The sequence below is a fragment of the Sturnus vulgaris genome, chromosome 7 (assembly GCF_052056855.1).
Source record: "Sturnus vulgaris isolate bStuVul1 chromosome 7, bStuVul1.hap1, whole genome shotgun sequence".
NCBI classification, from domain to species: domain Eukaryota; kingdom Metazoa; phylum Chordata; class Aves; order Passeriformes; family Sturnidae; genus Sturnus; species Sturnus vulgaris.
In genome coordinates, this window is record NC_142249.1 from 18,862,319 (window position 1) to 19,150,676 (window position 288,358).

The 288,358-nt window shown below is 39.9% G+C and overlaps 6 protein-coding genes and 2 long non-coding RNA genes across 46 annotated transcripts; 3 read left to right on the forward strand and 5 right to left on the reverse strand.

Moving 5' to 3' along the window:
* Nucleotides 1-281: 281 nt before the first annotated feature.
* On the reverse strand, nucleotides 282-12,566 carry RBM45 (RNA binding motif protein 45). Its single transcript, XM_014890057.2, has 10 exons — nucleotides 12,197-12,566; nucleotides 11,116-11,238; nucleotides 10,864-10,990; nucleotides 9,094-9,204; nucleotides 8,575-8,754; nucleotides 7,561-7,690; nucleotides 6,546-6,642; nucleotides 6,012-6,178; nucleotides 4,452-4,648; nucleotides 282-825 (listed from the first exon to the last, which is right to left on the reverse strand). The coding sequence occupies exons 1-9, from the start codon at nucleotides 12,473-12,475 to the stop codon at nucleotides 4,456-4,458; spliced, it is 1,407 nt and encodes a 468-aa protein (XP_014745543.1). The 5' UTR covers nucleotides 12,476-12,566; the 3' UTR covers nucleotides 282-825; nucleotides 4,452-4,455.
* A 5,080-nt stretch (nucleotides 12,567-17,646) lies between these two features.
* On the forward strand, nucleotides 17,647-124,002 carry PDE11A (phosphodiesterase 11A). Of its 2 annotated transcripts, XM_088167967.1 has the most exons (20): nucleotides 17,647-18,465; nucleotides 30,512-30,670; nucleotides 58,348-58,437; nucleotides 60,580-60,720; nucleotides 62,521-62,585; nucleotides 66,659-66,794; nucleotides 69,151-69,226; nucleotides 70,607-70,674; nucleotides 71,048-71,140; nucleotides 73,767-73,817; nucleotides 89,919-90,065; nucleotides 90,169-90,276; nucleotides 95,029-95,138; nucleotides 97,670-97,760; nucleotides 99,635-99,735; nucleotides 102,332-102,409; nucleotides 103,760-103,827; nucleotides 106,754-106,824; nucleotides 107,819-107,902; nucleotides 121,392-124,002. In XM_088167967.1, the coding sequence occupies exons 1-20, from the start codon at nucleotides 17,647-17,649 to the stop codon at nucleotides 121,551-121,553; spliced, it is 2,718 nt and encodes a 905-aa protein (XP_088024093.1). In that variant the 3' UTR covers nucleotides 121,554-124,002. The 2 variants fall into 2 exon arrangements, with proteins under 2 accessions (XP_088024093.1, XP_088024094.1); XM_088167968.1 differs by lacking the exons at nucleotides 17,647-18,465; nucleotides 30,512-30,670 and adding an exon at nucleotides 53,438-53,562.
* Nucleotides 21,415-119,103, reverse strand: LOC148223188 (uncharacterized). The gene is made up of 4 exons (XR_015804814.1): nucleotides 118,878-119,103; nucleotides 71,880-71,996; nucleotides 28,378-28,523; nucleotides 21,415-23,033 (listed from the first exon to the last, which is right to left on the reverse strand). It is a non-coding gene; the product is annotated as an uncharacterized LOC148223188 (long non-coding RNA).
* A 3,525-nt stretch (nucleotides 124,003-127,527) lies between the features above and the next one.
* IFT70B (intraflagellar transport 70B) lies at nucleotides 127,528-130,242 on the forward strand. Its single transcript, XM_014890052.2, has one exon. The coding sequence runs from the start codon at nucleotides 127,574-127,576 to the stop codon at nucleotides 129,572-129,574; it is 2,001 nt and encodes a 666-aa protein (XP_014745538.2). The 5' UTR covers nucleotides 127,528-127,573; the 3' UTR covers nucleotides 129,575-130,242.
* A 38,232-nt stretch (nucleotides 130,243-168,474) lies between these two features.
* On the reverse strand, nucleotides 168,475-218,054 carry AGPS (alkylglycerone phosphate synthase). Of its 3 annotated transcripts, none has more exons than XR_015804816.1 (20): nucleotides 217,845-218,054; nucleotides 205,969-206,058; nucleotides 202,289-202,379; nucleotides 197,926-198,046; nucleotides 197,770-197,844; nucleotides 196,092-196,163; nucleotides 194,489-194,568; nucleotides 192,763-192,843; nucleotides 191,577-191,702; nucleotides 189,991-190,099; nucleotides 189,469-189,596; nucleotides 186,853-186,904; nucleotides 184,553-184,629; nucleotides 183,313-183,425; nucleotides 181,713-181,782; nucleotides 180,723-180,784; nucleotides 178,810-178,899; nucleotides 178,313-178,425; nucleotides 176,131-176,188; nucleotides 168,475-169,468 (listed from the first exon to the last, which is right to left on the reverse strand). XR_015804816.1 is itself a non-coding variant. In XM_088167969.1 (20 exons), exons 1-20 carry the CDS (start codon nucleotides 218,036-218,038, stop codon nucleotides 169,347-169,349), a joined length of 1,908 nt encoding a protein of 635 aa, XP_088024095.1. In that variant the 5' UTR covers nucleotides 218,039-218,054; the 3' UTR covers nucleotides 168,475-169,346. The 3 variants fall into 3 exon arrangements, 2 of the variants coding, with proteins under 2 accessions (XP_088024095.1, XP_014745528.1); XM_088167969.1 differs by having other exon boundaries at nucleotides 168,475-169,465; nucleotides 178,313-178,412; XM_014890042.2 differs by having other exon boundaries at nucleotides 178,313-178,412.
* An 879-nt stretch (nucleotides 218,055-218,933) lies between these two features.
* On the reverse strand, nucleotides 218,934-241,491 carry LOC148223189 (uncharacterized). The gene is made up of 4 exons (XR_015804817.1): nucleotides 241,355-241,491; nucleotides 239,417-239,524; nucleotides 225,120-225,219; nucleotides 218,934-219,071 (listed from the first exon to the last, which is right to left on the reverse strand). It is a non-coding gene; the product is annotated as an uncharacterized LOC148223189 (long non-coding RNA).
* An 85-nt stretch (nucleotides 241,492-241,576) lies between these two features.
* On the forward strand, nucleotides 241,577-264,915 carry NFE2L2 (NFE2 like bZIP transcription factor 2). Of its 3 annotated transcripts, none has more exons than XM_014890038.2 (5): nucleotides 241,577-241,726; nucleotides 259,592-259,861; nucleotides 260,016-260,111; nucleotides 260,441-260,620; nucleotides 262,520-264,915. In XM_014890038.2, the coding sequence occupies exons 1-5, from the start codon at nucleotides 241,697-241,699 to the stop codon at nucleotides 263,720-263,722; spliced, it is 1,779 nt and encodes a 592-aa protein (XP_014745524.2). In that variant the 5' UTR covers nucleotides 241,577-241,696; the 3' UTR covers nucleotides 263,723-264,915. The 3 variants fall into 3 exon arrangements, with proteins under 3 accessions (XP_014745524.2, XP_014745525.1, XP_014745527.1); XM_014890039.2 differs by lacking the exon at nucleotides 241,577-241,726 and adding an exon at nucleotides 241,879-242,073; XM_014890041.2 differs by lacking the exon at nucleotides 241,577-241,726 and adding an exon at nucleotides 242,175-242,319.
* A 729-nt stretch (nucleotides 264,916-265,644) lies between these two features.
* Nucleotides 265,645-283,062, reverse strand: HNRNPA3 (heterogeneous nuclear ribonucleoprotein A3). Of its 34 annotated transcripts, none has more exons than XM_088167991.1 (14): nucleotides 282,916-283,050; nucleotides 279,082-279,193; nucleotides 278,583-278,603; nucleotides 274,757-274,879; nucleotides 274,520-274,666; nucleotides 274,228-274,438; nucleotides 273,902-273,991; nucleotides 273,734-273,826; nucleotides 273,515-273,595; nucleotides 272,673-272,819; nucleotides 271,728-271,853; nucleotides 271,574-271,645; nucleotides 268,449-268,523; nucleotides 265,645-266,280 (listed from the first exon to the last, which is right to left on the reverse strand). In XM_088167991.1, the coding sequence occupies exons 2-12, from the start codon at nucleotides 279,145-279,147 to the stop codon at nucleotides 271,593-271,595; spliced, it is 1,158 nt and encodes a 385-aa protein (XP_088024117.1). In that variant the 5' UTR covers nucleotides 279,148-279,193; nucleotides 282,916-283,050; the 3' UTR covers nucleotides 265,645-266,280; nucleotides 268,449-268,523; nucleotides 271,574-271,592. The 34 variants fall into 34 exon arrangements, with proteins under 34 accessions (XP_088024117.1, XP_088024113.1, XP_088024109.1 ...); XM_088167987.1 differs by having other exon boundaries at nucleotides 278,583-278,606; XM_088167983.1 differs by having other exon boundaries at nucleotides 273,734-273,841; nucleotides 278,583-278,606.
* Nucleotides 283,063-288,358: the final 5,296 nt, after the last annotated feature.

Below are 288,358 nucleotides of genomic sequence, written 5' to 3' on the forward strand. Positions count from 1 at the left end.
AGTGTGAAAATCATCCTGCTGAAAACTTGACTTGTCCACCTCACACTTGAACATATGCATTGAAAGCTTCTGGGAAAAAAAAAAAAAACAAACAAAACACCCCAACCCCTCAAAACTAACAAAAACAAACCCACAGCCCCAGACTCCACAGTTTCCCCCGTTATAACCAAAAGACTTCAGGATAAGAAAGCAAAAATATAAGAAGTTCTGGCAGTCTGACAGAGTCAAATGTTCCTTTCACTAAACAGCATAATGAATAATTATGGCCCAAAGCAACAAAATACTTAATATACTTTAATTATTTTCTTGATTACAGTTATTTTCTTAAACCTAGATTAATAATGTCACGTCTGCTATTGTTGTTAAAGTTACTTCATTTTCTTTGAATTTACTGCGGTACTTCACTTTTCAGTGCAATTTGGATCATGAGAGATGTCTTCTATTTTAACAGAATCTGAATCATTATCAATTAACCAGTCAAGTCAGAAAATGTTGGCTCCTTTATTTCCTCCATCATTGTAATTTCCATCTTATAGGAAGGATTCAGGCAAAAACAAGAGCTATTTCTGTAATACAAGGTTATATACTATTACAAGAACAACCACCAGTTTACAGTTTTTAATGCCTATATCATTTTCAAAACTGCAAGTCTGCATATTCAGAAAGAAAAAGGAGATAGAGATGATAGAGAGATTAACTAAGTAACAATTAACAAAAAAAAAAAAGTTGTCACTGAAAAAAGTTGTCACTGTCCACAGGAACCATGTCTAGTCACGTTTTCAGTCAGTCAGTCAGCTAGCTGAAGGTCATGTCATTACTTAGTTTCTGTAGAAAAAACACAAGTACAAACATAGTATCAAAAAGCAACATACCTATTTTTATTTTAAAGTACATATTATAAAATATAATAATTACAACAGCATATAAATAAGACTTTCAATATCTTTAGAAGAATAATATTAAAGTTTTAGGCATTCTTCTCTAACTTTTAAAGAAGTGCCTTTTTCCCTGAGCAGCGTGTAAAAGCCAGCATTTTTTCTCCAGTATACTGTTGATGCAAAATGCAGCTATTTTTTTAATGTATATCACAACTATGATACAATTACTTTTTAAAAACATTCTTGCAGAGCAGTAAATCATTAAAATATATACATATTAATATCAGGACTTTAATAAAGGTTTAAGTAAAAAAAAAGAATGCAAATGAAATCAGACACAGGACTTATTCCGGATAAGAATAACCAAAGACAATAATAACCAAGTATTTTATGACAGAATAAATGGTTTTTTTCAACTTAGTCAGTAACTAAATAATTATTTAAAACACCCTATTTTTTTCATCAAGGGAAAAATGCAATGAATCCATCTGCTGTGGGTTGAAATCAATCGCAATGAGTATTGAAAGCCACAGAACTTAGCTCCAGGTAGCTGTGTGGCATTTCTAACACAATGCTAGTTAGAAACTCTGCTTTCTAAGGACTATTTGAAAGCTTTATGAAAGATATTTTGGGTGGGTTTGGGTTTTTTGTTTTGCCTGCTTGTGGGTCTCTTGTTTAGTAGTTTGAGGGGGTTTTCCAAGAGTGGGGGTGGTATTTAAATAGAACTACTAGACAGCAATGAAGAGATTAACTGGAATGCCACAATGCATCCTTCTAACAGGCAGCAAATTCTTTCCTTCCTCTCCTATTTTTGAATGACACAGTGTGTGCAACCAGCATCAGACACTGCAGTGAGCTCTTCACAAAATACTCAAAGTAACACAAAGCCCTGAGTGGAGAGCCCAAGCTAGTCAGCAGCAAGATTAAGACAGATCTGCTTGTAGCACCTGCCCCTAAGTAGACACTGTGGTTGTCTTCTGAATCCTACACTGACTTAAAGCAAGAGAGTTTGAAGTGATTATTTCAGCCATTAATACTTACTTAGCATAAAAGGGTATAACCTCACACTCCAAAAAAAACTTAAAGTGGTGAAGAGAACTCTACTGGTCTGTATTTACATCTCTGCTCTGCTACTTTTAACTACTTTTAACTACACACATAAACAATTACATTTTCATTGATTTGTAGGAGAAATTCATTAGGTGGATTAGTTCAGAATATTAATAGATGTGTATTCAAATTTGCCTGATAAACAAAGTTTGTTGCAACGTAACAGAAAGTTCTTATAGTCAGAAGCTGGCATTGCAAAAGCATTATGAGTAGCATACTGTTACCATAAAGCCTTTTTTAAGAAACGATTTTGTAAATTGTATTATTTGCAAAACTTCAAATGTGTTAAAAAAATAAATATTTTACTTAATTATGCCATTAGATGACATTTATTTTCATACAAAATTCTAGAATTCACAGGTCTTATAATGAATTCTCATCAGAAAACCTTGTATAGAAAAGACTAATTCAGAAATCCAGTCACCTCGTTAAGAGACGAAAGGCAAGCAGTACAACAGGACTTTAAAAAGGATTTTTAAATTAAAAGGCAATGATTTCCTTAAGTGAAAACTCATACAAGTTTTAGCTAGGAAGGTTATTTCCTGCAGCTAAAATTCAAAATGAAAAAAGTTCGTATTCTCACACCTTAAAAAAAAAACCCCAAAACTACTTCAGAGGAAGAGAGAATTGCATCTCTTTTCACACTCACAATTTAACACTTTAATTGAAAGGAAAATACAAGCTTCCAAATTACTGCAAAGCTTGTGAGTCATTCCAGTGCAAAGTCAGGCAGTGGGAAAATCACTTACATGGGCAACCCTTCTGAAAGGCAACCTTTCCTTTTAGGTACCACTTCATTTGAATTTGAGAAACCAACTAAAGGATAAATGAACAAGTAATTCTGTCTGTCTATCCTGAAAAGAGATACATGCCAAGACAACCTGCTAAGAAACTTGGAACCAGGAACCTGGTATATAGAAAAAGTGGGGATAAAAAATTTTCCTAATTTTGGATGCATGTTGTATTTACACTTCTCCAGTAAAAAGTACACAAGGCAGACCTGGTGTTATATTACCCTTCACATCATAGCTATTCCTGTAGGGACACAGAGGCTGGGCTTTTATTGCTGAAAGCAAAAGTCACATTAAAAACAAACAAAGTGTTGTACAAAGATAAGAGCACAGGTACAAGTTACTTAAAATTGCATTCACCAGAGCTGCTGATTAAAAAAAAAGTTTCAATTTAGTTTTAGCTATAATTCCATGCAGAAAAAGAATGCCCAGAAATCCAACTTATTAAAATAAAAGTTGTGTATAAAAACTAAGGCCACGTTTAGTATCTGCTGCTTATCAAAAGAGCAACATGGAGGTCCTTAGTAGAAAAGGAGAAAAAGAACACTTTAGGCCAAAGCTTTTTTTGGTCTTTGCAACTCTGGGGTCACAAAGAACATCTATACAAAGAAAAGTACAAAGAGTGAAGCTTAGAGGGAAAATACTGATGCAAAGAAAGTCATGTGGTATTTTCTGAATTAATTAAATCAGAACTTCATGTCCCCCTAGAAAGATAGTATGGTACTGGAAATATCTGGAAGCTATAGTAATATTTGAGAGTTATTTCGTAGAAAATAGGGCTTAGGCTTTTCTTCCCCAACTATATTCTCCTTTGGCAATAGTCCTAATGCTGAAAAAAATGAAGATACTTTAAAAATGTAATGAAACTCAATATAATTTGAAGCAAAGCAATGTTTTAAAAGAACAATTGAATTTTTGTCCCTGAAGTAAGATATAAAACATCTCTAGTTTAGCCAACTTTCACAGGCCGTAAGCATCAAATAATAAAGTTCTCAAACACGTATCTCAACTCCTCCACCACAGGCTCTGCTATATGCTCCTCCCCATCACATAGTTCAGCTACACCTGATTTCTGAGAACACAGATGACCCAAATATCCAAAACTTTTGTTTTCACCTGACAATCTTACCTGCTCCCCCCATACTTTTTTTATTTACCCCTTCACTCCTCTGCCCTTCATGGGCTCAACTTTTCATGTTTAAGTAGTGCCACTGAGGGCATGTGATAGTAATGAAAAAAAGACACACACAAGTTTATCTGTTTCATTGTTTATTTTTTTGTACTCTTTTCAATGTCAGCTGATTCTGCCAAGTACAAAAGTGATATTTCTATGAACGTCCAGATTGATTTTTATCAACTGGTTCATTTTCTTTTCAAGAACTGCAAAAATTGATTTTTATAAAAGAAAGTGCACATGTGTACATAAAAGCATACACACACCCATATATATATATATATGGGTGTGTGTACACACACACACACATATATATATATATATGGGTGTGTGTACACACACACATATATCAAAAATTCTATTTCCATTTTCTAGCTAAGAATAGATTTAGAGTTCATCACTATATGTTTGTATCTAACTTCAAAACCTTTGCCTGTCCCTGTTTCAGGTAGCTGGACTTCAGGGTAAGCAAGAGCTCATGCTGGGGGTGGTACTCACCTGCTCAGTAAGTTCTCTGGCGCTTGCTGGGCTCCTCTGGGGGTGAGTCTGCCAGCCTCACTTTCAGCCTCACACCATTCACAATCTTGCCATGTAATGCAGTTATGGCCTCGCTGGCACTGGCTCTGTCTGCAAATTTTGCATAGCCCACATTTTTTCCAGCCACAAGATAAACACTGATCAATTGTCCAAAACGACTGGGAGGAGAGGAAAAAAAGGTAATTTTCAGATTTTCCTGCAACACTGCCAATATATGAAGCACATATGATTTTTGTTAACTGCAAAACCAGTATTTTTATATCTATGATCCCAATTTGCATATTCCCTTCTGTTTATTATGGGCAGAAGTACAAATGAACACCAAGAATTCACAGATGTTTTTAAGAAATGTTACAACAGAACCACAAATATCAGTGATTTCTCTCTTATTTAGAAGAATACATGAAGCTGATCAATAGTACACTCCCCAAACACTAAATGGCACTCAAAACACCCCACAAAAACAAAACAAGAAAAAGCCCCAAACCAACCAAAAGTAAGACATACACACCCAAGCCATCAGGTAATTTAGAAGCTAAATCTACACCTCACTTAAATGAACTTGCTCAGTTGTGATTTATCTTTGAAAAGGTCTTATTGAAATGACTCAGAAAACAAGCACTACAGCTTCAGGGAAAAGCAGAGATTTCCAGGTACTCAGGAGATTCCTAGACAGACCCTTAAATATTTTTTTAAATAGTCTGCTTGCTTCTTAGTGAAGTTATACTGAAGTGTCAAGACTTGAGTCCACAGCCTTTTCCTCCTCCAGCATCTGATTAAGAAATCCACTATATCAAATAGGTACAATTTTGAATTTCACACAAAATGTTTTCCTCTCCTGGTGCTTCTAAAATATTTTGGCTTTCCAAAGATTTATTGCAAGTTCAAGCTATTAGAAAAGGGAAATGTCTATTTTTTCAAGCGTATGCTGCAAATTAATAATATAAATGGAGAGAAATATAATATAACTGGAGAACTGCTAATTACAGATTTTTTTTAAAGATGGCAAAAATTGTCTCAAGTCTTTGCTCTACACAGGGAGATAGAAAGAACAGTTGAAATAGTGTTAAGTAGGATGCAAACCATTATAATGTATCAGAATAAAAAAAACCCCTACACTTGTTTCCCCTAGGTTACTGTGGAAATCAAAATAGTTAAATGCCTCACAGAAGTATGTAATGGAAAATGCAAAATGAATTAGGAAATAGTAATTGGAAGGACTACATTTTTTTGGTTAAAAATCTGCATTAGAAGACTAGACATTTTACTTTAGATTAAGTTAATTGATAATAAAGCTGCTATACTGATGATACTGCATCTATGCTTCAACATGAATTCCATTACATACTTCTTTCAAAAAGTAACTGTTACCTACTGTTCACTTATGTCTTACTGGTCACTGTGCACAACCTTTTCTGGAAAGAGTTTTCAGGCCCTCTTTTTTAATTTCAATATTTACTTTCAATATTTCATAGGTTGTTTCCTTTTTGTTAGGGAACACTTATTTGTAAACAGTCTTACCAGAACACATCCTCCAGTACATTTACAGGTAAAGGATGGGGATGAAAGAGTATGAAAAGCCTTTCTTTCACAGCAGTGTCAGATGGAACTTTTTTTTTGGGTGGTGGAAGTATGGCATCTGTTTGGGGCTGCAGCAACTGTGGGCCAGAAGTTCCTCCAAATGTTTGCTGAAACAAGGGAAAAAAATGCAAGTATAAGTTAAGTAGTGGAGGGGTGGGGGGGAGGGGCAGAGAAAGTATTTTACCTTTCTTACCATTTTTGTTCCATCACAAATAAACTTTTGTTCCATAAATAGGCCCTGTGAGTTCTAATCTTCATTACTTTATTTACTTATTTCATTAAGTTGGACAGTAAATTCAAGTAAGATCAGACACCTTTTCAGGGAATAAAAATGCACCAACCAGCCAGAGGTACGTCTTAAAAATGCAGCACAACAGTTTGCAGAAGCAAGTGAGCAGTGCTCTTTATTGGCATATGTGAAGTTTCTTACAACAATTCAGAAGAATATCAACACCATCCATGATTTGAACTTACAGGAGGCGACCTGTACTGCTGAACCATCGCGCTGCTACTGCGCAACGCTGACGACACCTGGGCTGTCACCAGCTGTGTTGCCATTTTCCTGATAAGGCTGCAAGCAGAAGTGATAATAGACTACTTTAAAGAAAGAGCTAAGTTACTCTGATGTGTATTAAAGCTTACTTTTTCTTACCAAATTTAAGATTACTGTATCTCTAGAAATCTGTAATGTCATGTAGATAACGAAAATCAAGACAGGCTTTTATGACAGCCTATGGAGTGATCTGAATACCTGCATGCTAGCTGCAGCTCACTGAAAACATTCATTACCACTTACAGATACACAAAACGACTCTTTGGGTTTTCAGATCAGCCATGCACTTCTGTGCATGTGAAGTGAATCTCTCCACTGTCCCTCTTAATTGTCTTCACCTCCCAGAACGGGTTTTACATGAACTAAACTCCTTTAGGATGAAACTAAGGCAAAACACTCGCTGCAGGAGAGTACCTAAGGTGCTCCAACTGCTACTGCACATTCAAAACACAGGAAGAAGTCAGAGATGGTCAAACCCTGAGAATGCTCCATACCGTGCTAATATCAGGTACTCAGCACCCGAAAGTTTTATTCAACATATGCACTTTACAAAACTACTACTTGTGCTACTGCAAACACAACCAAGAGATGAAGTACATAAACCTGGTTCTAATTATAAACCTCATCAAAAATACATTCCAGCCTTGTTACACGTTACAGATATATTGAGATTCTTGCCAAATCCAAGATTTTTCCATAGTATCTTAAGAAAATGTATTTTAATCTTCTCTTTATCAAAGGATTCCAAGATTCAAAAGGCTTGTTATTCTAAACCATTCAAAAAGAAAACCCCAAATCAAACAGTTTCAGAAAATACTATCAGCAAGTATGGCACAAGCTCACACTGATACTGACATTACATCCTACGTTAAAAATGTGTTTATTATATATTTTACTCTCCAGGACACAACTTACAACTTTGTAAGTTGTACTTACTCTGAGCTATCATTCCCATCTTCTAGAAAAATTACAGTCAGTCGATTTCCAGGAGGATACTCAAACCCATGTAGTTTGTACTTGGCATATATAGCAGAGGCAGCAGTGCTGTACTGAATCACAGCATACCCTGCAAGCACAGTGCACAGTGTCAGCAGGAAATGGGGAAATCTTCAGAACAAGCTACACTCATATAAGCAATATATTTAAACTGCACATAAGTCGTGGATGACACAAAATTCTTAAGTCTTTTTAGCAAAAATCATTATAACTTCATCACTTTCACTTGTGAAGGAAGCTTCAGTGAGATTTACTAGTGACAGATGAGCTGTATTCATGCTGGCTCAAAAAACTGGCAGTGAAACCATACAAGTGAAAACGTCTTCCTCACTACTCCAGAACTAGTAACAAAACAATACATAGTTTTATTTAAAAACACAATTATCCCATCAACAGAGAATTCAAGAACTGTAAAGTTAAAATGTAACTTTCTGAATTATTTACATTTCAAGTTTCTTTGAGAAAACACCACTTCCATATTTGTCCCAGCAGCAGTAAAACAAGATTGAAACCAAACAATCTCAATAGAAAACATGATCCATTTTGAAATTTAATCCCATTTACCCATGTCAACTTCTACACACACAAATTTCAGAATGAAAAATTCAAAAGATATGTTTAGAGAACATTTTACTTTAATGTCTATTAGTCTCTGAAACAACTTCTTCATTTATTCTGCCTCAAACTATTAATTTGACCAAAAGCCACTCATGACTTTGATTCCATCCTTCCTGAGTTTTTATTATCTGAAAGCAAAGGTATAAGCCTTTATGGGCTATGTGTAAACAGGGGTTCAAACAAATCTGAATTTTTTGGGTGCATGCAGTGACAGAAGCAACCACTGCTTGGCTCCCAACAAGTGAACTGTATTTTGCAGCACAAATTAATTGAAGTACAAGTACAAGGGATCCCCTTCAGAGAAAAAAGACAAAAACCTTTTGTACTTTTACTTACCACTATTGGTATGAGGGTCTCGCTGAACATCACAATATTCTAGACCTGGAACTAGATCGAAGAGGGCGAACAGCTGCTCTTGAATAAAGGGGAGCCGAGACACCACCGACAGGCGTTTGGAGACTGGCTCTTGAATTCGGGTCTCAGCTTTTTCAAAGCTACAAAATTCTGGCTGCATACCTCAAGAATCAACAAAATAATTTGAGTCATCATACTTGCACGCCTACATTTCATGCATATGTTGCATTCAACTTTTAAAAGTAATCCAAGTTAATTATATACTAAAGGTCACATGCTGATTTCACCAATGCAGGTCACAAAATAATTGGCCAACCAGAGCAAAGCAAGCCATAAAAGTAGAGAGATTAAGTGTCTGGCTAGTTTCTAACTTCAATTTTCAATCTACTATTTAAGTGTTGACTTAAGCCTCCATCAGCTTCCCTTCCTCCAAACCACATCATTACTTAGTGACCATACTGGAGACTACAAATCACTTTAGTGTAAAAAACTGTGACTTACAAAATGGAAGCGTATTTCCTCTTAGTTCTGGCCTCATGCTATTACTGTAATAATCGTGTTCAAAAGACTCAGATGACTTATTTTTGGGTTCAGCCAAAATGGCCCTGTAGCCTGAAAGAGACAAGCACACACATAACACCTCAGCACATCTCAGTTATCTGGCCAGGCCCACATTCTCCAAGTTCCATATTTAGAAACATTATTCAGAAAACCCAGTAAGTGCTGGCTTTAGAGAAATAACTACATTTTAGCTCTTGAAGTCTGCCCAAATTATTTTGCAAAAGCTAACAGCTTTCAAATGGAACTACTACTACTCACAAGTTAAACATGACAGAGGCCAATTGCCATGGGAGTGATAAGCAGTGGCACAGGTTGCCCAGAAAGGCTATGGAGTGTCCATGCATGGGGATATTCAAAAGTCACTTGGACGTGGTCCTGGGCCTCCAGCACCCAGGTGACCCTGCTTGAGCCAAGAGGTTGAGCAAGATAACCTCCAGAGGTCCCTTCCAACTTCAACCATTCTGTGATACTTAGCAGGACTCTGAGATGCTCCAAAAGCCATCACCTAAACTTCTGTGCTGAAACAGTAGTTTATGGATGTTTTACACTGATCTAGGTTTTGCTCTTATGAAAGAAAGAAGCATTACACTCAAGCTATCTGACTAATTTCATTTTAACCTCACAGCAACAAGGAAATAAAATTTGACTGCTAAGAAATCTCAGGGTCATATTCCTGTACACAAATATAATTTTTATAGAACCACTTACAATAGATACAATGCAGAACCACCACACACATTACTGAAGAAAAAAGAACCAAACAAAGTCATAAAAAAATAGAATAACAAACAATCACAACTCAAGTTGTTTTATATTTGTGATTAAGCAACATTGAACAGAAGGCTGGACTGGAAGAATGCTGTTAGGCTTTTGGGGAAACCTTTCTTCTGGATGAGCAAGCCCAATTCCCTCTGCCTCTCCTCTAAAGTCTTGTGCTTCCAGTTCCCGAAATCTTTCCTGACACAAACTGATGAACTTCTGGTACTAGAGCATAAATGACAAATTATAGAATCACAGAATGGTTTGGGTTGGAAGGAAGCTTACAGATCACCGACTTCCTACCCCCTGCCTTGGGAAGGGATACCTTCCACTACACCAGATTGCTCAGAGCCCTATCAAACTGTCCTGGAACTCTTCCAGGGATGGGACATCCACGACTTCTGTGGGCAACCTGTTCCAATGCCTCACCAAGTGGCTTGTAATAAATAAGGTACACAAAATCTTTCACTCTGTAACAGATAAATCATGACGCTAAACAAAAACCCTCCCCCAGTTTCATGAATTTCTTCTTAAATAAATGTAATCACAACAGAATCCTTATTATCATGAAATATATTTTCTATAATAATAAATTTTGTATCAAATACATTTGATTAAAATTGCCTGTTCACAAGGACAAATTAAAATATTTTCCTGTGTATGAAGCCTACACTACAGACCAATAAAAATGCATAAAAGAAAACTCTGTGTTCATTTCCAAACTCTTCTCACAGATCCTACTTGCAGTATGGTCCTGAAAAAACATAATTAGGTGATTGTTCCCACTGAATGTTAACAGTGCTATTATTTATTTGCAATAGAACTTTATCTCAACATGTTTCTGCATCATCAATAATTTACCTGCAAACAAAACTAAAAATTAAAGGTATATTATGATGATACACATTTATTGCAAAAAAAAACCCTTAAAGAATTCACTCAGATTCTTACTTCGATCACACTCTTCAATTGCTTGGGCAGCTTGTGATGGTTTCAGGTACCTGACATAGCCCAAACCTTTACTTTCTCCAGTAGTCTTATTCTTGATAATGCTGCAATATTCAATGTCTCCATACATCTAGAACAATTAAAAAACATGTTAATTTCCAGTATTTGAAAACCATGAGAAGTTCCATGTGCTAAGCCCTTCTAATAAATTTACAAAAAGGCATTTTAAAACAACAACAAACAGCGAATCAGAACCTTAAACTTCTCTCGCAGATCCTCCTCCGTGTAGGTTTTTGGTATCATAACAAAGATTCTTGTAAGCTCCTCATCTTCAAGATCTCGGTGGCTTCCAGAAGCTCTCGACTGTGCAATAAATACCTAACGAAATAATTACATAGATATTAATTAGTGGCAGAAGAATCTAAGACATGTTTCAACAAGCAAGTGAAATAATTTATCTTTGCATTTATTGTTCACATAAGCTGGCCTTCTTAGCATGGAGAGAAAAGAACACCTGTGACCATCAGTGATAAAAGACCTATAAATACAATAAATCCTGAACCATTTTCCAAACAGGACAGGGGCCAGAGAAGTTCCTTACCGGGGATAATGAGTGGTGAAAAACACCACTGCTGATTCAGCAGCACTGTCAACATCACCAGTGACACGTGAGGTAGCAAAGAATGCATTACTGTAACAGGGTAAGTACAGCCGTAGTAGAAGCAAGCAAGCGAGCTCACAAGAAAGATTAGCAGCTTAATGGCAAGTTCTTCAGGAAAGATTTCACTGACTCAATTGTATTGTCAAGTGAAACATATGGCATCTTCTTTCACTCTTCAAACTCATTCATATTTTTTTATTACTTGGTGAATAGGAAAACAAATCAGGAAGCTTAAAGCTGACAAAACCGTTCCATAAATTTAAAAAAAAAAAAAAGTTTTGAAAAAGGGTTCACACGCTACAAAACCATATAAAACATCCTAGAAGAGACAGTTCTATTTATTCGCAACTCTCTTGCTTACAACACTTAAAATATGCAAAAGAATCTTTGTCACGAACACCCCCTCACTTCCGGGTGCGGCATTTCCCGCAGGCCTGCTGCAGCTCAGGCCCCCGGTGGGATCCACTGCCCGCCACGAGAGCCGGGCCTGCCCCGGCAGCGCGGCCGCGCAAGGCCGGTGCTCCGGCCGCTCCCTTAGGCCAGGCCTATCCGGGCAGCGCGGCCGCGCAAGGCCGGTGCTCCGGCCGCTCTCTCAGGCCGGGCCTGTCCCGGCCGCGGCTCTCGCTGCCCCCGCTCGGCCCGGCCCGGCCCGGCCCGGCCCGCCCCCGGCCGCACCTTGATGGGCTTGCCGTCGGGGAGCAGGCTGCGGCCGTGCATCTCCTCCATGGCCCGGCAGGCCTGCGAGCTGCGGGCGAACTTGATGAAGGCGATGCCGCGGGACTCGTTGGTACGCCGGTCCCGCAGCAGCCAGATGTTCTGGATGTCCCCGAAGGGCGAGAAGCGCTCCCGGATCAGCGCCTCCGTGGTGTCCTTGCCCAGCACCACGAAGACGCGGCTGTTGGGCGGCTCGTCCAGGCACTCGGCCGACAGGCGGATGCCGCTGCTCTCCTCCATGGCTAGGCCGCCTTTGCCACCGCAGGCTCGGGGTACAGCAGAAAGCCCAGCACCGCCTTTTCCGCCGCGGATCCAGCGCCCGCCCCTTCCCTTCCTTCCCTTCTCTTCCTTCCCCTCCGCCGCCCGCCCCGCCCCGGCCCGCCCCGCGCGGCTCCGCCGTGCCTGCGAGCGTGGGGCTGGGGCGGCGCGCGTTCTTCCTGTTATTTTTCACGAGCAAATTAAATATGCAGAAATCCCCCCCCTCCCTTTCGCATAAGCAGATGCAGTTGTCAAGCAGAAGGACGTGATAACATTTGGTACTTTTTGCATAGATCTAAACGGGTTGTGTTGAAAAAAGTAACATGATCTCTATTTAGAAATATTATCAGTGCCACAGTGTTGGAAAACACGGAAGGCACAAGACAGAACCAAATCTTTGGGGTTTATTTGGCTGTAGACCAGGATAAACTGCAGGATTTTCTTGCTCCAAGCAAAAACAAAGGCAAAACTAGGAGGTGACATAAGTAAAGTGCAGCGTTGAAGGAGACATACATTTTAAAAAAAAAAAAAAGGTTTTCTTTAGAGGTATGATAGCCTTACAAGGATTTACTATCACAACTGTCGACATTGCAGTACTGCAGATGAATTTGAGCAACAGTTCCACAGAACAAAAATCCACATTCCCTGTATTAAAGTATTGGTACCATTTCCAATACTCAGTACACCAGGTCAGAAGGTTTATAGCTTTCCTAGAACACCGTAGTGCCAATGGGCAGGTTTTAATTTCTGATTCTGGAGAGCTTTTAGATTTTGTTTGCTGGTCACTACCCTCTACTGGCTTCGCGGTGTGCTGCAGTTGTTTTTCTTGACTAAATACCGTCCCCTACTAGTACACTATGACTTTTGGTTTTTCTTGTGCTTTTCACAGAGAAAGTCTTGAAAAACAGTGGAACATCTAAAAGGGAAATTGTTCTGTGTGAGTTTTATTGGTTTTGTTTATATTACTTGAGTATAAATTACATTAATTGAATCAAACTATTAATTACAAATATAGTCCTGTGTCCCATGGTTTGGGGTTTTCTCTGGTTATTAAAGCCCTTTAGAATTGTGTGGCTTTCTTTTTTCTGTTATTTCTGGGAAATGCTTTATGACATTCACTTTATACTGGAATTTTCTTCAATATATCACCAGCATATAGTAACTATTTTTTCCCAGTAAAATTGTAGCAAACAAATCATACAGATGTTAGTACAAGCTTTTAAAAGAAATAAAACAAAGTGATATCTAAATTCACTTTAAACAGTAGGAAGAGTCATCTCTGGAGGACGGAAACGTGAACATGTCATTATAGATATTGCAGTAGTCTTCAGTACAAGAGCAGGCTTCTGCTGAAAGAGACAGGTTTTAGCAGGTTTGGAAGGAAACAATAATGGTATTTCAACTTCTGTCAAGAGATTCCAGGAACTGCCTATTGGCAACCCTTTTCCTAATGCCCTTCAATGGAACATAACCTTGAGGAATTCAATGTCAATCTCATGCTCATTTTAAAAAAACTGTATGAAATTAAATTTGCATCTTCTGGATATTGGAATTACAAAGATATTCACATAGTTTAGAAGTAGTAAGTAGCTGTATATTAAATGATGCAAAAAGGATTTCAGACTGTTTAGAGTAAGAAAGTGTCTCCCCAAATGACAAAATTTTCTCAAGTGGTTTTTCCAATTGCACTTTGAGGAGTGCTATTCCACCACCTTTCTGATCAGGGAAACATACTGCATCTGAGAAATGCACTGACATTTCTCCTTGTGATTATTTTAGGGCATCCTAGGGCATTTCTGTATGTTGTACGCAGGGAAACCAAGTGCAACTGGCTAAAGCCTGCACTGCTATCTGAGTTGGCATTGTGCATCCTTGCGGACAAAATGTGCATCATACCTCAGATGCATCAGATGTAAGATGCTTGTACCTCACTGCAGCGTGCCTATAAAATTACAATGGCGGCACAATCCCATGGCATTGACAAAATCCATTTTCCTATTTTTTGCCCTCCCATAAAAGGCTGAAACTAATCTGTCTCGGGCCAGCATATGAGACTGCAGCCCAGTGCACACTGTGCTTGTTTAACTCGCCCTGCAGACAGAACAGAGACCCCAGTTTTCTCCTAACATCCATCACTGCACACCAGGCCAGGCTTCTGAACCTGGTTTTACCCTGACAGCATGTCCAAAGCCTGTGCAAGTTACAGAACAGTCAAACTACTGTGATCATCTTTGTCACATTTCACCTTTACACGAATTTCAAGTTCCACAGTTCTTTACAATCAAACTGCTACAGTAAATTTTTCACTATGTATTTCATGCAATGGAGTCAAGTACAGTTTCACTTTATTCAGTCTTGACTGCTATTTGAGAGATTGTCAATATGCAGATTTCTGATGCAATCAAATCCTATGCCCAAAATCCCAGCAAAATAAAGACGCCTCAAGACTTTGAAGGACCTAGTTTATACCCAGGCTTGCAGAAACACTAAGTTGCTTTAAGTGTTTACATACAGAACTGCTACACAGTAGCCATTTTGTAGTAAACACTGGTGTGCGTGCTAAAACCACACCTTACCACACCGAGATGGTAAAAATTATTTGTATACAATTATCTCGCACCCAAGGTCCTCCCTTGAGAGCTGGGGGTACGCGCCAGGCTGGCCTCCAGCAGCTCATGGGATTTCTTTGTGCAAGTGGAGTGTTTGTGCCAGCGCTGCAAAACCGCAGACGCAGCTCGGGCTCGGGGCAGCCCCGGGGGTCTCGGGGACTCCGGGAGCGCGGCCGCCACCGGCGCTGTGACAGCGGCGGCTCAGCCCGAGGGCTGCGCCCGCCCCGCCTGTGAAACCCCTTTGCGTCACAGCTCCGAGCGCGCTCGGAAGCGCTCGCAGAGCCTTGCCCCGCCGAGATGCGCTGCCTTGTCATACCCGAGCTACCTGCATGGGAAGAGCTCGGCTTCATTAGAGGTGCGAGCAGCTCGGAGACGAACCCCTAGAGCGTGTCCTCCGACCTCCCCGCTTTCCGTCCCCTCGCCCAGCAGCCCACTCGCCGCGGGTTCTGCAGCCGGGCGCGCTCCGCAAGTCGGGCGGGGCACGGTGCGGCGGCCGGCAGCGACCCTTCCCCGCCGCCGCGCACCGCACAGGGCCAGGCTGGCTCCCGGCCCCCTCCTGCGCTCCCCGAGCGCCGGGGACTCCTGCCGGGGCTCCTGCTGGGGCGTCCTGCCAGGGGCTCCTGCCGGGGGCTGATGCCCGGGTCTGCTGCCGGGGCTGCGCCCCCCGCCCCGGCTGCCCGCGCGCCTGCGCGCCGCCCCCGCTGCCCTATTGCCGGTGTGTGCCGGCGGCGGCGGGGTTTCTCAACGGAGAGCCCGTCCTCCTGCGGCAGCATCCCTGCGCGGCAGGGAGAGCCGGAGAGGTGTATGAAACCCCGCCGAGATAGGGGGCCGAGAACGGCGCCCTGCCACCAGAGCAGCCCGGGACCTGCGGCGGCGAGGGAACTGCTGCTCAGCCTGCAACGGCGCGGGCACCGAGGCTGGAAGCCGAAATCCTTTGTCTGTGGCTTCGTAAGCTGCACAAGCCGAAGCATCTGCACGTAGCCCGTGAGGGTCACCCCTGCTGCCGCGGGAGACGTGGCCGTCCTCCGGGACGCACATGCAGCCTTTCCTCCCCTCCTGACACCCGTGCACAGCCTGCGCTATCGACACGTGTCCCAAAAGTGCTCCCTTTCCTTGCAGGCACTACCCGCCCCCAGCGCCGTAAGGGGTTGCTGCAAGGACAGGGTCCCCGGCAGGTCGGAATCTCGTTTAGTTGAAGATTTGCCCGTGTGCTTTCCCAGCCACCCGAACTCCCATTCATGAATTTCTGAAGCCGCCTTCATTCAGTCTTTGGTGAGCGCATGAAAAACATTTTCACGTGTTAAGATCCATGACTTGTTTTTTCAATCGCTTATGCGTAGGCATTGATTTAGCAATGAAAAGTGCTCCACGTGCGCATAAAAATAACCCTTGTCCGTCTGCCGGCGGTGGGTACGGTCGGTTTCCGTCGGGCCGCCAGTGATGCCCGAGTGGGCACCCAGGAGCGCCTGGGCGCGCCCGCTCCGGCCGAGCTGCCCCGGGGAACAGCGGCAGAGAGCCCTGGGCGGCTCCGGGCGGGCAGAGCCACTGTGCCCCTCTCCCCGCGGGAGCCGGGCACAGTCGGGGCTCCGCACGGATGAGGCTATCCGCAAATCAACTCAGTGATTCCAGAAACGGAATTCACTAAGGATTCTTGGAAGGGCTCCGTTTTTCTGCTTGTCTCCTGAAGTACTGAAGCAGATCAGTACTTCAATAAATAAGAGCTTCAATAAATGAGAGCTCTTTAACGGGAGCGCTCCCATTACCTCACGCCGCCTCTCCCGCGGACCGCGGGCGGCAGCCGCGGCGGGGTTCGTCCCCTCCCGGAACGAGCATCACAGACAAAAGGCCCCTCCCTTTCACCCCGATGCTGTTGAATGAAACTCCCTAGCCCACCTCCCCGCTGCCGGGGGTCCTCCCGCGGGGGACGCTGCGCGCCCCGCCCGCCCTGCCGAGGCGGCTGCTGCCAGGCGGGCGGCAGTGCCCCCCCCACCCGCAGCGGGGTTTGCCAGCGCTCCCGCCAGCCCTCCCTCCTCCCCGCCTGCCCCCCCGCTCGGCTCACGCGTCCTCCCCTCCCTCCTTCTCAGTGGTCTGCCGGCTGGCTTACGCAGGAGCCGCCGCCAGCACTGACAGCACTTGGCAGAAGGGGTTTGCCCGAGCGCTCCCGGAGCATCTCTAGAGGCACGGCGGCACCGCCTGCCCGACTCACCAGGGGAGCGGCCCAGAACCGGGAACCGAGGCCAGAGCTGGAGAAAGGCTGAAAATCGGGAAGCACAAAAAATACCTAGAAAAATACGAATACTACTAATTACTACTACTAATAAAGAGCGGTGGACAGGAAAAGGAGGTCGCAGGGGAAAGCAGAAGAAGAAGGCGCGCTGCTGAGGAGGGGCCCGGGCAAGGGGCAGAAGCGGCCCCTGGCCGGCGTTGCCGGCGTCCCCCGTGCCCCGGGGCTGCCGTCGGGGCGGCAGCAGCAGCACGTGGCGGCGGCGGGGCATGGCCAGCGCGGGAGCTCCCGCGGCCTGAGCCGCCCCCGCCGCCGGCACCATGGCAGCCGCCGGCGATGCCGGCCTCGACGTGGCGGCGGTGGAAAGTTTCCTAGAGAGGCACCCGGAGCTGGTGGAGAAGTGGCTGCAGAGGAAGAACTCGTTCCCTAAAGCGCCTGCCGTCCCCGCCGCCCCCGCTGCCGGCCCGTCGGAGGAACGGCGGAGCAGCGACGGCCCCGGCGGCAGCTGGGGGAGCGCGGGCGGCCCCGGCGGCCCCGGCCCCGGCTCCGGTCCCGGGGGGCTGCAGCGCCGAGCGTCCCAGAAGGAGCTGCGGAAGAGCTTCGCCCGCTCCAAGGCTATCCACGTCAACCTCACCTACGACGAGCATGTGCACGCCCGGGCACAGGAGCCGCTGAGCAGCGTGCGGCGGCGGGCGCTGCTGCGGAAGGCCAGCTCCTTGCCCCCCACCACCGCCCACATCCTCAGCGCCCTGCTGGAGTCCCGCGTCAGCCTTCCCCAGTACCCCCCCACCGCCCTGGACTACAAGCGCTACCTCAAGGAGCACAACGAGCGCCAGTTCTTCCTGGAACTGGTCAAGGACATCTCCAATGACCTGGACCTCACCAGCCTCAGCTACAAGATCCTCATCTTCGTCTGCCTCATGGTGGACGCGGACCGGGGATCCCTCTTCCTCGTGGAGGGGACCTCCGCCGGCAAGAAGACCCTGGTGTCCAAATTCTTCGACGTGCACGCCGGCACCCCGCTGCTGCCCTGCGGCTCCACCGAGGACAGCAACGAGGTGCAGGTGCCCTGGGGCAAGGGCATCATCGGCTACGTGGCTGAGCACGGAGAGACCGTCAACATTCCCGACGCCTATCAGGTAGGAGCCGGGCAGGCTCCCCCGGCCCGCGGCGGCGGAGGCGCGGACCGAGCAGCCCCCGATGGCCGGGCCCTGCCTCCCCCCGGGCGTCCCTCCCGCCGCAGCCTCGCCCGGGGCGGCCCCGCCGGGAATGCCGCGGAGTGCGCGGGGCGAGTGCCGGGGGACGCGGGGGGAAGCGGGAGGGGAAGCCCCGCCTGGGTGGCCGCTGGGGCTGAAGGGACCCTAAAATCGGCACGGCAGTGGTTTGGATTTCGCAGGAGCGATAGGTGCTTCACGTGTTTCTAAAGCATGCTTTAGAACCGGCTGAAGAAAAGTTTTTTTAAAATGCTGGTGACAGTCCCAATGATGGTGTTCTTAAATTTCTGTCTCAATGTTCCCTGGCTCTCCGCTGCTGAATAAATCATACTGCTTTTAAAAGAGCATATATTTTCACCTTTGTATATGCTCCCTCAGCCCACATGGTATGTGTTTTCAAACCTATTCCTAGTAGTGACATAGTCAGTGTCCTGTTATTCTCCAACAAAGACTTTCCCCACCTTTTACGTCTTTAGAGGCTTCAGTGTGAATTATGAAAATGTAGTTCTGGCTTCAAGGCAGATATTGACCCCTGGCTTCAGCAGGGACAGACGAGCCTTTGCTCGAATGTGTCAATGCAGAGCAGAGCCTTCCGTTTCCTGCCTTGAAATTTACCTCTCTTTCGGGGCGGTGTCTGTTTCTAGTGTTTATTTGTGTGAGACACTATCAGCAATTGGAGGTTCTTGAGAAAATGAAGAATCACAAAGTGACACGTTTCCTCAGTTAGGATCTTGGAAAGCTTGAGAAAGGTGGGAGATATTTGTCTTGAAGAATTTTAGTAGTAGTCATTGCCCAGTGTCTTATTTTACTCTACAATCAACATTTAAAAACTGATGATTCTTTATAGCAGACTACAAGGAAGAAACTTGAAAAATAAGATTTGGTTGTTTTTCGTTTTTAAATACAGAAGAAGAACCAGGGTATATGTATCTGGGGATGAATATTTATTTATTTATTTGTCAAGCAGTATTTGAAAAATACTAGGCACCTCACAGATCCAGACTAATGGAGGTTCCCAACCCACATATTTCAAAGGGAATGGTAAAAATGCTCAGACTAAAAGGAGTATTGGATCACCTTTGAAAAAAATTCAACTGGCTTTCTTCCTCTATTTTTTTCCCCTTTCTGCATTATACACTTTTTCTTGCAATCTGATTTTGTTACTTTCACTTGTAGAACTGTGCAATTCCCAGAATATCTGCTGTTGTAGATGAAGCAGTAGGTTCTCAATAGTCCCAATTTGCTAAGCTTATAAAGGATATCTGAGTTTGGCTAGGAAGTAACTTGATCCCTCCTTCTAACTCTGGATGGCTGGAGCCCAGCCATCCTTTTTTCAGAGGTGAGAATGCCACTGAAATGGCATCGTTTTCTAGTCCTAGAGAGGTATATTGTTTTTATGTTTAATTTTTTCTTCAGTGTTTGTTCACTTTGTGTTCACTTCCCTATGAAAATGTCCAGCTTCTTTGAGCAGTTCCTTTTCTGTTTCATCCACAGAGAAAAGTGAAAGGCAATCCATCCAGTTGCTATTCCCAGTGCTATTTATGTTATACTTTTGTCTGGCTCTTATTCAAAATCAATTTAAATATTATTTTAAAATTATTTAAATAAATAATACAACTCATTGTATCCTTAAGCCCTAAGTACATTACTCGCAGTAGATGGGCAAGTTCTAATCCAAGCCCATCCTGTAATTATATCAAATTCACCTTCCCTACTTTCAGTGGAGCTACTTCGATTGACTTTAGTGCAAATGAGACTTAAAACCTTCCAACTGTACATCATCAAAAGGAGACATTTCTAATTTAATGGTATGAAGAGCCCTATGGAAGCCCTGGTACCTGGGCGTGAAGAGGTGACAGCTGTTCCATTTCAGATCGTTGTAGTGCTCACAATGGAGCACTTTAAAAATTAATAAATATGATAATATTATTTTCTGCCACTGATGATGAAAGTGTTTGATCAACTGTTGGGTAAAAAAACCAGCACCACCAGGAAACTCTGTCAGGTGGAGCTGAAGAAAAAAGGGTGACAGCAGAGCACCATTTTTTTGTCCACTGTAGAGAGTTTTCTATGCTGATGCTAACTGTTTGGCAAGAAAAGGCCTTACACAAGTCAGAGGAACTTCTAGATTAATCTAAATTTCTTTTGCTTGCTTTTTAAATTAACAAACCTGTTTAAAATAAGTAAACATACTTCCATATCATCAATTAGCTAGTTTACTGTATTGGGAAATTTATTATTATTCAACCATCTCTATGTTCTCAGAGCCTGATCAAATACCATTTGGAATTCTACCAGTGAGTACAAATTGGGTTTCCTGCTTGTACTGTCAGCTACGACTGACATTAATGGTACTTCAGTGCAATCAACATTACATTTAAATGCTGTCATGTCTTGTAATGTGTTCCATGCAGGCAGTCCCCCGTGCCCATCAGACTGATTGTTTCAGGAAGTATTTGTAAATGACTGGTTGTGTCATTATCAGAGACAAAATACTATACACATTTATTCTTCTAAAAAGAAAAAATACCCCAAAAAAATCATTTATAAGATGGGGCTTTTCCACAATCTAGATGATTGTTAATGTTGTTGAGTGGGACTTTCAAAATCTGTTAATGTGAAAAATCTTTCTTAACTCAATAAATATACATAGATACAAGGTTTGGAATTAATATCACATATTGAGGACTGTATAATAATCACTTATTTTAATACTAAACAATGACCATGTAAGATCTCACAGTAGTTTAATTTATGAAGTTTAGCTTTGACTGAACAAACTTTTGAAGGCTCATACCAGGAGCATTTGATAAAGAATTTATGGAAAAGTTTAGATTAATGTAATATAACTGATTCAAAAGTTGCACAATTTCATTCATGGCATTAAAAGCTTTATTTATTACATTGCAAAGTCATTTGATGAAAGTAAGTTTATAATTTTAACTGTAACATGCATGATCTGAAATCCTAGTGTTAGCAGTACAGAGAATTTGAGAAAAGGAAAGCAATTAGATACTTTCATTCATTTTCATTTTGAAGCCAGTCTAAAACTGTTCCTCCTGAAATTAATCCAGTTGAATTGTAAATCAAACTTTCAGTCACTTCAAGTTCTAAAATAAGGCCTTGGACACTCCCATATGCAAATTTTGGGAAGCATTTCTGACTCCTTTTTCATACGGGAATAATGCACTATATTTTGAGCACACATGTTGGAAGAAGAATCAGGTTCTACTGGCAAGGAAATTTGGGGCCTAAATGTCCATCGAGGCTCCTTTTGACAAAGAATAGATGTAGCTTCCATCATCATATATGAAGACTATTAAGCTTATTTTAAGTACAGAGACAGAGACCATTACCTGTAGTTCTTAGAAGCTGTTTTCAAATTTAAGGTTTTTTCCTATTTGAAGCTGTGGATTTTTTCATGCCATCCATTTTTCTCATAGGACATCCTTGCTGTTTAGCTGAAATTACTGATAATTTCAATTTTGTTCCATCTTTTAGAGCAGTATTTAAATAATAAACATTTTAAATTGCAAGTAATGTTTGGTTATTGTTATACCTTTAGCTGTGCAAAAATTAGGAAACAATTTAATAGCATCCCAAATCCCTCTAACTAGTGGAAAAAATATTACCCTCTAGAATAGTAAGCATATATCAGAAAGTGGTGAAAAATGCATTCTGCCATTTTCCAGTGTCAGCTGAATAAAGTTTCTGCACATCTTATGTTAAATTTGGAATTTAAAAAGTAGCTTTAAAAGACAGAAGACAAAAATGGCTTACCAGATGGATGTTTTAATAAAGCATGTAGCAAAGAGGAGAAATATTAAATGGAGTCACACTAAGACGTGGGTTTTGTAAGTTAGAGGAAGTACTGTAAAATATGACCAATCATTTTTCCATACAGCTCAAGTCCTCAAAAAGAAAATGTAACAGCATTACTGCAACTGAAATCAAGAAAAGTAAAAAACAAATCGAGCTCTCTTTGTATGGGACTCTGCTGTTACCTCTTTCAAGCTTAGGCCAAGTGTAGCATAGTAAATGCACCTACAACCCTTCACAGTGAATTTTAAACATCCTTGAATACCTAGGTACAAGCATGGCTGTTGTCTTTTTCAAGCCCTCCTGGTGATCTCTGAGCATTCAGTGTCTCCTGCTGTGCCAGGACAGCACCACAGAGTTACTGCTCAAACCTTTGAGCTGGGGGTGCAGTGCGGGGCTGGTTGTGGGTGCAGAAGGTCGAGAAGAGGCATGAGCCACGTTTCCTTACACAGGGTAGCTGTTTGTCACCAGCAGTATTAACAGCAGGTCTCTCTCAGTTTTAAAGAGCAGTTAAAGCACTAAAACCCCGGGGCCTGGGAGGTTCAGCTCTGCAAATGGGTAGCACTTCATTCTTCTCAGCAGCACTGGACAGCAGCACCAACAGCTCCCTGAATTTCAGTGTTGACTCTTAACAAGGACAGAGGTTGCTCTGAAGAGAGCAAAGATCGTAAGACCTGGCAAGCAGAATACACAGTGGTCTTTAAAATTTCCATGCGATACAGAAAAAATATAAAAACCAGATTTTCTTTGCCGTACATTAACTATTGCTAGGATGTACCACGGGGAATGCAAGAAATAACTGCAACAGTAAAAACTAAGATGCTCTGATGTGCATTGCAGAAAAGGACACTCCAGCCCATCATGCAAAATTCAGGAAAAACTTGAAATTCTAAGTACAATTCCATTAATTGGCAAAGGGGTGTTGTAATTATCCCTGTGTCTGCAGCCCAGTGGCTGTGAACATGTCCTTCATTCTTCATGTCACAGTGGTGATGGCCTGGGAGAGGGGAATCTTTCTACAGGAGGCAGGTCCTGGGAAGGAAAGGCAGAGAGCCCTCAGGGCAGTAGCTGAGGATGTCCTTTCACCTCCTGTCACCTCTCTCACTCCATAGGTCTTCTTCTCCAGGAGCAATTTCTGACTGATGTGTACAAGATCCTAAGACCTTCCCAGGTCATACCACCACCAGTGTCTGGAGATGCCTGCTGGGGCAGGAGCTCCTGGCTGACACCAGAGATACGTAGAGGGACACTGTACGTCCAAAGCAAAGGCTCAGTTGTTTTGTGTCCCTGTACTGCTGCTGTGGATCCCCAGGACAGACAGGGCTGTGCAATGCAGTGTACACTGCTGGCAGCAGCCCTCAGGGATGGTGAGGAGTCGTACCTTCCCTCCACACCTGTGTGAGCAGGTGAGGTTGCCTCCCCCACCAGGCAGGCAGTGTCCTGTCCTCTAGGGCTGCTCAGTCATTACTCCATGGATCCTCACCACATGCTTGCTGCCCCAGGTGTGCTCAGCATGGGTCTGATGCCGAGATATTTGGAATAAGCAGTGGGTGGGCCAGCAGTGGCTGTGCTCAGGGTGCCCAGGTGGGGCTTCTTTGCCGCAAGACCCTGCACTAGTCTCCAGCTCTCCCTCCTGCAGCAGATCCCTGGGCTGCTGGCCCTACAGAGCTTTGGCAGGAAAAATGTTTTGGAGAGCTGGGGTGATTTTCCTTTTGGTAAGCTGATAGACATTAACTGGTTTATTACTCAGCCAATTCATCTGTCTGAACAGTACAGATGTTTTCAGATTTTTTTTGCCTCAGACATTCTAGAATGTCTTTGTAGAACAGATGTGAAACTGGTGACGTTCTATGGCCTATAGTTCCTCATGAGAAAGTGGTGTATATATATATTTTATGAGAGCATGTCAGTGACAAGGAGAAAAAACTGCAGGATTTGGCCCTTTAGATTTTAGTTGAAGTCCTGTTACAAGCACAAGACTGAGTAAAGCTGTAGTTTTGTGTGGTAAATTATTTTGGTGTTCTGCTTGATTGGCTTTCAATTTTTCAAAACAAATGGATATTTCATTTTGGTTATTTACAGTTGTATGCTATTGCATAGCTTTTCTATAGAATTACACATTTAAGAAGTATACATGCATCATTATGCAAGTTAATTTGTTTTACTTTTCTAAAATAACCCTATTGGCAAACTACAAAAAATAAAGTAATGGCTGAGCAGTTATGTGTTAACAGGGCAACAGCAACTCTCTGCAGCCTGAGCTTCACATCTCTAGAGTGCACACTTCAAAATGAGTGCTGCTTTGTCAATAACAAACATTACTGCTTTGTCACAATTAGACTGCTGCTGTAACACTTGAAACTGTGTTGCCCACCTGAGTGATCTCCAGCAGGTGCTAGGTTTGAATCCATACACAGATTTCCCTTGAAACACCCAGGAGTCTTGTTGGTTTCCCTGCTCAGAGGAGTATTAGCTTTCTAAAGCCACCTGTGTGTATATGTCTTTTATCAAGAATCATGAATATTTAGGAGGTCAGGGCTAAGTCCTGTCCCAAGTAAATATTAGAACAAGATGGGAACATGGGCATGGTTATAACTGGTGCCCAGTGGTGCCTATGTCAGGGCTGGTACAGGAGGGGAGAGAGAGCCAATGTGCTGGAGTAACCAGATGTCATCTGTAAATATTGAAAATTAGAGGAAAAATATTTTTCTTTGCAAACAGTTTATTTTAGAGTGACCCAATCAGACTAGAAATGCACAGAATCTGATGTATGTAAGGCCACAACATGACTCACCTTCATGCTATTGGTGATCTCTCTGGAGTTTGTTTTGAAAAAAAAAACAAAATCCTTATGTGATGGATCTAGGTATGTCCTATAGAGGAATATTTTCTGACCCTTACTTCTGATCAGTTCAGACTATGAAGCATGAGTTGTAATTATGCTTATTATTAGCTAGGCACTTGTGTTTACAGACTTGCAAGTGCATATAAAGTCTTTTCTTCCTGTTAAAGACCATTATATTATTTTTTCACATTAATTTTTTGCAAGTCATTGTTAGATAAACATGCATTGTTACTAATGTGCATTGTCAAACTAATAACTGAAAGAGTGCTCAGAAAAAGAGTGTAAGTCATATGAGACACTCCCACCAATCAAACTAAACAAAGCTCCAAACTCCTGACATATGCAGGGGAAAAAAAAACACCAAAAAGCTTTTAGTATTGCATTGTTGAAAATCAACAACTATTCAATTTTTTCAAAGTAAACTACTTTATAAATTCAGACTATATATGGTCTTAGTTTCAAATCTGGAACTTAAAAATTTTTGAGAATCAATGTTCTCTCCTTTTATAAGAATTGTTTTGGGAATAAAGAAATAAGTTGGCTGAGCTGTTTCATGTGTCCTATCTGTTGTAGTATTTTTTTTGTTATAAGTAATATTGCCATCACTGTATAAATAGTGACAATACAAGTGGACTCTGCTTATTTACTTGGGAGAATTAGGTTTGCAATGCTGCTGCCTGGTACTTATTTGTTCTCCTGCTGCCTTTGTCTCTGGGAACTTAGGGATTTTGGGGGAGATGGCAGGAATAGCTGCAGCAATCCTTACATGGAAATCTCTTCAGAGAGTGCTTTATTACTTGTGTTTTGTGCGAGTTTCTTGTCTACAAGGTTTTCCCCTTATCTCCTTTAGTGGTTTATTGCTTGGGTTTTGTTTCCTGTTTATGCACAATGTAATTTGCACCATATGTGATTTTTAGAAAAGTGTATCTAGAACAGACTGCATGCCCTAATTTTTTTTATTTGTATTTAGCTTTTTAATGTTATGCTTTGAATCTAGAGAACTTGCTGTCTTTGCGATTGCTCTTTTAGATTTCTTGCTCTTTTTTGTTTCTATAAAAGCTTATGTATTATACTTACAGGAAGTGTGATTAGGAAAATGAATCTAGTTATGAAATCTTCCAAGTTCCATTTCTTTGTTTTTGTAATGGCTCTTGGAGGAAGGTTTTCTATAAATTCACTCAAACTTGTCTATCCCATGCAGTTTGGTACTACAGTAATACTCAGGTATTAACGATGCTGTCACAATACTTATATTAGTTATTTTTGATGCAACTTAGCAACTTAAACCAGTAATTTAAATACAGTATAATCCAGGAAATTTTGATGCAAGTTTCTGTGCCTTTTTTTTTTTAATAGAGCCCTTTCTAAAGTAAAAAAACCCAAAGCAACAACAAAAAATGGTGCTGTAAATGGTAAAATATAATAGAATAGGCTTGATAATTGAACATTTTTTGTAGTGTCATGAAAAGATTTGAAAAATCAAAAAATCAAAAATGGCTTTCTCTTTTAGCTGTCAGCTTTAGCTGAGGGATTTGGTGCATTTCACTAGATTAGACACTTTTCCTTAGATACTAAAGAAAGAGGAAGTGGCTTTGTCATGAAGACTTAATTCCTGGAAATGTTATCAAGCAGATTTCATCCTCCATTTGATTTTAGGTAAATTGGGTTAGGGTTATAACTTTTTTTGTTTGTTTTAAATAATTATAATAATGCTCACATAAAATGTACTAGTTTTGATAAAGTTATAAAAAGACAAGTTTTCAAGTTCAAAGAGTTATCCTATGTTGAAGAAAACAGAAAAACACAGTGAAACTTGTGTGTTTGCTAACAATGTATGTATTACCAACTTCAACTGAAAATCAACACCAAAAGGCAGTTGGTAAAACTGCTCAGAAACCAAAACTTTCAACTAAAGTTGAGATTCTGATAATATATGATTCTAGAACCCTAATGGGAAAAAAGAACCATTTCTGCACCTTAATCTGGTCTTCTACAGAACAAAACCATGGGGATGCTTGTCTGTTCTCATTCACTGGCAATCTTCAAATATGTCCAAATGCCTGGGACAGGATTGTTCCTGTGTGGGTAACTGGATTACCAGCACTTGGATTGATGGATCACACTTGCTGTCTTCTTTGTTTTTACTTCATTCACCTTTCACAGGGTAACATTTACAACCAATTAAATATCCTTAAGACTGGGATAGGTTTTGTCCTACGGAGCAACATTTCCTTGGTGGCAGATGTGAAATTCCAGTTAAAAGTGCCTCAGCCTTCACATTTTTAATATCTCTGTGTAGAAAACTCATTATATGGAACCAAAGCAGTATTTAGTAATGCTTTAAACAGTCACTGGAAGATGTTAATTCATGAGTGTTCCTTGCATGAAAATACTGTAAGTACAATTACAATTATGGTGAAGTCTCTCTCTCTCAAAAGCTTTTATTTAGTCTGCCCCTGATTTCTGAATGTATGTCTTAATTGTAAAAAACTTAAAAGCAAGTATTGCATTGCTGTCATAAACCCTGAAACTCCTTACTCCCCAGGAGCCTGGTGCAAACGAGCACCCTGTTGTGTTGCAGGCTGCTCCAACACGTGGGATAATGCAGCTTATATCTCAAAATGTTTGCAATCTGACAGAGCTTCTCTCTGACTTACCGGGTTTGTTATCAGCTTCTAAACAGGTCTCCTTGCTCAAGGTCACTACCCTATGAGGGGAGAGAGGTATAAATTTTGTCCATTCTTGGCCATCACAGTACACACCTGGGCATTAAAGTTTTTATTGGTACTGTTAAACTTGGTAAAACCTTTTTCTTAGATCCTGCTACGTATGTCCTATTATGGCAATAAATGATGAAAGAAGAGAGTGTGGGGACAAGAGGTTTGGAACATAATGCAGGTCATCCAGTCACTGTTTTCTGTGCATATTGCATGGTTTAACAATATCAATGTTGCCAGGAGCAGCATTTTATTTTGTTCACTTACATATCTCTCTTTATCACTTTCTCAAATGTCACTCAAATGAAATTCTGGCATGCTTTTCCACAAAGGATTTAGGGGTAGGTTCATTTCACATCTTGATGATTCTCAGTTTTTACCAAGTTATTGAGTTTTTTCTCAATAATGCCTCATTTTTCCAATTAAATTCATTAACTTTATCTTAGACTGCTGTACCTTTAGTTTTGGCTCCAAGATGTAATACCCTTCTGCAAAAGGTCATCCAGTTCTCTAGCATCAGTGGATATAATCTGATATCCTGCTTCCTCCTAGTATAGAGGTTCCAGAGAGAGAGCTATCAAGAGGAAACTTCCATGATCTGCCTGAAAAGAGAAGCAATGCAGCAGGAATGAGCTGTACATTAAAGGAAACACCAGCACTTTTCAGACTGCTAATCCCCCTTGTGTCTCTGCTACTCCACAGCATCCATTAAGGAGCAGTGGCTCCATAGCTGGTCATTACATCTGTTGCTAACAGGGGCAGCTGTTGTGTGTATCTCGTTCAGACAGGTCCTGTGTGCCACCACGCCCTGCAGATCAAACAGCACTTTTTATGTTAATCTCGAGGCCTGTTGAAAAGGCAATGACTACATATACCACATGCATGGAGTGTATTCAGATGAGAAAATCTCAACTCACTTCTGGTGTGACCAACAGCTGTTTTTTTCAGTTAAACTGCCCCTTGAAGGTTTACTTTTTTGTAAGGCCCACTGGTGTCAATCAACAACGGTATTTCTACTCAAGGCACATTTGTTTTTTCAGTGTTCTCCCCATGTGCTCTGCTTTGCTTGGTACAAAATTAGTAGAGCAGGGACTGTCTCTCCAGTAGCACAAAATATCTTACCAATATTTCAGCAACGGCAACTAATTCCAGATAGTAGTTCAGACATTGCCAGAAAGTACTGGGAGAAATATTTAATTTATTCATTAGTGAAGCCTACTGTGTGATAATTGCACTGCATTTTCCTTTCTTCTGTTGTAGAAGAACTGTATCTTTCTAAGCAGGATTCTCTACGGTGCAGAACAGTTCAGCTTGTATTGAACTTGATATAAAAGTGTTTAGAAGCATATAGAAAGATCACAAGATCAGGCAGATCTGCATCCTTGATGCTGTTATTAAAAAACATCCATCATGAAAGTTCTGGTTCTCCCAAAGAAGTTGTTGGGTACATTTGGTATTAATGCCTTCTGGTTGAGATGTTGGAAAATGTGCAATAAGTAATAAAGTAACCAAATGTATATGTTAATCTTTATAAGGGGTAAAAATAGAGCATTTCTGAATTATGCCACAAAGTGACTAGAAGAGACTATTTCTATAGCATCTGGAATTTACAACAGGGAGATAGAAATAGATATAAAATTGTCAGCTTTAATATCAGTAAAAAATTAATGAGTTCCTCATCACAATCAAATTAAGGACTGTGGATTGTTTTCATGACTTGAGACAAATATGGGCATTATTTCAAGGCCAATATTGTTTAAACTTTTGAAAAGAAAAAGTTGTGCCTAATTTTGTACCACAGCTTAGTTCCCTCATGTTAGGAGAGTCTGAGCTGGCTTTAACTATTGCCTGCAGCACAATGCTAACTTCACCCTGGAGGAACAGAGCTGCTGCCAGTGAAAAGCAGCAATTTCCTCTCAGGCTGATAGAAGAGCTGTTGAAGACTGTGCTCTACCAAGGTGAACAAAAGTAATGTCAGCACTACCTCTTAAGTTTTCAGCCTCCTTTGAGTTACTTTATGATCTGCAGTTTGGGCTTTACTCTTCCAGCAAATGGATTGCTGCACAGTGCCTTTTTTGAACAGGGACATTCCTGCATTTAGTTTTCCAGAAAGAGCTGAGGTTTTGACTGTATTTCTTTGAGGACATGTTTGTACTGCACTGGAATACCAGTCCATACATAACAAGTCTTACTTGAACAGACAGAAACGGGCCAAAAAGAGTCTTCATTTACTTGAGAGAAACATCATGAGCATCTACAGAGTATGGGTGTGAAATGGCAGCAGGGCCTAGCAGAAGTGTGCATGTATGGTCACATTACTAATGGCAGATATCAGTCTTTGCTGGCATCCTTCTAATTGAGGTAGAAATTTGGGGATTCAGTGAATGTGAGTATGTAATGGTAAATCTTGTACTGAACCCCTGAGAAAAGTGAGGAAAAACAGCTAATAAAGAATGGGCTGATAACAGAGAAGCAACAGCCTAATGCTACTGAAAAATACCATATCAGACATTGAGAAAAGTACTTTGCTGTCTGAAGAAAGCTTGGATATATGAAATGCATGTTAATGTTTCCTTATTTCCTTTCCAAGGATCGACGCTTTAATGATGAGATTGACAAACTGACTGGATACAAGACAAAGTCACTCTTGTGCATGCCCATAAGAAACAGTGATGGAGAGATTATTGGTGTTGCCCAAGCAATAAATAAGACCCCAGGAGGTGCCCCTTTTTCTGATGATGATGAAAAGGTAAGGTTACCTTTGCTTTTGCTTGCTTTCTAAATTTTTTCTCTGATTCAGAAGACTTGTCTAAAGAGACTTAATAAGTAAATAGCATGTAATTTGCGTTTATAATGTTTTTCTGGAAATGCATAACAAAGTGTGCATTTTTGTTGTTTTCAATAGAAAATGTAATAGAAATAAGAAAGAAAAAAAATAGACATTCTGTTCTGCAAATATCTGAGTTCCTCTGGCTGAAATTTTATCTCAGACCTTTTTTTATGTAGTAGACCTTAGTAGGAAGACTTTTTTATTTTTGAAAACTTCACCTGTAAGAATTAGTTTGGGAGGAAATTATCACAGAGATACTCCTAAGCTTGCTAACTCTAAAAATCAAGATCTTGTCTTAGTACTTTCCATGGGATAAATGCCTGTAGCATATGCAAAAGAAATTTTATTTTAGAGGAAATTATGCATATACAAAACTGTTATTCTAAAATACTTGAGACTTGTAAATACTTAAGGACAAAAGGACAGAGAGGATGGGAAGGAACACTAGGTATGTGTATCTCAGGTGGAATTGGAGAGTAAAGTGAGCTCAAAAGGCAGGAAAGTAGAAGTATCTGCAAAGAAGGAGCTTGAATTAAAGACGGGGGAATAGGAAATGCTGCTGTTAAGGCAAATGTATTCAGCTGACCTTGGAGGGAAAATGTGCATGAAGCCAAAATGTGAGTGGGGAAGAGAATAGTAGAGGGCAGCAAACTGGGGAGGAGCAGAACTGCAACTCTGTCAGCTCAGGAGAGAGAAGTGGAATCTCCTTTAACCACATAACTACTCTTCTGTGTATTGAAATAGTGTTAAATCTCATTTTTGTGGAAGTGTAGTTAGAGGCAGACTTTTCCTCCAAAAAGCTCTTTATATTGATTCAAATGCACTTAATGTTATACACCCTTTTTAAAAAAATAAAAATAATTAACTCTAGTTTTTTATTTCTGCAAGGTGTTTGTGTAACAGATTTGGCATAGTGATTTAGATTGAATTAACTAACTTTAAATATAACTCTCAATTTTCAGCTGGTACCTTATATGAAGTTATCCAGTACTTCTTAAATTCCTTCTTTAGAAACTGAACTTGTGTAACCATAGATTGCCTCTGAGTTACCTTTGATTCTTGAGAATCCTGGATGTTGAATATTGATTTATTAGCACTATATACCTCAATGGGTAACTAAATGCAAATTAAACCTTCCCTGAACAGGGGTTTTCAGCACTTCTCTTTATTAGTACTGTCCTTGTAAAGGGAATTTTATTTAAAATACAGCTTTTAACGAGTCCTACATTTGATTATCATACTTTCAACTAGCAAAACTACTGTGTATATTTGAAATGTGTATTACATAAATATTCTAATGTATGAATATTTGATGCTGTGGCATTTGCTTTCATTCATGACTATCAAAAATTATCTAAAAATCAGTAAATTGTCCATACTTTGTCATCTTTATTTTGTTTTTCGTGATTTATATCACTGTTATAGTTATAAGCCTGTGTGTTAGAACTCTTCAAGAATACATTGAATGGGATCTGACACGTAGATTTTATGGAAAACTAAACGAGAACATAACCATAATTTTGCCCTGTAATAGATCTTGGATTTGATGAGGCCTGGCAATCCATGTGCTGTTATTTGAAATCCTGTGCTTGTAAGTTTTTTTCACTCAGTTGGTAACCTAGAAAGCATAACATACCTCTGGGAAGCAAGAGAACACATACTTTCAGAACTGTCTTGTAGGATTAGGAAACAGGTTTTTTTAACCATAATATCAACATAGATGTTTATGAGGAAAGGAGGCAGGTGAAAACTGAGAAATCCTCTTCAGAATAAGAAAAGAAACCTTTGGTAGCCTGGGTATTGAGGTGGCTTGTACAGAAATGCCTGATAGGTAGCTGGCAAAAGACCTTTATGCAGCTTTATGTTGATGTTACAGCTTCTGACAATCAGCAGCTTCAGAACGGTTAGAAAATGAAAATGTAAATTAGCAGTCTTTTTCCTGTCCCAGAAACCCTCTCAGAGAAATGTCAGTATCATTTGAGTCTGGCTCTTGTTTGCAAGTGTCGTTTCTCTCTTCATATTATGCAAAGCAATTAAAATAATCTGTTGGAGTTTTTTATAAAACGACAAGACTATATTGTATAATGAAATGTCTCTTGGCGGCACTGCTGTCTTGAGTCAATAGGAAACAAAGACTTATGTTTTCAATTAGAATTAAGTAGATGCTAGCATCATTTTTATGTACTCTTAGTTGTTTTCAGTAAGTTAATAGCAAATAAAATATTTAAAGTTTGAGGAGTTTTTAATGCTCTCAAGCTGTAACCAAGTTTCTATTTTGCAGTATCTAAAATAAAGTATTCTATTGTAAAGTTCTTCTGGTTTTGTCTTTTGTGGCAAATTCTCAGGGTTTTCTTTTACATGTCTGACCACAGTGTTAAAAGCATAGCACTAAGAACAAATAGAAGTGGACTTTGCACATTTAATATTGTTTCCCACTGCCAATCTCTTTTCTCCTTTTGGTGTTAGGGATGTTTCAGCCAATTCATTGTTTAAGTGCAAAATTAGATGACAGCCATAAGCATGAGAGGAAGATGTTCAGTGTCACAATGCATTTTGTCACCCCAAAATTACTGCCTCAGTTGAAGAGACTGATTTTGGAGATTTTCAGCTGGATACCAACAATATTAGAATACCTTATTACCCATAATAACTATAACTATTACTCTATGTTGTGTAATTGGTAACTTTTTGGAAAAATAGCAGGTGACACACTTTTACATGTATTTTGCAAATGAAGACACCAGTTCATCTTCACAAAAAGCAGAAAGATAAAAGCCCCAAACCCTTGGAAAGAACTGTGCACCCAATATGCATTCCCTGTACTGTGCTGAGGATTCACTTAAGTGAATGTGCTATTTGCTGGTGAGTCATACTTGTTCCAGGACTGGTGAGAAAAGCCTAACAAGAGTTTGACAGTCTGGTTTAGATTATTGTCTTCCCTTTAGAGTCTTCTGAAATTCAGTGCCAAAACAAATCTAGTCCTCCATCAGAGAGGCTTAACAAATAGCAACAGCAGCTCCACGGTCACTTAAATTGGCATCCTGATTCTCTCTGCCTCTGACATCTCCCTCGTCTGAAAGAAGTGAATTGACTGCAGGAAAAGTACCCAAGGCTGCCATCTCGAATTAAACCCTGCTGGTTTTGCTGAAAATCAGTAGTTTGAATGCAGTGAGACCTGGGAGGGGGAAGTAAGAGCTGGATTTGGCTGTCTGTGCTCTGTGGATAGTTTTATTAAGAAGTATATATGTCCATAGATTCCATGATTTATCTGATGTGTATTTGGTTTGTGGGGGCTTGAAGATAAGTGTTCTCATGCTCCAACATCTTATTTCTTACATTCCAAATAGCAGATTTGTGATTCTGAATTTTCCAATTTATTGCACTCTTCTTGGTCCATATCCACTAAATCTTAAATATATCCTACACCAGGTCTGCCATAGTGATGAATGATTTCCAGCGATTTTGCTATACCTGCTAATTCATTTTCTGGGAGTTTTTGCATGATGAGCTTAGAGTCACTCTGGCAGATAGCAATTTCAAAGTCAGTAAGGACCATTCCTTTATCTTAGGGAAGTAATCAACTGTAAATAAAACTGCTAGGAAGGGAAGTGATCCAGAACAGGCAAGCATCTCTGTTTGCTGTGAAAATGATAACTCCAGCTCGATGAATGTGTGGAATTTACAAAAGTCACCTGAAAACAATTGATGGACTCACTACAAAGGAACATGAGAAACAAATCAGATGAAGAATTTTTTTGTGTGTTCCATATATTGTAGTATGTGACAACCTCCTGCTAATACCTGCCTCTGGTACTCTGGCATGGCAGAGAGACTCCAAAAGCTATTATTTTAAAATGGCATCATCCTCAAAGGTATCATGTGGCCCATATGTCACTTACCTCTCAGTGCAAGAGACAAATTTGCTGAAAGAAGACTGAAAATAAAGAAGACATTTGAAGGATGAAGGTGCTGAAGCACCACAGCTATCTGGGAAAACTCTAATGGTCTATTAGGCACACTTCTCGAGAAGTACTTGCTACACAAATCTAAATTAAAATAAATCACAGTAACTGAACTGTCTTGCAGGGGAGTTTAAAGCAATTTGCCACTAGGATATTCGCTTTAGCAAGGCAGCTTAACACCATTGGTGTGCAACCAACAGCACAAAATGACTGCCATGACAGACATTTGCATGGACTTCTTTCAGTCTTGTATACATTCAGTCATGCTTTCAAGTTAAGCTGAAAGTCTAGATTATTTTTTAAGACTCAAAATGTACTAAAAACTTAACAAAAACTTCCCTATATTGAGACTGGCAGTTAATATTTGAATCGGACATCCTTATCTCTGAGGTATGGAAACCTGCCTAAGATGTGTTCCAGGGATATTTCAGTGAACTATATATTTTTTCAGATATAAATGTATATTTTCCTAGACTCGTGGGCTACTTTGTTGCTGTGTGTTTCTGGTACATTTTACACTAAATTCTTGATACTTGCTTGACGCCTCTAGATGTTACCATAAAACAAACCAATGGTCAGATTTGGTGTCAGGAAGGGTTTCCTCTATAGAACAGCTCAAGACAAATTGTCATGCGTTTCTTTGGTGGGGACTGAAATTTTGTTCTTACCTTCCTTACTCTCCTTACTCTCTTACACAAGACATCTGGATTCTTCCTGCAATTGCCAGCAGGAATCTGAACCTGATGGTTCTTCCCATATTGCTTGTGCTTGTATCTTCTTAGTTAATATGGAGAGACTTGAATAAATAAGAGCTCTTATCTGTAAACCTTGACTGTCATTTGGCTACTATCTATTTGACTCAGAGCTCACTAAACTACACAAAAGAATGTCTGCTGATTTAATGGGCTTTTAAAAATCAAACTTCTGTTCCTTTCTAACATAAGAACATTTAATTAATGCAGACCCCCAATTCTATTTATGAAGCTTAAATTCATCCATGTCAGACCACTGAAAAGACATTGGTTAAGGAGCAGTTTGGGCTCCTGTTGCTTCCACTGGAGGAGACAGGTTCACAGTCAACTGTGCTGCTTTCCTTCATGCTTTGTACAGTCCCATTATAAAAAATTGCTTTTACTAATTATATCCTAGTTTGAAAAAAATCCAGAGGAGTGATGAGGATAGCTCATATATTCAGAGGCATGAATTATGAAGCATTCAGTAGTACCTTCAGTCTAAATCTTACTAAGAGAAACGCTGGGTATTCCTGCAGATTCTGAAGCATAGAAATAGCCCTGGAGCTTGTGTTCTGTTTTCTCCTCTTGTTAGTATTCACAAGACATTGCAGCAGGAGAAAGGAGCCCACATCTCTACTGGTCAAACCCAAGAGCAACTTTCTCAGGAAGACTGGTAATGCACCCAAATGCCATGATCATGGAAGCCTTTGGGCAGCCATACTGCATTATTCAATCAGAAGCAGAATAAATTTTTCAACAGGCAGCCTAAAAGCTAAGAATTCTGCAGTTCTGATGGTAACTGTCAGACACCTTAGTAACTAGAAAGTGTGATGTCAATATTACATTTTTTTATTAATGGATTTTTCACTTAAAATCCTGGAATACCAAAACAATAATACAAAGGCTCGAGAGGATTAGAATTTTGTTTGATACATCTGTGATCAGGAAGAAAGCCTGCGGGTCTTGAAAGCTATGATGTGTACTTGTGTTACAGTGTAACTCTTAGCTACTGTCTATATAAAGAATTGATTAGAAAAACTAGTTTTCATTGTTTGGTTGTTGTTTTGTTTTTGGTTGGGCTTTGTTTTTTTGTTGGTTTGGGTTTTTTTTCTGGGGTAAACCTTGCTGTTCCTTTACCTAAGAAATAAATTTTTTACTTTCAGCTGTCTTTCTTTTCTTGACAAAACTCCCTTAAACCAAGTAAATTATTTTGATCAGATGGCTTATTAGAAAAATCTTGCATGCTTGAAGTGAAATCTGCACTGGGGCCCTGTTAGAGAAGCATGTAAGAGGAAATCTTTGTGGTCAGCAGCTGGTGAAGCCTTTATTTCTGACAGTTACTGGAGATGTGCCCCGTGGGCTGGATGGGAGAACTTGGTCCCTAGTGAAGTGTTTTCTGAACTTCTGTCAGTCTATTCAGCTCTCCCTAGCTGTTCTTCATAGTAAGTTCAAGGCCTGATATACTTTTAGAAAATAGCATTTTGCATCTCCTGTGAATTGCCTAACTTTCCTGCAGCAGAATGAAATGTTCATACAGCAGTTCCTGCCATCAAAAGTATTTCCCCCTGGAATAGTGATGCAGAGCCTATCTGTAGCTATAGGTTACATGATGAGATATTGGAAGCTTCTTAGCAAATAATTTTGCTAAAAATTAAGTCAACCTCTGACCTTCAGGAAGTTAATACAAGCTTAATAAGAAACTGTAATTAAAACAGTATTGTTGTTCTAGCACTGATTCACAGTATCCCCTTGAGCAAATCACTTTCGAGTGATCTCTCTTCTGAAACATAATTCTAAAAATGGCATTAGGCAGTTCCATAAGTGCTATTAGATTTTCAATTTTAAGTATTCTTACTTTATAATAAGGAAATAATTTTCCTTCTTTTTGACTCAGTCTAAGCTTTTGAAACCTTGTTGACTGCTTTCTTTGGACGTAGCATCCCTTATTTGAACAGATCTGGTGAAAAACCACCAAAACAATTACAAAAAAAATCCATTTCAGCAGTTTGCTTAATAGTCCCAGCTTTGCATATAGTATTCTACCTCTCTGTCTCAGCTTTACCTATAGTGTTTCTCACTCCCATGAAAATTGTGCCACCCTGCTGTCTTTGATTGGTTAGCAAAAGTGTAACTGCTCTTTAACTGGCAAACTCCTGATTGTACATGACAAGGAATTCAGCCCTCCTCCACGCTATCTTTGCAATTGTCCACCTGAGAAATTCCTGTCTGCATCTCAGCAGCTGGAGTATGTAAGCAGCAATATAGCTGTAATGCCTGTGAGGAGGATACAGCAATGTGTTTCCCCTCTATCTGGGAAATGGCTGTTTAAATCTGTGGCCACAAATGAATAAAACTCTTGTCCTCCTCTTTCATGGGACCTTTCTCTGCCAGCAGCTGAAAGCAAATGCCTGGAATAAGGCAAGCATGGGATGGTATTTCTCTCATACAGCCCACCAGTGTACTGTTATTTGCAGCTCAGGACCAGACATGGTATCTCTGTATTTAATACCACCCCAGGGATTTTCTGCTTAGGAATTTATTCAGGCATTTCTTGAAGCAAGAAAAGTTATAACTTTCACAATATCCTGCATATTGTGTGAGGAACTGCCATGTGACTTTTATTAATGTTATTCCTTACTGTTTTGCTTTTAGTGAACAGAGTGAAAAGTCATTCCCAATTCATTTTCAGCCTAGTTGTTTTGCCCTAAAAATATTCACCAGCTCCCACCTGGTGCAGCAGTTTTTTCTGTAGTCATCTGTTTGCTTTGGCAGGAGGACTGTGTGCTCCCCAAAACCCCTTGTCAGTGCCTCTTCTCTGCTCTGACCACTGGTACTTTTCAGATCTGGAGAAGTAGATGAAATTTGAACCCATTTTTTGTACACTCGAGCCTGAAAAACCAACAACTGCACTTTTCTTAGTGTTTTAAAACTACCTTTTAGTGATACCCAGAACTGTTTTTGAAAGCCTGGGCATGTCTTCATTGTTTCTGTTGTCATCTTGCTGTCACTGCATCATCATGAAAAAAGTTTTGTTTCTCGCTCAACTAGTTCATTTTGCTGATTGTTAATTTTAGCAAAAACTGTGTCTGTTCATATGAAAGATTCCAGAGCTCACTGAATTGCTGTGGATGTTGTGTTTTCAATTCAAAAAACCCCAACCTACAACAAAGCATGAAAAACATGGGTTACCAGTAACATTAGTCAACAAGACTAAGAGTTACTGGCAGCCAGATTACATGTTCTAGACTAGAGCTCACTGAAACTATGTAAGCTAAAGTAGTTTAGCCAATAATGATAATCATTTTGCATCTCTTTCATAGCTGGCGAGCACTAAACTAGGGTTAAAATATTATGATGATTTTTGCAGTTGAAATGTTGTTGGAACTGTAGGAGAATTGAGCCACATTGTTCATAATAGTGAATGGTGGTCAGAAATTTCAGGCAGGAAATTATTCAGGCATTGCACTTCAGGTAACCCTTAACAGGTTTATTGAACTGTATTTAGACAAATATTTCCTCTCAACAGCATAGTGAGAGGGGCGGGGCACCAGGAAGAATGCTTCATTTAACAGCACTTTGTGAAAGCTCTGAGTAGGACCCTTAACTGTTAATTTGGTCTCTGGGGAACCTTATTACTTAGAATAATTACCCACATACATTTTTAGTGAAACAAAACAATATTTATATGGCAGCTATTAGGGCTAAAGTCTTTGGACTAAACTTGACATAAATTTAACCTAAGTATTAATTTGCTGGCAACTTGCTGTCCATGTGGTAGAATGGGCAAAAGCAAACCATGTTTTTTTTCTCTTTTCTGTTTTTTTGGGTAGAGTTTGTGTTGGGTTTGGGAATTTTTTCCTAAGAAAAAGCTTTTGCTGTATAAAAACAGACTAGCATTTTGAAAAGCTGGTGTCATGGTTACAAAGCAAATTCATTGATAATAGCTCTCCAGTGTTGTGTCATGGTTTTAGTGCCAAACAGCAATGGACTTGTGGACATCCAAGAGCTGAGGATGTCCTAGCTGCCATGTGGTGTCAGTGGGATATCTTATAGGACAGCAGGGCCACATGTTGTGGTCTGAGCTGGAGCAGCCCTGCAGACTTGTCCCACCGAGCAGAATAGCTGTGAATATGGTACTACTCCCTACCAAGGAGAGGAGGCTTTGAAAGGGGGAAGCTTGCCAAGACATGTTACCATAAACACAATCTGAATTTTCTTTTTCTGTCACCCCAAGTAGAAAATATAGCTAGTGGGGCCTATGTACTTGCTTCTGTGCTTGAATCACAAAGGTTGGTAATCTGCTCTAGTCTAGGGTTTCAGGGCTTCCTCAACTCAAAGTGTAAAATCATGAGCTTTTAATCCTGAATGTCCATAAATTTTGATTCTCAGTGGTGCAAAGTTTGTTGCTACCCTACTGGACATGCACAGCAGCTGAAATGCCACCTCTATAATACAGCTCTGTCAAGGGTAAACACTTATCCCTAGTCTCTTAAACAATATCAAATAATTCTAAACTTCAAGACGTTGGTAAAATTAGAGCAGTGAAGATGTAGATGACTTAGAAAAGCTGGAGTCTGCCCGCTGGAGTGTTAAACCAGCAGATTGACAAGATGTTTCTCACTAACAAATTAGAGTAACTGCACTTAACCTATGTTTTGGAAAAACATGTAATGTAGAGATGGTCATTTGCCCTATAAGTGGAGAAATTACCTCTGGTTTTGTGTGATTTCATGAACAACTGACCACTGGGTGATGAACTCAATAGTTGCTGCCAGACCAAGCAGTTCATATAGAAAAGGAAAGCATTTTATTTTTCTGAAGTGGATTTTAGGAAATCACCATACACAGGAAGCAGAGGCCATTCCAGTGAGATGTGAAAAGTCACCATAAAAGCCTATGGGAATGAGCTCGAGCCTTTTATGTGCTCAGCTATCAGTCTGAAGTTGTTGTATTAATGCTTGCTTTTGGAAGAATAAAGACGTGGGGGTTGTTGGTTGGTTGGGGTTTTTTTTTCCTCTCAACCTATTACAGCTTTTAGCATTCTTTAAAAATTAAATTGATATTTAAAAATTAAATTCCATTCTTAGAGTAGGAATGGTGAGAAACTTATTTGATAAGCATCTGTGTACAAGGAGAATTCAATAAAATGAATATGAAAATGAGATCATGCTCCTTGCTGATGTCATACTTCAGTAGTACATCCTGAATATTAAAACAAAACACTTCAATTATTGTTTCATCAGGTACTTAGACTTTCTTTTAATGAAAACTGAACTAGAGATGAATAATCAGAATTGATTCTAATTTAATTTTATTATAATATGCATGGCCTTCTGTTTTGCATCTGCTGTCAGTTTTGTGGATTTTATTAGAATAGATATGTCAAGTCAGATACTAAGATCTATATTTGCTTATATAAAAAGATTAAATATGAGATGCTTGTAGTAGAATGTGATGTTGGAGCAGGAAGCATCTAACTGTTAAAACAGTACCTCATGAATATTTTTAAACAGAACCTGCTTTTCTGGCATAGTTGCTGCACTTCTGATGGGACGTTACAGTGAGACTTTATAGAAATATAATTATGAACACTTGAATATAACTGTGAATCATGAAAGTGAGTATCAGTAACAATAACCAGAACATTGTGTATCTGGATGTATCTTTTACAATGGCAGAGTTACAAAAGCAGCACTCTATTAGATTTTTTTCTTTAATGGAATTATTTTGCACTTCCTTTTCTCTCAAGATTTTAATTTTGTGAGTTGATTCTGCTTTTCTTGGAGGACAGAGGTCTCTGCAGTAGCTGCTGCAGTGAGTATCTGCTGCCATGCCTAATGGCATGGTTATAATTCTCCCGTTTGTATGACATTGGACTACTGAATTAATACTCAAATCTGTGGTCTTGTGACTGTACTTTTGCAGTAACCAGAGCTGCATGCTGATACCTTATCTCTTTCATTCGTCACAGGAAAAAAACCCAAACAGGCATGGGCTGATTGTTAAACAGAATTTAGAATCACATGTAGGGATACAGAAACTGTTACCACTTTAAGACAGGTTTTTGCAGCAGGGAGAGAAGAAGTGGAGGCAGGCAAGGCTGAGGGAGTGAAAAGCTGTGGCAGACCCAGGCTGGGGACACAGCGACAAGTGATGGAAAGCATCCTGCGCTCCTGTGCTTGAGGCTCGCACTCGTGTGCTACCAGGAAAGGGTCTCACCCCCTCTAGTGGCTTGCATTCCTCTTTGGTGGTGATGACACTACCAACCTAAGTGAGCACATACAGCTAGAGTAGGGGCTCCCAAAGATAAGGGGTGACTCTCCTACAGCTTCATGTTTCTGCTATTTTTGTACACTTTTAGCACAGCAGCATGTTTTGTAAGTGTTAACTAAGCGTAAATCAAGTTAGCCATCCTTATGGTGCCTCTGCGCTTTGGGATAGACATTGACTCCGTCCGAGCGCAGCCCGGCTTTAGGCTGGGCAGGCTGGAAGTGTGGGCATCTCTCCAGGTGCAGCCCGGCTTTAGGCTGGGCAGGCTGGACGTGTGGGCATCTCTCCAGGTGCAGCCCGCTCGGTGCCATCCTCCGGGGCGCGGTGGGAGCGCGGGGCGCTGTCCCCGCTGCCAGCCCCGTCCCCGCTCACAGTGCCATCAAGTGGATGCCAAGCACTACGGCGCCAGCCGGCGCCTCGAGCTCCTGATCCCTTCTGACTGCCTCGAAATCCGGCTGAACAGAACTTCTCTCACTCGCACTTCTGCGTCTGTCACCTGCCTAGGAGAGGCTTCTCACGTCTGCCTTAAATACTGAACAAACAATGTTTGCTATTTCTTTGTCCTGGCTTTGTTGTGTAGCCTCAGACCTTATTTGTGTCCCACTCGTCAGCGTTCATCTGAGGCTGACAAGATGAAGAGACTTTAAGTGTGCTTCAGATATCATCATTCAAAAATAGTCTTATGGCTACCTGAGCCAAGAAATGGCTTGCAGTCAATAGCTGTCTCCCTGCTTGTCCTTAAAATTATCCAGCATCTCTGCATGTATCATCAATTATTAAAAATTGAACATTTCCTTTTATTAGATGCTGAAGGTGGCTGAACATTTTCCAACAGAATATTTTTCAGCGACTTACAGCTTTATCACATTTTAGATGTTTGAGGTGAACGTTTGGGTTTTTTTCCCTCAAGAAGAAACTCCTTTGAATTTTGCCTTTTTTCTTTTAGTGTATTCAAAATATTTTTTTTTCCTCAAACTGTTTTTGAAAATATTTTCTTTGTCAAGCTATTGCACATCAAAGTTCTGGAAAAGACTTCTTGGCTGTGAGCTGGGATATACACAGCTTGGGTACTGTGAAAAGCCCAACACTGTTCATGTGGTTTTAAAAAGTTTTTTTTCTTTTAATTGCATCTTCAGAACTTTGTCATTCTGCTTGCTAGTTTTGCTTGGCTCATTCTACATCTCTCATTTTTCTCCTCCTACTTCAACCAGCTGCATCACCATTTTTGCAACAAGCAGTGTTGTCTTTCTTCAGCATATTCCCTTTTATCCTGTTGCCATGCTTTTGCTAGCATCTGTCTTTCTCCTTACGCCTTGTGCAGATGGTAGTGTTTGTGACAGAGGTAAGAGTCTCAATAGATTTTCTATTTGATAGAAGTCATGTGTCACTTCTCATTCAAACACTGAACAAGTGTTTGGTGGTGGCAAAAAATCTTTTGGTTTTATAACAACTTCTGCATGTTCAAAAGGCTACACGGTAAAGAAATTCTCATATTCACATGGAACTTCCTGTGAATCAGTTTTCTGCACGCTGCATTTTGTCCTGTTGCTGGCACCACTCAGCTCCCTCACACTTTGCTTGTAAGAGGTGCTCCAGTCCCCTAATCACTGAACCCCTCCACTGGACCTGCTCCAGGATTTCCATGCCTCTCTCGTACTGAGGTGCCCAGAACTGGACACAGTAAGAGAGTGTTCTTTATTTCACATTGCTCAATGGAATAGAAAGTGCATTAATAATGTGCATGTTATCATTTCAAGTGTTGGGCTAAACCTTAAAGTCAGTACCTTAAATCCCTGGGCTCTTCATGTATTGATAGCCACATGAAGCAATGAGGCTCCTTTATGGAATATAAGGCTCAAGCCAGCAGATGTTCCCAAACTGAGGTGCACTTGTCACAGCAGGAAACAGAGAAACCTACTCATGTGGTATGTGCTTGTATAAGCAGAAATAAGAGAGGTTTGTGGGAGGGAGAATTAGCAGAGCCCTGAGAAAGATTAGTTTTTGTCTGAAGGCTAGCTCAGAGGGTCAGCACTTAGAGCAAAAAATGTGCTCATGATTATTTTCTTCTTGTTTCAACCTGATGAATTAATACATTCACTATATAAAAATAACATTGCTTCAAAGCAATATCTACTTCTTTAGTGTAGTTCTTTTAATGACACCAACTTGTAGTCACAAGTGTGCTAAATGGGCCTGAAGAGAGTGTGTAAGTGGGCCTAAATCAGTGTGTAAAATTCAGTACTTCTATCAAAATATAGATATTAAATCTGTACCTGTTTAATTGTCTCATGATCAGAAATATCTCCTCAATGAGACAAGATTTTTTTCCCAGTGGTTTGGAGGTTTTTTCCTGTTTTTTTTTTTTTATTAGGTTGGTTTTGGTTTTTTTTTTTCTACAGATCTACAGTTACAAATTAAAAATCATCTTTTTTCAGATTCGATAGTCTTTGCAGCAAGCTCTTTATTTATAAAATGCCTTAGGCAATTTATATAAGGATATAGAGCTTTTTGATTCTTTGGATTTGATAGCACTGCACCACCTATTGGTCTTTTTCAGTGAAATCAATTTATGCTCTGAGTTCAGTTCCTAAAAACACCATAAAATTCACTGTGACACAGGTATTTGTAATGAAAAGGTAGCAAGAACAAATTCCATTTACAAGACAGTCTAGTATTTCAGGACAATTTACAGGCAGGCCTGCAGAATTCACCAATTCTTGGGCTGTTCTAGTTCCATGAATAAAGAAAATACTTTCCTTATGGAAGTAGTGAATTTCTTACTATTAAAAAAATAATACCTAATGAATTCTAGACATTTTTTCATTTTGCGAACTATTATAGAAATTAGTTGCTTCATTAACAGAGATGAAGTTGAAAATAATAATTTTAAGAAGAGAATAAACTAAAAAATGAGACAGAAAAGATGGAAAAATGAGTGGATGTAAGAGCTGCAACAAGATTGAATGCATATCAAAAGATACTCTAAACCAAGAATGGTAGTTTCTTAAGCTGATAAGAAATACTGGGCATTAGGAAAATATTAAAACTCATGGAAAGGGAGAAAAAGCAGAAGGAGAGAAAATACGGACAAATGTGCAGTGAACTAAATTTGAATTTTTTTTGTTGTGCTTCTACTCACCTGTAAGAAGCAAGGGTGGATGACTCAGGGCACTTCCCTGATCAGACAGCCTTGCTTTGGTGAGTATTCATTGCTTGATTAATGTCAACTTGTGCAGTCCAAAATTATGGAGACAAAAAAAGAGCAAACCTACTCAAACCCTAATCAAATAAAAGAACACTGTTCTATTCTTGCACTTTTTAGTAAAATATCTATGAGGGGAACATAGCCTGTATGATGAAAGGAAATAGCTTTCCTATTATTTCTGTAGCTTAAAGACAATATATCCTTACTCAGTTTGCGAAATATTTTAACTTCAGGTACTACAGAATCAAGCTAAATTAACTCTGATACTACTTAAAGGCTAATTAACTCTGATACTACTTAACTGGACGTGAAGCCTTATTTAGCTGAGTGATCCATAAAAGTTTAAAATCATTTGGCCCTTATTGAGCTGCTAATAACGTAGGCAGGAGCAAACCCTTAACATCAGTAAGTTTGCACCAAGGAAGACAGCAGCATATTGATTTCTGAACACAACTCAGCTACCTGAAATCAAATGCTCTCCAGTGTGCAGTTCAACAGCCATATTAATATTAATAATTTAGGGTTTTTCTTCTGAGGCACACAGTGAGAAGTGTACATAAGTTTATGTGTGGAAGAACCTTGTGTTGCTGGAAGGAAAATGCATGTCTGTAAGTAACAGGCTTGCTTATATACCTGATTTTCTGTATAAAGGCTTACTTATTGGGGTTTGGGGGTTTTTTGGTTTTTTGCTTTTTTTTTCATTTAAACAGGCCTTTGTTTAGATATACAATCATTTCAATCCAAGATTGAAAACATTATATGATTTTCAGAATTACAGGGCAGGATGCTGCGTGCTTACTAGGTGTGAGATTAATATATTTGAAAATTTACACTGCAGCAGATGACTGTTTTATCTCTCTGAGGATGTGACCCATTGTATGTTTCATGATGCTCTTCTCACTAAGAGGTCATTTAGGCAATTGTTCTGAACTGTTCTTCTGCGCCCTTCTTCTGTTTGTTGCCCCAAAGAAAGAAAGACAAATGGCCTCATGTGAAGCTGTAGGAAAATCAGTCCATGACCACTTGCAGATAAAGGAGAAAGAGATATGTAATTGGTACCAAATGCTGATGCTTCTACAATCACAGCTAGCAAAAGCCTGAGCACTGGGGAAGAGTGTCTGAGGGCACAGACTGTAATGTGAAAATTTAAATACTTTTCTGGACCAGTGATTGACTGGAGACAAGACTATAATCTTAAGCTTGGGGCAACCATATTTTTGCTTGAATAAAGTAGCTGCTTTTTTTTTTTCTGAAGTCTGCAACATGCAAGTCTTCAAGTATAAAACACTGCTATAGGAAATAATTCCAGTAGCTGCTGTGAGAGAAGATAGGATGGGCTTTTTCTTTGTGTGTGGGACCCTGGAATCCTGTGTTTATCTTGCAGCCATGTGAAAAGTAGCATGTTACCACATCAAATCCATAGAAGTGTGCAAGATAAAATTGCAATGTGTGTTTTATCAGGGAGAAGCTGCATGCAGTTTTCACAGCTCCTCAAAGGCGAGCGAACCCCATGTCCCCAGATTGTCTGTGCTTCACAGACAAGCGCTTTAGGTAAATAATGACTGGTATAGTTACACCGCCAGAATTCAGCAGTGCAGTTCCAGTTTATAAATAACTTTGTCTAGAAATCAGATAGCAGCATGTGCAGGTGTGAGTCATTAGTGCAGGAGACACAATGATGTGTGGAAAAAACATGGCTCACATCCAAACCAGCCCACACACTTTCATCAGCCCCTTGAAGTCTGCAGCACAGAAAATAAATTTTTTATATCAGTATGCTGAAGCCCACCCAGACTTAAAACTCTTAGGTGCAGTAATATGGAATCCAGTGCTTCTCCCAGTACCTTGTTGGTCAGTCATGCTCAAAAGGCAGTTTTGTAAGTCACCAATTTACTGAGTGAATTATCACAATTTCAAAGTAACATACACAAATGTGTGTCACAGCTGCTTTCTATAAACCATTGTTTTAGAACACATACTTTTAAGTTCTAAGGAATTAAGGAAGTATCCAAATCACTATTTGATTTTCTTTTTAAAATTTCACGAGTTGAAACTGGAAACAGTTAATGATATTGACCTCCTTTGGTTGCAGGGCTAATAATGGAAGATGTAATGAAGAAATCAACAAATACCAAAATCGTATTTAGGATAAAGTGCTGGCTTTGGAGAGAATTCAAAGGAAAGAAAAAATGAGCTTTTAGTTCAAGAACATGCCTCATTTAGTTTTAACTGGTCTGGCAAATTTTATCCTTTCAAGGCTTAAGTGAAGCTGAAAGGCTATACCTTTAATCCTGATGCCAGGTGAGGGTTCTCAGCAAAACAACTGAATTTTCAAATAGGATTCAAATTATTTTTATAACTAAAGTTTAAAGACAGAAGAAAGTGGATCTTTTTTCATATGAAAGCACATTTGTGTCCTAGAACTGGTATGTTTTGAATACAGCAGATTGAATAGTTGTTTATCTTCATAAGTTGCACATTTTACTATTTGTTGGACAATCTTTTTTGCCATATGTCTTCTTTTCCCCATTTTTGCAGTGAAGACAGAAAACTGAAGCACAAGTTTGGATCACTTTCTCTAAAATATTGAGGTTAGGTCTTATCAAAAGGCATCATATTCTTTTGCATACTGTCAATGAAATTACAGTTAGGATTCAAAGTTCTGTGCAGAGATGAGAATCTCCTTTCCTTTTTCGGTTGGCACATTCTTGTGCATGGACTAAACAGTAAAATATGGTATTTGGACATCCTGCTAAACATAGAATATAATTACAGAAAAAGCAAGGAATTTCAAACCATTCAGGCTATATTAGAGATTACTTGGTTCCACAGAAATTCTGTTAATATTTAGACTCAGTTTCTTCTGACTGACATCTGCCGGGAAAGGTAAAAAAAAAACTAACGTCAGCCTGCCTTCAGTGAAATTAGTACAGCCAGAGCTGATTAAAAATGGCCTGAGGAATCAAACACCTTTCTACATTTCTAAAGACAACCCAATTCTGTAAATTGCAACCATGTAAATCCAAATAAAGATGTCAGAGGTATAACTCTGTAATGTAAATCAGAGCACTATTTGGCTCAGCTACTTTTCTGCTATTGTTTCTTGAAACTGTGTTCATAATAAAGGAGAGGTAATACATAATTGCTCAACATACTTTCCTATAAATAGTTTTATTAAGAAAGCAGTTCAGGAATTTTTCTGTACTTTGTGATGATCTTTCAAAATTTCATTTCATTTGAAACAAAAATTAGCCTTCTTCTTTCTTGTGGTTTTAGAAGTTATTCTATTGTCTTGGAATCAGGTTACTTTTCATTTGTCACCAATTCAGTAGTTGCCTCAAACCACTAAGAGCAGCTAAATTTCCTTCCAGCAAATTCTCTGTCACTTTACCTAGTAACTGTTCTAAAGATATTATTACTGTACAGTGCTTTCTTCCTTTCTACCTCAGATATGAATTCAACATGAGGGTTTGTGCTGTTTTCTTAAAGGCAAAGGCTTGTAGGGTTTATTCCCCTACTTCCTCATGTGAAACATTATCAAACTGTAATTGGTAGAAATTACAATATGTTAGAAGTACTTTTAATCAGGTCTGGAAATGCTATAATTGATACCAGTTCAGACTACCTAATTTGTATAATCAGACTCAAATAACAGCATGTGTCAAGTGTGTCCAGTTGTATAATCAATTCTGCAAGAATAAGATTTTGTGCTTTTGTAGAAACATTGCAATCCGATGAAAAAATTTATGAGTAAAAATGATACATTCAAAATACACTGCATTCCTTACCATTATTTTTCATCTTAAAAAGTAGGAAAAAGACTAAGAGTGACTCTCTATAGAAATACAAGAGTAGGCAAGTGCCACCAGCATGAAGTGCCATGACATTCAGTACCATATTAGTCACTAAATATACATAAATTCAAAATAGGAAAATGTAGAAGACCACTGGCAAATTTCCCAATGTTGAGGAGGAACTCAACAAAATAATATAAGGATATATATATACAAAGTATGATGTGATTATGTTGTGTTGTGCTTCTATGTATTATGGAAGAAAGGGTCAAGGTACAGATGCATTTTGGTTGGAAGAGAGATATAAAATGATGTGATGAAAGAAAGGGTCACTTATGCTATTTGTTGTCCTTTATGGAATATTTCCACTCAGTTGAAGACTTTTTCTGTTTGAGGGTAAAATTTTTGTTGCCTAAGAAACACTAGAGATGTTTTGTTTGTCAAGCAGTAATGTAAGAGAATACAGTTGGTGTCTTGACTCCCTGGCTTGCTTTTAAGCTGTCACCAAATTATGCATCTCACTTACGAAAAATTGCTTGACATTTTTTTCCTTGTGGAACAGAGCCAATCTTTTCCATCTCCCTGGAAATGATGCTGCAAACAGTGAGAAGTTGGGTGAGATGAATGTATTCACATCAGGCACAACATAACCTGGTTGGTTAATGTGCTAGATTCAGGCTTTTGTGTTCCAGTTGGAGCTTCAGTTGGAAGGTTTTGCTGACATTAGCTACTTCAGTCAGACAAAAATGCCCACCTTGCTGAAAGAGGAGCTCAGCATGGTAAAGGATCAGGCATCTGCAGTAAGTTCTGCCAGCAACATTCTCTCTTAAACAAAGTCCAGTATGGAAAAAAAAGGCTACTGTTCAAGTAATTTCTTCGTCAAAAATCAAAAAACACATCTTGAAGTATGTGAGAGAAGAACCTGAATAAAAACTTATTAATATCACTGGGATCTCAGTGCAGACTGCTGTATATAAATTAGCTAAATCTTTTCTTTGTTAGACTGCACACAGCATTCATACAACAGCAGGATTAAGTTTCACTCATGACCCTACACAACACGTCCAGTTGTGGGCTTCCCAGTACAAGTATGCCCATGAATGTATTGGATAGAGTCCAATAAAGGTACAGAAAGGATTAAGGAACTGAAGCATCTCCCCTATGAGGAAAGGCTTAGGGAGCTGGGACTGTTTAGCAAAGAAGAGCTGACTGTTTAGCTCATGTGTATAAATAGGGGATGTTAGGATACAAAGATGGCATAGCCAGGCTCTTTTCTGTGCCAAGTGGCAGGAGAAGAGGCAATGAATTTATGCTTAATCACAGAAAACTCTGAAAGTCAGGATACACTTTTTATTGTGAGAGAGACAGACAAGTTGCTCAGAGAGGTTGTGGAATCATCATCCTTGGAGATATTCAAAAGCTGTCTAGACAAAGCAAAAAACTTTAGGCCGTCCTGCTTGAGCACAGAGTGTTGGATTAGGTGACCTCCAAAGGCCCCATCCAGTCTCAGCCAGTTTATGATTCTGGTCTTGTATCTGCACTGTGGCTCTAAAGAGAAGATTTTAATTCATACAAAAAATGAAAGCAGGCATCTTCATCTAGTTACGGAAAAGTCAAGAATTAGTAGAAGTAGTTTTCAGTTTGTGTACTTAAATACTAATGGTCTGCAGCAGGAAGTAAGTAAATAAATCTCTTTTTCTCATCATGAACAAGAATGGGGCGTTGGTAATGGAGTTGTCAGTAGAACTGTGACATGAAGATTGAAGACATTCTATTGTATGGATGCATATGGAATTTATCTCTTGGTTTCAATGCCATTCAATTAGCATGGTCAATTATTATATATATTGTCTGCTAGGTAACAGATGAGTGCAACTTGAAATGGTAAGATCACAGTTTGCACTTGTGTCATAGGAAAGATAGCTTTGAGGTGATACTTATTAATTCTCCTATGCCAATTTAAAGGTCTGATCTGCAATTCCTATTTTTAGCACTGGTAGTATCAGTCTTCACAGCTCTCACTTTGCCAATATGAAGATCTTCCCATCTCATGCAGTGACATTTATAAAGCTGGTTCCACTGATTCAAGCATAGTGCAAGCCAGGAGTCTTTCCAAAATTTTGACAAAATCTTTCTTTGTGACCTTTTTCCTCCCTTTCAGAAATCAGTTAATTTTTCTTTGGCTCAGTTTTGCTGTCTCTAGATAAAAATTACTACCTGACATTGCTGCTGTAAAACTTTGTTCATGCTCTGCCAAAGTGCTTTGAGACACTCAGGTTTAGGCACTGCAGAACTGCCTGCCTTACATAACAACTGCAGGCTCCTGTGCTTGGGGGCTGGCCTCTAGTGACTCCTCTCCAAACAGGGCAGAGCAGAGCAGCCAGGCAGTAATAGCCCCTCTTAGACTCTCTGGAAATCATTGCACAGGAGAAATGTCTTCTGTGAATTATCTCTGCTCGATTTTTTTTTTTTTAAGGTAATGATATAAGTTAGATGTTTCAAATATAACTCATGTTCATCCTTTGATGGAGAGGAACTTTATTTGTGGGTAGGAGTTGTGGTTTCGAGGATTCATGGTCTTTTGGGATGTTTTTTATTCCTGCTATTTCAGGTGAACTAATAAAAGCTACTTAGCATTTCTCTGTAAGACTTCACTACAAAGCCCTGCCAATGCTCAATGGGTGGAAACTCTAGAGCTGATGAAGAAATATCATTTATAACTGTTGGGTGGTCCCACAGACATAGCCCATGCCTCCATCATCCAGATCTGAGAGTCCTCAGCAGCCCTGGCAGTGAGGAGTCTCCGTGGCTGTCAGTATATTCAGGACATAGAAACACGTTGGTTCACTGGTTTAATCATACTGCTGTCATTTTGCAGCCCTCCTTTGGGCTGCCTGCAAGCTGAGTTTTCCTTGCTTTATAGCTCAATGCACATTTGTTGAAGCCCTAGGGCTAAGTGTTAATGCCAGGCATTGGTCATACAGGTGCTTACACTGGCATGGTGATGCTCCTTATCTGCTACCTCTACTCTTTTTCAGTTCATACACTTCTGATTTTAATAGAAACACTGATATAACTCGTGAAACTTTTTCCTCCTCTTGTCCTCATTTTCCCTTCTGGAAATCCCGGCTTAATATCACATGTTGAATAACTGAGTGGCAGTTTGACATGTTTGCTGGAATGGGGCTTATTAGTGGGCATCACTGATTCAGGTTTGTGTAAAATATAGAGACATTTCCAGTGAAAATAGCTGGATTTTGCATGTAGGAGATCAGATGATTGGATCCTAGAATAGCATCCATTTTACATATATTTATTTTTGGCTTTCTAGTCTTTAGCAGAAATGTTTTCATATTTCAGATTCATTTGGAGCATTTGAAATGAGGTGTTGTATGGAAATTTACAGTACAGTTATTCTCCTTTTCATTTTATACCAACTTCTAAATTTAATGCAATTTTAAAATGTTTATGTCCTACCAAATACTGTTAAAAATTGGTCTAATAGCAGCTTCCTATGTTTTTGGTTTTTTGACAGTATAATTCAGCATGGCTCATTTTGATTTTTTTGAGGTTCAAACCCAGGTAATGAGGGGAATAATGGATAATATCTAGCTATAAAGTGACTGTGTCAAGAAATGTTCAAATACCTGCCAGAAAAAAAATAAGATTAGTAGATGTGTTCTGACTGTATAAACAATCTTACAGGTGTATTACTTTAAATCAAGTTCAGTGTGTTCTTTTTTTTTTTTCCCGATTTAAAGACCTTGAGTGCATAGCAGAAAATAGATGAGGTTGTGTTGAACAACTAGAGGGCAGTGATGGGGCCTGCAGAAAAATCCGAGTTGAGCACATTTGGCTGCACTGCCACCCTCTCCTGCCCTTTGGTCCTGCAGGCATCAGTCTCCCAGTGCCACGGCTTGTGAGGACAGTGACCTACATAGGAGTCAGGTTTTAGAACTATAATAAGTCTGCTTCTACCAGAGACATGTTTTGTAATCTGTCTGGTGATGCAGTTATCTCGTTTGAATGTGTGCCAGTAATTCTATGAGGCAGGCAAGTACAGAGTCAGTGCTGAAGCATTGCTCCCGTGGTCCTTTTCAGGCTGTTTACAGACACCAAGAGCTTCCAGAGTAGGATAGCGAGCTTTGTAGGGCAGAGATGCCGCTGGATGTTTGCAAGCATTAGCGCATTTTTATGGTACTGCATTAATAATCACATGCAAATACAAACTTAAAAAAAAAAAAGGCAAAAAAAAGCAGTAGAAGATTGGCCCAAGAACCTCTGCAGGTTCAGCGATACAAGTGCCCTATTTGGGTGCCTACAATTCATGGAGTGGTTTTACCAACCAATTATCCTTTCCATGTTTGGGGTGGAAAAATAATAATGTTGGTAACTATTTCTTAGAATTGCGAACTTAATTGACAATTAGATTTTATCAGATGTGTGACTTGCCAGATCCTCCACAGCTGGCAGGAGGTAATGGATTTTGGACGAGCACTTGTGTTTAACCATTTTGCAATTGGATTTGGTTTATTGCTTTCAGAATTCAGTAGAATATTTAATTCTCTGAACCTATTTTGAACACATTAGGAAACGTTTTAAAGGGCAGCTGCCTTTCCTGATTTGGTTTCAAGTATGTCCACAAAACATTTATCACTTTAAACTATAGCAAAAACATTTCCTTTGAAAGGACTTCTTTTCTCTTTCTAGGAAGGCTGTACTAGCTCCTTTCCCCACAGGCTCACCAAGCAAGCTGTGTAAAGAGAAGTGGCTCCTGTGGCCGCTAAAGAAAACAACTGAACCAGACAGGCATTTGCTGAGAGCTCAACCTGGAGTTTGTGCCAGAGTGAGTACACAAGCATTACTGAGAAGCTTCTTTCTTCTGTCAGACATCAGAATTGTTTTCTTTTCTGACCACAGGCAGGGGGTGCTTGGAGTATGCCAGAAGCCGAGTTAGACTATGTGGAATAGCTATGGCAGCGAGTGCTCTCGGAGAAGGCTCCATGAGGGCAAAGCCGTATGCAGGGAAGCAGGGTAAATGTCACTGCATTTGCTGAAGCTGAAGTCAGGGCAGCTTTCCAGCCAGCAAGCGTGAAGCTCACATTTTACCTCTGCAGTGTGCTGCCATTGCAGCACTGGCTGCTTTTCACCATTAGCTAATAACTTTCTGCATTGCAGGTCTGCACACATGCAACTTTGTTGTTTTTATGCCTTCCTCTCATAAGAGAAAATCTCAGAACTTACTTCCTGTGAGGCACACAGTTCTAGAAAACAGCCTTCTTTTGCAGCTGAAGCCAGCAGGGTTTTTTCTTATGCAGCAAGGGAAGAGTTAGCAGGTTCCATAAGGACCCCAGGCTGTGCAGTGAAGGGAAAGGTGATATCTCTTGACATGCATTGTCAGAAAGAGCTTGGCCAGAGGTCTCCTTCCTGTTTCTGATGATAAAAATATTTGTATCATGTGTGAAGTTATTGTGAAATCCAAACCCAGAGGATGAGAAGAAACCCTCGTTTTTAGATGTTCAGAGCAGCACTAAGAAGCATTTTATTAACTTATGCATTCTATGTTTCATCATCTACGAGAAGCTAGATGAAAGGAATATGAATATCACATCTCAGGACATTGTGCTGCTATAGTGATGCTGATGTGCCCAGATGCTGATGTGCCCAGACAACTGTGCAACCAGGTGTGGAACTTTTGGCCCATAAAATTGCAATTATTAAGAGGAAACATATGGAAGACTGCCCTTTAAAATTGTGAGGGAGCACTGCTGTGTTTCTGAACTGATGCCATAAAATAAAAGTATCCACCTAACAAGCACAGTTTGTAGCTTACTTGTCCTGGTAGTTAATACTGCAGAAACTGGCAATGCTTTTTACCTCCAAATATCAAGCTCCTGCTTCAGTTATCGTGGATTTGAAGGTCTGACTTTGGGGATGCAAGTCTGGAGGTGTGTGGAGATACTAAAGCAATAGAAATATATCCTGTGAGAAGTCAAAAGTAACTATGGTCAGGGCAGGCATTTGATCTTACTGGAGTAGTTTTGAAGTAAAGATATGTCATCTTCAAGACCTAGGTGAAAATGTAAGTAGTTGCATAACTGAATACTAAAACTTCTTGTAATTATACTGTTTGTTTCCTTGGTAGTTGTGTTTTAATACTCCTAACATACAATAATGAAATAATAGAATTTAAAAGAGAAAAAAGTGAGATATTGAAAGTGCCCATTACTACTACTACTTCTTTTCATAGGTTTCCTGCCCTGATATAATATTGAACAGCTTGGGAGTACAGCTTTCTAGCTTTTGTACACTGCTGTGAATTTGTGAGGTGAATGTAGTTGCTACTCAAGAATACTTATTGGAGGGTTAATTAAGAGAAACTGGGCCAGGTCACCTGGACCCTGAAGGTTCAAGTAATTTACAATATAAACTTGTTAACCTGAAGTTACTATATCTGAATGCCTTATAGTTGTCATGGAAAAACAAATCCAACAAAAACTAGTCTCTTTCAACATCTCAGACCATTCATTAGGTTGTTACTGAGCCTGAACACCATTTTTATAAAATGTACTATTGCATACTTACTGATGTGTTTGTCAATATGTCACACAGAACTGTGATGAATCATTGCAACTAGTCCTATTAGACAAAATAATTTAATGAGGCACATCTGTTAAAGCTGTTTTTGATTTTTTAAAAATTCTGCCTATTTTCTTTCTTAGAAAATCACTTCAGTAAATCTGCAGAATCATTTCCTTTAATTAATTCAACATAGATGTGGAAGGAAATTCTTTCCCAAATATATTCCATTTTGCTTCAAAACTATTTTTTAAATAGTCTTCAGTTTAACAAAGGCAAATTACTTTATGTACTTCAGAAGGGTATATAAGGTGTTTTTTCCATGAGTCTCACACAAATACTTTGTGCATTGGTGTAATGGAAGCCTGTGGCATACTCTGTCTTTGGGCCAGTTTATACCTTGGAGCACCAGGAAATTAGTAATTAGTTATCTGTCGCTTAAAAGGAGGGAGAAAGGATGTGTCTATCTCATGGTGTTATGTACCATTTCCTCAACTTTTTAATTCCCTGTGCAGGGAAAATCCCTGAAGTGTGAACCTGGCATAAAAATAGCAGCTCCTTACAGTCTGTGCCTTAGACAGATAAGAGTTCAATACTATGATATTCCATATTTGTATGGAGTGTCCACAGTCATAGCATAAACATATTAGAGGTGCTTGTAAAATAGTTTTAATACTGCAGGTTTGAATCTGTAATCTGAAATAATAATGCAATAACTGCTTTCTATCCAATTGAGCAATTTTGGTTTAGAAAGTCTTACTTAAAATTCAGCTACCATTAGAAACATCTTCATTCTTTGTGTACTTGGTGCTGTATTATAACTTGACAAAAGTAGTTTAAGGAAAAGTCACTTTGACCATTCAGAGAGTACAAAAGAGGAACAACAGTAGGCTTTTGTTTTGTCAGTCTTAGGTAGACAGGAATAATTGAACCACAGGGTGATGACTCCTCTCTACCTAACAGGTTTTTCTTGGTTTTTTTTTTTCTTCATAATTGTTGGCATTTATTTATTTATTTATTCTACTTGTTTTCTTAAACAGCTTGGTGTCTTTCTTAATTTTACTGCGCCTTACACAATAAGCTTGAGTGGTGAAAAGAGTGATGTGTGTCAGTGGCTTTCCAGGCTCTTAACATTTCATAAAACAGTGTTTTATGGAAGGAAATTTCTGCATAGAGCCAGTGCCTTGGAGTTTGGGTTCTAGAGACCAGTGACTTTCAATAGTGTAAGGTTTTATTTTCTTCTCACTAAAAATATATTTTTCGTAGCTGTTTTTTGATGCCTGAAGGTTCATAAGCTTCTCTTGTGCTTTCCATTGTCACGGAGACACATTGATTTTGGGAACAGAGATTCCAGTGTGGAGACAATAAATACTAGTATTTACTTATTAAGTAAAAATGTATCCAGTTGCATTATGGTATTCAAAATTTCACTAAAGGCCATATTTTTCTTAAGTTAACTTTTTCTGCTCTGATCGCTTACTTGGATGTGGTTTTTAGTACTAGTACAAGAAAATATAGATAAGATTTTTTTGCTTCATTTGGAAATAAAACTAAACTGAAATATGCAAAATTCTCTCAGAGAAACTCTGATCATTAAAAAAATAATCCCTCTTACCAGTTTTTTACACTTGTATTTTATTTTTCATTTTGTGTACTCTGTCCTGTAGATCTGGCATGATAGAGGGCTACTTTAATTACTACCTCTTGAAAAAGATCAGTGTTTGCAGAGTCTAAAATGTCATTTTCCTTTGGAGGAAACCGTGATGGGAAGAGGATGAAAGCAGGGTGTTTCCAAATTAGCAGTGTAGGTGTGCACCCTTAAAGTCTGCAGTTACTGTGACAGAGTGCCAGACGTAAAGGTACAAAATTCAGAGGATCCTTTCCAAAAGCTCATCATTGCTCAAACACAGACTAAGCAGGTATGGACCCAGTGGAGTGTTCAAGGCAGATAAAGTATAACAGCAGTTGCTGCTGTTTCTGCTCTTCTGGGCTCTTTCCTCAGATAGTCTAAATAGCCCACGTCTCTGGGTCAGCAGTATTTTTCTAATTAAATAGAACTTCAAAGACAAATGCCACTCTCTTAATGCCAAAATTTGTCACAGACAGGATTTCTTACAATAAACAGACAGTCCAAAGAGAAGAAAGGTTAGCTGCTGCAGCATTCTTTTGGCTCTGTAAACAGAAAAGTGCCTCAACTCCCACTGGCTTTGCAAATGTTAAGACTATTCAGCAGCTGTACAATTTACCAGAAGTCTGAGACCAAAGCCTGGGAACGTCTCAGGAGTGGCAGTATGTTACAGGCTTGTTACCAGTGTGTGGCTTAAGAATGCTGGGTTTGGACTTTGATCCACTGTCATCCTTGTGAAGTGCCAGTCCCACAGGTATTCCACTGTTTGACTGGTCTAGTTTACTAACTTCCCACAGTCAACCTAAAATCATCTTGGGTGCCTCAAACTGTGCTCCCAGTCCCTCCTTTTCAATCTTTCTAAATGTACGATTATACATTTTTTCAAGCATGTTGATTTTTTTTAACCTTCTTTGAAAAGACAATCAGTTTTCTGAGTAATAGTGTAGGTTCAATGTGGTGTGCTCCTCTGTGCTGGTATTCTCCAAAATCCATGCACTCTAGATGTAGAATTCCTCAAGAGGAATGTGACTTGAGCTTGCTTCTTGAGCTCAGAACACAAAAGCAGTCCTGAGCAATAAAGAATATTTTTCTAGGGAAGCTGTAATGTCTCTAGTAATTTAAAGTAATCTTCAGAAGACATTTTATAGAGTTGAGAATCCACAGATTCCCAGAGAAATTATGGAGGACCCAGACTTTTGGGACCTGTAAACTTAATTGTATTTGTTCTTTCCTAGACATTGGATCTCTTTCCATGTATCTGATGTGCCTTGACCATGATAATCTTGTTTTGTGTTTAGTGCTCTGCTGAAGAGTGAGCTGAGACCTTCCTGTGACGTGTCCCCTAAGTTTAGGTCTCTCTCCCAGTAAGAAAATGCTATAAATAATTGCAGTTTTTTAATGACTGCAAGTTTCTTTCCATACTAGGTGATGCAGATGTACCTCCCTTTCTGTGGGATTGCCATATCCAATGCCCAGCTATTTGCAGCTTCAAGGAAGGAATATGACAGAAGCAGGGTAAGTGCAAAATCATCAAGTGGACCAACATCAAACTTTTCTCTTTTGTTCCTGCAGATTCCAGCTGTGCATATGTGTTTGCTAAGCAGACAGTTTTATTTTAAAAAATTTATTTTCAAAAGATCCCTGTCTTCATTGAGGCAGCAAACAGAGAGTGTGGGAGAGAAATACACTTGCAGTGGTGGCTGTTGTTTCCTGATGTCAGTTCCGCTGAAACAATTGCATTTGTGGCAACAGACGGTGCAGGAGAAAGTGTTACTTAGACAGACATTCAAGCGCTCATAAAATTCTACTGCTCTCAAACCTTTGCCATCCTGAATTTTTAATATTCAGTTCATGTGCAAATAATGTGGATATACCTTTATAAATTTAAGCAAGGAAAAAACCCCTATATGTGAAGGTTTTTGACAGCATATCTCCATAGAATACACACTCATGATCGCTGGTGCTGTGCATGCATTGGGACAGGAATCTCCAAAGTGAAAATAATGCTGAGTTCCCCTGTCATTCCCTTGTCAGAGAGGCCTTTTATTTTTTGAAGAATAAAAGAGGTAATTTTAAGGGTTTTTTAATAATGGCTGGCTCCTTTTGCATCGTCCTTTCTGCAATGACAGGAAATGATATTTTTGTTAGCTTGGATCACAGATCCAAAACTTCAATAGAAATACCTCTGGTAGTGTTGAATCTACCCTTCCTTCACAAGGTAGGAGTAACTACAGAGGTCTGGGTCTGTATATTGAGCACTGACATTTTCATATTCATGATTTTGATGCTTTCATGTATGAAAACTAATGATTTTCACTGGTTTGGGAAAGAACTATAGCCCTTCCTAAAGACCTTTATATTTAAGTGTCATGAGGCATCTGAGCTTGTCTTCTGTCCAGGTCTGACAACAGACTATTGTATTTGGAGAAGAGATTTGGAGGAGACTTGGGGGGAAAAAAAGATTGTCTGCCAGAGCTTTTTTGGTGTTTTTTTTTGTTGTTTTGTTGGGATCTTTGGGATTTTTCGTGGGTTTTTCTGATGTTCAAATAAAATAATTGTTTGACTACAGAGACTTAAATTTTGCTGCAGTTTTCCACACTGAGGAGTCAGCAGTTAATCTTCTGAGGGAGATAATCAGCAGAAAAGTGTTAGGGGCATTCCCATTCTTCATTAGGAAACAGTAAATTCTGGTAAATTGAGTTAGAGACAGAGATTCTTTGTTTCTTGTTGCTGCTTCAGCCCTGCAAAGTGTAACAAATATTGCTGTTGGACAGCTATGTGGTAGCCTGGACGTGATTGCATTTCTGACCTATTGCTGGTGGTTAACTTTGCCTGGTCCATGGCTGAAGTCAGTTGGCAAGTACCAGGTGGTGCACAAGCCCATACTGTGCCTTCCCTGTGAAGCCAGACGTAATGGTGGCAACTTCCAGGGACAGTGAATCATTTTCTGTGAAAATGTGAATCAGTGACAATCATCATTTTGCTGATGACCACTATGTTAGAAGAGCTAAGGCCACTGCAGTTTATATGCTTTCCTATAATGGTGCTCTTTAGTGTCAGTGCCCTAAGTGAGAATAAAGGGAAGAGCAAGCTTCTTTGGGCCCATGGTAAGAAAAAACATGGCCTATATTTTTTAAAGTTGATGAAATGAGAGGGGAAACCCTTCATTTTAAAGCATTGTATTTTATGGACACATTGTTAGTGGTGTGGACTGGATCAGACTGCTATTGGAATATAGAAGTATTGATGTGGGTATTTTTCTTTCCAGCTTTGAACATGCAAACGGGCAATAAGAGAATAAAATGGAGTTTTAAATGTCCTCGAAAATTCAGTATATAAAATCAAGCAACTCAATCCATACTGCATTGCATTACAGTCATTGCTTCATTTTTTGAATAAAGTGAAATAGTTTGAAAGACTCCCATTTTTTGCTAAGAGTTGGATTGTGCCTAGTTGTGAGCTAGGGAAATTCTTCTTTCATTCTTCAGATACCCCCACTTCAACTTTGTTGCCATAATCATTAAGAACTTTATTTGAATGAAGATTTTAATGGATCACTAATATAAAATCCATCCCAGATATGATGCCTCCTTTGCAATGCTCCATGCATTTATTAATTCTGCAAGCAATACAAGAGTTTTCTGTCCTTGTATACAGGCTTTACTGGAAGTAGTAAATGACCTCTTCGAGGAACAGACTGACTTAGAGAAAATTGTAAAGAAGATTATGCATCGGGCCCAGACTCTACTGAAGTGTGAGCGGTGCTCAGTGCTACTTCTGGAAGATATTGAATCACCAGTAAGTATAGCTGCATATCATATATGAGTACAGCATAGCAGGTATTTTTCAGTGTGTTGCTCCTAAATGTAAGTTAGGTACACGTTGAAACTTTATCAACAGCCCTGTTGTGTCCCAGTAGGCTTCTATTAGTGATAGCAGTAAGCTTTTACATTGAGCAGGTGGAATGGAAATCCAACTTTCAGAATTACTGAAGTATTTTTGGTTTTTTGCAATTACTCTGTCTACTTGACCAATTAATAATTATCTCATTGAAGAGCTCTACTGAACAGATGGATGTAAACTGTATGAAAGTATTTGACAGTTTTGACAGGGGCTTTCACTGGGACTTTGCAGTGCTGATATTCATAGGGCATGAGAGCCTTTTAAAAAAAAGTTTGAAGTTTTTATTAGTATTGTTATTAGTAAGAAATTAACTGGCTGCCTTTATATTGCTAGCTCCCTCCAGTGAATAGCCCTTCAGGCTATTCAATATAAGCTACCCTCCTTTCTACTGATTTGAGAAGTAGTTGAAGGATAAAACATTGTTTGTAATGTATTTTTTTCTACCCAATTATTATTTTTGTATTCACCGATTCTGCAGTTAATTAATTGTTGCTGGGCTGTGACAACTTAGAGAGAGAATCATAAATTTGTTTGTATGGCAGAAAAAATCCTCATTCTTTTCCTTGGAGGGAAGATATGATTCACATTTCATTTCAGTTAATAAAAATTAAGAACTTTAATTGGAGTATGCCCTAAATTATGCCAGCTTTCCTAAAATCAAGATCAAGGGTTTTATTTCACTTATGTTCTCTACTATAGAACTTTAATGTTTCTAGTTCATTTTCTCTTTCTAGATTCCCGAGCCACTCCCCCTCCCCAATTTTATAATTACAAGATATAGTTCTACTACATTCTTATGAAATGTCACTGTGTTTATAAGCATAATATGATTTCTATTTTTCACAGAAATGTCCATTTTGTTAGGAAGTTGTGGGTGGGGTGGCAGTTCATTTTTCTGATCTTGGTACTATTTCTGCCTTTGAGCTTGGAGGGACTTTTCCCAAAGCACAAGCAATGAGTTCTTATTCCTCTAGACAAAATTGTGAAATATGGACAAAAAGCTTTAACTTTTTCTAAATGGTCATAAATCTTAGGTTAATTTGGAGTAGGAAAATAGCATCTTGCCACACACTTGGTAATTTTTATAAGTGGCAAAACAGTTATTTTCCTGACTTTCTCCTGTTTTGGAGGGTTAACATATGTAACAAAATAGATCTCCTTAGAGTAACTCAATGTCTAACCATGTCTAAAATATTGTCATTTGTACTTTGTAAAAGCAGAAAGCTTTTATGATGCAGAACCAAAGTGAAGATGGGGGCACATCCAAAAACACAGCCTCTGTTCTGTGTCACTTTTTGCCACTCCTAAGATGTTTCACTTATGTGCTTCTAATGCATATATTCAAGTGTGATTGGTTGCAGTTAGTAATGCAAAGCTGCCTTTCTGTTTATTTTCCTATATTAAAAAAGTGAATTTTGAGTAAGGTTCCATAATTCATGTCCCGAAAGCCTTTAAAGGGAAGCGTATTTGCTCATGGAAAATAGTTTTCTGAAGGAATCTGAAGATATTATTTGATTTGATATTGATTTTTAGGGAACTGTGCACTGTGTGTATTTTAAACATGAATTCTCCATTGAGAGAATGCAGATTTTTTTATTTTTATCCTAAGACTATTGGATGAAAATATAGTTTAAATAGTTTTCTTAGATGTTTATTTATCTTAATAACCATCTTAAGTTACTTCTTTTGTGACAGGTGGTGAAATTTACAAAATCCTTTGAATTATTATCTCCAAAATGCAGTGCTGATACTGACAACAGGTTAGTGCTCATGTCTTCCGTGGTTATGGATTCATTTTTCACACAGTTTTAAAGTTTTCTCAGTCAAGATTTTATTTTCATATAGAACTTTCTGTAGATTTAATTGAAGAGTGTGAGCGTATGTTTTTACTCAAACAAGACTCCTGCTTGCTTCAAATGGAGACTTGCTTGAATAAATATACATGCCTATATTTTTTTATATATGTATATTTGTGTGTGTATATATGCAGTAATATTGTATCAGTGTCTCAGGTAAGAAACCAGGGGAAAACAGACTTTTTATGATTGAACTAATTGATAACATGCAGATGTTGTTTTACATGGTCAATATTGAAGTAAAAATTACAAAATTATTTTCGATTGTTGATCTCTTACAAAATTCCTCTGTACAGTTGTGTTGAGAGGTTTCCAATAAAATTTTATTTCTGCTCCTGTCAAACTGGAAAGCCTAGAAACTGCAGAGCATATGTATTTCCTAGAAACTGTGTTCCTGTGACTAAATCTTGTTTGGAGCCCAGTCAAAATGGAAGTATATGTTTTCCTTAGTAGAATCTGTAAACATTTATAAAGGGTCAATTTTAAGTAATAAAAAACCGCTTTTTGTTCATGTAGGGTTGTTATATCAACCCCTGCAAGGTTACACCACTGGTAGCAGTTCACATAAAATGTCCTAGATACCAAATGAGAAAATGAGGATTCAGGGCTGTTGTGAGAACATTTCTTCCATCTTTCAGGGCTCAGTGTTTATCACGCAGGTTTTATGCAGATTAATTTATACTGATTCTAAAGGAGAATTTTCCATATCAAATGGCTGTCATGGCGATAAACCTTTTCATGGATTGATTTCACAGCATTAGAAAAATGGGTAGTGTTAGAAAATTTCTAAGATGTGCAAACTGACAGCAGAGTCCAGGGCCACACAAAAATAGGGGTAGAAACTATCTCCCTTCCATGTCCTGGTATGGGAAGGGTGAAGCAAATGGAAAACACGCAATAAAAAATAGGAAGATTTAAATATGAATAAATAATCTGTTGATTCATCTGGGAATCACAAGTTACTGCTTTTGACAAAGAGTTTCAGAGTAGCAGTTGGTCTTTCCTAGGGGGTGAAAATACATTTCTTTTATTCAGGGACAGGAGTATGAATCAAGGAATGTGGTTGTTATTCCTGTTTTTCTCAAACTTGATCTGTAGCCAGATTAGTCAAAACAATGTAGAGTGGTGTCAAGATAACCAAGCTGGCTCATTTCTTGTTACCATAGTTATATTAGCATGTTGCCACAAAGCAGTTTGTAGTAGCCTGCTCTGCATGTAGTCAAGTCAAGATTATTTTAACTTTAGTCCAAGACATGAATAAACACATGCAACTGGATAGCTCATCTTTAAATTATTCATAAAGGCATATTTCTGTGCATTTTAACATAGAGATGTGTCGCCTTTTCTTTGATGATTTTTTCCTGTGGAGAGTGAAGTTGCTTTTACAAAGACCAAGGTTAGACTGGCAGATATGATGTCACATTTGGATCTCGCACAGGCACAGCTTGAGTTATTGGCACTATTGTGGAAAAATAAAGGTTATTTAGGATACAGAACAATGCCGCGAGCCCTTGACATTTGAGCATTTTTCTAGAGAGTTTTGCCCTTTTCATTCTACATTCTGCAGCTGTAACTGATGTAAAGTCATGAGACTTTTCATGTGGGGAAAAAAAAATGGCAACACTAGTTTCTTCGTAGTTACAGCAGTTAAGAAAAATATAATTTCTTTGAAGTTTTAGTTGAAATACAAAGAAATTTTAGGCTGAGAACAGTTCTCATTGTAAGTTTTATCTAAATAAAAAAGAAGTCCTAAAACAATATGACCTTCATGCCCTAATATACTTTCTCACACAGTTTTAGAAGAAGTTGACTTGTCTTGCCCTCCTTTTATCTGCCTGATAGCAACTCACCTGTTTAATCCCTAAATATCATAATAAATACTCGTATCTATTTTCTTTGCTGTTGGTTGTAAAGAAATACCTTGCAAGGCCACACTTGCATTTATCTGTTGAGTTTTCAGTTTTTCATCTGGCACCATGATCAAGTTTGTTTATTATCCATACCGGCACATTGATGCTCTTGTTTTTCCCAGCGATTTTGTTCTTGAAGTACAAGTTTGCCAAGACCCCTAAATTTTCTCTCCCTTTGAAAAGATGTTGCATAAATCCTAGAATCCACGAGGGCTCAGTTCTGGTATGAGCTAGATGAAGATGAGCCTGATGGAACGTGCTGTGCACTGTGCCTTGCCTGCACAGAAGCAGCAGTTTTGGCAGATGAGGTTACATTTTAGCTGAGATGACAGGTCTCTAACTTGGATACCAGTGGTAGTGGACAGGTCTCCTGGCTGGCCCAGAGTATGAGTTGTGTGGGCAAAAATATCTGTGCTCCTTCCCACTTGGGCTGGTACAGAGGAAGTGCTGAAATCCCCCAACTGTGTTACTGTGCCTGGGATGATGTGTGTGTCTTCTGGAGTATGGGTGCAGAGCACTTGTTAGGAATGGAGAGAACATAATAGAGCCCACTTTTAAAACGTCTTCATGAATTTCATCTTGCTTCTTTACTTGAATTCATTTGCTGCTTAAAATGCTTGACACTCATAATGCAGTCCTGATTTATGTGTCTCATACGATAATGATAATACCATTCAGATAAGTTATGAACTGGTAACTATGCATTTGAAATTAGATCTTTATCCTTAAAGATTTTTTGCTTCTAAAGTATTTGAAATAAATTAGATTATTAATTGAATTTTAAATTATAAATGTGATTTTTTTTTGTTTACATAGCTCAAAACCTGTTATATTTATGTAAAAGTTTCTGTCAAAGTATAAACATAACATTTATTACAGTCACTCAAAGTTCTTATCCCAAATGAAAGTTGATTCCTTTAGATTTCTGAAAATCATTATTGTTTTTATTTATAGTCTTTTAAGCATATTAAGCTTTCTATCAGATGAGTGATATAGTTGAATTAGTCTCCAGAAAATCAATGCAGTCAACAAAAATCAATCCTTTCACTTCGATTTCATCTTTCAAGGATTTTACTGTGCAGCCTGCTTTCATTCATGAGCATTATTTCCAAGCCTCAAGCTCTTGTAGTCTTCTCCATAGCTTCTTCATAACTTTTTTCTAAGCAATGTTTCTCAGGCATTAAAAATTTATCAATTTTCTTCTCAAATCTAAGACAACAGGCTTTCTTTCTTTTATTCACACATGAGTAGCCAGACAATGCCAATGTCAAAAACGTGCCTGAAATAAGAGAGAACTTTCCTGCTGATTAGGTGAGGTATGGGGTGAGGAATTTAAGGTCTGTGCAGACACAGTTTTCTGGAGAAGCTGCAGTGGAATGTGGTGAGTTGAGGCCATAATTCTGGTGTCGTATACTCATTTAATGATAGCTCTCTAGCCCCTCAGTAATTGTGGCAGAAGCTCAACCAGGTAAAAAGAAAAGGAAATCTTCATGTCTTGTGTGACTACTTGGATCCACCTGCTGTAATATACTTGCAGTATTAATTTAAGACTTATTTAATGATCCCTTCTTCAGCCATTTAGATCTGGCATTTCAGATGCCAAAATATTTAAAAAGTCATTTTGACAGGAAAACTATTGAAAATAAAAATTGAAAATATCACAGATCATTAGATTAATTTTAAAGATATTAAAAGTATATATTTTCAGGTAACTCTACAGAAAATATTATTTAGAACTGGTTGCTTTTCATGAGCAGTCCTGTCTCCTACAAAAACTTAGAACACAATCCACTGTTGATTCATAGGTAAAATTTATCAAATATTTTATCTAGTTGAGACACCAATGCTGTTTTCAATAGAAAGAGTTATGTAAAGGAGAGAATTTTTGAGGTACCCTTTCAATAATACCAAATTATTATTCTATATTATTCTATAGTTAATTTTTGGTAACCAATTAATAATTGTGAATCCTTCTGTTGTTCCTATTAATGTGCATTTAAGACATGCTGGACTTGTAATTAACGTTGACTGTATTTTCTTCCCTTGCCCTGCATTTTGATTTCAAAGTTTCAAAGACAGCGTGGAAAAATCATCGTCTTATTCTGACTGGCTAATAAATAACAGCATTGCTGAGCTCGTGGCTTCCACGGGGCTCCCAGTGAACATTAGTGATGCCTATCAGGATCCTCGCTTTGATGCTGACGTAAGAGATTTTTATAAATGTAATTATATATTACTTTTCAGCACCGAGACTAATATAAAAATTCTGGTTTTATATCCAAGTAGCTGTGAGATGTGTGAATATTTATTTTGAATTATTTTTTCTATTCAGTAAGTTGTCCTTCTCTTCTGTTGTTGACAGGGCTTTACATTGTAAATACAGATCACTGAATTAGCATATTAATTTAAGCTGTTACTTTGTTCATGATTCTTTATTTTCTGTATTTATAAGTGATAAGTTCCCCTACCAATTGCCTTGATATTTACACAAACTGATTTTTATTGCTGAAAATTTGTTGGTGTTCAGTGCTAGCAGCACCAGCGTTGTTAGCTGTTGGGGTGACTGGGGCTGTACACAGACAGAGTGTGAACAGAGCTGGTATCCAGACAGACAAATGTTGTTTGTGATCTAACTTAGCCAACCAACAGTTTAATTTATTCAAATACACACTGGATTGGGTACTTCTTCAAGATACATATCACTCCCAATAAAAGTTGTTTGTGTATCTTAAGGTATTCATTTCCTATTAGAAAAGTGTAGCTACAGATAAAAATATACTTAACATCTAGATAAATGTTAGAGGCATATGGAAGGACAAAATCTTCACTGAATTCTAAGCCAGCATTACTATGGAGGGCTTGGCCAGCAGCCAGACAACACATTAATCACAGTTTTGGTCAGAAAGCTTCCTAAAATATATTACTACAGTAAGTGTTCTTGGAAGTGTTTCATGTTGGGAGTTTGCTTGGTTCCAATTTTATTCCACATGTCATTAAAGGGATTATCTCTCAAACCAGCAGAATTTTTTGAAATAAGAAAAAATAAAAGGGGCCTGCTGTAGAAGTATAAAAGAAAACTACATTGATGTTAATCTGTTCAGAATTGCAAGAAGTACAATTAATGCCTGGGGTGTTCAGATATGCTAACTTGAAGCATGCCAGTCCTTGATGTTTGCAATTGTACTTGTTTTATATCATGTCCTGAATAATTCAGCTTTCTCTTATTGGTTTCACAGTTAGTTCTTTCGAAGTTGGAGGCAATGCTCAATATATATAAAGAAAATGATACGAAGTGCAATAATAATTTTCTTTTGATGGATTCCTATGAATATTTAATTCTTAAATTCAGTTTTTCTACCCAATTATTTGTACAGTCAGGAGTAGTAAGAGGAACATAGTATCCCTTATTACTTAGAATCAAACATACATTTGTAGTTATGAAAGAAATTCTGTTCTCTGCTTCTGTTGAAAATCATCTCCTATTTTTGTCTCAGGACACTTCTCATTTGCAAATGGTGATGCTCAGTTTTCAACTCAATCATCAAGAATTTAATGCAAAAGTATTTTGCAGGTTATTTTATGGCATACGTCTGAATCAATTATTGCCCCACTCCCCTGGATTTTAGGTGGCACTCCACACTGATTTCAGTGAGGAGTTCTGAGTGTGTATAAATAGACATTAATCTAATTATACCCTGAGTTGTATCTTTTGTTAGCTGGGAGATCACAGTGATCCCATCCTACTTCCCATATATGAATTACTGATGGTCTTTTAGTTTTCTTCTATTAAAGATTGGCTGTAGAAGTGGCAGTTTTAGTAAGAGAACATCCCCTGATCTTCTGTGAGTGGACTCATTCCACTCTCTAATCTCTTTTGAAAAACTGTTTTCTGTTCCTTAGATTTCGGGGTGGTGACATTAAAGAATAAAGCTTATTAAATGTAGAAAAGAGAGAATCTGTGACACTTAAAATAAATTGTGAAGCTGGATACTGTATTATATAGAAAAAAATAAATGAGGCAGTAAATTGTCATTGGAACAAAAAAAAACAATTATCCCAAATCCCGAGTTTGGTTCCATCCCTGCATTTCTTGCTAACTTGCACTTCTGCACAATTCCCTATTTACTCTCACCTTTTTCCTGAAAATGTGTATTTCCCATAAGCATCCTTTTACAGCTGTCTTGCTAAGTCCAATTTCAGTTTGTCAATTGGGATGGGTACTTCTAAGGCAAACTTGTTCAGTGAAAGTTATCTCTACTAATCCACCAGTGTAAGTAATCCAGAATTTGTCTGGACATTACCTCAATTATAGTTTGTCTTTAGTGCCAAATCAGAGTCAAATAGTTTAAGCTTGATGTGGCAAAGACGCCAATGTTTGTATTTTCTTAATCCTTATGACTTTTGGTTACTGTGGATGAAGTTTCAGCAGAATTTTTTCTGAGAGGTGATTCACACGGAATGACATTTATAATGTAAACTTACTCCTTGACATTTCTATTACTATGATTAAAAGGCTGAAAACAGCACCACTAATGGAAGCTCTCATTTCTACATTTTAGGCTGACCAAATTTCTGGCTTTCACATAAGATCTGTTCTGTGTGTTCCTATATGGAACAGCACCCACCAAATAATTGGTAAGACTGTCCTGATGGCTGTGTAACTTTTGTGCTAATGTAAATTTAGTTCTATCTTTTTAATTTTGTGTTCCTTTTTCTTCTTTTTCCCAGCTGAATATTGTTAAGAAGTTATGGTACCTAGGATGCATGCTAAGTATCCAAGAAGGGATGTTTTGACTTGGATACTGAATGGACGTTTTCAGCTTTCCAGTTGTGTCTTTGTTAAGTTTTATATTGTGCTGAACTTGAATGAGATGAAAACAGAAATTCTAACCAAATTAGTGAAAAATGTTTTATATGCATTGATGTTTTCCTTGGCTCTCCCTCTGTTTCTTGACTGTTTCTGCAGTCAAGCTAAGTGGTCATTTCCCTCTAATGATAAACTCTGGATGCAGTCAGGGAAGATTTGTTGGAGCGGCTGTGGCAATGGTCAGAGTTGACTGCTGCAGTGGTGGTTGCTGGATCAGGACGTGACAGTTTTAGGGGATCTTTGATAGGATGCTTAGCAGCTATGCTACACCAGCAGTTGGCCCTGTGTTATTACCTGCTTTTGGCACAAAAAGGAGCGCTTGTAAATAACAGTGCCAGATTCCTCTGCTAACTTTCCTCAGAACTGACGTCAAAGCAATAGCAATTTACACTGTCAGGGCAAGAGTTAGAGCTCTGCAACGTGGCTGTCAGGGAGAGCTGAGATCAGTAGTGCATTGCTGAAGGCACTTGGTGTCACGCAGGATCTTTGGCTTCTTTAGCAGAGATGATGTGGGAGTTGAGTGTTTTAAAAATACGTCTTGTTGTGAACTGCACATTGTCTTCAAGAACGAGAAAGAATCTGAACTCCTGATAGATAATTACTCTCACAGTATTTTTCTAAGGGCTTACTGTAGCTAAGTGAAATAGAAATCTTTGTTGTAGTAGAAATCAGCATTAGTTCGGAAAATGCATTTTTTCATTGGCTCAGTAAATTAATGAACCAGTCATGATTAAAAAAGGGTTTATATACCCAGGTGATGCTAAACTAACTAAGATTTTTAGGAATGAAGGTACTGATTCAGTAAATTGTGTTGACAACTCCAAATTTTTGGACAACATATGTGATTGCTGTTAGCAAAGTGATCAAGTTCTTTCTCAAATAGATCTTTAACCTTTTGTGAAAAGCACTGTGAGTTACTTTTAGATTTGTGGTATTATACTTAGAGAGTAAAAAATAATTGCTGAAAGTGCTGGTATCAAAACAATCAAATTATTGCACATCTGTGTCTGTTTAATTATTTTCAGAATAAATATTTGCATTTTGCTTTGCAGTTTGAAATATGAGGTTTACATTTTAACAATGAATAAAACATTCTGCATTGTGCATTAGCGAATGAAGATAATAATTCATATTAACTCTTTCTAAAGGTGTAGCTCAAGTATTGAACAGGCTTGATGGGAAATCCTTTGATGATGCTGACCAGCGACTGTTTGAAGTAAGAGACCCTCAGTTCAGCACTAACATACTTCTCCAGTAGCATTTGGTATTTCTCAGTAATCTGCTTCAGTCCACTCCAGGGATGGGGGGAGAATATCTTGTCTATATTTGTGGTTTGACATTAATCCCCAGAAACCCTTACTTAGAAGGTGGCATCCTAATTACAACAAATTTCTGGCATCTAATCTCTCATCTGGAGGCCAGTGACTCACCTGCATTCTTAAAATAACCTATTTAAACATGATTATTTCTAATATTTCAATGCAATTTCTTTTAATGATGAAGCCAGTATTCATCTCTGTGCTCGTAATATAACTTTCATATTATAACCATTCATAATTGACTCTCTTTTTTCTCTTTTTAAATTTTAGGCTTTTGTTATTTTTTGTGGCCTGGGTATCAACAACACAATTATGTATGACCAAGTGAAGAAATCCTGGGCAAAACAGTCTGTGGCTCTTGACGTATGTGTCCATCTTTGTGAAACCTTTTCTTGCTCCTGACTGTCACATGCACACTATAGAGCCCACTATATTTTAAAAAACTATGATTATTTAAACTTCTCTAACCAGATTCAACAATATAGCACTGTTGTCTATTATGTATCTGAAGATTTTAAACATTATCATATTAAAAACAACCTGGTGAGAAAAAAGCCTGCTGTTTTGAGGATAGCTTTACAAATTTACATTATTCCTACCACAATAATTAAGAGCAGTTTGAATGAAATTTCAGATCTTTCTAAAAACATAATGCAAGACTGATTAATCTTAAAACATTGCTCTGAGGAAAGACTAGCATCACTAAGATATTGCTATTGTTTTAAGATACTGCTACATGTTTCACATGTGATAAGGGAAGAAAATTATCTAGTTATCCCTGATGTGTGCACCTTTTACCTGTGTAACTCCTTTGAGTTTCTCCAGTCCTCAACATTACAATAAGAACCACAAAAATAACATTGGCCTTTATTTCTTTCTATGAAAAGAAAAACCAAACCCAACTGAATTGATATAAAGAGGTGCTTTTTTCCTTTGCTTTAGGGTTTGAGATATTAATCTGCATAGTGAGGTTGTATCCTGTGATGCACACAGGCCTACTAAAGCTTTCCAAAGTCATTGGCGTTAGAAATTCTAAGCATAAGTGGCTTTCTTTATTATTTGTATTTATCTAGCCATGTAGAAGGAAAAGTTAAAAGCTTACCTTTTCAGGCCTCCTGCAAGATCCCTCATTCTTTACATGTCATAGTCATGAATTAGTGTAAGTCCTCATATGTCCCAGATATTTGTGCAATATGACACCTTAGAATGAAAGCTCCCCCTAGCAAGAAAAAAAAGCAGTGCTAGATGTCACACACAGATATACAGGGATGAAACTTCACATAGACATTTATTTGCTACTGAAATAAAAGAAAATTAATTTTTTTGCTTAAAATAAAGCTCCTTTCTTTGATTTAAAAAGAGACTATAGAGCTTATAGAATATAGATTTGATAAATAGCCATTATTCTTCATTCTTTCTATAAATGGGCAACAGCTCTTGATAATATTTGCATAAAGTGATGGAAGATGCAGGAGAAAAGTACTGAACACTAGAATGGTATGAGATGAAGGACTGTGGATTTTCACTGGTAGAATACTTCATTAGTATTTATGAATTTAGCTATAATGGCAATGAATGACACTTGAAAATTACATTGATATCAGATGTAAAATAAATTAACTTGTTATACATCATAATAAGATTCTTATCCATGTATACTGACACAGGTTTTCATATAGTATTCTGATAAGATTGACTAATAAATAGAAGAGCAAAACATAAATAAATTATTAGGAATGGTTGCCATGATTCAAAGCCAGGCTAAATACTTTTTTATACTAAGGACACAAAATTTGCAAATTAGTTAAAGATTAGAATAATAAATACTAAAGAAGACTGTAAAACTCTAGAGGGATATAATGAACACAGATCAAGGAGAAGCTTGATGAGAACTTTGGTATTAAGTGCAATCTGTCATAGCAGAAGATGTAATTTGACTAATCTTACCAGTTTCTGAGTGAAGCTGCAGTATGGTTGGAAGGAAAAATAGATACTATTTCAGAAAGGACATGATGTATAATCATGCAAAGTAAAATGGGGTACAGAACAAATTAATTTATGTTTTTAATTTATTCTTTTAGAGTGCAGGAATGAATTCCTGTTACTGCAAAAGGTGGCATCTCTAAAACTGATAAGAGTAAATATGTCCTGGGACTTAGTGCCACAAAGTGTTGCAAAACAAAGCCCTGCGAGATACAGTTTAGGTGTTTGTATCAATAACAGAGGCATTCATTGATGAAAATGATTTCAAAGTGAGAAGCCTGTATCAAAGCTTTAGCACATCAGCAGGTCAGGAGCTGCAGTGCAGGGAGAAGGAGCTCCTGGTCCTTGCTGGGAGTGCTCTGGCTCTGGGAGCTCCCTGGTGGACCAGCAGCTCATCCCATGCACAGCCAGACCATGCACGGGATGGCTCCTGCACCTTCTGCAGAGCTTTTTCTGTGTTAGTATCAACCCACAAGGATGGAATGTTCTACATATAAATGGATCCATACTAAGAGGTAATAAGAGTAGGAGTGCAGTACTTTGTACATTTTATTTGATGCTGCTATCTGTAGAATAGTATTGAAGAGAATGTCAGACACAGCCCAGAGGTGCTGATATTTGGATGCAGTGATGTGCCACTAGTATAAGCATTAAAGCTTTTCAGTATAGCAAAAGGCATTATTAAAAGTCTATAAATCTACTGTTACTTTTACATTAAATTATTTCTCTTTTGATTGTAGAACTTCAGGAGAACAATGTAGGAATCCTTATGATATTAAATTACCTACTGTTCATTATTTCCTATAAAATTCCCTGCAGCATAACTGCCAAATGTATGCCTGATAACCTGAAATTAGCTATTACATGCTGTCAATCAGAACTGAATTATCACACAAATGCTAATTAAATTTGCTTTAAACATGATTGATTAGACTGCAGTACAGAGCCCAGATATTGCTACTTGTCAAGTGAACAAAAATGTTTTTTATTTTTTATTCTGGGGCAGGTGTTGTCTTACCATGCAACATGTTCGAAGGCAGAAGTTGATAAATTCAAGGTAAGATTTAAGCTTTTAATATACTTATTTCTGAAACTATAACAGTAAATTAATATTTGTCTAGATTATCCAAGAGAAGTTTTATATCATAAGCAGAAAATCTTCATTGAAAAATTTTTACAATGGATATATTACATGGAATGCTGTTAGGCAAGGAAGGTGGAAAGTTTCTTTCAGAGGATGAGGAGCTGCAGTGGTGGGTGCACAGCAGCAAAGTCCCATTTTCCCAGCACCAGCTACTGGAACTGCATGTCAGTGTGGTGGCCTGGGTTTGGTGGCCTCCTCAGCAGGAACCATCACAGGGAAATCATACCACGTAGGAGATGAGAGAGAGAAAAAGAATGGAACTTGAGACTTTACATGCTTATAGCATGGAAGCTGCCCTATGTTTACTAAAAAAGTGGAGCATTCACTATCCAGATTGAGCTGCTTTTGTGATAGACTGTTTTCTTTCCCTGCTTGAGGAGACACTTGGGAAATTTGGTGATGCTTCCCTTGGCTGTGAGGAGGCAATGCTGGTAGAGGGCTCCTCAAAGCAGTTTGGGAGGCTCTCATGGTGGATATCACTGTCGGTCTCCTGGACACGGAGTGCATCAGAGGCTGTACTGAGGTCTGGGAAGGACATCTGGACTGTTGTGACCCCACATTGCTGGCACTGCCTACTCTGGAGCCCTGGCATCTGTCTGGCTGAAAAATAGCTGTTGGGTGGTTATTTTGACACCTGGTTGTCAGGCTGCAACCTCCTTCTGCACCACGGAGATGGCTGTGGCCAAAGGGGGAACACATGGCTGGCATAGAGCTGATACTGCTGAGTGATCTGGGATGAGGAAGGGCAGCTCTTGCTAGTGAATTAGTTTGTAGATTATTGCCCAAATGATGGCTGTGCCTGGTGTCTGCATCGATACCTGGTGATGAGGGTGTAATATTCTCCCTCCACTGTAGTTACTGGTATGATTACCCACACTTGTGCATGCTGAAGACGAGATTACTGAAACATTGCTGGAATCAGCATGCTTGAAGATCATCCAACACTACAGGAAAAACTTCTGTGTGCACAGTAAGTTGTATTCAGTGTTTGGCAAAAAGAACTGAACAGTGTTGAGAAAGAGGATAGAAAGGGATAAAAGACCATCAATTTTCTGCTTTCTTTTTGTATTTCCATTTACCTTAGAATAAGCATCTGTAACATAGTTTCTGTGACTCTCAGGATTCCACCAGTATCTTTTTTCTGTGTACAAGAGGGCCGTACTTGATTACTGTCAGCCATTGAAAGACAACTCTCCATAGTCTCTGCATTTGAAATAACAGCCTGATATGTTACTCTTCAGATGCTTGTGTGATGAGAAGCTATTCTACTTGTTTTCCCAGGTGACTTCATTAATAGATAGACCAGTCTCCAAGTAAGAAATGTCTTTTCATTATCCATCTACCTTGAAGGCATGCAACTATCCATTTAATGACTAATAATAAGGTAAAAAGAAATGAAAAGCATTTTTCATTAATAACTCCAAAAGATACATTTCTTATAAAGAACATAGATGAGAAAATAAGGAAAATAACCAATCTATGCTTAAAGTAAGGTTATTTTTCGGAAAAATTGTCTCTTTTCTATATCCAGTTGTCTCACTTTCAATTCCTGACAAAATGACTCTCAAGTAGTATTTGTTAATGCTTTTACACCACTGGATGTAAACAAAACAAAAGAACAAAAACCCAGAGACAACCAGCATGTCTTGTGGGCCTGTGACACAGAGCTCACCCCAGAGAGGGCCATCCATCTGTGGGATGAAATTGCTCCCATCTCCCTGCTTACAGCCAGCCTCCCTGCTGAGGTCTCCCGAGGCATCCTACCCTGAAATCACTGCTCTGTTCCCTGTTTGTTATGTCGTTATATTTTGTATAAGGCCTTCGTTATATTAGGGTCATCTTCTAGGCTTGACTGGCTAATAAACCATCCCTCCCTCTGGGGGTGTTTGGGGCTCAAAGTGCCCCCTCTCTCTGTGGTGATTTATTGGCAGATGTCAGAGCAAATGTCTGCTACGATTTACCTGATGTCCTGGTTCAGTCAGAGCAGAGACACACACACGACAGAAACATCTAAATGAGAGTGATGCCAGGAGATCACTGTTGGCTCCTGACTGACACAACACCCGGCACTAATTCATGACTTTGGAGTGACAATACATTTGAGTTGACAGCTTCTCAACACATTATCCCAAACATACTGTAACTAGACCCCAGGATCTTGGAAATAATTACATCCTCTTGTAGTACAAGTTTTTTCTTTCCCTCTTTGTAATCTCATTTTTTATAGCCTTCATAAAATGTTTTTCCATTAATTTTTATTTGCTTAGGATCTTAAGAATTTTCTGATAAAAAGTGAAAAATTGCAGGTGTACTTGAAGTTTATTTTTCCTCTGGCATTTACCAGTGAATTATTTTATTGCATTATAGAAAGCCTAGCAAGAGTAGTTAAAGATGATTTTTTAACTTGAAACTTCATCAATCATTTCTGTAAGTGGATGAATTCACAAACGTACAAATTCACAAATATATCTGGTATGTTTTTAAGAATTAAGCATAATCACTGTGACCAGGTTCTGTAAAATAAATAAAAAGTATTTAGTTTCTTATAATCCCATCTAAGAATTAATGAAGAAAACTCCACCTTAATAAGAAACCCTTAAGATATTAAATCTTTCTCCACATGCTTATCCGGGAAAAAGTGCAAAGCACTGTTGCAGCTGGAGCTGGAAAAATACAGAGCTAAATTCACAGTACAGAACAAGAAAACATCAGGGTATGAAAACAGACTATGTCATACAATTGGCTACTAAATGTTTTTAGATTTTTTTTTAATTTTCAGGTTTAAATTATGATGGCTTAAAAATATTTAAATTAAATATACTGTAAATTCATACAAACTGCATAGCATTTTTTTAGGTTCTCTGATATGTGCTGCACTACTGTGATAGGTAGATTTCTGATACCATTCCTCCATATACAGAAAGAAAAACTAAACTTTACTTTTCATGGACATTTACAAGTAAAACAAACAAAAAAAAATCACCTTGACTGCAAATGTCTCTTAGAATGTCTGATGTCTTCAGCCTGATTTACCACTCTGGCATCTACATAACTATGCTAAATTCAAATTGAATTTTGGCAGGATAAGCTAAAGTAATGCACCATTGAATCATATCAATATGAATTTTATTTTCAAGAAGTTAGAAATAGCTATGATTTTAAAAACTGTGGCAAGTCAGTTCTCTCTTGTATTTTAGACTTAAAGACTATTCTGTCATTTCTGTTGTGTACTAGTGCTAGCGCTATAAACATTTGTGTCATTGGAATAGATAAGGCACTTGAAGTCTGATTAATCTGAGATTGAAGCTATCCTATAGCATTGTCCTGTGGTGCCAGGTTTGTTCTTATTGAAATTCAGGTCTGCAAGCCTAAATATAGTTATGTGTTAGACAAATATAGATACATGAGTAAAGAACACAGAATTGTGTCCAGGACAAGATATTTATAGCAAGAGTTACTGATTTATGAGACAGTAATGAGCAAGTCCTGTGACTTAGCAAGCAGCCTCACAAACACACATCACGTTTAAATTTAACCAATGTAGTTTCCAAAGAGAATATGTAAACGCTGTCCTATTATGGGAAATGTACAAGAAGCTATTTTTAAGAAGCAAGCCTAATTGCGCAGCTGTCAATGGTATAAGCCAGATCAATATTTAATGACTATGATGCATTATTTATAGCCTTGGGAGAGATTCCCTTTTTTAGGTCAAACAGCACACAGGAGAGATACACAATGGAAAATAATGTATCACCTGCTTTACAGTATCTTCAATTCAAAATGTAGCATGAATAACGATTTCTGATTTCCCAGCTTTGTAGCCCGAGGTGTGGCTATTTAAGAGCTACCTTCACATAGAGAGGCTTTTGTGTCTTTCTTAAAAACACTCCTTTAACTACAGAATGATGAAAATAATTGAACCCAAAAAAAAAGGAAACTACTTTTAAGACTGCTACTGTATATGACAATGTAAACAGTTGAATCCACGTGAGATGATGGATCTATGTGAATTAGATACTTGGAGTGAGTTATGTATGATTTAACATTTGTTATTCATGCCTTATGCACCCATAAATGTATAACAACGGGCAGCACAATGAAAATACATTACATTTTTGTACTGATTTTATCTTCTATATTTGAAACAATAGGGAAAGCATTCCTTGGCTATGTTATTCTCTGCTGTGATGTCATCTTTCAATTTAGAACTACTTTAATTACTTTTATAAGCTTGTAATTAAATAATTTTTAGTAGTTTATAGTAATTACTTCATAGTCTTCCTCAGTAATTAAACTTCAGAAAGGCAATCAGGCCTTTGTTTTGGACCATTTATGAAATATTGCCACAGAATATGGGGGCTTATGCATTGCTGCTTTTTCATGGCACTGCTGTGCCCATCAGTTTGGTACCCTGTGTGTCCCAAAACTCACAAAGCATCATAGTCCCACTGCAGCATCAGCATTGTGAGCTGTGGGCCCAGCCACGTGAGTGGGGAAACACGAAGCTCTTCACACGCTGCAGGATTTTCCAGCTTGGTCCCCGAGGCTGCTTATACACCTCATATGCTCATATTTCCCTTTGCCTGTCACAGCTGGGTGCAGGCTGGCATTGAGCTTGTCCCCAGTGCTATTCCAGCTGCTCAGGTTCCACTGAGAATAGCAACAAGAGGAAAAAAAAATAAAGAAAAACTTTGAGGATAACCAGGGCTTAAGTGTTAATATTGAATATTCCCTTTTTCCTTTTGGAGAAAAGTACATGATCAGAAGATGTAAAATACATTTTATTTCTCTGCTTTTCCACATCCACTGCCCAGATGAGAATTAAAGCACCGTGTTAAGAGTCTCATAACTCATGAAACCAAGGTCTTTAGTGTATTACATTATTTTGTACGCTTTGACATGTGCCCATGTCTTCAGTTGTCATGGAAATAAGAAGTCAAGAACACATTGCATACACTGAAAATAATAAACAATGATAAAATAAACACTGAGTGTTTATACTAGTTTCTGAAATGTGAGGCTGTCATCTGACTTCAGACGAGTGCTCAGTAGTTCAGTTTTTTTCCAATTTCAGTGAATATGGAATGGCACAGAGAATTGAAGTAGGGAAAGATGTGGAATTTTTTTAATATGCGAGAACAAAATATATTTATTCCAGCGACTTTACGCTATGCAGAATAATCTTTGGATATATTTACACTCTAGGTTAAAAATAAGGGATCTTAAGGCCTAAGATTTTTTTTAAAAAGGTGAAAAATCAACATTTATATTCTAACTGCAGAGTAAAGACACATAGTAACTAGAATATTAAATAAATTACTATTTCCAAGATCACCTACTTCATACTTAGACCAGAGCTTAAATCACCTCATTAAATACCTTTAAAAGTAATAAACTTTAATCAATTAAAATAACAGAAAATTAAAATATGTGCATGATCAAAACAGTCTTTGTACTATTTGTGCTTTAAAAAGCCTTTTTCTCTGAAGCTGAAATAGATTTCAATTGATCTAGATAATTCTAATTATTTCTGCTATACTCTAATATTTACAGTACTAAAAAAGAACATTCTAAGTAGTTGAAAAATATTACTGACTTACTGCCTTTAATAGTGGCTGTTTTTCAGTTTCTTAGTAATTATGCACAGTAATACAGTGATACTTAAACAACAGACATTTTCAGCAGAGAAGCAATAAAACACTTAGGATTATTAAGTTGTCCATACTAAAAAAAGCATGCTGATACTATGCTGCTCTCAGATACTGGATTTTTGTTATTCACGTGGGAAATTTTTTGTTTCTTGCATCTGTGTCCATAAGCAAAACTATAATTTGTCCAAATCTTGAAAACGCTTAGAAAAATAAGGTAGGAAAAGCAATTGTTGGAACACAACGTTCCTCCCAAGTGAAGATGAAATTATTTATTTATTACCCAACAGACCTGTTGTCTGTCCTTCAATCTGATCAGTCATCATGCTCCATAAGAATCCCTTGTCACATGGAAAACATCAAGGAATAAACAGAATTCAACATTGCTACACTATTTAGCCAGCAGCCCTGCAAAAAGTGATAAGGCATGGAATACAGTTAAATTGCCATGCAAGCCAGGGGGATATCTGATGGATGATTAAAAAAGGAAAAAATATTAACACTTGTCAAATAATAAAGTAGTGTACTTCAGTCACTGATAGACATAGGAATTTCTATTTGGAAAGATTTTCAAAACAGGAAGACAAGTTTATCTAGTATCTAGTATCTTCACTGGAAGTGAGCCAGCATAATTTAAAAATCTGAGATACTTCAGTGAAAGATGGTAATTTAGGAGTTCTTCAGTGTGACTTTATCATGGTTCTTTTGCCACCAACGAGGAGCAAAGTATTCCCTGTGCAGCTGATAAGACATCCCTTGGGCTGGCCCTGTATGTGACAGCTCACTCTTCTGAGACCTGCATTCCCAGCTGCTCCAGAAAAAACACTGTAGTGTTTATTTTATTGCATGGAAGAAAGAAATTTTCAAAGAAATCTATAAAAATGGCATGATAGTTCACATCTTAAATTATTCCTTATTTATCTGTGCTTGATTTCTTCTGTAGCCTCAGCAGGCTGAGAATTATAACTGGGAATTTTCTGGTTAAAAAATAAACTTGCTTTGCACCAAACTTTATTTAGATAGAAACTTTCTAGTTTGTATTGATATTATTAATGTTAATTTTAAAATTAAATAATTATCACTGTTAATTTTAAAACAAAACATTTAGTTGTACTGAATTTAAAAACAGGGGTTTTTTTTCCTTAGCATATACCCTACAAGTGGAAAACATATTTTTCTTTATTTCTGCCTCTATGCAGTGTTCCAGCTGCAAGCAGTTGTTTGTCATAAATGTTTGCTTGTGTTGATTTTAAATTATTAATGACAATATTTCTACAGATTTTTTTAAATACTTTACAGTGAGAAACATAAATATCCCCTGAAGGAATAAGGCAGTGTCCTTTATAGGTTTTTGACATTTCCACAGAGTTGAAATTAGAGCTAGAACCTTTTTATAAGTAAAACTCTCTGAATGAAGAGTGGGAGACATGTTTTTCTGAGATGAATCTGTTTGGCCACTGGGTGCCATCCTTGCTCCACTTTAAGGCTGGTCGCCAAGCAGCATTTCTGTTCAGCCGTAAAATCCTGAAAAAATGTAATGCCAGTGCAATTTCACACCATCATAATGTTTGTGTGTATGCATGTGGTAGAATATATTCCCAGCACAAGGCTCCATGTCCTTCTTTCACATGTCACTGAGAGACGGGAGAGACACATCCTTATGGTTTCCTCCATGTTATATCCAGCAATTTTATTTTTTTTTTTTCATTCTTCCATCAGCTGGTGAGAATGAAGCTGTGCTGAAAGGGTTGTTCCCACACGAGCATGTGAGTGACCATGCTTCTATGCTGTATTAACATAGGCTCTGGGTTTATTTGAAAAAAAAATTCCCCGGATTAACACTTGTTTTCTAGAAAAATTTAGGATGTATGGGCCTGCATCATCCAAGCAAAACATTATCTAGCCTATATTATGTACAAAAATATTTGTAATTGCCATCTTGTATAGGTTATTTATTACACTGTTTCGTTGTCTGCTCAGGGGGTGGCGTCTGCTATTGGTTTAGTTTGGGCAAAATCCCTGGCAGAGTAAATATACTTCCTAAGAGAAATTGTGTCACTAGTTCTGTGGGTTTAGTCTTTCAAATTGAAACTGCAAACACTTTATATGTATGAGAAATAGACTATAGCACACACACCCCCATCACAATCTGCCTGTGCAGACAACAGTCTGCTGGGCTGCTTCAGCATAGCTCGCCTAGCCCTGCTTTCTCTGCTGCCACACAGCTGTGTGTGTTCCGTCCCTGCAACAAGCTCGGGGCACACAAAAAACCCATCCCAAAAATAACCAAAAAATCCATTTCTATGTATGGCCTTCATAAACCCTACTGTTAAGCTGATTCCAGTATCTACCTCTATTTTTCCTGAAGGAAACCTGTTGCTGCGAGGAGTGGTAAGGAAAAGCTGTAAGCAGCATAATATATACATGTATTCAAAACATAAATCAAGAAACAAATGTTTATGTCTGTATTGCAGCCTTTTACCTCAAAGTAGTGATACATAAAGCAGCTTTTGTTCAGAGAAAACTTTTAAAGCTAGTAGTATGTGGGTGGTAAATAAGGAGCTAAATACATATAAGATTTAAGTGCCTATTATTCGGTTTCTGTTGAAAGAATAGGATCTGGTGATGTTGGGTTTTGTCAAAAAGCTTGTGGTGCTAAGGCTGTGAGTTGTGTGTGAACCAGAGGTCATGCTGCAGTGCAGGGTGCTTAGGCTTCTCTACCGGGGGGCCCTGTGGATGAAGGGGGCAGTGGAGGATGTACACTCTGCTCTGGGGAGACGAGCTGGGCTCAGTGTTCAGCCTGCCCTGCAGAAGCCTCACATGGGACAGCCCTTGGCTTGTGAAGCTGTAGTGAGATGAACCTGTGGTTTGGGGAGAAAGCTCTTTTGGACAGTCCTGAGTGCTCCTAGGGAATGATTTATGAGTTCAGAATAGGATGGCTGGATTTTTTTTAAACCTGCAATCAGAACTTGACAGAAAGGAGAAAAAGACAGAAACATGCTTTAAGGAGGATCACGGGAATGTTCTCTGTAGGATTCCTGTAAATGTACATTGTAAGGTTGAAGGTGTTGTCAATATTATTTATTGTCCACCTGACAGTATTCTGCTATAGCTGTCATTCCAGCAGGTCTGAAATAGGACTTTCTCCCCAGTGGAGCAGTAACCCACTCATACATTTGCATAACTTTCCCCAGCAGTCACTGTACTGCCAGCCTGATTTGTCACAGCTGCTCGGGAAGAAAATTTCAGTGGCTCCCAGGAAAGCCTATCCAGTGCCATTGTGGCCCTGCAGCACCACCATGGCCCTGGGGTGACATGGCACTGGTGGTCCTGCACCTTGGCTTTAGTGCACTGAGAGCTGCTGGAGCGTGCTGGGATCACAAAAACAGTGTGATAACAAAGCACTTGCCATTGTGGCTCTGGTGCAATTTTTGAGGGTCTGGGGGTTTTCTTTGGCAACCCCTTCAATTTTCACATGCTCTCTTCCACCGTGTGCCCAGCTGAGAGTTGCAGTGCACAGCTTGGGTTGTTTGTCACCAAAGGTGTGAGCCCCCCCCATGCCTTCACATCATGTCCAGCGTGAGAAGAACCTGTCCCTGCTCTTTCTACCCTTAATCACTTTTTTTCTCTTCTGAGTCTTCGAGCAAGGAGCTAGAACTTTTCCTCCACTTTCTGGGTAGGAAAAGAATACATTGTATCCCACTTTCCTCACCTCCAAATTTACAGGCGCGAGGGGGGGGTCAATCCACATTACCCATTCTGCTCTTCATGGGAGTAACAAAGCTGACTTTTTGCCACCAAAACCAAGTAAAGCTTTGTGGGAAATGGCAGCCTGACACTTCTGTAGTACAGAGAAATAGTTGCCCTAGGTTTGCTGCTTGTGTTTGTTTGAAATTCTGAAACAGAGACTGAATAGACCCTTTTGTACAAACTTCTCATCTGCACTGATGGTCATAAAAACTCGACAGTTGCTAGCCTGCAGTATGTGACACACTGGTTCTTTCCTAATCACCATCAGCCAAAAGGACGTGAACACTCCCCAGTGCGCCTTGGGAGATCATTGTGTCCAATGTGCATGCCCTGTAAAACTCCAGTCCTGGGCTGCTGTGGTTATGGACTTTGGCCTTAAGAATAATAGATGCCTAGACCATTAATTGTTTTTATTTTATGCCTCTGCTCTTTTAAAATCAAAATTTCTTGTTCCTTTTATAGGCTGCCATATATTTTGTTTCTGTGTACTAGGCAACAACTCTAGCATCAAGGATTGATTTTTAGTAACATAAAATAGCATTTTTTGTGTCTATTATAGTTAGTAACAAAATTTTATATGTCATTTTTATCTCTGAAATGTATTATTTCTTTTTGATGGGTCCCAATTTCAGAAAGCGATGTGTTCAGATAGGATTGATTGACTGATTAGAAATATTTAAATACGTTCTGGTTTTTAGCTATAATTCTGGGGCTAGCTTTGGAAATAGCATGTGTAACACTGTAATGGCGTACCTTCCCTTGCCCTTTTAAAATGAAAATGATAAGAAGACAAATCCTTTCCTCAGGCACATACAATTTTATCCCAAAAGCAGAAAGTAAATAACCATACTTTTGTCCTAAGCCCACACTTCATGATAATAAAATAAAATCCTAAATGCTATATTTGATAATGATATATTGCTTAATGGATACTTTTCTTGTTTTGCTAGAAGAAGCTGACTAAATAGCTTTCTTAATCCTTAAGTTTCTCTTGTAATTAAAAGAAATACCAGCATCATACTACACAGTAGTTATATTTGGTAAATGGTCAAACCAAACACAGCTTTTTGAAACAAGTCTAAATGCAACTTTCTTTGTTCTACATTTCATGTCTAAAGTACATATTAAACTGTTAATTTGCCATTCAAGGTGGAGCAGTGCCACCATACATATACGTGCTTCAGCTGCAGATTTTGAAGCTGGATGCATGTTCTGATTATTCTTGGTTTACAGATATAAAACTGACTAAATCAAGGAATTACCTTTTCCAGCATAGGGCTCGGACACCTTCTGTGAGACTTGGGGCAGAGTTTGGATATTTGATCTCAGAAATGCAGCTCTCTGTTTATCTGTGGGGTTAATCTTAGGAAGCATAAAATACACAAATTCTTTTCCACCATGTCTTTCGTCCAACAACTGTTCAGATATAAGACATTTACAGAGACTGGAACTTCGAAGGAGTCCGGTAGATCTGACAGCTGCAAAGTGTTTTTATGGCAGCATGAGGTTTCCTTGGGGCAGGGCATAGGACTGGTTGGTCTCAAAAGCTCTCTCCAAACTAAACGAAGCTGTGTTTCTGGGTGATTTCACTATTGAAGGCAGAGCAATGCTCCTGTGATAATCATGTTTAAAAAATTATTATAATCAAGAGGAAAATACACCTTCGTCATTTCCATACCCACTCCCCTTTACTGTAAATATTGTAAAATTCCTCTTTAATGCCACTGTCCTGCCTCTGCTTCAGTTGGTCATTGGAAAAGAGGTGCTAATTCAGCATTGTGAAGGGCAAAGAGTTGCCATCCGCCATCTCCAGTAACAGATGGAGGCCTTTAAAAGCCAGTTTGCTCTGGGCATTAAACATGCCAGAGCTGCAACATTTGATTCTTTCTCTTTTGGAGAGAGTAAATGTGTCAGACTGGAATATAACAGGCTTTGGTCTTCCATGGCTATGAAGAAGTACAAAATCTGCCCACTGCTGCTAATAACTGACTATAAAGATATGTTTTAAAAGATGCCTGCCTGCAGCTATAAATATAAGCAAGTATTTTAGAGGCCTTTTTATATGAAAAGAACCTTTCACAAATAAAAATATTTGCCATCAGAAAATGATGTCTTCAAAATGGCTTTATGGAATCATAGAAGATTATGTGAGAGATAACGAGAGCATTTAAATATTCTTCACTTTGATACTTTCTCCTCAGCTTTTGATGATCATCCTTTAAGGTTTTTCAGATCCTAATTTTCTGAGAGAGAGAGTTGAGATGAAGAGATACTTGAAAAGGCAATTTTATTTCTTCTCTGTTTGTCATGTTGTCTGGAGCTCCCGTTTCAGTCCAGAGTGTACATGAGGTCAGATCCTGACCTGCTATTCAAATGTTATGTGGACTCTGGACTCTAACAGTGTCCCTGGGATTTAAGATGTACACCACATTATTTTGCCATTCTTTTGCTACATTTGGATATATATTTCACAAGATATCTTTATATGTGTTAAATATAATCAAGTTTCCTGTTACTTCTTTCCATCAGTCTGGAAGTATTTTCTGATGAGGAAACCTTGCTGATCATTCCACATGCCACTGTAAATAAGGCTATGCTAAAAGTGAACTACATTCAGTAAGTGGAAATTGCTGTTATAGAATAGTTGGTATCACATAGGAAGGAAGCTGAGTATATCAAATGGCAGAATGTACCTTTTTCTTAAACAAAGCCATACTAATATACTTCCCGGTATGTTTCAAAAGACTTTCCTTGCATAATATGCACTGATGTCTTAGCCACACAGATACTAAAACTGAAATAGAGACATTTTAAGATGATATGGCAAAGTAGGATGTCAGTGTTTTCTGTGTTTAGCTGGACTGCTATCACGGTGGTGCACATTTTACAAAGGAAGAATGCTTTGGGAAGAACACCAGTTTCTTTACATCTGATTTTATCACATTATCAAATATGGATACAGAAGATTGTGAAGGATATGCTATTAGATGAGTTAGTGCAAAATCATTTAGTAACCATTTTCCTTCTTAGGCTTTATTCATCCACAGGAGCTCAAAGGCTTATTAATACTGAACCAAAGATGTTATTTTTCTGTTCCCATGGGCTGTCTTTTATAGTGGCCAGAATTGTGACTGTGTGGTGAAAGCCACTTTGTTGTTACACATGTTTTGCAGTAAGAGGGTCATTAATGACATATGGCCTTTTGTGATGCCTGATGGAAACTAAGGCTCAACCAGTCCCTTGTCTCTTACCTCATCACAAGTAATGAGCAGGTTGTGATAGAATTTACGTGGTAGCAAAGAGCAATTGAGGAAAAGAGAATCTGTCTCCAATCTGAATTGAGTACAAAGGTGCTTTTCCTCCTTTCTGTATTCATTCCACTCTATTCCATGCATACCTGAGTATGGAGTAACCACAGATCTTATCCTTATGCTCTTGTTTGGAGGCATGACATCCTCTTTTTCAAGCTATCTATGACTGATGATATTTTCCTAGTCTGGCAACTGCCAAGTTTGTATTTTATTAGGCAAGACCAGTTGCCTTCCATGTGTTCAGCCGAATTCGTGTTCTTTATTCCTTTCAAGACAGATGTTTGGGTTAGTACTGGGGTATGGAAATGTGATCGGAGGAGGCACATCTTAAACTTACCATAAGCTCATAGAGAGTCATGTGAATTTTCCTCAAGGATATGAAGAGCATTGAAATTGCTTGATTCACAGGGTAAAAAGATTCCAGAGTAAAATGTTCTTAATTGTTTTTAGAAAGGGGAAATTGAACTTCAAAGTATTCAAAACCCCATAGCCTTTTAAGTGATTCTAAATCACAGGGGTGCTTTAAAATATAATTTCACTGTAACTTGAATTTTAATTGCCTGCCCCTTCCTTTTGCTGTCATGGTACTTTCATCCTCTCTGTTTTCCTGAAAGAGAGTGTTGTTATTGCTGTTTATTTTAAGAAATCCACTCAAATTTTTCCTGCAGCGCTGCAAAATTTCAGGGAGGGATATGTTTTAGTATTCTACGTTATTAATATTTTTTTATATCTCTGTAATTAAAAAAATGAAGTTTTAATGACTGTTCTTCTCTAAACCCTGGACTTTTGCATTTCTAGCCTAAGAAGCTGAGGATAGTCAATGGCAGGTGCAGTCAGAATATTGCTGCAGCCCCACAACTTATCATTTTTTTAACATTATTCAAATTAGGCTCTGCACTCATAATTCTGTTGTTTCCTTTATTGCTGTTGTAAAGCAAATGGTTCTTTTATACAAATGTTATCTCCTGGCTATTAATTCAGCAGTTATTTTGGATTATGGCACTCCTGTTAAATTTAGGAATGTAAAACCTCATAAATATTTAAAAGTTTCAGACTGACGTGGGAAGAAATTGTTTTTGACTTGCTTTGTTAATATGCTGTTGTTCAATTTGTAATAGATTTGGAATATATTGTTATTTTTCCACTGTTTGGCAAATGGAAAAACAATTTTAGTTGAGCAACTGCTTCACGTATTCTACCCTGAATTGCAACAGGCTGATAAAATTGCTGGTTTCCAGAAAAAATAGCAAGGAAAAGATCTGTTTTTCTTTTAGAGGCCAAAAACTCTGATCCCACTTCAAAGTTAATGAAAATGCAGTAGTAGGTTTGTAAAGATTGTTTAGATAAACAATTTCGAAAAAATCTACTCACAATCAAGTGCTTCTCTTTCAGCTTGTTATTTAAGCTTTTCACTAAGGAGCTAAGGAGAATGATGTAAATGTGTTTCCTCCCAAAAAATGGATTATATTGAGATGTTTTTTCTATCCAGTGAGTGTGTTCATAGACTTGCACTAAGATTAATGTGCATCTCCAGTATCCCCCAAGTCTTTGAAGAATAACTGAATGATAAAAAAGTCACAATTTCTGTAAGATTGCTGAAGGTCTGGCCAGCAGTCTCTGGGCCAGCATTCCTGCTGCACACCTAACCCTATTTTCTTTCTTTGTCTTGGAAGTATAGACATAGTTTTTCAGATCTTAAAGGGTATTAAGGTGTAACTCCTGTTAGGATCAGCTAGAAGTATTCCAAATATTTCATTGATTACTCAAAAAAAATATGCTGAATTGATTCAGCCTGGGTAAGTATATTAGCAGACAACTTGAGTGTGCAGTTAACAGAACTTGCATCTCTGCCTGCATGCTCCAGAGGTTCTTAAGCTATGTCCTGGGATGACACTTGACTTGATGGGTTTGCTGATTTCCTGTATCAGTTTAACTCCCTGGCACAGTGCCATGATTTTCTGAGGTACTGGTGCGCTTTACTGGGTACTGAACCAAAAAGACTTTTCTTCTACCTAGCCAGTAAGTTAAAACCACAATGTTAATACTATTTTATGACAGGTTTACACCATCTTCTCTCATGTGGTATAGCTACAGACCTTAATCTCCGCATAAAGTAATTACTGAGGTGGCACTTGGTCTTCAGCTGAAAGAAGACTTTTACATGTCAGTTATTTGTAGTTAGAGTGCAGTATTTCAAAACACAAGTAGAACCTGTAACAGTCAAGGTGAACTTACATTACAGTTCCATGAACTAATTGGTATTTTATGCAAGTGTGTAGCTGGATGTTCCACACCAGCTGTGTCCATGTGATTGTAACTAATTCAGCATTGTCCAGATCATAGCCTGTGGGCTGGATCCAGCCCCTTTGAGAGGCTTCTACCTGACCCCTCACCTTCTCACTGCAGGAGCTGGGGTCAGATGTTCCTTCAGTGAATGCACCCCCTGCACCTGTGCTCTCTAGAGACGTGAGCAGCAAGTCTGAAGGAGCATAAGGAAGGTGAAATAAGCCTGGGAGATTTGTCAGCACCTCTGCCTGGCTCATGCAGGTGCTGCCACTGAGCAAGCCACAGCACATCTGTGTGCTCAACTAAATCATCAGCCAGACCGGCACACATTCCTCTGTTTGTGTGTGCAAGAGCAGCTCATTCCTCTCTTACAAACCAAAGTCCCTGTTACACACACAGAGCAAAATGCAAGGCTTTTGCTGCTGTTCTGTTGACTTACTATATAGTCAGCATGTTGAAATTTTTTTTTATTTTACTTTGGAGAGTACTTCTGCTAAACATTTCTTGTATTCCTCTTCTTCTGGTTCTATGTGTGTGTAGTGAACAGTGTAAAGCAAAGGGCACTTGTATGCTTATGATTTGAAGGATTTGGATGAAGAAATTCTGCAGAGCAGTATATTTACTTTGCATTTCTAAATGGTAGCAATTATAACTCCCAGCTTCTGGCTATCCAGATGTTTCTTGCATTACAGCACTGTAATTTGCATTGGAATATATTGTGTTACTGCAGTGGCAGTAAAGTGGTCAGCTTCCAGTCTAAATGCTGTATCTGGGCTCCAGTTGGGATGGTGAATATATTTCCTGCTCATACCAGGTTCTTTTCCTTCCCACTGTTTCCACACTCTATTAGTTTGACGTGTTTGTGTTTCTCAGATGAAGACTTTTACTGCTCAGCATTTGAATCAAGCAGGGGATGTATTGGCAGGTCAGAACTGATGTACAGTTTGTTTCTTGTAAGAGTGAAAAAAAGGAAAAAAGACTGAAGTTTTGAATCAGAAATTTCCCTTTGGCATTTTCAGGCAGCAAACATCCCTCTGGTGTCAGAGCTTGGCATTGATGATATCCATTTTGATGACTTCTCGCTCGATGTGGATGCCATGATTACTGCAGCCCTGCGGATGTTCATGGAACTTGGAATGGTTCAGAAATTTAAAATTGACTACGAGGTAACCATCTGCGCTGCAAATATCTGCTGCTTTGGTGTTGGCACTGCTCTGTCCATTTGTACACATTTAGTAGCCCTGCTACAAATTGTACTTTTAATTTCAGACACTGTGTAGGTGGCTTTTGACAGTGCGGAAGAACTATCGAATGGTTTTGTATCACAACTGGAGGCACGCTTTCAACGTCTGCCAGCTGATGTTTGCCATGTTAACTGTGAGTATCCAGCTACACAGCCCTGTAAGAGCTTTTACTGCCACACTGCCTAACCTGTCTAAACATTTTCCAGCATTCAATTTCTTTTCTAGTTATTATGCTACTCATTTCCAATAGCAAAGCAGACAGAACTTATCCAACTTAAGGCAGCACATATTTGGCAAAACCTCATAGTGTTTTAGTGACAGTGATATCATAGGCACATTAAAGTGACTGAAAACAGATGGCAGTCTTGGAGTGCTCTTGTTATTACAGATCTTGATCTTATAAAATGTTTTTCTTTTGGAACTCTTTGATTTGACATTTATTTCAAACTTGTAATTGGGAAGTACAAACCCAAGGATTAGAATCCCAAAGTATTTATTGTGTTGATACTTATTATCTCCTTACCCAGCTTCATCTAAATAGTTTTAGAAGGTACTGCCTCAAAACATTTGAAAATTATCTTCCAGCATAGTGATCAAAGTGAATCCTGAGTCTCCACTGGGCACTGTTAACACTTAGGGGTTTTATTAACATGCATCTCCAGCAGTACCTGTAGCGCCTTTCAGCACACAAGTAAATTCTGCAGAAATTTCAAGTAAATTCTGCTGAAAGTATCACTGCTAATATACATACAAGTATATTGCTCTCTTTCCCTACCCCACAGCAACCTCGCTGCCTGAAATAACCCACGCCTGGCTAGTTCATTCTTGTAAATGTACCAATAAAAAACTCAGGGGTTCTGGACTCCATAACTTTGTGTGTTGGGCAAGAAAAAAAGACTCTGACTTCTCCTAGCAGGTGAAGGTGTTGTTCTAGTGCTGGGTCCCTCCCAGCAGGGTGGGTGTGTTTCTGTGAGTGTTGCTGGAGGCATAGTGAGGCTGTACCATGCACCATGAGACAAAGGACAGGAAAACGTTCGACAAGAGAACGGTCACCTCTTCCTCTGGGCATGAGGCTGCTCAGCTGTGCAGAATTAATATTTTTTTCAGCAGGCACTTGCTGATGCTCTCTAAGGAAATTTGGTGGTAATGCCTGGGTGTCGGTAGCTTTTATGGCTTTATAAACCTGACATGCTTTTTTTTTTTTTTTCCCCCCAGTTGTAGGGAAAGGAAAAGCATTTTATCTGACGAGTACGGGCAAATGCGAGCTGGGTGTGAATCACAGTAATTTCTGCCGAGGCTGCCGGGGCGGGGAGCCCCCAGCCCAGCGGTGACACCCCTAGGTGGAGCTCCGAGGCCAGGTTTGCGGCACGCTGCTCTGCCGGGGGGACCAGGCAGGGCCATCCGGGCTAGCAGAGAGGAGGCAGGGCCCTGCTGCTCCAGCAGCCACAGCCGCCTGCCCGGCTCCACCGACAGATGCTCTGAGCGCGTAATTGCAGAATCCTTTCTGCAGGCAGCACAGGGATGCAACTGTTTGTGAGATGTGAGCCGGCATTTTTAAGCCAAGTTCGTTTCCTTGCCCACGCTCCTGGTAATAACAGAATGGGCAATTCCATGTGCAGGGCTGGATGTGAGTGGCCACAGCCCTGGAGTCTCCACAGATCCCACCCCGCTTTGCTCTGGCTCTGGCTGAGAACAAAGCTCAGGTGCGTGATCTGTTTGGTTTGCTCTCCCTTCCAGAAACAGGAGATTCATTTTGTTCAAAAAAAGACACGAAAGAGAGACTTGAGATTAGTAATACTTCAAGGCTTGCTCCTACTGCGTTTGTCTTGGAGATACCATCCAATTTAGCGTGTGTCTCCTTTTTTCACTGGAAAAAAGGGGAAAATTCTTTGACAAACCCTTTGAAGGGCTTATCAGAGCCCTTCTCTGCCCGTCAAGAAGGCACTACTTTGTGCAGTTATTGCATCTTATTTCTGAATTCTCCATGATAGTCAGCAATATAGACTGCCCCACAAATAGAAACCAGTAATTCTATTTTAGGGCATTTTCAGGTAGGATTTACCATAGCATAGTGATGTCTAACCTGCAATGCAGTAGCCTCTAAGAGCCCCACCATACTCCCACTGAATGCACAAGGAAAATCCAGCTGTGTTGAACAAGCCAAACAACAAAAATTCAACAAAGAGTAAACCAAAGTTGTTTCACTCCTGGTAAACTCAGCCTTTTGAATATCTAAAGCACGTTCCTGTATACCTAAGTATGTATTTTCTCTCTCCTGAACAATCATAAGCCCAGTTCTGCAAGCCATAATTCTGTGTTTCAGATGCCCAAGAATTCTGAAGACAAGCATTGCAGCCAGGCTGCTCTTGCAAGTCAAGGGAGTACATGAGAGTAAAGTGCAAGATCAAGCCCAGGCTATTTTATCAGTGCCTTTGCCAACACAGTTCACATTGATACTTATTTCAAAGGGCAAAAATGAACAACTAAGCAATACCAAATTAAAATCCCATCTGGTGTGCTAATAACAAAACATATAGATGTGGGGCAAGGTATAATGAATGCAATTCATTTCCTCACATGAAAGAATGACCTCCATAACTCACTGGAGACTCTGCCACTCATGAGTTATGGGTCATTCCTTTTCTGGTGAAAATAAATTTTACTGCACCATCATCTATAGCCATGTATTTTTTTTTCTCTTGTAAATTCAGAAATGTGGAAACGTAATCCTTTGTTTACTTGCATTATGTTCAAAGAAGATATCTCCTTACTGTAGTATTTTTTAAATGAAATGCTTTTTTACTATGTGACATGTGCTAAATTTCTTTCATATATTCAGTAACAAGACTTTTCATTAAATAAAATGTGGCATTTATTTTTGAGATATTGCTACTGTTAATAAATTCCTTAATTGGTTTCCCTGCATTTGCAATACAGGTTGAATCCTTGAATTTAATCAAAGCTTGGATTGCACTAAAGAATATTTATTACAACATCAATTTCATATTATAAAACTTCTCTTTCAAGTTATTTTAACTTAGGCATGAATATTTTTTCTAGACTGAAACTTGACACACGGTGTGTTGTCAGTTACAAACTATTTTTAATCCCTTTTTATAAATAGACCTTTATTATTGTTATACAAGAGCTATGTTTAAAAAAAAATAAAAAGAGAAAATGCTATTTTTGGAGGATTTTTTCTACTTGGGCAGATGTTACTGAAACTAAAACAAAAGCAATACCACTAGAAATCAGGTGAACCTCTTTCCTAATATTAAAGTTATTCTGTACATTGTGGATTCTACACAAAATTAATTAATCTTGTTTTTCTTCATACTTGATCATTTTTTCTGCTGTGTAAACTTTAAGCAATTATAAAAATTTCGTAGCAAGTCTTGCACTTCCTCAATTCCCACTGAAGTGCATTCCTGAGCACCTGGGGGAGCTTGGCTGCCTGTACTGCCCAAGAATTAACTGTGGCCACATTTCAGACTGTCTAAACAGAGAACACTTAGATTTGAATGTGTATTTCTCTTAAGTAGAATTTATGGTCTTCAGGGTGAATAGCAGAGCTTTCAGAGAGTATTGCAGCAATTGGCTGGTGTTTTCTGAGATACACTTAACAGTAATGTATGTTCCTACCAAGGAAGGGCAACAAGTCCCACTGTATCACTTAAAACCTCTTCTTGCCAGTGGGTGAAATTATGTCCCTTTGAAAATCAATGACATTTGGGAATTCTTACGTGGTGTTAGTGTTCAGCCTTGGTCTGATCCTCCAATACAAATGTATTTTGTATTTCTTGTATATAATTTCCTTTCATGCAAACTAGATCATGTGGTTAATTGAGGAGTGTCACTGGAGACTGGCACTGTGAAAAGACAAGTGATGGGATTTTCCAGCTCATCCAGTCATTATGCAGGCATTATGCCCTTCTGCTTCTGAAGAATCAGGTTGTTTCTGCCGTGGGTAAGAGGCACAGCACTGACAAAGGGTGGGGTGTCCCACAGAGGCTCTAGCACCTCCTTCTGTCAGGATTTGTCCAGGATGCTTGAGGTTAGCAATAGCAGCAATTTTGAAAAAACAAAATACTGTTTTTTCTCTGACATGAGCCCGTTCAGGCAGGAAGACTGCTATGACAAGTATCCAAGAGGATAAGCATAGTGGTAAAAATATGTTTCTAGGATTAACTCCCCCATTCATGCAGTCATGTCTGAGCTGCTTGTAGGGAATTTCATTGCATCTGTTTACAAAGTCTCTCCCAAATTCAAGTGGGTATTTGCAGCAGAAATATCCCATTTGAGACATTTCTGCTTTAAATCGTGCCACTTAATTTTACTGTGCCAGATTTTTTAAAAATCTCCTAATAGTTCATCACAGTTCCACAGAGTATATTTTATATGGGTTATTTTAAAGGTCTTCCAACTTAACATGTCAGCTATCTCTGACAGTAGGGATTGACTAAAATAGTCATCTCAGGATTGAAGAAATCTTTCTAAGTACTTCTCTAAATAGTATTTTCAAATTTTTATCAATTTACCTTTGGGTTTTTATTTCTCTGATAGAAAAAACCCAGTTCCTGTCTCAGTTTTCAGTTACTGGTATTTGTTTTCAGCTCTTTTTGCCTTTAGTACCTCCTGGGTAGCAGAGAAATGGCATGCTGGAAATGCAACGAAGAGATAATAACAGATCACTCCAAGGACATTATCTATTCTGCTAACCATCTGACATACAGCAGGGAATAGAATATGACAATAAAGAATTTATCTTCTCCTTACTGAAACATTCATGGTATCAAAACAAAGTTGACTGTTGCTGGATAGACTAACATTACTTATCCTTTTTGCTACTGATAGTTACAGCTGCTATTTTTTTTTCTGCTCTCAGACTGCAGGATTTCAGGAGATTCTAACTGAAATTGAAATTTTAGCTTTGATTGTGGGATGCTTATGTCACGACCTTGACCACAGGGGAACCAACAATGCCTTCCAAGCCAAGTAAGCTTTCTAATTCTTACTATTTTAATTTGGTTTTCTTCCACGGGAGAGCAAAAGGTGACTGGGATAAAGAATGAAGCATTAATTTCAAGCCTTCTAGGCCAAGGCCAAGTACTCTTATTCCTGTGTGCAGTGAGGGACTATCCATCTTTATCATTCTCTGTTCCTTTAAGTAATTGCTGGCTTGTCCTTTGTAGCTGGCTGTTGAACTGACACCACATATTGAAATGTGGTGCCAAAACTTGATGTTCTTTTCAGTCTCAGCTATTATTGATTCTGGTTTTCAACCCAGAAAGCACCTAAATTGTCTGTCTGGGTTGTACTTGCTGACTGGGCTGCATGACATTAAGCAAAACCTTGTTCTGCTATTGCGAAGAAAAGAAAAGAAATTAAGGAAAACTGAAATAATGCTTTCACAGAAACCATGCTGCTGCCCCTAGGCACACTGAAGTAGAAGTAGGTTTGTAGAAGGTTTAAGGGTGGTACTTTTTACTGTGTAGGTAGGGGAACTCCTCAGACTAAGGTAAAATTAATTCCAAATTCTGTGTTCCCTGAGAATAGGAAGGACAACAGAAAATGTCCCCAGCAACATCCTGGCCAAGCTGTCTAATAAAGCTGCCAGACACAGAGATTCCTTCAAATCCCATATTGTTTTCTTCACTACCCAGTTCCTCTACAGTCAGCATATGAGGCCCCAAGGCATGCAGGTCCTAGTGTGCATTTGTAGCTTTATCTGTTCTGCCTTACTGCTAATCCTCCAGTGTGATGGGGGAGTGGTCAAATGGTTCTCCAGAGATATTTGAAAGCAGAGGGATGCTGTATTAGCCTATTTTGTCCTACCTTTTGCAGAAGTACTCTGCTGCAGTGTGTGTATGCACGGGCTGCTGCATTTCTGGGGGCAAGTTGCTTCAGTGACCATCACTCAAACTGATGTTTCTGATGTTCACTAAGCTGCCATTTCCTGAGGTATTGGTGTTGCCATACAATCTCAATGAAACAATGACATTGTCTGGATCTTCAATCACGATAGCAGAGAAAATCAATTGCAGTGTTCAAAAGACAGAGCTCATGGTGCAAAGGTTACCAAGCACTGCTAGATGCCTTTTTGCAGCTGAGTCTTGAAGAGCTCAGCTGATTGATGTTATGTTCCTAATTTACAAAAAGGAGACCTAAGATTTACATCCTGGCCATTTTAGGCTCTGATTAAGTTAACCACTTCTTTGCTGTACCATTACACAAGAGTATCTTTAGAGCAGAGGGGTGGCTGAGTTAAAGGTACAGGTTTCAGCATTAGACTGCTATCACTCATACTTGTTGGTTGACAACAGAGTACAGAGAGGAGGCTACCGTTTTATGACTCCATAAAGAAACTGCTGAAGACATTTAATGAAAGACAAACATTACCACACATGTATAAAACATCCCTGAAAACAGAAGCTGTAGTTTTCATAACGCTAACTATGATTTATTCCTCTAACCTGACATAAATTTAAGCATCACATTTTCCTATTTTATCTTCAGTGCTCAACATTGCTGTTTTGTATGATGAAAGTTCAAGAGGTATATGATGGAGGCAATATCACAGTTGTCTCAAATGGCTCTGTTATATATGTCAACATCACATTCTCTAGGGATGATGTTTCCTGGACATCTTTTTCTCTCATATAGCTTCTTCTGATAATTAAGTATCAGTATGGTGCAGCTTTATGGTATATGCTCCTAGGAGACTCCTTCTGTTTCTAGCATAATCCTTATTCTCATTTCTTTGGAAAGAAAACCCAACATCTCACTTTAGGCTGGGTCCCAGAAGTGAAGTACTTTGTCTGAACTACTTTGGTACTTAGTGAACAGTGACCATTCTGACAATTCAGTCCCATTCTCTGCATTTCCCAGCGATTTCCAATTTTATAATATTATTCCATATACTTTTGTCCTTTAAGCATAGAAAACCGACCTGCTCTGTGTATTTTGAATCTGATTTTGGTTGAGACAATAAATGTGATGAGAAAATACATTCTAGAGATAATGCTAAGCTTTACTTTTATATTCACTACTCTCACTTGTGGCATTTTGTTTACCTTAGTATATGCAGTTGGATTTTTTGTTGTGTTTTGGGGTTTTATTTTAGCAGTTTGTAGTGGCCCATTGTAAGCCCTCATGTTTATGTATATTAAGAATTAAAAATGAAAGGTAGCAAGGGAACAGCTGATCCCAGCTCAAGGACATTACTGTGTGTCTTTACTGCACACTTCTGTGTCTGTGCTGTTGCTGAGGCACTTTGAAAAGTGCATTACAAAATTTCTTGTAGTTCCAGAAAAATCTTCAGTCAGCTGGCAACATTTAGCAAAGACTGGAACAGAAATGCTTTGTATCTGGATTTAAATTAGTATTTTGACCTCATCAGCTGTCTTAAGTGAGGTTGCTGAAGTGAAGGTGGAGTGTGGCTATGTGCTTTTGTCACTAAATTGTCTCTGAAACCTGCTTCGTAAGCAGATGAGCAGGATTTGTTGACTTCCCATGTTCTGTTTCAGGAGTGGATCAGCCTTAGCTCAGCTCTACGGCACCTCTGCTACTTTGGAGCACCACCATTTCAATCACGCTGTCATGATTCTCCAAAGTGAGGTACAAAAGCATTACTATTAATCTCACTGTAAGCTGTTGGGCAGTTTCAGCTGGAGAAAAGAAATACCATGTACAGTACCTTTTTAATGCCCTCTCCTTGAGGAATTATTTATTGGTTACCACAAAGGTCACAACTAGCACAAAATTAAACAACTACAAATGCTGATCATAGAGCCCAGAGATTATATCTGTCTCTATCAGCAAGGGACAAGGAGAATACATCCTAATCATATTGTCAGCTTTTCTCACTTTTCTTACGTATATCCTGCTCAGTGGTTTATAGGCAGCTGAAACGGGAGCTTACCTTTCCCCACAGATGTCATATTCAGAGCATCAGAGCCATCCTTTACTGTACCAATTCAATTTCTTTGGCAGCCTTTCTGTAATCAGTATTTTTATGATTTTTTCATTATTTAAGACACTATTTTTTAAAATTAAAATCAGTAATATCATGCTGTCCAAAGTATGTTAATTGCTTTGCAGATATCTGTGAAGATATAGCTGTTGCCCAAAATACCTTGCATCTAACACTGTACAGCATATACTACACTTTTTATTTAATAACTGAGAAAAGTGGAAGGATGGACACGGAGTCCTTTCAGAACAATGGATGCATTTTCTTAATTTACATTACTAAAATGCATTTAGTAAATATAAAATCTAAACTGCTGTTCATGCAGCACAATTGCAGACCATAGCCTGATCTGCAGTACCATCTGAAGAGATCTGGAATGTCTCATGATCACAGTCAAATGGGAACAGGGCAATGGCTTTACCTCTGTGTACACTGCCAGGGAAATCTGTCATGGAACTGCACCTCCCCAGACCTTATCTCATATGTCCTCATACCATCATGATTATAGTAACCCTGTTGCTGGAAAATCTTTGTTTTAAGGGCATTTTAATCTTCCTAAGCAGTAGATGGCAGTGCATACTGAATGTGGGCACTACAGGACTAAACATCACCAAAATAACACTCTGTTTAGAAAGTACTTCAATATTTATGTAGGTGATTAGAGAAAAAAAAGACTGTAATACATTTATGTTTGTTAATATATGTGACTATTGTCACAAATATAATTTCTTAAGCTTACATTTAGTTTTTCATTAATTTTGTTTCTTTCATCTTATTTTCTCGAGAATTTCACAGAGGAATTACAGGATCTCTGTCTCTTTTGTTTTCATAAATTCAGTTACGAAAGAACCTTCCCTGTCTCAAATAGCAATATCAAATTATTAATTTCCTTTAATTTTGGCCATAGATCATCTTTCAAATTCTTAATCCACAATACCTTAAAAAACAGCCAGTTGGGCCCACAAAGGGTGTTTAAACTGCATATAAAGTTGTGGTTCTTTAGCCCACATAGGCAATGCAGTTTACACTGTAGGACAAGACAGTAATGGGCAGAGTGAGCAAATGGGCTGCTTTGAATGAAAAACTGATTTAGTGTCCTTGACTGCTCTAACAGCAGTTTGTGTGCATGCAAGCAGCAGCACAGATAAATCTATTGGGATCACTACTCAAAAGCTCCAGTACACAGCTCCCCAAAACATTTAATGAGATGAGAGATTGAGATGTATCCATAGTTTTTCCCCATAAACTGAGTCTGTGCAGGGTCAGAGCAGAGAGTAAATCTTTATTCGACAGGCTATAATTTCAGCAGAGTTTAGAAAAACATGTGCTTGATAACAATTGTCAGCTCTTCTGCCTCAATGTAATCTCAGCAGTATTAACATTATTATTTTGTCATAGTTGTGCCATGAATCCGAAAAGGCTTGTGTTACAGGGAAACAGTAGACTAACAAGTTAGAAAACCTTTTAAAAACCTGTATTGATTGTTAGCCTTTTACCTCTTTTATCTCTTTCATTATAGGGTCACAACATCTTTGCTAACTTGTCCTCTAAGGACTACAGTGACCTTATGCAGCTTCTAAAGCAATCGATATTGGCAACAGACCTCACTCTGTATTTTGAGTAAGTATTGGCATTTCTGATATTTGATGAATGAAAATTCAGAGAACTTACTCTAATGACCTATTAAATACCAATAAGGATATATAATAAGGGGAATTAGTGTTTAGCTATGGTTGAAGAGGTTTAGTCTAATACTTAGTATCTTTTACACTAATAGAAATATCTCAAGCATCCAAGTAAGTTTTGCTTTAATGTGTAACATGTCTGAATCAACCAAAAGCAAGTGAAATCCTAGGTTTATACTTCAAAGCAATCTCAAGAACCAGTTACAGCTCAGTCCATAATTTTTCTCTCCCTTCTATGATCATTTCTTCAGGCCTATAGAAAATCAATTACATTTGAGAATTCTTTTCCACCATTTCAGCATTTCTAAACATGTATGCTAAGAAAGATTGTATTTAGCTACAGACCCAGTTTCAGAGGTAACAAAAGCAGACACGTTGCTGCTTTGATGACAAATTATGCCAATTCACATCACATGATGAGAATAGGTCTTAAAAAGCTTAACTGGGAAAAATACGCTAGGATCTCTCTCACCCAGTTTTCTTCCTTTTCCTTGTTTGTAAAACAAATCTCAAAGTAGATTTCCAAGTTGGTCCTGTATTTCAAATATTGTTAATTATTACCAAGCTCACCCCAGTGAGGATGTATGGGAGGATGCATGTAGTCAGCCTGTGGCTGACTTAGGGGCAGAAGTGCTGGCAGATGTGCAGTTTCAGTGCACTGCCTTCCCAGCCTGGACAATAAGTCATCCTTAGGAATTTTTGTGTGGTGTCCATTAGCATCCTATCCTCTTTCTGCCACGTCTCAAATGAAAGGATTACAGTTGTACCAGGAGAAGTTTAGCTTTGGTTAGACATTGGAATAAATTGTCGGGGGAGATGGTGGGGTCACCACCTCTGGAAGTATTAAAGAGTTGTCTTGATATGGTACTTAGGGGGAATCTGGTTTAGGGGGGATTATGGTGGTACTGGGTTGATGGTTGGACTTAATGACATTGAAGGGCTCTTCCATTCTGTGAGATACAAGAACCACAGGTCTTCTTGTCTCATCATAAATAAATGCTGCAGAAATGTTTTGTGCTCTCAAGGAGGAGATGAGTGACAGGGACTGAGAGGACAGCTGCCCTGGCACAGCTCCATGTGCTCCCACTGGCTGAGATCCTGGAGACCCTGGAGGAGCCAGAGAGGGTTCATGGCAGTGCCTTGGGATAGACCCTGTTCAGACCCAGATGTGATGAAGCTCTCTTCCCTGCCTGCCTTAAGCTGAAAAACTGTGTGGTCAAGTTGTTTTTCTAGCTTTAATACAGAGAAATAATGTCCAAAAGGGATATAACTGAATTTCAAGATTATTTTTTCTTACTTGCATAATTGATTTTTCTGTGCTGTATGAATCAGAAGACTTTTAGCAAATGAGGCCTCTTTACTCAAAAGTCTGCAGATAAGTTATTTTTTCCTCTTGTGTTACTACGATTCATTAAGGAGGTGGTAGCTATATTAGTTTATTTCCAAAAGTGCCTGAAAATCACTCTCTAGAAACATTGAAACATAGAAACATTGGTGCTTTACATTTCTTAAAGCCACCCTATGTGAACAGGTATTTCTATATAAGTACCTGATTAATTTCTTCGGTTTGCTACATCTTCAATATTTTTGTAGAGAGGAGAATTCTCATATCAGTGTTCTTAAAATGACTCAACCTAATGATCACAAGCTCCAGGTAGCAAAACAGCAACAAAACTCCAAGCAGAGCAAGGCTTTACTTTCCAGGCCTTTTCAAGGCATTACGTTTATAAAAACAAACAAAAAGATGATTTTCACTGAAAGATCAGATGGAAAATATATTTGATTTTAGCTTATAATTCTAGATAACAATACTTGTAGATAATACAACAAGTAAAAGCATGGAACCAGTGTCAGAAAAGACTACAGATTATGAAGAGTCAGAATTTTGATTCTTAAAGGCAACAATCAATCATTAACATGTTCTGTCCATCTCACATTTTGTCCCTGTTTGAGGACATGAAGAAGGCATGAAAAGACAAACCATGGAACCAAGCAGGCAGACCTAGTTTCCAGTCTATAAGAACTATGCACTCAAGACAGCAGCAGCTCCCGTGTGTCTCTGTTTCTATCTGTGTGCTCACAGAAATGTGTTCTTTCCTGCAATTCCATGGAATTGCATGGCTCTGAAAAACCCTTCAGAATATAAAAGTAAAAACCATTTTGCAAGGACAAGAAAACAGAAGCATGTGTGTATTTCTGGGGTGTTTCTATTGTCTGTCTGTCCACTGCTGTAGGTGAACATTTCATGCTTCCATGGAAGACTGAACATTTCAGAGCCATTCATTTCCTTATCTGTGGAGACCATAAATCCAATATTGCTTTTACTAGGCAACTCTGACACTGATAACAGACATTTATAGAACATGTTCGGAAATTAGTATGTTTCGCTTAAATGGACTGTCAGTGTAACGGCTTTAACAATAATACATGAGGTGCAGTGATTCCATATCACACACAGAACTGTGTTTCTGCTGCAGTGCTGCCCTGCAAGTGTCTTGTTTCCTTCTCTGACAATCTGGGTTTTTTTTCAGGAGAAGGACTGAGTTTTTTGAACTTGTCAGTAAAGGTGGTTATGATTGGAATATAAAAAACCACCGAGAAGTATTTCGGTAAGCACTGGTTTTCCTTGCTCTCTGTTTTTTTCAAAGTGTAGCCATATTTGTTAAAGGAATTTCATGTATTGTGGACTGAAGGCTTAGAATAACAAGAAAAAATATCTTGTTTTTAAAATACAATCCGTGATATGAAATATATGGTTTTAATCAACATGATTCCACCTTCTCCATTTCTGTTTCTCCTACACACTCAGTCCTGTTTCCTTCCCTTTCTCCCATCCTCACCAGTTCCTGTTCAGTCCTTCTGCTCTTTTTCCAGAAAGTATCAATATTCTGCCTCTCTACATAAAGATCTTTCCTGTCTGTTTCCCTAATTCTTCTTCCTCTCATCTGTCTTTTTTCACTGGCCATGCACTCCTCTGCTCTTCCAGTCTGTACCTGGGAATTTTCATATACAGAGTACTCTTCCAGCCCTCAAGAATGGCCTGAGCATGTATCCTATTGAAAACCTCGGGCATTGTGGGTGGTTTGAGTAGATCACACTTTGCAGACAATAAAATGTGTGTATTTGCATATGCATGCCTGATTATGTCTCATTTTATCTGAAATTTCATTAAAATTCTGTTATCTTTTGGTCTTTTGACAAAATATTGGCCATTTTCTATTTTCCATACCATTTCACCCATTCCTAATTTTAGATTCAGGCAATATATTTGATGCTTCATTTTCAGTGCCCTTGTTCTTCATTTAAACTTTCTTAGACTTTTATCTGCATCATGTACTGTACATAAACGCTTTCTACAGCTGAATGGTTTCTTTCTCCTAATGCATATAAAACATGGTTGTAGCTAGGTATTAAACTACAGTGGAACCATATAGTTCATAGTAAATCTTCAATTTTTATTGTAGATGAGCAGTAGAAACTGCTTAAACAGTGTCTGGGATGCCTCCTGTGATTATAGGCTCTCTTGCTACAGCAGTCACTTACAAATAGGCATATAAATTAATCCAGTTGCAGGTGTTATTATGTAATAATACCCTTACTTATATCATGTGAAGCACATGCTTCCTAATATATTATAGGTATTAATGTAAGTAGTGTTAGAAGTATTGCAAAATTAGCAGTTACTCCCTTCTAATATCATTTCTTTTCTAGTGTGCAATGCACAGTACCAAAATTCATCATCTTATGACCTGCAACACACTAGGTTTCCGAGGCACAATTGTAATGTAAAAACCATGCTGATGGCTAAGATTTCAAACATGTCATTCTTTTCTGGAGGAAAAGAAGGTGCCAGGGCTGACATTTTATATACATATTATTTATTTATGCATCCAGAGCAGAGTTGTTTAGAAATTCAACAAAGGTTGATTCAGCTTGTATTGTTCATTTCTGTTTTTCAGATCAATGCTAATGACAGCCTGTGACCTTGGAGCTGTGACCAAACCGTGGGAGATTTCAAGACAGGCAAGTCATGATTAATAGCAGGGCTGGGAGGAGGCGGGACTGGTAGGACAATATTCCCAGGGCCCTGGCTTACAGGGGACCAAAACTGGAATCAATTTACAACGGTATTAATGCTATAAAAAAATAGCAGGGGGTTTCTGCAAAAAAATGGTTTATTGCGTAATCTTTCCCTGTACACATGCTGGTGTGTACATCTGGCTTTACAACCTCTCCTCTTACTAACATTTTTAATCCATATCAAAAAATGGATGGATTAAACAAAAAAGGCATTTAGTCACATTTAGCTGCATTTATTTGTTTCATCCCATACTTTTCCTTGGCAGTGGCCGTCTTCCCTAAATAAAAAATACCAACAGATTATCTGAAAATTTTCATTAGAATAAAATCTTCAGTATATATGATAAAATAAATGTTTTCTTAAGGATGTTGCAACACTCCAAGCATAGTATAGGGCTTTCTTTAACATCCTGTGCTTAGAAACCAACAAATAAAAATTCATGGTTCTGCTGCTGAGTAGAACTACTAATCTGGAGTATTTAATTAGAAATATACATAGAAAATGGATCCAGAATTAGCAAACAGGTACAATATGAGAAAGCAATCCAAAACTCTTTTCCTTTGCCCCATGATTTTCCATCTTCTAGACATCCTTCTCTACCCAGAAACCATCCTTAATATTTCCAGTATCCATGCTAATCATTCTCTGTCCTTCACTGAAACCCAGAACAAGCCAGGAGAAGACAGACTGTGTCAGGTTTTGGAGGAATTGATAGCATCAAGAAGCAAATTGAAAATATACCAGTGCAGCTGGGTTTGGGTACACACCTGGAGGAAGTTTGGTGTAACAGCAAGTAATAGTTATTAAGATGGGGTGAAAAAGAGAAAGCTAGGCCAGATAACGTGATGCAGGAGCAGCCAGATTCCTTGGACAAGGAAGTAATGCAAGCTGAAAGGGATCTACAGAAGCACGTCAACTGAATAAAAAAAAACATTTATTGGGGGAGGGCTTCACCTCAGCTTTCAGTTTTGCCAGGTGAGTTTTTTTGCTTTATCAGCAGACTGTGGCAAAAGTTCTTCTAAGGCTGTTGGTCTACTTGGCCAGAATATTGCCACTTCATATGGAAATCAGGAAAGTTGCTTCTATCCTGCAGTGGGAAATTGAGTAACAAGATTTTTTCAGTGCCGCCTGGCCACTGCTGCAGTGTGTATAATCCCTCCCCATTTTTCCTCCTTAGCCCAGTTAGCTTCTGCATTTTCATTGACAGCCAAGTTGCAGGTAGGGTCTGCTTTCCTAGCAGGGAATCTTTGTGCTATGCTGCTGAATTAGTGTTGGAGTCTCTGGCAAACTGGACATTTTTGTGCTTATCACTTTTGAGGTCGACAGGTAAAAAGTCCCCTGCAGCTTAGTTATACAGGTTTACTTTATACTGAAAAAGCCAGTCTGGGATTTCTTGAAACATTACCTGGTTGAGCAGAAGTGCTAATAAGTCCACAGAGGCAAAACAGGAAATAGTAGAACCTTAACTGTGCCAGAAGAAAAAAACCAAACATATTTGAAAAAAGGGAATAAAGGCTACATGTTAGACAGAAAAATTCAGGAAGAGAAGATTGAAACAGATAAAGGAAGAAAGGGACATGAGGAGAATAGGATCAGAATAGCACTGAGGGACAGGGATGATACTATGTCTTGATTATTTTTATGCAATACACTTAGTAAACCCTTAGTTGTTGATAAGTTGTTAAATTATTCCTCTATTTGAAATATTGATCTGGCATTTTATTAATACACTGTATTACATACATTATAAAGTTCCAAACTATGATAGCCTGCCTTAAGATTTAAAAGTACTTTACAACATCACCTACTTCCAAATTATTTTGGTACTCCTTATTTCAACTAAATAAGCTTAGCATTTGTGAACATTACCTACCATACAGTTGCTAGAGCAAGAAGTTTTGAGATTTTATGAAGTACAGGTTCTCTGCTTAGTTTACTCTCTCGTGCCTTGGCATTATGAAATAATTCCTAGCTTAAAAACAATACTCTAGCATGACAGGAGTTTTAGGATGTGAATGCCTCCTCAGTAGATAGGCTTCCAGTTTTTTTGCACCTCAAAATGTTGCATGTGCTTACATTCAAAGCCTCGCACATGGCAAGAGTACAGAACTATATCAGAACTGCTTACTGTCTGACTTCCTAAAATTCCTCTGGTTTCCATAACTATATTTATTTTTAAGTCTTCTCTACTTCTAAGAAGCACAAACCTCTGCAGTAAATAGAACATCTTCATTCACAAAAGTCAGAAAGATGCATTCTAAGTTCTAACCACTTCTTGATTTTAAATCAAGATGATCATCACAATCTGAGTTCATACTTAGATATCCAGATCCTATAGTGATGACAGTCACCAGGAAAAAAATAAAGCCTAGTGGGGGAAAAAACCCTTCATGAATTCACATTAGATTAAACAACAGAGGATATTGGTTCATTAAGTTTCTTCGATAAGTAAAGTTGTTATTATAACAGAGAGCTCTTGCATGTTCTAGAAAACATTTTTATAAACAAAATAGTGGATGCCAACAAAAAGCTATCATTTTCTGTTTTGGTCTCAGTTCTTGAGTAAGTGACTTATAACTGCATTGAGAGCTACCTTGGCATTGCAATGTGATTCCCCAAGTCAATTCTCTATCAAAAAGGGGTAAGTCCATGTGCCTGACTATGGCTGTTTATACTTCCTGTAGGCCCAGTCCCAAACACTGTATGAACACGTGCCTGATGTCAGTCCTGTAAGTGAGATCATTCACTTATTTAAGCACAGGCTGGAATCATGGTCTGACCTCATCATCCTAAAAACTCTAAAAAAACCTCACTATCCTAAAAATTATGTAACAAGAACTCTAATCTTTATCATAATTTTTATTTTAGGCAGCTGAGCTGGTAACCAGTGAGTTCTTTGAACAAGGAGACAGAGAAAGATCTGAACTCAAACTCACCCCTTCAGTAAGTTATTATCACTTCTGAAATAGTTACTTACTCGAATAGAGTAAGAAAATATCATTGGGCTCATTCAGAAAAAAATAACTGTATTTTGTACACAAAGAGAAACCTTAGAATAAATAAAAGCTCTGTCCAGTAAGGATATGCATTTATAACCACATATAAAAGCTCTCCAGTCAACACAGTCACTTTTGCACTGAGCCCTTTTACCGGTTTTCTGTATATGTTCCTAAGGTTATCCTATCAGTGTATTTTCTAAGCAGCAGGTGTTGAGTTTAATACACAGAATTGAACTAAAAAATCACAGCTATTTATGGAAATCAAAACTGTCAGGTTTACTTTATGTTGCAGCTGTATATCTGTGTTATTTGAAATGCATTTCTATAAATTTACATGTAGTACTGTGATTGAAGGAATAAATTGGAATTGAGTGGAATATAGGCTGAGGGTACAAAGTGTCGAACAAGAACTAGGAAAGTTTCATAAAAATTTTCACTAAACAATTAGAAGAGAAAGCCTTATCCAGGTTAAATAACTCAAAACGTTGAGCAGCCATTACCTGGAGGCAACAGGAGAAGAATAACAAAGTTTTCTAAAGAATTTAACTGTGAGGGAGAGAGAGCCAGCCCAGATCCATCACTGTTTTCCTGAGTTGGAAAACCCTACGTGAAAAAAGAGAAAATTCTACTCAAGGTATCTACATTCCTACAGGAGGTTATTTACCAGCTCAACTCCAACTGTGGAGTATTTATCTTACACCACAGAATTACAAAACACAAATACATTCAGCCTAAAAGTTTCAAAACAGAATTGAAAACAAACAGTTTGTTTTTCATGTCAGACAAAGCAGTAGAAAGACAGCTGCAAAGATTGATTATAGTTTACAAAGCCTTCTGGTTGTGATAATTTGATCATAGCTGCAAAGTGCTGGATGATGTGTCTGTAAAATACTCCAGTGTAATTAAAGCATGACAGTTTTGTTTTCTTCTCAATTCAGGCCATTTTTGATCGGAACAGGAAACATGAACTACCAAGGTTGCAGCTTGAGTGGATTGATAGCATCTGCATGCCATTGTATGAGGTAATTTTTACTTACTGCTACTCTAGAGTCCAGAGAAGATTGTTCTTGTCTCTTTAGGGAAAAAGAGCTAGCTTTCAGAGCAGCCTTGAAGGCTATTTGAACTCTTATCTTACTTAGACTTTCCCAAAAGTCTGAATTGCATGCAGAAATCTTCAGATTCCCTGAAGGTGGTAATGTCTGTAAATGTAATTCCTCTCTAAGTTATAAAAGCTGATAGGGCAATTGTTTACTTTATTATGTTTGAGACAAACTGATTCTCATCATGGTGAGGTATTGAGTGCTGCACAGAGATGTGCCAGAGGGACAGTCTCAGTAGGTGCTGTCAAACTTGACCAAATCTGTGTGACCCAAAGGGAAGCTCAAGCCTGAGCCTTTTCACTTTCTTCTGGCACCTTCCCAAACTGCTAAGGGCACTCTAGGGCCAGTGACAAAAAATTTGTTGTTGAACCTGTGCTGTTTAACTCAGTTTTAATGGTGCTTCTACACAGACTGCCCGGGTGCTTGGCACACGGTATGTAAATGCCCAAGTACTCCTTTATTAAGGCTAGAGATAACCACAGAATCATAAAGGTTGGAAAAAGCCTCTAAGACCCAACCATTAATCTGATACTGCCAGGTCCATGCTAAACCATATCCCTAAGCACCACATCTACAGGTTTTTTTAACGCTTCCAGGGACAGTGATTTCACCACTTCGCTGGGCAGCCTTTTCCAATGCTCGACCACCATTTCACAAAGAATTTTTTCCTACCAGAACAATGCTTCTGCCTTTTTGGATTAAACAGCTTCAGGATTGACTGAAACCACACAGTCTGCCTTATGCCACCAAAAACTGACTGGCTACTGATACCTGAGAAAACAGGAGGATGTTCTCATTCAGCATCTCTTCGGGGAACTGCAACAAGTTCTTCCTGTTCCCACCACACCCTAAACTGCCTAAGACCTAAAAGCAATTAATGGGTCAGTGATGATACACAGCAATAACAGCTCCCATGTTAACCTTAAAATTATCAAGCTGTGCCTGAATGTAGCTTCCCTACACACAAATAAAAATGGATTGGCAGCTCCTTTCATTTTATAGACCAGATATAAAACCAATATCATACAATAAGGACATAAGAAGGCCCATAAGAGGGACAAAGTGCCCTCTCCCCTCTATACCTTGTGGCATCTGAGGCTGCCACGTGGAAAAAATGAAATTACTATCCAGCAGCAATGGCAATTCCTGTTGTGTGACACGGAGAACAGACACTTGTGTAAACAGTAAGCCAGGCTGCTGCTTTGCCAAGAGATTCTGTCCCTTTCTGTCAGTCTTTGTCCTGATGAAATAAACTACAGCTACCGTTTTCAAACAATTAAGGCAAAGCAAACACAGAAGAAGAATATACACCTATACTGTTTAAAAGACCAAGATCATTTTGGACAATATGGGGGAGGGATGATGGACACTGAGCTTAGACAGACACTCTTTAAAAATAATGTTCCTTTCAATAAAATAGTTCTTATTACACTAGAATGCATATTATACCAGAATTCATTATTTCTAATAGCATCTGTAATCCAAAAATGTACAGTAAAGCAGGAAGAGCTGATAATCAGCCCATCCTCTGCATGAGGAAACTACATCTGAGCACTAAAGCTCTGGTTAGTTAGCTCCATCTTAGCAGGAGATCTCTGGGGAATATATTCACATCTGATTTCCCTGCTTTCCACTATGTTTGCATCATGCTGTGCAGCCATTAGCCTGCTGCTCAACAACTTAAAAAAGAGACACCATCAAACCTGGAAGTCATAGCAGCACCAGCCTTAGGGGTAAACAGAAAACTTGATGCCACAGCATCACACTGCAGGAGATTCTCTCTTCAGTGTGGAGCCAAGTTTTAATTTTCATATCCAGCTTAATCAAACTTCAATACACATATCCCATCAGCAGAGAATTCAGGCATTGTAAATCTGCTGTTTAGGGCTGGCTGAACACTACAACTCTGGCCATATCCTAGATTTTGGGTTGGCAGGGTTTTTTAACATTCTTTAAAATTCTTGCCATTTTAGTACATTGTAGGAACTGCTTGTGAGGAGAGAACAGGTTATATCATTACAAATGCAATATAAAGAGATGCAGTGGCAGCTGATAAATCAGTAAAATATTAGCAGTACTCCTATAGCTCACTACCACAGTACTTTGAAAAAACATTTTGAAAAAGCCTACAAAATTACAACATTGAACCAAAGAGAACAAAATGAAGGCTTTTGTATTTAGTTTTTTACATGCTAATGATTAGAAATCCTGAATCCACATGGGATTCTATGGCATCCAGAGCCCCAAAAGGAATTCTGTGGGGAATGCACCAGTCCCTACCAATGCAGTTGCTAGAGGAGGACCTAATGCTGTGCTCTGTGTTATTTCATACACACACACAACAGAGATGATCCTAGCAACCACTGAATGCTGGCAACTCCCATTAAAGTCTAGGTGAGATGAGCAGAGCTCCCTGAAATTGTCTTTGCTCAACGTAATTCCCAAGAGCAGGCTATTCCTGGCACCTGAGGACATCTGAAGTATGCAGTCATGAAGGAACTTCACAGTCCAAACTTCCAGAAGTGCCTGATACCACCCCAGTGCCTCTCACAGTATGAGAACAAACTGTATCCTGTCTGTAGTCCAAGCTAACAAACTAGGCTACACCAGCGTGCCTATGAGGAGTGGTTCATACTTAAAACAATATCTAAACTTTGCAGCACATTTAGGTATGGCTTTTCTAGAATTCTCATTTTCCTCAGTTCTGAAACCTCTTTTGTGGAGATTTGGCTCTATCTGTTCTGCTTTCTGCATTTCCTGAAGGCAGCTCAAGACAACTCCCTTGGAGGTGCAGTAGTTCTCCCAAGTAAAAGGTAATGAAGTCTCCTTTATTGGGGAACATGGATCACATCCCTCTGCTTACCTGCCTTACCTGTCCCTGAGTTTGGCCCCTTTTAGTGAGAAGGTTTACAGGTGACTAGCGAATCAACAAGATCTATGCAACTTCCATTAGCAGTCCTGTCTGACTGCCCCTTGGAATACCCATCCCATCCAGAAGAAAGATCAGTGATATATAAAATGTACTAAATTTACTACACCATGAGCTACTGTAAAGACTGAAGGTGGATATAGCTATATATATATTTATATTTATATTTATAACTAATGTCTGGAATTATGCACAATTCTCCCATATCTAAGTGTCTAAATCCAAAACCTTTGTGCTTGCTCTGTAAACCTGACTGCTCCTGGCACAAGGTCAGCCATGGCTCTGCTCCCTTGCTCTCTCCCCTATCTGCTGCTCAATGTAGGAAACAAGTCACCTCCAATTTCATATCTTAGTAATCAAATCCATTTCCTTCACACCGTGGATCAAAGGTCTGTGAAGATAAAAGCATCTCAATTTTTTGTTCATTGCATTTTATTACACTTAGGACATTATACTTTTATTATTTACTTTTTTTGTTACTGTGGCGGTCCCAGATCAGAGTATTTTTATGCAACAGTGGAGCTTTTGCCTTGAGTAGCAGAACAGCAACCCATTTACACTGAATCTCAGATTTTAGGGGCTTTAGTTACACTTTACTGCATCACATTTGCTCTTCATTCAAAACTGACAGTAAGAAAAGCATTTATCAGTAGAGATGAGAAACAAGTTTATTAGAATAATAATTTCTAAAGAAAAATGCAGTTTTTTGAAACTGTAGAATATTTCAAACAGCAGCTTCAATATAATCAATCCCTTGTTTTGTTAGAATATCCTATAAAAAGGAGGTACATGCAACTAAAGCAGAAAATTTGAAGCATCCCACTGAAAATAAAGCACTATGGCTTTGCTGACTGCTGTGTTGGCTGTCACAGAGAAAGTATTCTGTACCTATTTATAAATGTTTGTGTAATGGGAAACAGAATTTTGATCATTAAGACAAATTATCTCTCTGACCCGCCAGTAAAGAGATGCTAAGAGTTTCAGCACTAACAGATTCCTGTTCTGGACTCTGTCATTTGTGTCTACCTAAAACGGAATCAGTCACAGATTTTTCCCAACTCAGATTAGATTTCTCTGTGGGGAGCACATAGAGCCGGAGAGTGAAGATCTTATTCTTTGAAATCATTATATTTCTCACAAACAACATCAAAGCTTCAGCGATTCACATCAAACAAAAGATGCTAACAGAAACCCAGCTCTGTTCAGGGCATTGTTAGGCAGAGACAGTAACACTGTGAATAGCAGGGCCAAAGGCCATGCACTCTGCTTCTGGGCAGATGAATACATAGTCAGGTAGTCAGTGACAATGACAGCAGCTATTTAAATTTAAGAGAGATGTCTTTGTGGAAGATAAAGAAGCTCATGGCTTTTACAACTTATGCGTGCCTGAGATTGCCCTGCTCACCTCTACCTTGGTGCTCCCTTGAACTGCTCCATTTTAGTGCTATTTTTAGAGCTATTCAAGATTTTCTTGGGTATTGAGAACATCAAGCATATAATAGTATCTACAGAATTGAATTTGCATTACTCCTTCCAGAATCCTAGGGGGAACCTGGGAAGAGTAGAAACATTTGGCCTAGCAAGTACTTTAAATATTTTAAATGTAATGTGGAGGGACAGATTCCTTCTTTATCACACTGTCTGAAGTACTTAGAAAAAAAGGTAATCGCTCTGTCTGCAACTCCAAGAGCTCTGATATTCCTATCTTCCTACAAAAGATAATGTCTGGCCTTGTAATTAAATGTATTTGCTGTCCATGAAAATGTAGGTGCAAAACCATCTATTCTGCCTGTAAACTTAGATTAAATGCACAGGGTGTCATAAATGGTAGAGCCTCTACAAAGCACAGAAAAATACACAAATTTTAAACAGTCATGGCTTTCTGTGTTTTTTCTCTGGATCAAGAGTTGACTTTGACACTTGAATTGGAAGTACATACACACATCATGATTTTTTTTCTAAAGTATATACTGTACTTGAAATTATTAGATAGGAGATTACCCTCTCCTTTGCAGAGAATATTAAAAAGGTCTTCTTCAATAATCATGCTTACATTGCTATATCTTGATGCAGCACTTCCTAAGTTATCACTTCTATCCCTTTCCCTCTGTCCTTCAATTACGATTTTGCATGATGAAATACTGTATAAGAAATTTAGAGTTTGCACCACTCCTCTGAGAAGCCCTGCCTGTCTAAATGGACTATATGGCATGGCTTAGTCCTTACCCAAGCAAGAGTCACTGGATGCAGCCAAAACAATTTCTTCCTTCAGATGTTTCTGTTCTGTCTATACAATTAGAAATGAAAAACTTCTAAAATTGTTTAACTGAGAAGACTTTTCTCTTTGAACGTTTTGGAAATGCTTTTCCACCATTTACCCATACCTGGGATTGTTGGTACAAAAGTCAGGGCACTGCTCTGATATTTTAAGTTAGCAACCAGTCAAGAGGCAGGGAATTCACTAGCTGTTCACCATGCACATATATAGACAGTCCATGAAACCTGTTCATAAGCTGTTAAGTGTTTTAATGAAAAAAAAATACAAAAACCAAAAACAAAACAAAAATAATCAGGACTAAGCTGTTGGGAAAGATCTGTTCAATGGAAGCAATTTGATCACTTCTCTGTGATTCTCATTGAAACCAGCTTTTCTTTTGTAGCACATTGAAGGAAGGGGAGGATAATTTTCAATAGATCCTAAAAAATACCAAAAAGATGCACACTTTGGCAGGGTTTATTTCTGACATTTGATTTGGACACGGAGAGTGAGAGATAAATCATTTGTGTTTCCTGAGAGCACCTGGCTGACAAGGACTAGTAAGGCACATCAGCCTGGGATGCAGTTTGTGATACCAGGGACTGAGGCAGATCAAACAGATGTTGGCAGATCAAATTAGTCTCCCTCTCTGTTGAAATCCAATGGGTAATATTATCCAAGGAAGAGCAGGTGCAACATATTCTGCTGTGTTTGTAAGAAATTTGCTTCAGAGGAAACTTAATCAGGCCAAATCCCAGTGCTGGGGGAAGTTGGTAGCTAAGGATTATGTTGGAAATAAGGGTTTGGCCCAGAGAAAATAGATTTTTGGCACAGTAGAAGGATCTCTCTGTAGCCTTGAAGTAGGAACTTAAGTAGGTTCAACACTTTTCTTGCTTTGTTTCTTGTCTACTAATGATGAATCTAAATGAGGCCACCCAGAATGAATTCTCTGGAACTTTCAGAAAACTCGGATACTATCCAAAACTTCCAGTACTGGAATAAGCATTACCAAATTATTTTTCTTACCTATTGCCCTTAATCTGAGAAGCTTTTGTCTGCTACTTTCTTACTAATAGAAAAGGTTAAGAAGAGCTATACAAGAAAGAAAAACCAGGAAAAGAAGAAATAATTATTTTATATGCAATTTTCATCTAAGTCTGTCACTATTTCACAGTATAATATGGAAAAGTATAGTTTTGGTGGTTTCAGAGAAAAGATTTTTTTTGTCTGTGACTATCATGAACATGTTTTTACAAAAGGCGCAAGGATCCTGATCCTCGCTTCCTGAGAAGAGGGAGGATTTCATTTTGCCTTTGAAAATTGCCTTTGATTATAATTTTTGCTATGATTTTCATAACTTGCTGAGATTATTGATGCAACACTGTATTACTATCAACAATTTTAAGAATTTACAAGCTTCTCCAAAATGTTTAGAAGAGGCAGCAGAAAGGAGTACTTTTTTCCTTCACAAAAGAGTACTTCAGCTTACTTCTGAGTCATCTTATGCCAAAACAGTCTCAGCTGAAAAGGCAGTTCATCAACAAAGGTATTTGGGAGAAGACAGAAAAACAAACATTTCCCATTTACTTCATTGAAGCTAAGCTTCACTAAAGGCTTTCACCCTAATCTGTGAGAAAAATTGAATCATTCATAATATTATAATTTCTGATGCTGTTTTACTTAGAATTATCTGCCCAATGTGTTGTGAAGGACATGGCAGTCATGTATGGAAACGTGTATAAAGATCTGAGGAAGTAGATTGAAAAGTTGGCAGATAAGGTAGAAGAGACAGCCAATAGAGGGAACTCAAATTGTACAGCAAATCTGAAAGAAGATGAATGGATAATTTAACAGCCATTCAGTTTTCAAGAAAGACAAAGCACAAACTACATTGCATCAGAAAAGGACTAGAAATGATGATGGATGAAACACTTCAAGTAAGTGTTTAACACAACAGAATCACAGTTGCCTGCAGAATTCCCAGCTGAGGGTAAACTCAAAGAATTAAATCGGCATATGAGACTGATATGATTTGAAGAATTTTTCAAAATCCATTTAATAGCAAGGCAGAAGACATTGATCAGCTGCTTGGTTAAAATGTTGAAAGGAGTTAGAAACATTCTGTGTCTCACATGCTCTAGACGTAGAATCAAAACCATAAATAGCAGAGTTAAATAAGAAGTTGTTTATGAAATAATAACTCTTCCAAGAAAACCCTTGGTTTCATGAAATTGTAATGAATGACAGATGAATCCTTTGCAACTGTAGCAATACATCAGTAGAGCCACTTGAGTTGGTCCCCTTCCTTCACAATCACTCTCCCTTTGGCAGCATAATGTGCATGATATTGGTCGGAGCACATTTTGATACCAGAGCTCTGTACATACTTTCCTCCCTGAAGTACCCAGCACATTTTACCAATGGCTAATCCTACTTTATAATCATCCCTCTGTAGTTCACTTCCAAAGGAGTACAGAATTATTCTTGCCAGTGTACCATCACCACAAAGAAGCTTAACATTAATTCACAGTAGAAGAGCAGAACACTTGTGCACATATTAGATCCCTTTCCAGTCACAACTGGCTTCCATCCATGAACAATTTTCAGAGAGAAGCTAAAAGAAACTCCTGTTTTCTATAAAGGAAATTAGTAATATATTTATTTCATCTAATTACATTTTTAGGCATCAGAAAAATATTCCCTGGCAGAAACGAAAAAGTAATCTAGTAATGCATTATGTATGTGATGACCTGGACCCTTCCTCATTTAGCCCTAGAAGGAATAAACAAAGTCTCCTTCCACCACAAGGAGATTGCAATTTTTTTTTTTTTTCATGAACTCAACCCCCTCACAAATATTGTATTTTTGCAGGACATAATGATTAAATACAGTCCTGAATCAGTAGGGCAAGTAATTAATTTATATACACATGCAGTCAAGGGTTCATAGAAGTTAATCCCTACATCTTCTCTGTATCACATTATCTTCTATATTCTACTATGGAAGGTAGAATTCTAGCAATTTTGGGGAGTTTAGTATATGGGCATATATACAGAAATACTTTTGGGTTTTCAAAACAACTTCATCAAGTATTTGTATTATGAAGATAAAATCTGTGGATGGCTGCAGCACAGGTTCCCTTTCATCTGAACTAATCTGAAGTTCAAGGACTTTCAGATAGATGGCTCACCTTTGGCCTATGTATTCTTATGTGAAAGCCACTTCAGCAAAACTCAGGAGTCCAATTCAGCTTTGCTGTAGCTGGTCATGACTCTCTTGACTTCAACAATGCTTCATATGCTTACACCGAGTCTGAATTTATCCCCATGGCTTCTTGGTCACTGGTCCTCCCTTCCAACTAAGAAACTGCCTACATAATAAAAGTGATTCATTAGAAACCACTGGGTTCCAAAGTAGAGTGAACACTGAGACCTATAACTTTTTTATATGTGCTCAGTCATAAAAATGAATTTATATGGTCTTATTCCATAAACTCACTTTACAAATATTAGCCCCGCAACCATACTTTCATGAGTTGTAATCTTGTCAAAGCTCATAAGTTAAGCAAGGTCAGAATTGGTCAATATTTGGATGAGAATCTCCAGCAGGGAGGGGGCAAAAAGAAAAGTATATACTCTGGAAGTCCTGCAGTGTTTGTAAGTTAGGACAAATTGTGCTCCTCTTTAAAGAGATATGGTACTAGTCTTAGAATACAACAAAATTTTCTATTTGCTTTAGCAACAGTTTAGTCTCTGACCACATCTGTGCTGCATCTCGGCTGTTTCACTAATATCCTTTCCCAGAGATGAAGGTGATGTAGCAGATGAAGTTTTCTTCCCCCCCACCTCACTTCAACACCAGAAGTTGGTACTCATAGGTACAAACAAATGCCTCCAACGCTCCCCATCACCCTCTCCCTGAAAGGGTTTGTTTCTACTAGTACTGTTTCTGCATTCTATATGCTTTATCTATCAAAATATACACCTCTATACACAAGGAAAGAAAGAAAACAAAACACTCTGCCCTCCTTTTCCCATAAATAACTTCCTCTGAGTATCTTATGCTCTTCCCCATTTTGAGCTCTTCCTTCAGGCAGCCCTACCCCTCTCCCAGGTGCACATAATGTACTGCTGAAGTGCCTTTAACCTTTTCTTGTGCTGGAGGAGCTTATAGGTAAGCAGAGCTATACCTTGGGAAAGAATGCTGTGGGCAGAGTAGTACACAGTCCCAAAAGACATCTAAATAATTGAAGGTGCTAATAAAAAGGCTCTGCTATACAGTAACTTTCTGACAAACAACTTATTCACACATCTGAGGTAACAATACTTGGATGCAGAAGGGAACTGCAAAACTCTGGCTTTTCCCACTGCTGCAGCAGGCAGTGTGTCCCCCACGCTTTATCACTCTGCGACTAAGAACAGCTTTTACAGTAAAGGGGGTAGAATGGGAAAGGTCACCAATCCTGTACCTATTGCTGTGTAGCAAGGCTGGTGCACTGCAGTGGAAGGACTGCAAGTGGGCAGTGAGGTCCCAGGCCTCGGGAGACAGAAACTCCCCCAGGCAGGGGTTCCCTCTCCCGAGCCCAGCTGCCTGCCAGCTCCCAGCCCGCCCGCTGCGCCAAGCAGGGACAGGAACAGGGCGTTTCTGCAGCTACTGAGCTTGTGTGGTGGTATCCCGTGTCTGACAGCTGGTGAAGACCAAGCCTTTTCCTAGGAAGGCAAGTAATAAATAAGGCATTAAGAACCTCGACACCAAATTAGACAGATCACTAGCAAAGCTGTTTGTAAGAAGCATGCATCAAAAATAGTGGCATGGAGGAGCAGTACATCAAGGGGTTCTCATGCAATAAAGTGGAAAGCAAAAACTGAAGCCAGGAGGTGGAAAACCCTGACAAGGCTATAGCCAAATAAACTTAAAGAGCTTTGGGAATAAATTGGTGGTTTAATCCGGATCAGGAACAGGTGCAATGAATGTAATTCAGTAAATGGTCCAGACCCTGACAGAAGGGAGAGAAATATGTTGCTTTTGAGATAATTTCCCAGAAGCTTCATAAAAGCAAATTGATTACTGGAGTTTAATAATTAAAACAGGGCCAGATATATAGTAATCAAATGAGTTTTTAATTACATCTCGAGAAGAAATAAAATCCAATTTGTGCACTTTGTATCAGAGAAGCCCTACTGAAATGCTTTGGTAGCTGGAAAAAATAAAATAAAAGCTAATTTCCATAGGAATTATAGTAGTCAGTTTAATTAAAAGACTAGATCAGAATGAAAAAGTCCCAAAGTGAAAGGATAGTAAATACAGAAGCAGTGGTTCAAACATCAAATCAATGTCTGAATAAAGACATTTTATAGACCAAGTGCAAAATCTGCACTGTCAAGTATCACTGATCTAAATTAATGTGTAACAAAATAAAGTTTCTTAAAATTACACTATATATTTCGTACTTATTCTATTGAATTAATTGCTGGTGCTCTGGGAAAAATTAATATCAAAGACATGCTTTATTCTTTATAAATACTTCTTATAATCTATTTCATCAAAGTTAATGTTAGTAGTTAACCATTCTTGTTATTTACCTGGTAGCCTCTGTTGAATCTGGGTTATTAGACTCTAATCTCCGCTTAGATCTATATTTTGAAGAAATACATGCGTCTTTACTTACAGGTTTAAAATATGTTTACAGCTCATAAGATAACAGTGATTACCATAGAACTGTGGGGGTGCTTCCTGAACCTGCTCCCAGTCTGCCTGGGCTCCTGGTCCCTGCAGTAGTCGAAGCAAAGCTAATTGCTGTAAGCATCTCAAGCACTCGCAGCCATCCTGGCACAGTACGTGACAGGGCTGTCTCCTGCCATAAGCCACGGCAGATGCCAAGGCCTGGAGGGACAGGCACAGCAGGAGGTCAGGCCCAGACCTCTGCAATTGCTCCCTGGCACTAGGCTGGAAAACATCACGGTCTTGTGGTCAGTCTTGGCAAAAAAGCAAGGTCACAGAAAGGACACAGACATAATCGAGAGCTGCACAGCCACACTGAGACAGAGTCTGCAGCCCCAGTGAGCTCCATCTTCTCTCTGCTGCCTGGAGCTGCTATAGGTTCCTGCATATAGTGTGTGTGTGTGTTTGTATATATATATATATACACACTACATGTACTATATATACACTATATATAGTACATATGCTATATATATACTACATGTTCTCTCTCCCTCTCTCTCTCTGTATATATATATATGTATATATATATATAGGAACAGCCTGCACTGCATTTTGTACTTACAGATCCTGGGACTGACAGGATGTGAGTGCAGAACCTCCTTGTGCTTAGAGAGGTTTGAAGCATACTGATTTTTAAATAGTGATTTAACCACCGGGCTGTTTGCTTACATATATTTTTTTATTATTGATTTATCTAAATTTTTTTAAATCTAAGGTGTATATTGGAAAAATACATCACAAAACCGTTTTGAAGCTACTGGCTGTGCACAGAAAGGATCTGATATGTTGCTATCAAGGGCTGAGCATCTCATGTGCTACCTCTAGACACTGAGCTGGTAATAGAGGTGCTAATGGTCATGGCAGTGAGCTTTTCAGATACTTTCAGCTGTTTATAATGCATTAATGTCCCTGTGTTTTAGACTCTACCAAATAAGGTTTAAGGAATACACAAAAGTCTGAAATAAAGATATAAAAATGCAGAGTTGTGAGGCATGGTGATGAGAATATTAAAAATCCTTATCCATTCTATAAAATGAATGACCATGAGCAGCAAGCAATGCTCTATTGGGCAGAGACTGCAGTGAACTCTGCCTCCTATCCCAAGACCAAGATTGCAAAATTATCTGCCCAGTCTGGGCCATATTCTAAGGAAATAATTTGAAGTGGATTTGATTCAAGTTCCAGCTTCTTCCTCATGATGTGATTTTTCATAAGTGCTGAGCATTCATATTTCCTACTGAAGTCAACTGAAACTGCAAGTTTTCAGCACATCTTAAAATCAGGCCATTAACCCTTAATTATCATATAATAGCTCAATTAAAAATCTACCAAGACTTACTACAAGGCAAGATCCCATGGCTTACAATCTAGCTATAAAAAAATCCAGTTCTTTAGTGGTGTCTGGGCTCTGGGGACCATTTAAAGCAATTGCTGTTAACCTTGCTATTTAAAGCAAAAACTGATCAACTGCAAAGGTACCTGCTTCCCCTTTCCTTTCGTTTTCTTAGAATTTTCTGCACTTTAAGAAAGACAACTTCTGCTGTCTTTGTCCTTTTTGGTCTTTAATCTGACACCATTCCTTTCTTTCCAATGACAAATACAGTTTCCATGCTATAGGAGAAAGCATGCTGCCCAGCTTTCAGCAAAAGCCACTGCTTGCTAATCAGAAAAGCTGCAAAAGAACACTTCTCTGTCCTGAAAGAACACATTACACGGCCGCTTGGGAGGCAACTGGTTAACCCTTTCCTGACATCCTGCTGTTAATTTGTGTCTCTCTTTAATATAGATACAAAACCTAGTGAAGCACTTCTGGTCTTTGCACATAAGCATGTGATATTAAAGGGGAAGGTAAAATAAACTTGTAGCAAAGGTATGCAGGAATTGCATAATTTGAGGATGTATTCAAAACTAGATTAAACCAGATCAAAGATTCTTACTGACCTTTGTTAGCTTTGGACTGGGTATTTAGAGAAGAGGTGATTTCAGTGCAGCCTCAAAGAAAACTCATTTTTATTTCTTTATTTTGAGCACACACTAATTGTTTTTTCTGCCAGCTTGGGAAAGCACAGTGTTGTGGTTCAGTCATCTAGATGAAAAAATAATCTAGCACTAGGGAGATTATTTCAGCTTTGTCCAGCTTGTAGTACAGCCAGTGGACTTCCTGCTCATAGATGCCATAGCTGGTAGCCTCAGGCACTTGGGGATCCCTCAAATCTTTAAGGATTGCAAAAAAGCTAAAGTAGTATCTCTGCTATTTTATGTGCCTTTTTTTACATTTATGATGGCCTAAAGCCTTATGTAAAACGAGTCAGATAGATAAAGATAACTCAGTGGGAACAATAAATTTAGCTCCATAGGTATTTACTGTTGGGAGTGAGGAGGGTAAGGCCATAGTGCAGATTAAACTCTTTTTTCCCCCTGTTATGCCATGGACTGTCCTTCAAAGGAGTGGATATACTGTCAGTATTTCTTCTCTCATCCTCTTTTTAATCTTCTTCCAGTGTCTAGTGAAGCTGAATGTGAAGCTGAAGCCTATGCTGGACTCCATAGCAGTAAACAGAGGTAAATGGGAGGAGCTGCACCAAAAAAGACTTCCTTCCCAGGCGGCATCCTTGTCCTCCTTTTCCTCTAGCCTCACCATGTCTCTCAAAGACATAAATTAAGCCTGCAAATATCAACGTCACTTTACAATAAGAGCTTTCTGAAAGGTTTTCATAAGCTTAGACCCACCATTTTTTAAGAAATGCTTTCCCAGACATGCTTAATTGATCAGATATTATCTTGATGGCAGCATAGTTTGCTTTTCCTGGAAGGCTTAGCGGGACTGAGGGGAAGCCTGCAGTGGGATTGCCTTGGTATCTGGAGCGACGTGGAACACTGAACAGAAGAAGCGTTCATTCAGCTCCACTACATTTCAACTGCTGCTGTAAAAACCTGTAAAGCTGACAACAGACTGAAATATAAGAACTCGCAGCTTAATAAAATTAATAATACAGAGCAGGACTGGGATGCAAGCTGGCCAATTCATATGCAAGGAGCTGCAGAAAACAGAATGGTGTGTAATTACATTGTTGTTTTGCATCTCTTCAGTACATGTTATGAATCAATTATGCCTGCTTTTGTGATGCTCCTCTCTTACTCTCCCTCCTCTTTTATGCCTGAATGTTCTAAAAAGCCTGCTTTGTATTCTGAAGAAGTATTTTTTTACAACAAAGCTTCTTAGTGATTGATCAGGGCCTTTAGAATTGCCTACCTTTGCTACATTTAAAAACAAACTTTATTATCTTTAAAAACACTGAGCTGTCCCTTCTTCCCTGAGAAATTCATATTAACAGTGCAGCAAATTTTTCAGCAAGAGGAAGTTTGCATAAAGGCAGAATATTGCATAGTAATTTTAGAGTACTTCTTTTTCCTTTTAAAAAATGGTCTTGTAACATTCATTTTTTTTAAATTATAGTATCACCTAAGGAAAAGATTAATGGGTTTTTTTGAAAATAGACTACAAATAAAAAAGGAAATCTGTTGCTTTGTGCTGCAGGTTTATATTACATTGAAAAGCAGTTAATGAATAAGCCTTTCTAGTATAATTTCCAGTTGAAATTAGCATTTTGAAATGGTGGAGGAGTATCATCACACTGGACCGACTACCCCTTACTCTCTTACAGTTCTTCCACTACAATTTCAAATGCTATTGCTACAGGCAGCACAGCACTAGTCAGGGCTCATATGTCTACATCTATGGTAAAGGTGTCCCTAAAAATCTAATCAAATATGATGGGTCACAAAACCAAACATGTCTCTTTGTGATGACCCTAGTATTACCAGAAAGTTGGTCTCCTTCCATTAGATCACTAATGCAGCAAACCTGTGATCTGTGATTTGAGGGTGCTTTTTCTGCTGCATGACCAGACACAAGAGGGCTCAAGTTGCAGTGCTTATGAGTGCCCATTCATAGGGGGAAAAAAAGCCTTTGTACTCCATGAAAAATTGGACTCTAAATATAGGGTTGTCTGGCAGCAGAAATTAAAGCTGAATTCAGCTTAATTTTACACCTGTGCCAAACTCCATTTACTTCAGTGGAATTACCTTGAATTGGCACCAGCTCAATGGAAATCAGAACTTAGCCCAGCTAACCAGATGTTAAAAGAGCTTTTCTCCTTTCTAAGGAAACTGAGTTGTTAGAGCCTTAGAAAAGCTGACCACATCTATCTGACAATCAAACAGAAACAACAAATCTGCTGATCCCTTCTTTAAAAGAAACACAACAAAACAAAAATGCTCTGTGCTTCTAATGTTGTGTAGGACAATAGCTGGAAATTCAGTAGCTTTGTGAGCCAATCTGTTAGTGCACAACTGAACCACATCACTCTCTAGCAGAAGGAAGCAGGGAAGGAGCAGAAATGCAAACTGCACAGCAGTGATGGAAATGTTTCTGCTGTTCTTTTACCACTTCTTTCTTCTCTGAATAAAGCCAGATGCAGTTTAGTAAGCAGCAAGCCATACAACACGGACTTTATGGGAAAAACAGCTACTAGGAACCGACAGTACTGCTGGCAGGTACACACGGCTTTCCTGAATTTTGATATTGCATACTGCTAAGTATAACATAATTTATAATGCGTACCCTACAGCCTCCCCGAAGGTTGAGTCTCCCCTCATTTCCTCTCCTTTTTATTGGCTTCAGTGCACTGTTGCCCATGGCAACACCCACTGGCAGGGATGGACTCGGCAGCACCCTGACACACAGCTGAAGCCCTAACAATGTCAACCATCAATCAAGTGACTGTTTGTAATTGCCTCCATCTATTTCTCCTGTCTTTTGGTATCTTTGCCATTGTGGGTCAAAATTCAGAAACTGCTGACTAATGTTATGGTTCTGTTCCTCCATCACAAGGAAGAAAATGAGAGCACACGGCTTGATCTTATCAAATTGTTCTCAGGCAAAATGAAGCAACCCTACTGAAACTGGGGGGCCCAGTAGTACATCTCAGAACAGCATTCGGTCTCTGAAAGTCATATAGCTCAATCTTTAAAAAACGAACCAACTAAACAAACAAAAACCGTATCTTCCCTTTTTAAGACTTAGCTTAGGAAACAGAAAAAAAAAAAAAAGATAAAAAGATGATTCTTTGTGGAAGCATGTAGTATAGTAAAAAAACATATTTCAAGTCTATTATATTTTAAGATTGTGGAAAACACTTTTTCCTTTTTAGCTACTGCTTATAAACTTGATCAGAAATTGTATTTGCTTTTCATTATTTCTGAGAGGGAAACAGTTTCCCAGTATTTCAGTAATTTCTGCCAAAATTGCTGCCAAATTTTCTGAGATATGCACAAGAGATGTGATTGTGTAGGTTATTTAATCTCATTCTCTGTCTTTTACTTGCTTCCCTGCCTGCTGAACAAGGAGACATTAAAAAAAAAAAACATTTAAATCAGCCTAATTTTGTGAATGCATATAAAACACAGGCCCACAAGAGGCAAGGAAAAATCAAGAGAGCACGTGCAGAACACAAGTGTTACCCAGGACAGTGCTGCTTGGCCTTTTCCTTGAGATGCCCAGCACACCAGCAAAAGACAAGTCACCATTTCTTTGCCCCAGCTGTAATTGGAAAAATAGCCTTGAACGAGGCCTCTAGCATTTACAGTTCCAGTGCTAAAATTTGATGGGCACATGGATTGTCCATAGGACACCCAGAGGTGCCTCGGCTTGGTTGTGGCAATGTCTTTTTTCTAGGTTTCCTACTGACTTGTGCCAACTGCAGCCTGAATTCACTTAGGTTTCCATGCCCATGACTTACAGGCCTTGATGTCACACAAGAGCTAGGCAGCAGCCTTAATTTTGTCACCAGAAAATGCTCACGAGAAGATCTAGGTCTTCATCCCCACCCTCAAAGGTAGTTCAGGCCAAACAGTAATTTCACTCGGGATTCCCACCTGTGAAACCACTTACCAAAATCACTCTTTCCTCACAAAACCCAAATAAAACAATAATTTTAAAAACCCACCATAAATGTTCTACAATTGCAAACGCTAATCAGGAAGGAGCTTGATTTCAAATCCTGCTGGATTTTGAGCAGGCTTCTGAACTGCAGGTGCATCTGCCCCACCAGCTGGTGGCAAGTAACAAGGGTGGGCTTGTCTCCTGCCCTTCTGCCAAAGTCCCTTTCATGTGCTCAGCAAGAAGACAAGGATGCCCACTGGATACAACCCCAATTTTGGCTTCACCCCTGTGAGGGGCATGGAGGAGACAGGCTTTGGTGGAAGACCTCAGGTCTTCTATGTGCACCCCCTTGGACTAAAGTGCTCCCCTTCAAGACAACACTGTGACCCCACCAGAAAACCAAACACTGTTCAAGGCAAGGAGCATCTGGGGTAGAGGCTCAACCTGAGGTTGAGACAGAAGAACCTCCCAAGAACAAAATGTCCAAAATGTGTCTTTGGCCATAGGTCAAGTAGTGAAACCAGACAATTCCCTCCCAGCCTGGGACCTAGAGACAAAAAAACAGCTTCATAATGTGATGGAGATGCAGATTCTGCTTGTCAGGATGTGGTTTTGCTCCTGCTCCAAAGCAGAGCTGCACAAGGTCAGGCAGCAGCAGCTCACTGAGGTTTAAACTGGATGCCTCACGTGGCAGGCAGGCACAGAACTCTCCACACAGCTCTGTCTCAGCCAACCCCTGCTATTTACAGGGCCAGGGGTCTTGCCAAGATGGTCAGTTGTATGTTTTGTAACCACAGCATACACAAGTATGTTTCATTTTAGCTCAGGTATTTCTTCAGATGGTGTCCTTGGCACAGCAGCTGCATTTTTCTGGTCTGGTGACCTTGCTAATCGCTCCTTCTTAGAGTGCACTCCAATCTCATAATGTGCCTGTAGTTACCCACAAAGCCAATACTAGTACTCACAAATTATTTTTGAAAACTGCAACCAGTAGTGCCTAATGTAATTTGTATTATTTAGATGAATTCATTCTAGGAAAAACAGGAGTGTTTCAGTCTACGGGACAAATACTTATTTTCCCTTTATAAAATTAAAACTATTTTAGTTCCTGATAAGGCATTTGTGCAATGAGTGAAATTTTAAAACAGGTTTATTTCAAAGATACATAAAACATACTAATAGGCACTTCAATACCTAGTGTTCTGGGCAAGAAAATATAGAACAAGAAGGGTTTTTTTACTGGCTTTTTCAAAGGAAGAGTTTTCAAAGAGCAAAATCATGTGAACAGTTTCTAACATAGCAATGAAGTGGGATGTATAATCTGCTGAATTGAGATGCCCCAGAGATTCCCATCACTGGAATGTGCCATTAATGGAATACATCCTGTATATTGCTTGCTACCTTTTCTTTCTTGGATTACTTTATATTTAACTACAAATTTTTAAGCATGTTGGCCATTGCATCTTTCAATTTTCTGGGGAATATCATTATAAACTCTAAACCTTTACCTGTGGGAGACAGCTGATAGATGCACAGAAATACCATGTGTCTGTTCTAAGGCAAGTGAATCCCAGAGACTTACAAATGTATAACTTAAAAGACTTCTGCATCTTTTTCCTTTTTTTTTTCCCTGAATCTTAAAAGCATTAGTCTTATTGTTTTGCTTAGTAAATCAAACTGTGCTGGTTCAGCTTTCAAAGCATGCTTTTGAAATTAGCAACTGGGTTTACTGGTCTTTAAAAAAATAAATCATTTTAATGGCTTGCTATGATTTTCTTTTTTATATTACTTTTCTCTGAAACTGGTTGGGATCAGCCAGAGCTGTATCTATTGATTACTGAATCACACAAACAGAAGATCCTGAAAACATGCGAGACTGAGCGGCCCAGATACGATTTTTGACACACCCTTGCAGCACTCATTCCTGGGGGCAAACCAGTGGATATGCCGGGCATTAGTCTGGAATGACCAGAAACCAGATTTGTCTGGTGACCCTAAAGGAACTATTCACATGTACAGAAATTACACAGTCTGTGGTCCAGAGTATCACTGGTCAGTAGGAATGCCATCGTGGGAAATAAGTACTGCCAAAGCACAGTTACATTGTTGAGTAAATTGGAATTTCTTCTGCTTTTGAAATCTGCAGGAAAGCCGTCGGATTGTGCCAAGACACACTTCCTGCCATCCACCAGCTTAATCAACTTTGGATCTTGATGGGCTGTAAAGGAGATGTTTCATGTTGACAAAGCCCAAGACAGAAGTTTAATGCTTCCTGCCCTGGGCGACGTGTTTAGCTTAGAGCCTGCTTTTACACCACTTACTTCTTAAGGGAACTATTACACAGCATTTAGAATACAGGAGCTGATTTTTACTCTTAATTCCTCCCAGCTGCACGAGATCCTGAAATCAGGTGAACAGGCAGCGATCTCGGGAGGCTCCAGCTTTTTGCGGCAGTTCGGAACCGGCACTGCACGCGTCGTGTCAGTGCTCGGGTGACGGGCGCAGGGAGGGGAGCAGAGGAGGGCGGGCAGACGCAGAGGACGCGGCTCCCAGTGGCGGCAGAGCGGCGGCTCAGACCCGGGCACGGCACCAGCCGCAATCCCCGCCACACGGCCCCGCGCGCGCCGCCGCTTCCGGGGCAGCGCCCGCCCGCATGGGAGCACTTCCGCCCCGACGGCGCCGTTGCCATGGCAGCGAGGGCCCCGCTTCCGCCTCGCCGCGGCAGTGCCGTGGCCGGCCATGGAGGCCGCGCCGGTTCCCGACGGGCAGCACACGGCCGTGGTGTACGGGCTCATCGGCGGCGGGCGCTTCGCGGAGGCGGTGTCGCTGCTGAACCGCGGGCTGCAGAAGAGCTGCCGCTCCCGGGGCTGCCTCTCGCTGCTGGGCTACTGCCACTACCAGCTGCAGGAGTTCGCGGCGGCGGCCGAGTGCTACGAGCAGCTGGTGGCGCTGCACCCGCAGCTGCTGCCGTACCGCCTGTGCTATGCGCAGGCCCTCTACAAGGCCGGGCTGTTCGCCGAGGCCCTGCGCGTCGTCAGCCCGCTGCTGGACGTTCCCGCCTTCCACCGCCGGGCCCTGCGCCTCCAGGCCGCTGTCCACTATGCCCAGGGCGACCTCCCGGCGGCCCAGAGCCTGGTGGAGGAGGAGCTCGCCGCCGCTGCTGATGGCGGCTCCGGAGCGGCCGAAGACCCTTCGGAGCGGGCCGATGCCGAGGTCAACCTGGGCTGCCTGCTGTACCGACAGGGCCGGCACGAAGAAGCCAGCAGCAAGTTTGCCAGCGCCATGCAAGTGTTGGGGTACTGCCCGGAGCTGTCCTACAACATGGCACTGTGCTCCTACGCGGCCAAGCAGTACCACGCTGCCCTTAAGTACATCTCCGATATCATCAAGCACGGCATCCACCAGCACCCAGAGCTCAACGTGGGCATGACCACCGAGGGCATCGACGTCCGCAGCGTGGGCAACACGCTGCTCCTGCACCGCACGGCCCTGGTGGAGGCCTTCAACCTCAAGGCAGCCATTGAGTACCAGCTGCGCAACGTGCGAGCGGCGCAGGAAGCGCTCACGGATATGCCGCCCAGGGCCGAGGAAGAGCTGGATCCGGTCACGCTGCACAACCAAGCCCTCATGAACATGGACAGCCAGCCCACTGATGGGTTTGGGAAGCTGCAGTTTCTTCTCCTGCAGAACCCCTATCCACCAGAAACTTTTGGTAACTTGCTACTTCTCTATTGCAAGCATCAGTACTACGACCTGGCAGCAGATGTGCTGGCAGAGAATGCCCATCTGACCTACAAACTGCTCACACCTTATCTGTACAACTTCTTGGATGCCATTATTACATGTCAAACTGCCCCTGAGGAGGCTTTCCACAAGCTAGATGATTCAGCAGGGACAATTACTGAGCAGCTGAGAAAACTCACAAAACAGGTACAGGAAGCTAGGCAAAATTGGGATGATGAAGCTCTAAAAAAGGCAATTAATGAGTATGATGAGGCTCTGGATAAATATGTACCTGTCTTGATGGCCCAGGCAAAGATTTACTGGGACATGAAGAACTACACAATGGTAGAAAAGATCTTCCACAAATCAGTGGAATTCTGCAAGGAACACGAGGTGTGGAAGCTCAATGTGGCTCACGTGCTGTTCATGCAGGAGAACAAGTATAAAGAGGCTATTAGCTTCTATGAGCCAATAGTTAAAAAGCACTACAGCAACATTCTCGATGTCAGTGCCATTGTGTTAGCAAACCTCTGCGTTTCCTACATCCTGACAAGCCAGAATGAGGATGCAGAGGAACTAATGAGGAAGATTGAGAAGGCAGAAGAGCAGCTGTCTTATGATCATCCTGATAAAAACACCTACCATCTTTGCATTGTCAATCTAGTCATTGGTACCCTCTACTGTGTGAAAGGAAACTATGACTTCGGTATTTCAAGGATCATTAAAAGCCTGGAGCCGTATAACAAAAAACTGAGCACGGACACGTGGTATTATGCTAAGCGGTGTTTCCTGTCCTTGCTGGAGAACATGTCCAAGCACATGATCATGCTGCGTGACAGTGTGATTCAGGAGTGCCTGCAGTTCCTGAAGCAATGTGAACAGTATGGAAGAAACATCCCAGCTGTCATTGAGCACCCCCTTGAAGAGAGTGGGACGCACAGTGGGAAAAACACAGTCACCTATGAAGCCAGGCTTTTGAGGGCACTGATGTATAAGATCAGTGGGTGGGCTGAGTAAATGTTGTTATCATACAGCAGAAATGAGAACTTTGTTCTTTTCTTGTGCTTGTGAGGTAATGCTAACCCTCACAAAAATCTCTCATGATTTTGTGCTGTATTTTAACAACGTTCAGTAGAAAATAGAATATTTTCATTAATTCAAGCTGTACCAGATAACTAGGAACATTCTCAGTAACCAGTCATGTTAAATAAAACTGAAGATGTGTTGTTAACCAAGAATGTAATTATAGAAATACCATAGAGTTTTCACCCATAAGATAATATTTTATTCTTCTGAATTTTTGATCAAGTTTCTTTTCATTGGTTGACATTTGAAAAAAAATTTATTATCTGTCTCTTCTAGGAGAGAATTTGAAGAAACTGTTGTTTTAATTCTCTAATTTGTGCCTATGTATGAAACATTTCTTTATTCTACTTTTTCTAATGTATTATTTATATGTTGCAGACCACATCAATAGTATATTTAAACACAAGAAATGGCTCTATATTAAAAAAATCAGTTCTACAAACATAAACATTTCTTTTTGCTAATTAATTAATAGTGCATGAGTGTTCCAGCAAATTCTAACTAATACAGGGACCAGGAATAAATTCCATGAAGGCTCTATTAGGATGATACCTCGGTTTAGATCTACCTTTGAAATAAAATTTATTATGACAACTGGCTACAGAGACCCTGCTCAGTGCTGTCCCTCAGAGTCCCGGTGCCCACAACATCTGGGTGGCAGCTGTGGCCTTGCAAACCTCTTCAGTAGCAAGGGCTCACATAGTAATTCAGTCCTCCGTGTGCAGCCCCTCCAATCCAAATACTATTCTTAAAACAGTCTCTAGTAAGAGACCTGTGAATGTGAAATTATATTCTTTTTCACTTTTCTTAAAGAAAAACCCATTGTAACTTCCATTTCATGCAAGGCTTACAACCTGTACCCTTGGGTGGAAGAAATCTGCTTCTCAGTTTCCTCCTTGTATTACACTCTTCCTGCACCTCTCAACACTTCTCCAAAACCCCGTTTATTTGTTTAATTCCTTTACTTGGCATTTCCTTCACCCTGGCATCACTCAGTATATTTTCCTCAACACTCTTCCATCTCTTTTCAAACATATGTGTTCCACAGTGAAGTGTGACCAAGATGCCTTCCAATGTTTCTATGCAGTCTGGTTCTCTGCTCCTGGCTGCTCTCTTTTTTGTCTGTTTTGCCCTTTGAAGCAATGTGTGAGTTGAAGTTTTTAAAAAATCCATGGCTTTAATTCATTTGCTTACCTTTGATACTGGCTCTCTGAAGAACTGTCCTGAGGGAATTTTGGAATCAGGCTGCATGTCCCTCGGAATCCAGTTTCTATGCTGTGGTTTACCTGAAAAGAAAGAGAGCAGCATTTTTGAAGTTTTGAAGCGATTATAAAGGAATAGAATAACTAATCTTTCCAGAGAGTTAATGTATACCGGAACTGCACAGGCCTACAATCATTTCAACACAGAGAAAGTCAACTCTTGTCTGCTGGGAGAGAAACCTGTCAGGGCTGAGCGTATCACGTGCAGGTAAAGGAAATGCTGTGGGTTAGGTAATGCTATGGTTTACCCTAAATGTCCTATAACAGTAAATTAAAATCAAATTTAACAGTGTTAAGAATGGAAAAATGTTCTAGAGAGACTAGCAGGCAGGCGATGCAGCAAGGTGTCCTAGAGAGGCCTCCATAGCTCATCACTAGGCCATTAAGCCCCTGATTATTGTGATATTAAATATTTCCCACAACTGCTTCCCCATGGGGAGGAAACCTGTGATTTCAAATTTTGTTCACCTCCATGAAGCACAGCAGCAGGCTGTAAAGCATGTCTCTAATTTACAGTGCAATTGTATTATATATTATGCAGCATAAACAGCATGACCTTTAAAAAAAAGTTTTTAAAAAGTCACACCACATAACAGCAACTGAAGTGCAGTAATAGGTAGTGCCCTTTATTTAATATTCATTGTGTGTTTTCTGTAAAAGTCACTGGACATTTTAAAAAAGAATTCACTTTGCAGATTCGTGCCCCTGCAAATGTTGAATGCCCTCTAATGGAGAGCAGTTCAGGTACTCGTATGCTCTTGGTTCTCCATACAGCCAGAGCACGGCTTTCCTCAGGGCTTTCACCATCCTGCTGCCAGGCTTTGCAGCCCCAAGTGCTTCATCTCTTCCTTGGCTCCCGTGCCCGCAGGGGTGCCCACACACTGCCCGCTGCAGCCTGCACAAGGGACCGGCTCCTTGGCACAGGCTGGGGAGGGACATGAGCCATGCTCCCCATGGAAAAAACGTCCCCAGGAAAGGCTGTGGAGCTCTGCAAGCTGTGGCTGTTTTAGAAGATACGGCTAGAGGGCAGTCGGCATGCCTGGAATTTCCTTCATCCTGTTACATCCCAACAAAAATGCCAGAGCAGCATTTTTCCTGTTCTTCCCTTTTCCTGCTGTTTTTATCTGCTTTTCTTCAAGGAGTATGCTGTGCCCACAGACAACCCAGGGCTTCTGAGCAGGTTGGGTGATGCTGAACACAAGGACCTCAAAGTGGAGAGGTCCCTACTGCTGAGAAAAGAGGGAGAAGTGGCAAAGCTGAGGTACAACAGGAGGAGGAGGCCTGGAACAGGCACTTCCTCCTCTGCTGCATCACGAGCTGCTTCTGCATGGAGTCTCCTCTCCATTCCAGCAGCATTTTTCACCCTGTCCACTATGGCCTATTCCTCAGCAATAGCAGCCAACCTTCCCATGGCAGTGACACTCTGGGGCAGGTGCCCTGGCCCTCGTTTTGTCCTGGAGAGCTGCCTACCCCCCTGCTCTGTGCCCAGAAGAACTGAGGCGTGTGCTGACATCTTTTGAAGTGCAGGACTGTTGCTTCCTCCAGTGGCAAACACGCGTTTATAGCATCTCCCACTGCAGAGCACTTTGGTCATGAAAAATATATAAATGTTACAACCACTTTTATTACCATCTTTATACCACATTTAATGTTATCACTATGTGACTTACAAAATACATTTTTAAAGGAAAGCACATACATTTTTATTTAGAGAGAAAGGAAGATAGCAAGTAACAGTTTATGCTCCCTATACATATAGTAAAATCCACCTAAATTGATGCCCTAAGCCAGAATAGTCCTTTTGTTCCAAAAACATATCAAAAACACTACCCAGAAACATCTGACCATATTCCCAGGGCCTGCAATGGGCAGACAGATGCAGATAAGCTCAGACTTCTAAGACAGCGCCTTTGTTGGTTGTTTATTTTTTATTGGGAGCAAGGGGAAATCTGTTGCAGCATCAGTGCCTGAAAAGTAAGATGCTTCCCATGTACATCACCATCATACCAAGGCCAGTCTCCAGGATTTTATTTGCACTAATAGCCTTTTTTGCATCTTGTCCTTACAGGACATCTTATGAAATGTTCTTGTCCTCAAAACTTGCAAGGGCTTGACACCCACGTTGCAGGTGGCAAGCTGTGTTGTATTGCAGTGGACACATCTTTTTTTTTTTTTCCAATTACCCTTGCAGTAATCACAGCACACATTGCACAAGCAAAGACCTCAGACCAGCATTCTGACATCAGCCCAGCTGCACTGGCAGGAGCAGGAGAGGCACAGAGGGCCTGAGATACTATTTGCTTCATGCCCCACCTTGGATCCCCTTGGTGCTCAAATCTCCATCAAATGTCTGCTGACACCATCAGCACAACACAGGTAGCAAATGCCAGGGACCCTTGTGATCAGCTCCAGAGTCAGAGCTGATAAAAAATTTTCTGTAATCAAGGGGTGGCTGACTTTATAGTAAGACAGAGATAAAAGGTGAGACAGCAGAGTTTTTCTATACAGTGCTGGGAGCAACCTGATGGCCATCTTCCTTGGGAGAGTTGTACATATTTCTACCGGGTAAGCAAGCCCCTTTTAGGAGATGAACAAGGAGAGGAATGTTGCTTCTCTAAAAATGGTGAAGTTACATACAAGAATGAAAGCTGATTTTGACAGCCCATTCCACAATATCTTACTGACAACATCCTATTTTAGAAGCCTGAGTTCAAAACTTCCACAAATCCATACTGGCTTTAGCTTCCAGCAAAGGCAGAAGAGTCTAACCCTGAAAAATTCAGATTTGGAACACTGATGTGAAAATGTGTCTGTGTGGGCTGAAAGATAAGCACTGAAAGATCCATCTCCTCCTCTCCCTCAGGCTTCTCTTCCTTTATTTCTCTTTAACCTTCCAGTAAATTAAATACCTCTATATTTTGGAACTCTGCTAAAACCTGCTGTCTTCTTAAATTGTGGGTATGGCCAGGACAATGTGCATCTTCTTCATGTTTTTAAAGGAAGTGTATTTGGACCTCATTTGGACCTGTCCTACACAAAGAAACAGTTTCTAAATGAAGTAAGAGGCTTTAACTACTGACAAACTTTTAGGCTCTATTTTCAGCAAAGCATTTCTTTTTTTTTTTTTTTTTGGCTGATGCTTTTCCGTTAAGTAGACAAATGGAGACATTTGGACTCATTTTCCTAAGAACCTTTTGATTAGCATAATTTTCCTAGATCTGGCCTGAATTTAAACTAATAAAGCCTTAGAGCAGGCCTTGCCAAACCAAACAAATCAGCCCAGAATATTTCTATTTTTGAAAATCTTCCCCTAAATTCACTGTAGTTAATAGTCCAAACTGCAGGCCAGGAAAACCAGTAAAAAAGTCCACATTTACTTCAATGAGTCTTAAATTGGCACCTTAGAAAATACCCATTTTCACAGACTACTGTTTCAAGCCATCCAAGCGCAGCTTCTGGAAAGTACTGGAATGGTACAACCCCAGTCTTATTCAATAACAAAACCCCTTGTTTCTACCCACTTACAACACTGTAACAACCCTGTGTTTCCCATGGCACAGCTGCTGCACATTAAGAAAACATCACTGTAGCACAACGAGAAGCAGAAGTTGGCAGGGGATTCTGATCCTCCACCTGGACCCGGCCAGGCACAGCCTCTGCCAGCAGCACGGAGCCGCCGTGGCTCCGAGAGCAGGGCTGAGCATTCCCAGCCGCCTCGCACAGGATCAGCCCTGCAGCACAGCCCGGCCCCGGGAGACACCCGTGTCCCCACAGCCACCACCCTACCAGGAACGGCTCGGAAAGGGAAACCGAAAACACAACTGGCACATTTTCTCTGGAACATGGGAATCATCACTCAGCATCACAAAATTTTATACTTCGCAGGGTGAATGTGCGCACTGGCTCTGAACGGTCTGAGACTCTCATGGCTTTTTTGTCCTGTGCTGTGCACTTCCTGAATTTCAGCCTTTCTTGCTACTTACCTTCTCCTTTCCCCCAGCCCTGCCCCTAGGACCCTTTCCAGCCTGTGTCACGAGCAGGGAACAGGTTGACGAACAGCTTTTTATGAGTCAGTTTTATTTTATAGCTCTCTTTCCCGTGGGAGAGGGCAGAGGGAGTTGGCTAACACTCAGATCCTGTTGGGTTGAACTGTTTACTAACAGCCGTTTCCCAAATTAAAATTAGCACAGCTCGGATTTTTCTGAGCTGCACTTCTCTGGTGCCTCACAGAGCTCTTTGTGTGCCCCTGCGCTGATTCACGGCCGCTCACACGGCCAGCAAACGGGAACGCGAGAGCTCGACACGCCGTGTCGGATTTTCGTGCTCTGTCAATAGTATTTATCACTGTGGCTCCCACGCGGAGCAGGAGGAGATGGAGAAGCACCATCAGCGCTGAGGGACGGGGCATTCAGAGCGCACATAAATCCTTCGCTCTTCCCCTGCTGAGCAGCTCAAGGCACATGGCGTTTTTACAGCGTCGAGCGCCACACGCTCTGATGGCCGGCCCGGCAGCGAAGGCGCAGCCAGCACACCGACACCCCCGCGCCGTGCAGAGACACAGAATTCCCCCGAGGCAGCAGCAGGAGCCGGGTCCCGGTTCAGCGGGAGCCACACCCCGGGTGACCCCTGCGGCGGGGCCGGGCCGTGCTGCAGAGGGCGCTGCTGGGCCGGGACCCGCGGGCCGGCAGCGGGAACGGGAGCGGGAACGGGCCGGGAACGGGAACCAGAACGGGCAGGGAGCCGGAACGGGCCGTGCCGCCGGCGCAGGGCTGCTCCCGACACAAAGGGGAGCGGAGCCCTGCGCTTCCCAGCCCGCGGTAGAGCTCCGTGGGTCGCATGGCTGGAGAGAAGGAATGGAGAAGGGAAGCCCCAGCCGAGCGGTGAAAGGCAGCATCCCCGCTCCCTCGGGCTCGGCGCTGGTCTGCCCTCGGCTCTCCAGGATATCCCTTCTGCCCTGTCCCCGCGTTTAGGAAGAGCAAGGCCACGCACGGCCCAGCAGAGAGGCGCTTGTGCTGCCTCTCAGCATCAGCAGGGGGACAGCAATTTTGGGTACCAGTGCCTTCAGCCCAGAGATGCAGACAATGCCACGCACCACCGCAGCCTCCTGCCCCCCTCTAGCACCTTACAGGGACTGCACACTGGAGAGCAGCCTGCCCTTCAGTAGCGCGGTCTGGTCCTAGGCAGGTGTTGGTTCAGTGCCGTGCACACCTGACCTCACCGGAGCGCCCCACACTTGTGCCCGTGGCACCGCGGGCAGCGCCTGTTCACACGCGGCAGCACCGCCCCATCCGCCGCTGCTGAGCGCTCACAACCGTGTGCAAGGCAAGAACCGCCCTCCCTTTAGAGATGGGGAGCAGCCACAGCTTTACCCGGCATCACCGGGGCCACCTTCTTTTCTGCCTCTCAGCCTGCGCAAGAATGTATCAGGGCTTCGGAAGGCATGAAATGCTGGTGACAAGACTCGGTAGCAATGAAACAGTCAACAAAATATAAAGCTGTTAGAGAGGGATGGCGTCTCTGGGAAGGGAGATGCGGGAGCCCTGCCCTCTGCCTTTGTGCTCAGTCCAGGGCAGAACGCGTAGAGACGCCTCCCTGATCTTGTGAAATGCCTGCCAGCGAGCATGTGTAATGTACTGTGAAATTTTTGTGACTTGCTAGGTTATAAAGCAGGTTATAGGAGAATTTAATAAAAAAAAGGAAACCGGTTTATCTCTTTCTGATAATTTCTCTATGGCTTTAGGGTCTCATTCTAGCTTCCTCTCCATGCCTGGAGAGGTGATCCTAATATTCAGCATAAAATGTACAGATTCCCTGAAGGGAACTTGAAAGAAATTCTCTGCTTCAGATTCAAACCTGACAGTATATATCACATCAGGGGATCCCTTTTATCAGCAGGATATTCAGAAGGGATGAATGATTTACTCACATAATCTCTTAAACCTTTCACTTGCAGAGTCTGAGATAGAATTTATAGCATTTTTATCATTTGTGCCCAGAAAAACCCCAGTAAAGTTCCTCTATGAAATCTGAAACCATACTCACTGATTTTCTAGCTGATGAAATTTCAAAGAAACATGTTTTTCTGTGACAGAGTGACAGCAGGATTATGCCTCGGCTTTGGTGTTTTCTCATGTTAGAGATCAGATAATTCTTCCCTGGAGAGACACATTAAACAGAAACCTCCCACCTTTTGCATTTGAAAACACTGAGGATGTGTATTAACCTCCCATAATTTAAGACTGCACCATGTTTTGGAGAATTATTTTCTCTGATTTCCATTTTTCAATTAGATGCATATTTACACAAGTAACCTAAACAACCAGTGCTTTCATTCTGAATTTTAACCTAAGTAATTAGCCTTGCTTCAGGATGATAAAGAAAGCAACTTATGTGACAACACTTGCTTAATATTTCTGCCATAGAATTACTGCAGAAATGTAAACCAAAAATACGCTGTGACATATTTCTCTTCCTAAAATATTTTTCCTGCCTAATGTGTTCTCCCTTTTTCTGATGAAAATATAAACAGGATTGAGTCCAGTTTGTTTGTGCTGTTGTACCAATAGAGTGCTATCATATTTTTTATTCTTCTAAAGTAATTCTTGAATTAAACTGGTGAAAATGAGCCCAGAATGAGAATGCAAAACAGATCATCATCTCATTTGCTAACATTGTCATTTTGTTTGTTGTTTGAACACGGAACCATCAAGTCTTAATCTGTGCTGATACAAATAATATATATTTGTGTATATATATTAATATACATATTATATATATAATATATAATAATGCCAGTAACCGTTTCTTTATTTGAACTTAAGAGGTTCCAGGGGCAGGAGGCAAAGGAGCGTGACTGGACTAGTAATCAACGCATTGGAAACAACCAGAAGTACAAACCAGAGCTACAAAAACTGGGATTTCATTTTAGCTGTTGCTGAGCTGGGTGCTCACCCCTTAGAAGGGGGTTGCTGGCTCTGAACTAATCTCCAGAAGGTTGTCTGCAAACAGGGATGCAATTCTGGTAAGGGCTTCCCACCTCACCCCACATTTCTACCAAGCCCACAGGGGGCCCCTCAGCCCTGCTTTTCTGCCTTACAGAGCTCCTGCAGGAGCTGGGGCCCTCCTCAGGCAGGACACCACTGACCCCCATGAGGCAGGCTTCCTACTGAGTGCTAAATTATGCTCACACTCACCTAGTGCAAGCCCCAGTACTTCCACTCAGTTCAGCAAAACAGAGTCAAATTTACACCAGCATAAGTAACAGCAGGATTTGGCCCTGTGGAGCAGGTCTGTAAGGCCAGATCCTCCATGGGTATAAGTTAATTTGGCTCAGTTTGCATTTGCAGTGCCAAATTTACTTCTTTCCATTTAGTATGTGGCCAAAGGTCAAGTTAAGAAAATATTTCACTGTCATAATTATTCCCAAGAAATCTACAGCAGTTTGTATTTGGCAGCCAATGTCATTTCCCATGCCTTAAGAAGCTGGCATTTATTTCCTGACACTGAACAAAGACAGATTCATTTACCGATTTTCCTGACTGCCATTTTCTTCACCTTGCATGTCTGAATCCCTGCAATCTGATGCAGTCCTGGAGGAGCCTTCCTGGGCTGTACTACAGCACTGACAATAACCGTGTCTCCGTTTAGTGAGGATTTGTGCTGGATTTCATTCAGGGGGAGTTTTACTTTAAACCTGGGGAGTATGCCTGGCAACTTTGCCTCCCGAGGGCTCTTTGCTGCTGTATTTTCTGAAATCCCGAGAGCCTGCCCATGGTCATTAGAGAGCAGAGGCGGGGATCCCACAGGAGGGTGATTCCAAGGCTGTCGCTGTGTGTCAGTAGCCCAGCAGCTGGATAACACCGTGTGGTGAGCAGCCCTTGGGATCAGCTTGGTGCTTCTGATACAGACCCTCCAGCACCTTCCCTCTCCCAGCGTGCTGTGTATGCAGCAGAGCTCCCAAGGAGAAGCACTCTGCCATTTTTCCCGTCTGAAATGGATCCCAGACTGGGAGCAGCCAAGCAGGAGCACTGACAGCAGCAAGGGCACTGGATGGGATAAAGTCTTTAAGGGCTGCAGGGGAACCGGGGTGCACTTCTGTGCCTCCATGGGACTGTGTTCTGGCTCTGCCTGCAAATGCAGTTGCAAGCAGCCACCTCCTTTCTTTTTCACAGAAGTATTTCAGTCCATGACATGTGGCTAATATCCTCAGCTGATGCTGGCATGCCTGGCTCCCCTGAAGCAATGAATATTTATACTAGCTAAGTACCAGCATACATTTCATATCCTTCTGATTATTGCTTACAGCTATTCCTGTTTGTTTTCCCATAGTACTCATGCAGTATGTTTTCACCATCATTTTTTCCCCTGTATGTTTCTTCAAATTTACACATTTTGAGTTCCCACCACAACTTAGCATTAATTTAAATTGGGCAGTGGCAAAATTACCTAAAGGGCATTTGTCCCACCCTGAACCCTGACACACACACAAAAAAAAAAAAACACGTCACTCCTCTCTGGTCCCCTCACCAAAAAAAGAAAAAAGAAAAAAAGAAAAAAAAAAAAAGAAAATTCAAGCCAGATAATTCTGCACATCCATGGCAACAACATAGGCATGGAGGCATGGAAACAGCGGGGTGGACCCTCCCACACCCTGGCCAGTGCTGCAGGATTTCAGTAAAATTTCCCATTTCTCAGGATATTAAGTTTGACTGCAAGGAAATCTAGACATCATGTAATCTCACTGCAGCTTTGGAGCTAATAAAGACACATAAAACAAGCCACAGCCTGGAAGCCTGCTCAGAGGCGCATGTGTAGGTTTTGAAATGAGGACAAGTACAGCACTGGTGCAACGGGGCACAAAGAGCAAAGGAGGAAGACTCAAATATAGATAGCATAAGGAGCCTGTTGGAAAAATACAAATTTTCATAAGCAGGGAAGCCAGCTCAGGTTTGGATCACAGTTGCCACGCTGGCAGTTCAGCCACTGGTGCATGTGTGCTCCCCTTCATTCCTTTGTCTCCAGGAAGGGATTGCCCATGGCAGGGACACACCCAGGGGTGCCCTGAGTAGGAAAATGGCCCCGAGGGCAGTGAGCAGCACCTCTTCTCCCTCCCCCAGGGATAGGGAAGTGGGGCCTGAACCATGCAGGCACCAAGGCTGGGTTCTGACCACAGAAAGCTTTTAAGGATCATCACACCCCCTCTGCCATTTTGCTCACTAGCCCAAGGTCAGGGGTGAAGAAACTGTGGATGAAGCAACAAAGCCTTCAGGCCAAGATCTGCATAGCATGTAGGCACCTGAGCGTCACCGTTCCAGCAGGAGGTTCCCAAATATCCATGGGAATCTGTGCCTTAGGATACGGCATGCTGAGACACCACCTCAAAGCGCACACCTGCACTGGGGCTGCATCGTTGCAATTGCAAGGTTGTCACCCCTGTGCAGAGCAAAGAGCTGGCCAGGCTGTGGCTCCTGGGCCAGGCAGCAGCATCCTGATGCCTGCAGAGCAGCCCCTCACCTCCTGCTTTGGGCCTTGCAAATGGAATGCTGAGCTTACTGGGCTGCTGACAGTACATTTTAAATAGCTCAGTTTATTGTCCATCTTAAACCCTCTCGTCTTCAGTCCTGCAGCTGTGGGTTTGAAAACAGGTGGTGTCATGAAACACAATTTCAGATTTGTTTATTCCCAGACCTGTTCTGCTGTTATATGCAACATGAGAGCAAATCTCACCAAATCCATGACCACGACTTTGTGGCATCAAAGCATTGAGGCAAAAGGCACAGGGGTGAAGAGAAGTGTGGTTTCTATCACACAACCCAAACTCATGACCCATGAGAGCACTTCCTTACATGCTCAGGAGGCATAAGATGGTCTAATCACACAGCTTGGGTGGACATCTGGATCTGATATGGAGCTGTATGAGACACAACACTCCCTGGGCATGGGTTGGTGGAAAGACACGGGGGTGAGAGGAGAACAAGCCTGGCAAGCCAGGAGGACAATGTCCAGAGAATGGTGCAGGCACTCTGAGTGGCTGGGATTTCCCTTGACTTTAGCAATGCTTGTACAACTTGTCATGTCAGGACAGCCTCCCGTACATATCTGATCTCAGCAGCTTTTTAATTGCTTTTGAGGATTGTTTGTTTTTAATTGGGACAGCTTTCATCATGGAGCATGGACACCCACCTCAGGTTTTATTGGACTATTATAGCAGAAGCTGACAGAGGTGTTGAGAAACCTCATGATTTTAAGAGAGTTTTGTAAGTTTTATACCTCAGGGTAGATTTTACATTTTCTGTGTTCATTTGCAGTAAATAAATTTCTTATCCCTTGCCTCACCCTGTACTTGGTCACTGATAGGAGCTTCTTGTGTCCCTCCTCTCCAGGAAGAAATTCCCAGCTGGACACAGGCAATGATATGCTGGTTTAGATAAGAAAAATGGGTGCAGAGTGTATAATTCAGCTCTGACTCATGATGTCTTAAGGGTTTAGCAAGGAAATCTAATTGACACATGAGAGTGTTCAGGAGTTAAAGCCATGTGGTGGGGGCTGTCTGGTGATTTTGCAGAGCTGCTGGCAGGAGCCAGGCTGAGGGAAATCCCCCTGGTGATTTGTAGTTTTGGAGAAGGAGGACCAGAGCTGCTGAACTGCCAGGAATTTGATTTCTGGCCACAGCTGTTTATTCCATCCAGTACTGTTCCTTCTCACAAGGCAAACCCACACCTTCTGAAGAGGCTATAACACGCACTGCTTATTTTTACCACATCACAGAAACATCTGAATTGGCTCTCCCCCTGTATTTTTAATGCTTGCCAGTTCTAACACTTCAGATATAAAACTTGCAGATCGTCCTCCGCCTGGCTTTTGGATTTCAGTTTGGTTTTTCCCTAGCAATGGGACATGCCCCAAAGTATTTCTGAGGAAAGCAACTCTCAACAAACGAGAAGTCCTTGGCTCTGTATGATATATGCCCTAGTTAAAGTAAACAATAACGTTCATATTTTCCCGTAGGCTGCATCAGAGCACTGGTCAACTATTTAGTAAGTATCCCATATTTCTTATTGCAATTTATGGCCTTGAGATGGACAGGAGCTAATGCAAATGTCCTGGGCTTTTGTGAGGGATGGTGCAGGGCACATAATGGCTTTATAGTTACAAATGCTGAGCAGATACACAGTTCACTGATCTGTTAAGCACTTTTGAGATCATGTGGTGTGTAAAAAATACTATGTACTTGTAAATGTCAAGAGGAGTTACTGATATTTATAGAAAAGAAACTGTTTTACTACTTCCAGTTCTGTGAAGCAAATATGCTGTATACTTTAGGGTTCAGCTCCATCAGCCCAGTAGTTTCTGTGTGGATCGGATTTTTAAGGTCATAAATTGATTGGGGTGACCCCAGCAATTGAGCCCCATGCCTGGATCATTTAAAGCCCAAGGAAAGGCAAGTGACATTTAACGTTGGGAAAGCAAAGGAAAGGGAATATGGAGGTTTGTAATATGACAATAAAAAACAAGGCATGTGGATTTCATCAGTTGGATTTCATAAAGAGATTGCTCTTGCAAGCTCTCTTTTGCAAAATATGCATGGGCGTAGGAATTTAGCATAGAATGCTAAGAACTCACTAACAGGACTTGCCAAACACAGAAGCAAGGCAAGCAAGGAAAGGGATCGAGTCTGACAATAAACACAACATTCTGGAAATTACAACTCTAATTTAATGCACCGCATGGAAGGCTTTGCATTTTAATTTATCAGTTTCTTTTTAATTGGCCAGATTAATTATTTCCACCTTGCCATTTGGCAGGTAGGTCACTGTTCTTTTTCACAGCATTAATGAACTAATTCCGTTTTTCCCCCCTGTAATTAAAAGTGCTAGTTACAGAGACCACATTTATAAATTGGCTTGGTGCACAATAAAATTTACTCTTTATTAAAGAAAATATAACATCGTTTCCCATGTCGAAAGGGATTTCTTTTCTTTGTATCTCTCCACCAGCAAAACCATGACTAGAAAAAAATTCCCTCAACCCTGTACTTTTCAATCAGTAATAAAAATGGGTAAAATAAGATTACCAGTGAACTCCTAAACATCCACAAGTCTCCCTTGGGCACACCATGCTCAAGTAGAAATGTGAAAACAATTGAAGGCTCACATTACCCATGTTTTATGCTCTAATCAAGGGCTCCCAGGATCAGGTCAAAAAGCAGGACTCAGCAGGGTCCCACTGTTAGCCCAGTTGCTCACTTTAAGAGAGGCTGGAGGAACATCAACCCTTCATTGCAACCAGTACAAGTCAAACCCATTGGGGTGGGCTGAACTGGGGGCTGCCACACCTTCAAAAGCTCATCTTAATTCTTAACTTACTCTCTCAAATTACTTTTCCTGGCTTTAATGTCATAACCCAGTGAGCTCACCTAATGGAGCCCAGTTCAGGTAGAGGCTGGATCGCACTGGTTGAACTGGCTCAAAATACACAGGATAAGACAACTGGAGGAAAACTGGAGGAGGAAGCAGAGGGCTTTGTATAGGAGTAGGGCTGGACAGATACTACAAACAATTGCCTGAAAACATTATTTTGTATTTCTAATGAATTCACTACAGTCTGGCTGAAGGCTTTCTGCTTTGATGTTAGGCTCTTCAGAGTCTCAAATTTAGCTGTCTAAAAGACACTTAGAAATTGCATTTGAGAGTCAAGTCCACAGGTAAACCTCATGTCAACACCTTCTGCCACCATTTTGACATCTTCTCTTGTATGTGTTGGCACTGAAAATACCTGAATTTGTCCAGTCAGAGATTGGACAAAACCCTGTCTTTTTTAAAGATCTATATGATCTAGCTGCAAGGTAAAAAAATATTTGATATGTTAAATATGTTTCAGGAATGTGTCCCCCTGTGAATTCTTGTGCATGTGAGAAAAGATGAATGTTTTCTTACCTAGTCTCTTGCCTTTCTCTAGTGCCCAGGGCTTGACGAGGGGATACAGAGTGAAGGAGAATTGTAAGGGTGGCAGAAAAAAGAAAAGGGAAACCAAAGGGATAGGATAAAATCAGGGGGTGCCAAAGAGAGTTAGAAACAAAGTGCTGGCCTGGGAAAATAAGTATCCCAGTCCCCAAAATTACAGCTGCCCAAGGACAAATGTGGCTGACGGCCCTTGTGCATCTGAAGCCCAGCTGTTACAAAACATGGTTTTCTCTCTGCAGATTGCATTTTTTTTCCCCCACAAAGAAATAGGCAAATATTTAAACCTGCAAAACAGCCTTAGGACTCGTTCTCTGTGCATCTGGGAGAGTGAGATTAATTCAACAGGATTGTGAATAAAAATACAGCAACTGGTATTTCTAATTCCATTTCTCAGTGGAAAGCTTCTAGTAACAGCTAATAACTAAGTTATACTAATCAACTCGGTGACAAAACCCCTAAAGTATGTAATATAACATAGTTTCTGATTTTTTTTTTAATCAAACCTACATGTTGCAATCTCCTACTCTACAGTCATAAAATTTTATAGTCTTCTCTTTTGTCTACTGAGATTTCAGGTGTTTAACCACTGAATTCCACCCAAACAAAGTCTGTAGTAACAATAATGCTATCCATGTGCTGCAGTAAATGAGCATTTCAGCTTGGCTGGCAGTGACAGCTTTTACATACACAGGCAAGCAGTTTGAATTCTGAATTCTGCCCTCTGCCTTTGTAACTTCACTGCAATGTTCATGGCTGTCAGTGGAGTTACTTCTGATTTACTTCAGTGCAACTGAGGAAAGAGTTTGACCCAGTTTGTCTATATTTATGGAAGGAAGCCTAGAGAACAGTGTCTGTTCTTGTTTAAAGTGCAGGAGAAATTCCAGCATTGCTGAAGGAAAGCATGCAAGCCAAGACTGCAGCCAGCAGTACCGTTGCCATGGCACACCATCCTCAGGATGTTCTTAAAATGCCTGGAAGTTTGGTACCTTGCCCACTGTACCTGGGGGACCAAGGCATGCTAAAGCATTTATGTTAAATGACTTTTCAATTCAACTCTGACCCAGAGGCACCTCTGGAGAGACTGGGTGGAGGAGGAGGAACAGTGGATGGGAATCTGAAACAATTAAAGCTATTCCATGCTTCCCTAGTCCGTGAACTGGCTCGTATCAGGTTGAAGCCAGGAAAGTTTGGTAATAAAAACACAGCAGTTCAATTAAATAAACTCTTAAGGCACAGGAATGTAACAAAACTAGGGAGTCACCTAAACTCATTACTAATCCAGACTGGCCAGCACCACTGCAGTGATAAACAGTCATTACAAAAACCTGTAATTTCTTTTCCGTGACTTATCTTACAAGTATGGTCAAGGGGTCCTTCCTGTTATCCATGGGGAAATTGTCACTTGCTAAGGTTCTACACTCTGGATCCCCTTTGGGTAGTAACAGACACCAGTCACAGCACTCAGTGCTGTTATGCATCATTGCAGCCCCTGCTAGCACAGATCCAGTCAAAGGCAGTACTAGCAGTACTAGCACTACTTTCAATCAAATAACTTGTTTGAAGGGTTTGGAACATGATTATAAAAATTTGTTTAAGGTTAAAACTTTGTGCTCTGGCACTAGAAAATGGCAAAAAAATAAACTAAGAACTGAAAAATAGAGCTAGATACTTTCAAGGTAACAATGCAGAGAGAAGGAAAATGGAGCCAAGCTGGAACTGCACAAGTTGGATTCAGGCCTGCAAAGCTCTGACATCTGTTTTCTTCATTCAGTCCTTGACAAGAAAAGCTTGAACTCTAGAAAAGAGCTGCCTTAAAACTTGAGGAATAGGTACCTTGAAATCTTTGTTTAGATTTTACCACCACACTCCCAAGTTTACAAATCTCCTGAATATTCTGGACTTACATTTGTACTTTTCCACCAAGAGTCTCTTGGCAATATGAGGATAGAAAGCCAGTGTTCTCCTTCTGCCATGTTATATTTGCATGCTTTACCTCCAAGTATCCATTACTATTCCCTAACCATCAGAAATGTGCAAAATGAGGGCTTGAAAGGATAAAAAAAACCTCTTCCATGTGGATGCACATACTCCAAAGTGGCTTATCTCACTCTGTTAGTCCCTGGTGAATTCTCTGACACCAATGAAACTCAGCCAAGGCCAGCAGCACACCACCACCACCAACTCAGGCAACCCCACCTGAATTCTTACACACCTTCACAACTGAGACAATCTTGGACAACTACAAAATCCACCCAGAGCTTTTCCTTCCAAAATAGTTTCTCCTGACACTAGTTATCCACTCCTCAGCTGTCACCACTCACATTTCATTCCTGAGTTGTGGCCGGGTGGAGTCACCAAGCCTGGTGACAAAACAGAAATGCCAACTACAGAGCAGTAAGGGAGGTTTCCCTGTGTGTCCCAAATATCCCTGAGTCTTCATGCTGCTAGGTTATGTGACTGGAAACAGCCTCTGCTGCATTGAGCTCGCTAAGGGATGTGCATAAAAGGAGAAGGGACAGTGCACAAGGCACCCGCTGAGAAATGCCTCTCTTGATCCCAGTAGCCTTCATGGGCAGCCAGGAGCCAGAGAAACAGCTGCCCATGGGTGTCCAGGGTCAGTATGAACTCATAGGGTGTTAGGGTAGCATTTTTGCCTGGTAATATCAAGCTCTCTAAAATCGTTTCAGGAAGTTACTGGTGCAAACTTTCAGGTGCCCAGATATTTTGATTTAGAGGTAGTTTATTTCAGTGCAATCCCAATCCAGAGAAAATAATAAATTGAGGTATAAGAGTAATAATGCAAAGGGAGATTTAAAATACACACTTGGGTTTTCCCTGGAGCATTATCACTTACAGCCTAGTAGTAAAAAAAATTAAAAAGCACCAATGGAAAATAAAAACAACATGTCTGTGCACATCACATTTCTGTTGTTTCCAGATCTTCTGAGCCCAATTAGTCTGGCTGCTAAACTATGGAGACTTCTTATGATTTTATTAATCAGAGCCATCCTCACGCCTGATTTGCTGTGCTCCTGTAAAAGCACACTATGGTTTGGGTGGGCAGCGGGTAATTAGTGTCAGGATCCCTGCAGAGAGATTCCCTCCTGCTAGCTCAGAGCTTTTCACAGAATTTCCTATTCCAAGACCTTCCAGTTCTCCTCAGACTGACAGTCAGAGTGCAGCTCTTAAAGAGGAATAAGTATTTTGGCTAAAAGGTTTTGTTCTGCTCCCAAAACCACCAGGAAATCCCACACCTTTCATTCCTCTTGTAGCAGCATCCAGGTACAGGCAGGACCTGAAACCAAACCCAGCTCTCTCTGAGGAGTGTGGCAAGAAACACTGAATTTTGAGTCCCACACCAGGTGCTGGGGATGACGGAAATTTTTCCCCCCCCTTCACCTCCATGGGCAGTTTCCCATCAGATTCATTAATCCAAGCACTGGGCCAGAGTGGAGCTGAGGGAAGAGGTGCTCAGAAGGAAGTCAGGGAGGACCTGCCCTTCGTGTTTAAGGCCAGGCTGTAACTCAGTATCACAGGGAGGAATCACATCAAAAAGCACCACAGAAGGGAAACTTCGTGCTTAGGTGCAGTAGATACTAAAAAAAACTTTAAACCAAGGAAATTAAAATCTTTAGACTCAGCATGGAAGCTATTTAAGGAACTTGTTTGTGATCATGGAGAGCACAAAAAAAGGTGTTCTTTTGGGAGAGGAGGCAGGAAAGTATGGGGGAAAGCAATAAAAAGGTTAAATTGCAAGATATTGTTCAAGCCAAACAGGTGCCTTTCAAAAAAAAGAAGGAAAAAGAATACCCAAAGACTCTACTTCAGCTCAACTGAAGGCAGTAGAAAGGGAATATGACAAATAAAATGTTGGGGCATAAAAATTTGGAAGGCTGAGAGTGATTATGAACAACCAATAATGAAAGACTTAAAATTAAATAACTAGAAATTCTTTTAGCAAATCAGCTTGGTTTACCAAGGATTAGAAGCAGCATTTTGTAGTAAGGAGGCAGCAGATTTGCTGCACAATTTCTTTGCACTGGGGAGAATTTCAGAAACACCTACTGCAGCTGCAGCCTTACCCATGGCTAAGCTGAGAAGCTGTCAAAAGAGTGGTTAATAAAACTGAAGCACTAAACCACATGGGTGCAGGCAGAGAGGCAGGGGTTTATAAAACTCTGCTCTGGCACAAAAGGCTGGGGTCTTTCCCCTGTGGTTGTTGGTGCTGCCATAGTTAAGTATGAGCACGTTTACTGGTGTGAACTGGAGAGGTTTGAGTGATGATGATTCATATGAGGGCAAGATGATCCATATTAGCACTCTCTCAACAGCACTTCTATCCAGGAGAGAATAACTGCTATCCAGTATTGCTTTGATGGTCCAGAAGCACACAAGTCTCCTTTCAAGAGTACAGAACAGAGCCCATCAATGGGCAATCCACTGAAAAGTAAAAACCAACTTTAAAACGTCTCCAGAATGGCATTGTATCATAACACTGCTCACTCCCCACTCACTTTAGATAACCTGATCTCAACACCCAGCCTGGAAAGGAAACCTGGTTACAAGACAATCTTTCATTTTCGCTTTTCCTAATTCTCTGTATAGATCTGCTAACAGTAGTTTATTGGTAAATTCATGTCAATGTAAGCTTGGCCACTGCATTGATCATACTTATCATACTTTAATGCATCTTCTGTACCTCCTAGATGGTCTAGAAATAAAAGAAATCACTTATCAGCAGTATTAAAAAAGCAATATGAATTCACAGATTCGAAATCCTGTCAGACATAGGCAGCCAGGCATGCTCTGTATCCATTGTCACTCTAATTTCAAATTAGGTGAAATGAAGAAAAGGTGAAACAGACACAGAACATTTGGTCTGCATATCTGAAGAAAATCAGGGTTTCTGTGTAATAACTTATGGACCTCATACTTGCAGCATTTGGATTGAGGTGGCCACAAGGTGTGATTCAATTTGGTTTTTAATTCCGTTTGCTATACTGTAAATGCAGGCACTGCTACGGGTCTCTGTGAAAATCAAAGGCTGGCGTGGGCAGGCAGACATGGGTAAAACATTCCCCTGGGATCTATAAATGTGGGGGCTGGATTCAAGAAGTACTAAACAAGAAAGCCATCAAAAAGAAGTGAGGGGGCGGGAAGAGAGAGGGAAAAAAACATCCCTTAAAATGACATAAATATTTAAGAGTAGGCAGCTTGTAACTTCTATTCAGTTTCACTGAAATTGAAGGTCAAAAATCTTGGTGGTGGAGAGCACAACTGCTCACACACATTCAGCTCTGAAAAGGTGGCTTCAGCTGTGTGCTCTCAGCTTCCAAGCTTGCTACCTGACCCAGTGATAAAAGCAAGCAAAACTGACCAGGGGGGATATTTTTTTTTTTTTAATAACTTCATCTATTCAAGTACTCCAAGATTTTGAAGATATGCCAGGCAGAAGAGGGGGCTTGAAAAGGGTCCCATGAATTGCAAGTACCATGGCCAGCTTTAAAGTCATGGCTGAAATCAGAGCAGACAGGAGAGGATTCTGTAGGATTTTCCCATTTGGATAATTTGTCTGAGAAGAGCCAAAGGAGAAATAAAACTCTCTGAGCTTGGAATTACCCCAAATGTTAAAGGATTTTCCCTTATGTTGAAGATCAATGAGAATATTATCTTTAGCAGTAGGATGCTTTATGTGCAGGCCACACCAGATAGGGTGTAAATTACAGCACTCAGGCTGTAAATTGCCTCGAATTGATCACTCTGGGAAATCAAACTACAGAGCCCGGTATGGAACCAAAGGTGACAGAGTCCTCACCTTTACTGTCACTCTGTATAGAGTACAGCTCAACAGCAAATCCCACAAAGTCTGTGCTCTGAAATAATTTATGAACAGTATCAGAAAAGAGGTTTAGCTTGCACTTCTAGTCCATTCTGGAGTTATTCTAGCTCTTTTATTTAATATAAAAACTCAGAATTAAATTTTTAAAAAATCAACCAGAGGTAGGTTACACCTTTGCAGCCTTTGAGCTCAGAATAAGTTGCCTCCAGGTGAGTTTTATCTCCAGAGAAGGAGACATCTGCCAAAGGGCACTGTCATAACAAAACTGGCTTGAAGATCAACTGTTGCAACTTTATTTACATTTAAAGAGTTGCGTTAAGGAGATGGCAACAGCATCACTTGATTCCTGCCTGACTGCCCTTACAGCTGGTAACTGAAGTGAACCACAGTTTAAAACTTGATGCCAGGATGCAGAAAGCTGAAGGAAGCTGCTCATTAGTCAGCCTCTGCTCACTGTTGTTTAAACTGAGAAAGAGCAGTTGTACAATACACAGATGCAAACTAGAAAATTCCTGAGGCAGAATGTGAAATCCTAGCGTGCTGCTACCTCTGAAACACCTAAGCATCAAAGACTGGATTCAACTGGCACAGCCTTTTGAGGAAGCAGTTATAAATAGTGCAAGAAAATTATTGTGGAAGACCAGTCCTTCTGATATGCAAGCTAGTTGGCCAAAAATACCACCATGGAAGGGAGGGCCAAAAGGGCTGATGGAGAATTCATTACTTAACAATGGATCACTCCAAACCATAGAGCTCTGTCATTCCAATTCTCCCTTGAAGATATATAAAACTGCCATTTCTGGTACATCCAGCTCCACAGTGCTGTTCCTAAGCCTGGCATTCTCAGCAGAAATTGCTGCTACTCAGGATAGATGTATTACTGAGAGGAAAACTACCTACCTTACAGTAAGACTTCATGAAAACTGTTAACTATGAATCCTGCTGATTTGTTGAGCTATGCTGTGTTTTCATCAGCTAATCAAATTGAGCAAAGTCTTCTGTATTAGAATAAGCCAAATCATTACAATCGTATTTCAAATGCACACAATGTGTTTATACCTCTCATGAGACACTCTGTCCACTCCATTAAAACTAACAACCTTTGTAGTTACGCATGCTAAAGTATCAGTAATCAAATCTCATGCTTCATGGTGTAAGATGATCACTAGAAGTGTCAGGAAGAAATTATTTCCTAAGAGATAGCACAGCAAGATATGTTTGTTGCCTTTGAATCATCACACGTTGTCAGTAACAGCATACTCATGTGTTAGATCATCGATCCAACAATTTGTTATAGCAAATTCTATCTTGTGATGTTCAGCAAATCAGTCACTCCAAGACCAGCAAAACATAAATCTGCTTTCACTACAAAGTAACCAGCACTAAATGTTGAGATGGTGAGGAATGCAAGGCTACCTTCTGTGCAAGTTTTTTAGTACTTCTAGAACTAGCTAAATCAAATCTCCAGATTTAAGAATCTTCTTGAGTTTTCAGGCACCAAAATTTGGCTCTGAAATTTGCTACTTGGTGGCAATCTCTCTCTATACTATATAATAGTATACTATTAACTTTTTGTGACAATTCCTGTGGCTGAATTACTTTCTCTTTGTCTCCTGTTTTTCTGATGATTCCTAGGGAAATTAAATGTAGTAGAACTGTCACTCCCATACCAGACTAACACCGTGTAACAGCTGGAAGTAGGCAGGGGGAGGATTGCTGACCCAATGGTGTATTCCTTCACACTTTACATTAGCCTCATTTGCCACTGATGGTAACTACAGGAGTCAAGAGATAATCTGTAGCTGATGAGATCCTTCCAAACAGATGAAGATATCAATAACAAAGATGCATGATTTTGTTGCTGTAATACAGATGTTATTAATCTGATACAGATATTATTGTAAGTCTGGTATTTAAAATTCATCAATGAGTATTTCTAGAAGAGAACCAGAACATTTGCTCTATGGTAAATCTACCCCAAAAGTCTAGAAATTACCCTTACAAAACCATCAGATTTCTTAAACTTAACATAAATTGTTAATTCCTGGAAGTGCCTTCAGAACAGTGTTTTATTATCATCCTGGCACTTCTTGCTCTCACTGGCTGCTTTTCAAAACCACCTTGGCACCAGAGTTCTGGCCTAGCTCTAGCTTCACATCACCTGGCATCAGCCTGGAAACAGTCCTTTGAGATAAATTACTATGGCACCAAATAGTGGCATAAAACTGGACAATAAAATGTTTTACTTTCAATAAATAACTCTGATGCTGGGAAGGTTTGCTGTTCTCTCCTGCCAACTCCCCAGAAGCTGTCCATGCACAGTCTACTCACGGCAGGCACCCTTGCAGAGCCTGAAAACACAACTGCCCTCCGAAAAAGGTGCTCAGGCATTACTGCAGCAGCGTGGCCCCATGTGGCTCTTCCTCCCTCACAGACTTAGATGAGATAAAAAATATCTGTGGTTTGGTTTTCAGAAGATCCATGAAAAGGCTTCCAGTCCAGCATTTCCCTTCCAGGTCACCGCCAGTAGGCACTTCACCAGAACATCACACCCACCTCTACACCCAGCACTTGCCTCATGTCACTCCCCATCCCCTGCACCGAGGGAAAGTCCTCTTAACCTTTCCAGTTTCCTACCCTATTTTGTGTTGTGGGCAAGAAACTGCCTGCTCATGTGTGCTGGGCTGTCTTGTCTGCAGTGTTACATTCTTTTGCACAACTAAAACAAGAAAAACCACAGGTTTGGTATCACAAGGAAATGAACAGACATAACCCAGGCTAAAGTCCACGAAGACAAAGAGCCCAGACATATGCAAGAGGGTTTGTCTCTGCTGAAACACCACTGTTCTCAGTCTTTATCAGCATTTCTCTGGGCTAGCTGGAAAGGCTCTGCCTGGAGCCCGGTGTGCAGCCTGCACACCCACCCACGCTGGCGTATGGTCCCTACAGCTGCTGCTGGCTACCAGGGCCAGTGTCTGGCGAGGATTATCTGTGACTGCAAAGCCTTTCTGTCAGCCCACCCACGCTGGCCAGAGCTGGCAATTACGTTGTTTATACAAAATACCTTTTGATTAATGGTTAGAGAAATAAAAGCTGTAGCATATGTTGCTCTCCATATAAAATCATAAGTCTGTCAGGCTTACAGTGCATCTGGCCAGGAAGGGGGGACAAAGATTTATTCTTCCTGCTATACCCTGTACCCCCCGCGTTTAAGTCTGAGTTCCCTCCATCATTTCACTTATTACATTCTCGACTAGCTCAGCAAAGAAATCTAGGCATGGCCTCTGCAGCAAACCCCACCGGGTGTCAGAAAACATGAGGAAGGTGGGATGTGTTCATGCTGACAGACCAAGTGGTAAATCTTCGGTAGAGAAGCACAGCTGGGACACCTGCTGGCAGCGGCTGACGAGGATTCCCAGAAAGGCATTATTTCACTCGCTCCTAGGGAAACTGAGTAAGTGTTTTCCTTGCTTGTTTATGAAATTCCTGCTTTATGCATGGGACTCTGAACACTTGGTGCACACAAGCACTGAAAGGCATTGTTGCCATCTCTGCTTCACGGGGCTCTGTCATGCTAGTTGTCCTGGCAGCCAAAATCGCACACCAACACCTGGTGTTCACACATGCTGACCTGGCAGCTCTGGCTGCCTGGAGAAAACGGACAGCAGCCCTCACCTCCTGAGGTGAGATGTGTCCTGAGGGAAAGCTCTCTGTGCTGCCACCACTGCTGAACCCACACCTCAGAGGGGGACTTGGCACTGCCCACTTGTCTGGGCTACCTTATTTTCAAGCTCCCTTTGAAGAGGTCTTGGGTTAATAGTTCCAAAAGTGCATCCAAATTAATAATTTTTGATTGCATCTGATTAGTTGTGAGGTACAAACAGCAGTGCTGGGCATGTGATAGCACAACAAACCAAGACTTGTGCTAGGACCTGGTGGAGAGGGTGAAGTCACAGGTCCCAGCTCATCTATGTAAACCCAGCAAGATGGTTTTTGTGTGCTCCCTTCCTACAAGGGAAGGGAGAAGCAGCACTCCCAGGGAGGCACAGCCAGTTACCACACCAACCCTAACAAACAGCTCCAGGAAGAAATAGGGTCAGCTGCATGGGGCAGTGTGTCAGATCTGGGGAGAGATGACCACAAGTCTTCTTTTCCCCAGGTCAGACAGCTGTGACAAAAGGGGAGGGCTCAGTGTAGGAAAGAGTACAGGACCCAGGAGGGAAAGCTCAGTGTTTTGTCATTGTTCATGCTTTTTTCATGCATCTCTTTGCTGTGAGTAGACTGTAATAACAATTTCTATGGCATCCTCAGAAGATGAGGATACTACAGCTATTTCTCCCTGAAAACAGTCTTGCATGCCCAAAAAATTCTGTTTCCCATCTCCCATGCACTCCATCCCCAAATAAATCAAGGGGATCTAATAAAAGGTACTATCTCTCTCTCTCTGCAAATTTTATCTCAGTTATAAATAAGACATCGGGCCAGATTCTCAGCTGGCATATATTTTGGGTCACTGAATCGAAGCTCAGGAGAATTGCACTGATCTGGCCTTTTGTCTGTGATGCAGATTAATAGAGGGATGGGGCTCTCAAACAGTAGCTGCAGCCAGACCACGGTTTCAGGCACTTCCTTGCCAGTTCCTTGTGCCGGGGGCCATAGATCACAGAAAGCTACAATGAAAATCAGAACAAAGTGCAAATGCATGGACACCCCAAGCACGTTAATTTTTGAGCAAATCTTTACAATGAACGAAGAAGTCCAAGAAGGAAAAAAGAAAAAGTATAATCTACTGGCATTAACGATTCAAACACACAACAAAATTAGGGTCAGAATGATTCTACCCATACCCTAATGGAACACAACAATTATCAGCAAACCCCTGGCAATGCTGCTTCAAGTCTCCACACGGCTGCATTTCAGCATGGAAGAAGTCCTGCTAAACTTCTCAGCCTGGCACAGCAGAAAAGCCAGCCAAAACAAGGGGACATGTGAAACAAAACAACAAATGAACACATATTCAAGCTGTATTGTAAAGAGAATGAAGCAAAGCCCCAAAGCAAACCCTAAGGTGTTCCAGAGCACAGGATTGCTCTGCCAGGGCCCATTAATGCCATGGGATTGTAACCCAGCACCCACAGAAATAATTATGGTTTTCTATAAAGCAACATGAAAAGCTATCTAAGCTCAGCAAACCACCAAAAGATAAATCAGAGTAGCTAATAGAACTCAATTATTTTTAAAATTGGATGTAATATGAAGAAAGGAAAGCATCCCAAAATTTTGGAATGATCAATCTGGAAAAACTCGTGGATAGTCCTTGATTCAGAGCTACTTATTATTACCATAGCTGCACAACTTGAACCTGTGCTTTTCTATGGGAAGGGAAATATCCCACGACAGGAAATCTCCTCTTGGGGGCTGTGTGCCTTGTTGTCAGTGGAGACCAAGCGTGGAAGAGACCAGAAGAACAAACCTAGAAGCAACTATGGTGAAACTGAAGAACTCCCAGGCAGAGGTGACATCCTCTGTCACTTGGGACACAGTGGGGGAAGACAACAGGCTAGTTCTTCTTTCCAACTGAAGCCTCTCTCCAGGCTTTTTCTGTCATCATCCCTTCAATGTGGCAGCCTTGTATCTTGTGGTTGCATGTCTAATTCTTCCCTCAGCCAGTGATTAAAAGATGGCCCTGAACTGCAATGTTTGTACTAAGACTTTGAATGTCTTGGAATTTGGGATCTTTGGAGCAGATCCTTTGGCTAACTCTGTGAGAGAGATAAAGATACCTGTCAAAAGGGGAGCCAGTGAATTTCTGTTTATAGCAAACTGCCCTGTGTGGGCTCAATTCACATCAGCGTTTGTTAGGGACAGTTCATTACTCACAACTGGGCTAGGGGCCCACCAAACATCTGAGGAGCTGCTGGCCTTTAGTAAGGCCATTAAAAACAAAAAGCAGTAATAAATACCGTTTTTATGCCTCTAGAAAGCCCAAAGGTTAAATGAACTGAGAATCTTCCTGTCTGACTAGAGTTCCTCCTGATCACATCAGCCTCTGTAACAGAACTGACTGAAGCTTGCCAGCCACAGCTGGCATTTTCCAGGGTACACTAGCATAAGCAGTGATCAGGTTGCCCAGTTTTTCCTATGAGATGTTATGATTACTAGATAGTAGGTAAGTAATGGGAAAAAAGGATAAGGACTTCGAAAGGCATTTATTAAAAAACCCAAACAAACAACAAAATCAAACAAAACAGCTTGCTAATTGTCTTTAAAACTTTTGTGTTAATCGTAAGCATCTTAAACCCATTTCAGAAAACTGAAATAATATTGGTCTAATCCTAGACTGCTGCATGGTGACAATAGCAAACACTTTAATACCAGAGAAGTCCATCAACTCTGAATAAATATGCCATTATCCAGTTGTTGTTCAACACCTTTCCTCTTAGCAATCAAGCCTGCACCACCTGACTTTAAGTGGGACTAAACTTTATCTGAAGCCATAAGATGATCTTTGAGCTAGAGTTAAATAAAGATTTACTGTATTTTCAGACTGCTTTTGGCCAGCACTGGAGAAGACAGAAGAGAGAGACTCGCTCATCCATCATGTCATTCTAGCATGCCTGGCAGGAGACAGCTGCAGCTTTATCAGTCAGGGTGTGCTGAGCTCCAGTGCTAGGGAATGGGTTTGCTTGCTCTGCCAGTGAGCCTTGAGACAGCTTTTCCTGTAGCTCCAATTGATAAAAAAGTTGGAGTTTTTTCTAAATCAGCTCAGGAAGCAAACAGGCCAAACTACAAAGTCATGTAGCACTTGCAGGAAAGGACATACCTGAGAAAGGGACCAGAAATACCCACTTTAGTCCAGGATAGTACATTAGAGAATAGATACAAGCATGTGAAGGAGGGGGAGGACTGAGAGGCTCGTATGCCACCCTCAACCCCTCCTGCACGGGCCCATTGCAGTGGCCCAGAGCCCACCAAGCAGGACTCTACTCCAGACACTGCTCAAGACATTGGTTTGAAGTATGTTGGTGTATACTGTGATTCTGGTGCACATCATTTGTTTCTTTGCTTTTAAGGAAAGAGGTTAATAAAATAAACAGCAGTAAGACATAAGCACTGCGAGTCTTTCCACAATAGATTTGTATCACCTAACAGAGCTCACACCTTTTATTCTTGCTGAGCTTTGGTCAGCACTCTTCTCTGAAAGCAGTCATTTTGCATGGCAGTTAATCTCAATCACACTCATGGCTGCTTAGATATTTTCAAATCTGATTTAAAAAAGAATAAAATTCAACTAGAGATCTCTCATGGGTAGAGAAATATGTTAGGCAATTTTTTACACATTGTTTTACAAGCTGGTTTGCTGGTCTGAATTAAAATTTTTATAAAAAGGCGGGGGGGGAGGCGGGGAATTTTCCACTTCAGATACGTGTTTTCATTGTGGAGCTATCCATGAACTACATTTTGATCCCAAAGTTTCCTAGTCTCAGAGCTATCAGTCTGCTTTTAAGCATGGGATAGAAATCACAGCTAAAGTGCAGCTCTGTGCCAAAAGAACTTCCTATCTTAGAAACACATACACAACCCAAACTGGTTGTTTCTGGCAGCATGGACTTTGTGACTTTGTCCAGAGAAAGGCAACAAAGCTGGTGAAGGATGAGGAGCAACAGAAGGAGCTGGGGCTCCTTAGCCTGGAGGAGGCTCAGGGATGACCTTACCACTCTCTACAGCTCCCTGGAAAGAGGCTGTAGCCAGGTGGGCTCTTCTGCCAGGCAAGCAGTGACAGGATATAGGCTTCAGCTGTGGGAGGTTTAGGCTGGACATTAAGAAGAAATTCTTCACAGCAAAGGTGGTTAAACAGCGGAATGGGCTGCCCAGGAAGGCGCTCGAGTCACCACTGCTGGAGGTGTTCAGGAAAGACTGGATGTGGCACTCGGTGCCACGGGGTAGTTGACGTGGTAGTTTGGTCAAAGGTTGGACTCAATCTCAGAGGTCTTTTCCAACCGAATAGATTCTTTAATTCTGTGCCAGGTAGAGAGTTTGCTGATGTCCCCCCGTTTTCCCAGACATTTTTACTTCCTGGGCAAACCCTTTGAATACTTGAACACTTCAGTGTGGCCGTGCTCACTGCAGCACTCAGCCCCCTGCAGCTGGGCTCAGGGGCTGCCTTCGTGAGTGCCCCATCTCCCTGCAGACCTGACTCCACAGCCACTGCCATCTCAGGTGCACCTTTAAAAACAGAACTGCACAGTTTAAAATAGCCTAATTTCAAGCTTAGTTAGATTCCCAAACCACATATTCCAGTCCAAAATCTTACCCAGTGTACATTTGTACTATTTTTCTTCAGCTGTCTCAAGGGATTTGCCAAATATATACCGAAATTTCTTGGTCTTATAAGAGAATCCAGTATATGTCACACTTAGAGATCAATATATTTAAATCAGGTTTAGTGAGCTTAAATTTGACATAATTGCCTTTGCTTCTTTTTTTTCTTTTTCATATGGTATGATCATTGGCATCTGTCTTAGCTTTTAATCTGTTTAAAACTTTATTGGCATAGTCATATGAGGTAAGTAAATATTTTTTTCATGAGCCTATAAAACATTATTAGTTTATTTTTTCATCATGTCAGGTTGGATAAGTATCTCACAGTGCCTGTACATCTTCATGAGGATTTTATTATTTATTTTGATTTAGACTAAACTAAAATGAAGACCTGTGCCAAAGCCCTGAGCTTTTTTGACAGTCTTTAAAATATACAGTAATAAAATTGAATTAACAGGCTCCCTCAGTGATTTCCAGATGGAAATACACTGGTAAGAGCAGAGAAACCCTAAGAGCTTTAGCCCACTCTATTCTGCCCCAGCATTGCAGCCCACAAATCCTTTGCATCTCTCCCATTCCAAAGCACAAGGACAGAGGGCAGTGGAAATGGGGAAAGTAAGAATGGGATCCAGTCATCAAAATAACAACCTTGCCCATTCTCAAATGAGATTTGTAGGCTGGTGCTGGGCTTTGCAATTTTTGAGAAACAATAGCACCAGAAGAGATGATTTAGCATTTTATCCACACAGAGAATTAATACTGATTATCTTCAATAATGCTATCAATTGTGTTGTAATTCATCCTCTAGTTTTCTTATACAGAGTTAATGTCTCTGTGTAACTACCTTGATGTGAATTCAGAACACCACAAAGTATACAGTTTATCCCAGATCTGAGGGGAGAAGAGTTTATATAAGTTTGTTTTGTAGCTGATGAATCCTGAGTGCTCCAGAGCAGACAGTTCTTGCTCAGGACACTTTACTATGTATATCATCATTTGTCTTCTTGAATAACCTAACCTATTTCTCTTCAGCTTTATAAACTGGTCAAAACATATAAATTGCTTTATTTGAATTTATTAAATGCCAGAAGAATCAACAACAAAGGAAGATGTTGTCCTGCATGGAAACATCTGCATGACCTTGCCTTTGTACACCCAGCCACTGTCCTTATCATCCAAAGCAGAATGATGTAACCTGCACAACAACTCAGAGGAGTGCAGTGTTATATCCACATTGAGCAAACCAGATCTGAGACATTAAAATGCATTGCTCCTGCAATCTTTGCTGGCCAACTCTTTTTAGGAATAGGGTAATGTTCAGTTGCAAAGAAGTGAAAATTTTTTTTTCTGAAGTAATTTTTCTATTCCCCCCAGATGATTTCTCCTTTTGCATCCATGGCAAACACAACATCCTTTGGGTACGAGATGCATCCAGTTACACACCTGCTCCTCCCTGTCCTCCAGCTTTCTTCACAGAACACACTGGGAAATGCTGTTTCACAGGAATTACAGTTTCTTCAGTGCAAAGATAATACACTCAGAAGAATCCAGAAAGGAAATGAGGGTTTTCCCTCCTTACCCCAGCAGATCCTGAAGCAAAAGGGAGGACTTCCCCTTCAGAGAAGTTAAGTAATACACATGAATGATATCAACAGGTAAAGCAAGTCAATAGAATCCAAATTACTCCTGCTACAATTGCTGTTGAAGTACAGAGAAACTGTGCTCTGGACACTATCATTATTTAACTAAGGAGATTTGGTTAACTAACAGTTAAACAGCCCCAGGGCCAGCAGACAGCATCCTTGCCCATGCACTTTTCCCTTTTTTCCTCTGGCCCCTGTGCCATGTGCAGAACACCTGGAGGGGCTGGGCCACCACTGATCTGCAGGACAGAGGTGGAGATCCCACAGCTGCCTCCCCTTGAGGCCTGGGGAGGCCTGGAAGGTGTGGGACACTCGGCTCAAGGCTTCCCTCCCTGGGGGAAAATAAGGAGACCACTGGGCTACCCTACATTGCATTGGTGCCAGGTGGTGGCACAGCAAGGAGCTGTAATGAGCTCTCTGTGGTTTCCCTTTGCCACTATATTTCCCTTCCTTTCTCCATAGCATCCCAAAAGTGAAAGTCATCAAATGTACAAGTCACCATCACAGTTGGAAAAACACTGGTATGCAACTTCAGAAAATGTAACTCAGTTGTACCAATAAAATTGAAAACAGAGAAATGACATAAAAAGAATGTACATTATTTTAAATTGCAATTTTTATATGTTCTCTTTTATTGCCTCACTCTTTAAAATAAATCCAGGACCTGATTTACTTTAATAAAAGTTTAATTTCACATCTTGGTTTCAGTTCTGTACTCTTAATTTATTCTATGGCCAACCTTCTGACAGGAAAAGAGTGAGAGCAGCTGGCGAATTTCACAGTCAGGTTATACTCAAGCCACTGTAATACAGTGGTTAAAAGCAAATTCAATTGCAGCTTCCACTGTAGAGGAATGATTTTGTCTTTAATTTTTTCATATGTATTGTTTTGGAAAAGTAGCAAATGGAAATTGAGCCATTTTTCACACCTGAAACCGTTAAACAAATGCATCAACATCTCACAGTCACATTTCAGCGTCAACAGCAGTGGCAGACAAGAGACCAAACCCAGAGTACATAACACACAAGAGACCCTCAGCAGCACCGGAGAAGCCTCCTGCCTTCCGAAGCCTCAACATACCAAGCAATATTTAAATTATGCTTCTTTTAACTGAAAATTGCCAAGTGATTTCAGAGCACAAAGGCAAACATCGATTACTCGCCTTGCTCCACAGCTGAGCAGTTGCTGACCTCAAGCCCGTTCAACACGCATTAGCACAGCATTGGATACACGTGGGCTGGCTCCTTATAAACAAGGGCACAAGACGACTTGCTGAATGATATCAGAAATAACTAATACAACCGCACAAAAGTGACCTCTTTAAGCCATTGGAGACTCACATATTTAAGCATTGCCTCAACACGTGAAACACAAGCAAAGGCCAAGAGACGCTGGCCACGGACGCGCCGCCGCACCCTGGGGCGGACTGGGCTGCACCGAGCCCCGGCTCTCCCAGCCCCGAAACAAGGAATTCCTCCAGTCCCTCTCTGAGGGAGTCCCTCAAGCAGCTTCATCTCGGCCCAGGGAGGGGAGCCCTCACTGCTCTGCCATCACCTCCGAGCTTCCTGGACCGCAGGGCTTTCTCAAGGCATCCTGCCCAGCCACTGACCTCCATCCCCGACCCGCACCAGCCATCGGCTCCAAGCCCCCGGGTTACCGTCAACTCACAGCCATGGAGGAAAAACAACCACCAGCATCCTCATGAGCGTGTGCTCTTACCTGGCGGAGGAGTGCCGGCCGGCCCGGCCCGCTGAGGAGGCAGCGCTGCTGTGTGAGGAGCCCAGCCCGGAGCGGGCACAGCGCCCGAGCCGCCACCGCCCCGGGCCCGGCACCGGGACACAGCTGACACCTGCTGCTGTCATTAGGGATGGGACACGCCCTGGGAAAGGCCCAACTGCCTTCCGAACTGCAGCGATTTCTGACCTCCTTCTCCTTTGTTTAAGCATCCCCTCGGCAGAGGGAAGAGCTGTCCCTCGGGGGCTGCCAGCCCGGGGCGCGGGGTGCTTGTGGCCACGCGTGCCATGGCCAAGGCAGGTGAGATTTGCTCGGGCAGGGCTGGAAATCATGTGAAGGACAAAGCTGCCCTCTCTCAGGTCTAGAATACACACAGCTGGAGCGAGAAAAGTACGTTTGAAAGAAAACGGCAGGAGTTTGCAGATGCAGAAAATGAAAACAGCCCTTGTGAGGCAGATAAATATTTCATGTGTCAAAGACCAAGACAGCCCAGAGTGGCAGGAGATCAGCAAACCTCTGCTGTCTCAGCACGTGACTCCCAGGCCACCTTCCTGGGAAGTCGGCACACACAAGCATCCTGTTTCCGAAGAGTTTATGTGCAAGCCGTGAGCAAATCCCATCCTTCAGACTCACAGTGGAAGCACAGCATCACGCTTACAACGTGAGATGCCAAGATTCAACACGGAACATGAGGCTCTGCACGCACAGGGGAAGAAGAGATGCCAACACAACTGCTTCTGGACATTAGTCCCTGTGTTCATAAACCTGCTCAGCTCCCTCTCAGGGAATCTGCATTTAACTCCAGTGGTGGGTACTTGTACTCTGGCTGCTGACAGTCTTGCTTATTGCTGCAGTGTCCCTGCCATTGCTAACTCATCACTAATGTAGCAGTCATAACGTTCCCTACCCAACCACTCACAGCTGGTTTTAACTTTGCTCTGACTGATCTACAGCTGTAGCAGATCAGCCCGTGGTTTTAAACAAAAGAAAACTAAAGTGACCCTGTTGCTCTTCTTTCTTCTTTTTTTTTTTTTTTTGGAAGGGAGAATCAGCCAGTGCTTTCTGCAACAGCAACAAGGATAACTTTGGTTTTAGTAATCTAAATCATGCAGTGACAGTTGAGGAGGAAGGACCTAAAGCGCTGAAGCATGGCTGAGCAGGCAGCCCACAAAGGCTCAGCTGTAAACACCTACTCGAGCCCTGATATGCAAGAGAGTCTTACATGAACTACTGAAAAGAACAGGAAATAACATTAAGTTTTATTCATGTGTGCAGAGCAGCACACAGGTCTACAAACGTAGAGATAGTGATTCCCTCTCATCAGCCTTAAAAAAGTACTAAATTGTAACCAAGAGAGCAGATTTGTTACCATCTGAAATTTATCATTTCTCTATAGCAACCAGGTCCCTTCTGCCTGGCTGCTGCGGCCAGATGTTAATTTCACTGTAATTTAGCCATACATACAAGATACTGGCTTGCACTGCCCTTGCTCTGTTTTCCTCATTACCAATTCTCTTCGCTTCCTGGTCGTGATTTCGTTAGCAGTAAGTCATGCAACAGCCAGGTGAAGTTGTACAAGGAAGTTTTTATTAAGCGTGCTGGTGGGCTGTGCTGCCTGCTGAAGCTTTGCAGAGGGACAGCCTCTGTGTTCCAGGGTGTGATGCTAAACCTCTGCCCTGCACTGGAGTGAGGACATTCTTGAGAGCCTTTCTCCACTGCCCCTTGGGCAGCTGTCACTCATCTCCTTAAAGCCAGCTCCCTCAGCCATATGCTGGGTAACAACAGGGACATACTCCACCCTTGTAAAGCTAGAGCGACATCCTGCAACTTCTTTTCTCTTTAGCCTTATCTCTCCCCAGTCCCTTTTCGCAGCTTCTTTCTGTTCTCTGCAGACTGTTTTTAATGCTGTGCTTTAAAGGGATCTCACTTCTTCGGGAGAAGGCTACCGATGACAATCTGCAACTTTGAGACACTTCTGCATGAACAAACTGAGCTCCCACACCATTTCAAGGAAGCCAGAGGTTTCTATTCTTCATCTTCCTGCACTTAGGATGTGCTAACCTGTACACAACCGAGAATTTAGGCACAACACCGTTACAAGCCTGAACAAAGAAAAAAATCTTCGTTTTTTATTAAAATCTTAATTAAAAAAAAAACCCACAAAACTAAACCTTAATTGAAAGAACAGTGTTGCCCTGTACTTCTAGAAGCAAAGTACTAAGAAGGTAAATTTGCCTTGCAGCTTACCCACTTATCAAAGTATTGAGTTCAGCTCACCCACATCTTGCCTTCTAACATTACCCAGATTTACTTTCCTTAATAAGCAGCTTTTATGGCCTCATCTCTAGATGTATTTACCCAGCTGCTATGTATTTGCTAGGTGAGCATGTGTGTCACTTCATGTTTCAGAAGGGTTTTTAAGCCTGGCCTCTGGGCAGTCAGGATTTCCTGCTCTGCGGCGGCAGGAACAGAGCGAGACAGGAAACAGTGCTGCTGCCACGGGCTGCAAGGGAGGGAGCAAGGTCAGCGGCTGGTTTGTACCTCCTCATTACCACCACCACAGCCTCAGGACTGAGCCTGGTCAACAACTGAACTTACCAAATTGCCCTGTTATGTTTTCAGTGTTTGCCAACTTAATTTGAGTACGTAACATCGGTGATAATCCTTGTATTTAAAACACTTTGAGCACCGTGTGTCTGAGGCAGCACTGACTGATGCAATGGCAGTGCTGGATATCCACACGCTCAGTGTCCGTGTCACTCATGGGAACAGAGCCAAGCCCTTCCAGCAGCCTGAAATGGCAGCAGCTGTATCACTACCCTGTCTGGAGACCATCCATTTTATATTCTGCTATATAGAAGCATTGTGGGAAGTCTGTCATACTCAGAAAAGCCACATGATAACAGCAGAGTTGGGACAATCACTTTACATTCTTCATAATTTAAAAATAGAGTTTTAAAGTACCATTTTTTAAACAAAAACATTTTTCACTTATTTCCTAATTTGATCTCAAGTTTTAGAAGCATCAACTTAAACTTTACATGATTAGAGTCAGATCATGGAGTTTTGTCTATTGTCTTTTTAGCACATACACAAATCCACTGCTGTGGTCAACACTTCTGTTTCATCCTTTAGAAGGCAGCTATAATACTTTACAGTACTACAACAAATACATTATTGTAAAAGCTGCTATGGTCCCCATTTTGGGGGGAGGCAATACTACTACATTACTATTACCATGAAGGTGGGAATAGGCAGAGTGCTACTCAGATATGAATATTATACTGGAAATTATGAACAGTCAATTGAAATTTAGATTTATTCTGAATCAAAAAGAAAGATGATTAAAGTTTCCCATTAAAAGAGCAATGCTTTGTTTTTTCAAAGTGCAAAAACAAATTAATAAATAAAACATTTCACAGCATTTCAGTAAAGGCACATTATTGTAATTTGTATTGTTAAATAGTGCAAATAACAGTACAATTTAAAATATCATAGCCCCATTTTTGACATGGAATCTAACTTCAAGCTTACAGCACTAGTATTTTTCAGAGACAGCACAGCAAACATCTTTGAATAGCATTTTTGACCACCTCTGCCCTTTGAGCAAAGCAGACCTTAAAGTCGACACTGAAAAAAGCAGCCACCTGCCAATTCTGGTCTCCATAGAGAGCCTGAGGAAAGACATCAATTTATGTTAAAGGTAATGTGGAATTCAAAGTCAGTGTTGGGACTATAAAACCATAAACAGTGAGCCTGTAGTATTTACACAGCTGTGAGTTCAGATCCAACTTTTTATAAAATTTATGTATTTGAAACAAAGAGAACACTGATGGGGTCTGGCTGTCATCCTGAGACAAGTATATCATCATCTAAAATCTCCTTCAGATTGAGACTCACTGGATCCAAGTAAAAATACTGCATTTTAATGCTGTTAATAGAAGGAAAACACAAATAAAATGTTTGATGAGGTAGTCGCCTTCCTGTGAACAAGCACACAAAAAAATTGGATCATATTGAGCAATTGTCATATTTCTGCATGGTGAACCATGTCATTAGTTCTTCCGTCCCCCCTGAATCCTATGAGTTTTGTAGGTTTTGTGCAATGTCTTAAGACTGAATAACTGTGCTAACAGTGCACACAGTTAAGACAATGCAACATTTCTTAAGCAACACGTGATTTCAGTCAGTTTCTTTTAAAAGGCAAAAAGTCTTTACAACAGTGATGCAGGTAACTGAGTATTGCTCCTGCTCACGTGATACATTGCTGCACACAGAACTTCAACATATTCCAGGACCTGTAACAAGGAGGTTTTACATGAGATGAGCACAGCAGCAGGAAATTCTATACCTACTGCAACAGCTTAATACAACAGGGCTTTGCAATATGGGAAACTAAGTGAGACAAGGTCTGCTTCTGCATTATACTGAAAGAACTTTGAAATAGCAGCTGAACATGGTCCCCATCCTGCCCTCACCAAAGAGGTGAAATTCTGAACCAAATAGCCTGGTGTTGTTTTGCCCTTCCTTCCCTGAAATTCTCTTTCCTATTGTGCTTTATATGGGACAAAAAAGCAGAGCTCCTATTCGTATAAATTTACAAATTCAGTCTCTTCTCTAGCAGAAAGTGCCAAAACTTTCCTAATAGTTTTCCTTGGGTAAGAGTTCATCACCAAATTAAAATTAAGCAATATGAAAAGTTAGTAAAATATATTTGTTTAGTTTCATCACAAAAAACACATACTGCTTTAGGCTGATTTTCTTTTTATTAATAATATAAGGTTCTGTAATCTCTTAACATTACAACTGAAGCTTTACAGTTAATCTCACACTAAAATGACAAACACTGTTTGGCTTTATTTGCAGAAAATTAAATTACAACCTTGATAAACATACATTTCCAGGACTGAGAAGCAATTTGTGTTTTCTGGATTTCAGTGCTAACGTATCCCTGCCTTTGAAATTGGTTTCAGTTAATTAACATTGCTACTGAAGAATTATTTGGCCTGGCCTCTGTTCACAGCTGTAAGGCAAAGATGACATCTCTAACTTAACCACTATACTCTAAGTCAAATCAAGACATGTTTTTCTTTGACTGTAAGATTTAGATCCTGGATCAGCTTTTAACAGGTTTGCTTCTTTTCCCTCTACACATTTATAAAAGATCTCTCCAATGTAAACATATTTTACAGTCAAGCCACAGTCACTCTCTGCACCTTTCCTCCTTCAAAGGGAGCAGAAACTGTGTAATTGGAAGTCATTACAAGCTTAATTAAAACTGCTTGCAACTTACATATGGCCAAAATAGTCAAGCAAATGCAAAAGTTGTGTTAGGCATCAGCACTTCTAATCTGCATGGATCAAACTCCATCTCTGAACAGGCTGCAGCTACAGGAAGTGAAATCTGTAGAAACAAAGTAGAGCATACAGAAGGAAGAGTAATGGAAGACTATAGTAGGGGAAAGTAAGATTGCATTTAAATGGTGAATGATCTCTATCTAGGTCTTCTGAACTTGCATTACATTTTTTTCTATTTTCATCAGCAATGTGAAATTAAAGACAGTAATACATAAGTTTCAACTACAGTTTCAACTAAGCTCTGACCAGTTCATAAGATAGTATTTAGGAAGACAGCAATATTCATTACATTTGGAGTTAATCTTTTCCTCAGAGCTATCCAGTGGCAGTGCTTTGGGACCCTTGTAGCCTGTTATTTCACCTTCCCATAGGAAACTGACATACAGTAAAAATCTTTACTGCATTTTAAATCACTTCAGAAGTCAGTGGCTATTTAAAGGTTAGAGAGTATAAGGAGTTTTTACCTGTGTACTTTCAATACAAAAAAGGATGAGGAAACCATAGTCAGAAAATTAAAAAATGGGAAGGATGCTGTAGAGCTGTGTTGTACTTTAGTCAAAATCTTAAGAGATCAGCATTACTAAGCTATGACTACTTGTTCTGCTCTGTGCTGTCATTCTGCAAAAAAGCTTCACATGCTTTCCTTCAAAATTAATTCTTCATAGTTACACAAACTTTCACTGAGGCACATAAATACCCTTCATATATACCAGCTCCTAGAAAGCTCTCCACTGGGGAGACACAAGTCACCAGCAAGACACCAGCCATGGCCACGGAGTCACCAGCGTGCAGCTGAGGTGAGGGAGTCCCTGCACCACCATGGGCACATTCACTCACCCACACACCTCTGTGTACTTAAGGAACACTTAACCACAGTGCAAAGGCTCAGTTCCTGCAACAGACTACACCTACTGTTTTGGTTACTGCTGAAATACGAACTCTGGGGACAAGAAAAAAGAATAGATTTTTATACTGAAATGTTGTGAAATAAAGACCATTCAAAATAAACCCAGCTGCACTAAAAATATCACATGAACATTCTGTCTTATGACCTGCAGATCATAAAAAAGTTTTCTTTAATTACCTTGACAGCATGCAGTTTAAAGTCATGGTTTGAGTGTCCATGTTTTTCAATCATTTGAATTTGCAGCATTGAAATTAATCTTAGAACAAGTTCAGAGTTGTCTGATATGCAGTATCTTTTCAAGCATTTTATACTCTTTTTGGTATATTACCAAAACTGAAAGCTAATTAGAGAGTATTCTAAAATAGTTTAAAAACAAAAATGCAATTTTTCAGTTTCTCCTCATTAAGGGCACTACCAATACAAAAGGTGTCCAAATTGACACTACAGAGCTGTGAAGCAGTTGACTAGAGACAGTGTCCTCAAAGGATAGTCTGTATTTTTTCTATCTTATGCATATACATTAATTATCAAAAAGTTGGATAATTTGCTTTAAGAAAGAACCCGCCTTAAAAATGGATCATGAGTATTGACAAATATTTTGTTTATTTTAGTGATTAGGATTCAAGTTTCAATGTAAAAATGCTTACTCTCACATGACACTGATCAAGAAAATATTTCATTTTCATAAAGTTCAATGGACAATTAAAATTGTGGCTACTTGTGAAGTAAATAAATGATTCATAAAGGCCATAGGAAACTGTACAAAACTTAAATGGGAAATCTCACTTCCAGGATGACAGTAGGTTGTCCATTTAAGTGTTTTATTAAACTGTTGTGACTGTTTCAAAAGACAGTGCTGGGCAGTTTCATTTGAATAACTGAAAAAGATATTTTGCTTCTGTGCAAAACAAACACAAGGGAACAAAACCCATACACACTAGGACTGAAGTACAGATGAACACAAAATTTTGTTACAAACCTGTTTTCAACATACAGTGAGAAATGTCCATTGTACAAAACTTAGTGACTGACCTACAATTAATTTAAGATTATCCCAGCAATGCAAATACAACTCAGAACAGCTCAATTGTGTATGATTTTCCAGTAGTACTACAGTGAGAGACTACTGAATTTTTAGTAGTTTGACTTACACTGTCTCTTTTGATGAAAGCCTACATTTGTACTCTAAGTATTTGCTGGTTACAAATCTGTTACATACTTAACCTAGTACAGGGAGGTACTCCTTGGTGTTCTCTCATCTGTCTCTTAGCAGCTTTCCTTCAGCAAGAGGCTGGGCTGTGCAGCTGCTTCTGTAGAAAACACTGTTGTCAGTCTTTGTCCTCCTTGCGGGGGATGCTTTAAGTAAGAAACATCTGGCAGTATCCAGCACTGAAAATACTGTCAGCTGTGCTGCCTAGCCCAACTTGGAAACCCAAATTTGCATTTCCGGGTTGGTACTTGGTGCCCGATAGTTGGAACATTGTTAAGTAACGTCCATAAACATTAACAGTGATGTTTACACTTTATTGGGGGAAGGGAGAAGCAAAAATCAACGTAAGTTACTAGTTTTTAAAGTTTAGTCTATGTTATATTTGATTACTGGGATATCAATACAATGAAAGTGGAGGAATTTCAACAGTAATTTTTAAATTTTAGTACATCATTTGTGCAGGGCTTTATAAAAGATTTTTGTTTCCAAAGATGTTATTGGGGTCCACGTATTCTTTAACAGATCTCAGCATTCCCAAGCCAACATCAGAGATGCTCTCCTTCATCCAGCGCTTCCGCAATTTGCCTACTGGAAAAACAAAAACAAAGTGTTTCAATATATGGCAGGATTCTAGGAGCCAATCAATCTTGTGACCATGAATGAATAAACACTGTGTGATAAATGCTTTTATTCAAAAATGAGAAATGTTTTGCTTTATTTGATTTATTGAGCCCACCAGACTATCAAGCTCATTAAGCTCAGCATACTCCCAGAGGAAGACTGTGTTCCACACTGTCTACTTTCTTTAGAAACTATGAAATTTAGATGAAGCTTAGGCTGAAATCACTTGTTCTATTAAGACAAGGAATGAGTAGTAATTTTAAAAAGCCACACACCAATTTTAAGTTGGAAACTGTAGAGGAGATTACTAAAAAGCAGAACCCCACATTTCTTGATTACTTTAAAGTAAAACCATAACTCAATAATCAAGCTTAAACCAGTATTGGTTTAAATAGCAAAAAAAAAAATGTTTCTATGAAGAAGGCTTATTATTTCATTTAAACATTTCTATGCTGCCTGGTAATTGCTCAATACCATTACACAAGAGCTTTGTTTCCCCATGTAAAAATGGCTATTCACAACACAGACCAAATACAAGCAAAGCTGAAACAATCTTTTAAGAACTCATTTCACTAAATTCTCACAATAGCCCTGTTAAATCGCCAAGTGTTCACATGCTAATTAACCAAATCATCAACTCTGATTAACAGATCATTCAAAACTGAGGATATTTTTTTCATTAAACACACTCTAGCATTAAACTTGCCAGCCTGAAACAAAATCCATTTGTCAGTATGTAAGACATAGTAAAGGTTTGAGAGACAGAAGCTTTAAGAGTGTCTGAAGCTAAATTCAAGCTATCTTTTGTGCCCTGTTTCAGGGTAACCATCAAACTGTCATCAGAATAATAAATTACAGGGACACCTCTGGAGAACAGAGTATATTTGTTTATACCTTAAGGAATACGAGCCAGTCACAATGCCAACAGAAAAAGCAAATAATGGGAGACAGAATGAAATTTGCAGTTTGCTAGAAAATTACTATTAGCAGCATGTGTGTCAAAATCAAAGACCACAACTGAAGGACAAAAGAATTTGTCATGTGGTAGGAACCCTGGTTGTATTTTGCAGCCCCAGCTCAAGAAAGAATCCCCATCTGTGAATATACTGTCACTACAATGTGACTGTCTGAGCACACTGACATGGCTGAATTTTATCTGTTAAAACTTGAACACTATGACAAAACACCTGAGTTGTGGATGTGGCTTGACCATCCCCTCAAGTCACTGACACTGGCTCTCACACAAGCAGCTGAAGAACAGTCATTACTATTCTCAACTGTTATCTGTAATATAGTTTCAGTGAATGTGTTCTGTGGTTATGGATGTAATTGTCCTGAAAAGACTGCAAACAACTGCTCCAACAAGATGGAGCACATTAGAATCACAGCAGGATGCCCAACAGCTAGCCTGTCTGCCTCTCTTACACCTCCAGTAATAATGCAATTCCACAAGGAACTGAACTACTGTCTGAGCAGCACCAAACAGTCGTTGCATATTTAATGAAGTCGCTCACCAAGTGCTGGAAAACAGAAGGTGCTTGGAGTGCATCATTAGTTCTGTCAAAGTGATAATTTACACATCTATCTTGTCAAATTTTCTATGGTTTATACTTTTGCAATAATAAATCTAACATACATCTGATTAGTGAACTGGAAAGAAAAAAAGCTGTACTACAGTTACCAGCAGTCCTTCACAAACACGCTCAACAAAAAGATTTTAACCCCTTGATTACAGTGAAGTTCATGTCAATAAAATATACATGGAGTTTTCAGCTACTCAAGTTTTCATATTAGAGTTAAAAATATTTGAAGCAATCTCTCCTAATTCTAAGATGGCTCATCAGATAAAATGGAAAACAGACCAAGTGAAGGAAAGGCTCTGTGAAAATGAGAGCAGCACCTAGAAAGGTCATTATGTATTGTTTCACTTCAGGTTAGTGCTGTGCTATACATTTTCTGGTCCTTCTCCTCCACAGGACAATCCAAACGGCTTCAAGGATGAGATGACAAAAAGAGGAAGAAAATGCCATAATAGTGAAAGATGGAATTATTTTTATGTTCACACTAACAAGTGACAAAGTTGCCTACCTCCACTCTAAGCCTAGCTAAAGAACAGCTTTGTGCTCAAGGAAACCTTACAATTCCCCAACAATAAGATTTCATTTAAGTCTGATCTAACCACAGACTACAGGGAATGATTTATTTACTGTGCAGGTGCCCAAGCACTGGAACAAATTGCTCAAAGAAGGTGTGGAGTCTCTCTCACTGGAGGCATTCAAGAATCTTTTGGACACAACCTTGTGCAATGGTGCTCTAGGATGGCCTTGTTTGAGCAGGGAAATTGGATGAAATGACCCATTGTGGCCCCTTGCAACCTTACCCATTCTGTGATTCAGTGATCTTATGTATCCAAGATGAGGTATGAGAGAAACAGTTTTCAAGTTTCACAGGTGGCAAGTGGCCTATTCTTGAGGTGTGCTGAGCAGTCTAACAGTGCTTTAAAACTTTCACTAGTAGGAAGCCAGAAATCTCCAATCTGAACCCCAACCTATAACACTAAGTACAAATCCCACAGCATGGCAGGGAGCCTTCTTCTCACAAGGTACTTCAGATCAGAAAGCCACAAAGATTGCTCAGTAGCAACTCCAAAGACAGTCCAACACCACCTGCAATTTTAGGTTTTTATCTATCATTCTAGTCCACATAAAAAGAGAAAAACATGAACTGGCTAAGTTACTTTTCCCCAGCTCTGATACATGCTGCTCCACGTTGGTTTCATTGGAAAAGTTGTTTACCTTTCTATTGCCCTTCTTCACTTGTGCATCTTCGAAAATGCATTTGGATGGCTACAAAAAGTCTGTCTGCTAAAAATGGAGTGAGAAAACAGCAGGCAATTGGTTTTCTCACTTTTGGAATATGAAGTATCAGAGCACACATGAACAGCTTTGTAAGGAAAGTTTTCATGTAGCTGATTGATTCCAGGATTACTCTACACCCATGCAAAACAGATTTATAGCACTGTGTGGTCCCAGTGGAAATAGATTCTGGTGGCACTGCACATGGCTCTGGACTTCCTCTGCTCCAGCCCTTTCAACTTGAAGAGTCAGTTACTGCATAACAACAGCTTTGCAAAAGGAGCAGCAGTGACAGGTCCTAAGAAGGATGAGGTTCATTCAGCTGTTGCTCTTCCTGAAACTAGCTGTCCCTCCAGAAAGCAGCTCTCTGCCCTTATAAACTGCTTAACATGCTAGTACTCTTCCACGGAGAACTCTGCAATACTGAGAAAGGTCAGAGCAGTAATGTAAAACATGGCAGCACTGGAGTATATTGGACCAGTGTACACCAAGTCTACTGCATAATTAACACTCACCACCATCATAACACTTTGCATATTTTCACTTGGTATCTTAACAGCTGAAATACTTTCAAATTCAGTGTTGATGAATCAGGAAGTCCTTCCGTTTTTTGTTTTTTTTTTTTGAAAAGGCACTGAAGATGACTATTCTGTTAAGACTTTCAACAGACCAAGGAGGACTGTGTTACTGTATTATTTCACATGAGGTTACTCTATGTCTAAGACATGTATCAGTTTCAACTCATTCTAATGAGCAGAGCAAGCTCTAGTATGCTTAACCTAGGGGTAGAAGATTTTTTTCCCACCTGTGTAAAAGAGAAAAGAATGTGTTCAACTCCCCCTCATAAAAGAACCTTATGATTTCAGATTTTGTAGTTTGTCCGAGTTAATTACTGCACTGTATAGCTTAAGCCACAGCCTCTTAATGCCGAAGAACTGCAATGTTGAACATGTAATTGCATGCAAGTAAGGTGTAAGGTTTGCTTTTTCCTTTGTTTTGTTTTGGGGGTTTTGCTTTGGTTTTTATGGTTATGGGATTTTTTTTCTTATTTTTTGTTTTCTTACATAAACTGCCATTGATACTATAGCTCAGCCTGCACAACCTGGGCTAGCTGGTTAACCTTTATTCTAATCAGTTGTCTAGAAAGCAGAAGATTAGTTCTGTTATGTTAAGTGGCTAAATGGGGCTATTTTCCTCAACCCCACAATCTGATAATTGTTTCCTTAAGCAACCAGTTGTAGTTAGAACAGTCTCTCAAAGGGAAGCAATATATCATTACTTTTTACACTATTCTTTAGTTTTACATGGGTCATTAGCTTGGTAATGTGAAAGGGATCAGATACAAATCCAACCTTCTCCCTTTCTGATGGTGTACCCCAAAGGGGTTACAGTTGTATTTATACACCAGTCATACCTACTGATACTTCCTCAGCAATTGTTATTTCAAGCAGACAAAAAAGGGGCATGCTTGACAAAAGAGAAATACAAGTGTGACACATCATATGGGTGTTTTTAGGGCTTGCCATAAATGATTAGAATAATAATTTATCTCAATAATAATTTATCTGAACTTAAATTCGTATCTACAAGAAATTGTCATTCCTAATGCTGCTTTTTAAATGCTAAGTTTCTAAACACTATCTATGGCTCTCTAGCAACCTTAAATGACCTCAAATCTAATGATACCCAGAAAAGCAGAAGGATCAAAGCTGTGCTTGAAGATGTGCAATGTCCCTCTCTAAGCGTAGGACACAGTCAAGGCAGGGTGACAACTATAATGGGGGGTGGGGGGAAGGAAGATTGATCCACAGTCAAGTCCTTCTGAAGCTACTCTTTGTAAAGTTAAAAGTGCCATGATATCAGTTCACACTGTGCACCTACCTGCAGTTGGTACTTCCCCAGCTGTAAAGTAATTTATAAATTTACACAACTCAAACTGTCATATATGACCATTTCTTCACTCAAGGAGTATATGAAGATTGACTTAAGCAGGCTTTGTATTTCCTATAGCCTCAAGTCCCAGACTACATCTGTTTTCTTTGATATACAAACCCAGAGTTAAAATAGCTTCATTTATCACAGTGTGATTGTAGGCAGACAAATCAGCCTGTCTGTTTCCAGATAGTGAAAACAACTGTTATTAATCACAATTACAAGACAAACACCAAAGGAAATTGCACCAGTAGTTTCTTTTACCTCACACAATAGACCAGTCAGTGCTAAGAGTGACGAGGCTTCAAGGTCAGTAAATAAAATGGACAATATTAGGCTAATTTTCAGCACCACATTGACTAAGCACCAGAAAAAAAAAAATCTTGAATATTGAACACAATGAACTGCCAGACAAAACCACTCAAAGTGGAAAATATGTATCAGTATCAAAAGCAGTCATGCATACAACAGGAGCATACGAAGTCAAACAGAAACCCAGTTTTCATAGCTCTGGAGTCACAAGGTTCCTGCATGCAAGGGTTTGAAAATGCCATTTTTTCTTTTCTTGTTCAACACATGTGGTAAGCAAAGTTTTATACGGTGAGGACAAATACAACCAAATGTGACAAGTTCTGCTGCATGTGAGTTGGATGAAATGCTAGTCACAGTAAAATAGAGCTGCCACAGAAGGGAAAGCACAAGAGTACATCAAGGGGGTAATTCCACATCCAGTGTGTGAGAATTGACAGGTCCACTACACTACCATATTAAAGATTTAATCAGAGGACCTTAAGTGCATATCAAACAAAAAAAACACTGAAACCTTTTCACTCATGTTATTACCTACACATCCTTCAATATCCTGATACTGCTAAAGCAGAGTCCATTTCAGTTTCCATCACAAAGCAAGATGTCTGAAAGCAGCCCTAGCAAAAATCTTCAAGTCTAGAAGTCACTGACATGTTTTAAAGCACAGCTTCTGCCCTTCAGTGTTTTCCCCCACACAGAGCTTTTAGAATTACAAATTTTTTCTCTAGTTTTAAACCATTACACTTCTTCTTTGCTCTTATATCTGTGACCAGGCAATGCCCCAAGAGAGCAGAGAGAAGAAATGCATTAACATAATCAGTTTCAAGAACGTAGCTGCACAAATCACATGGACTTCACAACAAGTCTTCCTGACATCCAAGGTTATAGCACTATATAGGACACATGCAATCAAATTAGACTATTCATGCGGGAAAAGCATTATGTAAAGCATCAAGTATGGGAAATATCGCTTATACGTAACATTGATTCTTAATATTAAAGCACAAAATACCTTGTAAAGATGCTGGTAACACAGAACAAGTAATCCCCAAACTCCAAGACAGGAAACTAGGTTACCAGAACTTATTAGACAGCAGGCTAGTAAAGTCAACACTTTCATAACACCAATTATGCAACAAAAGGTAGATTGCAGCATAGTCCAGTTTAAAATCACTGGCTCTTTTATTCAGACACTTTGCCTAAGTGCTCTGGAATTTGGGCTAACAGCATTCACAAAGCCACAAGGAACACAAAACTGTCTTAAAACTGTGAAACTCCCACTTGAAGTCTTTGTAACTGAATATATATCTATACAAGGATCAGTAAAAGGTGTTTAAGACAAACTGATCCAACTAGAAAGAGAGTGAGGAAGTTTCTAGATAAAATGCCAGGAGATCTCTTTCCCATTGACCCACTCCCAGTAATTTCAGTTAATGCCATGAAATATTTTTCAGAGTTCTACTACAAACTATTTTATGTACTCAAGGATATTTAGCAGTATCAAAAAGACTAATATTAGACTGAGAACATTACCTCCATGGTGATGTGAAAGACTTCCTCCATTGGCAAGTATTTCTTCTCTAGCAGCCCTCTAAATTTGAAAGACATGGTATTTATTCAACAGCAATTGCACAAGATTGTTGGATTTCATGAAATGCTTGTTACTGCACTCACACACAGGTGTATGAAAAGTTTCTGAAGTAAGTAGGGTACATTATATAGGTAAACATTATAGTTCAAGCCTGCAGATACAGGTAAGTAAGAGTCTTCTAAACAACACAATCAAAGCCAAGATATTTCAAATGGCATCTCTTGTTACAACTGTGTTACTCAAGAATAGAATATTCTGGATCACTTTCCCCTTGGCAAAACCTAAATAGTCCAGTGTCTGGGATGCTCATTTGGAAGATGATGAAGTCTCAATAAAGAAGTCTGAAAACAAGCTCCGAGTGAGATCCTTATTCAGATCAGAGTTCAACCCACATCTCCAAAATCCTGGTTGAGGCAGTGAGGCACTTTACAAAAGACAACCCTTTCATGGGTGCAGTTTGTGGCAGAAAAAATTTAGTTTTTTCTGTTAAGAATGTTGACGTTGCAGAATCTTCTTTGCCATTCACTTCTGAATAATCTGACAGCTTAGAAGATGTAGCAATGAAAGCTTTTCTAACCCCAAACAGTACATTTTTTGTTTTAAAAGAGCATATTTTTTAGTCGCTATGCAGCATAGCAATGTAGCTATGCAATTAAGAGATTTTTTCAGTCTGCCACAGAGTACATATACTTGGTCAGCAAACTCCCTTTGTTAGATTAAATTTAGTCACTGCAATGGAAGATGTGCATCCAGGTCATCACACAAACTAATTCCAACGAAAGTAATATCTGGGTATAAGTAAAGTTTCATTAGATAAATACCCAAGTATTACATTCTTCAATGCCCTGTATGCAATGGCATGGAAGCCTCTGAACTTGTAGATAAAACTTTGCATCCACTTGCTAAATTCAAGAGAAATTTCAAAAGAAAAATAATAAGAAAAATGATATCCCAGTTATAAATACTACTTTTCTACAGTCCTATTAGCAATTTTCTGGTGCTGAAGTTTGAGCTAGGAACCAGAAGGTAGGACAAAAAGCAGGTTGGTCCTAGTGATGCCTTAAGTTTTAGCTTTCATATTTTTCAAGTTCTGTGCTGCCTAGGTGTGTAGCTCTGATCTTCATATTAAGTGTTAATAAGTTCTCTTCACAGAGTGGGTAGACAAAGCAATCCTTTTCCAGCTTGAGACCAAGGACAACTGTTAAAAGCTTCAGGCTCAAAAAGCATAAACAATGGGGAACTGAAGAGAGCAAACAAGGAGGATGTGACTTCATGACCTGAAGTTGTAATTGGACAATTAACTCCAATATGTAAATAGACCAAAACTTATAGAAGTATTAAAGCTCATGACCAGGATCCATCTTGGATCCATCCTGGGTGTAGCCCTGGCCAGGCTCTTGTACTGCCCAAGGTGTACCCTTTTGAGGCCTTTTAATAAAGGCCTACTTTATTCTTTTGGTTCTGTCTTGTCTCTATTCCAGGTCAGCCTCGTTAAGGCATCAATAATCCTTCTAAGAATTCCATCTTGAAGGTAACAAGGATATTAGTTTCCCCTAAATAGGCAAGTGTCATCAGCCAAAGTGTTACAGCAGAATTATTGCAGAGCTTTTTGGCCAATGCTGAAGCAGCTTACAACTGGTCTAACAGACTGGACTCAGACCAGTGCTTATCTGGGCCTAACAGAAATGGCATGAGACAGTACCATTGCTTACTCTCGACATGCAGCACTATTAATGAAGTATGATCTTGACAATTTTACCATGCATTTCACAGACTGAATATCAAGCAGAAGTAGTTTTATAAATAACGGAACTAAGGAAGACTAGTTTCCCAAGAATTTGAGGTTTAAGGTTTGAAGCTTCAGCCATCCAAGAAACTCCAGGTCAAGCTCTTCAATACTTCAGTCAGAACTATTCATTTACTGATACCTAAAACGGTCACCTGGTAGTGTTTTCTCTACTTGATGAACTATGAACATGTACCTCTTATTATTAAGAATGATCAAAGCTTTACAAACAGACTTTTGAAATCTTTCCTGCAAAATTCAGTAAGCTTGGCCAATAGGTTAAGAACAAAATACAAGTTATCTTTTCCCCCTTTAACTACTGTCCCTTTATACATTACCTCAATTTGTTCATAGACATGAATAGGATCACTAATTCCTCTGTAGTTAAAGGCAAAGTAGAAGTAGACACATGCACCTGCATCATAAGTCTGTGTCACCCTGTTGAAGAGAACTGCATTACAAACAAAGCTTTATGATATTAAGCCAACCACTATGTAACATTATAAAATTTCTAAGATTATTTCCTTTCTTACTCAAAGCGACAGCATCTTTTCTTTAAACTTTTTATCCTTTTTGCTCCTAATCCATGAGCGACTCAATGCTATGACTTTGAAAGTTGAAGCTCTTATGTCATTACACTTGACTCTTGTCCATACAAGCAAGACTTTAAAGCCTAAGCAGGTGCTACAAATCCCTTGCATTCCCCACTCTTCTATGTAATCCACTTGCAGGTTCAAGAGGAAGGTCAAGGCTACTAAAATTTGTAATATCATCACTAGATCTCTTAATAAACAAAGATTCAAGAAAAATTATTTCGATTTATTGCATGGCTTACCTACAGGTGGAAAGAGGAGCAAACTGAACACCCTTTTCTTTGCACTCTCGTACTATCCTTTCCTTTACATTCCTACAAAGGTCCAAAACCCTGTAACAGAAAACACATTAAAACACAAAATTTTAGTAAGTGATTTTATACAACTTCTAAAAAAAAATAACTTCATCAACCTTTTTAAAAAGCATAATCGAATACAACATAAGAGTACCTTCAAAATCAGTGTTAACTAGCTTAGACTTTGTTCTAAGAATAATCCTCATATGACATGGAGTCTTGCTCCACTGCTTTTTCTGCACTTCTCCTGAATAGCAAGTTTACTCTGAAACAGAGAACCTAAAAGCTCTTCTTCATAAGGAAGAGTTGTCAAAAATGTAAAAAAAAAAAAAAAAAAGGTGGGTTACATTACTTCTGTATGTTTTTACTTTCTTAGCAAAACAGCCTCAAAGTTTTGGCAAAGTAGTTAACAAGTACAGAAGAAATCATGAACTTAAAGGTCTGGCAAACTCTACTAACACCAGACCTTTGTGTTGCTGTAAGGCCAAAACTGGAGATCCTTCAGCTAGGCACTACTATGCCAACTTGAAATGCTATAATTCTATTATAGCAATGAGCTATTAGACCTTGTCAGAAGCCATACTTTTTATGCTTTTTTTTAGGCTCTTCTACAATAGACCCAGGTGCAAAGTGCTACAACAACCAAAAGAAATCACTGTTTTTCAAATGACCTTTTCTTCAACTACACATTCTCCCACATAGGTCTGCAGTGATATAATTCAGATTAAAGTGTTTTATACAGATTTAAAGCTACATTAAAGATTCACAGAACACAAGATAATTTAACCATTTAGGGAATAAGAAAGCCAGCTAAATATTTTATTCAAGTATCTGCTACCTGTCAAGAACAAGTTAATCAGTTTATGGAAAGCTGCATGGTCCTGATGAGTCAAAGTAGAAAAAGGTTTTCAAAGATTTGCTTTGGTGAGGACTATTTTAAATATTTTCTTAAGTTCTTAACTCAAAATTCATTGTCTTCTGAAACAAGAGAGAAGCAAAACAAATTGGTGACTAGGAAGTTAGCACGCTTCAAAATCTATGAAACTCAAGTAAAAGGAAGAGCACTTTCACTTTAAAATTGTCCTCAAATTTCTTTTACACTCTTAGCATACTTTGCCAATTTTCCAACAGGGGCTGGAATTTACAACTGTCACTAAATTCAATATCAAGGGTACAGGGTTGCCTGCTTAAGTCATCAGAATTTGCATCAAATGCTGTAAAGTTTTGATTCAAATCACTTTAGATCCGATTTTAAAAAAAATTCACGCTTACCAAACGGACAGGAGCATCCAAAATGATTTTTTATATTAAACTGTAGTGGTCAAATGTTTCTCAACCATAGCTAACAGATAAAATACCCTTAGGTAAAAGATCTCAATATTGGGCAAAAGTTACCTTTTCAGTTTTCATTTCCCTACATTACTGGAAAAAGAAAAAAAACTTTTTAAATATACTTCATTTTTTTCATCTTCACTACAGACTAATCCATTTGAAATACACTGCTGATCCCACACGCAGCTGCTCATCCCCCACTGCAATTATTGTCACCAATGCCCTGCCTCCTAAACACGGCAATTTCAAGTCCTAAATTTGTTACAGTAAGCTAACCTGAGATGAAATATTACTGAATGCTTAATACACTGCATTTATAAAATCCTGATACACTGCATTTATAAAATCCTGGTATGCAATTTATCAGCAACTTCAGCAAGAACACACAGCTGCAAGACTTGAGATATGTCAGGCTGCATCCAATACACCTAAGGCCTAAAATAAGTATCCTCATGAGCAAATACGAGTTAGGAATAATTTGAATGAAATAAAGTTTTAAGAAATTCTAGAGAGTAATCAGAATTTACCTATCCCAAGGAACAGATGTCTCAAATGATTCTCCTATTACGTAATAATCCAGGCCTAGGTCCTAATAAAAAGAATAAGGAAATGATCAGTAACATTCAGCATCAGCATTGGATTCCAGTGTATTCTACACAACTCTCAGATGAACAACTTTTTAGTTTGCAGGAGAAAAACAGAAATTCTAATTTAGCAAAAATACTCATATGTCCCAGTGATGTAAGCTTATTATTATGGAAATAGGGGAGCTCTTAAAAGACAAAGATGACAAACATTTTGATGTCATGGCTACAGTGATACAACTTGTGAGATTGTCAGTACATCTACACTAATCAAATATTTGTATGTATAGTACCAAGCCAAGAGTTTCACTGTGCTCATCAATATAATACCTAGTAATTTTTTTTGCAAGGTAGTTGCTGTCTAGATAAAAAAAAGACAAACATCTTCCCATCTTACACACAGCCTGCTGAAATAAAGGGAGATTCAGTGAATTATCCTTAACAAATGAAACAGTCAGGATGTGCATGCTGTTCTGAAAAATAAAAAATTCTCAAACAGTAAGACTAAAATTTGTAAGAGCTGCAGCAGTTTAGACTAAAAGTCTGTTATACTGGAATTCTGATTTAAACCATTCATAAGCAGATTGCCAAAGAAGAATAAAAAGACAAGTGAACACATGAGTATTTCAAGTACACTCCAAGCCTCTGATTTCATTCACCATGTGGATGCTTCAATCTAATCTCCCTACCCTTTATAAGAAACTATTTTCTTAACAAGAGTATAAATAAATTACTATACGGTGTTTTGCAGATGAAATTCCATGAATAATCACTGCTCAGAAATGGAAGAGATACAACCTCTGGGAGAAGTCTGAGGTATCACCCAAGGCAGCCTGCACTCAGATTTCAGAGAAAGCATCTTCAAAGAAACATGTCTATGTTTTGTTACACTAATTAACAGAACTTGCAGCAGACAGACAAAAGCTGACCTACCCGAAGGTAAGCAATGACAAATGTCAGCATGTATCCTCTCTGTCCATTATCTTCTCCTGCTGCCAAGCCACTGCAATTTACAAGAATTTAATTAATTTTCCACCAAGTTATTCATCAGTTTACAAAAATATTTCTAAATAACTTTGATTGTTAAACATATATGCAAGTTTAGCTGCCTAAGCTCTGTTAAAATAGCTGCTAATAGTAAGGTCTCTTCACTAGAAATCAGAAGTCACTTCAGACCAGACCTTTATTAATTTCTCTTTTCATTCCATAACCTGGAGAAGAACTTAGCAAAATATCTGATGTGATCTTAAAAAACAGTCTTCAAAACTCCCAGAAGAGTGGAGAAACACAACTAGACACACTATATCCTGGATATTAATTTACAGGAACATATGTCATTACATTTCTATGCATGGTGAATTTATGTACTTTATGCACACAGGTCACGAGACCCCAAAACTTAAGATCCCCAAAGCATAAGAGATCTGAATTGAAAAAAGACACAAAAGCCATAGCACTAAAGAAAAAGGAAGCCTTGCTTTCACTAGTCCATCGAGGATTATTATGAAAGCATTTGTTTTCAACTACTGGTTTCTAAGAAGAAGAAAGTGCTATGCGTCTGGAATCAGTCTTCCTACAAGCTCCCATAAATCTGAGAGAGGAATGGCTGTGAAATAAGACACCCTGAAGAAGCATAGAATTAAAGTATTTTATACTACAAAACCATTAAATAGTTTAGTATTTTAAACCAGGTTAAACTATTAAAGACTTCACCATCTTCTAATGGCTCTAACACAGACAAGTTATCAATACATCATCAACTTGAAATACCAAAATACAAAGATTCACAGTTGAGTAACAGAATGAAAGCACAATGAAAGCCTAAAATGCAGAAATTATAGACTTGAAATGGATAAAACAACATTTATAGTCTATTTGAATAGCTGAAAGTAGTATTAGCCATAACAGTACATTCTTGACAAATCACAGTTTTAATGATGGTTTTCATCACACTTAATCAAGACAGAAGGAAAGAAACTACTTGATTAGAAACTTAAGAAGTAAAGATAAATAAGCTTACTCAGCCTGCCACTTCAATGAGTGTTTTCTGTCCCTCTGTGTGACAGAAAATCACTGCACTCTTTCAACTAAACAAATTTCTGGTATTCATATACTCACATGAATTCTGCAAAAAATTTAATATCACCCTTATGATTTTGTCTCCCTTTCTGTAGTTAAAATATGGAGTCTAGTATTGCAAAACAAGCTGCTTCCATGCCTGTAAGCAATTAAAAGAGCTGGTTTCCACTTTAATAACACTCATTCTATATTTAGTAAATATTTTTCTGCAATACACTGAAAAGCAAGCTGAAGTTTGCAGTAAGCTGAAGTTTTTCAGTAAAGTTACCTATGAGTTAGCACAAGCCATAAATATCAAAGGGAACATTCAGTAGCTAATTGACTGGTGCCACTTCAAACTAGTAAATTGTGAACATAGTCTTACAGTAACCACTACAAAAATATGGTAAGCCAATTTTCTCCTGGGCAGTTTGTTCCCAGCTTCACATTTTGAAAATATTCTTCAAAAGCATACCCAAACTTGGTGGCAATATCATAGACTTGCTTCTCATGCTGAAGAACCTTCTCCCTGTCACCCTCGAAGAGCAAGGTAGCTACACACAGTATGTTGGGATCAAATCCTTTAAACTGCAAAGAGAGACAAACTTTCCATTAGTCACACTCTATGTGGTAGAATACAAGGAACAGGTTTTTACTTTTCAAATACATGGCATGTGCCCTAGCCAATAAGTGTTGCTGCAATTAAGAGGAATGACTGGGAAAAAAAAATCTTTCAAAAATTTGCTCCCAAAACACTTAAGTTTCTCCTTGACAGGACTGGTCAACTGAAATAAGGGAAATTATCTGTCACCTCTTTTCTCCTGTTAAAAAGATGGATAGGCATAACAGAAAGAAATCAGTTCTTAAATTATTTCAGCAATAGAGACATTTATATTCAATCAACTACTCCTATCAGCTATAAAAGCAGGAAGAAAACTATGACCACCAGGAACATGGAGGGAAAGAAAAACTTCTGAGCTCTCTCTAAACAGAACATAAATTCCCTAACAAAAGAAGTCCCAAGACATATATTATTTTTCACTTCAGTAGTCCAAGAAAAAGCAGCAGAATCAATAGTAGTCACTGTCTTCCAGAAGTACACCCATTCTTGCAAGATAATGAAATTTTCTACATTTGAATACCCATATTTGCAGTAACTCTCTAGTCAGGTAATGTAGAGGAAAAATCAATAATAAGACAAAATATTTAATACAGAAGTCTAGGTGACATCATTTTAGCACCAAATAATTGTAGTTTAAAACAGAACGAATTCCAGAAAGACAAAAAATCATTTTATATAGGATATATCTTGAGGATCTTGCAAAATTCTAGCTCACTGTAATAACAAGATAGATCATGCCTTAAGAAAGTCTAGGAAGATAAAAATATAGTAGAGTGTGGGCCTCACTCTATCAGTATTCACTGATTATCATTCACCTGCAAGCTGGGTGAACTGGTTCCAGTCTTCCCCTATCACCAAGTTACTGTTAGACAAGGCACATTAATCTCTTATACAGGTATGACCAGTCACAACAGCTCTCTTGGAATAATTGCTCAAACACAATCTAATTTGAATTAAACCACCTTTAGAACCTCAAGTTCTTACACTGTAATATCAGTTAAACTCAGCTGCATTAGAAGCAGTTTACCAAAAAATCTTGAATTTTATGGATCACATGCACAATTCAAATCAATATTAAAAACGCCAAAATTACCTTTGTGATATAGAACTTTTTCAGACCATCCAAAAACGATGTAAAAATGGAAGCAACTTGTGGTTTAAGAGCATGACCTTTGGCAAAAAGCAGAAAAAGGCATATTAAGGCAAACAGTGCTCTTAAGATTCTTACTTCAAGGGGCAAATAAAAAATGACTAGGTAGTCAAAATTATGAGAATTGCTTGGAGCACTTTTATTATCAAAATTAAAGAGAATTCTCTCTATGCTTTTAGGACATGATCTAGGAAAAGGTTTCATTAATTTTTGAAGATCTATGTAAAACTGTGCACAAATATTTGACACTTTAATTAAGGCTGCCTTAGTTGAGATTTCACAAGCCTATGGCACGTGGAAAATTTTTAAGAGAGCGCTTTATTAGTTTTTAAACCACAAAACTAAGCAAAAACCAGTGACTTTTTTTTAAAGTTATACCAAAACCACTGAAACAAACAGCCAAAATTGGTGCAAGTTAGGAGTTAAGCAATTTTTTCCTTAACAGTTATATCACTTGCGTGAAGTTTTCTACATAAAGCTAGTAATTGCTTCCTTAATGACAAACGGGGAACTGAAATTACCAGGATATATAAATGGTGTCTTGGAGCCTGTTAAATTAACATCTCTGCCTCAGGACTGGGTTTAATTGAGATGAAAGCCTTTTAACTGTTTGTTCCATTGTTTTCAGTCACAAACAACTTCTGAACTCTCATTACTGCTTCACTTTAGCAGCCTGGCATCTGGCCTACATGCTGTGAGCCCAATTCATAAAAAGTTATGCACCATTTACATGATACTTCCTTCTAAAATACTTCACAAAGTATTTCCTCCTGAATAACACATGAACTTCAACAACTGACTGCTCTTTTATCCTCTTAAGCAAAGAGGGAGTCTCTCTGCAGATACAAACCCCAAGGAGGACACCTACAAGCACACTTCAGTAAGCACACAGAAATCATGAAAAGACATGAATTTATTAAACCTCTATCTAAAAAATTACTTAATGGCTAAAAGAAAAATCACTATTGACACACTTTAAACTATGTTTATAGCTTGCAATTGGTCAAACTGTGCTTCCCAAATAAAAAAGAAAAAGAAATGCATCTGCCTTCTGTTGGACATGTCTAAGCAGAATAGTGGAACATGAAAGAGTGAGCAAAGCAAGCAGCAAGGCTTGATGGGCCTCTCAGCTCTTACAAATGACTATTTTCTTGGTTTGAAAAATGGAGCTCAGCTTTCTCAACACCATTATATTAATGCCATCTGAAGCTGAGATTCAGCACTGAGGCTTCTGTGCAAAAGAAGTTTCAGGAATTCTGACTTGTTGAAGTATTATAGTAGAGGTTTTCAAGATCAGTCACCCTTCCATTTTCATCTTCTGGGTACAATCAAAACAGCATGGTCTTGGCAAGTTGTGCAAGCTATTAGCTTTTGGATTATGGAACTTTAAGGTCTCCATGGGAGTATCTTGAGCCAGAACATATCTTCTGCCAAATTTCCTAGAATTTAAAATTACAGCTTTCCCTAAGAATTACTGAGAAATGATTGTTCTGCATATTTGACATTGTCCTATTCAAGGGTTTGAACTAGCTGAAATTTTACAAAATCTTTTGTCTTCAGCAATCTTCTGGTAGCTTCACTGACTTTCAATACTTTTAGCCTAACAACTTAGACATACTTGCACACAGTGACAGCATTTACATCATCTGATTTTTTTTTTGAAAACGGACAGATAACTTTGGACAAGTAAGTCATTGCTTCTCTCCCACCCAACTAAACATTATGATATCAGAGTATTTCCAAAAAACCTACTACTTCTAAGGAATCTGTGAGATGCTTTCATGAAATTTAAAGGAATCAACCCACCTACCTTGAAAATAAAGTGCGAGCATTCTGGGCTTTTTTTTCCACATCCAACTTCTCATTAATACTCTCGGGACAAAAATGCTTCAAGTACAATATATTAAAACTACAATCTCTGCTCCTTTACAGCAAAATAGAGGAAGCGATTCCAGAATTTCAATCTCACTAATAGATTAAATGTCAAGAAAGGAAACACAGCAGAAAGCCCATCTCATTTACAGGGCAGAGCATGGCTCTTTACTGACTCACGTAGTTGATAGTGTTTCCTCAGAATCAAAGACTGTTTCCAAAACTCACATTATGGCACTACCTGGAGTTTGAATTCTGGGTTCACTGCCCTCTGTCTAGATTTGAGCAAAAGAATTACTACCCAAAACAGACTTTAGCTACAAAAAATCCCTTGGAAACAGATGATAGTCCATGATGATCTACATACATACCGAACTGGAACTGTGCATTGTCAACAAGGCGAATTGATGCAGGAGCACATCTCTTGGAGGCAAAGTTAGGGGAGTAAGAGGGAGAAAGAATAAAAAGATTACGTACATAGTTGGTTTTAAAATTCATTACAATCAAATTTTCATTTTAAAATAGCATATAAGAAAGCACACTTTGATACCAGTGACCTCTGGCCATCATCATCATTGAAATGGGGTGACTATAAGCTCGTTTTCACTGGAATAGCAACATCTACTAGGTATGTCGAGATCTAATGCATTGAGAATTTTCAGTTTAACCTCAAGCCAACACAGTAATAGTCCAAAAACATCGATCTTCAAATTTTGATTGTTTTTCTAAAATGGCACATGCACTAAATATAGTACACTTTTTTAGTACATCAAGCTTATGTTTCTGTGTAATCAGAGATACACACATAATAAAAATCCATAGAAAAAGTTTAACTGTTGAGGGTTACCCTGGCATGCAGCTGAGCACAACAAAGCTGCTCACTCAGCCCTCTCCCCAGTGGGATGGGCAAGAAAATTCAGAAGAGGAAAAGCAGAAAAACCCATGGGTTGAGATGAAGACAGCTTGGTAAGCAAAATGGGGAAAAAACTCCACAAAAGCACAATGCAAAACCAATCAATTACTATCAGTTGACCAATATGCAGCAAGTCTTCAAGCAATGGCAGCCTCGACCAAACACCCCCCTCTAGAGTTTTATTTATGATCATGATGCTATATGGTATCTGCCTTTAGTAAATTTGGGTCAGCTGTCCCAGCTGTGTACCTTCCCAGCCTCTTACCTGCTCCCAGCACACTTGCTGGTGGGAAGAGAGGGAGAAACAGAAAAAGCCTTGACACTGTGTACACGTTGTTGTTAACAGTCTTTTGGTTACAAGTACAAAAGCTAACACCACATATGCTGCTATGAAAAAAGTTGACTCCATCCTGGCTAGACCCAGAGCACACTCATGCTCTGCTGTCACACTGCAATCAAAATCTGTACTTGGGTCTAATCTAAATTCTGATCTTCAGGAATCTGGAAAACTGTAAGAACAGCCACCTTCAGTTAGATAAGTTTCTGGTCATGCATATGACTGCATCGTATAATCACTGATGGCCATGTCCAGTCATACTGAAGTGTATGGCCAGAGGAATATGACAAAATCTGAATTTCAGGCTAGTCATCATCTAATCTCATGAATATGGATGTACTGCTCTTTCACTTCATTTGACATGTTCACACTTCACAATATCATTAATATGTATTGGGTCACACAAGAAGAACATGAAGAACTAAGGGAGCTCACCCAGCAGTTTGAGAGAAGGCTGTGGGAATGGTTTTAAATGAGACAAACCCACCCACAACCTGCAGGCTGATTATTCTTACATTAAAGTGGACTGATACATAAAAGAAAGAGCTTTTCAGACAGCAATCGTAATTACTACTGAGATTGATGCGAGGGGCAACAGAAGAGAATAAGTAGTTCAGGCTCAAGTAAGCAGAGAAACAGCAGCAGCAGCAACAGAAGCTTGGAAATGGAGCAACATTAAGTGCCAAATAGTGCCTCTTTTTTCCCCTCTAACTAAGCCCATAGATAGGGAAAAGACATAAGTCCCTTAACTGATTTTAAATGTTGATCAGCCATATGATTAAGCATTCCCAAAAAGTCTGCTTAGGTACCTTGAAAAGGAAGGACAAGCACTAGCAGTAGAAGCACGACAGAAAAACTGGCAAGTGCTGCTGACTAGCATATACATGTCATTCACATACCAGTTTGAACATCTGGCTTGGAACATTAAGCCATTAATTTAGACCAATCACTGGAAAAAATGTAAAGCTGTGTTTAGTTTGGCATTAATTAAAACATTTCTGAAATTATTTCCCCAATTCAGGGTACATTCTACCATTCATATATATAATTTGGTATGTTTTGCACAGAACAAAGCAAAGTTAGTCAGTGGAGAAAGAGGCTAGCCAGAGTAAGATTTGTTTGGAAGCACAGCCTTGGGAAGAGTACTACAGAATTTGGATACCTAAGTACTTCACTACCTGAAAACACCTGACTGAACTATTCTCTATTTAAATAGTAAAGTGTAAGCACAATTCCACTTGGAAATATCTATCTCACCTGTCCATATCACTGTGCTCCAGGCAGTGATTTCTAAACACAGGCCATATCCTTCCATTGCATTCCTTTTGTTCTTTTACCACTTCAAAGCCACGAATTCAACTGCCTTTTGTATGTATCCTGCAACTCCATTCCTTTAAACACTGGTCCCCTTTACACAGTACTAATTCATCTGAGGGTAAAAAGTTCTCAGCTGAAGGAAATACAAAGCTGAATTTTTCAGGCTGCAATGTGAAAATAACTCCCCCTGAAACAAGCCATTAAAAGGCTTGTCCACATTTTGGCTCAGAATACCAAGCAAAGTCATACTGTGTTCAGTCCCCATGGACCATATCCTGCATTTCATGGACCATACATGCTTACGAGATTCCTACCTCAAATTCCTGGTTACCAATTGCCAGAAACACTGAAGCATCAATACACCCCTGCTGCCAGAATCCCCGAGTTCTTGAGTGAAGCAAACATCCAGCTTTTCTTTACCTGCTTTGCCACCTCCCTCAAGCAGGCCACCCCTCGCTCAAAGTTGGGGAAGACCACAGAGCCGTACTTCTGGTATTCAGGGACTGGGCGAATCTTTATCGTAACTTCAGTAACCACTCCAAGAGTTCCTTCAGGAGAGGAGAAAAACTGAGCAAAATGTTGCAAGATGAACTTCTTGCAAGCTACCCAACTTAACATTTACCAGAATGCTGTATATTAACATAAACCAGAAATCCCAAAAATGCAGGTTGCAGTAGTAGGTAATTTATTCCTCACTTTTTATATGGTGAATTCTTACAAAATATTCTCTAAATCGTGCTCTTTGTTACCAGACCTGCAGGTTGACTCCACAAGTCCATTTAAAGCAGTGCTAACTAAGGTCTCAACGTTTCACCCTAACACAAGAAATTCATGCCTGCACAATGCCACCCATCATCAGAAGCCACAGCATTAAAGATGCTCAAATAATCAAGCATTACAGAAGCTGAATTAAGATGCAGTATGTGAAATTACTGCTTGTACCTTCAGATCCCATAATGAAGTGATGGATATCAGGTCCTGTTGACATGCGAGGTACTTGACAGTTTTTTTCTACTATTCCTCTAGGAGTTACCATTTTTATATGAATCACCTGTTTAAACAAAGCACCATGACTATAAACACTAGCATTAAACACAGATTTTTATTATATTTATTTTCCACAAAACATATTGATACAGTTTGGCTTTATAGGTTTTAGATATTCTGCAGGCAATCCCTAGAACCTCAGGACTGTTACCAACAATTATTTCAATACAGCATGGTTTCCCCACACAACAGATTTATTCCTTTCTATGACAAATCATATTAGCTGGTGGCTACATCCAGGCAATACCAGTTAAAACTGTTTTGTTTCTCAGTGTAGAACTTCACAGACAGAACTTCATATATACCAGGATTTTAATCCAGAATATACATCACACTACAGAGGAAAAAAGTGAGTTTAAACTTTGCTTGTTTTGCTTTAGAACTGCTGCTTGATAAAGCTACTATAATTCAGTCACTGATAGCTACAGAAATATTCCAATTAGGAGGAAAGACAGAAGTAAGCTTTGTGAAATGTATTATCAATATAAAAGCTACCATAAGACTGACATGTGTAGGGCTGGAAAGTTGTTTTTTAGAGTAATACTTTTTCAATGTTTTTTTTTCCAGCTTTATTCAGGCACATGCAATAAAGGTCATATGTGGGGGTTTTTAACTCTCTATTCAATTCAATCCTCTGTTTTATACTAAGGAAGGGTAGAGTTTCAGCTTCTCTTGAGTGATGCCTTTAAATGAAGCAAAATTACTGAATTTCAGCTAATGGCTTTAAACCTTTCAAGCACAGGTAGCTAAGTAATTTTCACTGTATGCAATTTATGAACCGTTGATTCTGCAGTAGTGGATTTGAGGCAGCTTATACAACACACTGTTTCAAGATATAAAGTTCCTCAGAAGGTAAACACTTCCTTGAAACATTCTCTCTGTGCTATTTTGAAACTCATGAACTGTTCTGAATCAATTTTCAATCCTATTTCCTCCTAATGAAAATTTCAGAAGCTGTTTTAGCCTGAAGTTATGCTTCCATAATACAGAAGCCTTCTGCTTCACAACTCCCAGTACGAGCAAAACTGTAGCATTCAGTAACACTTCAGGCAGCAGGGGAATGATGACACTTTGTAAGTGCTACTAGTTTTACTTCAGCCAGGTCTACTGAATAAAACTGTAGTTCCTGCCAGCCTCAGTCACTTACAGTGAAGTGTCACATCTGTGCACAGAACAAGTGTGTCTGAACTATGAGCTGATGGAAAAGCCTGAGGTAATATGGGTACATGGGTGTGCTGCAGGAAAGAAGGAAAAAATTCACACATGGAAGGGTTATACAAATTATGAGAGAAAGCTAGAAGTTTGAAGTAAAAAGGCAGGCAAAGTCTGAGCAGTGATGATTTATCTTCAATGTATTAAATTTATTTGTTATAACAGAAATAGACTTTAGAATCTATAAGTGTGCTTAAAAGTAAAAAAATTATCAGAGTTATCTGAAATATCTGAACAGAGAAATTATAACAAATATTAAAACTACTTACCAGATCTTCAATGTTTCCATAGATGTTTTTTTTCATGCCTGATGCTCGTGTTGCTACCCATCCTCCTAGTGAACTGAATTCCATGGAGTCAGGTTCATGGCCTGTACAGAAGCCACTTTCAGCAAGCTAAAGAAAAGAAAAAATACATCCTACAGGTCCTGCATTGACTTACTGCTCCAAATTCAATATTCTATACTTGTTTGTTTTTTATTTTTTAAAATAAGTATCCTGATCACACACCTATTTATTCAGCTTTTATATTGGATACGTACATGACATGCAAATTGACTCTGCTTCTACTATACATACCTGTGCTAAATATCACCCTCTAATACTCCTGCCCCATATTTTAAAACTGAGAACTCTATTGTTCAAAACAAGGTGCGAATTCATATACATCTGCAAAAAGTTATAACTTAAGTAACTGCCAACTTTGCACAAATGCTGCCAATAAATAAGGCACTTAATCTCCTGTTCCTTCTATCCTAATGTGATATGCAGCAGGTCTGCAGAAAATTTGAGCAAATTGCCTATACTTAATTCTCTCAAGGAGAGATGTGTTTTAATATACAGCCATCTGGTTGGGCTTCCTGTATGCAACATTGTCAATTACTTGTGATGCAGATCACGCATTCCTGTACATTAAGTAGTCACTTGTTTCTCATTTTTCTGCATTAACTTGGCTTTGCCATCTGCACAGCACCTGAGGTTGACTGGATGCCCTCAGAATCACAACACCAAAGCTGTCAAACAGCAAGAATTAAAGGCCAAGCAGTCTCACATTAAGTGATAACTGCATTAGTGCATTGGAGATAATCAATTTGCACTGACCAACTGACAACAAACATGTTGGACAGCTGTATTTAAGCATACCATGTACCATGGACCATTAACTATGTTCTGTTGTACACAGTGGTTCTAACTTAAAGACTGAAAGTAACTTCTACATCCCGTGTACAGCACTTCATTTAGCTCATGGTTCTCCCCATACCACAGGAACTTGTGGCTTTGTATGTTTACTGGTCATGTGTTAGGAAGGGTAGTTTCATAACCATTGCATATAATTCTTACCAGCTGCATGAAAACACATAAGAATTAAGCTAGAACTCAATTATTTGGACAAAATATGAACAATACCTAAGAAAAATTAAAAAAAAATACTATAAAGTTAACCAGATAAAAATACCTGTTTCTCCAGATCTTGTCCAACAATGCCAGCTTCTACACAAGCTGTTAAGTTTTTTTCATCTATCCAGAGAATCCGATTCTGTTGAAAAGCCAATTAAAACTAAGAATGAGTGCTTAAGATTTTTGCTTATTTCCTTCCCTAATGCTATAGGATCAACATGCTTAGTCATACAATTTACTATTAATACCACTCCAGTTATTGGAAGCTCTGGCTCTTCATTCCCTCAAACTGCTACACAACAGGTTTTAATTTATGAAGTCATCACTACAAAAGACTAACACATATATTCGTCAATTTATACCAGGGATGTTTACAGAATAAAAAGTAAAAAAGGCAGAAAGAATTGAATCAAAACTCTTGCAGGAATCTCCCCCTCACAAAGTATGGGCTAACTAATTACTACTCAAAGCCAACTACTTCAGCTCCTTCAGTTTCAACATAAACTGCTTAACTGATCTCAGATGCCTATATAAATCAGTTTTTATGCAATATGGACCCTATATTTAAGGCAAAGATAACCATTAAGTGTCTATTAAAATAGTAAAGCTTCAGCAATCATCCTAGCTGCTCTGAGACACACACGTTTTTAACTTTGACAATGCTTCCTTCCACCTTCATTTTCTTATTTTCCCTCTTCATTAATGATTACAAGAACTGGCTGGCAGTCATTCAAGACACATGAAACTGGTTTATTTCCTGACTCAATGCTTATTTGTACATCTAACTGACAAGAAAGCAAGATCGTAAGAATTAACCACATTTCCTTGCAACACCCAAACCTAACAGAAGTCAAAGCTGTGGGCTATAAATCAAGGAGTTCAAATGAAGGCCTGAGTCACTACTGTAATTATTGGATTTCCTTCTACATAGACACCTGAAGTGCTTCCTTCAACATACAACTATCACCTCTGCAGAAAAAAATCACTTTGTTTAACTGAAGAACCACTGAGTGGAGAAAATGGAGCCAAAACCCAGGTATTACCTTCAAGGCTAAAGGAGTTCACAAGCTCAGCAGGTATTTGGAGGCAGTACAGCCTTACATCAAAGATACAGAGCTGTTTCTGAAGCATCTCATTACCAAGTAGCCATAAATCTATCATTTTAAAAGTACAAAGCTCCTTCATAATGAAAAGATGAGAACTAGCAATAAATTTTACAGAATTTCATTTCTGGATTGCCATAAAACTACAAACTTCACATTCTCAAGATGTTATCTACACAAAAGTCCCAGTTATTTCTTTAAAGTTTATCCTTCAAGTTGATTTATAGATATTATCGATCTTTGCTTTAAGTAATTTGAAGTCTAGCGCAAAAACTAGTGAAATTTGCAGCAACAACTTCCTCTTAGTCTTTCATTTATCCTCAGATACAAGTTCCAATATAGAAGAGTAGCTTTCTCTGAGTTTTATCACTTAAAGCTGCTATAAGGCTTAAGAGTGATTTTATTTCCTTATTAAATACATACAGGTCATATGAAGTAGTATAGGACTAATATAAAAAAAACAAACTGAAGAAGTACCAATTTAATCATCATGGTGCTGATTAATATTAATATTTAATATTATTATTTATTATTAATATTATTTAAAAGTATTATTTAATAATTAATATTAATATTTCCATCCCTACTTTATTCTGGAAAAGAAAGGTCACTCTCTAGTGATCACCCAAGTAACTGTAGGATGATTTTAAAAAATTAAAATTAAACTTTAAAACATCATACCATTTGTGATGTATCCAGGGAGATAATCATTCTTTTTTCTTCTTCAGGACATTCAAGGGCACTAGAGACACTTGTCCCTCCTGCAAATATGGGAATCATACTGTGATCATAAAATTCTCAGGCAGCTTTTCTTCCAATAGCATACCTCTGTCCCTCCTTTCTGATAGGGAACTGAATAAAGAAAGATCACTGAAGTTAACTGTTTGAGGCTAGTGATTAAGCTCTTCAGGCTACCCCCTTCTCCTAGTCCAGATTCTACAAAATCAAGGCAGCAGTGGAGCTGGATAATGCTTTAGCAGCACTCCATAAAAAACATGACATTCTGTGACCATCTCAGCTGCTTCTGTTAAGCCCAGCATAGAGCTTTAATACAAAGAAGGATAAGAAATTACAAAGCCACTCCAGAAACAGAGAGTTATTGTTTCTGCATATTCTTTAGATATTACTAAGGAAGCCATTACACTTCAACCTAGAAACTTGGAATAAGAAGTCAGCCTAGTACAAGAAGGTAATAATTATCTGAAAGAAAAAATAAACTGAAAGAGTTAACTATTTAAAAAATAAAAGGACAAAAATCAAGCATCAGACTTATCAGCAGCTTCTAATGTATCTTTATAGGGTGTCACAGAACAGCCTTCAAGAAGCCTTTTGCTTCCTAAGACTGCCACAGCCATAGGAAAAGAGGGTAGGATGCTCAAGATCCACAGCAGGCTACAAGAAGAGACAATGGCAAGTACAGAGAAAGTGCCAGCTAATAAAACACTCTGCAAGAGCAATGAAGTCCATCACGTTTGTTTCCAGTGATGGAAAAGGTGGCACATTCCTTAAACACCAACCCCTACTGTAACAACTTCACAAGCTGACTGTAGTTTAGTAGAGACAAACTTGGAAAACAACCTGAAGATCTTCTGTATCCTGGACAGTGAACAGCTCTACCAGTTTACCAGTATAAGTTAAAAGGTGACTTTTAGCAGTCTTCCAGCCCTTCAGATGCATCTGGCAAGGGTAACAGTGCTTAGGGAGGAACCAGCTCCACAAGTTTGGTATTGTCTTCAAGTGAAATGCTTCTTTTCTCAAGTAGTTAATGCCCTTTTGCAAGGGCTGTACTACAGCATAAGCAAGTATCAAGCAAAACACACAGATTTATACCACAGAATTAAGAGTTCTTGACAAAAACCTTTTCACAGAATGAATTCATGAAAGCCAGCACCTCATATTTCCAAAGCTCTACATCAAAACAAGGTAGCTCACAACTCAAATAGGCTTAGAGAAGACATCCACAGTGAAAACTGGAAGTCCTTTACAAATTCTTTAGGCTGAGGAGGACAGAGATTGTACAGGCCTTTAGCTGTACTCTGTATCTGGAACACTTCCTGAAAACCCTTTGCCACAGGAGTTTCTACTGGAAACTAGAGTAATTTTGCAGTAGGTGTTTGACCACAATTCTCTCTGAAACTTTGAGTTAAACAGTTCAACAAAAACCACAATTTATACAAGTTGTGGGAACAGAGCACAAGTAATGAAGAACACGTGTTAAAATTGAAGTAGAAGACATTTTCACTAATAACCTTAAACAGATATGAGATTTCATAATTTCGCTTACCACCAAATGGTATTATGCAGAGATTGTGTTTGCAGGCTAATTCCACAATTTTAACTACGTCTTCATGGCAAACTAAAAAAGAACAAATAGTTAAAAAACAGGTTTGTGCTTGGTACTGTTATTTGTGCTTATTACTAAATAATACTGCAGTCTGAGTAAGCAGCTCCTTTTCCAACACCAGTAAGAAAGACATTTCAAAGTTAGGCACTAAATAAGAGCTGGGCTCGGAAGTATCAGTACAGAGTAAAGTTTAAACAATTCTACATTTGAAGAACTAACTACAGTCTTAGTTTCTTGCTCTACTCATAGATTGAGACCTCCTGCAAATTCTCAGGGCAAGGTGGGCCACCGAACAGTTAACAATTCATCTAGGTATCTTGGAGAACAAATCACGTGCAAAGCCTTTATTGAAAACAGGCTGTCCAATTTATTTTAAGTGAGAAATAAGTCTCTTCTAAGAGATGAGCAGCACACCCTCTTCTTCCTAGCTGAGATTCAGTTTCAGAAGTGGAGTTGCTGATGAAATCTAGTTTTTCAGGATGCATTCTGTACATAGCCGAAGAGGGAGGCAGAAATGCTTGTGCACAGCCAAGTAAAAGGATCAAAAAAGAGATCAAATACATCGCATCCATGAGTTTGTACAAACAGCAAAGAACGAGCAAGACTAAAATAGTTTCCAAACTCTGGCTACATTGCTCTTGTCATGCAGAGATGTTTTAAATGAAGGTAGTCAATCATTTTGGTTCAGCTGCTTTTGGAGCTATGCAGAATACAAGTTGTGGCAAGTATTGCTCACAGTCACCAGTGCTGTCAAGTACCTGACCTCAAGTAATGAATTTCATCTTACAGTGCCTCTTTTCATGCTTCCCATATGTGATTTTTTTTCCTCTAAATAAAGGAGGCAAAACTGAGTAGGATTAAGTTCTTATAAGAAATTTTGGGGATTTTAATGCAGTGCATCTATCAAAGTTATAAAAGATAACAAAAGAGTTGCAATCATACAACTGAACAGAACTAGACATTTACTTAGATCAAATGACCTTTTGGTTCACTAATGAAGAATGGCACATGAAGTAGTTCCTAGTGACTAGAGACACATGACTCAAGTAGAAAAAAAAAAGCTGTATCCTTTTATTAGACAGAAACAAGCAGGTCTAGACTACACTCAGATTGCACTGCTCTTTCTTCCAGTCACTGATCTTTCATACAGTGCTCTGATAGGAGTTACAAGTGTTACATGTTTTTTTTTACTAAGTACACCATGTAGGAAAAAAAAGTTCTTCAACACATTTCTTCGATTATTTCACTGCCCTTCTAGTATCATGTACACCTTTAGAATCCAAAAATTGAGACTGCCATTTTTGACAACTGTTCTTGCTGAACAAACGTGTTCACATTACACTATGGTTACTTAGTAGTGAATTCATCAGTCAACATGAACTTCAGCTATATTTAATAATAAACTGACTTCCCCACAAAATGATGGAATTTCACAGACATGACCTGCAGTCCAGATGCTAAACAATTGTGATTACCATTCATGAGAAAATTCCTTCAGTTTCTGTAGAGATGAGTGAAATCAGTGAACCAAGAGACAGCTTTCCCCTGACTAGAATGCACAGGAGTTCAGTAAGCAATGGCCTCCCAGCTCAGAAGGGAGATGACAATAAAAACTTACCAGGCCATACAACTATATCAGGAATTCGTTTAAACATTCCTTCCCTGAGTACAAATATCTCGTGTAGGCAGTGACCTGGAACACAAACAATAAGTTAACAAGTTCAAACAAGGAAGTGTGGAAAGCAGCACAGTTATACAAATCAAGTTCTCTCACCATGAGCTCTGAATACCCTATCTTCTGCATCCTGGGAATATGAGATTTTAGTGGCTCTAAGATCCTGAAGAAATTCTTCATTTACAATGGATGGAGGTACGTCATTAACATTTAAGGATGCCTACAATACAAGAAAATAAATTAATTAAAAAGACAGGTTCACTCCTACAGTATTTCTGTATAACAGAAATAAGAAAAACAGGCTAACACTGACTGATACCCAAACACCTATTCCAGATCAGAAAGACATCAGTTCTCCTTCACATCTTCAAACCACCAATCCAGCTTATTCTACCCTGCACAGAAGAAATTTTTCTTCAGTAGCACATTCTTACCTTTCTTTCTCCTGATAAATTTGGAGAAATACACCAGCTTATGAATGCACGTTGAACAAATTATCTCTTTTTAAGACTTCCCAAGGTACCAGTATACATACTAAAACCACTACACACTGCAAATTCTTCTACTTACAGTTCTGTTTTCACTAACCCACTTCCCCTCCTCCTGTCATATCCTGAGAGTTAAATCCAAATTGGACCAAAGCCTAATCAGAAGTCCAGCACTAGGCAAAACTAAAATTGACTGATATAACATAACTGGCATGCTTTAAGCAGAAAGATTCCATAAAATCCTTGTTGAGCCACATACATACAACTGTTTCCAGAAAGCCTCCATCTAAAGTCTCAACCAACAGCTTGAAAAGGTGTTCTTCTTTCAAGGAAGCTACACAGGACATTTTGACTTACCAACAGACCTTGAATCAAGACTCCCTAAGTCCAGAGGGAAAACCTCTGCTTAAGATTTTCTAACAGCCCATTCTTCCAGGTTCTTCCAACAGATGTCTTGTCTAATACTCTTACAGCTTTTCCAAGTGCAGACATAAGCACTTAAATCACTTTTCTGAACTCCACTTCCGATTATTTGGCACATAAAAATGTAGTTCATGTCAACTTTTTAAACTCACTCAGAGAAAAAGAATTCTATACAAGATCCAGATTAAAAAATATATTTTTCAGACATTAAGGGTAAGACTTTTTTGTGCTTTGAAGGTTCCAAACACACCATGACTTTTTTTCTCCTTAAAAATAGAGCAAATATGGGTAATCTCCTTAAAAGACTATGTCTTCACTTACAAATGGGCTCCCATTAAAGAGTTCTTTAATTAGATAAAAAGCTTGTCTGATGACTAAAATCTAAGTTCTTGACTTCAAGTCCTATTGCAAAAGAAAATGTTGGTTAAGAGCCTTATTTCCTGTTGACAATGTCCCTCAAGTCTGAGAAGGGAACTGAAAGTTTTTTTACCACCATATCTTTTTTAAAAATCAGGGACTGAAAAAAAATTAGCTAAAGGAGTGCAATGCTTTCACACTTCTTCCACGCAAGCCTTGCTGGAAAATTAACTGACATGAACCCAAAGAGAAGAATGTGTTTGCACCTTCACTATAAAGCTCTCTGCAAAGATTACAGGCTGCCTAGTGATGCCAGAAAGAACTCATTTACAGCCTCAACATCAAAAAGTATTGTGCAGTAATGTTCCACCTAGTCAAACAAACTTAAGACATCTCTTTGACAAGCCTCACCTATGCTTCTTGACAAATACAAAAATAGAATAACAAAATGGAATTCACTTTGCTTTAATCTTCAGAAGTTTGCTTTCTACAAAAAGTATACTCACCTACATTTTCTTTCCTAGAAAAGAATTTTGCCTATCTTTGCTCTACATAACCTCCAGAACAGCTGATACTATCTACTAAGATTTTTATCTTAAGAGATATAGTGAGAAAAAGTACCAGTTAACAAGCTAACAGTAAGGAAATTGGAGATCAATAGTCTCCCATCTGCCACAACAGCAACAGTTTATTCTGAATGGGTTGAGTTGTGAGAGCTGAAGAAGCTAAGATTTAAACTTAGCAGGAAACTTGTATCATTGACACAGAGTGTCCACCCTACAAAAACTACGTAAGGTTATGGAGAAATTAAGAGTACTGACAGGAATAATTCAGAAACAAACAGCTGCTTGAGATGTTTATTACTGATAGTTGACATCATTCACAGGTTCAAGTGGAAGGCCAAAAGCTTGGGTTAGAATTCTCATGTGGAACAAATGACATAATGAGCATGCAGTTTTGACAGTGATTTGACTTCTGGAAGTCCTGGCTTGCTTTAAGGATAATGCTGTACTTATTGAAATAAGGTGTCACACAGCTAAAAAAAACCAACCTTTTCCCTCCAATATATTCACCTTGTCACCAACAAACACAGAAGCTGAAATTAAGAGTTGTTAGGTGAGAAGCACTCCACTACTGAGACACTTTGATTTTAGGAGCCAGTCACAATAAACACAATGTAAATATGGTCTTGGACTGCTGCTCCTACTATTCTGCTGTTAATGCACATTCACACAGTGCTGTTTGCTAGCCCAAAGAACGCTGACAGCAACTCAGGAAACATAAACAAATAGGTACCAAAAAAAGATCTTTAAATAATTTGTTTTAAGAAAAACCCTTGCTAGCTGTGTTTACATTTTAGACTTCAAACTTGTATTTCTTCATGGATTTCCATAGATAGAATTTTTTCATATCAACTTGAACACTAAGTGCCTGAAGATCTTTGCTGTCTATAACATGAACTGCTTAACAGATATAACAATTCTTTGCAGATGGTTTTAAGCATCTTCATTTTTATAACACTTCCACAAGTTTTTTAACCTTTTAGTTTTCATCTTCAGGATTAATAAGTTAATATTTATCTACAAAAATCTTAAGCACAGTGACAAACAAAATCACGCCTTTCTTTACTCTCATAGGACTGAAATATTTTAAAATTTGCACCCTGAAAAGCTAGTCAGGAAACCTATGTGAACTAGGTCTAAACTGCTCTCTACATTGTCTGGTCTGAAAAAAGAAAAAGCATCACAGAAGCAGGTACATTTACTGTTGTTAATTAAAACACAAAAGTCACAAGCGACATGAAACTCTCCAATCTTACATGACAGAGGCAGGAAGAGATGGGATTGAAAGACAAATGAACCAAGAGGTGGCCTCCCTACTGCTGTTCCTACAGCCAGGTTTCTTCATGCTTAGGTGATAGCAGAAGTTGAAAACCCAGCACAGCACAACAACCTGAAATACACCTTGGAATTATGACAGCCATGAAAATGAGGGACCTGCAGCAGCACTTGTGACTAGCTATGAGAAGTCCAGGTATATACTGGAGACTCCAAAGAGTCCTATCTCATATCAAGGTAGTCAACCTGCTTCAGATTACAAGACTATCAAAACTACTGTAGCACAATATAAAGAAAAGCACTCGACATTGCTGGCAGATATCCTGGGGAGCTGGTATGCAAGATGGACCATGGAATCAGGGTATTATTAAAAAAACTGTACTTGTCCTTCAATTCTGCTTTGCTCTATCCTTTCTCTGCATGTAAAAAGGGAACAACAGCTCTCAAAACCCCTGTTCACAGCAAGTTAAAGCAGCTGCCAGTTAAGACCAACCCTGGTCAACAAAAACACATCTAGACGAATTTTTCAAAATATATGGGCAGATGGAGATCCTGTAAGTCACGGCAGATGAAAGAATGTCTTGATGAATAGAAGACTGCAGAAACATTAAGTTTTCAGGCCCTAAGAGATTACCTGCTTCAAAGAAAATGCAATCTTGAACTCACTGCAAAGATGGGTACAACCATTACCTAAAGCTGGGTTGCTACAGTCATAGCACAAACACAGCCTGCTTCCAATACTGCTTTAGCTGCTATCTAGTCAGGAACCTGAAGCTTCAAAGGGATTCTAATAAGGAAGCCAGGTCTCCTGACTCTAGAGTAAGTTCCTCTCTCTATAAAGCAAAGTATGTATGACTTACAAAACCCAGAACATTCCCAATTGTGTTACTTTTCTGAAAACATTCAGTTCAGTCTTGAGTATTCTGGTAGTCAGTTTTCAGCACTCAGACATGCAAATAAAAATTACTGTCAAAAGAGAACCTTGACATCTTTCAATACACTGAAAACACATCATAGTTTAACTTCCCTGTATTTTCTGTCTCTGATATCATGAATAACACTGATTTTGTATAAACAATTTCCTCTCAAGCTAACAGTTTCTACAGTCTTGAAATGCAAGCTACAGGCAGGACAAAAAACTCCCAAATTGGGAGTTTCAGTTATCCTGAAACCAAAAGTCATGCTAAGACATGTAAGGTTTCACATAGTAATTCTACACCAATTTTTTTCTACTTGGAAGAATTAATACACTGTATTTAAATCAAGTATGTGCGACAGCTGAATCATCTTTAACAGTGTGGTCTTGATTATCACCAAGACTAATGTTCAAAGGAACTGGTTCAGCTATTTACTTACTCTAGAGGTAGTTTTGTGCTCCAGACTTGCTCCAAAGGTTTTTTCTATCCATTCCTTAAAAGTTGGTAATACCATACCACCTAATCTGTACCTGAAAAGTCAATAATTACATAGGGTCATTTTAAGTTAAAAGACTGTATGTCAGATACTTCTTTCAATTCTATGTACGTACAAACAGAAGTTTTAAATGAAACCCTTTACCTACAAGCCTTCAAGGCTTCTGCACATTTACTTTCCATGCAACTGCATATTTCATTGTATGTAACTGTTCTTTACTTCACACAGAATCAAATCGTTTGTCAGCATGGTATCACTTGGCTTTGGGCGCAAGGCTTTTCAGTTATCCCACCCCACCACTCTTAAGAAGATGTCTCCCTTGCAGTAGTGTAGAAAGCAGCACCAGAGTTACATGCCACTTACAGACAGAGGACACACTGCAATGTAAATGGCAGTCTCAGACACACAAACCCATTTCAGTACATCTTACGCTTTCAAGAAAACAGAAACAGTATTAGAGGTTCCCCCTTCATCATCAAAATGCATCAGAATCCACCAAGCACTGTACAGTTATTTCCAGCACAAACTGTTTGGCAAGAGCTTAGCCATCTGACAAATGCAGACTTGAAGACAAGGGACAGAGGAGCTGTTTTTGATCATGTGCACCACATGTGAAAACACAAGGCTGGGGACACACTGAGAACAGCTAGAAATTACTGCTACTAATTGTAGACATTTATACAGCTTCAGCATGTTTATGGGTGCAAAAGTATTCCCAGAAGAGAGGAAAAGTAAGACCTTGCTTTGGTATTAAGAGCTTGCAGCAGCTGAGAGTCCTTACCATAGTTTTCACCTGGGTCATTGCATTAAACCTAACTGGGTCTTCCCTCTAAGATCATTCAGTCGCTGTAAATCCAGTTATGACCCTGTCCTTTACAGCTGGTGCAACCAACTCTACAACTGAGTCACCTGTTACACGGAAAGATCAATTCTTTTTGTTTCCTTATCTCAACTACCCCCCAAGCTCTTCTGGTGACAAACCCCCTACTCTATTCCTAGAGCTAAAAGGGCTACAACCTTAACTCAAGCTAGACTCTCCAGCATGGAAGGCAGTGTTCAGTCATTCCTCCTGTGACAGCTATTACTGTTTCATCAAACCCATACAAAACCAATGTGAATTCTATGAAAAGGAAAGTGCAATAAGCAATGAAAGTTTAATGCATTTGCATCAGGAGCTTGCAATGAAGGCAGAGACCCAGGTCAGCTTGGTGTGTTTTCTTTGCCAGACCTACTTAGTATTGCCACCCTATCACTATAGCTGGTTTTGAGGTAACCTTAATCACAGTAAGGACAACTAACGCTATCAGAAACCCCTAAACTCTTAAGTCAAGACACAGACAGAAGTCACAGCACAGAAGTTAGTTTACTGCAATGCATGATTGCTCAGGAAGCAAGCTCTGTATATATACACTGATGGTGCAAGAAGCCCCCCAAATACCACCTTCCACAGATACACTCCAAAAAACAGCTTTAGTTGCTCAGACTAGCAAGTATCATCTATCCCTATGGAGATGGTAGAGTCTCTAATAAAAAGATCATTTGACACATGGTCTGTAGGGAAAATCAACAAGACTTTCATAAAGGGGAATCCTGATCCTTGGAGTTTTATCAGGGTGTAAAAACAGAGCGTGAAGGGCTACAATGAACATGAAATCCCACACTCTTTTATATTTCCACAGGTGTTCATCCCAAAAATTATTTAAGAAAATACACTACTACAGTACTGAAGAAAAGGTTCTTCTACAGGCTGAAGGATAAGAAAAGGTTAAGTTAAGAAACAAAGGGCAGGGTTTATTGATCACAGTAATAGGAACTCGGGACCTTAAAAAAAAACGAAGCAGACAAAAAACCATGGAACTTAAGGTAATTGCAAAAGCCAAAAAAAAAAAGCACTGCTGCATATTTTGCAGAATCCCACTGGTAGTCAGTATCATGGCATCTTCACTGACCACATATAACAGCAGCCCACAGTGCAGGGGTAAGAAAGAAGACAATTCCTCTCTTTCTGCTGCTCTGTAGAACCCTGCTGTAGCCACACCTTGAGTGCTGCACAGTTTTTGTCCTTAACTCCAGAAAGATCTAGTGGAGCTGGTGAGGATGCAGAGAACAACTGTAAAGACCAAGGGGCCTTAAAAGCAGAGACTGAAGGTCCCAGGACACTGCAAGCATGGAGAGAAAATGCAAGAGAGGATATGACTGAGTTTTATAAATCAGTAACACAGTAGCTAGGCTGAAGAACTACCATCTACCTAGTCCTGCAAACAGTAAGGGATACTTGTTTCAAAACAAGTACTTCACACAATCAGAACCTCAAACTTGCTGCCACTGGATGCTGCATAGGCAGGCAGCATGAGCAGACTTGAGGTTATTAGACAAATTTATGGGCAACAGACCTGTTAGTGGGTACTGAAAGGATGAGGTAGCTACACCACCCGTGCAGATGCTTATTCTCCTATTTTCACCTCAAACACTCTCCTTTTGCCACTGTGGCAAAGTATTCCATTGAAACTACACTGGTGTGGCCCAACAAGGTATTTCTAATGTTATTTCTCAGTTAGAGAGAGTGTGGATGAGGGGAAAAAAACCCCACTATTCTAGAACAGCAACTGGTATGTATCAGTCACACAGCAGTCAAAAAGCCTTGATGCTTCCTCCTGAAAAAAACAGAAGTGCCGACTTTTATCTTTTTTCTTGTTTAGTGTGCTTTGATTTTCTGTGCAGCATCTCCCTAAATATTATACAGTGAATTGCCTTATACAAGGTTTTGCATTTTAATTTGGGCCTGAAATCAAGAAATTAATAACTGAAGTGCTCAATATCCCCGTTTTTCCAGCTTTGACTCAAGCTAATTCATATCAGTTTACAGACTCAGACTAGAATGGAATTTTTAGGGATGACATAATTTTATTTCTCTGCTCCATTCTTTTGTTTTTAACTCTTATGGAAAGTATATCTTTTAAACCAGCGAAGAGACTGCAAGATTACTTTCCACTCAGGAAAAAAAAAACCCAAACCAGTAAGATCGTTTAAATTCCACTGGAACAAAATTAAGAGATTCACCAAGTAGACTTCACTTTAACGTAGTTTCTCAAAAAATATATTTCTCAGAAAAACAAGCTTGCTGCATAAAGGGTTAGAGGGTAATAAATCAGAAGTGGTGCCAGTACACAACATACAATTGAAGAGCGATTTTTAAGTTCAGAGGACCAAGCAGCTCCATGCACAGTGGTTAAGAAACTCAAAACTAAATGGAAATTTAATAAAGTAACTAGCTGATGCTCAAGAGGTTCTCAAAACCACACTGATGTGCTGCATGTTATCTAAACTTTAGAACATGGTGCACATGCTCAATGTGATTTCATTAACGCAGATTATCTCGTTAGAGACAAGACTCACATTAGTCTTTATAACATTTTTAATAAACATTTCAATAAGTCACAGTCTATTTTACTATGTCAGACTCCTGTGTACAGACTTCAATAAATCTGTTAAATGCAGAATAACCTATTCTGTGAAATGAAGCAACTTTGCCTTCTTTGAATTAACTGTACTGTGCAGCTTTTATACTCTTTTCAAATAAACTACTTAAAAATATACTTCACTTACATAAATTTTCAACTTACCTTTTTCCTGTGAATTCTGCTTGACCCTTCTTATTGAAGATGAATTTGGAATCATTATATCCCCATCCATTCCACTTCAGAAGTTCTTGCCTTAAAGGGAGAAAAATATGTGAGTGACATTATTAGCATATTGCAGATCCAAAATTATTTTCTGTTATATGGTTTTGGAAAAAAGTCTTACCAGACAGCAATTCAAGAAATGAAGTACACATCAAAAGTGCATAGCTTAGAGCCAAGAAAAATTCTGAAACCACAACCATTACTCCTTCAGATTGCATCCTATGACTTGAAAGACCAGCCCTAAAAAACAACCACCAGTTTAAGTCACTGCACACTGTATTGAATCATAGAATCATTAAGGTTGGGAAAGACCTTTAAGATCATTATGTACAACCTTTCACCAGCCACCACCATATGCCAACTAAACCACAGCACTAAGTGCCTCGTGCAGTCATTTCCTGAACACCTTCAGGGATGGTGATTCCACCATCTCCCTGAGCAGCCTGTTTCTATGTCTGACAGTCCTTCCAGCAAAGAAATTCTCCCTGATGTCCAACCTGAACGTCTCCAGGTGCAACTCTGAGACCATTTACTCTCATCCCGTGTCGCCTGTTACCTGGGAAAAGAGTGACCCCCCCCGGCTACAACCTCCTGACAGGGAGTTGCAGAGCATGACAAGGTCACCCCTGAGCCTCCTCTTCTCCAGGCTAAACACCCCCAGCTCCCTCAGCGACTCCTTATCCCACCTGTGCTCCAGACCCTTCACCAGCTCCACTGCCCTTCTCTGGGCACACTCCAGCCCCTCAATGGCTTTCTTGCTGTGAGGGGTCCAGAACTGAACATAGGATTGGAGGTGTGGCCTCACCAGTGCTGAGAACAGGGGGATGATCACAGCCCTGGTTCTATTTGCCACACTATTGCTGATCCAGGCCGGGATGCCATTGGCTTTCTTGGCCACCTGGACATGTACTGGCTCACTCCAGCCAGCTGCTGACCAGCACATGAGGGTTCTTTCCCACTGGGCGACTTTGCAGCCATTCTGCCCCCAGCTTGTAGCAGTACATGGGGTTGGCTGGACTGAAGGGATTTGTCTGTTGCTTTTCTTCTGTCTAGAGAGGGAGGTGGTGATATCACTGGTGAGATGGTGGTATTTTCCAATTGGCAAGTGTAATGCGTGAAAAATGCTTGGTTTTCATTCTATACATAAACATCAACATACAAATAGGTAACATCTAAATATTTTCAGAATAAAAAAGACATTTAGTATTCAAATTTATTTTCTTGACAGAGAATAATGATTTTAGTTGCTTGTCATCACTACTGCAATCCCACAGCATTCTTAACATTCAGCTGATGAGGCACTTTGAGGCATATTTGGACTGAAAAGTCATAAACAATGAAACCTCAAGAAGTGCAAGAATAACATATCAAATACAACCAGAATGTGACAGCATAAAACCATAAATAAAGACCAAACTCACAACTGCCAAAATACAAGCAGAAAATTGAAAAATCTTAAGCACAAGCATATCAGAGGATCGCTTAATTACGATAAAATCATCAGAACTGTATCAGTGTAAATATACTTAAGACGTAAGAAATACACTAATAGTAATTATATATTAATCAAGATTTGTTTTAAAAGTTTGTCATTTATTTATGTTACAAATGAAATTACTCACCCAGAAACTGAATTTTAGTTAGAAGACATGTATTTCAAAGAAGTCTGTCAAAAGATCATTTAATTCCCTGCCCTATATACAGTAAATGTAGCTCTTACTCTTTGACTGCCTAAGAATAAGATGATCAGGAGTGACGATTTCAAAAAGACCTTGTGACTCAGAGAAAGCATTGCCTCAATCACTTTCAGCTTCAGCATTGCATGCAAGATAACCGTGTGATGATTGATTACCAAAGGTTTTCATTATAAAGATAGTATTAAAACAGGCTGCTGACATACTATCAGTGTAATTCAATAGAATTGTCTTAAAGAAAATCTATTTTCTTCAAACTGCCTGCATGCAAGGTTTTAATTAATCAAATGGAAGAAAAACATGGTCATGTATTTCATTACAATTGCTTGATTCAGACATTTCAACCAGCCTTTGACAAATCTGGCACTTAAAGCAAACTTTATCAGTTACTGAGTACTGAAATTACACAGTTTTGTGAAATAGCCAGTCTATGTTGGTCTTCCATACTGAAGAATCGATTCTAAAATTTCAGCCAAAATTAAACTGAGTAGAGCTGTTCAGATAGAGAAGCCTCTTCAGCTGCTTCCTCTCTCTGATCTTTACACACGTAGGGTTCATACAGGAAAGGACAAGGATCCACTTGTTTTCCACAGCATGGGAATGTCTTGTGCTATTGTGCTGTGTGACAGATTATTGAAAAGGGTTCTTAAGCATGTTTTGCAGACTTGCCCATTTTTACCCTTATTTCTATGTATGTATATTTATAAATGCTGCATATTTATACGAAGTTCCACAAAGAAACTAAGTCATACACAGTGGAGCTGCTCCCAACTGAGAAGGTGACACAGAATTGGCCAGCTCAAGTGATTTTAACTAAATGTTCCATACAAATCCCAATCACCACAGTCCTCCTCAAAGGAAGATTTCTCCCTCTGCTGACTAAATGCAGTATTCCTACGTATCTGACCTCTGTAGTTTGTTGAATCTGTAAAGTCAGAACAGACTTGATATTACTAAGCAAAATTGAGGAAGGCTCCAACAGCTTCCCCTCTAAGTTAGGGAGAGAAGTCCCCTTGCAAGGCAGCGCCAAAATAAATATGCCAACAATGAAGCATGAAACAGGCTAGAGAAAGTACCTGCAAATCTGGAGACAATCAGAGCAAGACACAAAAGGCCAGGCCCCCAAGAAACTGGTGACACGAGATAAACTGATAATGGCCAGGTTTGAAATTAGGCCTGATGTCAGTACAGACAGATACTTCCCACAAAATCATAGGGAGGTATTATTAATTAAGGACATAAGAGACAGACACAGATATGAGATTTTTCTGCTCCACTAACCACATTCCCATATGCTTGCCTGTTCTAAAGGCCTAATTTCTTAGGTTGGTGTTAAACCACCTGTTGATTAGGCTCTAAAATACAGGACAGAGTTCAAGAGTTAACTCCTAAGTGTTTATTTTCTGGCTGAACTATTCTGAGTAAATTAAGTACACAAAGTTTTACTCTGTCAGACAGCATAGCTGCCATCACTGGTATGATGATAATAATTAAATTAAAATCTAAGATAACAGTTTGCATGTTTGTAGAAGAACAGTTGACCCAAACATCTTGGCAACCTTGCAACAGAAAGTCAGGAGATTTCACACCACCACACACAATGGGCAATACTATATTTTGTGGCAGGTAAACACCAGAAAAAGAAACTTAAGCACTCAATTTTAATATTCAAAACTATACTGAGCAAGTCTGAGATTTCTATTTGGAGACAGGAAGGGTTGTTTTTGGAATGAGTCCTCTTACATTTATTCTTCCTTTTGTTCCACCACACCAGAGTACTGCCAATTTAAGAACTGTGGTCTGATTTACATACTGCAGTTTCTAGCACTTCATGCCTACATGTTACAAACAAGTCAGAGGAAATACTACATATGACTTCCCAAAAATGTAAAGCCTAAAGAGGCCAGATTTTAAAAGAAAGGCTGATCAGTCAGCTCTGATTTGTAAATCACAAGGAAGACCAAGCTGTTCAGATCTTGCTGCATTACCATCTGAAAGGTATGTTCTTCATAAACAAGAGCAGATGAACATCAAGATTCAGGAAAATCACCCACAGCAGAGAGGGGAGCAGAAGACATCCAGAGATCTCCAAGCCTTTATGACTACAGAGGCAATAGCAATGTCATACTCCTATAATTCAAGACTGAACTTTTTGGAACAGTGTTACATATTAGTTGCCATACTACCCAGCCCAGGTGAAAGCAGCTCTGCCAGATGAAGCCAGGGCAGTGGGCTGCTCTTCCCTAGGTCTGGCTCACTACCCCAGCTCCCTCAAGTAAGGGAATTACACTGTAACACACACTGGCTCTGCATTGCCTCGTCTTTCCAGCTCACAACTGGAAATCAAAACTGTAATCTGACTGTAAGAAACAGAAAGCAAGCAAGGAAAGTCTTTTAACTGTTGGAACAGCATTCCTCCCTTGGCATTGTTATACTACCTTTGCACAGCATTATTTCTACAGTCACCATTTCTTAGAAAACACTTTTCACACCCCAGCTGCAGCACAGCACTCCCACTGCCCTCTAATGCCCTGGTGCACCAATTAGAGCTGCCTGCCAGATTAGCATCATGCACCATGTTTACCTTGGCTCTCAAGAATGATCCGAGCTGCAACTGAGCAATCGATGAACCTTCTACGTTTCCCAAACTTTCACTCCCAGTATGTCAGTGTTAAGAGAATATCATTCATCTCATTTGCCAGATGAATACAAAGGGCAGAAGGGACTGCTGACCATCTGCAGACTTAAGCACACATTAAAATCCTCCTCCATGTAAAGGTACCCAATGTATCCAGTACTCTCTCTGAGGATTTCAGCTACCTGTTGATCTGCAACTAATATGTACCATCATTATACCTAAACTTTTACAAATGATGTACCGCTAATACATCAGTATTTTGTACCATCTGAAACAAAACTACCCTTTCAGTAATTGCTTCTATCCTCAAAAATGCAAGGATTTGGTTGCTAAATATTAAAATAACTAAAAAAAAAAATCCAAAAACCTAAATACCTTGTATAATATCTGAATATATCAAAATATGTTAGGAAGTTTCATGACCCAGCTTTAAAAAAAAAAAAGCTGTTCATCTTGATTTAGTCAAGCGACATGTTCATGCTACACATGTTGTATGTGTAGCAAGATATCATTTACACACCCTTCTGGTTTTCTTCCCAGACTCCTTTCCAAGAATATACAGACGGGACTCTCACAAACATCTGACATTATTCTCACTGTAAACTAAATGTTATTCAGTATTGTACTCAAGCTGTCTTAAAGACAATACCTTTCCTATTCAGTACATTCCCTTCAACAAAATATCAAGCTCATTAACGATCTCATTTTTGACAGAAACGTGGAATATTTCAGTCAGAAACAGTAGAAACTGACTAGTACTTTCTTCCTTCTCACTTAAATGATAGAAATGCATTCTGAAAAATATTAAGATTTTTAATGTATATGTTTATATATATACATATACACATGAAATTATATTACCTGAAAGAAAACAAGTCACCATGGAAGCAGTGACAATAGATTAACACAGCGTGATTAGTTTAAATTTAAATTTAAAGCGTGAATTTAAATAGTCCACTTTCATTACAATGCCCAACATTAAAATACTAGTTTGACTCACTGGATAAGGATTTTTGCAGTCGGGGGGCTGGAGGGTGACCCCTGGCCCACCAGCTGAATTAGTGCTCCTGAAGAATCCAGTCACTCAGCTGGGCAGGCAGAGGCCTTTGGACTACACTGTTTCAGCAAACTGTACCTGCCAGTACTGCTCAAATCTCAGGTTTTCTCAGGGACTGGATGAAAAAGTTCTCATCTCTCCCACAGGAAGCTGAAGTATAAGCACAGGCTCCCACAGATAGCCAAGGCTTCTTTGGAGAAACAAGATGAATGTGCAGTTCAATCCAGCTGGAGAAACGTGACTCAAGTGGAGCAAAGCCCAGATGCTCCCATCAGTTTCCTCACAATAACCACTGACACTGTCAATTTAATCACCAAGAGACGCTCAGCATTAAAATCACATACACATAAAATATTCACAGGCACTGCTGTTGCACAATGGAAGAACCAGCAGATTCCTGGAAATCAGTTTAATGTGGAAGTTTTAAGGGCTACCACATGGGCTTAAGCACCAGTTTTTGCCTAATGGAACAGTCTTGCAAGTTGTAGAGTTCTTGCAAAACTCAGTGTGTGGGTGCAGTAATACTGAGGCAGTTTTATGGTGGTAAGGTGTTACAAGATGTTACCCAAGGAACAACTCCTCAGAGCCTACCTCAGCTGGACCTTGGGTTACCAACCCAGCTCCCCAGCTGGAAATTCAGAACCTTTTCAACAGGTGGTACCATAAGACCACTCTCCCTCTCCCCTCAAACAGTCCCACTTCTCAACCAAGCAACACTACAGAGTGCTTCTGAAGCCAGTAGTAAATGAGCATCAGGTGCCTGAAATAAAGAAAGAACATGAAGCCCAAGGAATTGTTTCAAGAACTGCTTTTGAAAGCATCATTTATCTGGTGAGGAATGCCATTCTGCAGGCAGAGAGTATCTGCTGCATTTGTCATTCTTATACTTTTTCCCTATTGGAAGACCTTCCCTGCAGCAAACCTCGTATAGTTGTCCTGAAGTCAAATAACGCCTGTTTTATAACCTTAGACACATTCAGGTTCTGTAGCCCACACTTTCAGCTAAACCCCTACAGCTGCACATACACTGATTCAGTTGCTATCATGTTTGCTGAATACCTAATACAACACAAACCTGGGTTCATAATTACAATTTAAACCTATAGTAAGCAGCAAATGCAGACAACCATATTTTAGGCATAAGCCATTAAGGGTTTAGGTACCCAAAAGCAGAATGCTTTTCTTTAAACTATTCTGATAAAACAAGTGTTTGCTTTCCTTACACATGTTCTTATCCTTGACTATTTCATTACTCTTCATTTCACCACACTGTAATAAACAAAGCCCCAAGGAATAAGGAAATTAGTGTTTCTCTAGTGTACTTCCATAGTAAATAGTCAGCTAGAGCCAATTAAAGATCGAGGAAAGCCAAGATATTATAATAATTCTTCTCAGTAGACACTTGGCCTAACAATGATTCTTATGCAACAGAATACTTTACTAGAAGCTCTCTCTACCTACTCTTCCACCTACTACTTAAGCTGGCACCAGTTTCACTTTTATCTCTGAAGAGAGTGCTCTACTACAAAATGCATGCACATAGGCATGCATGCACTTCTAGGCAGTAAACGAAACAGCACAAAAAGATCTGTCCTTTGAGAAGTATTTTCTGAAAGGTTGCAAAACCAGGAAATCTACTTTGTTGTCTTAAAAGAAATAACTTACTGAAGGAATCAACTGTCTCTCATTTTTCTGTTCAAGTAAATTCAGTTCTTGGACACCGTTTTACCCATCCCATAGAGAATCTTTTAGCATGCTTTGTAGCAAATACATCACGGCTCAAGAAACCGTTCTGGCCTACACCATCAACCCCGATGGTGTTGCACAAACCAGCCCAGTTTTGGATATAACAACACTACAGAGGTATTAGGCTTGTCCATCACATTCAACCGGCAACTGATTTTTAATACTCTACATTATTTATTTTCTGCAAAGAGGTACACTAACACTTCAGGAAAGTCTAGCTGACTGCAGTCTGCTACACTACTGATCTCCTTAATTTGCTTCAGCTCAAAGCAGCTTCTAGTCTAAGTAATCACTTTAGTCTATTGCATTATCAGATTATTCTAATTCTATTCGGTTTAAATAAACACATCAGGTTTAAATAAACAGCTATATACCCATTCATTTTCTTGTACATAACAGTACAGATCTCACTAGACATCAAGCAGCTGATCTACAAAAGTCTTTCAGTTGTTGCTGTAAACTGCTACTTGCCTTCATATAATAACCTATACTGAGCTTCACATACTAAGCACTCCACACTTTCATCTAGGTTCTTTTTCTAATAAAATTTAGCTAATGAATATATCCAGTTTGGCTTACTTGGTATCAAATGATCTAACAATAAATATTGTGTTACTGAAATTCTTATAGATTTCCTATACTTCATCTTCCTAACATGCAACTACTTGGAGCTACGTGTTAGACAGGAAATATATGAAGTCACTTTTACCATTAGATTATGACATTGTTTTTCCTGCTAATGTTTCCATGAGAGAATCTTCTTTATCTGCTCCTCAGGTGTTAACTTCAACTAACATTAATTGCTTTGATGCAATCACAACTTCCTGTGAACTGCCACACCTTCCTCAATGCAACAGGTTCTTACTCTTCTGATTTCTTAAGACTGATGAAGTGGCACTAACCTTTCCTTCATCATCTTAAACTCAGAAGTCAGCTAGTCACCAGGATACAGCTTAGCACCACGTGTTGCTTAAACACTGCTCTCTAAAGGATGAAGTCTTTATTATAAAGATCGCTCTGAGGATTTGGGATAAGATACAAAGCCTCTCTGAAGACACTTGTTATATTCAAGTAGTACCAATTCTCCAGGAGTTAATTTATGTTGCTGCATAATAACATCATCATCATTAGCAGCAGGAATTGCAAGCGTCTGTACGATGAAGGTACAGCAATAGGAACACATTACCCTGAACAACCTGCCTGTGAACTCACAGCAGTCAGTTCACTACACACTCATCCCTTAGTTTACCCTGTGTAACAGTATGTCCATAATAATTAAAAGATATTCACAAGCTTCTCTTCATCCCCAGGAAAGCAGCTTCCCCACAGAGAGACAGGATAATCAAGAGGTCCTGTCCTGCTTTCTGTTGCTCCAGGACAGAATAAATTTTAAGCCTACAAGGTACTGAATCAACATTTAGTTAAAAAAAAAAATCAATTATCCCTTTTAACAAAGACCAAATTGTTGAAAGTTTGATTTAAGTAATTTATACTATACAAGCTATTTTGAAGAGATCAGCACATGCTCCATCTCTGAGGCACTCTTACTTTCTAGCACACCTAGCAGTTACTCTGGTAAAACTCAGTTCTAGGAAGTTGCAGTACCTAACTGTTGCCAAAACAGTATAAGTTGAACACTTCACGTATACACAATTATGCTGAAGATTAAGTAAGTTTTAAACTCAAGTCTCACCAGCAAAGTGAGCTTACCAGTCAACAAAAGTCAATAGCATAACATAAAAGGACAGGAAAAGTAATTTCAATAAGAGTTATTTTACAGCCCAATTGTTTTACCAACTTTTTCAGCATGCCTATCATCCTCTTAAGGCTTCAACTCACACTGTGTAACTGTAATTCCATTTTTCACTGCAACACTCAATTAAAATACTATATTCAAGCCAAGAATGCCACTGAGAAATATCTCTCTACTCTTACAGTACCTAAGATTTCCCTCAAGAGGATACTCAGACAAATAGTTGCTTGTCTTTTGAGGAATTTTCCCATCTCAGTAACTATAACTTGAGAAAACAGAAAGTGTATTACAATCCTTAAACACATCAGTATGCAAATGAATTGCTCAGTCTTCCAGGGCATTTTTATTTGGAAACAAGAACTGGATGAGACCCACAGACTTTCAGTCAATACCACGTACTCTCCATCCTCCCCTTGCTGCTGAGAGATAATGTCTGGATAAGATCTCTAGCAGTTTGGTCGTTGAACTACCAACAAGAAAGCCATATTACTAGAGGCCACTGTCTACTGACTGTTAGAAAAGCAGCCAGAAAAAAAATTCTGTGATCACAGACCTAAAGTACTAAAAAGGGTTTTTTTTTCATCAAAGAAAGCCATTTACTTGCAGAAGAAATGCAACATGAGGAGAGTGCATCTAAATCTGCTAAAGTAGTGTCCATAGATTTGCTATTATTTCAAGCACTACAGGAAAGATGCAACAGATGTGAAGAACAAAAATTTTGCTTAAGGTACTTTTGGCTGCAGCTTTGCTAGGAAAAAATCAAAGTATCAGTTCAAAAGGGACAGGGGAGCTGAATCAGCATTCAACAGACTACAAGGAAACAGCATCCAGCTTTGGATTGTCCTAATATTATCAATAAAGGGCATGCACTGTCTCTAGGTCAGTTATTTTTTCTAGATTTTCCCATCAACATTCTCGGCCTCAAAAGTAAAAATCAGCTCCAAATTAGCTGTGAGTCACTAGAAGAAACCTCAGGAATTCATCACTTGTTCCCTCCAAATCAGTGTAGGCAACAGAACTTTCTCCTCCATCACTCCAAAACCTGGGTATTATTCTCAAAGACAAGCTCAACCAAGATCCTAATTTCCTAGCTATATTGAAGTATCAGAATTTTCACATGCAGCATCTTATGAGTGTTTCAACCATATCTCAGATGTTCAGACAGAAATTTAAGACAGAGATAAGTTCTTGTTTCTACACACAGAACAAAAAGGCTGGGCTCATAGTACAGCAAGAAAGTTGTACCTCTGGTGAAGAACAAGCTAAGCTTTCCAGCAGCTCCCTTACACCTACACAGCAAACTTTTATTCCGAGTCCAGATCAAATTATTTTGAGTAAAAATACGAATCCATTATGATCCTATAGCAAATTCTAACAGGGAAGAGCAACATGAATAACTTGTAGAAGCACAGGTGTTAAGTTCCCCAAGCCTGTGTTTCCACTCAGAAAGCAGCTATCTTTCAGTTCACAGGCATCTTCACAAAAGTTTGTTTCTCCTGCTCTTCACAGATGCAATAACTGGCTGCAGAAATTATACAGCAATTCATTTAAAACAAGACCCTGAAAAATAGCTAAGCTGGTATTTTCTCAGAAACAGCAATTTCTTCCTAGATTCAAACCAAACAAAAACTCAATATAGAAGGCAACAACTTCAGAAAAACCCATTTGTCCCAGTGAGCAGAACTGCTTGACTCATCTCCTGCGCAAGCATCAAATTCCCCTCTATGAGAACTAAAACCTTTCAAATCTGTTCACATCTGACTGCATGTGCATGACATGCCAGTCCTCTCAAAGCAGGCAAGCTCAGTTTGTGACCGTAGGCCACAAACTGCCTGTCAGGAGAATCCAGGCTGTTTCTTGCTCTCTTTTTGAAAAGGTGGAGAGCAAAGCATGGGCTGAATGGACTTTACTTAAAGGAGGAACAGCTCTTCTATTCATTGCTTGCCCAGTCTGCCTCTGGACTGCCCCCATGCACTAATGAACTAGTTCCCATCCACAGCTCAACAGAGAACAGGAGGCTGTCTACAACCTAAGCCTTAAAATGCTCTTACAAGATGGAAAGCCAACACACCTATAGAAAATCCACATCTGAGAAAGAGGGAGCAGTAAAAGGACACCACAAAACTAATACAAGTCCACCCCAGCAGAAAGGGGGCCTCATGGTAAGAGGCTACACGGAACTACAGAATGGTATCATAATCATAGCATTTTAAATAAATCTAGCAGAAAAACAAATCCAAGAGCCAGTGAAACAACTCTGAAGTAGAGAATTTGACTTTTTGTCTTCCCTTGGTATAATGTAACTGACTCCTTACCACTACAGACAGCAAGAACCAGAAAAAGTAGTTCACAGCTCTGAAATTATTCATTTCTAAGGAACTTTTGTTAGAGCCCAATGTATGAGCACATTCTGCCAGTATTCACATCAGCTGAAGATTTCTGTGAACAGGGAAGGACTGAAAGACCAGACAAGACCTTGCTCTTCACACGTGCTTCATTCCTCAGTCTCAAAGTATTTTACAAAAACGAAACTTCTCCATCACATGTAAAGATGCGATTAAGACGATCATGAACGACTTTCCATTTTACCACCATCCCACTTACTACAGAAAAGGAAGAGGCTGAAGACCACGCTCTTTCGGTTTCCCCCAGCCCCCTCAGCGGTGAATGGCTCCAGCACCTCACCCGTGGCTGGGATGTGCCTCACCCTCCTCCCGGCCGGAGCCCCGCTCCTCCCGCAGAGCCCACGCGGGCTCTCCCCGGGCGGGCCCCGCCGGCCCGCGCCCGTCCCCGCCAGGGAGGAGAGCGCCGTCCGAGCGCTGTCCGAGCGAGGGCCGCCCCGGCCCCGGCCCGCAGGCCCCTCGCTCCGGGAGCCCGCCCGGCCCGGCCCGGCCCGGCCCCGCCGCGGGGACCCCCGCCCGCACCCACCGCTTCTTCGGGATAGAGCCGGAGGCCGGCCCGGCGGAGCTGCCCTGCGCCTTGCAGGGGCTCGGGGAGAGCGCTCCCCGCCCCGGGGCCCGCGGCGAGCCCCGCAGGTGCCCGGAGATGATGCGCAGCCGCCGCCGGGCGGAGGACGGGGAGCCGCCGCCGCCTCCTGCTGCCTCGCCGGCCGCGGCCGCCATCGCTTCCGTGTTGTGCCGCGACCGCCGCCGGGTGAGAGGGCGCGCGGGCGGAAGGCGCCGCCCGGCGGCACCGCCCGCCCCCCCGCGCCCCGCGGCCGCTCGCTCCCGTTCCCCGGCCCGGCCCGGCCCGGCCCGCTCCGGCCGGCGCTTCCTGCCTCGGCAGCGCTGGCCTTGGCGGGCAAACCAGAAAGAAGGAGAGTAAAGGCGTTTATTAAAGGTTTCCCGCCTCCGATGCTGTAATTACAGCCCTTCTGGGTCGCTCAACAAATTTGAGAGAACACAAAGGTGGCCTTCAGAGATGAGGGTTGCCTAAGTTAATGATGAAATGCTAATTGATAGCAATAGCATAGGCGGGGTACTTAAGAAATAGGTCGGTGAGGTGGCAGGTAATCCTACAGGTGTTGCAGATTTTATCATGGCTGTTGATAGGGACACAAGGCTCTGGTGCGTGCCGGGCTGTGAGCCATATTCCTCTCAACCTGTGCAGCCCGGCTGTGCTGGAAGGGAGGATCCAGGTCCCGGGGATCTGCTCCCCAGCTAAACCCGCACCATGGAGTGAGTAACTGCTGACCGACTGCTGGGAATGCATCCCCTTCTGTATCTGGGATAGCCATCCTTGGGCCAATCCTTGTGGAAACTGACACTCCTGACCATACTTGGGCCCTGTGGGAACATCTAGGATTCACTTTGTAGCATCACTTTGAAGCGGGAGAAGAACTGGGATTTAAGGGGAGACACAGATTTGATGCCAACCTCAGGTACTTTCTGCTATGAATTTGCCTTGACGCATCAGAATGCTTTGGATTTCCACTCAGGAAAGGATGTTAAAACTGGAAATATTTTAATGTAGAACAGATGAGGATTTTTTCCACCAAGGAATGAAAAAAAGCTTAACAAACGGAGTCCTTTACAAAAGACTAAGGAAGATGGGTTATCAGTCTTCAAGTATGTAAAAGACTTCTATGGAGTGAAAGGAAGCAATCAATCTGCTGTTCATGTCCCAGCTAGGTTGGTGAGAAGTAATGAGCTCAAACTGCAAGATAAAACTTCAGTATTAGCATTAGACTACTTTCTAATGGCAGTGAAAATGAAAAACTGTTGTAGTCTGCCTAAGTAGAGAACAAAGTCACCTTCATTAGACAGTGTTAAGAACAGACAACATACATCTATCAGACATATCATTATAAGCAGTTCTGCTCAGGGCAAGGTGATGGGCTAGATGACCTGCTCAGATTAATTCCAACTTTTCCTCTGTGACATAAAGTATCTCACACTGTTGAAGCCTACTCAGTTGTCACACAGGACCTACTTTCATGATCAGTTTTTGCCACTGACTGGCACCGACCAGCTTTTTGGAAGTCCTGAAGTGGATTGCTGGGATCGGTGTGATGACTGATACTTTCATAATGACCTTTTGTCTATTAGTGTTGATTTATTTATTCATTTCTTCCTCAGATGTTTGTTATGCATTTGAAATAAAATCCCATGAAAATTGATAAAACTCTTGCCCTCTTTCAAACCTCTTTTAGGGACCTGTTTCTCCCATGATACTTCAACATGGTACCTTTCCATTAGCTAAGCAATTTGCAGGAAGTTCTCCAGGGAGCAGTATGTACTGCACAAGCAGTGAGACTTGGGCTCAGCTCCTTACCTCACATGCAATATTGGTGCTTCCTTGAGTCATAGCTCCCCATATATAAACCAGGGATAACCATATGTCCCTAGAGAGACTGGTCTGAAGATAAATACACTATGGACTGTGTGACAATATAGGACCAACCCCAGTAATGCCTACTGATGAGAACCAGTTCATAAAAGCCACTCAGGTGTTATTCCTGTTTGTTTTGCTTTTATTCTCACCATTGTTAATTGATTTTATGCTCTTTGTGTACTTTGTCTAGAAAATGGTGTGCAATTTTCCTGGGGCAGTGATTGCACTAGTTGCAATGGGATCTCAGCCTTAAGTTATGTTTCTGGTATTAGTGCAACATAAACAGCTGTTGTGGCAGTTTGATAGTTTGGTTATGGAGTTAAATTTCTCCCCTGTGAATAATTTGTGTACAAGTTTCTGGATTAACTCATGCATATCCACATTTAGCTGTCTGCTGCTGTGGAGGCAGTCTGTAGGGAACAAACATGGGTCTTGACTGAATTTCCATTCACATTGTTTACTGAAGTTCTGGATACAGCTGGAGGGACTTTCAGTCACAGTTACCTAAAACTTTCCACATTGCTGAAAGCTGCCAAAGAGATACTATATCCAGTGTAGTATTCCTAGAATGTCTCCTTGTATCACAGTCACTTGTAAGGAACAATAATAAGCTCATTGGTCATTTATTTGATCCCAATTGTAGAGCTCCACAGTAAGAATTGACCTCAACTAGAATCTGACAAGTAATATTTGTCACCACCTCACAACTTATTTCTCAAAAAAGTTCTAAATTACCTTTTAAATATGTGTATGAATGGAGATTTAACTGGGAATGCTAGAGGCATGGTGGTATGATTTGGAAACTACTGAGAGCCTTGTCTTTTGCAAAGCAGAAGAATAGCTAAGTCACACCTCGTTTTTGTGCAAGAGGAGATTTTTCTTACAGTAAGAATGCTAAGCTCCTACCAGTGCTCTGCATGCAATCCCTGCTTCCCTTGGAAGGATGACAATCTTCATAAAAAGCAGCAGTAACATAATGTGCTGTCAGATTGTGAGGTCACTGTTTCTCCTTCTTCTGAAGTGAACCACTGGCATGTTTTCAAAAACTGTATCTAATTTAACCATATAATTCATTCTGATAAGTATTAGTGCTGAGAAGAAAACTTAGGAAACCTGATTTTGAAAGTAGTATGTTGTGACATCTCATGTCATTAAAGGCCTGCATTTCCAGGATTCTGCATATTGGCATTTTCAAGAAGCACAGTTTTAAAGCCAGTTTACAGTGTCATACAAAATAAAGTTGCCAGAGTACTTTAAAGGTGGCTCAGAGTTCTATTACACAGTGGTCCCATGGGAGACCACAGAGGGAACATGCTCTCAGGACAAACACTATACTCCTAGGCAACCTGCACACAGGCTGTGCTAAGAAAAGACTCTTCGGATAAATCTTCTTGCCTTGAGTGGAGTCCTGCAACAGGTTATAGAGAATCACCTAATATAGCATGAGTGCCCCTGAGATGTAGGTATCAGATGCAGAAAATTAATTGATGGGAAGTAGCAACTGTACGTACATCTGGGAGAGAAGGTAAAGTACAATGTCCAACCTAAACTGTAGTAAGAATTTTGAAACATTTCAAAGAAGTTTAATTGAAACATGAGGAAGTTCCCAGTCCTGGCCAGAAGTGCAGTGCTGTAGTACATATCTGTGCTATTCCTTTACTGACTAGATAGCAGAAAAAGTTGTGGGATTCTTTTTGTTTATTTTTAATTTTAAAGTGACTCAAGTTTGAGCTGCAATTCTTAATTCACCTCACTGCTTCTGAAGGCAACAGAAGAACATTATCATAATACTAGACTTTGATAAAATTGACATCAAAAAGCCTTTGCTTCTAGAAAAATGAAAAAGTAGAAACTAATTTTTTCAAGACTCTTCATTCCATGGTGCTGTTTACAAGGTTTAAACAGAAGGAAACACCTACTGAATAAGGCGTGTTCCAGATGTTCTTGCTTTCTCCAGTTCAACCACTATTATGATTGACACTAATGTGTTAGAACACCTTTTTGTTCTGTACCCTTGTACAAAAAGACACCACCTACAGAACAGGTGGGGTTTTGGCTGCCCTAGGTTTTGGATGGGTGTGAGACATCCACAGCTGAATCATGGACTCAGAAGAAGCTGTTGAGGCAATAAAAGGGGGGAAAAGGCATAAGTCCTTGAGATAACCTCTGGATTAGTCATTTTTTTCAGAGGGAAAAAACAAACAACAACCAAGCCTACACACTTTTGTGAACATGTCATTCAACACCAGTAATTCATGCTCTGGGAGGAGTTTTGTTGTTATGGAATGGGCCTTAGAATTTCTCTAAGACCTACTTAGGCATTGTGTCACTTTTATAACGTCAGCAGAAAGGCACTGCCTCCATCCATCAATCCATCCATCCACTACCAGCTTACAGCACTATGAGCTCAGCTTATTGGCCTAGGTGCCACAGAAAAAGAAAGGCCCAGGTCTCAGAGCTACAGAGAAGCCTACAAGACCTCGAGCCATTGCAAGGATCAGCCTGGATTTGAAAAGCTACACAAGGATAGGAGTGAAAATAGGGGAAAAATTATAAGAAAGAGCATGGACCATTAATAAAACCTCTAATTTAGGGATCTCCAATCAGAAGCTGACCTTTTTTGTATAGAAAAGGTTAGTGGGCAGTGTCTTCTCTTTTTATACATACAAAAAATGCAGATGTTTTTGTACATGGTGGTCAACTCTCCTGTTAAAGCTAGAAAATGTAAAAGGAGCTCAACTATTTCAGCTTGCAGTTAACAAGATGAACTGAAAGCTTAGAAATGCTAGAACTTAAAGTAAATCTGTATCTGAACAAGGGATGATCACTGAGAATCAAATACTAAGTCCTTGTCCATAGTCAGCACCATCCACCACATGGTGTTCCACCGGTGGCCAACCACAGCAGAAAAGTAGTGATTTAATGGTTTACAGGCAGCTAAATTATTATTATGCCAGTACTAGACCATTTGCATTTTGTTTGGGGCAGAGGCACACAGCTTCCATAACTTACTCTCCTTTTCCTTGGAACTGGATGTAAGTTGTTCAATTCTGTCCCTTCTGAGATCAAAAAAACAAAACGTGGAGACAGACTGAATTCTGAATAATGAGATCAGGTAGTAAATCAAGGAAGTTTGAACAAATGTAGCTAATTCTGTCATTATGTGAAATAAAACAAATGTTGATTCAATTCTAGTTTAGGCTGGGGCAGTCAAAGGCAGCTGAACAGAATATTTGAATGAGTAAAATAACATTTCTGCTCAGATGCAAATCTGTTCCTGTTTTTAAAACACAGTTTTAACATAAAAATGGTAGCGAAAAGGGTTGATTTTTAGGATTTTTCAAATTACAGCACAGTATATTAAGAGAAATGAGCAGCAATTTATCTGAATATGCAAGGCCATAAACGGGAGCAGTTCAGCAGCTGCTCCACAGGCAGCTAAACTGTCTTTGTGATGAGAGACCTTCCTGGAGAAGAGTAAAGTGGACACTCATGGGTAGGAACCACTAAAAAGCATCATTACCTATAAGTAAGCAAGCACTGCTGAAGACAGAACAGTGAGAGTCACTAGCAGGCAGCCTGGCCGTCTGTCTCCCTTTCCTTTTTGGTTATTTGTTGATTTTAACTTTTTAAAATGTTGTTTCCTTCCTGATGATGATGATGATGTGATTTGAATTAATCTGCATATTTGATTTTCACCTTGTAGAAGTTTAATTAAGTATATACAATTAATGACTGGCGTCAGCTTATCCTGTGGAATTTGCAGCAGCAGGACACCTTAAATGCTCCTGCTGCTGCTGCCTTGCCAGACCTGAGGACTCCAGTCTCGGGCACTGTCAAGCCAATGCTGTTCTCCAGTGCTTTGTTTCAATAGAAAAATGTGGCACATACAAGGGACAACAAAGGCAGCTCCTTTTTTGAAGAACAGAAAATAGATTAAGCTGGTCTCAGCTGAAAAGGATGCCATCAATTTAGACAGCAGCCTGCTCTTTCAGCTGAAAACATGGGAAATGGAGCAGCACAAATGGGTGAACTGCTTGATTCTCCAAAATATTTGTGAGATAATTAATCTCTGCTGCTTGCTTACTGCTCCATTACATGCAGTGATGTTGCTGGAGAAGGTAGGCATTTTCAAATGAGAGAAAAGCAGAATTTATTTTCTCTTTAACACAACATTCTTTGTGTGTTGAGAACTGAAAAAACAAGCTGTTCTTGTGTTCATGGCTCCTCAGCGCTGCAGCACTGGAAGTTTAGGGGCAAAGGAACAGTTGTAAAACAGAAAGTAGGGGCAAAGAAAGCAGTGCCAGACTTTGAGGGAGAAAGTACTACTGTAAATATACCTAATGACTAGGCATAAAAAGAGGTATTAAGTGATTCCTCATGCCCTTGTGAGCTGAAAGCAGCTTGGTGAGAAACCTCAGGGCAATCATTCCCAAGCTTGCTGGAGCATCAAGACTCTGGAATAATACTGTTGGCTCCCCTACTAGTGCACTCCCTCCTGGCCTATGGATGCACTAGTTTTAAGAGGGCAGTTAAGGAAAATAGTAGAACCTTGTGACTGAAGGAAGAATAAAACCATGATAATAAATTCAGCAGAGGGAGAGTTAGAAAATTGAGACATTTATCAGGACAATTATCTTGTTGTGACAGTGGTAGCACTTGCTTGGACATCTTGGTGCAAAGCAACTTGGGCCAAGAGCATTAAAACTGCCTTACTCCAATTAAAATAGCAAGTTTCAGCTGGAATGGAGAAAGCAGAAAAAGGAAAGCAAGGCAGAGCTAAAATGGCTGTTCTTGAGCCCCTAATTTGAGTCTCTCTTCTGTGTTTGCATTTTTCCTTAGATGGCTAGAAATAATTTCTGTCTTATGTCTCCAGTAAGATGTTTAAATTCCTCATTTAGTGCTCAGTACATCATTCAAATTCTCCAACTCTCAGAGCAGAAAACATTGCTTTTGGATCTTCAGTGGCTTTTATGGAAAGCTTTTTAGCAATTATTTGGAATTGTGTATTTATATATCAGCAAAGTAGCTTCTAAACACTTTTGTTATAGTAGCTAAATACATTTTATTGCAGCTTCTAAGCACTTTCTAAAAGCCATTAAAAATTAAAAAGGAAAAATTATTTGCCTCACATTTATTTTCCAGGTGATACTGTGTATCCCAGAATTGCCAAGTGTTCCTGCCTTCCGTAGTTCTTACTTGACTTGTATGGCATTGTTAGCGTGTTAAAACAGGCAAACTTGATCCTTATGCCTTGTCAATCTTACTTGAGATTTGAGTCTGTTATGTTTTGACTGGGTTTAAAAGAAAATATTTCCAAGTTTGGGGTTTTTTTCCCCTGTCAACCCTTGATTTCTCACTCCATCTTACCTTGTACGTTGCTTTCAGAACTCTTCAAAATGTACCAAGTGCTGGGAAGAGACTCCAGAGCCAGCTGCACAAGCATCCCTCAGACTTCTGGAGAGCTCACCTGTAATGAGCTGATTTGAATCAGTGCCTCTGTGGCAAGTTTTGTCCTTAGCCCTGCAAACCCCTGCAGGCAGTCCCAGCACAGGGCCAGCAGTGAGTCCTGGAGTCCCCAGCTGCTGCAGACATCCCCACCTCACATCCTGAAACACAGAAGCTGAAGCTGGACCCTGAAACCTGGTGACATCTTTTCATTTGACCTACCACATCTGGGGACAGCAATTATCTTACGTAAGCAGCATCTCTGTGTGAAGGCCATTTGAAATTTCATGATACTGAGTTCTGATTTTAGAAGACCTGGAAAGCTGAGCAGGGTGGATTAACAATTTTCTGTTAATCCAGCCTAAATGTGTAATTGGCAAAGGACTGGGATATGCTGCTTGTGACCTTTGCTTCCAAATGCACCAAAGCCCAGCCTTCCTTTTACCCAGCAGATGGCCAACTGCTCTTGCTAACAGAAAATAAACCTAAGCAGAGGCTTCCTCGCTAATGTTTATAGCCCTGCAGATGGACACTTTAAAGGAAAGGCAGCTTTGTTAAAACATAAAACAAAAACCTCTGAAACTTAAAATTCAAAACCTGTTATTTTGTGCTCCGTGGTAGAGCTCCTTTTTCTTCAGACAAGTGTGCTTGAGTAATAAAGTACATGCAAGGCCTCTGGGAAATGTGTGCTCTAGGGATGTGGGGTAGTTTACTTCTACCAGGAGAGCCAAAGACTGCAATAACACACATGGTAAGCTTTGTACCCCTGGAAAAGCTTAGAAATATTAAGCTTAATTACAGGATAAAATATAAAGAAATGCTTTGAAATTTTGTTTAATGCAGCTCTATCTGCCCTTCCCTGATGCTGTTCTTTCCCTGGGTGTTCTTTGATCTCTCAAGGACACTGCTGATTTAGGTGGACCCAGCTGCACACAAGTGGTTGCAATTTTGCCTAATGCTTGTGACTTTAGGTGGTCAGAGGGCACTCTTTGATGGGAATGTGAAAGTCTAAACTTGAGCTTGTATTTTCTCCAAAGTTCAAATTTAGGATTCATCCAGCAACTCAGACATGGTACTGCAGCACTCATCCAGAGGGGATAGGTTCAATTCACATACTTAGAATTATCCCTCATATTTTGTCTCCCACCTTCAACTTCTGCTGGTAGGTAGTTACCAAAATGGGCAGCTGATGGACAGGCGTCTTCTAGCATCAATGAAGGTCTCACAGGGACAAAATGAATCAGCTAATGGAAAGCAAACTGGAAATGGAAACAACAAACTTTCATCCATTGCTAGGACATTATGCAGTCTAACACAGAATGGCAACCGTTGGCAGACACTCAAAAGCTGGAGCATGGGGTGCTTGAGAGGCTTGGACTGACTAGTCACAGGCTGTGTCAGCCAACATCCTCAGGAACTGAGGACACAAAAGACATCAGTTCTCCTCCCAGACCTGCTCTGTTTGCAAATAATCTTCCCTCTTCTGCTTTTCCCGTAACTATTACAGCCAGTGCTATTCAGTCACCAGGGGGGTAAATGCACACCCCATCAAAGGTTACAGTAGAACAGATTACAGAAAAGTTTCCTGCTTAATTTTATGTAACTTCTGGAAGTATTGGAATTACGGTTTTATCATTACTCATATTAGCCAATTAGCTTTTTCTATCTGAAAATCTCTTGGATAATAACACAGCAAAGGATATAAAGTAAGGAAGTATGACTCTCCACTAGAAAACTAAGAAAACTGGCAGGAATCTTACGGGCAGATAAAGTAAATAAAATAGCACTAGCAATCTTAGAAAAGCATTTCAGATTTTGAAATGACAAAGCCCTTTTCAATAAGCCTTTTTCGTTACTTAAACACTGTTGTGCAAACAGTTTGAATGTTCTCCTGTTACTGAGCAGGAAGTTATGCAACTAGGCCGCAATACACATACTGCTTTTTGAAGTTCATAAAGCAGTAAAGTATTATAAAAGTATTGTTACAGAAGCAAAAGCTCTTCCAAGTCATTATAACTTGCTCATGTCACAAGAAAGGGAGGTTCTTTAAACTCTGTGTCATTGTGTATTATATATGTAAGGAATAAAAAAATGATCTTGGCAGACAGAAGCCCTACCTGCCTCGGACAATAATGGGTGCCACAAGTGTTTGCCTTTCAGAGGTGGCAAATAATGCTGTAAGTTCATGTACACAAGTATGTGCATATGGGCAAAGAAATGCCAAACAGGTGGAAAATAAAATTTGTGGCATGGAAAGCCACTAACTGAGGCAAATGTCTGAGTGGGTAAGGCCGAGAGCGCTTCTGTCCCCTGCTGATGTTCTCTGCCATTTTACTTTGGCATCTATTACCTGGATAGGCTTTTACTGTTTTCTGCCCTGCCCCAGGTGTCTCTAAGCTCAGTATTTGATTTTGCACCCTTTTCCCTATCTTGCTCCCTATGCTTGTTTCAGGCAACAACAACTGCATGGAGTAAATCTTTGGGGTTTTATAGAGCCATTTTCAAAACTTTGAGAGTGCTCCTACACATTTGGTATTATAAATAACAAAAGAAAGAAGCTAAAATTAATAAAAACATAACAAAAAGACAGAGCTAAATAATGTTATATACAGTGAAAGCAATTGGAAGTATGAGCATACAAAAAGGATTCTTTGATTAGCATGTTATGACGGAATGATCATTATTAGGGAAAGAGCATGCAGTACTTATTTCATCCACCAAAATGTGATTGGTTTTGTGTTTTGAATCCAGTTCTGAATAAATACTGTGGGGCAGAAATGTTAGATTCTCTTTCTTCATTTTGTAAGTCCATGTCACTTTAGGTCCTCTCACAACCAAGTGCCCAGTCCTCTCGTGAGCACTGGAGCAGACTCAGTGATGATCTAGTCATGTTCAGACCATGGTTGCTTCAAAAGGAGAGATTCTAGCTAAAAAATATAAGTCTTCACTCTTTTCTATCATACCCCCTTTTGGCAGAAGAGAAACATTTAGCACAGAACTGCTCTGGGAACTCCACACCAGCTCAGAGGTTGCCTTGCAACAGAGCCATACCTTGGAGTCCATATTGCTGGAAAAGAGAGAGTGGCTTGGCTGTCGCAGAATCTTCTCTGTAGCCTTTTTTTTTTTTTACTGGGTTACCCACAAATCACTAATTAAAAGGAATAGATCCTTAGAACAGATGCATTTAGAGTTATCAGTCAGACCTGCTATTTTAATGACTATTTTACATTTTACAAGGAAGAGAAGGAAATTACAGTAAACATCTTTTGATAACCTTCCAGCTTCCGCTCATATAGCTAACTCCTATTTTGTGAAAAGCTGTATGTATACTGTTTATATATTTTGATATTATCTAGAACTTCAGGACACAAGATGGCAGTGTACATACTAGTGATTCAGGCTTGGAAATGCTCCTGTTACTCAAACTAAGTATATAGCATTTTATTTAAGCCTATATTAATCTGATAACGTAATTGTGGTATTAGAAATTAACCTAAAAGTATTTGTCAACAACAGAAACAAATGCAATTTGCCAGTAAATGAGTATTGCATGAACGAGTGTTAGGTAAAGCTTAATTCAAGATTTTATTGTACACAACAACACTCTGGAGGCATTAAAAGCCTCTTATGAAACTCCTCAATTGCAATAACAAGAGGGTATCCCTTTATGAAGGAATGGAAGCTGGCTCAGTCGTAAGGGCTTCTGAGCAAAATTGGCTGCTGGGGAAAAGCACGTAAGAGAGCTGGCAGCCTGAAATATGTGGAGAGATCAGGGCTCTCGGAGGAGTAGTGCAGACCACTGAAGTGGAACAGGCTGAACAGTATCTAAAATTGAACAGGTGCCTTTCTGTGAAAAAACCAACAAAGCAGACAACTGTTTGGCATGACAATTGAGAGAAAAAAAACTTCCACTGAGAGACATCAATTTAGGGTATAGGTCTCTGGCTGGGGAGAAAATTGCTTAAAGAGCTACAAGGAGTTGGATCTTTCCATGTGTAATTTCAGAGGAAGTTCATTCAGAGCCTCTCTGGGCACCAGTGGGTAAAGATAACTGTAGTAACAAGCCTTCAATGCCACTACCTAGAAACCTCTTTGGTTGGGCTGAGTTGAATACTGGAATTAGTAGGTATAGCTACAAAGTTGTTTTGGCTGCCTTTCCTATCATTTGGTTATGCAAACATGGCCTTGCTACATAGTAAAAAGAGCCCTTAGAAAAACAGTAATATTTCAGAGTATAATATAGTCCTCGAAGTCATTATCCCTGTGGGATGTCTAATGCTGACAAAATTCTAGGCAATCCTCCTTTCTCCTGGGGAAAGTTCAGTTGACTTTGCCTCCCTGTACCTAAACTCGTGGCACTAATGGGCAAGTCAGATGGACCTAGGAGATCCAAACTCAACACCAAAGTTCATTATTTCTGGATACAGCTCTTAATATGACATAGTTATTAGGAATTAGATAATGAAAAATACATATTTCTCTCAGACAGGTGTGATAGAACTGTTTTCTGGTTTTGTCTCCAGAATGGGAATATTTGTTATCCTGTTGTACTGTACCATGGAAATCCTCCCTGTGTGAGTGGAGATGGGTGTACTGAGCTTGACCAGTGTTTTTGACAGAAGGTGGAATTTGGGGAATCCTGGTCCCTGAGTCTACTTTTCTTGTGGTCATTATCTCTGTATAAAAGTATCACCATGTTCCCAACCCCTCAATCACAGCAGCTCCAATGAAAAGTTGTCAGATTTTTCATGGTGGTCCACGCCTTTTGTTACAATTGGCCAATTGCTGCTTGTTATGGCCTTATGTTCCCACGCATAAATCACTGGGTTAATACTGGGAGTTCTTTTCCCTCTCCCTTTCTGTGTTTGCATAAGATTGAATTTGGCATTGATTCAAATCAAATAATTCAAATGCCTGGTATTTTAACTACAGCTGGGTGTGGGCTCATGACTAAAATAAAGTGTATTACCTAGCAGTTTCAGTCATTTGGTCCATCCGTCACAGTAGATTACAGAAAGTGTGACATGCGCAGAATTATGCATGCACTTTTCAACCGTCTAAAATGGAGGATAAATTGAACATGTCATGGTTCTAGGAGAGTTATTTATATTGAGTAAAAGCTGGGAAGGGACTAGAGCCAAAACTTCAGATCTAAATTACTTGAGTTCCAGGGAAATTTTAATCCAAATAAAAACTTCAGAGCTGTTCATTATATAGTTAAGTGAACCAACAAGAGAAGATATCTCAGCACTCACTCCCAAGCTAAAGAATTTACACCAAAATTGAAGCTTTGTGGTAAAGTCCACAGATGCTTAATACTGAGTGTGATCATTGCATAGAGTTACTGCCAACTGTCTGTTGTAACCACTCCACGTGTCTCTTTTGGCTTTGCATATATCCCTGTTCTTTATCAATGGACTTTTCCAGCCCAATAATAGTTCCTGAGAGTGTGTTATCAGGATTCACAAACTCATATTTTTTCACGCATGGACTGTTGAAGTTGCTCTCATTGTCTTGTTTTCATTGCAGCTGCCACCATAATATCTCAGGACTGAGAGGAAAAAGGAAAACATTGCTTTTTCTTGCTGCTTCTGCATGATCTTCCCTACAGTCTGTCTCATCTTCTTTTGCCTCTGGTCAGAACCCAACTATTCTTATCATGGTAGCAGTCAGCTCATGTAGGCATTCACTGAAATTCCACCTTTAGTTAAAACAGTACCTACTTTACTATTCAGAATAATTCCTAATCCAACCTTCTTTTACCAGGTATAACCAGTTTCCACCCCTTTCCTGTGATAAAATGTAACTGTAATAGCCCACCCCAAGATTAAGTCCTCCATCCCCAGCATTTTACAAAAGCACCTCTTTGACCTGACCCAACACAAATCAAAACAAATGTCTTTCCCATAGCCCAAAACAACTTCTTCTCCCCAAAATAAACTCTTCTCTTGACATTAAAATGCAATGACCTCCTCAAATTCAGGAAGTCATAGTGCAGCAGAGTGATTGTAGTCCTAAAGACACTTTAACCTTTTCATTTACTGCAAGCATCATCTTTCTGCCTGTCATCAACCCACAATGTAAAAGGTGAGCTCTGGACTAAGAGGGATGGAGCAGGAAATGTTGGCAGGCTGGAGATTGTTACCTTCTGGTCCAGCACAGGATCCAGCTGAGGCTTGAGAGCTGCTCAGAGCAGGCAGTTACTGGGGAAAAGGATATTGGGGGTTATCACTACCACTGATGCACTCCCCAAGCAAATACTGATGGCCATAATGAAAGTAAAAGGCATTATATTTAAAGTCAAAAGTAATATGCCTGTGAAACATGCTGGCAAATGGTATCATTGAGGCCAAGTGCTTAGCAGGATTCAGTAAAAGGTTATACATACATATTCATACATTTGTGCGGTGAATTAGATTGGACCTGATAAAAATTCATAATGGATATAAATGTTCACAGTTCAGGGCATAAATCAGCCACCAGCCTGAGGTCAGAAAATAACTTCCCCTACAGTCAGGCTGTTACATAATTATCAATTATACTTGCAGAGGGGAGAAAGGAGGTTGAAGAATAGGGCAATTTCCTCAGAGACATCTGGGAATTACTATTGGCAGACAACTAATTTAGATTTTATCTGGTATGGAAGTTCTTATTGCATCAAATAATGTAATTTAGAATTAAAGCATGTGATTTATTTTGTATTTTTTATTCTTCATATAATCAAGTTCATGCCTGAGGGTAACTGCAGGCCTTTCCATTACAAGCCAGCCAAAGTTAGTGACATTCACTGTGCTGTGTTTTCTCACCCAATCTCCTTAAAAACAGCTTCACATTTTGCAAGGAAATCAGGCAGAGTCCTAGAAATTTAGTTTATCAAAGTTAGCCAAATAATGCAGTCAATTTACTGTCTATATTAGCAGAGAAAAAGTTAGATGTGTGAACTGCAGAAAAATCTCATTCCAAAAAGTTCTCATTTTCACTGTTTGCACAGTAACCTGAGAAGGCTTGCAAAGGTCCTGAATATCTCGAATTGTAGCATGGGGGCTACCCCAAGCTTACGTTTTTTGCTTAGTATTATCAGCTCACCTAAGCAAAACATACATGTTTAGTGGACTTGTTTCCATCAAGCAACACACCTCCAGCTCTTGTTGCACTTGAAAACAGTCTGTGAGCTAACATAACACACATTGTGTGCTAAGAAAAGCAGCCTTTGTGACCTTGCAAACAGAGAGCTTAATGGAAAATCACATTATTAATCAATTGATTAAGAAACATGATGCAAATGAACACAGGAAATCCTTTATGTTTGCTGCATTGGAATAGTAGCTGCATTCTGCTATAGTTTTGGGAGCACATGATACGCTTATTGCAATTACAACATAAATTATCACCACAATAAATGTGGAAAGCTGAGAAACATCTATTAACAAAACACCTCACCAATTTTCACAAGGAAAAGGAGTGGTACTTGGCATCAGTCTCTCCTAAGCATAATTTCTGTTCCTAATGAGTATTACTAGAAATATTGCACAGTGATTGCTCAACATCTGGAAGGTTCTAGGGCCACAGTCTAAAAATTCTTTGGTATTATTAAAAATCTTTTTACTGTGTAAACTTGAGTGTAAAACTCTGTGCAAACTTTGTTCAGACAGATTTATAAAAGGAATGGCTGAAGAGAAGGCAGCAGATGCAATGTAGTAGATTTTTAAAATAGGTTTCAAATCATATTTTGTAAAGGTTTAAGTTGAAGAACGAATTGCAGCAGTCTTTGCTGTGCCAGCTGTGAGTTGCCGAGGACAGCCGTGCCCTGAGTGCAGGCGCTGCCTGCCCAGCTCAGTGCTGGTGCTGCAGGGCTGGTGCATTGCAGGCTCCTTACCAGCTGCCTTCGTGTAACACACGGGCTGCAGAGGCAGCCACGCTGCTCCATGCCTTTCTAGGAACAAACAGGCTAACTCCTTTGAGCACAATTAGCTCTTAACAGTGGCAGCCTTACCAGCTCTGCAGCTGAATCAAAAATGAGGATTACAATCGTTTGGGGTGGGTCGTGTGGGAACCATTTGACACCAATCTTCTGCCAGTCACATCTGCAGTTCTGTTGTGTCTCCTGCTTCCTTCTGTCCTGCTGCTGCTGCTGACACCCTGCCAGCAGCAAGCCATTTCCCTGGGATGCTCTCAGGCTGCTTACAACCCATCTGCCTCGCTCTGCCAGCTACCAAACTGCTGCTCCAGCTCCCACATTGGCTTCTCCCTCTTAAACGTTGTTTACCTTACGCTGGAAACCCCAGTACGTACTGGGAACCTCAATACAGAGCTGCAAAGACATAGGATACATTGAACTGTGAGGAGATGTTTGGGCTGTGAGAGATATGGGGGTAAGGACTGATTTTGTTTTTAATATTTTCAACAAGATAATGAAGTAAACTTCTGCTGTGTTCTGCTTCAGAACCTGCTTCATTGGTATTTTTGAGGTTTTTGAGACGTACAATTTACACTTAGAATATTCTGTTATATCCCCAACACTGTCAAAAAGAAAAAAGATAAATGAGAAAAAATTCTGAAAAAGCCAGAAAAACAATAATTGGATGGAGGCCAAGCTTATTTGGAAATATGTGCATATGTTTAACTTATCCAAACTTTTAAGGGTGATTAAGGGGAATTCATAGTGGGTAACTTCTTCTGGAACGAGCTACTTAGAAATAGAAAGTAGAAAAAAGGGGTTAGCAGGTCATGGGCTGCCAGAGATACCAACACTGCTTTGTTAGCTGCTGCTGTTGAGCAGCCAGAAAATTACCCTGGTACCAGATCCCCAGAGTGCATAAAAATGAGGGTTGCATTTACATATTCTGAGAATCAAGCTTAGGTTTTGTTTTCTCAGAAACACTCTCCCAGAGACAAACCGCCCCTGTTTCTAACCGGTATTTAGATAAAAGTGAGGCACATGATCCAATCCAGTGCTAAGGACTACACTGATTCTTTGATATTGCTTCCTATGCAAATACAGTCTTCATTACCCTGGGCTAGCACCTGTGCAGCTGCTCCAAAAGCAGCTCCTGCAGAACAGCATGAATAGAGACAGCAGATTGTTTAGATTTTAAACTTGGTAATGACAAACTGCCTGCTGCATTAGCAGAATGTGAGGTGTGACAAGAGGCTGAGGGAGTAAACAACATTTTATATTCCCATGTCATGTGACAATCGGGAGGAAAATCTAAAAAAAAAAAAAAAAAAAAAATTAAAGTAGCTAGCTTGTCCCATTCTCTCTGAAAATCAGAACAGTAAATAACTTAAGGCCTCCCCTGTTTAGCAAATACTTTTATTACAGAGGACACACAACAAAGGGAAGAGTTAGAAGATTAGAAGAAAAGGAAGGTATTTCCTAGAAGAGATTTTGAACAAACCATAGATTAAGTTTCTATTAAGAGTTCTATTTGTATAGATTTAGTATACTGAAATACTTTGATAGAGCAGATACCCTACCAATGCTTGTATTACGTCTTACTCAGAAAATGAAAGTCCATGAAACCTCTGCATTATTCTCACTTTCACACTTTCTGGACTTTTTTGGGGTATGGAAGGAGTAACAAAAAATCTATGAACTATTATGATGTGGAGTTCAGAAAAATCTAGGCTCTTGAGAACGCTGGAGAATTTAAAGGGAAAGAAAGGCAGGCAGGAGCTGAGTTGGCTCACCTATGGCATAACTGTATTCCAACACTTGGAGAATAGTGGGGGGTTCAACAGCATTATCAGACATGGGGTTCTGACTCTAAACCCTGTGATGCTTTTAGAGTCTTTGTAATATGTTTATTTAGAGTCAGTCTGGCTTCAGCAGTTAAAGTCACAAAACTAAGTCTTTTAAAATTCTTCCCACTATATTCAATGCAATGCAGGCTGCAAACATTTCTATTCATACAATTGAACCTGTATTGTAAATAGTAATATATACAGGGTCATTAATTCTGGAACAAGTTTCTTTATCTATCCTTTATCTATTTCAATATTTATTTCTAGAACAGTTTTTCTATTCTAGATTTATTCCAGAACTGCCTTGGCTCCAAAGTCATAGAAGTATCTTCCTTCTCAGGCATATTGATATTGTAGTATGCCCTGGGTAAAACAAGCATTAGGATTCTAGTTGGATTGGGTGCACAGATCATATCATTTATTATTTGCAGATGCCAGAATATTAAAACTTTCAGTTGTTTTCCCACCAAACTGAATAAGGCAGTTTGTTAATACAATTACCTCTGCATAATTGGAAACTAAATCAATGATGACTGCGTGATTTGAATGCTACTTTAAATAATTTCATTTTTATGATGCTGTTTTGTTGCACATGGTATCACCAAATAGCTTATTCATTTTCCTGCTGACTGTGATTTGAGTTTGCATATTTCTCTGTGATGGAAGAAGCACATTTTCAACCTTTCTAGTTTTCTGGGATACAGTGTGCATTGCTTTTAATTATTTAGGCTGACACACGTTTACACTAAAAGTACATAGTCCATAGTGAGTGAAACAAGAGAAGAGGACTGAGTGGACTATAACTTCCCTGGAAAAAAAAAGCAGCCACCAGAGGTCTTTGGCAAAGCCCTTGAAGGAAAACAAACTGTGGGGTAGACAAGGCACACAGACTTTAAGTGTTACAAAGGATAACATCAGTTGTGAGGTTTCTAACTCACAGGTTCTCTAAATCATCATGTGCAATTCATTAACTTGTAACTCGTGCACTTTGCATATGAGGAAAATACCTATCCAAGGGTGAGAATGCTCATCCTTCCTCCTTGGTCACAGTGCAGGTGCTCCCTGTGTCACATGAGAAGCACAAACATTAGTGTTTTATCAACACTGTTCTCATCACAAATCCAAAGCATAGCACCATACAAGGTACTATAAAGAAAATAAACTCTATCCCAGTTATAGCCAGTACAATCTCCACACCTTATTCCCTACTATCTACATCATGCTCAGATCCTATACTATCCAATAGATCCTCATCAGCCACCTTCCTCTTTCCCATCCTTTGCTATCTTCACAGATATAATTCCCTGTAAAATGTCCATAAAATGCCTGTGAAATGTCCAGGATGTTAGGCTCCATCTGTTCTGGTGGTCACTCAGGACCAGAGAGTTGCTGTGTTGTGTGGAGTTACTGGGCACCAAAGCCAGCTCAGGTGGGGTCACTGCTGCACATGCCCCACTTCTTGGCAAGGCTTGTTCTCCATTTGGCAGTGGCTCCTGCTATTGTAATCCTATAACATGCAATTCAGATCATAGTTCACAACAATTTAAAAGTGTATCCATTACAGTCTCCATCTCTGGTCCCTTTGGACTCCTACCCTTGCCTCTGCTCCAGTGCGGACTTATCCAGAGACTGCAGTCCCTTAGGGGTGGACCTGCTCCAGTGTGGACCTACTCATGGGCCATAGTCCCTCCAGGGTACAGCTGATGTGGCTTGGCCTTTCACACAGCCAGTCACTTGGAGGTGTACCTCCTCTGGCACAGCCTTATCCAAGGGCCACAGTCTCTCCAGGGGTGTACCTGCTGTGCTATAGACATATCCATGGCCACAGATGCTGCTGCTCCAACACTTATCCACAACCACAGACACTTCAGGTTGTCCTCCTCCTGCAGGCACTTATCCACAGGTCAGCTCCCTTCAACTCAAGCTGACACTGGAGCTACAGCCTGTCTGGCCCAGCAGCGATGCCCCAGGCCATGGGCCAGTCCAGGCACATTGCCATGGCTGTTATCAAAATGCTCCCAGGCACAGCTGGGTAGGATGATAAGCTCTACAGCAAACAGCCAGAGTGAAAAGAAGCCACTAACAAGCTCTAGACTAATGCACAGCAGGGCAAGCAAGACCTATGACAAGCACAGCACCCAAGCTATAAATTCAATCTAGCAAACTCTGACCAAACCTGTCATTACCTCAAAGCATTTGAGCCCCAAGTTGGTTACCAAAACAGGACTGTCATGGTTTAACCCCAGTGGGCAGCTCAGCCCCACCCAGCCACAGGCTCACTTACCCCACTGGGATGAGAGAGATAATTAGAAGGGTAAAAGTGGGGAAATTTCTGGGCTGAAATAAAGACAGTTTAATAGGGAAAGCAAAAGCCACACACACAAACAAAGCAAAACAAGAAATTTATTCACTTCCTGTCAGCAGGCAGGCATTCAGCCATGTCCAGGAAAACAGGGCTTCAGTACAGTTATTGGTGACTTGGGAAGAGAAATACCCCCAGTCCAAACATTGCCCTTTCCTTCCTTCTTCTCCCAGTTTTATATGCTGAGCACAAAGTCATATGGTCTAGAATACCCCTGTGCTCAGTTGGGGTCAGCTGTCTCAGCTGTGCCCCCTCCCAGCTCCTTGTGCACCCCCAGTCAGCTCCTTGCTAGGGCAGCCTGAGAAACAGAGAAGGCCCTGACACTGCAAGCACTGCTCAGCAATAGCTAAAACACTCCTGTGTTATCTTTTATCTGTTTTAATACATTGTTCTCAAGATTTTTTCAACTTGAAAGGAAGTTGATTTCTAAGGTTGTGATCAAGCTGTAACAAGACAGAAACTCTGACAATCACGCATTCAAATCATATCAATGCCAGCTTACTCTGCAGGATGAGACAAGTACCAGCAGAAGATCAACTGCTCCTGACTCTTCTGAGTCAAATTTAAAGCTGAACTTTTCTCAGGAAGATTAAGAGTGTATATTCTACTTACTCATATTCATGAACAAAGTCTTACCACTGTATTTCCATGGTTCCCAGGAATGAAATCATAACCAATACTTAATGTCAGGGATGTGGCAAAGGTTGTAGGCATATGGTAACTATTTCACTAGTCCTAGACATGAGGTCTTCTCCATGAAGACATGGAAGAACCAGTACTGCACTTCAGATTGTATGTTAACCTCATCTAACTTTTAGATGGCAGGGGTTAGGGAAGATGAATTCCATGGTGGATGAAAACATGCCAACTTATGCCAATTAGCAAGCAGGCATCTATGGTCCATCTCATGACTCTGTGATGTAAGAAGGGAACAGAACTTGAGTCACGTGTGATGCTAATTCCAGGCTGTTTGATTTACATTTCATGCTGAGATCTCTCTAAAACTGAGGATGTCTTCCTACCACTGAGTGAAAAATAAATGTTGCTTCACTGATTCCTTTCATCGGTGTTTTTCTAGGGATATCACAGGGACTGATTTTAAAATAAAACTCTTTATTAAAAATGCAACATATGAAAAACTCAAAATCCAAGATCCTCAGAGTCACTTCTCATTACAGTTTCGGTCAAAATAGTCACTGGTTGAAAGGTCAGAAATTCAGTGACTGAAGCTGACTTGACAAGTCAGGACTTGTCTCCAACATTTTTCAGAAGTCTGAAAGTTGTTATTTCAACAGATATTTTCTTATATTGCTGTTAAATCTGAAGGTACCCAAACTAGCAAGTCTTTTAAGAGTTTTTTTTTCAGCAGTAGGTGGCACTATCAAGTTTCATAAATATTGTAATATAAATTAATATAAAATTCTATGCACATAAATTATTTTAAAAGAACATGAAAAGATATCAGAATAAATTCTGATTAAAAAAAAAATCTAAATACTACAATAGAGAAAATGTCTAATTCAAGAATAGGAATAAGAATGTCCAGTATCAAAATAGGCAACATGTAACATTTAAAATACGTGTCATTAAATTTTCTGTATCCTCACTGTAAAGTACCACCTTGAGTTGTTCTTGAAAATACTACTTCAGCTACTTTGAATTTCCCAGAAATTATATGTATCTCATTTGCTTATAAAATGTAATACTGCAATAATGAGTGTCAATACATCTAGAATAAGTTATGTACTTTTTATGAGGTAAATTAATGTATACAAACAGGAATATGGCAAATGGAAAAAGCATTTGGATTTTTCTTTTGTGGTCGTCAAAAGTTTATACTTAACAAGCAGAGATGAGAGCACTACATGTAGGGCCAGATTCCTCCATGTATACTATATGGGGATGTTACTATATCCCAAATAAACTCCAGGATTAAAAAGATGCAATGTTAATTGAAAACATTTTCTTAAAAGCTTTACTATATAAAAATCTGTAAAGGGCAACTCACAAACAAATCTGTGTTTCCAGGTATTCCAGATTGTCTGATGACAAAATAACAATATCACAAAAGCACTGTGGGTGCCTTGTTTCAGAAGCTCCCAATGCCATATACCTCATTCCTCAGCAGTGTACAGCAGGAATAATCCAGTGCAACACAGCACTTTCATTAAGCTGGTTTTTGGATGACTGCCTTCTCATTAGAAATGAAGTCCTGGTCTGCCTAGCACAAAGTGTGAAGATAAGGAAAGGAGAAAAGAAATTAAGTAAGGAACGCAAATGAAATATGTAGTCAATGCTCTTTTATCTGCCTGACCAGAAAGTGTCCTTGCCATTTCTTCTTCACCCCAGGCTCCAAGCAAGCTGCTTGGCTGTACGTACTATTTCTGCACTATGATACAACCTATGCCAATGCCTAAGATTCATACTTCCTTTTGTTTTGTTTTCTATTAAATAAAGAATGTAGAAGACACTTTTATAGCTTCACACCATTTTTTCATGAACTGACATTGTGTATTACTCCTTCTGTGCTAACGTGGTCTGCTTACTCTTTCTTTTATAATACTGAGAAAGTAAAAAGCTGGTACTTAATAAAAAAAAATTTGCAAGGATCTGGCAGCAGCTGCATTCAAAAGGTTTTTAAACTTGCAACAGTCTGCTTCAGTTTCTCCAGAATCTTCAAGAGTCCTTCTTGTTGGATTCACTTGGGTTCACTTTCAGACCTCAGAATAAAGTGGTAGTACAAAAATAATCTGCAGGAATGTACTTTAAATTTTGCTGTTTGTTTTCCATTACAAATGATTCATTGTCACCTTGCATTCTACCTCCATGGAATCAAGCCATAGCATCATAAGAGCTGCTTCAATATGCCTAATTCATTCAGCACATCTCCTGCTTAGACCTCCACAGTGTGTTTAGTAGCTCCATGGACATGCTTTAACTAAACTTTCATTGTATGGGAAGTGTTTCCACTGCATCTTGTACAGTTATCAAATATGCATATAAGAAATCTATGTAAATTACAGGTTCTTCTTCCTTCCAAGGGATATATCAATTTCACATAATTACAGCAAGCGATATCTTTGGGTAGACACACAGCTGCAACACGAAGGTGCAAAGAACTTTTAAGTTATTAGAGATGTACCAAATTTATATACTTGTGCTATTTTTTAAATTGTAAAGCCACAGTCTTGTACCTTGAAGGGCAAACCTGAAAATGAGATCTTCACCCTAGCTCTGTTTAAATGGTACCAACAGCCCAGCAGCTGTGCATACCCAAAGCAGGGTCTGGGAGAAACTCGGCGCAGCGCTCTGGCTGCAGAGACAAAACACCCATAAAGCAGTAATAGGGAGATTTATCAGGTTTAGTAAGAGTGCCCTAATTCCACACTATTTGGTTCAATTAGTCATTGAAAGTACCTCAGAAATGGGCTCAAGGAGTGACCAAAGGGTCATCTGAAAGGTACATAGTATCATACACTGTCAGCCAGTGTACAATACTATACACACAATGGCAGCAGACCCTTTTCAAAATGATAGATTCAGTGCACTGAATTAACTTTGACTTTCAAAGGGAGTTCAGCTTGCTCTCTGAGTAAGGCAATTTACCATATAACGACAGGCGCTTTAAGACAAGACTGCAATAATTTGGTAACTGACACGTGTAAGGATTCCAGCCTGTATCCTGTCTGCTCTAACGCATTCCCCCTTACTTTTAGGCACGCTCTGGCACGTCCTTTGTTACTCCTGAGGAGTAGATGTGTTGGGGGATGCGATGTGTTATTTTAATGTGTGTTGCATATTAAATAGGGAAAGGCTGATAAAATGGTATCAGGACTAGTATGTCGCTCCGAAGGAAACCCCGCCCGGAGCTACCAATTCCAAACACTTTGTACGTGCCAGCCACGAATCTCCCCATGTCTTTTTCGGCTGGTTTGACGGCTCGTTCGGGATGCCCTGCCTGGCAGCGCACGGGGCTGTTCGGGGCGCTGCCGCCCCTCCGCGCTGCCCGCCGGGCTGCCGGCAGTGCTCCCTGCTCTAGCGCCGAACTCACCGGCGTCGCCCGGAGCAGGGCCGCTCCTCCACTCACCGACGACACCGGGAGCAGGGGCTGCCCGGGGGGCGCTGGGAGCGGGGAGCGCGGACGAGGTTGCCCGGCCCGGCCGCCGCCGCTGCCGGGAAAGCCGCCGCCTCCGCGCGTCCGGAGGGCTCTGAGTGGCTGTGCGGCCGGGCCAGGGCGGAGCGCGGGGGCGGCCGCCGTCCCGGCGCGGCCCCGTCCCCAAACAGCGCTGAGAGAAGCGGCGGGCGGTGCCGGGCCAGCCGCCGCCGCCGCCGCCGCCGCCGCCGCGCTGTGCCGGCCCCGCCGAGCCGGCCCTCTCCTAGCCAGCCCCGCGCCATGGAGATCGAGACGCCGGCCGCCGCGCAGGTGAGAGCGGTGCCGCGGCCCGGGCAGGCCCGGCCGTGAGGGCGAGGGGCGGGGCGGCCGTCACGAGCCCGCGGAGCACGTGGCGCCGGCCCGCCCCCCGGAACGTGCTGAGTCACGGTAGGGGCGGGGCCGCGCTGCCCGCGGGGGCCGGGCCGGGGTCAGCGAGGGCCGCCCGCAGCCGCCGCCCGCAGCCTCGGGAGCGCGGGGAGGGCCGGGCAGGGCGAGGGGCCGGAGCCGCCCCCGAGGGAGCGGCTGGGGAGGCGCCGGTGCCGGAGGGGCTGCCCGAGCCGGGTGCAGCCTGGAGTCGCTGCCCCCGGCGGGCCCGAGCGCTGCCGCTTCGCACTCGGGTGAGTTACCGCCGCTTGCCGCTGCTGCAGCCCGGGCCCGCTCCTGGGCTCTTGCACAACCACGCGCTGTCCCGGGGCGGCTCCGGGCTCGCCGTCGGGTCCGGATCAGCCTCGCACACGCAGCCCGCGGAGCCCGAGCCGGGCTGCCCCGGCACCTTCGCCTCTGGAAACCCCCGCCAGCGCTTTGGGCACCGAGCAGACAGCCGGGGTGGCCTCTGCCAGGGCCAGTGTCCCGGAGGCTCTCAGGTGTTTGTGGTTTGTACTCATGTGCTGTGGAGCCTCTTCTCTCGAAGCCTGGGGAACTTCAGTACTGTTGTGTTGCGAACTAGTTGCCCAAGAGCTGCCTGAATAGCTGAAAACATAATTGAATTCCATTATAAATTGATACAATTGTGCTTTTTTGGGGCGTTTGAATAGAAACGTATCCTTATCAGCCAAATGCTAGGTTTAAGGAAGTAATACTTAAAACTTGTTCTGGAGCTGCTTTAATTCTTTTCATACTGCAAAATTAAGACTCAAGTGTTCTGATGCTCTTCTAGTGTATATTGGTACAATATATGCTATGCAGTAGAGTTTCTTCTAACACTGTCTAAGCTTTAGGATATATAAGTGAGTACTTCTTGCAGGTACTATCTCACTTCAGCAGCATGGGACGTACCTTTTTCTGTTTATTGGATAGTTCCTTTCGAGTCTTGGGCTGCTCATAACATTGCTTGGCCCATCTCTTTTTCTAGCCCTGGGTAGCACAGCCATGACCTCCGCCTTGCCTCCTCAGTTTGTTGGCAAATATTGCCATAGAAATCACTGTCTTGGCCTGTGCTGTGTAAGCACCCTGTGAATTTGCTTTTGCCTATATTATCCAGGCACTTTTGGTCTCATTCCTGAGGCACTCTTCACAGACCAATTCCTGCGTAAGTGATTTTGTACCTTCTTCCCCAATCCACTGTGATTCCCTTCTAGCAACCTCGCTTTTGTTACTCGTCTGCCTGCTTTGTCAAATCCTCTCTACTAAGCCACCTGTTGCACTTTTCCTATCTGAGCTCAGCAGCTGCTGATTTCTTCTCCTGCAGACCTAGCCTGAAAAGGCAGTGTGTTTTTTAGATAGCAACTTATCGTCATCTTTGACATATAGTCTTAAATATATTCATTAAATGTAAAATTCACATACCTTGTACCATAAAATGTTCACTCAAAATGAACAAGGGGGAGCACAATCTGCATTTAGCCCCTCATTTTACAAGCCAGCAGATGGGAAGGGTGTTCTTACTGTCTATGTGCCTGGTAGCAATAATCATAGCAGTAAAGGTGAGTGTGCAGGGGCTGATCAAATTCCTTAACCAGAATGCAAAACCTCCACTTTGAACTATGGGAGAGTTAGCAGAGCTATCGCCTGCAATATTCCTGTAAAAAACATTCCCTTGTTGTACCTTTCTGTGCACAAAGGTGAAATAGAACATTGCCTACGTGGACCTCAAACCATCGAAGAAAAAAGATTGCAGTGGAACAAGTGGTCTGGATGTTTCAAATCACACTTGAGAAGGCAGGACTTAGTAGCTTTTCAGTAAATGTGAAGTTATTGAAAAGGTTTCCTGTAACCTTGTAAAAAAGCTCTACAAGCCACTTAGTTATGAAATTTTGAGCCTCACAACAAGAGGGCAAAAAGAATTCCCTTTCCAACACAAATAATGAAGCTGTGGGTTGCACTAGATTGGAAGTAAGACTAATTGCAACAACTCGCAAAACCAAGTAGACAAATAATTGAGTGTGCATGCAAGTGTATCTGTTAGAGTTTTTCTACCTGTCCTGAAGAGTCTCCAGCTCAATTAGTGAAAGCTCTTCAGTATAGAGGGCTTCGATGGGGAATTACACATACTTTTCTTTTTCTTGACCTACTGCATTAAATCGTCAAGTGAGTGGGTTTATTTTTATTCCCTAATAGCCTCTCATTCCCACAAGGGTCGATTCTGTGGGAAGGTTGAACAGGGTACTCCCTACTCAGGGCTGCCAGCAAGTCTTTGCTTTTTCAGTTATTGTTTTTATTTTTTTTAATTGTTCTTGATAGTGAGATTTAATAACCTTATTTAGTAGGAATATCTGATCAATATATCTGTAGATCTATCTATTCATGTATCTATGTGAGTAAAATTAAGAAATACCCATATTTCTGAATATGTTGATATCTACTAAAATGGAGGACAAGTTTGGAGGAAGTAGATGAAAGAGTATCACAAGCACTTCCTTAAGTAAAAATGCATTTATTTGGACATTCCCAGTACTTCTGTGCTCACCTTGATATTGAGCTGTATTGGCAGAGCTTTCTTCAAAACTCACAAAAGAATATCTTTCAGTTAAGCCAGTGTTAGATATAATGCAGTGTAGCATGTTTGGCTGCAATGAATGTAGCCTAGCAGGAGCTGGTCTTGTCAATCCATTCAGGAGAGCAGCTAATTGGATATTGCTATTAGTGTAGTAAGTATCCATCATATGAACCCTGTTAGTAGCATGTCTTTAAAATGTGCCAGGAACTTACAGCTGTATTAGAAACTGTGGGAAGTGTGAATTCATTGTCTCAGAAAACCTGACCATCTGCCTTGAAGAAATTAATTTTTAGTACTCAAAGTTGGAGGAGAGATTGGCTTTGAAAGTTTATCGGGAAATGTTTGAAAGAGACCAAACGGGAATAAAAAAGAACATTCACTGTAAGCAGAAGGCAGCTGGATGTCCTTGTGTGCTTTAAAGAAGTTGAGATGTTTTTATAGGACTGTGTGGGCGGTTAGGAAGGTTTGTGTTCACTTCCCACTAATGTTCATGGGCAAAAATAAATTTTGGCTTTCTGTCTCTTACTTTATTCTTTTTTAATTGAAAAAATAGAGATGTTATAATATTCATCCTGAATAAGAATGTCGTGGGTTATGTATAACCCCGAAAGACAAGGAAATGGTTGAAAATTATTAATGTGTTTATTGTTGCATCTGAATACCATTTCGGTATCTTTTGCTTTCTTTACCTCTTAAATTTGCAAAGCAGAAAAATACCTATTTGATAGTTACTGCTACTTCCATGGTCCTGACTGAAATGAATGTAGCAATAGCATCTTGAACATACTTATTTTGTTTAAAAAATGTCTGATACCTTTATGGAGTATGCTGGACTTTGTGAGGTGATGTTGAGGAACACTAGAAGTGGAAGGACCCAAGTGAAGTATTTGTTCTGAGTAAAAACAATTCATACTATTCCTTACTCGAGTTTTTTATACATAGTTGTAAAATTTTGTTGTATTTGTTCCTTCAGTAGAACTAAGAAAACTCAAACCAGCAAAAGCTGATGGAGTTTGTCACTGAAAGTTTTTGGAATGCAGTAGACTTTATAAGGAGAATGAAAATAGTCAATTGCAGGCTCAGAAAAGGATGAAGAGAAAATATACCAAGTCCAGATGAAGATGCTAGTAAGTGATGCCACGTGTACCCATACCTGTAACACTGGGTGTGTGATTCATTGTGAGGAAGAAATTAGGTTGATTTTTGTATCTTGAGCATTGCTCCTTTTTTTCTCTTTGTAACTATAAAGATAAGCTGTAAAATTACTAAACTATTCACAAAATTTAGGCCAATTTGTGCAAGTGTGATGTATTTCCAATGATTGTCTTGGCTGAGGCCAGTGCAGTACAAGTTCAGGCAGTAACCCATTGGCATGAATTAAATATTAATCCCCTGCTGATTGAGTTGCAGCCATCAAGAAGTCCTGCAAAGACTCCAGGTTAATCACCTGGTTAAAGTTTGCTTTGGCCTCTATCTCATTCCAACCCTAAGTAACCTATTATTTTAATGTAGCACATTCCTAGAAAACTTGAAAGGGTTTGAAGTCTGTTCAGTTTTCTGATCCAGTACATTATGTCAAAGTTAGACTTTGTGCCACAGAATGCTGCTTTAGGTGAAGGGGAAAGAATATGATACATTGGTCCACTTAGTCCTTTTTCAGCAATAAACTGAATTGCTTTTGAAAACACTTCATTTGCTACCTCTGCAAGTCTTCCAATATGACCAATGAGAAGTCATGGAGGAGGAGCTGAAAGTCATGACTTTGAATTTTTGTTGTCCAAGGATGTCTGATATACAGTGAACCACAATGCCCCTCAGGGTTGCTCAACTGCAATTCTTTTATGGCATATCTGTTTCATTAAGGTAAACAATTAAGCCAGCGGTAAGAACTGAAGGTGGCAGTGCTCTCTGTGGTGGATAAAACTGCTGGAAACCATGGAAGGCTTATCTGGAACTGATACTGGCAAATGCATTCAATTAAAGATAGGCATTGTGTGCTTATAGCTTTCCTACCCAGTAACTGCTTTCTGTATGGTAAAGCAAAGCTAGTGATAGTCACATATTAATTGGCAGTAGAAAGAATTTAATTATCTTATAGCACTGATGTTTTTCTAAAGTAAAAGAGCAGTGTTACTGCTCTGTGTAGCACAGTAGTGAAACAATTAGAGCGACACCTATTTTTGTGTTTCTGTGATTTTTTAGATACATTTCTCAATTTTTTTTACTATCCTTTAAAATAAGGAAATAAAAAATATATCCCCCATTATATTATCTTACTGTAATATTACTTAAGTTTTAATTTGACATGTGTATGCCAGCAGTGGCCATTTGAAATGGAAGCAAAGTCTCTCAGAACAATACATTTAAATTAAGCATTAATTTGGCATCATACATTTAAATTAAATTTAATTTGGGTAACCAAGCAGTCTGTAACAACATCTAGTACGGATAAAAGTTTTTAATTATTTGACTGCTTTGGAGAGGAGCATTTGTCTTTATCCTATGAAGGATCTTCTGTTTTCTGTCTTTTGCTGTTTTTTTCTCAGTGAAATATTTTCTATGTTTTCTTGAAGTGACACATTGATTTTTCAATGTTATGTGTCAATACATTGGCTTTGTATTTGCCTCTTAATTTATATGTTAATATTCACTTTAAAATTCACTTTAAAATACTTAGATGTTCTGACATGTTGTTCTAGAGATCTTGGAAAGCTATTAGGAGATAATAAGAGTGCTAATAAATCAAAGTTAAGTTAGCATTGTCCTACCGGCAGAGTATAACTCTTGCTCAGTAATATATTATTAAAGCTTAGCACAAGTACTAATTGGTACAGCTCTAGTAGAATGGGTATAGCTTGGAAATAATACTTATGTGGCTGCAATTCATGCACTACAGATAGAGTTGAAGTTTTTTATTATGTCAGTTCAGATTTCTGATTTGAGCCTCGTTAGCTGCGGTTTTTATACTGGGAAGAAAGAATATAAAAGTGTTTGTTTAGCAAAGTTATTTGGAAGGTACTGTAAATGACTATTAATGTTTTCTGTCTTTAAATGTAAACTAAACCATTCCATAATGTATTTCTTCATGTGGATGCTGTTGCAGTACTGAGGGAGTTGAAACCACTCAACTTTGTACATGTCTTGCAGTTAGACTTTTAGCCTAACTTCTGCAGTATTATTATTAGCAATCTAGTTAAAAAAGAGAAGAGAAAGGGAAAGAAAGTTCTTTTAAGATTGAAGTTGCAGGAACAAAGTTATGTAAGATCAGTTTGAAACCATCTCTTTAAAATCTTTTGAGGAAGTATCTTCTGTATGGCTATGAAATGTAAAGATATCAACTTTTCCTTCCATGCTCCCACTTCTGTCTTGCAGTTTCAAAGTTTTGTTGCTGTTTGCTGTATTGATTTTACATGCTGTCTCTTGTAAGTATAACAAAAATTTCACTCCTGGAGACAGCTTGCGAAACAAAGTTTGCATACTTGGGAAATTGACTCAGAAGGAGCTTGGTTGATAGCGTGCCTGTAAGAGGAGGTTTGTTTTACGATTAAGGGTGTGTCTATTTGCTATGTTTGTAAATTAATACCTAGAAAATGTTAAAGCAACTCTTCAGCAGCTGAGTTATGTGAAAAGTTGCTGTAACTTTGATTTGCTTTTCCTACTCAGGTCATCACCACCGTTTGGCTGAAAAGAATTATGATAAAAAGATCATGGGGGGTTTTGTTTGTTTGAAACTTTGTGGTAAAATGAGTATCTTCCTACTTATTGCTGTAATTAGAGTGGAAAAATTCCTGTGCTGCTTGGGCTCCCCATTGGGAGATCCCCATTCAGAATTCCCAGGCAGCATGTGGTTGGTGCAGGTCTGGCACTGGGAATGCTGCCTGCTCCTGTGTAAGAGAGCCAGTTTGAATGTCTGCTCTGCAGCTGGCTGCCTGGGCGGCGGCTCTTCATCATTTCTTCTTTCTGCCTTCAGGAGCTGTTTGCTTGAGTTACGTGCTGTTGGGTAAGAAGACTGAATTTTGTTCTAAATCAGGGTATTTCCCGTTGGATTGCGTGCAGTTATGTGACCAGATGACCTGTTCCACAGTCAGCTGGGTAGCAGAACAATGGACAAGAGAGGATGGCAGGGAGGAGTGGGTGGCTCTGAAGGCTGGTGCAGCTCAGCTCAGAAGGGTAGGATTTTCAGATGCTTCATGGCTGGAAGGAGAATAGGGAGACTGTAGCAGCAGAGATCATCCAAGACCTGTCAGTGTGGGTGTTCCACCCCAGTTTGTGACACTAATGCTTGACTTCACCACTACCAGCAGGAGTCACTGATATGTCTGCACCAGTGCAGATAATATTATCATGAAGTGTCCTTGATGCAAATGTACTGCAGACCCTGGTGCAATCTGCTGTCAATTACTTGACATGAGATGCGTGGACATGTTTTCTGTTCTGTAACACAGAATTACGTTCACACTTGGCTTTGTTTCTGTTGTAGACGGGTCTTGAGCAGATATGTGTCAGCTGAGGAATTTCTGGAAGATTGTCACACTGATATTTGTAAAATAAATTAAACTTGAGTAAACTTTTGAAACAAGTAGGATTTAAGATGCCAAATGATGAAAATAGAAGTAAGTCAGTAAAAAAAATGGTGCTAGTAAAATAGCATAATATGAAAACCAGAATTTATATTTGAATCTAAATTGTGATTTCTGACAACCAGTCTTCCAAATTATTTAAATTTAATTATTTGGCAATGGAAGTGCACATCATATTAATGTACCTTATAGCTTTGTAACAGCTATAACAAGTTGTAAATTGTAGAAATTACAGCACAGTGACTTCTGGTACTGTGCTTTCTATTTTAGTTTTAGTTTTTGAACTAGAATGTTATCAGCTTAATTCTTCAACTAGTATAAATTGTTGTGACTCAGTGAAATGTTGTAGTGCCATGGAATGTTTTCTGGCTTGATTTGTAATCCTTTATCATTGACCACTTCAGGAGTCTAGTCTGCACTGACCACTCTTGGGAATCTTTGCTCAGCTAGTGCATACATTTCTAGACATCGTTCATCTCTCAAAGTTTCTTTTTGTTGGCAAAGTGAAGAATGAAAGCCACTTAAATAGTAAAACTATTAATGGAGTGCTTCAGATTATTCTGAAACAGTGTTGCTATGGTCAGACCCATAGAATTATTTTAAATTCAAGATGAAGCTTAGGATGAGAGTTTTTGATAAAATGGGTTATGAGTCTGCTGTATTCTCCAAGGGGACAGATATGGAAGAAGCTCAAAGGAAAGTGGTGAGCAGTGGAGGCTCTTGATTTGGATGGAAGGACGGTTACTGATGGTTGAGTTTTGTAATTTTGTTGTTTTTTTGAAGATATTGAGCATTACTTTGGCAAGAGGTATAAAACATTTTACGTGCTCTGGTTTATGCCTTGGAAGATGAGTTAGATCCTTTTGCTTTCAGAATATATAAATTGAAAAGTGAGGGCTGAAATGCCCCACATAGACAAAGCTTTAGTTTTCTACCCAATTATTGTTCACTTCCTCAGTGGGTTTACCTTTTCTAAGCAAAAGCTGTCATTGTGGACAAAAATTGACATGTAGGTGCCTGATTTGTTGGCCCTTATTGAGCTTTCTGATTTAACTGTTTAACTTTGCAGGACCTTCATGTGAAAGAGATTCCTGAAGCCTGTGTGAGGTCTGATGATTTCTAGAGGCTTGCTTTTTGCAGATGAATATGTGAATTACAATGCTTAAGAAAATGAGTAAAATCTACCCTTCTATGGAAGGATAATTAATGTATCTTGGTATGGCTAGAGAAAAGGGAAAAGCTATATGAACTCCTTTCATGCAAATTGGATAATGATTTCTTATGATGCTTTGTGTAAATTTAGGCAGAGTGTTCTTGGTCAACAGTGCACAGTTGAGTGGTATCATAATTGACTGAAGTATGTCACTAGTGAAGGCTCTTCACAGTGTCAAATTAAGTTTACAGTGCCATTTAACCATGAATTACTCTTTTGGAAAGATATTGCCAGCACAGCTAAAATGTATCCCTTTCTCAAGTCTGTTGTGATTCTGTACTGCCCAGTGGTGAGCAGTTGAATAGCAATGTATTTTTGGCCTCTTTTCTGGGTTTGGTTTCTTTTCCCCTTGCAGAAACTAAATAATAAGTGTATTAGAGGCTGAACACTCAAAAGAACCCCTGCCCCTGCTTGTTTAGTGAGGGCTATGCTCTGACTGAATTCCCAGCAGTGTCTGGATGGATTATGTATGTGAAAAGGACATTGCAGGACTGACTCAGGATGGTATTTAACACCTGTGCCCCATGGACTGCAGTGGGAACTGTGTACCTATGTCCTCTGCCAGATGGGGGCACATCTGGAGCCAACACTGTTCCCTGCAATATAACCCTCTTCTTAAGCTTTTAGTCTTAAGATAGTACTCCTGGCTGATGAGGTGTTTGTATGGAATTTCCTTGATGCAGCCACAGTAGCTGTCAGTGTTTCTGAAAGAGGGCTGCTGGGTATGTGCTGGCAGGACACTGGGTGAACCTCATTGCTTTGTAACTCACCCAGGCACTACAGTTGCTTGCCACTGCAGTTTGGTCCACAAACAATAAGAAGGCAAGTTGCTTGTGAGATGGGGTGGAAGTTGACAAGATGTGCCTCTGGTGGTGTTAGAGCGTGCAGCGTGCACATCCAGGCTGTGCTGCAGCTGTCATGACCCACAGGTGCTGACCCTGTAACTTGCCCGGCCAGCAGCAAAACAACAGCTGGAAATGGGGATTTTAAACTAAGATGCCAATGTGGTGCAATATGGACCCTCAAACAAACACATAGTTTTCATGTTTGGTTTGAAACATGCTTTTCCAAAAGGTGTGAAATCAAAATAGTGGCTAATAGGTTATAACCCAAGATTTATACAACTTAATGTTATTTGCAGTTTAAGTTCTTTTTTCTGTTCCTATGTTCATTTTGCTTCCTGATTTGTTTGATTGGACAAAATAATGTGCTATAATTTGACTGGATCATGTTTCCCAGATGACTGAGCTACTATTATAAACAAATCCTCTTGTGTATAAACTAGTGAGTATCCTGTGGCAGTGTCTGCAGAGTACGTTTGGCTGCGTACAGCAGAATAGCTTGAAGATAATAATTTAACAGGTAACTGTTTTTCAAATACTGTAGGTTCAATATAGAAAGTGAAGTGAGATGCAAGGGCTTTTGTATTTCTGTGATTAAAGGATCAGCAGTATCTTTCTTATATTATTTGTTTACATATAGGGGGTTCCTTTTGTTGCTGTATAAATGACAAAATTCAATAAATGCCTGTTTCGTTATGATGCTGTCTTAACTTGGGAAGAAAAAAACCAAAAAACCCCAAACACAAATAAAGCCATTAAAGCCATATTTCATTTCAGAAAGAGCTGGTCTATCTGAGATGGCTGCTGTTTGAATACCTTTCAAAATGGAGTTATATGGTGCAGTACATGGTGATTAGACAACAGCTAGAAAGTCAGCCACAGCAGAATCGCTCCCTTTACTTGTTGGGGCTGCACAGCAGAATTTTGTTGATGTATCATACAAAACCAAATAGACAGACTAACCCACTCTAATGAAAACAATCCTGTATTTTTGCCAGCCTCCCAAGTTCATTGTGCAAGTTGTGTAATAGATTGTAACTTGAATACATATTAACTTTTTGTGCTTATTGACTTAATTTTGTAATGCTGCTGATGCAAGATAAAGAAACAGCAAGTCAATAACTGCTAAGCTGAAAGAGGGATTCAGAATTGTAGTGTAAGGGACTGCAACACTACTAGCCAAATACACTGTGGAAAAGTGAAAATAGGATCAACATCATATAATTAAGACTGAAAAGGGAAAACCAGAACCCATTTAACTAAAACAGCAGAGCTCTGAAAACATGTATGGCTCATTGCTTTACATACAGATGCTTCAGAAAGCACTCTGGGATGTCAAGAGTTTTAGGACTAAGTTTGAAGAAGTGGGATGACAACCATGGCCATTTTTAGCTTGTTCTGAGCAGCCACAGTAGCACTTGTAAATATGGGCATAATTCAGTTTATTCAAGAAAAATTCAGCGTCATCAGTTCACCATGTTAGATCTTACTCTGTCGTTTCCTTATGGCTAAGGCAGAAATAAAGGAATTTGGAGCAGAAACAATGCATGATAGATCTAGTCTTCAGTACTAGAGGATAACTTTGGAAAAACCAGGTACTGGACAAAGAAAATATCTACCAATGTCAAACTTAAGATTTTGCTTTCTGTAAGCCATGCAAACCAGACAGTGGATTTGTTTTTTTTTATTTGTTTGGGTTTGTTTTGTTTTGTTTTGTTTTTTTTCAAGTGTGTTGAGATGGGATCAGTCCAGACCCCATTCAATCCCTGGAAACCAACACTCTATATTAAACTCATACTATTTTAAACCTACCATCTAAAATATGTATTGATTAAACAATTTAGAAAAGCACAGCTGCTTCTGGAGTGTCTGAGATAGATCATGAAACAGTCTTCTGCAGAAAGATCTGCAGCACTGAGCAAGAATCCCCTGATCTGTTGTACCATAAATGGTCACTTCAAAGCTGCCCAGATGTGCTGTGAAAAGCACATAGACTTTTGTGACTATTGATGATGAGACTGAGCCACAGAAGAGAGTGTTGCTCCTGCAACTGTGCCCCAGGCTGGGAGTGCTGTGAGGCGCTTGCACGTGTGTTCTAAGGAGTGTCAGGGAGGTGGGGATTGATTGATTTTGCAGAAAAAGAGAAGACTTGCCAGAGGGAAGAAGTAAACTGTTCTGTGTTCTTCTTTTTCCTCATCTTTGCTGTTTCTGATGAAGGTGTTTTTCTTTACTTGCTTTGGTCTTGCTTTACTGTTAGCAATAGGATTTTGCAGGTTTGGAATTGAAATAAAATGAGTATATTAATGACCATAAACAGCCTTCAACAGCTGTTTTTTATTGCAGTTACATTCTTGCTCATTTAATATTCTTCAGGCTCAAATAAACTTGTCTTTTCACTATACAGGGTGTGTTTTTTATCAGGTATATTTTTTCCCTGGCAGTTTGGAAAGCTTGCTTGCCATAGGATGTGTTCAAGAAAACCATCATGTTGAGAGCTGTACATAACTTAGAGATTTAACCTTTGTTGATACCATTTCTGGAAGATGACATTTCAGGTAAAATACATAAATAATCCACCTCTCAGAGGAGTGGTTCTGGAGTGAGGATTGGAAGAATGGGCAAGTACTATCCAGAATTGTACTTCCAGCCAGAGAGGAAGAACCTCTCCCAGTCTTTGTCAGAGCAATGCCCTTAGACAAGGCTTGTAGTGAAGCTTGCTTAAGAACGCTGAACAATCCAGCCCAGGAATTTTTCAACTAATCTAATTTATGAGTGTAGATCCTGACAAGTTGACATTTATTAAGAGAGCTTGTTGTAATACAGTGGGAGGTACAATCTGAAATATGTAATGTGAGTTAGGAGAAAAATAGAAATTTGCATACATAGATATAGCATTATAGGAACTGTCTTACCTGACTCTGTTGGGGCAGAAGAATGTCCCAAGATGCACTCTCAGCATGGACAGCATTAACAGGTTTATTTATACAGACAGAGAGTGAAAATTCTTTTATAATATCACTTCCTTAAAGCTAGAGCTTTTCAAACTTTTTGAGTCCTTTCCTAGGTAAGTTAGCCTGCCAGGGCTTTAAGAGTGTTTTGTGGCTCAGACATCCAAAGACTTTAGGACCAGGAAGAGCAAATGGGTATAAAGAAAGAGAAGCAGGCTGGTGTGGTGTCAAAACATACTGGTTTAGTGTCGGTACAGTCACACCAGTGTTCGGTGGCTCAGGTATGAAAGACAGAAAGAAGACATCCCCTTGCATCCATCCAAGCTCCTGGTTTCCTCCCAGACTTCTTAGAAGGTCTTGGTGAAAAATACAGGACAGCAGACAGCTCTGCAGGGCAGTCGGGGATTTGACCACGTATATTCACAAATCACAAGTTGCTGTCATGTGGCTTTGTTTGACAGCTGTCTGTTCTGTCACACTTCCAAAGCCTGAATTCAGATGTCTGAAATTGCTTTTTTACCCCTCTGCCCACCACTATAAGTCACTTCTGTCATCCCCTTTTCCTCATTCTTCTCAATTGTTTTTAAAAAGTTAGGGTGTTGAGCTAACTTTATCAGCCTTCTGTGCCTTCTCTTAAGCATAAGGCTTATGTGTCCAGAATTTTGTTCCGTAATTGTAATTGAGTAACTTACCTTGAAAAATATTTAGAAAAGCAAACAGTAGTTATGGAGATGCCAGAGATCATCTGAAAACATTATTTATAACTAATTCTTAAAAACTACTTGAACAAAATCAGTTCCTCCAGAGGATAGTGAGGAAAACCTTCAGCTGTTGCTTCCACTGTGCTTTTCTTAAGTGGCAAGATGCTTCCAGCTCTTCTTGTACTTGTCTTATTACTTGATGATCTCCTTTTCATTCTTGCCTTGAAGTGTCTCAGGTCCTTGAGCCTGTCGCACTTCTAACAGTTTTTTTATTAAATCAGAAATGTAAGGTGCTGTTTTCTTCATTCCCTTCACCTTCTGGCAAAGAGATAAGAATTGAGGGATACTTTACCCTGCCTCTTTCTGTGGGTAAGCTGTAGGAGTACTTTCCTGTTCCTTGTGTGGTGCTGGCCTGAGCTCCCTGCTGGATGCATTAGCCATTGATTCTGTTGCTCTTCTATTGATTCATGCTGGCATGTGAAATCATGTCTTTGTGGGGTTAGGTGCTAACAGATCATGGGAAAGGAAAACAAATCCCTGTCTGGTGAGAGATTCCGCTTGTGTTATCTCAGTTTATGGTGCAAAAGGCATGACTTTCAAAGAAAATGCACAAACCTCATTGTGCTGTATTTCCAGGAGATAGGTTACAATGGGTTGAAGGTGCTGAGATGCTCTGCTGACACTTGGGCTGCTGGATGTCTCCATTCTAGCAAGACTACCTGTAACTGGCTTATATTCCAAACAGCACCTGAACCAGTCAGATAAACCAGACAGGGATGAAACAAAAGATTAGCATTTTGTTTAAAGCAGGGAAGTCAGTCTATGAAAGTAACATGAAAACAGGGTCTCTTTCCTTTGTTTACCCTTCTGCAAATGTTTGCTTAGGAGCAATAAGAGTTAATTGTCAAACTTTACAATGTAGTCGGAGATTTTCTCATAAAATGTATAACAGACTCTGCCCAGATGGCAAATGCTGATATGTAAATCTAAAACATGAAAATTTCCATTGGGGGCCAGATGGTGGCTTAATGTGAATTGTTTAACATTTATGTTTATCTTATTAAAAGTGCCTTTATATGTCCAAACTAAGCTATCAATGTGGTTGGAAGAGCATATCACTAAATGAACAGAAAAACCAAACCATCAGTACAAGGCACCTCCTGCTTACATGGATCATGGGAAAGCAAAAATGTCTTCTATGGAGAGAAGTTATTTCTCTGTCTTCAAAATTGTGAAGGAGATCAACCAAAATGAAATCACTGTTTGTCTGCTTGTGAAAATCTTGAACCCATACCATTTTCTCCAAAGTTAAAACTGTTGGACGGCAGTAATGCACTGTTAAATCCCATAATGTGTTTGCCCTTGGCGTTGGTGCTCAGAGGGAAGGAGCTGAGCTCCAGGCAGGGGGAAGCACCATGGCTGCAATCCCTCCTGGGCACAGGCTGGGCTCTTCCTGCACAGCTCCAGGCTCTGCCAAACCCATCATTTCCTCTGATGCAATCCAACAAGTTGCACAACGGAGGAAAGAACAAGTGGGTGCTTGTGGAGGCTGTCACATGAGGCTGTGCCTTTGCAGTAACTGTGTCTGATATTCAGGGAAGTGGTCAGCCAGGCTCTGAAGGGCAGCAGCCAGCTCTGGGTCAGATGCATCTTTTATAGGACTCTGGTGGGTGCACGTTTTCAGTTTAGGTGCCAGTCTGTGCTCCCTTGTCCCTCCAAATGAGTCTGCCTGAGACCAGCACATTGTGTTAAGGCATCTAAAAACCAGCGGGTCGCTCTTGCACAGGAGAGGAGAACACATTTTAATGGCTTTAGTTCTAACACTCCAGGCATGGAGTACACAGGGACTTCTGGGATACTTTCTCAGTCGAAGGGGAAAACTGCTTCAGTGATGAACCTAAAGTAGGATGCCTGCCTGTATGGGTACCTCTGTGTATGGTTGTGCTGGTGTTCAACAAGGCAGGGAAATAAAGAGGAAGACTGTGGGGAGACTAAAGGAACAAAATTGCAAAAAATGTTTGCTTTAGGCTGCAAGAGTATTTTTTTTAAGAGTTCTTTGCCATTACCTCGTGCTTGTGGTTGTGATTCATTCCTCAGTGAATCACTGGTCAATGTTGACTCTCTTAACTTTGACCTGAGGCTTTGGACTAATAACCAGAATACTTTTTTGTCTTGAAAAGGGAAGTATTACTAAAAGCATTGGTTGAAATTATAGATAAGTGTTAAGTGGCAGGTTAATATTTAAATCAGTGTGCTGTTAGATACTACATATCAGCATATTGACCAGAAGAACACTCCCTCGATGTAGCCCATTTATGTTGAGTAATTAGTTGAATTGTTATTCAAAGTTAACATTAATATTGCTGTATTTATGTACAACTTTTCAAACTGAAAATAAGGGACCTCTTTTGCAGTTACATGGTGGTAACAAAAACAAAGCAACCCATCTTTTTGGTTTTAGGTGTCACTAGCACAACTAAATAAAATTTAAAAGTGCTCCCAACAAGGGTAGAGCATGACTGTTTGGCAAAGCTCAGCTCTTTGGCAGAGATAAGACACTGACCTAAATATGGTCCCTTGAAAAATGGTGACAGGAGCCAATCAGTGCTGTTATATTTGTCAAACAACAGCTCGAGATCCTGACAATCTTGATAAGTATGCAAGCATATTCATTCACAAAAGAATCCTGAAGTGACTGCTGCACACACAAAGAGGCAGTGCTGTACAGCCACAGCATTTTCTTTGGTCAGCTGGTGTCTTTGGAGATATCTCATCCCACAAAGGAGGCAGCACCCAAAGCTGTTTACTTTGATAATGAATATTGCCATTAGAATGACTGAAAGATGCAATAGCTGAGTCTTAAGTTTTTGTACTAAGGCTACATGGGTTTTCTTCTTAAGGAAAATGTGTTTTGCCTTCTGTAGCTCTGTAGCTGCAGAAAGAAAAACTTTTGTTTTTCATCATTTAACCTGAAACTGAGCACCAGTTCTGATATTTTTGTGCATTATACACACACATGCAGAAAAAAAAAATTGAGTCACATTTTTAATGGTGCTTTGTAAATGAATAATTCAGAAGTGAGCCCTAAAATCCAGATCCTGCAGTTTCATCCAGAACATATTGCAAATGCTCAGAGACTAGGAAACACTTTTGGATCTGCTGCAGAAGGAGACACTGAGCAGCTGGTAAACTACTGGCCCTTAATGAAGCTATACCATATTGCAGTATCTCAAATTACTGCAGAACTTAATTAGTTCGTTTTACCCTGCCAATCTGGAAAGACCAAACATTGTCTTGGGCAGCCACTGTAATAATTTCAGCTTCTTCATTGCTGGCCATTAAAGCTGCATTTGGTCTCTCCTACAAAGGTATATGAAATATGATTTAGATTTGGAAGTGCCTGCATTGTGTTACACAAAGATATTTTATGTAACTACCCGATTTTAGTAAAAATACATTTTTTTAGATATTAGTAGAAGTTGTTCATGCCACATGGAATGAGGACACTGAATTGGTTTGTTCAGATGTGGGCTGGGCCTAAAGCTTTTTGCCGTAGTTGTTGTACAGACGTGATCATTTTGAATGGCAGCATGAGCTGGCATTCAGGTTCCTTTGCTTCTCTATTTGAAAATAACCTTCAGAGAGAAGGCAATGTTTGAATTTGATGTGATGGCAAAAAATTATACCTTGGGTGTGGAGCTGCTGGGTGAATCAGGAAGGTTCTGTTTAAATGAAATGCAGTGTTTGGTGTATTACTTGTAGTGTGTTAATCTGAGGAGGATGCCCAACACTAAACGTTATTTTTACATGCTGCTCCTAAAGGGTAATTTTAAGCATAATGAAACATGATGTAAAATCAAAAACTTTCAGGCACCAGCTAAATGGTTGGCATTTACCCATCTGAAAAATGTGGCTAGCAAGTATAAAAATTCTGTATCAGCAGGCATACAAATTGATAAATTTTGCATGTTAGGTTTTCTTCATAGAAGAAAATACTCTAGACTTCAGCCCTAAAAATATTGACTATTTGAACAAGAAAAAACTAAAACAAGAGAATCCTCTAACTCCCTTGTCCTTCCCCCCCAATAAAAAAACCCTGATGCAATAAATTAAAAGTAATTGTAGCCAAAGCAAATAGTATTAAGCAGTTGCTTTTTCTTAAATAGCAGAATTCCATTTGGACTCTGTGATTAGCTAGGGACCAAATCATTAACAGTATTTGAGGCCCTGTAACCACTGTTTATACTCAGCTGCTCCAAACCAGCCACATTTAGAACATCAACACAGACTAAGCTTTAAATTACAATTTTTTACTAATAGTCTTAATAATTGTCTTTAGTGCTAGTGATATTATGTCACTTGGTGTCTTTGAAACCAGATTCTCTTCCAGCTCTAAAGCTCGGTTCTGTGGATTTTGCATTCTGCATTTTGCAGTATGGCTATTATTGTTACTTCAGGAAGCCTCCATCATGTTCTCACTCAGCTTTTGCAGTTTTACAAGAACATGTGAAAAAAAATTTACATGGTCAAACTTTTCAATTTCTCTCTTTTCTCCTAAAAGTTACTTTCTTTAATCTTTTGAAGATACATTCCGTATCTTCATGTTTTCTATGAGACAAGTTGAAAAAGAAGAATGTATTTATCCTCTGGCTAGTTCCTGTATTTCCTTACCAATTGTAATAAATTCTTGGTTTCTGTGAGCCCGTATGTGGGCCACAGAAACCAAACCACCAGATCACACATTTCAGAAATGTCACATAGAACAATATTTCATTTTTGATAATTTTGTAGGATTAAGAGAATAAACTTCAGTTACAGGAGTCTACCCATTTGACACAGAGATTAAAAGTTTTGCTGTTGTTCTAAACCAGTTCTGCTGGGGAGGAATTTGCTTTAAAAAAGCATTTCTATTTCAGGACATGAACTTGATCGACATCCTTTGGAGGCAAGATATAGACCTTGGGGCAAGACGTGAAGTTTTTGATTCTAGTCAGCGACAGAAGGAGTATGAACTTGAGAAACAGAAGAAACTTGAAAAGGAAAGACAAGAGCGGCTCCAAAGAGAGCAGGAGGAAGCCTTGCTGGCTCAGCTGGAATTAGACGAAGAGACAGGTGAATTTGTTCCTGTGCAGCCAGCTCAGGGCGTTCAGTCAGAAAATACTGAGCCACCTGTTGTTTTCTCACAGGTAAACTCCAGTGCTTTGAGTGTGTGTAACCCTGTTGCCATTCACAGGAAGGCATAATCCTGGTGGCTGCCTAAAATGAATTTGCATGTGTTGCTGTAATGGAACTTGGTAACTCAAAGATGCAGTAACCTTTTTTCATAACTTTCCTATTTAGACCACAGAGCCTTCAAAACCAGAAGCAGAGGCCTTGTCCTTTGATGACTGCATGCAGCTCTTGGCAGAAGCATTCCCATTTATAGATGAGCATGAGGTAAAAATGCACAATTCAGTGGTTTCATGGGTGGTCTTCCACGGGGTCAGTCTCATGTCTTCTCTGACTAAGAATAATTTGTGATCTGAGCTTTCTCCTCAAGCTGGCTCCAGCTGGCATAAAGTAGTGAGAAGGCTTGAGCCTATTTTTATATTATTTCATTGTATTTTAAAAAAATGCTTTTCTTTAAGAAATACTTGTTTGTTCTGCAGAAACAGTAGAACTCCAAAAACTAGATTATTGCCTTGGAAAATGCACATCTGTTTTTTTGAGTGGGTTTTTTAGTTATCATTGCTTCAGCTTTTTAATTTTTTGTTCAAACCCTTCAGGCTTCTTCAGCTGCATTTCAGTCACTGGTTCCTGCTCAGGTCAATAGCAACCCAGCCTTTGTTTCCTCTGATCAAACTCAGCCACCTGAATCCCCTGATCTAGTACAACCCACTGATGCAGAGAACATGCAGAACATAGACCAAGTTTGGGAAGAATTATTGTCCCTTGCAGAGCTACAGGTTAGTATGATAAGCACCTGAAAAACAAAGCGAGATGTTTTGAAGGACTGTAGTATTTTGGAGAAGGCAGTACAATAGCATCTGAACAGATGGTGATTATTACTTGGTTTCTACACCTGTAGAATGCTTATAACTCAATATAAGCTTTTTTCAAAAAGAATATATCGAAAAACATGTAGGAAGAATGAAATTAGTTGTTTATGGATAAGCCTTAATGAAACACTTTTCAGTCAGAACTTCCTCATGTTTAGCAAGTCACTGCCTCTGTGTGCAACTTGATACAGTGTGATCACTAAAATTCAGCTGCTCAAAAATAGACATTTCTGAGTCATGGATCTACTACAGGAATTGTTTTCACAAGTGTTATTGTAAATCTTGGGGGACTCTGGCAGTGTCTGATTGTGTAAATATGATTACTTTTGCATTAAACTTTTATCTAAGGAAAAGTTTTTTTAAAACTGAGAATATATATTTAGGTACACAAAAGAGACAGGTGTATTTATATGAATGCTGTTCATATATATTCAGTAAGAACAACTTGTGCAATGTACGGGGACTAGATATTTCAAAGGAACAAAAAAATAATTTTGCTGATACAGAGAATATGTAGGGATTTTTATCATGTTTCTATTTCTGTTTTCCTTATATTTTACTATAAAATTGAATAAATTTATTTTTAAATATAGTACTGTAGAATGTCATCATGCTTTCCAGCATGCTGCTGCTCTACTTTCTGCTATTAATACAAGAGATGATTACTTGGTGGAGTGCCCATAAATCTAAATCATATTTCATAAAACCAAAGTGAAAACTTGCAGGAGCTGAACTTTTCCTGCCACTCTCCCTTTTCCCTTTGTCTTCTTAAGTTTTTTTATATTCTTCTAGTTTTCTACCATGATTACTTTGTTAGGCCTAAAGGCTCCACATATGTAACAAGGGCAATTGGCTGTGAAGAGGCAGCAGTGACGGTGAAAATACATTAAGAAACCAAACCAAAATAATCTATTGCAGTAATTCTGAATAGTAATTGAATAATTTTCTGGAAAAAAGAAAGATAATTAAAATGAGGGCACTGCCTTTTACATATTATGTTTAGAGAAACAGAAAAATAGAGCTCTCACATTGAAAATCTTAGCTTAAGCCATGAACAACCTCTAGTTAAGTAATTCCTGGGGGACAGTGGGCCTGCTTATTTCAGCTTGAGTTAGGCAACTGCCACCCCATTGGAAAGGTGTTCTTGTAGTCATTGAAAGCCCATCAGTGGAGCAGTCTGCTCACACTGGTGTTAGCCAGCTGAACTAATGTGTGTTTGCCAGGCTACATGTTAGCACTCTCCTTACTTCACCAAGAATTACACTGCTCTGTGCTGAACAGACCTTCATTCAGTAAGTCCTAGAAGAATCTTGGTTTTAAGGAGCCGTGACATGAAAGTAATAGTGCTAGAAGTAATTGTTTGGTGTACATGCTTATGAACTCTCATTCAGGGATTTGACATTTCTGTACTCACGCCATTCTTGGCAGTGGTGCTCGTGAGAAGGTCAGACCTGGCAGCTCCAGGATCCCCACTAGGAATTACCAGAACAGGAAGGTTCCATGCAGTTTCTGTAACACATTGGAATGGGTGTCTTCAGCATCTTGCTCTGAGCCCAGGAGGCTCTCCTCTCTTCCTCTAAACAGCTTTGTCCAAAACAAATTGTGTTGTGCTCTTGCTTTGGTCTCTGTCATCTTCCTTGATTGCCTCTTCATAGCACAAGGGTGCTGTAGTCATATAGACTACAGTGGTGTTATAAAGCCCCTTTATGTCCATGTGATTAGCTCTTTAATGCTTCTGGGTTGTAGAAAAGGGTTTTATCAATTGGAGATGTGTTGCTCAATTTTTCCCTTGCATTCCCCATCTAGGGCCTGAACATTGAAAACGATAACGTGGCTGAGATGAGCACAATCACGAGCCCTGAAACCAAGCCAGCAGAGATGCACGATAGCTACAATTACTGCAGCTCATTACCCATGCTGAAAAAAGACATTAATTGCAGTCCAGATTTCCTGGATGGTATGGAGGGTCCCTTCTCTGGCATTCTGCCACCAGAAGACACCAGCCAGCTGAGTGTGAACTCTTTAAATGACACATCCCCTTCAAACTCGGATTTCTGTGAGGATTTTTACACCACATTTATTGATACAAAGGTGAACGGTGATGCAGCAGCAACGAACACAATCAGTCAATCCCTGGCAGAGATTCTAAGTGAACCTATTGATCTTTCTGACTTTGCACTGTGTAAAGCTTTTAATGGCTCAGGGACCAGAGCAGAATGTACCGATTCTGACTCTGGTATTTCACTGAATGCAAGTTCCAGCGTAGCATCACCGGAACACTCTGTGGAATCATCTGCCTATGCAGATAAGACTTTGGGTTGCAGCGATTCTGAAATGGAAGACACGGATAGTGCACCTGGAAGTTTGCTGCAGAGCAGTGCTGGTGGGTACTCTTTGCACCTCCAGGATCAAGCGTTTTCTTCCTTAGGGCTGAGCACTCAAACACCAAGTTTGCCGTGTACAGCCACCCCCAAGAAAGAACCCCCTCCTGCTCCCGGCCAACCCAAAGCTCCCTTCACAAAAGACAAACCTCCAGGCCGCCTTGAAGCTCATCTCACAAGAGATGAGCAAAGAGCAAGAGCTCTGCAGATCCCTTTTCCTGTTGAAAAAATCATCAATCTCCCTGTTGCAGACTTCAGTGAAATGATGTCTAAGGAGCATTTCAATGAAGCCCAGCTTACACTTATTCGAGATATACGCAGGAGAGGCAAGAACAAAGTGGCTGCTCAAAATTGCCGTAAAAGAAAACTGGAAAATATAGTAGAACTGGAGCATGATTTGAGTAACCTAAAAGATGAGAAAGAGAAATTGCTTAAGGAAAAAGGAGAGCATGACAGGAGCCTTCATCAAATGAAAAAGCAATTCACCAGCCTGTACCTCGAGGTCTTCAGCATGCTACGTGATGAAGATGGAAAGCCTTATTCTCCTAGTGAATATTCACTGCAGCAAACTAAAGATGGCAATGTCTTTCTTGTTCCTAAGAGCAGGAAGTCAGGGACTAAACTTTGAAAGGCAGTACAGCTGGCTCCTGTTCTCTGAGTTACTATTTTTGTATCATTATCATTATAGTTTTTACTGTGAGGTGGAATGCAGAATTAAGTAATATTTGTCAAGTAAGTCTATGCAATGATAATTTTCAAGTTGTTAATTAGTTTATGGAAGATGCAAGTTGAAAATTAATCACTTAATGCAGATGGACATATACGAAAATTTTAATCTGACTTTGTAACAGACATTTATTTCTTATAGCACCACTTTGACTAGTTTCCACATCTATGTAAATATTTAAATATGCCATATTTATATACTGTTCCTATCTATTGTTATATTCATAGATTTATTGGATATATATAAATAAAAATGATTTTAGCCTTCTAAATATAATTTCTTGAAAGACAACCAGGATGGCTTCTGATAGTTTTTATAAATATGCAAGTGTTCCCCACTTTTCTTACACGTTTATACTTGCTTTATATTTAATATATTAATGTAGTATAAAAGTTGACAGTGTTTGATTTTACTTTATCTGCTCATTAAACTTTTTAAACTCTACTTCATAGACATTTATTTCCTTAAAGAAGAGAAATCCTTGCTAATTTTCCAAGGCTAAGTCTTCCTGCAGCATAATACTAAACCACACAGCGCTGTCAGCATTACTAACGCTTCATTCAGCTTCATTTTAATAACCTTTGGAAAGACTACGTAACACAACGCTTCAAGTCTATACTAAACTCACATTTTTGTTTTCCTCCTTGCACTATGTCAATTTATGAGATCTTTTCTCCAAAGGCATTTAAAATCTGATAAAGCATTGTCAGCATTATGCCTTTTTACAGCTAAAATTTCTGTAGGCTTTTGAGCAATTCTCCTAGAAATACACTACTGTGCCTCCAACTTCAACCACCAAGCATCCCATGTTCCTGCTGTTACATTGGTGCTTATGGAAAACTGCACACTAGCAGCCAGCCACCTACCCTATTTGGAATCTCTGCTCAGTAAAGTGAAAAGGTTTGTGGAGTTTAAATTATGATTTATAAAAGAATAAAAATGGGCAAATAAATAGCATTGTTTTGTTTACGACTCAAAGGAACTCATTGCACTTGATCATTTTGGATTGTTTCAATATAGAAAATGCATAATTTGTAAGACTTGTTGATCTGAACATTAAAAACCATCTTCATCCCTGTGAAAGTTCTAAAACACATGCTTGATCTGAAGTGATTTTTTTTTCTTGCCACGGGTAGGCACTGGGGGAATGCAAGATACTGCTGCCACTTAAAGCATGAGGAGTAAGTCATATTTGAAGATGGCAATTTTAGAGCATAGGCATCAAGGAGAAAGCACACCCAGCCATGGCCCTGGACAGTGTTCCCAGATTGATACACGGTAACTCTTAAACACAGGCAGGGGCTGGTGGCAAAGCACAAGCGCCTAAAATGCTCCTGGGTTCCCTTTGCCATTAACTACGCTCTCAAATGTGTGTCAGAGAAAATTGTCTACAGCTGCAATATAAATACTTTGAATTACAAATTGGCTATTAAACAGACATCTCAGTAAACTCCTGCCCTGCACTTCCATTTGTTGTTTAATTTGTTCACTAATGTGAAAGCCAAAGGCAAACAGCATCCTTACAGCCTTTGCAGGGACTACTGTATTTGTACCATCCATTTGTCAATAACATAATATAAAGATACTTCTTCCATTACCAAAATAAAAGTGCAAGAACAAAAAAACTGCAGTTAATGCAGCAGCCTTATTTTAATTTCGTCAGGTGAAGTATCAATCTGAAGTAACTTGGTCTGTGACAACTTGCATTCAGTTTAAACCAGTGTTCTTCACATCATCAACACAGTCCATGCTGCTCTCTCATCAAACCCCCCAATATCATTAAGGGAAAAAAAGAAAACACATTACTCATATATACAAAAACATCAGATTGCAAACTATAACCTTCATTTTATTACTATTATTACTGAGGTAGAGTATGTTCCCAAACCTGAGTAACTAGTGACATTGCCAAACATCATCACAATGCTGACCTCATACACTGACCAGCTGCCATGTGGAAACCATTTGTTTCTTGATCAAAACATTCTGCTTTAAAACTATTAAGAATAAAGCTGAAAAGCTGGCCTGAGCCCAGCGTTTTTGGCTTGCAGTCCCAAGTTGGAAAGATGATCCTGTAAGAAAATGTGTTGCAATAATTCTGGACCACTTTGTGTTCTTCACAGCAGTAAAAAAAGGTGATGCCAACACATTTTAGATTGCGAGTCATTGGACAAGGTACACTTTATTCTGATACAAAATTGAAATATTTTAACAAATTTCAATCCATTATGGACTATACTGAAATTTTACATTTCCATTCTAATTTAACTTGTGTAACCACAAGTTTCAAGATGTCAGCACACTAGAGCACCATTGCTGTTGAAGTCTTTGCCAGTTATACCATTTTATTCTGTTTCCAATCTTGCGATATTATCTTCTACATGAAGGCCATTTTTTCTTCTATGGAGATACTTGGATTACTTTAGTTCAGGAAAAAGCTAATAGAGAGAGATGTCAACCTGTAGCACCCACAGCAGAAAAAGAATCATCCATCAGATACATGAATTTCAGTGATACTAAAGATCTTACATGCTCCACACCATTTAAGATACACAGACTTGTCAGAGACCACAGACTGATTTGTGCATATTCCACCTCAGTGTAGACAGTACATGAAAAAACATTATTGTCTTAAACACAGGAACCAAAGACAGCATTCAGTACATGACACAATTAATGCTTGAAAAGATTAGGAACCTTAAGTTTTGGAAGGATATCAAAGTTAAGGTGCTGTGTCTAATTTCGGTTTTCCTAATAGCAGGGTTACCTCCATCAATCTGGGCTGCTTTTGGAGAAACTCCCTTCTCTACCTGGAAGTATCATTTTTGTTACCAAGTTAACTTCTGTACAACTGCAGTTTAGGGACCAGTACTTCGTTAGCTTTGCATCTTTCATTCCCATCTCCATTTAACGCTATTTTCAACAGAAGCCAGTAAACAAAAACATAGCCATGAAATAATGTTCTTAACTCTTAGAAGTGCCTCTTGAACAGAGATAAAATTGACCAAGTACTCCCTTAAGAATGTATTTATTTTGGCCATTTTTTTTCTGAAAAGATTTGGCTGTAAATAACGGAATTTAAGCAAATTAATCTTAACGGAAGTGTTGTTAATCAAACTGTGAAAATAATTCTAACAGTGATTATCTATTTCTGTATGTGGTGCGTAAAGACCCATCCAGAGCAGAGAACGAGTCTGCAGTAACATGGAATCCTCTTTTTAAGAAAAGCTAGAACTTTACACAGGACTAGTACCAAGGTGAACTACAAAGTTCTTGTTAATTTTGTTAGAACATTTTCAAAATTTTACTGTTAAAAAAATCCAAAGACCACTGCAAGTGCAAGAGCATTTGCCTGCACCTGAGGGGCAATGCTGTTCCCCATTACCTGTTGCCACACAGATGCCTGTGGGAGCTCTGCCAAGCAGAACAAAAGCACAGGTTTCCCACTTTTAGGTCCAAGAAAGCAAGCTTGTCACCTCAGCAACAAGCTTGCACATTACTCTAAGGCAATGTGACTGTACTGCTGCAGTGTGAGATTTAGGCTCAACCTTGGCTAAGCACAAACTTGTCTCAATGTTTCCTAATAAATACATGCAGTCATCGTGAGATTTTCAATTAAGTAGCTTCTGATTTTATGAAGGTCTCTGTATGTTACTTCCAAATTACATTTAACTGTGTCTTTAAAAGTCGGGAATTACTTTCTGGGGGTCTACAGGCAGCAGGTAAAAAAGTTTAAGTACTTGAAATAGTTTGTGAACATGCCTCTGCCTCTGATTAGGCAGGTTCCACTTGACTATTTTCAGAGCAACTGAAGTATAACCAACACTAAAATAGAAATTGACTTCCTGAGAATGCACAGGCTCAGAAATATACTAGGAAGTTTACATAAATGTTGAAGTACTTTATAAAAGGACCTGTAACAATCAAAGATGCAGAAAAGGAAATAATACCTGTTCCAAGACTTAATAAATGTTCCAGTCTGCATAAAATCAAGATTCTATGAGATTTTATCACCATTCCATTTGCCTGCACAAATGCCATTGTGATTTCAGCTGGCTATCACATGATAGTGTTAGCCTCAACTACTCTGCCTAAAAGCACCCAGAATCTGAAAGGGAGCTCATTGATTTGTACAGGTGAATACAACATCACCTGGTAAGCCAGGACCCACTACCTAGGAGGGAAATCCCAGCTTGCACCAATACCAAGCTTCCTCCCAGAACGGGTGCAGCAGGAGCACGTCACACAGTGCTGAGAACCGATGAACCACTCCGGAGTCACTGCTTTTCTGGGCTTCTCTGGGGCACCTCTTTCCATGACAAGGCAGAGAACAATTTCCCCCCACCCCAGCACACTCCCCAGTAACCAAAACACATTATTTCAAAACACCAACTTGTCTTGTTCATCTCAGACACGAAGCAATTTTGTATCTGCCAGGAACAAAAGATTCTTGAACAGGAATTGTGCCAGCAAGCAGCCTGCACCCAGAACAGGAACACTGGATGACACAGGCTGTGTTTTTCTTGCTCAGTGCTTACGGCTTCCCTTGATATTAAAAGACTGTCAAAGGAAGGCCTAGAAGGAAATAAGGATTTAAACACGTTTTACTATACACTACAAATCTTACCCAGTCAGAAACCTTCATTTGAAGAGGATGTGCAAGACATTCCCCATTTTGTCAAGCAGCAGCTTCTCATTCAACCTGAAAATTAAAGAAATTACTCTTACCTTGTTTAAAAACCTCCCACCACTCTTTATAATTCATGAAAAATTTTAAAGGCAAACCTTACCTATGCTCATTGCCCTTCCTTTCAGGTCTAAATGCTAGACCTATTGATTTTGAGTCAACTCAAGTAGCTATCACTCAAGGAGGTTCCAAAAGGTGAAGAACTCTTGCTAGACTTTCTTCGATATTTCAGCTGTGATAAGTAGATTTAACTAGCCTTGGGAAAGCTGCTCACTATCAGCACAGTATCTTATTCCTTCACTTTTCTGGAAGTTGAAGCTGTTGCTCCTGCTGCCTTGTCATTCTTTAATTAGGCTGACTTCTCCATACTCAATAGGCTGCTGAAGTCCTGTCTTACGAGTCTCCTTAGCAATGTATGGATCAAAGAAGTACATCCTAGGTTCTGTAAAGCTGGCGGATCACTGTCCTCATGGCTTACACTTTTCCACGTCACAAACAACAGCTAAGCTACCCCACCCACCTACAAAGCGATCACTTACATCCATCTCTTAAAAGGTTGCATACAGATCTTGTTCATAAAGTTTATTATGACACTATTTTTCAAAGTTAACATTGTAGTCACAGTACAGCTACAAGAGGCCCTGTTAAAAAGAACACTGTCAATACATTCTAAAAAAATTTAGAAATACCAGATCAATTGTCAGAAGGGACACCAACCCCATCCTTCAGTTGTCCCTGCAATCACATGCAGGCCCCAGGTGCAAGTCTACACATCTTCTAGCGTAGTAATGTACAAAGTCAGCAGTTAGGTGTCTCACTCCCTAGTGAGTTGTGGTTTAGTTCCCCATGTTTTCAAACTCCAAATGGGTTGTTTAAAAAATGCCTTTATTGAAGTACAGCCTCCCCCCCACCCCAAGCCCAAATGAACACGTACAACAGAAGCATTCACTAAACCACCAATTCTTGCTTTAACTTTTGAGATCTTTCAGAGCTCCACAGACAAGAATAAGCAGACTTTGAAATCCATTTTGGAGGCTACCATCTTGACACTGGTTTCTTGTTTTAGCATACTGCAGTCTAAATACACTCCAATAACAGCATTTAAGTAACATATGTTTAATTTTTTTCAAACAACACACTTATTTTTCTACCACTTCTTAAAAATTATAATTCATTATTAATGACTGATTATGCCTTAAGCCATTTCATACATCTTTGCAGATTCATTCCTACACTGGAATTGCATTTACCTTATACTGCACATTGACCCAGAAGTGAAACAGGTGTGAGTAATTCCAATACATATTGCCAAGTGTCTGAGTATTTCTTTTATTGACTGGGTCCCTACTCCTCTGAGTCTGAATTGACAGCAAGCACTGGCCTGGCGATAGTCAAGAGAATTCACATCAGATGAGGACAGGACAGACTGCAGTGCCTTAATTTGGAGGTCAGAAGTGAGAATGAAGTACAATTTCTAGCCGCATGTACTGGTCAGATTTTCTACTCCACTGCACCAAATCCAGTTGTAGCACACTATCATTCTACCTGTGGGAACTCATGACTGTACCCCTCTACGTTGTGGGAGTGCTTCTAGTCGGTAAAATAACAACTAGATCGTGTTTTATCTTTGAGCTCTCAGCTGAGCACAGACATCTGCCAGGGAAGCAGCTCAAGAATTCTACTATTTAAGAGCCCACGGGGAATGGGCTTTTGGATTGCATTACCTGGGACTGTCAGTGATTACACCTGTGCTACCCTTGGCTCCCAGTCAGAAGCATGTGTCCAGAAAATTGCCTAGGGTGCATGCAAGAACGTATATAGCCATTAAATTATTGAGGAACATACCTATTACTCTCACTATGACACCTCATTTAATTGAAACAGTGCAGTCTGGTGTGAGGGAAAAGGATATGGGGACAAAGGGGATGAAAATTCCAAGCCACCCTCCCCGAAGTATAGTTTTATTGAAACAGAATCATTGTATATCCCAAGGAAACAGGCACTTGATTCCCCCCACCTTAACTTCTCGGGAATTACAATAAATATAAAGGTAAAAAGCAAATTTCTTTTTCTCTCCACCCAAGACTTAAACAACTTCATTTATCCCTTATGCATCTCAAATGAGACGGGAGACAGCTTTCATGTGTCTAAAGTTGGTCTTGTTAAAATATTTATCATGCCTTATTTTCTTGAAGCGCTAATACTAATACAGAACTACAAATTAAAAAAATATGCACAAACCAAAAAGTAATTTGAAATTTTCATTAAGATAAATCTTAGTTCTATGATTCACAAACACTAATTTGAGTAACTCAATCCTAGTTATACATCTAAACAAACTATAATGTAACATACAGATGTTTTCCCTCTGTATGCCTATGTAACTCATGTCAATGACAGTTACGTATATACACTGAGACTAGACCCCTTAAGACTGCAAATCAATAGGTGTTTCTATTGTTAACTTTAAATTAATACAAAATAGTAATTGAGAAATGCATTTATCTTCTCTATTAACTAACAAGGAAACACCCTAAACTACAATTCATTTTTGTTATAGAGTTCTCTGTACTAAATGTGGAAAAACTGAACTACACAAATATTGAAAAGTTAAAAATTCATTGATTTGTTTATTCCTGGTACCACTACCACAATTTACAGGGCAATATACCTGATGTAATGGGAAAATAAAAAGAAAAAAGAAAGACAAAGCTACAACAGAGAAAGACCTCAGGAATGTACATCTAATCGACACTACATTGCATGAATCAATAGCTGCACTTTTTGCAAACTGTGGCTATGACAGTCCTGATCAAGAAGGGTTTCCTGTTTAAGCTGCAGTAACTTTTCTGACTATGGATCATCGTTCCTTCTGTGGCAGATTATACAGTTCCTCTAATTCATTTGGGACGACTGTCTCAAAGTAACCTGCAGCTTTCCTGACAACTCCTCGCTCTCTCTCCTGCTAAGAACTGTAGCCTGTTGAATACAGGATAAGAAAATTATTACTCTCAGTGAACAGTTGTACATTATTAATCATCATTATAAATATGCGTTACACCTACCCTTTTTCTGGTAGCATTTTTAGAATCTTCTACCACCATAGCCCCCACTTCCACTTCCAGATCCATAACCACCTAAAAGAAGTGTGTATATTGAAACACGTGAACAACAAGGGATTTTAACTCGACAATATTTTCTGTACAAAATGATACTTACCACCATAGGGACTGCCTGAACTTCTGCCACCAAAGCTGCCACCACCTTTCATGGGACCATAGTTAGACTGCTGTTGTCCACTGTAATTGCCAAAATCATTGTAGTTTCCACTTCCACCATAATTACCTGAAACAAGTAATTTATAAAGCCGTGTTTGTTCAACACTTAGGACACAAAACTCACCAAATTCCAACATAAAAATAAATTGTAGTAGTTTAGAACAATTTAAAATGAAGTTCATGTATTTTGATCCTACCTCTTTGCAAAAGGCACAAGTAACAGAAGACCCTTAGTGCTTTAATGATTAGGAATTGGCATTTTATCGAAGATGAAACACATCACATTATATAAGCACATTTGAGTAGGCAATTCGATCTTAACCCAATAGGCCAAATTAAGGCCCTCAAAATCAGAAAACCACTTCACCATTATTCTTCTATAGCACAACTTTGCATGTATGACAATAGTGTAAATTACCATTTATTTGCTCAAAAAAAAGAACTGCAATGGACATGCTGTATACATAGATCAGAGAGTATAGTAAGCTATACAGCAGATTTTTTTTCAGCTTAACTCCCCAGATTTGGGGCAAACAATAAAAAAAGCTTATAAAAATCTGTATTTGTAGTCCTCACAAAGGAGGATGTGATCTACATGTTGTGAACTGGTATCCGAGGACAACATACATAAAATGGTCAAAACCATTAAAATTCCTGTACTCTGCCTCCACACACAGATTTACAGCCAAAACTTTTTGAAAAATACATCACTGGCAAAACAACATTGTAGTTTACCAAAGCTGATCTACATGAAAAAGAACATTCCTTATGTAACATGGCCTTCTACATTAAACCCAGACATACAACTCATTTTATTAATTACCCTATTTCAGGTATTGTGAAATGAAACCTAAGAGCCATGGATGTGGAATTAAAGCAATCTTACCACCACCAAAATTTCCTCCTTCGTTGTAGCCATCATATCCTCCTCCTCCACCTCCGTATCCACCACCTGGGTTTCCATATCCTGGTCCTCCTCCACCACCATAACCTCCTCTGCTGCCATAGCCAGGACCACCTCCATAGTTGCCACCTTTGAATAAAGAAAAGAGTCAAACTTAACACATCAATGCTAAATACTAGTAAGGAAAGATCCATTTAACAAAAAATCCCAAACCAAAACACTTGCACAATAAAAATGTCCCACAGCACTTTCGCTGTATTATATTCATTGTGGTTACATAATTTATCTAAACTATTTAATTGAGAAAAAACTCCAGGTCCTGATTTTATAAACATAAGTAACTAATTACATGCTACTTCACTCATCCCTTTTTGCATTCTGGTAATTGCAGTTTTTAGCCTTTTGGTAATTGCTGAATTTCTCTTCAGGTGCATTTTGGATACTCATCTAACTGCCTCTCAAAAGAGGTACTACTGAACTACAAGTCTTAAGAATTGACTAAAAAGTTGTTTACTGCTTTATTCAGTTTTAGTAATCTCAATTGACATAAGAATCTTCACTTAGTTTTCAATAATAAACAGCTCCCTCATGACCTTATGATGAGATTTTTTAAAGGGTAAATACAGACAAGTATTTTTTCCATCTATCATTTTGTGGGGAGAACAAAAAAAAAGTTAACTCTTCACAGCTCTACAACGTAGACATTTCACTTTCATTATTGCTATTATCACGTTATCACCAAAATACACTTTGCTTCCAAGGTGAAGGCAAAACTTGCAGCTGGTTCTAACATTGGGGGAAAATGAAGTGAATAATACACTTACCATCACCAAATCCATTGTATCCGTCACCACCCCCAAAGCTTCCTCTGCTCCCACCACCGCCACCACCACCCCCATAGCCTCCTAGAACACAAAACAGATGAGAATGTTTTCCTGAACAAACATGTTAAGTGTTTAAGCCAACTGACACAGGAAATTAAAAAAGACAAAAAACAAACCAAAATGTAAATCGCATTCTATGCTAATATTTCAGCCATTTACCTCTCCCACCGAAGTTTCCTCCTCGGCCAAAATTCCCTCCACCGCCTCCGAAGTTTCCTCGGCCCATGAAGTTGCCTGAGCCACCACCACGACCTACAAAATATTTCACTTGAATTACATTAATTGAAAACCTGTTACACAAAATAGCTATGCACAACTACAACTCACCTCTCTGAGAGCTAGCGGTCTGCATCTCTTGTTTAGAGAGTGCTTTTTTCACTTCACAGTTGTGTCCATTTATAGTATGGTATTTCTGAACTACAGAAAACGGTGAAAAAGGGAAGTTAGAAAATCACATCACTGCAATATGCTGTAAAACCCTCACAGAAAGTTACCATAAGGCACGTGCACACTTTGAAAAGTAACACTATATCAATCCCATTCTTTACAGCAGTAAAGCAGCTGATTATGCAATCATCTAATTCCACACACTGCTCTTCTGAAATCCCAACACTTTTATCCTTAAGTTATTTCTCACTAAAGAGCTTACATACCAACGATTTTATCAACTGTATCATGATCATCAAAAGTTACAAAAGCGAAGCCTCTCTTCTTTCCACTCTGCCTGTCTTCCATGACCTCTATGGTTTCAATCTTGCCATATTTTTCAAAGTACTCCCTTAAATTATATTCTTCTGTATCTTCCTTAATTCCACCAACAAATATTTTCTTTACTGTGAGGTGTGCCCCAGGCTTTACGGAATCCTGAAATGCCAAAAATGACATTAAGTGCTTGAAGTCATAGGTAAAGCTTAGAATATGTGGGTAACTGGAACACTAACTTACCTCCCTTGAAACCGCTCTCTTTGGTTCAACCACGCGTCCATCAACCTTATGTGGTCGAGCGCTCATGGCAGCATCCACCTCCTCCACACAGGAGTAAGTCACAAAGCCAAAGCCTCTGGAACGTTTTGTCTGTGGGTCTCTCATCACCTGCAAACACATACAGAGGCACTCTGCATTTCTGAGCTACTTCAAGTACCTAACCCTTTCGAAAGCACCAACTAGTAATAGAGACTTTACCACACAGTCCGTGAGTGTGCCCCATTTCTCAAAGTGCTCTCTCAAGCTGTCATCTGTTGTTTCAAAGCTCAGACCTCCAATGAACAGCTTTCTCAACTGCTCTGGCTCCTTTGGCTCATGGCCCTATAAAAATCAGAAAATCGAAAATATATTTTGAATACAAATCACAGAAATAAAATCTCACTGAATTACTAGAAATTATCTGTGCACATTTTAACTACAAATAGGTGAAATACATTTACATAAAAACAATGACTTCTAATGGGTTTAGAGAGCAGAACAGTAAACAATGAGGTGTGATTTTAATTAAAACACTAACAACTTTAAGAGTGCTAAAATGCAAACAGTAAAGGGATTTCAATATACTAGGTAACTCAGTTGTTCCCCACCACCCAGAAACGCATTCATTCTGTGCCTATTTTTGAGTTGCACATCACGCTGTAGGTACTGGGGATGGAACACTGCTAGATAAAAGGAAGTTCTAACACTTTATGAAGCATAAATATGCAGAACTACAAAAAATTAAAGGACGCAGTATACACGAAAAAAAGGCTCCTGCTCAGGCTGAGTGTCTACTCTTTGGGGATGTCCATTTTGAAAGGTAACTTTTAGGCATTTTTATGGAACATATCAATACTAAATTCCTTGAAATCATAAATTCTGTACTTGGTACTTTTATTATTGGAGAACATGCAAGCAAGAAAGTGCAAGTATATATATGTGCATTTTAGCATTATTGGAAATAGCTCTCAAATGTGAGACATGTCTTACAGACAAAAAAATGCCATGAGTAACAACTCATCAATGACTAGTGGTGGGTACAACTATTGGAATAAAACGGGTAACTTAGCAAGCATCACAGAACAAGCAAGTTTAATAGCACTTGGTAACACTGCCTATATATGACCAGCCACGTTGAAAGGGTGCAAATTTGCAGATCCCGGGTTTCTATCACGTAAGTGAAATGAGCTTAAGAGCAAAATTGTGTTTCTGCTCTGTTTCAGTGCTGCACTTTTTCAGCAGATAGGCAATTTCTCCATACATTTGATAAGGAGTTCACAAAAAATTGTTCACAACTGCCATTGTCAGAGAAGTCCTACAAAAAGCAATCAGATTAAAATCTCATTTAGCAAGTGAGTACTTTTGTGTATGTAAAACACTTCAGGAGGTGCTGGCCAGCTATGCTGTGTATGACTTCAGTTCTGCAGCATTTATGTTCAACAGGCTTCAGTGTTCCTGCTGCAGTGCATTAAACCAGACTAGATGCAGCATTATCCTGAGGTAAACTACATAAAAACAGACATAGCCTTCCATCTGTACACATTTTGCTTCAAATCTGAAGCAAAGAGGCTTTAACCTCTGCCACACTGCTCGGGTTGACTAGTAAGGCTTAAGCCCCTTTGAGTGAGTTTTTGTATTATATTAGCACTTTAGCAAAGCATCGGTTCCTAATACTCAGTTTGTACTACAGTAAACAGTAACTAAGATTATGAAAAGCTGTCTGGGAAGTAAATCCCTGCCCTTACACTTGCTGAATTTTGCTAGAAAGAAGCTCAGCACTCTTGATAACAGCCTTCTATATTTAAGGCTTTGTCACCTCAGGATCATCAGACAAATCATTAAGAGTCAGTGGTCCTATGACTACAAAGTAAAGCTTCTAGTGTCTTCCAAGAGGTCCAGACTACAAAGGTATTAAAAAAAATAACAATCTCCCGTCTCACTACATTGAAACTTTTAATTTTACAGGATTACACACCTACTGCATACAGAAACTGCTTTAGGTCAAGTGTTATTTGTTGAAAATTGAAATTTTTTAAATCTACTGACAATTTTTAGTTGGGTTACGTTAAAGCTGGGTTATGTCAAAGCTGTATGTTTCAAACTCTTCTACACATATTGAAATAAATTTATTATTACGCAAAACTGTAATGTTTAGACTCCCCCAAAATCAGAAACCTATGTAAGGAAAAACCAGCCAGACTATTTAGCTTTCTGGTTCCAGTTAGCAACTCTGAATGCTTTTATCTTAACACAATGACCACAGAATTCTTCAGGTAAGGAACAGCGAAGTTCTTTTCTGCTTATTGTTATTACATGCATGAGAACCACTGCTCTCATATAGTAGAGGGAATACCTGCTATTACAGCTTCTCTGTTCTATTGAACATAAATTATTCTTAGGACACATACGTGTTATAGGAATTCTGTGCAAAAACAGAAAGCAGTATTTTCTCTGAGAATTAGGGAATTGGTTTTTCAGGCAGTTTATTCTCACTGGAGTTTCAGAGTGCTGTCCTCTACCACACAAGATGCTGCTTCTCAGTTGTTCTGCTGCAAGTTGTTTCCAACAGCAGTCTCTCCTGCACAGAAAATCCTGCAGAACACATCTGTCCCTCAGTGTAACTTCCACCCTGCTCTATCAGAATCAGGCTGCCTCTGCTCAGCCGACACGGCAGGAGAGCACACGCCATTTTGCAGCACTCCTCTGGTAGGAGAGGGGAAAGCAGTTGCAAGACCACCCCCCCTGCCTTTAGTCGGCAAGACACAATTTGTCCCCGTAAGTTGTCAGAGGGGCTTCCATACACATTACAAGGCTCTGCGAAGGCGAAGAACTTTCCTTCTGCCCCGACTTTGGCCTTCCCCCTAAAGCCCAGGCGCAGCGCGGGCCCGGCCGCCTCCATTTTGTGCTCAGCGGCGGCGGCCGCGCCGCCAATATGGAGCCGAGGGCGGGGCGCGCGGCCGGCGCCGCAGTGGCGCCATGGGCGGGGCCCGGCCCGCAGGGGCCCAGGGCGAGGCCGGCGCTGCGGGACCCGCTCTGCTCGGCTCCTGCCACCGCCAACACCGCACCGCCGCAACCCCCAGCGCTCGGCGCAGGGTAATTGTACCTCCCGCCAAGAGGGGGAGGGAAGATGGCAGCTAGAACCCCCTGGGATTCCTGCAAAAATCCCCATCTTCTCAGAAATCCTGGCACCTTCTGAGAGAACGGTGCTGCAGATACATACTGCTTCTATCCTGAGGCTGCCATCAACTGAAATTTCCTATGGCAGGGGTTTTGAATAATCAGCCTTTTGGAGCTGCGGTATTTCTCTCTAGAGGCAATTTTCGAGTGGAGCTCTTCCATGCATTCTGCATCTGAGCAGCAGCAAGTGCCCAGAAATGCCTGCCCACCAAACCTACACTGAGCTGTGGCTGAAAATGTACACCCTGTCCCCAGGCAGTACAATCCTAGACTGCCTTCTGAAACTGGAAAGCTTACAGGCAACTGGGGCCTCAGCAACTTTCCCTGTGAAACTGGCTCTCTAGAAACTCAACAGTTTTAAGACCATTACAGCAATCTACTTTTGTGAAACTAGAAGAGCTTATTTAGTATGCGGCTGATTAACCCCAGTGGCACTGAATTCAAAGTCCAAATGAGTGAGAGTTTCAACATTCCTTCCGAAAGGACTTTATACACCGTGCTTCAATACAAAATAACCATACACTACCAGACGCATGCAAGTCGGACAAGGTTTGTTCGCAATTCAAGTGTATAGCCCTCCCACATTGCAGTAGTGTATCATTCCACAAAAAAGTTGGTTTGAACTAGCTAAAATATTCGGGCAACCTGGAAAGGTAATGTTAGAAAGCAAACAAATTCAAGTAAACAAAGAGAAAATGTCTCCATTATAAACTATATAAGCACGTTTAATACCCCTTTTGCTCATCTTAGAATTATTTTCTGAAGGGTATTAAGAACTTCCCCCCCTCCCACTTCCACACCCTGCCCCAAAAGTAACTAGCTCCCATCCTCCCAAAAACAGCCCCAACATCTTCTCTATACTACGCACCTTATTCAGTCTACGGTATTTCTGCTAGAAGCAAAAGAAAACAGTTATTTTTACTTAGTACAGCTCGCTTTCATTCGCAGTGACTATCAGGCAACCATTTTTACTTAAAAAAAAAGAAAAAAAAAAGAAGAAAAGAAAAGAGGAACCTGTCTTCATTACCACTAATAACAGGACTTTGAAGGTAGGAAGCAATCAAGTTCCTGCTGATACTCTGAGGATGCATGAATTTCTTAATAATTACACCTTGCTTTAATCAGAAACATATATTTAGTTAGTTTTGTTATAACAGAAAGCTAGACAAGCAATATTTCCCCATTATGCTTAATACCCAACCCCTTAAAACTCTAAGTAATAAGCTGCAATTTAAAGTTACTCCACTAATACAGGGATGAAGAAGGTAGAAAAAAAATTAATATATCAGAAATGGTTAACTTGGTTTTTTTTTCATCTTTTCCCCTTAAAACTACTTTATTTTTAATTAAAAAACCCATCCTCTCACCTGTGAGGAACGTCTTCCTTTCCTCTTGTAGTCTTCCACTTCTCTCTCTTCCTTAATAGCAGCCATTTTGGAAGGGTACTCTAACTCGGCCTTTCTTTTAGATCTAGGAAACCTAGAAAACAGGTTGGATAAGTCAGTACTTACCCCAGTTCCCGTGGCACAGGGCCTTCTCTGGCTGCAATGCACAGGTGTGGCTTTACAGGAAGAAACGAGTAAAAGCAGAAAAAAAATTCCCAGAAGTATTTAAAAGGGTAGAATAAAAAGCCTCAGCCTACTTAGCTAACGATTAAAGAGCTGCAAAAGAAACATCTGCAATCCCAGTCAAGCTCACTTTACAAACTAATGCTAAAATCTGTCGTAAACCTTTATCTATTACTGTCTGACAAAACTATTGTGAAGACAAGTGATATACAGCAAGCAAATTCCACCTTCGATACCCAAACCCACTACATAAGTTCTGCTTCTCTGGATTTTTAATCCCCAAAACATGTAATATTTTGCAAATACTGCTTATTAGAACTCTTGTAGTCAGCTACCCGGCAGTGTGGAACACTAGCGAATACAGTAGATCTTGTACAGTTCCTGTATGAAAAAATACTTTCCACTAAGAGTAGTGCAAGAACCCCTCACTGATGCTACCCTGCAACATCAAGAACTGCAGATCCCCAGCAGTCTATAGCACTAGGCATCTGCTTTACTTTTGCTTCCACATTATGTATTTGATCACTGCCCTGAACTATGTATGTACCATTACAAATAGAAGTCTTTTAAAAGGTAAGCTCAGTGAATGAACCTATACCTACATATCCAAACAAAAAAATCATGTCCCCTTTGGCTTTTTAATAAAATTTTCTAGGATCCTTCAGTTAGTCCTAGTATTAATGTATTGGTGTCTTTGGCCAATATTCATTACTACTTTAGATGTTTCTTGAAGCTTTATTACAGCAGCCAAAACGCAATACTGTTAACTACATAACAAACTTCAGTAAAACTGTACTTGTGCTGCATTTAAAAGCATAGATATTTACAAGATCACGTGTACTTCTGCGAGAGATTTGCTTGTTTGGGTTGTGGGGGTTTTTTAAAAGTGTTCATCCTGACAATTTTGTTCCTGCATATGGAAAGGCAGGCAGGTCTCTACTAATGAGCAATATAGGCTGTTATTCAAAGTGGAAATTCCTAAACATAACTTCATGTTAAAATCTGGCTTCAAATTTAACTCAACTGTGAAATCGTGAGTATCATGATTTGATGCACTAACAAATTTTAAAGGTTTTATTTAGTAACATCAAATGTTTGTATTATCTTCAGTTCCTCTATACACAATGTTAAACCTGCTCTTGAAATCCTTTAAATCAAACATCAGTTTGACTTAAGAGTTATTAGGATATTAAGTACTTCAACTGAGCTGTTCAGTTTTTAAAGTCATGTAAGGGAAATATGAAACAGAACGTTAACACTTCAAGGGCTTTTTAAAAGCTAGCTCTATGACAAAATAGAGCTGTAGGAATTGTTAGGGAGGAAAGGGACGAGCTTATTTAAATGCCTTTTCAAAGTAATGGAAACTATGAATCCCTTTCCGAAGCTGTCACCTGCTCTTTCCCCAGCGAGGCTCCACACTGGCCAACAAACCTCCTGGGCATGGTCTCTGTCCCAAGGGCCTCTGCAGGCCTTGAGGGTTAAAAAGGGAGTTTTCTTCTTGCTAATGCCCACCACCAGCTCGTGGAACACAGCCCTGCTCAGTCCTATTTCTGTGCTGTCCTACAGAAAGTTGTTAAGGCTGACAGCACTAAATTTTTAAGTTCTTATTACCAACAAAATACTCAATTCAACTCCGAATAAAAACACTTAGAATAGTTTTGTTATTAAACGCTAGTTAAACTAGCATTGAGCAGTCATATACTGCAGCATAACTACAGAACTTAAAGCAGCCTCTAAGGAAATCTTTAAATTATAATGATAAAGAAGTCACCAGGATGTCTCATTACTCACAATGCTGCTCTATCTCTTTCAGAATAAAATAAGCTAATAGAGACAAAGCAGACATTATCAAGATGGAAGTTCACCCATCCAATCAGAGAATACGATGGAAGTGCACTGGTCTTTTCTGTAAGCAATTGAAGCTGGACCTAAAGTGCATATAATAGGGTGTCTTACCAAACCTAATGGTTAAAGCAGGAAAAAACTGCTTCTTAGTTTTAAGTGTGTTGGTAGTGTATTCCAACATCAAAAGAAATGTGTGCCTGGGAAAAAAATCCAAGGTATTAGCTTAATACCTGATGTGATAGGTTTCCAAGCTTTACTGAACCACCTTCAAATGCATCACCTCTCTAAGTTATTAAACCCCGAAGCAGCTAAAATAATTGCTTACGTGAAAAAGTTATTTTTAGCTGCTTTGATAAGAGATCCAGTCTCTTGTTTTTAATGTAGGAACAGAAACCAGTGTGAGCTGTTGGTTTCTCTGACATTAATTTTTTAAGGTTTCAGCTTTCAGTGAAGGGAGTAAAGGTAAAAAATACCGCACACAAAAAAGCAGCAATATTTTTGTTTGCCATACTCTGAAATACTTGAGCAAAAAACCTTAGGTTTTGAGGAAAGGAAAGCAAGGGGAGACTATCATGACTGTTTCCCTCCAGATAGGGCAAGATTGATTCCTCTAGGTTTGTGCAGACTTCTCTGTGCTGCTCACCAGGATCATGGCAGAATGCCACCGCATGTCCTGGGTCTTTTGCATGTGTAATTCTGAGAGTGGAGAAAAACTAGAGTTCTCTTCTTTTCCTTCCCCCACGTCCCTGAGTAGCAAAGGCTCCCGACACGTTTTAACTCCCTCTGGGCAGGAGTGAGAGGTATTAGGGAGGTGCTACAACGTGTGGCAGCATTCCCCGGCGAGATGCAGCGTAGTGCACTAAACGAATGCTTCTGAAATATGTTTCGAGAAAACTTGAGTGTTTAGAAAGTGTGTTAAAGAACATCCCTGCCGCACTTCTCCGGGTAGCCTATGCTGCAGGGGGGGGGGGGGGTGGGCCAGGGAGGAAAGCTGGAAAAGAACACTGGGAGGGCAGAACAATAAGGCACGCACGTGTAGGGCTCGCCTTGCCCTACTGATGCCCGAATACGCGCCCACGTGTTTCAGTGTCCCCAGGATTGCTGCTAAGTGCTCTGCTGCCCACAGCCCTGCCCCGGGCCAAGGGCCGGGCCCCTCTCACCCACACGCCGGAGCGTTGCGAAATGGCGGCCGCAGCCCGCAGGGCCGCGCGGCGGAAGCGCCGCCTCTCCCGCTCCCTCTCTCTTCCTGCCCGCGCCGCCATTGCTGAACAGCACGGCGTGGCGCAGGCGAAAGCGGGTCTGGAGCGCGGCAGGAAAGCTACGAGGAAGCGGCGGCCGCCAGAACTGCAAAGGGCTCCACAACGTGTTGCCGCCAACCACCCCATTCCCGCCACGCTTTCCCGCCCGCAGGCTCGGACGGAATTCAAGCCGTTCCAGCTCCGCGCGGCGAGGCAGGAGCCGCGTCGCTTCGCCCCCGCCGATGGCGGCGAGCCCCGCGCCCCGCGCAGTTACCTCCATTTTGTGCCCGCGCTCGGCCAGCGCAGCGCCAATATGGAGCCGGGCGGGCGCGGGGGGGTCACGTGGCGCCAAGGCGGGCTCGGGGCGGCGCGCGCGCTGCGGCCGTTACCGCTTTTCTTCTCAGGGCCCGCCGCCCATCCCCCCCCCCTCGCCTCCCGCCCGCGCGCCGCCAGCCCCGCCGGGAGGGCAGAAAGGGTCGAGAGCGAGGGAAGGTGGGGAGAGGGAAGGTGCCGAGAACGGTAAGAAAGGCGAGGAAAGAGAAGAGATCACCGTGCCGGCGTTCAGCGACAGCGCCTTCCCGCCCTCCTCGGTCCCACGCCGGCCGTCGGCCCCGCGCACGAACCGCCGCCCGCTGTGGGGGTGGCGGCGCCGGCGCAGCCGCGACGGGCGCGCGGAGCGGCCCCGCCTCCCCTCAGTGGGGCCGCCCCCGCCCCGCCCCCGCCGCGCGGGCCGCTGTGAGCGCGAGGGGCCCCGTGAGGGAGCGCCGGGTGCGCTGCTCTGCAGGGCGGGGAGAAACCGGCGGCACCAGGTGCTCGGTGGGAGAGAAGAAAAGGAGGACATGCCCTGCTTACAGGGGACATCTGCAGGAGTATCAGAGTGTGCCCGAGGTGCACGGGACCTTCTAAGAGAAGTTGTTTGTCTCTGCGTATTGTTTTACGCTGGAGATCGGCTCTCCAGAGCTCGTTCAGCGCTCACCCTCAGAACTGAGCGTAGCTTAGTCAGTTTCCGGATAAATAGCAAAACAAATCCAAGCAGTAAGTTTCCCCATTCAGAGGCATTGCCTGTAGCTTTTAATGGCGCTTGTCATTATAAACTACCGTACAGAGTTCAGGAGAAAGGGTATTCTGCGAGAATTTCGTATAGAATGAAGCACAGTTAAGCACATAACATTACACGTTTCTCCTTACCAGAAAAATAGCATCAGGAAAAGCAGTATTATAAAAATTTACTATCAAAGTCAAGTTTTCTTAAGTCTTGATTAGTACCAGTAGTACCATTAGTACCAATACTCATTTTAGTCTGACGATCTAACCTTAACAGGAGTTGGCACTTACCCCTTTAAAAATGTCTACATCCTATGTAAGAGAGTAAAACAGTTGATGAGGTTTTACTGAATCGCTGGTAATTCAGTATTAGGTGTTAATTTAATTTATTTATTTTACCCTGATGTTTCTAAAAAAAAAATAAATATTTACACAAAAGCTTCCTAACCTGTTTGATTAACTAAACATAATTTTCCTAATGCATAGAGAAATTCCCAACAGATCTAGAAATGTTTTCACTGCCATCATGTACAGGGATGAAACAAGTTATTAGATAATTTCTGTATCTTTCAGAAGTTAGAGGTCTACACAGAAAGTAAAACTCACTGAAAATCTCATGAAAAACCCATGAGCTGTTCTTTGCACTGAGGCCAAAGCCAACAATTTCTTATCTTCCTTTTCTCAACAAAGTAAACCACACGATTTAACTTTTATTTAAAATAAAATTATTCCTATACGTTGTTTGTTCTCTTGCCTCTGTCACTCTTAGGGTGACAGTACTGAGAGACAGACAATGGTACTGGCTAAATATGTCTCTTACTTTCAGAGGTTTTTGTATACACAGGAGCTGCCTCACCAAATTTGAAGAATTCCTTTATTACTTTGATTGTCATTCATTTCACATCTAACTGTTACTCATGGAGGCTGATTGTCTTGCAGTTCATTTGGTTGCACAGCCACAGGCACATCACATTTGAATTCTACAGTTTCAGTTCATGATCGCCCTCCCCTATGTGTAATCAACTGTACAGAATGTAATAATCTTATAATACTGTGCTTACTGCACTGAAATAAAAGACAAACCAGTAAATGAGGGAGATGAACATTTTACAAATATTCACCGCTGCAGATGAAAATGATACACAAGTTTGAGGTCTTAGATAAAATTATAATTTTGATTTCAGGCAGTTTTCTGCTAGTGAAGTGTTTCCAGGTTATCTAGTAAAATATCGCTTCCTGTTGTGGGTCACCCATTTCCTTAAGTGAAAATTTAGCGTTTGAAACACTCATATCTGTCCTGGCTCATGTAGTTTCATAGTCAGATGAACTTTCACATTATGTAGCAGATGCGGTATTGGTCATCTATGCAGATGGCTAACATGCTTTTTTCTTTTTACTAGCAATGTTTGCAAACATGTACTCTTCTTTTTAGGCCAGGGGAACAGCAGTGTGTGTCTATTTAAAAAAAAACAAAACAAAACAAAAAACGGTGGGAAAGGCTTTTAGCTTTTATATATTTCTGCGGTTGGAATGTCAGTTTCACTTCATTGTCCGTTTTTTGTTGGAGGTTTTTATTGTTCAATTCTTATACAGCATTTGTTTGTGAAGCGAATCTTAAAGTAGATAAATATTGTTGATAAAACCGTCCAAGGTATTTTTTAGTATTACACAAAGTTTAAGATGCAAATATGAAATTGGACTCTAGTCTCCAGAACAGTAATGTTAATGGAGCCAATTCACTGAACTAAATATATTTGCAATAAAACTCTGAGACTGCACAAATGGACTCACTATTAATTAAATATTAGTACTGTCATCGTTTTGAACATGGAGTTGACTTGGCCATATTTGAGTTTCATACTTTAAAAAGGACTCAGACTGCAATTTTGATAAGTCTAGAGTGCTACATAGAAAATGATTCACGTGAGCTTCAGGCCAAAACGCTGCTTAACATTCAGTTCTATTGTCTGTGTTGTAGAAATGTGGCATATTTAAACATGGGTAAGTGTTCCTGTAGACACTGGACAATTGTACAAGCCACTGCAGCTTCTGCTATCTTCTAAATTTGGAAACAATTGTTTTCATCTCTGAATTTGATTAAAATTGCTGAGCTTTGCTGAACAGAGACAGCATAATATACTAAAGTCTGGTAACATTTTGGCAATTCTCGTATGCAGTGCAAGGTGCATGAAAACCTTTTACTTAATTAATTGAAAAACACATAGAGCCAATACACTGATTACTTTTAGTATGATTATGCTACGGCATTTGCTTTATTTCAGTAATTGTTTTAACTCTTAATTGATATACACAGACATATACATCTGTATATTTGTATACACACACACACACACACGCACACGCTGCAGAAACAACAAATCCTGCAGACCCTTTCCACTACAGACAGTGCCAGTCCAGCGTCTCGTGCCCCAGAGCTGTGACAGTCTCTGCAGGACTCGGTTGCAGTGGTTTGAGAAAGCTTTCTGTCTGCCTTTTCCCATGGAACTTACACAATGCATGCAGACACATCAGCTGCTTCAATTGCTGCTCTCCTATATTAATTTTAATAATTGATAAAGGAGTGCTTGAAGTAATGCACCGGTCTGTCTATAAGCTAGCTTGAAATAAAAAGATATATACGTATATACCAGCCTGGTGCAGATTTACTAATCTCCAGCAAATATTTTGGAAATAGCATCAAAGTCTTGTGATTGTGTTCATTCCACTCCATCTGTCAGAAGCCTTAGATCAATTTTCTATAATTTCTGCTCCTCAGGAGCTATGTCTGAGAGCTGTAATGCAGGAAATGAGAGAGATCAAACAATTTTTAGCAGCTAGCTCAATTGAAAATACTTGAAAACTTTGTATATTTCCCTTTGTATATTGTGGTTTCATTCAGGATCGTGCAATTGCTTCTTTCTACAAACTGTATCTCTATTTAAAATGTTTCGTTTTTACAATATTTTATATTCGTGCCAGATATGTAATATGGAAAATAATTCTGCATTTTGGATTGCTATAAATATTAATAGTTTCCTACATGTCTTTTCTCTTTTTGTTCTGCTCTTCTATGTTAATTAAATCTCAATCTATTAGATTCTATTTTATTCCATAACCTGCTATGTCTGTTTTATCTGAATTTTCAAAATTTTATTTTCTTGAACCCTTCTGACAAAAATTAAAGAAAGAAGTGTGCATTAGCCACGATAGTTGGACTAACCAAACAATAAAACCATTAGCAGTGAGGGGAATATAGCTTGCTGAGATGCCATTATAACATAGCTGGCTCTGTAACTTGTGCCCAAGAATTCCACATTTATTGTCTAGGTCTTAAGATAGGGGGAAATTCTGTTACTGGCAAAATTATGCCCTGGACAAAGTGTAAAGGTGTCATGCTGAAATGCCATCATGTTATAGGACCTTACATGAAATAAAGAATCATATACCTAACAGCCTGGCTGTTTGATTTATAAAAGGCTCTAGGGTAAATATAGGGCTTTCTTAAAAGCCTTAATATCCTTTGTTTATGCTAGAAATTTTTCTGTTAACAAACATACATTTTCTTTAAATGTAGATCAAATGGAAAGGCGTTTATGTATTGCTAGTGGAAAAAAGAATGTGATTTACCGTTGAAAACTCCAGGTAAAATGGAGTTTATTATGCTTTATTTGAGATGCCAGTGCACGAGGAGTCAGCTGTTCTAAAATTTGTGTAATAAAATCATCACAGCGGGGGAAAAGGTGGGAAAGTATGGCAAGATTTCTAGAATAATTTTTAATTGGGATTCACTTATCTACACAGGAAGAAAAAGACACCTTGAGATGCAGAAGAAAAAAGAAGAATGGAGGATGTAGCAGGTAATATTTCCTTTCTTGAAATCAAAACTGTAAAAAATAATATATAATTATGCTTGATCTTAAGTGTTCGTTCTTTGTTACTACGATTTGCAAAACACTAATTAGAGGTAATTGTACAACTAACTAAGTATTTAGTATTATTTGGTACATTTTATTAAGGCGAGAAAACTGCAGGTGGATTTCCTGCTCGTGTACGTATCTGAGCAAGAGAGCAGAGCATGGGAAATAAATCTTGTTCTTCCCTTGACTGCAATGCAGATCTGGCTCTGGGAGGGGTTTCCATTTCCGCACGGCTCAAACACATGGTCAGTACTCAGCCAATCGGGAGCATCACATCTGGCACTGGATTTGTGAGGCTCGGAAGGCCTCTCTGACTGCTAAGCAGGAAAACCTCTCACTCTTTTTTTTTTTTTTTCCCGTCTCCTAAATTGAATTTGCACACATTCTTCAGCCTGTGATTTATGTCAAACATAGTTATAACTGTTTATTTGGTACACACTGTAGCTACCCTAACAGCTAGTTTGCCAACATCTGTCACAGACAGAATTAAAAAAAACAAAACCATAAACAGCTACATAGATGATCCTTTTCCTGTACTTATTCTCCATGCTATGCACTAAGCTGCTGGGATCATGCTTTTTGATGACATGGTATGTTTTGGTCTGTTTGTAAATTGTTACCCACTTTTAAGTATCACACTCCCTTGGAAGTCAGATATTTCAAAATGCATTTAATTGATTTTTTTATATAATTATTTGCTGGTCTGTTGCTGCTGAAAAACAGATTATTCTTTTTATAAAAATTATTTGAGATTTTTAGATTACTGTGATATAAGGACATATGAACAGTTCTTTATATTTAGAGTGAAACATATGTGAATAAGGTTATGTCTTTCAAAAGCTGTCAAAATAAATTTAAAATTCCAGAGGGTATTGCCACATGTGCTAATGTTTGCATTTGGAACAGGAACTGGGAATTTGGAATTAGGGCATATCTGTTTTTAAAAAATCAAGTCTTTATAATTAATTTCTTACAAGTTTTCTTTTTTCCCCCTAACACAGAAATTTTGTATTTAGTTAGAAAGAGGTATTG

What these genes read in the sequence shown, in the direction of transcription:
- PDE11A (XM_088167967.1), top strand. Translation starts at nt 17,647, where the DNA reads ATGGCAGCCGCCGGCGATGCCGGCCTCGACGTGGCGGCGGTGGAAAGT. An exon ending in TGGAAGATATTGAATCACCA is followed by an intron (nt 60,721 to 62,520) that starts GTAAGTATAGCT and finishes CTTTTGTGACAG; the next exon opens with GTGGTGAAATTTACAAAATC. An exon ending in GGAGATTTCAAGACAGGCAA is followed by an intron (nt 103,828 to 106,753) that starts GTCATGATTAAT and finishes TATTTTAGGCAG; the next exon opens with CTGAGCTGGTAACCAGTGAG.
- HNRNPA3 (XM_088167973.1), bottom strand. Translation starts at nt 279,147, where the DNA reads ATGGCTGCTATTAAGGAAGAGAGAGAAGTGGAAGACTACAAGAGGAAA. An exon ending in AGAGAGCGGTTTCAAGGGAG is followed by an intron (nt 274,439 to 274,519) that starts GTAAGTTAGTGT and finishes TTGGCATTTCAG; the next exon opens with GATTCCGTAAAGCCTGGGGC. An exon ending in TACAGTTGATAAAATCGTTG is followed by an intron (nt 273,992 to 274,227) that starts GTATGTAAGCTC and finishes CGTTTTCTGTAG; the next exon opens with TTCAGAAATACCATACTATA.
- AGPS (XM_014890042.2), bottom strand. Translation starts at nt 218,038, where the DNA reads ATGGCGGCCGCGGCCGGCGAGGCAGCAGGAGGCGGCGGCGGCTCCCCG. An exon ending in TAGGGTATTCAGAGCTCATG is followed by an intron (nt 197,845 to 197,925) that starts GTGAGAGAACTT and finishes TTTGTGTTCCAG; the next exon opens with GTCACTGCCTACACGAGATA. An exon ending in CTTCATTATGGGATCTGAAG is followed by an intron (nt 189,597 to 189,990) that starts GTACAAGCAGTA and finishes CCTCTCCTGAAG; the next exon opens with GAACTCTTGGAGTGGTTACT.
- IFT70B (XM_014890052.2), top strand. Translation starts at nt 127,574, where the DNA reads ATGGAGGCCGCGCCGGTTCCCGACGGGCAGCACACGGCCGTGGTGTAC.
- RBM45 (XM_014890057.2), bottom strand. Translation starts at nt 12,475, where the DNA reads ATGGAGGAGAGCAGCGGCATCCGCCTGTCGGCCGAGTGCCTGGACGAG. An exon ending in CCGACGGCAAGCCCATCAAG is followed by an intron (nt 11,239 to 12,196) that starts GTGCGGCCGGGG and finishes TTATTTCGTTAG; the next exon opens with GTATTTATTGCACAGTCGAG. An exon ending in AGACCCTCATACCAATAGTG is followed by an intron (nt 7,691 to 8,574) that starts GTAAGTAAAAGT and finishes CTGTGCTTGCAG; the next exon opens with GGTATGCTGTGATTCAGTAC.
- NFE2L2 (XM_014890038.2), top strand. Translation starts at nt 241,697, where the DNA reads ATGGAGATCGAGACGCCGGCCGCCGCGCAG. An exon ending in AGACGCCGGCCGCCGCGCAG is followed by an intron (nt 241,727 to 259,591) that starts GTGAGAGCGGTG and finishes TTTCTATTTCAG; the next exon opens with GACATGAACTTGATCGACAT. An exon ending in TGTCCCTTGCAGAGCTACAG is followed by an intron (nt 260,621 to 262,519) that starts GTTAGTATGATA and finishes TTCCCCATCTAG; the next exon opens with GGCCTGAACATTGAAAACGA.